Here is a 288,358-nt window from a genome sequence, read left to right on the forward strand (position 1 = left end):
TCTTTGGCTCTAACCACTATGCAAGATTGTGTCTTGCTGAGTTAGGTGCCTTATGGAAAGCTCATGAGAGCTTAGACAATGAATCAGCATGCACACATTCCTTAACTCTTTCCATGGAGTTTATGATGCAAGAATGAAACAGGCTCTGGTAGCTACACCCGCCATTGGCTCTCAAACCCAATACTCTTAACTTTACCCAGAATCATGAGTGAGGAATATTTCCCAAAAATCCAGGGAAATCCTAATTGATCACCTGGCACTGCAAATGAAAATAGTTTACATTCATAAACACAAATGCAAACAAAGTTTGGCAAACAGTGTTTACAGTTTTTACCTTTTGTTAGTGATTGGCTTCCCCTACACCCTTCTTTTCAAAAAAAGAAGTATTATTGAAATTGAAAAATTACATGTAAGAAAGACTAACATGTATGTTAAGAGATGACTAAAAGAAAAGTTTGCCATTGCTCCATCAAAGATTTAATCATGCAGTTTTTCACAGGAAAATTGACTCACATTATTGGTGTCATTAACAAAATTTCCTTTCTGCCAACTGTTGTACTTCTTGTTTTGTGCCAATTGGCTGCTGTCTTCCATAGCTGAGGCAGCTGCATTTCAGCAGTGAAAGAGGCACAAAGAGATTGAAAAGCCTACTGGGATTTCTTAACATTAAAGGAATTTAGTGCTTGTGTGTATACACAGAAGAGCGTATAAGTAAACCTTCTCTTGCCAAGATATAGGGATTATGTCATAAAAGAGTACAGACAAGCTAATGGAAATCCCTGAAGAAAAAACCCAGAGAACAATTCACCTATTTCCAGTACTTAGGCTCGTCCTCTTCAGGTGGAAATGGCACTATTGTTGCTCATGGCATTATCCCACCTCAAATCTGTTTCAAACACCATTACACAAGATAGTCCTGTACTACTGTGAGTGTTGTACACTATGACCCGAAGGGGAACTAGTCACATGACAGAAATCATATATTTGTATATATATTTAAATAATAAAGCAGTATCCTTTTAAATAAATCAGGGTATTGTGATCATTTTCCATCAAATGATAGTAAAGTTTTTGAGGAAAGGGTGCCTTTTAAGATTTTTTATTTATTTATTTGAGAGAGAGAAAGAGAGAATAAGAGAGGAGGAGCAAGAGGGACAAGAAGACTCTGCTGAGCACAGAGCCTGACGCGGGGCTTAATCCCAGGATCCTGAGATCATGACCTGAGCCGAAAACAAGAGCCAGACACTCAACTGACTGAGCCACCCAGGAGCCCCGGAAAGGGTGCCTTTTAAAATATATTCAAAATTGCCATTGGTGCAGGTTGGTGGTTGTTTCTTAATAATTCTACATAAAGATCTTTTTTTTTTTTTAAGACAAAAATACACCTGTTGGGGTGCCTGGGTGGCTCAGTTAGTTAAGTGGCCAACTCTTGATTTTGGCTCAGTTCATGATCTGAGGGTCCTGGGATCAAGCCCCTGTTGGGCTCTGTACTCAGCAAGGACTCTGCTTCAGGATTTTTTCTCTCTCTCTCTCTGCCCCTCCCTCCACTTGCTCACTCTCTCTAAAATAAGTAAATAAATCTTTAAAAAATACCTTTGTTAATATTGTGATTGTTTGTATATATACACCATAACTTCTTTATCCATTCATCTACTGATGGACAACTTAGGCTGCTTCCATAGCTTGACTATTGTAAATAATGTCGCAATATACAATGTAGGGGTGCATATATCTTTTTGAATTAGTGTTGTCATTTTCTTTGGGTAAACACCCAGCAGTGGAATTACTGGATCATATGGTAATCTAGCCATAAAAAAAAAAGTAAAATCTTGCCACTTGCAAAAATGTGGATGGATCTAGAGGCATAATGCTAAGAGAAAGACAAATACCATATGATTTCATTCATATGTGGAATTTAAGAAACAAATGAACAAATAAAAAAGGAAAAAAAACCAGACTCTTAAATATAGAAACTGGTGGTTGTCAGAGGAGAGATGGGTACGAGGAAGGGTGAAATAGGTAAAGGGAATAAAGAGTACATTTATCATGATGAGCACTGAGTAAGATATAGAACTGCTGAATCACTATATTGTATACCTGAAACCCATATAACACTGTATGTTAGTTATACTGGAATTAAAGAATAAATGAATAAAATATTTTTAAAAATATTGTAGTTATTTCTTTTATCCCAAGAGCGTGCTTTTTACCTTTTAATTAAAATAAAACATATTCAAGGACATGCCTGCTTGAGTCAAGTTATAAAACTTGTAAACCATAAAAGTATTCACTTATTTATTCACCTGTTCATCCAACATATATTTGTTAAATGTCTGTTATAAGCCTGGCAACATGCTAAGTACTAAGTACTTAAACAATAATTAAAATTCAAGGTGGCCTTAATTCACAAACGTAAAGCAAAACTAATAAAACTAACAAAATTTTTTGTGGAAAAAGATTAGATGATACAAAAGCTCGTATTTAAAAAAACATGAAAAATAAGTACAAAAACAATAGGAAAAAGGAGCTATTGGAGGAGGAGACTTAGAAGATATTAAACATACTGTTAAAATAAAAAACAGAAACCAACATTAAAAATTCCTTGAGCAGACAAAACCGGTTTAGTCACACAAGCATAATTTAGCTTGTTTTGCAAGACTAAGTTGACCTGGGACATTTCTTGCTTAAGCCTCTGAAAATCAAAAGCAAAACATAAACTGTTTTCCAAAATTGATATGAGATGACCATTAAACTATTCTCTATTATCTAAGAAAATTCTAATATTATAACTAATCACTGTGAAGAAAAAAAAGTCATTGCCTTCCCACTATGTAAGTTGCTTTACAGCAATATGCCCCCAAGCTTCATTCCATAATTTAGTTTAAGTGTTCCCAGTTTGCAAACTGTTTTTTTGGTGTGTACACAATAAACTTCTTCTAATTACTACTTTGGTGTTTCATTGGTTTTATTTCTGTTATTTATGGACTTTTAACATATTATAAATAAAAAAGGAAGACTCTAGTGAATGAATAGTTAAATGAGAAGAATAGAATAGAGAGTCCAGAAATAGACTCAAATACATCTGGATATTTACAATATAATATAGGTAACATCTCAAATCATTAATGTACATATATTTTTTAATAAATTGTTTTGGTACTACAGAATATATATTTTAAAAATAGGTAGAGGGGCGCCTGGGTGGCTCAGATGGTTAAGCGTCTGCCTTCGGCTCAGGTCATGATCCCATCGTCCTGGGATCAAGCCCCGCATCGGGCTTCCTGCTCAGCGGGGAGCCTGCTTCTCCCTCTCCCTCTGCCTCTCTCCCTGCTCATGCTCTCTCCCTCTCTCTCTCTCTCTCTGTATCTCTGTGTCTCAAATGAATAAAAAAAAAAAAATAGGTAGAATATCTCACATCATATACAAAAATAAACCCCAATGGATCAGGGATCTAATGTAAAAAACGAAATTATAAATATATGAGAAGAGACCAGGTGCTAAAAAGCATTCTAACTATGGCCTAAAATTCAGATTCCATAAAAGAAATACTGATGGATTTTATTATATATACATTTAAGAAAATACCATAAGCAAAACCAAAACACAAATGAAAATAAGGAAAAAAATATTTATAAAACATGAAATGGGAAAAGATTTAATGTCCCAAACAAATAGAATTTTTTCCTAATAAATATTATTCTTTTTTTTAAGATTTTATTTATTTATTTATTTGACAGAGAGAGAGACAGAGAGAGAGAGAGCATACATGCACAAACAGGGGGAGTGGCAGAGGGAGAAGGAGAAGCAGGCTCCCCACTGAGCAGGGAGTCCAATGCAGTGCTTGATCCCAGGATCCTGGGATCAAGACCTGAGCCTAAGACAGAAGCTTAGCCAACTGAGCCACCCAGGTGCCTCACTAATAAATAGAATTCCTAAAGTCAAGGGAAAGAAAGATTCAGAAACCTTGTAGAAGAATGAGCAAAATACACAGGTAGACAATTGACCAAAAAAAATATTAAAAAGTGGATCATAAAAAATATGCAATGGAAAAAAGACAGTCTCTTCAATAAATGGTGCTGGGAAAATTGGACAGCTATATACAGAAGAATGAAACTCAACCCTTCTCTAACACCATACACAATGATAAACTCAGAATGGATGAAAGACCTCAATGTGAGAAAGGAATCCATCAAAATCCTAGAGGAGAACACAGGCAGTAACCTCTTTGACATCGGCCACAGCAACTTCTTTCAAGATTCATCTCCAAAGGCTAGTGAAACAAAAGCAAAAATGAACTTTTGGGACTTCATCAAGATAAAAAGCTTCTGCACAGCAAAGGAAACAGTCAACAAAACAAAGAGGCAACCCACAGAATGGGAGAAGATATTTGCAAATGACAACAGATAAAGGGCTGGTATCCAAGATCGATAAAGAACTTCTCAAACTCAACACCCAAAAAACAAATAATCAAGTCAAAAAATGGGCAGAAGACATGAACAGACACTTCTCCAGTGAAGACATACAAATGACTAACAGACACATGAAAAAATGTTCATCATTATTAGCCATCAGGGAATTCAAATCAAAACCACATTGAGATTCCACCTTACACCAGTTAGAATGGCAAAAATTGACAAGGCAAGAAACAACAAATGTTGGAGAGGTTGTGGAGAAAGGGGAACCCTCTTACACTGTTGGTGGGAATGCAAGTTGGTACAGCCACTTTGGAAAACAGTGTGGAGGGTCCTCAAAAATTTAAAAATAGAGCTACCCTATGACACAGCAATTGCACTCCTGGGTATTTACCCCAAAGACACAGATGTAGTGAAAAGAAGGGCCATATGCACCCCAATGTTCATAGCAGCAACGTCCGCAGTAGCCAAACTGTGGAAAGAGCCGAGATGCCCTTCAACAGATGAATGGATAAAGAAGATGTGGTCCATATATACAATGGAATATTACTCAGCCATCAGAAAGGATGAATACCCAACTTTTACATTAACATGGATGGGACTGGAAGAGATTATGCTAAGTGAAATAAGTCAAGCAGAGAAAGTCAATTATCATATGCTTTCACTTATTTGTGGAACATAAGGAATAGCATGGAGGACATTAGGAGAAGGAAGGGAAAAATGAAGAGGGGGAAATTGGAGGGAGACTATGGACTCTGAGAAACAATCTGAGGGTGTTAGAGGGGAGGAGGTGGGGGAATGGGTTAGCCCGGTGATGGGTATTAAGAAGGGCAGGTACTGCATGGAGCACTGGGTGTTGTTATATGAAAACAATGAATTGTGGATCACTACATCAAAAACTAATGATGTATTATATGGTGACTAACATAACATAATAAAATAAAATAAAGAAACCATAAAACACTTAGAAGAAAATATGACTAAAAAAACCCTTGGTATTGGTCTTGACAATGATGTCTTGGATATGACACCAAAAGCACAGGCAAAAAATAAAAGAAAAAGAAAAATATTAAAAAGTGGGATTAAGGGGTCCCTGGCAGGCTGTCAGTAGAGCATGCAACTCTTGATCTCAGGGTTGTGATTTCAAGCCCCACATTGGGCATGAAGCCTTCTTAAAAATAAATAAATTAACTAATTAATTTAAAAAGTGGGATTACATCAAACTAAAAACCTTCACAACAAATCAAACAATAAAATTAAAAAGCACCCTACAGAATGGGAGATAATACTTGCAAACCCATCTATTTGAAAGGGGCTAATATTCAAAATATATAAGGAACTCACAACTCAAAAGCAAATACATTAAAAGTAAATTAAAAAAAACAAGGGGCACCTGGGTGGCTCATTCAGTTGAGTGTCTGACTCTTGGTTTAGGCTCAGGTCATGATCTCAGGGTCGTGAGATCAAGTCATGTCAGGCTCCATAGTCAGCACGGAGTCTGCTTGGGATTCTTTCCCTCTTCCTCTCCCTCCTCCTTTGTTCCTCCCACAACTTGCTCTCGCGCTCTCTCTCAAATAAATAAATAAATAAATAAATAAAATCTTTTTAAAAAACAATTAAAAATGAACAAAGAACCTGGATAGACATATCTCCAAAGAGGACACAGAAATGGCCAACAGTTGGGGTACCTGGGTGGCTCAGTTGGTTAAGTGTCTGCCTTTAGTTCAGGTCATGATATTGGGATCCTGGGATCAAGCCCTGCATTGGGCTCTCTGCTCAGTGGCAAGTCTATTTCTCCCTCTCCCTCTGTGATCTCTCTTGCTCTCTCTCAAATAAATAAATAAATAAAATAAAATGGCCATCAGGTAAAATGGGCTCAACATCACTAATCTTCAGGGAAATGCAAATCAAAACCACAATAATATATCACCTCCCTCCTGTTAATATGGCTTTTATCGATGGGGAGCTTGGGTGGCTCAGTTGGTTAGGTATCTGACTCTTGATCTCAGCTCAGGTCTTGATCTCAGGGTTGTGAATTCAAACCCCACACTGGGCTTCACACTGGGCGTGGAGCCTACTTCAAAAATAAAAAAAAGAGAGAGAGACGGCTTTTATCAAAAAACGAAAGATAACAAGTATGGTGAGGATGTGGAGAAAAGGAACTCCAGTAAACAGTTCATGGGAATATAAATTGATATAGCCATTATTTGAGATGCCTCAAAAAATTAAAGCTAGAAATACCATATGATCCAGTAATCTCACTTCTGGATATTTGTCCAAAGGCAACAAAAACATAAACCCAAAAAGATATATGCACTCCATGTTCATTGCAGCATTATTTACAACAGTCAAGATATGGAAACAACTTAAGTGTCCATTGATGGATGAATAACAAAAATGTGATTATATATATAATTTAGCCATAAAAAAGAAGGAAAACAGAAGACTACTTGACCACAATCTTAAAGACTAAAGATAAAAAGAACCACAAAGAGATCATGAACTCTATTTAGTAGGTTGGTTGTCAATGTTGGTAACGAAAGAGTATCTGAAACTACTTTAAGTGTATAATATGATTAGGCAAATAAGTAAATCAAATAAATAAATTTCTACTTTGGGGAGTCAAAGTTCTCACTGTGAAAGAAAAATGATACAAATAAGGCATGGGAGAAAGTAATGAATAACCTTGTAGTGTTGGATTGGAATTAGAAGTATCAATGTAAAAGAGACAGAAAGAAAGTTAGAAAGAGATTTCCTAGCTCTTTCTGAAAAAAAAAAAAAAAAAAAAAAAAAAAGAGGGAATGTCTCAAAACAATGAGACTGCAATAGCCATGAGCATACCTGGTACCAAGATCTTGGTTTCTAAATATCAGTCCCTACTAAAAAGAACCAAGGCTCCTTGCAATATGACATTCCAGGAATGTCTTTTTGTTCCAGAAAATAAGGAAGTCCTCAAAAATTATGTAAATATAAAAAAAAAACTTAGGAGCCAGCTTAAAGGGGTTCCCATTAGCCAAATTTGAGACAATTTGAGCATAAAAGTGCAAAGTGATAATAATTAATTATAACCAATTTATTTTTTTAAATCTGTAAGATCACACTGCTAATTACTTAAGATGATAGAAGGGAAACTCTTCTTTATATTAAAATGCCAACTAATAACTACTGAAAGATTGATACAGTCATAAAATTTATTATTTTACAAACACACAGTAATAACTGATACACACGAAAACCACAAGGAGATGCTAAAGCCACTAAGTTAAAACTTGATGAGGAATAAGATATCTACGGAGTCTTATATTATCTCCCCACAGATAAATTATTAATTAAAAAAGGGAAAATCATAACTACACAGTAGAGAATCTATGAATGTCACATTAACCCAGCAATCAAACCAGTATCACCAATAATGGAACCAATGGACACTGTGTGTCCCTGATGCGATTCACTTAGAGGCACACAACATCACTTGTGCGGTGTCATAATTCTGACAAAAATGCATAACATAATCATGAAAAAACAATTAGACAAACCCCATTTGAGGAACATTCTACAATATAATTGATTCCCTTTAAAAAAAAAAAATGACAGTATTGTGACAAAGAAAGGCTGAACCCTGAACATATACTAGATTAAATGAGGCTGAAGAGAGCTGATTACCAAACATAATGAGAGATCCTGCACTGGATCTTGAATTTGGAAAATCAAGGACATTATTTGAACAACTGGTGAAATGTGAATATGTTAGATAATAGCATTGTTTCAACATTAAATTTCTTGAATTTGATAAATGTATGTGTTTATATAAGAGAATTTCCTCATTCCTTAGAACAGAATGAAGGTTTTAGAAATAAAGAGGAATGATGTCTATAATGTATTTTCAAATTGTTCAGCAAAGACAATAACAATAGTAATACAATATGTATATCTGTGTGTCTGTGTGAGTGGAGAGAGAGAGTAGTAAAGCAAAAAGGGCAAAATGATAGTAATTGGCAAATCCAGGCAAAACTTATACAGTAGTTTGTTGTATTATACTTTCTTTTTTAGCTTTACCACAATTACACTAATTAACCTATCTATTACCTCACAGTCACTTTATTTACTTATTTACTTACGTATTTATTTATTTTGATGTATATATGTTCAAGTGTATTCTTTTTCAAAATAAGCATTTACTTTCTAAAAGTGGGCATTTTTTTCTGCCCAAAAAGTTCTCAAAATCATTTTAATGAGGGAAAGATGTCAATTAAATAATTATAGATGAGGGATCAGAAAGATTCTGGGAAGAAAGAAGCTGGAGCAAGATAGTTGTTGTTGTTTTTAATATCCCTTAATCTCCCCATGAAAATAGACACAGAAAATAGCATGGCGAAACCAAAAACCCCCAGACAACATCTACAGGAAAACTAAGTAATGTGGAAGCCTCAGAAACTTGAAAATATGAGTAAGTATTGACAAACTACTGATTACTGTAGCATCAGCTGCAAGATCCCTGTAGTATCAGAAACAGTCTAAGGCGAAGCAGAGGAAAGGCATGAAGGATTGTGATACCTTTAGATGAAGAGACTCTCAAATTTCCCAACATTGTAAATGCAGTGGTGCGATATAAGAACGACAATAAAAGACTAAACCAAAAGGGTGTTCTATAGAATCCAATGCATGAGTGAAAGCAAGGGGACAGCAGTAAGATCTGGTAGTGCTGGAACAGTCTCAGCTCAGTAAACTATCAAAATTAGCATACTGAATCTCATTTACAAGACAAAAATCCCACACCAAGAAAAAAACGCTTGGAGTAGAATCTAATTGAGCAGGATAGAGATAATAGAGGCAAAAGATAAAGAAGGCCCAGTGTGGAAGGAGAACAGAAGCAGAATTAAGTAAGGACAAGTGACCCTGGACAACATGGGTTTGAACTGCACAGGTCTACTTAAACGTGGATTTTTTTCAGTAAATACAGTACAGTACTGTAAATGTATTTTCTCTTCCTTAGGATTTTCTTAATAACATGTTTTTTTCTCTAGCTTACTTTATTATAAGAATATAGTATATAATATAACATACAAAACATGTGTTAACTGTTTATGTTATCAGTAAGGCTCCTGGTCAACAGCAAGCTATTAGTAGTTAAGTTTTGGGGGACCCAAAAATTATATGTGGATTTTTCACCATGCAGGGGGTTAGTACCCTTAAACTCCACAATGTTCAACAGCTATATACAGGCATCACAGTATGAGAACAACATAAAAGAGAGCACTAAAGCAGTGAAGCTACAAAAGACATCATGTCCTATCATAATCTCTCAAAATTATGAGAAAACTCATAAAAATTAGCAATACTAGTAAAGAGTCATGTTCAAATTTTATGAAATTATTTTATGGAAAAAGGAACAATAATCAATAAAATAACATCCTTACAAAAATGAAAGCATTCCAGAAAAGATATATCAACAAAATAGGTGAAAACTGTGACCAAAGAGAGCAAAAATTAGAAGAAATGACAGAAGTATGAATGAAAAACATAAATAAGAATTAAAAAACATACAAATGTAGTGATTAAAAAAAGGTAACATTTGGTACCTTTAAAAAGAGGTAACAGAGCTTGGGAAACAATTAGAAATAAAGGGGAAAATAGAATTTTTAGATTTTAGAATGCTAGAAGACTAAATTTTAAAGAATGCAGGAGTGAATGAAAACATTTGACAATGACTTAGTAGAAAACGAAAAGAAGGAAAATGTTTAAAATTTTTAAAAAGATGTAAAAAGGGTCAAGAAAAAAGACTAGATATAAAGTATAGGAAAAGAAGATCTAACATGTATTGTATTAGTCTGTTCCAGCTGCTGTGACAAAATACTACAGCTGAATGGTTTAAAGAATAGGAATATATTTTCCACAGTTCTGGAGTCTGGGAAGTGCAAGTACAAAATGCTGGCCAATTCCATTCCCAGGTGAGCTCTCTTCCTAACTTGCAGACAGCCACCTTCTCAATGTATCCTCACATGGTAGAGAGAAAGAGCAAAAAAGCTCTCTGGTTTCTTTCCTAAAAAATGGGACAATAATCTCATCATGACAACCACATTCTCATGACCTTATGTAAAACTACCTCCCAAAGGTCCCATCTCCAAATAACATCACATTGGAGGTTAGGGCTTCAACATATGAATATTGGGCAAAACATATATTAGAAACTATTATTCAAGAAAACTTCCTTGAAGTTGAAGTAACCTGAAACTATATATTGAAAGGACATAACGCATTGCTGCTAAAAAGTCTGATAACAATCTAATTTTTCCCTTATAAATAACTTGTTTTCCCTTACAAATAATTCATGAATTCCCTAAAGATAATTAAGTATATCCAAACAGCAGTCCTGAAATACGAAAAAATGAAAATAAGACAAAGGAATCTAATTCTGTATCTAATTAGTGACATAACCCCTACAACAAAGTGTGACTCTATATTTTTGATGTAATGTAATCCAATACATTAACAGAATAAATGGGAAAAATCATATAATCAACAAAAAGAAGACAAAAGTGAATGATATGGATTTAGTATCCAATCATGATTTTGTTAAATACTAGCAAAAAGAATAGAAAGAAACTGCCTTAATCTGATAATTATATTAGGGTAACAACAGGAAGCAGCACACTCAATAAGGTTAATAAAGAAATTACTTATAAGGTATGTTTATAAGGAAACCCACAAAGAATGGTGAGACACCTCGTAGCTAACAACAATAAGAAAAGCTGTTACATCCCTGAAAGAACAATGGGAGGAAACAGTTATTAGACTCTGCAAGAGCATGTAGCTACAAGAGAGTTCTGCTGAAAGAAACTCAGAATGTGACAGATGAGTGCTGTTACTTCCTCAAGTCCAACAGGGAAGTGTCTGGAAGGATGAAAACCACACCGATTTCTGCTTTCACCCTCCTGATTTTCTGCCACTGCCTCTTGTTGACCAAACCCAAACAGGGATCAGTAGACAGGGGTCCAGATGATGCAATACAAAAGATTGGGGTAAAAATCAGAGTGGAGAATGATGGTAGATCTGGGGGAGCAGGGAGGAAATGGGGAAATTAGCTACAATATATCTACAGCAAATATATTTAAAACATTGAAAGTTGGGGTGCCTGGGTGGTTCAGTCGAGCATCCAACTCTTGGTTTCAGCTCAGGTTATAATCACAGGGTCATGAGATCAAGCCCCACAGCAGCTCCACACTCAGTGCAGAGTCTGCTTGTCCCTCTCCCTACCCTCTCCCCACTGCCCCTCCCCCCACTCATGCATGCTCTCTCTCTCAAATAAATAAATAAATAACTTTCCTTTATTAGATCAGGAAAACTACAAAATATCTGTTATTAATCCCTTCTATTTAACATTATCCTGAAGATCCCAACCAGTGCAATAAGAGAAGAAGAAATAATAATATATAAGGATAGAAAGTAACAAATAAAATTGTCATTACTTACAGCAAGTATGCCTGCATATGTAGAATATCCAAAGAATCTACAGGTAAATTATCAAAATAAGTCACTGAATTTAGCAAGGTTACTTATTCAAAAGTAATATTCAACAACCAACTCTATATTATATGCCAGTAACAAGCTAAAGATTACTTTTTTTGACAATCCAAAGAAAGATATTTAAAATAGCACCAACATTATTAAAATCTAGGGAAAATATTTGAAAAGGCAACACATTCATAGAGAGAACCTGCTCTACAAGATACCAAGACTTTTTATAAAACTAAAGTAATTACGAAAGTATAGTATTTGCATAAGGATTGACAAATAGATCATTAGAATACATTAGAGAGCCCTGAAAGGATTCATGTATAAACGTACACTTGACTTATGACAAATGTGTAATGAACTGAGGGAAAACATCAGTAAGTGGAGCTGAGACAATTATATACCCACATGGAAAAAATAAACCTTACCTTAACCTCATACCATACACTAAAAATTAGTAAATAGAATATAGATGTAGATATGAATGGTAAACAATAAAGTTCCCAGAAGATACTATGAGAGGGTCTCTTGATGTCTGATGAGGAAAGAAATTAAATAGGATGAAAAAACATTAATTTTTTGATAAACACGATAATGTTAAAATAGGAACTTCTGCTCATCAAAAAAACACCATGGAGAGCAAAAAAGGAAACCATGGATGTAAGAATGTATTTTCAACTCCTATAACTGACAAAAAGCTCACACTGCATATGTACACAGAACTCCTATAAATAAAAAGGTCATATAGCCCAAAAGAAAAATGGACAGGAAACATAGTACAGGCATTTCATTAAAAAAGATATCTAAATGGTCAGTAAACTTCTGAAAAAATGTTCAATTTCACTAATGATCAGCAAAATACAAACTAAAACCATATACAGACACCAGATTGGCTAAAATTAAGAAGACTGAAAATATCAAGTGTTAGCAAAGAAAAGTGAATACTGGAACTCTAGTATATGGTTGATGAGAATGAAAATTAGTACAATCACACAAGAAGACCATTCATCAAGAAATTCTATACCTAGGTTCTACTCAACAAAAATTAATGAATTTGTACATCAAAAGACAGGTCAAAGAATATTCAAAGCATTATTCACAATAGCCATATACAGAGAACAGATCAAAGGTCTATCAACTGTAGGGGTGCCTGGCTGGCTCAGTTGTTAAACATCTGCCTTCGGGGGCACCTGAGTGGCTCAATTGTGAAGCATCTGCCTTTGGCTCAGGTCATGATCCCAGGGTCCTGGGATCAAGCCCCACATCGGGCTCCCTGCTCAGTGGGAAACCTGCTTCTCCCTCTCCCTCTTCCCCTGCTTGTATTCCCTCTCTTGCTCTCTCTCTCTCTGTCAAGTAAATAAAATCTTTTTTTAAAAAAGCCTATCAACTGTAGAATGAATCAATACACTAATAAATGGTACCAAAACAGATATACACAGGCAATTCACAGAAGAAACTAGACTGGCCAAGAAACATATGAAAAGATACCCTGCCTTAAAATTAAAACCACAGTAAGGTAACATTTTGCACCCATCAGATAGACAAAGTCAATGTCTATATACATGTTGGCATAGATATAGAACAACAGGGACTCTTACTCACTGAGGGTGTAAATATTTATAGGTACAACTATGTCAGAGGTTAACTGGACTATTTTAAGTGAGGGTGGTATGAATAAACATTATAAACCAAAAATTTACTTCTAGACAATCACCCTAAACAAACAGCTTTTTTACACTTGTGTACAAGGAGCTATGTACTAGAATGCAGATGGTACCATTGTTTTTAATAGTGAAAACTGAAAACGTGTAAATGTTCATCAATAGGAGAATGGAATTAGGTTTGTGATACATTCTTACAGTGGAATACTATTCAGTGAAAGTGAATGAACTAGAGCTATTCATATTTACAGGGATAAATTTCACAGAAATAATGACAAATGAAACTTTACAGAATACATACAATAATGGTACTATTTATATCAGGTTTGAAATCATGCAAATAATACTGTATGGAAACACACATTTGTATTAAAAGTATGATGAGCTGCATGATACATTAAACTCAAACTCAGGACAGGAGCTACCTTTGGGATTAAGAGGAGAATACAATGGAGAATGGGTTGGGTATTTGTAATATTTTATTTCTTAAAGTGGGTGATGAGTACAAATATATTCCTTAAATCATTATTTTGATATAAATTACACATTTTGCCATTCATTTTATCTAAGAGGGGGGCCGGACTATGAGTGATTTGAAATCCAGAAATGTTATACTTGATGAGTAGGCAATAGGTAGTCACTTTACACCATGATGTAGGAAGATTCGGGGACAGCAATTAGCTGAGTACCTGAGACAAAGAAAAAGCTATAATTGGAATAAACTAGACCTCAGATGATGAGGGTTTTCCCTAAAATTTGAGAAGTGAAAAAGAAGAAAAAAAAACAACAGACACTTCATGGTCTCTGACCCTTTACTTGGTGCCCCTGAATTCTGCTTCACACATAAAAAGACATTCTAAGGAAAACTTGGCCAAGGGGACATTGGATAAACTCGGTGTGCCAAAATCCAGCAGGGTTATGTCTCATACCACTTAGGAAAGTTGCCTTGAGGGAACCTTGACAAATATATAACCTCTGCTCCCTTCAACCTGGCAAACCTCAAGTTTCAGAGTATACCCTTTTATTTTAGATGACAAATATACTGAGTTTTACTTCTGCAATGCATGACTTTTCTACTCTGCCAAACATGTAATATTTATTTATTTTAGATCTAACCAGTTGGCAACAACTTCTGCTCTCAGCATGGCTGACTAAAATTAAGAGTTCATGCAGAGTGTGTCTCTCCCACCCAGACTAGCCTCTAGCATTCCTGCTGTTCCTTTTGAATTCTGATTTTTTGAGAAAATTGTCTGGGTCTTTGATTTATCTATGTCTAGAAAGTACAGATACATACATGGCTATAATTATATTTGCCAACAGTCTCTATTGACAATGAAAAAGTAGGTTCAAATTTTGTGAGATTTTTACACATTACTTTTGAGAAAAAAAACTCTCTTAGGAAGTAGAAAGTTCATTACGTATGTTTGATTTTAAATTTTAAATAAGTAATGGTAGAGCTAGAAGTTAATCTCTGTATTTTATATTACACCAAACTGTTGCTATACAATAGCCTGCCTGGATGTTGGCAAAGCATCTAACCAAATATTAGATTATGCCAATCTAACAAGCATGTCAAAATAGGATGATTTTTACCACAGATGAGAAAACCAGAATCCAAACCGCCTGAAATGATAGCCTTCTTCCAACAAAATGAAGTTTTATTAGGCATAAATACAAACCCATTTACCTATCAAACATGCACCTCTCACCTACTATGGGCCATGCCCCCTTTGCTGGTGTTGAGGGACATCCTGATCTTCACAGCTGACATTTTCTTCCCAGTGGAGGCACATCCATTAGTACCTGGTCTCACTCTGTTGCTCTCTCACTTCTCCAGTAAGACAAAGTTACTTACCAGCCTGACGAGTTTGGAAGGAGAAACTAAATATGACTGGCTTAGCCTCTTCAGCCTTCCTTCCTTCTGAAAACAAGACTGGCCAAAAAGAGCAAACACCCTTGCCTTCTCAATACCCTCAGTCAATAGAGGCAGGCACCTAGTGCTATCTCTGACAGAGTGTGATGTAGTTCTGGGATTCTGTATCAAGAAGTTCCTTATTGCTGTATATGTAAGCCATTCCTCTAAGCCAACTTTTATCAGTAATAAATCTGATTATATATATATTATACATATATATAATATATATATGTATAATATATATATACATATATGTATATATATACACTTTAAAGTATAGTATTCATGTGTATATATATATATACATAAAGTATATGAAGTACATATATACGTACTTCACAACAGATGTTTGATAGATACATACATACATACTTATAATTGTATCATTATAATATATATATTACATCCACTGTGCTATTGGCTCTGAATTGGTCCTAAGGCAAGGAAAGGTGGTATTATTTATTGGACTCCTTCAGATCCCAATGTCAGATCATGAGATTGCAGGTAGGGAGAAGGGAACTCAAGTATCATGCATCAAGACTCTTTACCAAGGTCTTCTTGGTGAGTGCTCACAACTCTGATAGGTAAAAGTGTTCCCATGCATATTTTGCTGCTATGGAAAATGAAGCTTAGAAATGTGTCCAAAGCCAATTAGCTATTAAGAATCAAAACCAGGGGGCGCCTGGGTGGCTCAGTCATTAAGCGTCTGCCTTCAGCCCAGGTCATGATCCCGGGGTCCTGGGATCGAGTCCCACATTGGGCTCCCTGCTCCGCGGGAAGCCTGCTTCTCCCTCTCCCACTCCCCCTGCTTGTATTCCCTCTCTCGCTGTGTCTCTCTGTCAAATAAATAAAATCTTTAAAAAAAAAAAAAAGAATCAAAACCAGGTTAGCCTACTGCAGAACTCTTTTCCCCTCCTGCATGAGGCCACCTCATACCTCATAAAGATAAACAATGCAGAATCCTAATCCTTAAGAGTTCCAGCTTAGCTGAAAAGGTCTGTTCACTCGTAGGTCCCCGAAACACCTACTTTCTACCACAAACCTAACATTTTAATCTGCCTCCTAAAGGCCTGATGTTTCTGGAATGTTCCTAGGAAGCATCCTGACTCCATATGTCTTCATAGTAATTAATGTAAATGTCTACTACTAGCTTCATACAAGAGATGTATATGGGAATAATTTTTACTGCACTGAGGGAGATGGCTTGCTATTTAAAGAAAAATTTTGTAAAGAATTCTTTCTTGATTCAAATAACTGTCCCTTATGTTTTTATAAATTTAAAGATTTAAGTGAAAGATTTCTTTTTATTAGAGCATATGAATTTTGTAACTATTTTATCATAGAGCTACTTTTTAATATTGATATGAAAAACTAAAGAGGTTACACATTTTTCATCTTTAAAATTAGAAAGTTGGACTTGAACTAGATGTTTTAAAAGGTCACATCCAGCATGAAAATTAAAGTTTGTTTAAATTACAGTTTGTTTTCTATCTATGTCCTTAAAAGCTGCCAAGCAGATGCTGGAATCAATGATGGGGGCTCAGGGCATCTTCCAGGTAAAAGGAAATATTTAGAGTCTCAAATTGGATAATGTCACTGGTTCTACATATGATTGTATTTTGGGATCTTTTTTCTTAACCAATGCTCTAACTAGAGTATAGTTTATTATACGAAAGAGTTTATTATATATATATATATATATATATATATATATATATATATATACACACACACATATTATAGGTATATATGTGTCTATATACATACATATATATATATATATATATGTACAAAATAAACTTACTGGACCTTCATATGGTCCAGGTACTGAACTGCAGAAGGTACTGAAACACACGGAATAAATAAATCAGAAGTCAGGTGAGAGGTATGTGGAAAGTTATACATGTGATCTGTATCAAAAAAGCTGCAAATTTTTGAAGAGGCTTATACCTAAAATTGGGATGCACATTACCATATTTTACACGTTTTTAAATGCAGTTTCCCCCAGTGAGCTTATGAAATAGCAGGAATTTGAGGGAACTTTTTAATTAAACTATACATACAACCAGAACCGTGGCCAGACCATGAACACCACTGTGTAAATCATGCCCGGCTCAGACGAGGACCACCAGCAGCCTCCTAGAAGCCCGCAGCTATGGCTTCACACCCCCACCTCCGCCCCATCACCTCCCCCCACCAAGGCAACCACTATTCTGACTCCTCACAGCACAGTGGCTTTCCAGCACAGGTTTTCAACGTGCACCTTAAACATGAGGAAACTAGGGCTTAGAAACTGCAGGGACTCCTCCACGGTCACACAATTCTCCAGCTGCTGGACCCAGTTCTAACTCCCAGCCCCACGCCCTGTCTTCTATCCCACACGGCTACATTTTCCTTCCACTTCCTGTAAAACAGAGGTAATTGTGTACCCTACTTACTGTTCACATCCTTTTAATACTGAAAGACAGCTGCAATGATTAACCTAAATAGGGATGTCAAAAATACGGGTTTTTTTAATAAGAATAATCCAGGCAGCAAAACTACTCCTGGTTGCTGCCTTTCCACACTTTGTTATGAATGGATTCATATTGAAAAATAAAATAAATAAAATACCTATTTTTAGTCCATATGCCACACAGCTAAATAATTACATTCATGTCATATTTGGACTGCAACATTTTTCCCCAAACCCTGGTGAGATAACTCAAATATTATCTAAAGGAGAAAAGCTTCCAAGCAAGTAGCTATAAGAGAAACATAAAAACAGTGTAATTCTGATAACTGCCAGGTAATAATAAAGTTAGTAGTCTCTACAAAGAAATAATGCATTCCTTCAAAAAAGTTAATATAATTACATTTCTAACTCCCTTCATTTTTCTCTGATTAGCTGACATTTAAATGACTTCATCTTACTCTCCAATTTTCCTTTGACTTGAAGAAAAAGAATCTGTCATAACAGAGACGACTTTTCAAAGTTATCACCTTACGACTTCCAAATACTGTAGATTAAGCTTGGCCCAAAGATTACTGTGAAGAACCAAAATATTTTGTTGAATATAGAGCAATTCTGTTAGTAACCTCAGTATTTTGGTCAACAGATCAGAATCAATATAAACCATTGTTTTTTAAAAAGAGAAATGATGGCTATTCTGCTAACACATTTCATATAACTGCAGGTAACGGGCCTACAATAGCTGAAGACTATTAAGATTATGCAGAAAAAAAATCTCATCCCTAAAAATGTGGGTAAGCAAAAGGCTTCTTTTCCTTGTTAATGTCAGCATTAGAAAGGAACTGGAAAATAGAAAAAGTAAAAACAACTTCTGAATGAGATAATATAGAAACACCATTCTTACTATTGCGCTGAATTATTCAAAAATATAATAAAATTCCAGGAAACATCAGATGCTGCAGGTACATGAAGATAATTTTGTTTTTATAACCAATTTCAGGCAGATAAATACTAGAATCCTTTCCAATTTCTCCCCTCTGAAACTGAAGTGTCACCAAGATTTACAGCCCCTCAAGTTCCCTTTTCAGAGGAACATTCATTTACATAAACAGATAATCCTAGATAAAAATTTCCATTAGACAAAGGTGAAATGGATCAATTTTCTCTGCCAAGACAAATCTTAAATCTTGAACAGATAGGGTCATTATTACACCAGCCCCATTTCAGAAATAATGTATTTTTTAAAAATCAGCCGATAGCAGCCATTTCCAGCTTTCCAATTATCTTTAAGAAAAGCTTATTCTGTGGACAATAAAGCACATTACTGCACAATATGATACAGTCCATAAAGATCACAATGTTTTATGAAAGGTTAAAGAAAGCTCAGCACATTTAGGGGAATGTCATAACCCGCAAAGTCTTTCAAGACTCAGCTGAAGCCGCGGGCATGCTGTGCAAATATTGTCCTAGGCAATGCAGTACTCCTTTTTCAGTATCAAAACAGTGAAGGAGAAAGCATATGCCAGGATGATTCTATTGTGAATCCTGGGATTCCTACAGATAATATGGGAGAGGAAATCAAATCACAAGAAATACCTCTCCTGCGTTTTGAAGCAACAAGATTCACTCATAGTGGAATTATATGCTGACAAGAAGGCAACTCTATTTTCTTGGTACCCACTGGCCTGCTTTGTTTTCTCTTCAAGGAACTTTTTCATGCTGTTTCATTAATATTAATAAAACTATAGAGAATTAAGAAAAGGGACTCTGATTTTTTCCCATTCTTTATAAAATGCCCTAGTAGTTTCAAATGACTAAGGAGTAAGGGATGTGTGCAGGGATACTCAGTGTTACAATTTAGTTAGGAAAGTAAAAAATTTTTGGATACCTGATACAAGATGGTTTCAGTGTAAGAGCATGGAGAATTTCAGATCAATCCATATTTCCTTCTATACTAACGAACTACTGCATGAAACAGCTTCAGGGACTAATGCTCCCTTATCAAATTAAGAGAGGAAGAATTCACTCCAGAGCCAATTGATCACCTATTATGGGCAAGGCTACAAAGGAGAAAGGGGATAAAGGAAAGTCAGTCTCTCAAAGAATTTATATATACCAATCCAGTGGGGACTTGGGGTGGGGAGGGATTGGACAACTTAAAGGAATTTTATATTTAGATTACAATTAGAATGTAGAATAGAATGGAAGACGATCTAGTCAGATTCACTCACTTTACAAGGACCCTAAAAACAACATGACCCTGTAAACAACCAAAATTATAGTTTAAAATAAATAAAAGCTTTGAAGAAGCTTGACACTATCACTGATACCTAGTCCACATTCTCCAGGAACAAGGAAAATAGCTGCATCTTTTACATACTATGAACAAGGAAAAAAATGACCATAGAATCCACTGAAGTCTGTTATTTCAAAAACTTAGTTTTTGAATAAAATTCATAATTTCATATCAAATACAATCTTCTAGATTACACAACTAAAACTAGATTATTTAGGAAATAAATTACCCTTCACATTATCATAATCCAATCAGATACTTATGCTGTATTTGAATATTTTATTGAGAGGAAACAACAGAGGCTGAGCCAAAAATGCTCAGTGTATTCTTCTAACAGGATAAATCACTTAGGAGATGTGCCTTAATCCATTTGGGCTACTATAACAAAATATCACAGATCAGATAGCCTATAAACAACAGAAGATTATTTCTCACGGTTCTGGAGGCTGGAAGTCTGAGATCAGGGTGCCAACACGTTTGGGTGAGAGCCCTCTCCTAGAGCACAGACTTCTTACTGTGTCCTCACATAGGAAAGGGGCAAGGACCTCTCTCAGGCCTCTTTTACAAGGACACTGATCTTATTCATGAGGGCTCTGTCCTCATGACCTAATTTACCTCTCAAAGACTCCACCTCCTAATACCATCACATTGGACATTAGGATTTGAATTTGGCAGGGACACAAACATTCAGACCATGGCAAGATGTGAGAAGAACATGAATGGAGAGAAGAGGAAGGATTACTCTGTTCTGTGTTTCCAAAAGGATCAGCATTTCTGTGTGATAAGCCAAAATAGCAAGGGAAATAGAATGAAGTTGTCATTTGGAAGATAAAGACTTAGAGGTCAAAAAATAGATGAGATTGAACTACCTGTTTCTAAGACTGAGCCAGTTAGATTGAGTAGAAGCAAATCTCTTCTTTTGACTGAACATTTTCATGTAGCACTAGAGAGAGGAAACCAAAACACCTGCATTTCCCCGCTAAAAGTTGTCCATCCTGAACTTCTTGCTAGTACTATTTTTCCTTCTTTTCTTCACCTGCCAGATGAGAAAACATCAATAGAAAATCAAGAGAAATTTCCCTTCCATGGTCATATAACCAGTGCATGCCTATGAGTAAAATACTTAGTAGGAATAGAAAATAAAAGTCTTCAAACATGTAATGAAATTGGGAAAATAATTTCATCCTTATAATTGGCATCAGACTCGTTGTTTGGGGGGAAAAAAACAACACCTTGATAAGTGCTTGGAATAGGAGATGAGATCTGAGAGGGCCAAGGTGTGCTCTGAGTAAGCCAAGAGAGAAATATGTTTGTTTTTGCAATGATGGTGGGGGGAAGCTAGGCTAGGAAGGAAGCAGGTAGAGCCATAGAAATGGCAAAAGGCTATAGGGTATACCAACTGACATCTTCCAAATTTTTAGTAAAACTCACAAAAAGCTCAGCAAATGTTGATGTGACGTGAGCAGGTTTCATATAAAACCAGTAGAAGAGCAAAATAGTAACTTGAAGCAAAAACATCAAAGGCACCTTGCAAAGGTGGGAACAGACTACTAAGCCATGAGCCAACAAAATGAACAGAAATCTTCAGGAAGCCTAACCTCTTAAAGGGCAGTGGGACTGGAGGTGAGAGGCAATCCTACCCTGCTCTCAAGGTTGGAGAGATCCCTGGTGTCAGTCTGGGATAAGTTTTCTAAGCCACCCTTTGACTTGCAAAGAATCCTTAAGTCAATATAGAGAAAATGAATGACAAATTTGTGGCATCACTTTTGCAAGAACACTTTTCTGAGTGTAAGTGCACCTTAAATATCATTTTAACTTTTTATGCTCATGTAAATAGCTATTATTTCAGTTACTGGAATATTAGTCATAACATCTAATGATGTGGAGATTGTTGCCTTATAAAACTCACAGCTGGGTAGCTACATGGCTCAAGGCAAAAGCCTATTTTAAAATCCATTGCTTTAGGAGAACACTGTTTATTAAAACATTATATCTATTAAAAAAATATGATGCATCATTGGTCATTCCCTGTGTTGCAGTGCCAACCACAGTTTTTCCAGCAAGGCATTTTAAGTTGATACCTACAAACCTGGCAAGGTCTACGGCCTCATAATTTATCAGTCCATCAAAAAAGAAATAAATCCCAATAACAAGAAAGTAAATCACCAAAGATGCCTGCACAGCAGCCCATAAACTCATGTTTACACAGGCTTCATGGGGGTAGCTGTTGCTGTCAGTCAAATATTTCTAAGCTTGTAGGGAAGTGATTATTCAAAAAGGAATGAATGCTTGATCTCTTTGCAACAGAAGCTAAATGAATTAATAATAAAGATACAGTGGGTGGGGTTTAAATTTGTAAAATATAAAAGTGAGATGGAAAAAAAAAGGAAAGGCAACAACTGGGGTGGAAGGACTTAATAAGCATGTGAAAAGACTGGTAACTTGATGTAATTGAGCTAGAATTTACCTTCAGTTGTCCTGACAATGTTACTTAAAGTTACAGAGGAAAATGGATTTTTCAACAACTTAACAACAACAAACTAAGAATAACCTGTAGGGATAAAGATCTTCCAGAGAGAGACTCCCGACCTTAATGTGCTATCAGTCCATTCCTGCTGCCCACTTTCATTTAAAAAGATTACTTAATCTACAGGTTGTCTATCACCTAAAATAAATATTCAGTGAAGATAAATATTTGATCTGGACAGAAACATATGTCACACTGAATTTAAGTCTGTTACTTGTGTTTATTTTCCTTCCTTTATTTTTTTTAAAGATTTTATTTATTTATTTGAGAGAGAGTGAGAGAGAGAGTAGGATGGGGGGAAGGGGCAGAGGGAGAGGGAGAAAAGGACTTCCTGGTGAGCAGGGAGCCCTGTGCGGGGCTCAATCCTGGGACTTGATCCTGGACTCTGGGATCATGACCTGAGCTGAAGGAAGACGCTTAACCGAATGAGGACTGAGCCATCCAGGTGCCCCTATTTTCCTTCCTTATACTCAACTTTACACAATTATTTTGCTTAATTCTATTTCAATCACAGTAGACAAAGAAAGGCAAAGATGAAAATGTTCAAGGAATGGTAAATATGAGAAGGCACATGGAAATGTTTTTCATCAAGGTTGAAATTTGAGATTTAAAATAAGGCTTATCTTTGACTTTCAACGATCTTAACTCTTTCTTCACCCTCATGGGGATATACAAGCAATGAAAAGGGTGATAACTAGAAGTGGAACTATGTAATTAAGCAAGTGCTTTTGCTAAACCAGTGTCATAGAACCTATAAATCTGAATCCAGCTGAGTGCTCTATTTGATACTGATCTCACTTTTGTGTTTCCCTTCTCCACACTCATTCACTAATCTGTACAACAGCTCTGGCATACCACCCAGCTCCCTGCCTCAGGACTGAGGTGCTCATTTCCCCACTGCATGCTGTGCTAGCTGCCTGTGGGTCACAGCTGACTCCCTCCTGGGGTACTGTCCTCAGCAGAAGGGACCTGCCTCACCTCAAATTAATCCCAGGGCAGCCAGACATCCAGTGACTAGTCATTGTGGGGATATAAAGGCCCAATCCCCTTGATGTGGTTTTGGAATATAGGTGAAGTTCGGGGTGGGGGGTGTCCAGAGCCAAAGCCAAGAAAGAATTTTTGAGACGTCTTTGGTGCAAAAAGGTGGTTTTATTAAAGCATGGGGACAGGACCCGTGGGCAGAAAGAGCTGCTGCACCGGGGTTGTGAGAGGTCACTGATTACATACTTGGGAGTTGGGGGAGTTAAGGAAAAGGGAGGTTTCAAAAGGATTTTCATATGTTAAAGAAGACACAGGATACTGGAGGCCTTGTGATTGCCAAACCAAAGTTGTTTTTCTCTCTAGCAAGGCATTAACGTTAAGACAGTTGGGAGCTTCCTGGAAGAATGTCATACGTATCACACCCATGAGTGGGGGGGAAAGGGTTTGCAGGGTGTCAGCTTGTGCTTTGTCCTCAGCTAGCCTTCTGTTCCCTCATCACCCTCATCTCAATTTAGGACATTTCTGTAGGGCCTTTCAAGCTTCAGAGCTTCATGTGAGATCAGCTGAGGGCTCTGTTGCAAATTTATCACAGTTCAATTCTCCTTCTGTCCAATCCTGCTTCCCAAACAAGTGTTGTTCCTAAAAGATTCTCCAATAAATTTCATGCCCACAAATCTTTGGCTCACAGTTGACTACCCAGAACCTGACCTACAAAAGGATCTCTCTTACCTTACAGCAAATTTAGACTGAAACATAGAAAGGAAAAGCCTCACTGAGAACCACCCAATGTCTGTCCATGGCTACTTTTTTGTCCATGACCCCTCCCTATTGCTCCACCAAAGAGAAACCCTGTTACTAATAGTCTCCTACCTCTACCAAGGGAAAGAAATCTTACTAAACTTCATAGAAAAGTGGGATTGGGGAAAGGAGATATGGTCTCAATATCATCTCAGTTCAAGACTCATTGGCCTTTCTGGGGCAATCTTAGTCATATTCCTGGAGCAGGAAGAGAAAATAGAGCTGAAACTGAATAGCTTATAAGGATTCCCAAGAGGAAACAGATCCATTCTAATTCATTTCCACCTCAGTGAATCAGTAACTCCTCTGAATGAAGCTTTCTGCTGTAGCCTACCTCAGACCCCACAGTGACTAGACACTTCAAAGCTTTTTTACCTCAAAGTGTTGAAGAGTCTAGGTCACCTCTACTCACCAAGTCCTTTCTCCAACTACCAAGTTGTAATAGGTAAAATTATTCTCCCATCCTTAAAGCTGTTGATCCATACTTATTTGAAGAAGAATAAATGTCTTAGAGTTTTTACTTTGGGAGCCATGGTGTATTAGTTTCTTATTGCTACTTACTAAATTACTACAAATGCAGTGGTGTAAAACAATAGTAACTTTTAGAGGCCAAAATCAAGGTTTAGCAAGGTTGTGTTCCTTCTGGAGGCTCTATGAGAGGGTTCATTTTCTTACCATTTGCAGCTTCTAGAGGCTTCCTACATTCCTTGGCTTGTGGACCCATCCTCCAACTTCAATGTTAGCAGCACAGCATTTTCAAGCCATCTCCCCAACCCCTCAACCCTCTCTTTCCTTCTATCATTACATCACCATTTACTTACTCTGACTTTCCTGGCTCCTTCTTATAAGTACCCTTGTGCTTATATTGGGCCCACCTGGAAAATCCATCTCAAAATCTTCAATGTAATCACAACTACAAAGTCCCTTTTGTCATGTAAATTAACATATTCACGGGTTTTAAGCATTAGAAAATGGACATCCTGGGGGAGGGAGGGCTTTATTCAGCTTACCATACATGGGTATTCATTTTTCCAAGGATGAAAAACAATGATCTAAATCCTCCAGGAGAACTGGTTTTAAAGTTCACATCACAGTCCCACCTCATAAATACTGGTTCAATCTCTTCTCCCCAGTGCTGCAGCTGCATAATCAAACATCACTGTGCTAATAGAAGCCCATCCATTCAGCTGCCTGGATTTTGCTAAGTAAGCGGGGAGGCAACAAATTCAGTCAAGCTATATTTGTGAAAATCTTTCCCAGGTGTACAGGGGTGGAGAGCTAGGATCACAACCTTTAGATGGGCAAAAACTGAAACAACTTTGTGACTGAAAGTACAGTCAAATATTTTCACACGTAATTCAAAAATCAAAGAAAATAGAGTTGTAGAATTTGATAACCTGCAGGGCTCCTAGGGGATCTATTTAATGAATCCTTTCCTTTTAACAGTGAAAAAACTAAGGAGCAGAAAGATTATGTCAAGCTCACCAGCCTCTGAGTAGCAAAGCTCAGACTTGATCTCCTTACCTTCCGTCCTCCTGCCAGAAGGGGAGGAACGAAGGCAGGCAAGAAGAAAGGCAGGCAGGCAGGCAGACAAGAAAGAAGGGAATTAAAATGATTTGAGTAGCCATCCTGTACCAGACCTCACACAAGTCATTTTGCTGCATATTATTATTATCTTTACAAATATCTTGACTGATTGGGGTACTGGCTTCATTTTTTTAGTCAGCAGCTAAGGTTCAAAGAGATCAAGTTCAGACACCAAATACAGTCAGCTCTCGATTAATGAGGATAAAGGGGGAGAGGAAAGAAAGTCATGTATAATCCAAAATCCTGATTAAAATAAAGCTAGTCAAAACCTGGTACCAAATGAATTTATATAAACATATTTCCTTGTAATTATATCTAATATTTAGGAACACATTTACCACTCCACAGATGTCCAAAAGTGTAAAAATAATTTTAGGGCAACTCATTAGGAACACTAAACACTGCATGTGTCGCTTGATGAGAAACTGCTAAAAACTTGCTAAAAATCTAATTTCTATTTGCTTCCTAGTTAATCCTTTAAAAAAAAAAAAACATTAGAACAGAACTGAGTTGGGCACAAAGTAGTCTCAATGCTTCAGTCTTCTTCATCTTCCTTTTTCTCACTCTCTCCACCCTGTCTTTGTAGTGCTTGAATCCATAGCACTCCAAATTCCCCTTTGTCTTTACTTATAGTAAATGACAGCTTCCTCTTTAAGGGCCCATTGGCTGAGATGGAGCCCAGAACCAACCTGATTATCTAGCTGGAGGGGTCTGATGGTTACCAGACAGCTATAAGCAATGAAAGCCTTCAGCTGTAAGGATGTTTGCACTAATTTGAGGTAATTTTATATTTCATGCATGTTAATGCACTTTCTATTAATCTAGAAAACAGGGGACACCTGGGTGGCTCAGATGGTTAAGCATCTGTCTTCAGCTCAGGTCATGATCCCACGGTCCTGAGATCAAGTCCCGCATCGTGCTCTCTGCTCAGTGGGGAGCCTACTTCTCCCTCTCCTTCTCCTGTTCCCCCTGCTTGTGCTCTCTCGCTCTGTCAAATAAATAAATAAAATTAAAAAAAAAAAGAAAAGAAAACAGAGAAGACAACCCCAAATAATTGAGAAATGACCATGACTAAGAAGCTGGGATATGAACTTAGCTTTCCAGGATTCCCCAGCTCAGCTGCTGACAATTCACAGCTGATAAAGCAAGAAATACCAAAGATACATACTTAACAGTTGGCTTAAAATCATATACAAATCCAGCAGCATTCTGAATTATGCTATAAAATAGGGCCTGAAAGTTGTACATGAAGGGAACCTCATCTTTTCACCAGGCAAGTCTTCCCAGACCCTCCAGACTAGGTTCAATTCCCCTCATCCTCTCACTGTCTCTGTGCTTACCATAGTTGTCAAGTGAGTAATCACTGTTTATCAGCTAGGGTAGTGTTTGGTGCCAGATTCTGGAGCTAGTCTTCCTGGGTTCAAATATCAGCTCTGTCACTTACTAGCTGTGGGATCTTGGGCAAGTTTCTTAACCTTCTATGCTTCAGTTTCCTCATACGTAAACTGGAGATCAGAGTACCCACCTCCTAGGATTATTAAATGGAATAGGTAAGATAAGTCACGTAAAGCATTTGGGGAAACATCTGGCACATAGTACGTCCTATACAAGTGTTTGCTATTATTATCCATGAACTGTTGATCTTCTCTCCCTACACTGTAAGGTGCATGAAGGCTAGAGCTATTTCTGTATTATTCCCCACTATTCTTCCAGTACCCAGTATCTGCGTTCAGTAAATAGTTTTTGAAGGAATAAAAATGTGAAATCCCAGAGTTTCTTCTGCCATCACTAAATATGTCTACCTCATGGATTCAGCCACATTCACTGTTGCCACGACTGTTGGATCTACTACCACACTGCTGCCCTAGCACCTTTACTGATATTTTTTAATATTTTTAGTTCAAATGGCAAAGCACTAGATTCAGAAAAAAGAATGGTAGTTCCAAAATAGAGTCATTCTAATAGCAGCACTCTAACAGATGTTTTGTGAATTCAATTTCATTTCAAAGGTAACAACCAGGCCTTGGTAGTTCAGTGGCAGAATTCTTGCCTGCCATTTCAAAGGTAACAAAAAGCTCCAGCTAAGCCCAGGTGACAATCAAGAAGGCAGAAGCTAAAATAGCCAAATTCGGAAACAGACAGTAGAATGGTGGTTGCCAGGAAGGTGGGGGAAGTGGGGAGAAAAAGTTTCAGTTATGCTGGATGAATAAGTTCTGAGAAATCTAACGGACAGCAGGGTGATTATAATTAATAATAGTGTATTATACACTTGAAATTTGCTTTAAAAGTAGAACTTAAGTGTTTTCACCACACACAAAAAACAACTATGTGAGGTGATGGATATCTTAATTAGTTTGATTATGCTAACCATTTCACAATGTATATGTATATCAAAACATCAGATTATTCATCTTAAATATATATAATTTTCATTTGCCAAAAAAAATTCTCTAAAATTAAAAAAAAAGGAATGGGAAAAAAAGGCAGAAGATAAAGCTTGGTAAGGACGAAAGACTGTAGAAATCCAACAAATACAAGTTCACAGCCACTAACCACCAATGAGATTTAAAAAAAAAATGAGAAGAACAATAAAAACAGACACAACAATGGAAGTACTAACATGCTTTCCAAGGAGGCACCATAGCAGAGATGTCATGAGCCCAAGATCCAGATCCTGACTATCTGGGTCCCAAGCCTAGCTCTATCACTTACTAGCTATAAAATGCTAATAAGTTTCTTCACTTTTATGTGTTTCAGCTTCCTCATCTGAAAAATGAGGATAAAAATAGCACCAGTCTCCTAGTGTTACTGTAAGAATTAAACAAATTACTTCTTATGAAAAAGTTGGAACAGTGAGTGCACAGAGAAAACATTCAATAAATGTTGGTTATTTTTGTTGACTCAAAGAGTATTAGAACTTTGTTAAATTGATATTTGTTAAGTAGAACACAGGGTGTCAGATGGTGAGCCATGGTTCAACAGAAGATCACAACAGAAACTCAGAGAAGTTTATTACTTACAGGTCCTAGAGGAAGTACACAACATACCTCAAGAGGCCACACTGAGAGGTCAGAGTAGGGTGCAGGCAGAGAGAGAACAATAGGACCTGGGGCACATGTCTTGACTAGGGTCCCTGATGGAGTACTTTGGCATTCTGAGCTGAGGCCGGATTGGTCAATTCCAATTCCAACCAAAAAAAGTAGAGTTTTGGTAAGCTCTATGGGAGTATTTTCTAAGTGGGCACAAGTGAAGACCTTGGAGGCACGGGAAACTGTTGATCACAAGGACTACTGAGGAAGTCATGTCAGGAACTTAGATTTGCTTGTGTCTCTGCAGGCTGTTTTCTAGGGCATGCATTTACATGAGGGGGCTAGTGTCAGTTTAAGATCCTCACAGGTTGCTTGGCCAAACAAAATGGATGCCAAGGCAGCAATGCAGTAGAGTAGCTTAGCTAAACTCTGGACAAAGAGTTTCCACAAATATTATATCAAAGGACTAGTAAAGAGAGTTCTCCATACATCTGTTGTATACACACCTACACACGTGTACCATGATCTTCCCCCCTGCCTGCCCACCTCACATTATCACGATACTTTAAGAAAGTAGGAACACACTCTCTCAGTTCTTTTCCTGCAGCTCTGATACACATCCAGAGGTTCTGCCTGTTTCTCTATCCCTCAATGTGACTATTAACTCTATTAGGGTAGGTATTTGTATCAAGCCAGGATATCTTTGTAATGCGGAACATGGACCTGTAGCCTCAGCTTTCTCAATTAAGGCTTTCATGTGAGAATCACACTTCCTATTCAGATTTTCTATTAAGCACACAAACACCAATCTCTCACCCATCTTCCAATCCAATATCTATCAAACTTGAATACATCTAGACTCCTGGGTAAGAGACATACTCCATTCATTAAACGTATGAAAAAATTTAGTTTGAAAAATCAGAATTTAAAAATTTATAAAATCAGACCACCTTCCTCTTTCAAATTGCTTTCATTGTTTTAATAACTATCCACTTAGTGTCTAGTGCATGCTAGATACTTTGCTAGGCACCGAGGATGCAATGACAATTAAATTCAGACCTGGTCTTTGCCCACATGGAATTAAAAGTCTACCTTGTGAAGTGGCCAAAGCAGGTTCAGAGAACTAATTTACCCAAAGCTACACAGACAGTAGAGAGTACTACTCTACTTAAAAAACCCTTTGTCTGACTTTAGCACAATGCTTGCTTTTAAGAATTTTTTAAATTATATAAGGAGGTTGAAATTTAGAAATTATAGAGATGATTGCTCAAACCTAAGACTAAGGGAAAAGCAGATAATACACAAAATCATAGCTTTTTTTCTTAACCCATCAGGAGAGTGGAGGACACAAATTAAGGTAAATTAACTAAAATCTATATTCATGATCCCATTCTAGGAGAAAGACCAATGAATGCTTTCATCCCTGGTAAAGTATCAGGAAGTAGAATGCATCATAGAAGGCAAAAAAGGGAGAAACTATATGAATCTTAAAAAACTATTATAAGCACCTGTGTAGACTAGCTTGACATCTTGGAATTATAAGGAACTTCATCCACAGAGTAAGGCTGCACCCACCTGTCAACACTTTACAGTAGGCATTCATCAAGTACATAGGAGTACTACACTGAAGATTGGGGAAAGTTAGGAAATCTAAGAGAGATATCCCTGAGGCATGTGAGGACTTCCCTAAATATAAGCAGCATCCTGATGAAGACTGGAGTCAGGGCAGAAGAGCTGAAAGAAATTTGTCTGAGAAAATCTGAGTTTTCACCTAGTTCAAGACAGCTGCAACTGAAACCAGAAATTAGATAGAACTGAGGGGAATTCCTCCAGGCATTGTGGACTTTCATTAAGCACAATGCACTGGATGCCAAAGACTGGAAGCAGAGCATCAGGAAGAAGAAAGACCTATCGAGATGAATAAAACCAGGATCAGGAAAACAAAGAGAACTCCCAAGCAAACAAAACAGGCTGGAAGCATAAAGGGATTTCTAAAATCTTGCCAGTACAGAAATTACAAGCCCTAATGTTGGAAAAGTGCTGATTCTGTCCTCAAAACATTTAAAATCGGTGGCAAACCAATCTAAAGCTAAAACAATATTCACACATCTCAAACATACATCAGATTCACTCAGCCTTCCCAAACCAAGACTTGACAAAAAAAAAGGGTGTGTCCTTTTCTGGAGTAAATACTCATTACCTCAATCTCTACTTATTTTTTCTTTTACTCACAAAGGCCAACATGCAGTTTAAAAAATTATGACACACACAAAGAGGCAAGAAAATATGAGCAATCAAATAAGAAAACAATCAATAGAATCAGACACTAAAGAGCCCAGATGTTAAATTTTTCAGTAAATAATTTTATCATAAATATGATAACTATGTCAAAGAATTTAGTGGAAAAAGTTCGCAACATTCATGAATTGATGGAGAATTTCAGCAGAGACATGGAAACTATAAAAAGGAACAAAACTGAAATGCAAGAAATGAGAATATAGTATTAGCAATAAAGAATACACTTATGAACTTAACAACAGACTATTAGGAGCAAAGAAAAGCAGCAGACTTAAGACAAGTCTTAAGTCTATCCAAAAAAAAATGAAAGTAAAAGGGAAAGAAAAGAGTGGAAAACTTGGAAAGAGTCCATGATCTGTTAGACAATATTAAATAGCCTAATAAACTTCCAAGTGTATCAGGAGGAATAGGAAATGGGTCAAAAGAAATATCTGAGGACATGATGACCAAGAATTTTTTTTTAATTGGTGAAAAAATCAAACCTCAGAATCAAGAATCATAGTAACTCCAAAAGAATATAAACACACAAAAAAGCCACACCTATGTACACCAGAGTCACAATGCTGAGCCAAAGATGGTTAAAAAAAAATGTTAAAAGCAGCCACGGGGGGCAGGGGGGGAGAAAAACATTATATACAAAAGAACCATGATTAGAACTACATCTAATTTATCATCAAAAACAATGAAATCCAGAAGAAAATGGAATGAGGAAATTTCAGAATAATAAAGGATCAATTTGTAAGGAACACATAAGAATCCTAAATGTATATTCATCTCAACAGATTTTTAAAGTGGCTGAAACAAAAACTGACAGAACTAAAGGGAGAAATGGATAAATTTACATTCATAGTTGGAGATTTTAAAATCTCTTTCCCAGAAATTAATAGTATGTATAAACCCAAAAATAAAAAGATCAGAAAGTATACAGAATATTGAACAATGCTATCAACCAGCTTGACTTAACTGACATTCATAAAACACAACACTCAACAATAGCAGAATACACATTATTTTCAGCACACACAGAACATGCACCAAAATAAACAATACACTATTCCTTAAAATAAGTCCCAATAATTTTTAAAGAGCCAAATAAATCAGAGTATTTTATCTGACCACAATGAAATAAGTTAGAATCAATAACAATAAGGTATAATATTTGGAAAATAAACATCACACTTCTAAACAACCCACAGATTAAAGAAACAATACATGGAAAATTAAAAATATTTTGAGCTAAAAGATAATTAAACACAGCATATAAAAATGTGTAGGTGCGGGCGCCTGGGTGGCTCAGTCGGTTAGGCGACTGCCTTCGGCTCGGGTCATGATCCCGGGGTCCTGGGATCGAGTCCCGCATCGGGCTCCCCCTGCTCTGTGGGGAGCCTGCTTCTCCCTCTGCCTCTGCCTGCCACTCACCCTGCTTGTGCTCTCTCTCTGTCAAATAGATAAATAAAATCTTTGAAAAAAAAAAAAAAAAAAATGTGTAGGTGCAGCTACAATGCTTAAAAAATCTGTAATTTAAACAATTAGGTTTTTAAAAGATCAGTGTAAAATCAATTTTTTAAGCTTTAAGAAACTAGAAAAGAATAGCAAATTATTCCTAAAGTTGGTAAAAGAAAATAAACATTATAGCATAAGTCAATGAATTAAAAGAGAAGATTTAAAAAAAAAAGCCAAAGTTGGTTCTTTGAAAAGATTAATTCAATAAATATACTCTTAGCAAGTCTGATCAAGTAAAAAGGAGAAAATGAAATTATCACTACCAAGAATTAAGGAAGGAATATTGGGACAGATCCTCTAGATTTGAAAAAAAAAAGATACTGAAATATTATGAAAAAAATTTATGTCAATAAACACAGTATCTTTCTTTCCACAAAGAAAATGCTAAGCAAAGTTTGCTTGACAGGTGAATTTTATTAAATATTTAAGGAAGAAAAAAATACAAAAAATACATAAAACTCCTTCATGAAACAGAGTCAACATTTCTCAACTCATTTTTATGAGGCCAGCATAATTCTGGAACAAAAACCTGACAAAGAATCTGACAAACCTGACCAAAAAAAAAAAAAATCAAAGGCCAATATTCTCTGTATATGCTGAAAATCCTCTAAAAAACTAAAACCAGCATTATTAAAAAAAATCATGGTCAAATGGGGTGTACCAAGTAGGGTGAATTTGAAGAAATTCAAGGTTGGCTTGACATTCAAAAATAATGTAAATCTGCTTCTGGCCCTGATGGAGTAACAGGGACTAGATATATCCTCCTGCCTAAAACAAATAAAATACAAAATATATGAAACAATGGTTTGAAAGTCACTGTCAATAAAGAATAGGGATTCCTAGAGATTGGGGGTGGGAAGAATGAGGCAAGCTCTAGGATTGGGACATATCTCAACACAGAAATTCCTATAAGAGAAACCTGAGGCAGAGACCAAGAGACACACTGAATTAGGGAGATAGTCTTGAAGGCCCAAGACCCTTAAGGCAGCAAGAGCTTATTGCAGAATATCAGAGAAGAGAGAGCTGCACAAAGAGAAAACCCAAGAGATCTACTATGGGTCACCCTGTGTATTCAGCAAAGGACCAATCAGCACAGACATGTGAGGAAATTACCCAGGTCCAGGAAAAGAATCATCCTCAGGAGAGAGTACCTGGACCCACACAGGAGTATAAGTAATAATGCCTATTCCACCAGACAGACTGGAAAACTTCAAGATTCACAGGGCTTGGATAGAGTATACAGAGGTCTTACCTAAGGATTGGAAAGCAACCCTAAAATGAGCACTGTTCAAGCCCCCACCTAACAAATTTTAAGAGCAAGACCCAAAGGATCAAACTATTTCCAAGTAACTTAATGGAATCCTAAAACAATATTCAGATATATTTAGAGGAAAAATATCCAGGAAGCAAAATCTGGATATCTGACATGAAATCGTATCTGACATGAAATCAAAATTGTCCAGGCATATAAAATAGTAGGAGGGGCGCCTGGGTGGCTCAGCTGGTTGGGCGACTGCCTTCCGCTCAGGTCATGATCCTGGAGTCCCGGGATCGAGTCCCGCATCGGGCTCCCTGCTCGGCGGGGAGCCTGCTTCTCCTTCTGACCCTCCCACCTCTCATGTGCTCTCTCTCTCTCATTCTCTCTCATAAATAAATAAATAAAATAAATAAAATCTTTTAAATAAATAAATAAATAAATAAATAAATAAATAAATAAATAAATAAATAAAATAGTAGGAAAATATAACCCATAATGAGGAAAACAGTTAATTGAATGCTAATTAAAAATAACCCAGATTATAGAATTGACAAGGACATTACAAGAGTTATTGTAAATGCATTCCATATGTTGAAAAAATTGAGTGTAGATGAGAACATATAGAAAAGATCCAAATCAAACTTTTAGAGATGAATTATACAATGGGTGCAGTGAAAAATACACTGGAGAGGATTAATTGCAGATTAAACACTAACATGGAAAAAATAACATTAGTGAACTTGAAGCTATAGTACTATCTAACATGAAGACAGAAAAGAGAATTTTTAAAATATGAGTAGAGCATCAACGAACTGTGGGACACCTTCAAGCAGCCTAGCATATGTGAAATTGGAGTTCACAAAGGAGAGGAGAGAAGCATGAGACAGAAAAAAAGAGTTTCAAGAAATTATCCAAAAATTTTCTAAATTTGATAAAAACAACAATCTTACAGATCTAAGTAGCTCAAGAAACATGAACAAACCTAAACATAAGGAACACAAAAAACTACACCAAGGCATATCATAATCTCATTGCTCAAAATCAGTTATATGGAGAAAATATTAAAAACAACCAAAATAAATGTACACACACACACTACAGAGAAAGGTACAAAAATAAGGTTCATGGCAGATTTTCCATGGGAATCAATAAAGCAAAAAGGGAGCGCCTGGGTGGCTCAGTCGTTAAGCGTCTGCCTTCGGCTCAGGTCATGATCCCAAGGTCCTGGGATCGAGCCCCGCTTCGGGCTCCCTGCTCCGCGGGAAGCCTGCTTCTCCCTCTCCCACTCCCCCACTTGTGTCCCCTCTCTCGCTGTCTCTTTGTCAAGTAAATAAATAAAATCTTTAAAAATAAATAAATAAATAAAAAATAAAGCAAAAAGATAGTGAAGCAACATCTTTATGAAAGAAAAGTGTTGATCTAAAATTCTATATCTGAGGTGCCTGGGTGTCTCAGTCAGTTAAACGTCCCACTCTTCATTTCGGCTCAGGTCATGATCACAGGGGCATGAGATCTAGCCCTATATTGGGCTCTGAGCTGGGCGCTCAGAGTTTCTCTCTCTCCCTCTCCCTCTGCCCCTTCCCCACTCTCTCTCAAACAAATAAAATAAAATATTTTTAAAAAATAAATAAAATAAAATTCTATATCCAATGAAAATACCTTTCAAAAACAATGTGAAATAGACTTTTTCAACACAGAAAAGCTAAAAGAATTCAACACCAAGAAACCCACACCACAGAAATGTTAAAGAAAGTCCTTCAGGAAGAAGGAAATTGATACCATATGGAAATATGGATCTACATAAAGGAATGGAGAGCACCAGAAAGGGTAACTACTTGACCGAATATATTATTTTTCTTATTTAAATCTCCTAAAAATAATTGACTATTACACAAAAATAATAGCAATGTAGCATGCAGTTTATAGCATATATGAAAGTAAAATACATGTTAAAATAGCATAAAGATTAGTATTAAACTATACACAATAGAATATTACTTAGCCATAAAAAAGAATGAAACCTTGCCATTTGCAATGATGTAAAAGGAGCTTGAGAGTATTATGCTAAGTGAAATAAGTCAGAGAAAGACAAACACCATATGATATCACTCATATGTAGAATTTAAGAAATAAAACAAACAAGCAAAGGGGAAAAAAAGAGAGAGGAGCAATCCAAGAAAGAGTCTTTTAAAAAAAGATTTTATTTATTTATAAGAGAGAGAGCAAAAGCGGGGCGAGGAGCAGAGGGAGAGGGGGAACCGGCCTCCCCACCACGCAGGAAGCCCCATTTGGGGCTTGATCTCCGGGGACTCGGGGATCATGACCTAGCTGAAGACAGACACTTAACCAACTGAGCTACCCAGGTGCCCCCAAGAAACATTCTTAACTATAGAGATAAAACTGATGGTTACAGAGGAGAGGTGGGGGGATGGGTTAAATAGGTGAGGGAATTAAGGAGTACACTGTGATGAACACCAGGTGTTGCATGAAAGTGCTGAATCACTATATTCTGTAACAGAAACTAATATTACAGTGTATGTTAACTAACTGTAATTTAAATAAAACTTAAAAAAGAAGAAACAATGAATTGGCAGGAGAAATAGAAAACAAATATCAAGATGATGAACTTAAACCTAACCATAGTAACAATCATACTGAAATAAATGGTCTAAACATTCCAGAGTTTGGCAAACTGAATTTTAAAGAAAAATCGAGTCCCAACTAAAATGCTGCTGACAAGAAACATTTGTTGAACATGAAGATATGAATAAGCTGAAAGTCAAAGGTTGTAAAAAGATAAAACTTACTAATAAAAATAAGAGTGGAGGAATATATTTATCAGACAAAATAGGTTTCAGAAGGAGGAATATTACCAAAATTAAGAGGGTCATTTTGCAATGAGGGTCAAATAATTAAAAGGACACAATAATCCTAATGTTTTATAGACCTAATGACAGAATTTCAAAATGCATGAGGCAAAACTGATAGAACTTCAAGGAAATTTAGACAGATGCACATTTACAGACAGAGATTTAAACAATCCATTCTCAATAACAGGGAAATTACACAGAAAATCAGGATAAGAATAGAGGAGTTTTGATCATGGATGAATCTCAAAATAATTATACTTAATACAAGAAGCCAGACCAAAAAAAAAAAAAATGATAATAGAAAGAAAAGTATAAACTACATGATTTTATTAAAGCAGAACTTGGGGGAAATTTAAAGTATTAAATATGTTATTTTAGAAATAAAGAAAAATCTCAAATCAATAATTTCAATTTCCACCTTAAGAATCTAAAAGAATTATGAGTTAAAATTGAGTAATTTAAGTAGAAAAAAAGAAACACTAAATATAAAGAGGTGATATTAGCAATGATGCTATACATATTAAAATAATAGGGAAAATTCTGAGCAACTTTATGCCAATGAATTTATCAAATAAGATGAATAAAAATTTTGAAAAATATAAACTATCAAAACTTGCTCAAGAAGAAGTATATAATATGGATGGCTCTGTATTAATTAAAGAAATTAAATTTGTAGTTAAAAACCTCTGTCCAAGGAAACTTCAGGCCTAGATGGTTTCACTGGGGAATTCTATCAAGCATTTGAAAAGGAAATAATGCCAATGCTACATAATCTCTTCTTTCTAGAAAGCTGAAAAGGAGAGAGTACTTCCCAAGTTATACTGAGACCTGTATTATCCTGATACCGAAAGAAAAGACACTGCAAGAAAATTGCAGATCAATATTCTTCATAAAAATAGACATAAAAATTCTAACAAAGTTTTAGCAAATTGAATCTAATAATATATTAGAAAAGGAAAAGACCAAATGAGGTTTACTCAGGAATCCAATGTTGCTTTAACATCTGAAATCTATCCGTGTAATTCACTATATTAACAAACTTAAAAAAAAAGGAAAGAAACTATATCATCTTTGCAAAATAGGCAAATAAAACATTTGACAAAAAGCCAATATCCATTCATGATAAAATTACTCAACAAAGTAGGAAATGAAGGGAATTTCCTCAATCTGATAAAAGACATCTATGAGGGCGCCTGGGTGGCTCAGTTGGTTAAGCGACTGCCTTCGGCTCAGGTCATGATCCTGGAGTCCCGGGATCGAGTCCCGCATCGGGCTCCCTGCTCGGCGGGCAGTCTGCTTCTCCCTCTGACCCTCCCCCCTCTCATGCTCTCTCTATCTCATTCTCTCTCTCAAATAAATAAATAAAATCTTTAAAAAAAAAAGACATCTATGAAAAACTTACAGCTAACATCATACTTAAAGATGAAAGACTAGAATACAAGAATATCCACCCTCCTTCTATTCAACTTTTTACTGTAGATTCTAGCTGGTACAATAAGGAAAGAAAAAGAAACAAAAGGTATACAAATCAGAAAAAAGGGCATATAAAATTTCTATTCACAGACAATATGATCATCTGTATAAATATTTAATAGGACCTAGAGTAAAAGCTACTAAGAAGTGAATTTAGCAAAGTTTTGGGATACAAAATCAGCATACAAAAATCAACTGAATTTCTGTATACTAGCAACAAGTAACTGGAAATGGAATGTTTCAAATGCCACTTACAATAGCATCAAAAGAATATAAAATACTTAGGAATATATCAACCAAAAAATGTGGAAAACCTGTACACTAAAAAACTTCAAAACACTACTGAGAGGAATTAATTAAAAACCAAAATAAATGCATATGACCAGAAAACTGTATATTGTTAAGTTGTCACTTCTCCCAGATAGATCTACAAATTCAAAGCAACTCCAATCCAAATTCCAGCAGGCTTTTTTTTTTAGAAATTGACAAATTGGAATTCATAAAACACAAATGGAAATGCAAAGAACCTAAAATAGTTAACAAACTTGGAAAAGAACGGAGTCGAAGATTTAACACTACGTGATTGTAACACTTCTTATAAGTAATTAAAAGAATGTGGTATTTGTATAAATATATACCAGTAGATCAGTGAAGAAATAGATCAACACATATATGTTTTCTACATTGGTACAAAGGAAATCAAATGGAGAAAAAAAGAGTTTTTTCAACAACGATGATGGAACAATTGGATATCCACAGGCAAAAAATAAACTATCTATACCTTGTACCATATGCAAAAATTAACTCAAAATGGATCACTGACCAAACCGTACATTCCTAAAATTATAAAACTTCTAGCAGAAAACACGGGAGAATAAATTTATGACCTTGTGATAGGCAAAGATTGTTTAGATACAACAAAAGCACAATCTATGAAAGAAAAAACTGATGAATCAGACTTTACCAAATTTAAATTTTCTGCTCTTAAAAAGATGCTAAGAAAATGAGAAGATAAGCCACAGGCTGGGAGAATATATTTCCAAATGATATAGATGATTTTAAAAAACCCTATATCCAGAATATATAAAGATCATCAAAATTTATAAGAAAACAATTAACTCAATTTTTTAAAGGACTAAAGATTTGAACAGACACTTCAACAAAACATACATATATATATGAATAGCAAACAAGCACATAAAATGATACTTACCATTGTTGGTAATAAGAAAAAATGCAAATTAAAACCACAATGAGATACTCCTATCCACCTATCTGAATGGATAAACTTATATATTAAAAGTAAGTAATGTAAGTAAAGAGAGATTGGTTATAGAAAGTACTGATGAAGAACTGGAACTCTCATACACTGATGCCAAAATTACAAAATAATACCACCCTGAAACACAGTTGACAGGTTTTTTTAAAGGTTATCACAAAATCCAGCCATTTCATTCTTAGGTATTTATCCAAGATAAATAAAAGAATATATCCATATATAGATTTGTATACAGATGTTCACAATATCTGTATTCTTAATGGCCCAAACTAGAAAGAATCCAAATGTCCATCAATGGGTTCATAGACAAACTATGGCATATTCACAAAATAGAATACTACACAGCAACAAAACTGAATAAAATGATACAAGCTACATCATTACTGAATCTCAAAATAATTATGCTGAATGACAAAATGAGTATAATCTATATGATTCTATGTATATGAAAATCTAGAAGTGCAAACTAATGTACAGTGACCAAAAGCAGATCAATGATTGCACAGACATAAAAAAGGTACGGAGGGTTCAAAGGAAGGAGCAATGGAAAACTCTGGAGCACAATGTATTTCTATATAGACATTGGAAAAGTAAAAATTAGAAAGCAGTATCATATAAAACAGCATAAAATAATATAAAATACCTAAGAAATTTACTGAAAGCTATGCAAGACCTCTACCCTGAAAACTATAAAACATTTCTGATAAGAATTAAAGATTTGAATAAATGGATATACCATGTGCATAGATTTGAAATTTCAACATTGCTATTTTCCATTCTACCCAAATAAACCTATATACTCAATGCAAAATCCTAGCATACATTTTGGAGGAATTGAAAAATTGATTCTAAAATTTACATGGAAATACAAATGACCCAGATTACACAAAATAGTATTTTAAAGGGACAGACTTGCAGGATTTACACTAGCTGATAAAGCTATCAAGACAGTTGTGGTATTGGCTTAGGGATAACATGGACAAATAGAATAGAATACACAGTTCAGAAATACACCCACGTGGATATGGTCAACTGATTATTGACCAATGTGTCCTGTAAATTTACTGGGAAAAGAAAATTATTTTGCCAAAGGTATTAGAACAACTAGATACCTATGTGGAAAAAAAGTAAACCTCAACTCCTACCTTGCTCCGTGCACAAAAATCTATGAGATCTAACATAGACCTCCACATAAATGCTAGAACCATAGTGTTTCTCAAAGAAAACATAGGACAATATTTTCATGATCTTAGGCTTGGTAAAGATTTCATAGAAAGAACAAATAAAATCACTAACCATAAAAAAGAATGTCTTGTCCTTTTAAAATATATAATATTATTAAAAAGTTCCTCTACCACCATCCAAAATACTGTCTCCCCACTCCCTTCTCCAATATAGTAAGTTCTTTGTAAGTAACTGTTGTTGATAGCGGTGTCAGTGTTGTGTTCTCTGTGGTGGTGGTGGCCGTGGTGGCAGTTGGGGTTGTAGCACTAGTGTAGAAGAGAAAGCAGGACTAGTAGAGTACTAGTAGAGGAGGAGAGGAGGAAGAAAAATAAAGAAGGAAGGGGAGAATTCAGCTATTCCTTTACTAAAGGACAAATACAGATAATTCCAGTTTCTCGCTACTACAAACAAGACAACGATGGACAGCCTTGTGCACGTCTCCATATTTACATAACTAGAACATCTTTAGAGGAGAAAAGTGAAATCTGATGATCACAAAAACTGCCCTCAAAAGGTGCTTGTACTTAGAGTCTATTTATGAGTATATAAAGCTTTAAGGAAAAAAGAAGATACAGCTTCTGCAAAACCACCGCAGTTGATTCCCTTCTTAAAGTACACTGCTTAGCTGTGCTTTTGACAATGCCCATAGTTTAGTGAGAGACAGACACATATACAAATAATCGCATAATGATGAGTAAGAATTACAACACAGGCACCCAGAACTAAAGAAAAATAGGGAACTGTATAAGAAAGTCAGGTGAAGTTTACACACACACACACACACACACACATACACACACACAGAAGCATTTGAACTGAATCTTAAAGAACAATCTGCCAAACTGAGAAACAGGGAAAATCTTGGAAGAGGGAAAGAACATCACATATCGTCAAAAGGGTGCCTGCAAATGTTCCTTCAGAAGACATCTGGCTCTAGGTTCCCCAGGAACTTCAAGAAAATCACAAATGCTAGTCAGAGCTGGAAACTCTTCAACTAACTTTACATTTTATAGATACATGATGCACCTGAAGCCCAAGCCCAGACAAACTTTCCCCAGATTATAAGTTTGTTAAATGGAAAAACTCAAGGAAAGAATTCAGGTCCACTTATTTTTAGTCCACTATTTTTCTACTACAATGAGCTGCTTCCCTGAAGCAACAAGGATTTATTAAAATAAAAAAGTACTCCTATTATTATAAATTTCCTTTTATCAAGCAACAAGGATTTATTAAAATAAAAAAGTACTCCTATTATAATAAATTTCCTTTTATCCCAAATGCATCAGGTTCAAATAAATACTACTATTTTCAAGCAATATACAAAGATAATTTTTTTGGTGCCTCTCTGGCCCTATAAGTTTCTAAAGTCTTTTGATTGAGTGGTTTATTGTTAAATATGGCTCTTTAGTCTAATTTTTAAAAATTGACAATCCATGAGTGCTATGTAGAGTAACTCTGGATTTATCAGAATATTACTAGTAAGTGGAAGCTTAATAAACTATTTATGAAATCAACAAATTACATATTGAATGTACGCTATATGCAATATACTATATTAAGCACTCTGGAGCACATAAGACATTGTAATTTGGCACCTGTTACCTACTCTGCAGTTTATTTTTTGTCACTTAGTGCTTTAACTCATAAGATGTGACATCCGAAATATATAGGTTTATATTCTGGCTCCACTTACTTGCTATGTGATCTTGACCAAATAATCAAACTTTAAAAAGCTTTGATTTCCTCCTCTATAAAATGAAGTAATACTGTTACCCAGTTTATGAGCTGTCGTGAATATTAAAAAAAAATACCAAAGCAGTCAGAATATTGCTTGATATATAGTAAGCAGTCATCACTAGGTATTGGTTGACATCATCATAATCAACATTTTTTTCATCTTCATCTTCCCATGATGATCTAGGTCTATCTAGGTATTAGCTTGGGTTCCTTAAAAAACCGAGCCTGAATCAAGATTAAGTGCTGGTGCTTACTCTGCGGCACAAAAACCAGGCCAGTGAAAGTGAGGAAAAGGAGGGAAAAAGTCAAGGAAGGATGGAAAGCCATGAAAAGGACTTGTTATCCTGCTGGCCACTGCTTCATAATGAACTGTAAAAAGACGCAGCAGATCTTTCAGCAGCTGCTGCTTGGCTCTGCAGGGCTTCTTCAGATGAGCTATGTAACTGTGTAGCTGGAATCATCCATGTAAAAGGGAAAGAAGAGGACAGGAATATATACTTTCCCCCTGCCCTCTCCATTTTCCCATTGGTCAAAATTTGTTCCATGGGCATTAGCACACCGCACTTCTGCGCTGTGTCATCTAGCTCTTTAGGTGGCCACTTGAGATGCCAGATACTGCACCCACGACTGTAGGATTTCTTTCAAGTCTAAAAGTGATGAGAGGTGCCAGAAATTCTTGAGCTGCAGCCAGTAAACCTGACTGCACTGCTGCAATCACAGATAGTGACAGTATGCATCACTCTCTAACCCCTGACAGCATGGCCCAGCACTCCTGGGAGAAGCTGAGGCAGGACATCAGATCTGTGTCATGTAACACTCTCGTTCTCACATACCAACAGCCTGAAATTAGAGATCTCTAATAAAGGTGTGTTAGTTAGGTTTTGCTGCAATAATGCTACGTAACAACCGCCAAATTTCAATGGTTTAAAACAAAAACCATGTATTTCTCCTTCACAGGTCTGCATGTCAACAGTGGATTGACTAGACTCAACCAGGCTCAGCTCGATGCATGGTTAGGTTGGTTCCTTGTATCTGACCCTGGGACCCCAGGCAAAAGGAACTGTGGTGATCTGTGACATGTTCTTCTCGTGACCAATCGCAGGAGCATAAGAGAGGTCAATGGAAACTGGCCACACCTCTTAAAGCCTCAGCTCAATGTTGCCCGACTCATTTCAGTGAAAAACAGCAACAACAACTTACAAAACTCAAGCTTATAATCCACATTCATCTTCTAAAATCCTTAGCAACGCCTCTAGTAAAACTATCCCCATTGTTGATATTTTCCATTTCTTCAGGATAATCCGTATTTATTAACAACTAAAGTAGCACAGTATTTTATCTAAATTGGATTCCATAATCACATTTTGGATCCTTTGAGGTACCTCTTCCTCTAAGTCATCTTTCTTGTACTAAAATTTGATTATTGAACACAACTTGAATTTTACTTCATTAGCAATACCATTTGTTCCTATTAACACCCTGAGAGGCAAAGAACATCTAGAGAATTGTAGGACTCCAAGTACTATGCATTCATGAACTGGAATTAAAAGTTCCTAAGCAATAGGGTTCTTGATACCAAGAATAGCCTAGCTGTTCCCTAGCCTTCTTCCAAGCCCCATGTGTTTGCTTAGTTAACACACTAAACTTTTTTTTTTTTTTTACTACTGCCAGCATTGCAAAGTCAAAATAGCTGTGGAGGAACAAGCTGTTCTGCCTCATGTCTCATCAACATTCCTTGCTCAGTGTATCAAAACACAGAGAGCATACAGAGCAAATGCAACAACTCCAAAAAGTTCCCTATTGGGGTTTTTCTGACCATGAAACCATCCAAAGCTGCCTACTCTGAACATAGAAGAAAGGTAGGTCTACGACTCAAATCCAAATGAAGTCACAGCAAGCATTCATTTCAACTCTCATTTTGTCACTTGAAAAATAAAAACCTATCATGTAAGCCTGCATGAATTAATATCAAGATGAAACTTGCAAACAGGTTTACTTTCCAAAAGACTGGTTTAATATTATAAAGGGAAGTTATACTCCAGGTTCATTTAAAAAAAGGGCATTGAACTAACAATAACCAGAATCTCCTTAGTCACCAAGGAAGCATTTTAATTTCAAAGAGCAACCATATCACAAGCTGTCCTATGTCAAGTATATAAGATAGGTCTATTTAAAGAATGCTAAAAGGAAATGTTGATAAGATGATCAAAACCATTTCTATTCACATCACAGTTCAGCTAATCACCTTTTCCTTTTAAGACAGAAAAAAATCAATAGGAGAAAGACTAAACTAGTTGTCCACATTTGAACATATGTAAAATTGAATATGTAACTTATAGTCTTTCTCTTATTCATGATCTTGTAATTAAATTAATATCTATTCCAATGAAACAGTCCCTATTTGCATAGTTAAAACAAACGAAATTTTCATTAAACACGAAAACAGTTCAGAGTTAGAATTAGGTTAGTATCGGGCGCCTGGGTGGCTCAGTTGGTTAAGCGACTGCCTTCAGCTCAGGTCATGATCCTGGAGTCCCTGGATTGAGTCCCGCATCGGGCTCCCTGCTCGGCGGGGAGTCTGCTTCTCCCTCTGACCCTCCCCCCTCTCATGTGCTCTCTCTCATTCTCTCTCTCTCAAATAAATAAATAAAATCTTTAAAAAAAAAAGAAAAAGAATTAGGTTAGTATCTAAACTAATATTCAATAATTAATAACCACTACTATTTTAAGTTACAAATGAATGGCAATGAAAAACAGCCAAAGAGAACATTTGCTAGAAAGTAGTGATTTTTTGAGAGCTCAAAAAGTTGTTGCCTTTCCAACAAAGGCCAAGATGATCTAAAACACCATTCCCTTCTACCAGTGTGTCCACCTTCCTACAGCATAAAGGGACAAAGTCTTTCCCACGTGTTGTCAATGGCTGCAGTAGACAATCTGCATAGACACAGGGGAAGAGAGCCACAAACCCAATGTTCCAGCAATGCACTAAGACCAAGAAGGGAAACAGCTATAAGAGGAATAATGTAGTAGGAAATACAACAGATCTAAAATTTGAGCAGTTATACATAGAAAAGCTGATAATTCTCTGAAGGCAGAGGTCATGCCTTTTTTAAAAAGGCCTATTTGGAGTGGATTATGAGGATTGTTTTTTAATACAGAACTTAAAAGAGAAAATGGTACAGAACCAGGTGAGAAAAGAAGAGATTATCAACAAGATAGACCTAATCTTGTCAATATCCTCTTCTTGTTTTAAAATATTTCACTTATCTTTTAGTATTGAGCTGTTAAGAGTCAACACTAGGAATTCTTATATACTGAGTATATAAGAAGGCAGTTTTTTTGAAATTTGCTGTTTTAGTCATTATGTGGAGAATTCCTCTACATATTATAGTAAAAGGCTACGCAGCTATAATAAAAACACCTAACAATATAATGACCGTTAAAAAAAAAAAAAAAAAGTTTAGGTCTCTTATCAAACATTCTGAGCTGAGCAATCCCTATTTGGTGGGGCAGTTCTGCTCCATTCCATCATTTGAGGTTTCAGATTCCTTCTATCCTATTGTCTACCCTCCCCAAGGGCATCTTTGTTACCTGCAGGGTTAATGCTGAATGACCAGGAATTCTAGCTATAGGAAAAGGCAAAGCATGAAAGAGGAACACCCGCTACCTTCAGGACTAGAATGAGTTTAGACACCGCACTTCTCTTCACATTCTATTAGTGAGAACCTAATCACACCCAAATGCAAGGGAATATGGGAAATGTGGTCTAGCCTCATTTCTTTAAAAACACTCTATTGGTGGGTCTTTCTAATATAGCAGCTTATCCTTTTAACTCAATTAATGGGCACACAGAAGAAGAAAAGAAGAAATTTTGTTGGATAACTAACAATCTCCTCCATATTTACAAAAAAATGGCATAAAAAAAGATAATTTTATTTTAGTACCTTTAAGAATCTATGTATGAAAGATTACTTCTGTTCCAGTCTGGTATAAATTGTAGGAAAAAACTCAATAGACTTTTTGAAATAATGTAGTTTAAACATCTAACACATAAGGAAACTGAGGCCCAAAGAAGTGAAGTTGCCCGCTCAAGCAGCTGATAAGAGAATCAAGACTGGAATCTATGTATACATATTGCCAGCCCAGTGTTCTTCACAGCCTGGCATGAATTAGCTAAAACATACACTTGCCTAAGTCATTTGGCACTCTAGACAGTCAATCAAGAAAGTCTGGGCTCCAAAGTGGATTTTTTCCCCTCCTAAATTAAGTGGTTTGGATTTGTAGTCAACCCAGAAGTCCCAGATAATTGCTAATGCTCTATTTTCTATTTTAATATAAATCATTTATTTATGTGTAAGAGGAATTGGGAAGGATTTTTAAATACCCCTCCCTAGGAGAGATAGAATAATTTTGATGTAATGGTCAATTTTCCCCACCCAATATTTCCTTTTCACTGTTTAATCTTTCTCCGTTCAAAAGCAAGATATTCTGTTCATTGCCTCCAAAGAGGAATTTAATCGCAGAAAGCAAAGGAAAAAAGACATATCTTTCTGACTCTTTTTGTTTCAAGGGTCTAGGCCTGGGTTTCTCAACAGTGGTACTACTGACATTTGGGGCACTCACTCTTTGTTATAGAGGGCGATCCTGTGTATGACAGGATATTTAGCAGCATCCTTAGCCTTTACCCACTAGATACCATTAGCACCCTTCCTGCTCCCCAGATGTGACAACTAAAAATGTTTCCAGACACTGCTAATGACCTTGATGAGCAAAATTGCCTCCAGTTGAGAATCACTGATTTAGGTTGTTAGGGAAACAGAAAAGAATCAAGACATAGACAAAACATCTCAGATTAAACAGGATGAATAAGCAAGAATTTGTCCCTCCTTCTACCCCCACCCATTCCCACCTTCAAAACAAGGCTAGAAAAATATTCCCAAGTCTTAGTGACAGGGACAGAGTCTGAGAGGAAATGCTAAGAATATGGATCAGTAAAGAACTCTGAGCCATTCCTTTGGCCAAGTCCTGGAGATGTGGCAATACCCCCAGATAGGTTTCTGAGCAGAGGTTCAAGAGCAGAGGAGACCTGCAACCCACTGTCCTAGTAAAGTCACATGAGGTGTCACTATCCCAGAGAAGAAATAATTACAACATCTATCTATATAAACCACAGCATGGCATGGGAGCAGCAGAATCATTTCTGGTCATTCAAGAGTGGCCTGGAAATAGTGAAGTAAATCGCAGACCAGAAGGGCCCACATAGATGGGAGCAAAGATCACCTCTGCAACCAGATCAGAACACTGATGGTGAACGAGGCTGGCCAGGCAACAGCTCTGGAACACCAGAGTCGCTTGGTAGTGTTAAGGATATGATGGTCCCCACCTCAACACCACATCTTGCTGATACTTAAGGCAACTCCAAAGAAAGAAGGATTCCCCAAATTTTATGAGGTTCATTTTCTGCTACTCCAATTAAAAAGGGGCTGAATATTAGTTTCTTTTTTTTTTTAATTTTATGATGTTATGTTAGTCACCATACAATACATCATTGGTTTTTGATATGGTGATCCATGATCCATTGTTTTCATATAACACCCAGTGCTCCATGCAGTACGTGCCCTCCTTAATACCCATCACCAGGCTAACCAATCCCCCCTCCCCCCTCCCCTCTAAAACCCTGTTTGTTTCTCAGAGTCCATAGTCTGTCATGGTTCATTTCTCCCTCCAATCCCCACCCCCGCTTTTTTCCCTTCCTTCTCCTAATGTCCTCCATGCTATTCCTTATGTTCCACAAATAAGTGAAAGCATATGATAATTGACTTTCTCTGCTTGACTTATTTCACTTAGCATAATCTCTTCCAGTCCCATCCATGTTGATGTAAAAGTTGGGTATTCATCCTTTCTGATGGCTGAGTAATATTCCATTGTATATATGGACCACATCTTCTTTATCCATTCATCTGTTGAAGGGCATCTCGGCTCTTTCCACAGTTTGGCTACTGCGGACGTTGCTGCTATGAACATTGGGGTGCATATGGCCCTTCTTTTCACTACATCTGTGTCTTTGGGGTAAATACCCAGGAGTGCAATTGCTGTGTCATAGGGTAGCTCTATTTTTAAATTTTTGAGGACCCTCCACACTGTTTTCCAAAGTGGCTGTACCAACTTGCATTCCCACCAACAGTGTAAGAGGGTTCCCCTTTCTCCACAACCTCTCCAACATTTGTTGTTTCTTTCCCTGTCCATTTTTGCTATTCTCACTGGTGTAAGGTGGTATCTCAGTGTGGTTTTGATTTGGATTTCCCTGATGGCTAATGATGATGAACATTTTTTCATGTGTCTGTTAGCCATTTGTAGGTCTTCTTCAGAGAAATGTCTTTTCATATCTTCTGCCCACTTTTTGACTTGATTATTTGTTTTTTGGGTGTTGAGTTTGAGAAGTTCTTTATAGATCTTGGATACCAGCCCTTTATCTGTAGTGTCATTTGCAAATATCTTCTCCCATTCTGTGGGTTGCCTCTTTGTTTTGTTGACTGTTTCCTTTGCTGTGCAGAAGCTTTTTATCTTGATGAAGTCCCAAAAGTTCATTTTTGCTTTTGTTTCACTAGCTTTTGGAGATGTATCTTGAAAGAAGTTGCTGTGGGCGATGTCAAAGAGGTTACTGCCTGTGTTCTCCTCTAGGATTTTGATGGATTCCTGTCTCACATTGAGGTCTTTCATCCACTTTGAGTTTATCTTTGTGAACGGTGTTAGAGAATGGTCGAGTTTCATTCTTCTGCATGTGGCTGTCCAATTTTCCCAGCACCATTTATTGAAGAGACTGTCTTTTTTCCATTGCATGTTTTTTCCTGCTTTGTCAAAGATTATTTGACCATAGAGTTGAGAGTTCATCTGGGTTCTCTATTCTGTTCCATTGTCTATATGTCTGTTTTTGTGCCAGTACCATGCTGTCTTGGTGATCACAGCTTTGTAATATAGCTTGAAATTGGGCAACGTGATGCCCCCAGCTTTGTTTTTCTTTTTCAACATTTCCTTGGCAATTCGGGGTCTTTTCTGATTCCATACAAATTTTAGGATTGTTTGTTCCAGTACTTTGAAAAATGTCATTGGAATTTTGATCGGGATGGCATTGAAGGTATAGATTGCTCTGGGTAGCATAGACATTTTAACAATGTTTATTCTTCCGATCCATGAGCATGGAATATTTTTCCATCTTTTTGTGTCTTCAATTTCTTTCATGAGTGTTTTGTAGTTCCTAGAGTATAGATCCTTTACCTCTTTGGTTAGGTTTATTCCGAGGTATCTTATGGTTTTTGGTGCTATTGTAAATGGAATCATTTCTCTAATTTCTCTTTCCACAGTTGCGTTGTTAGTGTATAAGAAAGCAACTGATTTCTGTGCATTGATTTTGTATCCTGCCACATTACTGAATTGCTGGATGAGTTCTAGTAATTTGGGGGTGGAGTCTTTTGGGTTTTCCACATAAAGTATCATGTCGTCTGCGAAAAGAGAGAGTTTGACTTCTTCTTTGCCAATTTGAATACCTTTTATTTCTTTTTGTTGTCTGATTGCTGTTGCTAGGACTTCTAGTATTATGTTGAACAATAGTGGCGAGAGTGGGCATCCTTGACACGTTCCTGATCTTAAGGGAAAGGCTCTCAGCTTTTCCCCAGTGAGGATGATATTTGCTGTGGGTTTTTCATGGATGGATTTTATGAACTTGAGGAATGTTCCCTCTATCCCTATACTCTGAAGAGTTTTAATCAGGAAAGGATGCTGTATTTTGTCAAATGCTTTTTCTGCATCAATTGAGAGGACCATATGGTTCTTCTCCCTCCTCTTATTAATGTGTTCTATCACATTGATTGATTTGCGAATGTTGAACCACCCTTGCATCCCGGAGATAAATCCCACTTGGTCGTGGTGGATGATCCTTTTAATGTATTGTTGGATCCTATTAGCAAGGATTTTGTTGAGAATTTTGGAATCCATAATCATCAGGGATATCAGTCTGAAATTCTTGTTTTTGATGGGGTCTTTGCCTGGTTTGGGGATTAAGGTAATGCTGGCCTCATAGAATGAGTTTTGAAGTTTTCCTTCTGTTTCTATTTTTTGAAACAGCTTCGGTAGAATAGGTATTATTTCTTCTTTGAATGTTTGGTAGAATTCCCCAGGGAATCCATCAGGCCCTGGACTCTTGTTTTTTGGGAGCTTTTTGATCACCGCTTCAATCTCATTACTGGTTACTGGCCTATTCAGGTTGTCAATTTCTTCCTGTTTCAGTCTTGGCAGCTTCTGGTTTCCAGGAAGGCCTCCATTTCATCCAGATTGCTCAGTTTATTGGCATATAGTTGTTCATAATAATTTCTAATAATTGTTTCTATTTCCTTGGTGTTAGTTGTGATCTCTCCCCTTTCATTCATAATTTTATTAATTTGGGTCCTTTCTCTTTTCTTTTGGATAAGTCTGGCCAGTGGTTTATTGATCTTATTAATTCTTTCAAAGAACCAGCTTCTAGTTTCATTGATCTGATCTACTGTGTTTCTGGTTTCTAATTTATTGATTTCTGCTCTAATTTTAATTATTTCTCTTCTAATGCGTGGCTTAGGCATCGTTTGTTGCTTTTTCTCTAGTTCTTTAAGGTGTAGAGTTAGTTGGTGAATTCGGGATTTTTTTATTTTTTTGAGTGAGGCTTGGATGGCTATGTATTTCCCCCTTAGGACCGCCTTTGCGTATCCCATAGGTTTTGGACCGATGTGTTTTCGTTCTCATTGATTTCCATGAATTGTTTAAGTTCTTCTTTGATTTCCTGGTTGACCCAAACATTCCTGAGCAGAGTGGTCTTTAGCTTCCAAGTGTTTGAATTTCTGCCAAATTTTTTCTTGTAATTGAGTTCCAATTTTAGAGCATTGTGGTCTGGGAATATGCAGGGAATAATCTCAGTCTTTTGGTATTGGCTGAGACCTGATTTGTGACCCAGTATGTGGTCTATTCTGGAGAAAGTTCCATGTGTGCTCAAGAAGAATGAGTATCCTGTTGTTTTAGGGTGGAATGTTCTGTAAATATCTATGAGGTCCATCTGGTCCAATGTTATCATTCAAAGCTCTTGTTTCCTTGTTGATTTTTCTGCTTAGATGATCTGTCCACTGCTGAGAGTGGAGTATTGAGGTCTCCTACAATTAACGTATTATTATTAATATGACTCTTTATTTTGGTTAACAGTTGGCTTATGTAGATGGCTGCTCCCACGTTGGGGGCATAGATATTTACAATTGTTAGATCTTCTTGTTGAATAGACCCTTTAAGAATGATATAGTGTCCTTCTGTGTCTCTAATTACAGACTTTAGTTTAAAATCTAATTTGTCTGATATAAGAATTGCTACCCCAGCTTTCTTTTGAGGTCTGCTGGCATGGAAGATGGATCTCCATCCCTTCACTTTCAGTCTGGATGTATCTTTAGGTTCTAAATGAGTCTCTTGTAGGCAGCATATGGATGGGTCCTGTCTTTTTATCCAATCTGCAACCTTGTGCCGTTTTATGGGAGCATTTAGGCCATTCACGTTGAGAGTGATTATTGAAATATATGAAATAATTGTCATCATGTTGCCTGTGAAGACGTTGTTTTTATAGATTGTCCCTGTAAATTTCTGTTGTATATCACTCTTGGGGTCTTTCTCCTTTTATAGAACCCCCCTTAATATTTCTTGCAGGGCTGGCTTAGTGATCACATACTCTTTCAGTTTCTGCCGGTTGTGGAAGCTCTGCATCTCTCCATCCATTCTAAATGAAAGCCGTGCCAGATAAAGTATTCTTGGCTACATGTTCTTCTCACGTAGCCAGGTCTCTGTGGATAGGTCTGACATTATTCTGATGTTCCTCCCTCTGTAGGTAAGGAATCTCTTCCCCCAACTGCCCTTAAGATGGTTTCCTTGGTTCTAAGATTTGCAAGTTTTACTATTACATGCCAGGGTGTTGGCCTGTTTTCCTTGATCTTGGGAGGGGTCCTCTCTGCCTCTAGGATGTGAATGTTTGTTTCATTCCCCAGATTAGGGAAGTTCTCAGCTATGATTTGCTCAAATACATCTTCTAGTCCTCTCTCTCCACTCCCTCCAGGATTCCAATTATTCTGACATTGGAATCCTTCATGGTGTCACTTATTTCTGATTCTATTTTCATGGATTCTGAGTTGTTTTTCCCTGGCTTCCTCTTTTCCCTTTTTATCTATTATATTGTCTTCCAGGTCGCTTATTCGCTCTTCTGCCTCGGTTACCCTAGCTGTTAGATTATCTAGATTGGATTGGATCTCACTGATAGCATTTTTAAGTTCTGCCAATTCACCTTTCATTTCTGCCCTTAGAGACTCTATATTGCCATTAACTGATTTCTCCATTCTAGCCATTGTCTTCACAATTGCTAGCCTGAATTCCATCTCCGACATCTTGGTTATATCTGCATCCATTTGTAAATCTGCAGCATAAGTCATAATCTCTGAGTCTTTTCTATTTTGGGGGCTCCTCCTCCTAGTCATTCTGTTGATGGCTGTTTGAGGGAATGTATAGAGTCCAAATTATTGACCAGAACCCAAGCAAGATGCACCTGTTTTCTTGGGACCTTAGGGTTGCTGAACTCTTGTTTTCCCAGCCTGTCTTCTGTGGGAGGGGCCTGCCATGCTGTTACTCAGGCAACCCTGTTTGGGCGGTGTTGCCCTGCCCCCCTGTGGCGGGGGATGGGCTCAGTGGGAATCAGTCTTTGGGGCTTTTGTTCTCTGGCAGCTTTCCCCGGCGGCTTTCCGCGTCTCTTCCGTGAGTCAGAGCAGAAGAGACCATTTCCAACCCTCTGCCTCAGAGCAGAGAGACCACAGTCTGTTCTTCAGTGAGCTCTCCAGGCCACACCATCTCCGTTTCTGTCCGTGCTGCTATAAACTGCAGCAGCCTGAGCTGTGCACCCCTCCGCAGCGCCCCCAGTCCTGCCTCCAGGTCAGAGCACGTCTCTGCCCTTTGTGCTTCTAAAACCGCCAGCCGCTCCCAGTTCACCTGCGCGACCCCGCTGCTCTGGGTTCCCGCCCCGGGGGCTGCCCTAAAGTCCTTTCCCCGCCGCTACCGGTCTGCAAGTCTGTGCTCCGTCCCCAGCACGCGAGGCTGTCGCTCACCAGGGGTGTAGGATCCCCACAGTCAGGTACCCTCTCGCTGCCGTTTATCCTCCGATATCTGCCCGTGGAATCACAGCTCCCCACTTTGTACCTCAAAACCAACCACCTATGATATTCTGTTTGTAGAGATCCAGATCTTCTTACATCTCAGGCTGGTTTCGTGGGTGCTCAGAGTAGTCTGGTAGATATCCAGCTCAATTCCGGGGACCAGTTGAAATAGGGTCTCCTACTCCTCTGCCATCTTTCTCCCCCACCTGAATATTAGTTTCCTAGTATGCCATTATAAATTACCATTCTGGATAGCTTAAAACACCAGAAATTTGTTTTCTCACAGTTCTGGAGGCTAGCAATCTGATATTAAGTGTCAGCAGGACCATAGTCTCTAGGAAAGAATTTTTCCTTGTGTCTTCCATCTTCTGATGGTTGCCAGCAATCCATGTCCTCCCTTTACTTGTAGATGCATTTCTTCAATCTCCGCCTTCATCTTCACATTTCTCCTGTTTGTGTCCACATTACCTTCTTCCTATTAGGGCCCACCTTAACCAGTATGACCGCATCTTAAGTTGATTATATCTGCAAAGACCCTATTTTCAAATAAGGTCACACTCAGATACAAGGTGGGCAGGAATTTGGGGGGGACACTATTCAACACAGTTACAGGTTATAATAGAAGTTAGGCAAAATTTAGAAAAATAAAATTATATCTTTTGCCTACCTGAGTTTGTGGCTTATAGTTTGTACCCATCATAGGCAATTAAAAAAAAAAAAATTCTCTGCTATGGTTTTTTTTTTTTTTTTTTAGATTTTACTTATTTATTTTTGCAAGAGTTAGAGAGAGAGCACACAAGTGGGAGGGGGGCACAGATGGTGAAGCAGACGCCCCGCTGAGCAGAAAACCTGATGTGGGATGTGATCCCAGGACCCTGGGATCATGACCTGAGTCGAAGGCAGATGCTTAACTGACTGAGCCACCCAGGTGCCCTCTACTATGGTTGTTAAGATTTAGATTCTTCTTTCAGCATAAGACAGTTGTACCATAACATGTGCTAAAACATCCACTATAAAGGAAATCACTGTCACATATAGTTGGTACTTAAAACCTTTTTTTGGAAAATTAGCTAACGAGTTAAAATAAAAAGAAGAGGGTATGAATAACTTTCACCTCTTGCTAGTAGAAACTGTTCTGCTTCAATGTACTTTTCTTCCCTTGCAAAATTGATCAGGTATATCATAGTACTAACACTAAGAAAGAGCATTCATGTTTAATATGTGATTTTGAGCAAGGCAAAAAAAGAGCAAGAGCAAGAGGCAGAAAATGGTTTTAACAAAAACTACACACTCATGTAACTCATTGGTAAACTCCAAAATATGCTCACATTTACAGCAACTCATATTTCCTTGTATTTTTATCCAAACCATTAAAATAACCATGCAAAATAAGAGAACATCAGCAATGCACCAGCTGAACTCTGTGGGAAATTCTGATGGAAAGAGCATAGTGTTTTTTATAGTGTTCAACCTGTTTTGTTCTGTTTTTGTTTACTTCTCTGTTTGCATGGGGAGGAGGATAAAAGATAAAACTGAAAAAAACAAAATCGTCATTCCCCAACCAACAAGGCAGTCTGGGTGGTGCTGACAAGAATCGCTTGACTGAGCCACCTGGGTGAGGAGTGTGGGGAAACTGCTCTCTCCAAGCTACCCTGGCCAGCACATGACTACTACATCCACCATCCAAGACATACACATGCCATTTGCATGTACCTGAACATAAATTATATGGACAGGATATGGCTGGTCAACAAACATTTTTTGAGTATGTACCATGTACTAGGCACTGTTCTGTACAAGTAAGATGGTAAAAATGGACATCAAGAATAGCAGTTACATTGGAAAGATTCAGCCAAAGGAGAGGACTTACGAAAACTGAGTTGGGGGCACTGTTGCTTGGCAGGGACCCTCAGTCCCATCATTGTTACCGTAATAAGGTGGGGGTGAGAAGACTTAATGTTAGTAGGGTTAACATTTCAATTGAAAATGAGCTCCACAAACCTTGCCCAGGCACTTGAGTGGCTCAGTTAAGCGGCTGGCGCTTGATTTCGGCTCAGGTCATGATCTCAGGGTCATGAAATCGAGCCCCATGTTCGGGCTCTGCGCTGGGTGTGGAGCCTACTTAAAAAAAAAAAAAAAAAAAAAAATGAGCTCCACAAACCTTTTTAGGACTTTTCCTCCCTTACCTCATCCCTGATCATGTCATTGTAGTGTTCTAATCACATGACCTTTTCACTAAAGGGAAAAGAAATATAAAGAAATCTAACTGAGGTTTGTGAACATGTCATTTGCTAAACCCTAGGTAGGATACTGATAATATTTAAGACAAATGAATCCGAGGAAGCAGAGTTACATAAAATTTCTCAATCACATTCACCACTTATTTTGTGGCAATCCATCAATCTGGTGGACTGTTGAAAAATGTGGCAAGCTGAATCAGTTTTTAATACATCCAAACATAGCATCTAGATCAATTACCACAGTCTAGTTGTTTGATCACCCAGATGTGTCCTTAGTACCAAAGTATTTACTAAGTGGTAACCTAAAATAACCTCCTACTCATAAGGAAAAACATAATCACATAATTTATCCATCTATCCAGCAAGCCAGCCAGCCAGCCAGTAGTACTTATTAACTACTTGTTATAGGCCAGATATTACACTAAGCAATTAGGAACATCAAGAAGAAAAGAAATTATCTCTGTCCTCAAGTAATTCATAATATTGTACAGTAGTCTCAATTTTTTTTATTGCACACCACAACAGGAAAAATTTTTGAGCACAGACACCCAATACCAAAAATATGCATTTCCTTATTTAAAATTATAATACTGTATTAATAAAGTGTGTATATATTATGTATAACAATACTACTAGGGGCGCCTGAGTGGCTCAGTTGTTAAGCGTCTGCCTTCGGCTCAGGTCATGATCCCAGGGTCCTGGGATCGAGCCCCGCATCGGGCTCCCTGCTCTACGGGAAGCCTGCTTCTCCCTCTCCCACTCCCCCTGCTTGTGTTCCCTCTCTCGCTGTGTCTCTCCCTGTCAAATAAATAAGAATAAATAAAATCTTTAAAAAAAAATACTACTATATTCATATAATACGTCTACACAGAGATAGATAAATTACATCAGAAAAAATATGCACAAAAATTGAGGTTAAAAGTACTAAAATGGGAAATAAATAGTTCTAAATAGAGTAAGAGAAAGAGTTCAAAGGGAAGAACCAGACTCTTAAATCAGTAACATCAGGGACAGTCTCCAAGGAGATAGGTCCCAGCTCTTTTGCAAGGATACTCCTAATGTGGGCTCTAGGAAGCACATCAGTGGCCTCATTGTGGTCCCATCTACTGCTTACACCAGACTTCCCTGTTCCCGCATTAGGACTGCAGCATACAACATTTCCACGTATAAGAAAGTAATGTCCGAGAGCCCTACATAAAAGATTTAGAACACAAACTTTAGGGATAGAGAAAAATAGTTTTGCTTTGGAAAATTCAAGATCACCTTAGTTTTAATTTTCTGTAGAAATTTAAAAGAGATTTCAGAATGCTGACTGAAGCTTAAGTAGAAAATAATATATTACCCACAAGTTCTTCTTTGTAGTCATTAATAACATAACAATGAAAAGCCAAATTCTGCCACATTATTGGCAACCATCCTTGTATCACTAAAAAGAATGATCTTATCATTGACAGATGCTAAGACTCAGTGGTTTGAATCACACCATGTGTTACAAATTAAAAGGGCTAAAATCACAGTAATGTTAATATGGAAAAGAGTAGGAAAAAAACAATTGTTAGGAACTGCAGGACCAACATTTAAAAGTAACCCACATATAACAACCCAAAAAAGCTGTGCATGAAATTTGATAACATATTAGTCCAGACAGTGCACTGAGCAAGTCTAGGTCCACTCCACATAAAACTTGCCATGAAGAAAAAAGTAGCCATACCATGTTACTATTTCCATTAGAAAGACAGAGGTAGGTTTACACATAGGAAAAACTGTAAGAATATATATACTGAGCTATTAACATTACTTGTAATGTGAAGGGGTTGGAATAAGGAAAACTTTTACCTTTTTAAACATCCATGTCTCTAAATTTGAATTTTATAAGGATAATTTAACTATTCTTATAATCAGGAAAAATATGTAACTATTTTAACAAACAAACAAAAAACCTTATTGAAAGCAATCATATTACAGTATAATGGAAAACATACTGAATTAAAAATCAGCAGACTTGGGTTCAAAAAATCAATGCTGCCACTCACCAGCCATGAAATAGATGGTCATTAATATTGGTGCTGGTGCTGGTAGTGGTTGCCATTACAGCAAAATGTTTCAACCAATTGCTCCAGAGGAGACCTTAAATTTGCCCATGTCCCCTCTCAATGGAATTCTGCCTCCTTCATATATATTGTATTCCAGCATTGCCCCCTACCCACTATATGTTGCATTACAGCCTGCTTAAAAAGATGGGGTTTTTTTCCACCTGCGATGGAATAACGCACACACTAAAAATATCATTTAATGGGCTTTAATCTTTACAAAGGCCTCTTAGACCCCTCCCCTAGACTACAGCTGAGGATGGGCAAGCAAAACTGCTTGGTGGACAATGACATATGTGTATTGAATGGTCATCTCTGGAGAGTGAGAACTACCTGATGATCCTCACTGGGAGGTTCCCCAGCCAGTGACCCAGGAGAGTATCTCTCTGTTCTGTGTCTGAATGATTCCTCTAAGCCTAAACAGCCCTGGGTTCTAGTTTTCATCCCCTCTAAATAGTGCAGCACTCAGGACAAGTCCCTTAAACTCCCCGTTTGGGAGTACATTCCAAGCACATATATGAAAGTGAGACTATCTTTCGTTGCTGTACTACATGATGTCACATAAATTAATTTGTGGGTGGCTTCTTGAGTTGTATTTCAACAAACATTTAGCAAGTGCTATTATGTGCTAGATATTGTACCAAGAGCTGGACATGAATAAGATATGGCCCCTACCCTTAGAGTTCCACATAATAGTATCTCAAGTTGGTATATGGAAACAAAAGTAAAAGATAAACATTTTCATTCATAGGTTCATTTCTTCATGCTAATGGACAAAGAACCCATGGGCCTACTCTTCAAGGAGCTTACTTATTATTTGGTCTATACTGATTTACAGGAACAGAAGTTGGAGGTGAGATTTTAAAAAATCCTTTAGCGAGTCAACACACATTTACTAAGCATTTCCTATGTCCATGCCTGGGATACAAAGAAGATAAAAACTACTTGACAAGAAACTGATGGGAAGCAAATTAGAGAAGGAGGCAGTAAGTGCGTGGCTCTGTAACTGGTCAACCACATCTTCCTGGAGGATTTGAGGAATTTGCCCCTGAGGACACTGGGACAATCTTCAAAAACCATTTCTTGCTAGGTAAAGAACAGAAAAGAAAGGGGATGGCTGGGAATACCACCAGACAGATAGGGAAAAGAAAGAACAAAGGTAAGCAGGAGATCCTGACTATACTAGGCTTAGCCCAGGAGAAACATGCTGGGATTTAGGGTCCTCTGAAGCTAGCATTGGCGACTTTATTAAAATGCACTGAACTCTGGGGGATCTAAAGATCATCTTTAGTAAATAAAGACCCTCGGGATAAACTTTGAGGATAAAGAATGTGGGAGAGCCCTGAGGATAACCCCAGTGAGAAGGGACAGTGGCTGGAGGCCAGGACCAAATCAGATTTCTGATCTGTGTTTGGGGAACTGCTAGCTCCTTGAGAGCACTGTCTTTCAGCCGTTTTCAAACTTTAGTGAGAGAAAGAATTGATGTAGTTTCTTATAAATTGTCCAGAGAATCTAGTTCTACAGTTGTGAAGAGAGATAGGTCTAAGATTTTGCCCTCTTTTTTTTTTTTTTTTTTTTTTTTAACAAACACCCCTGTAATTCAGATGCAGACGGTCAACAGACCACATTCTAAGAAGCACTGGCTTGGAGCTGCATCAAGGGATCTGATGAAAGAGGGAACGATTCCACAGAATTTTCCTCTGAGATATGAAACCCTGTACCAGAAAATTAGAGGCTGTCACTCAACGTGAATACTGACAACTGACTCGCCAGAGCCACGTGCAGAGCTGCAGAGCTAGAACTGTCTTGTGTATTTGCCCAGAAGCATCAAGAGAGTCATGTGAGCCTCGAAGCGTGTTTTCGTAAATACCAAGGGACAGTAAAAAAGAAATTGCTATTTTTCCAGGCATGTTGCTCATTTCTGCTTTACTCTTCAATCCCGTAGCTAGTGCATGTTTCTGAAAAGCTGTAGTATCGGTGCCAGCTATCGCCACAAGCTAGAAGGAAAAGCTAAGGTCCAGGGGGAGATGAGGCTGACAAACTAGCCCTCCACGCAGGAACCAGTCAGCTTTGACCACTTCCCCAGGCTCAGGCACATACCCCACACCAAAAGAAGGAAAACAAGTCAGAAATGAGAGAGGGTGGTACAAAATGAAACACAGGGGAGGGGAGGAGCTTTTCATCCACTGTCTGAGTCGAAGATTGCCTTTCAAAAAAATTCTTTGTTTAAAAAAAAAAAAATTCTTTGTTTACTGTTCCTGAGGAAAATAGGACAAAAACTTATCTTATTTTATCTTAAAGATCAAGGTACAATGGTAAAGCCATTTAAAAAGTGTATGAACTTGATCACCAAGTTTTCTATTTTAAAAAAACTTTTTTTATGTAACTTTCTAATGGGAAGGCTGATTCTTATTTAGGAACTTCAATTCAAATATAGATAACATATTGATTTTTTTTTTTTTTAACATTAGTTCACTGACTCTAAAATCACTTGTTTCTCAGCCCTATCTCAGTGTAAGGCTCAAGATCGCAAGGGGTAGCATTCTACAGGAAAAGAGTGACATCTGCAGGAATATTGTGTTGCTACACAGTAAAATCCACAGGAATTCTCAAAAAACCCAACAATTCATCAGCACACAGATTACACACTCAGCACATTGCCTGGCATATACTAAACTCTCAACAATGGTTATTGTTGCTTGTGTGATCGTGATGGTACATACTTTTGCATTGCATTTCTTGAAATTAAAAAGTAAAAACAAGCCCAAGGAAGAAAAGGGCCAGAGGCTATGCTAATTCTCAGATCAATCTTCTGTTTTTCATACGAACCCTTCCAAGACAGATAAGAGTCTATTTTCTTTTTAAAGACCTTATAGAAGGAAATTCCACAGGCTCCCACATCAATGCCATGGCTCTGTACTCTTCAGCAGGGCCAGGTTTAGGGAAACTTAGTTAAGCATGTAAATTTAGTTTAGAAAGCTCCCCATCTCTCTTTTCGGAATAGACACCACCCATCCGTTTTAGAACATACATTCCTTTATCTGTTCAATAAACATCTGTTGTGTACCTACTATGTACTTGAGTACAATGGTGAACCAGATATATTTCCTGTCCTTGACAGGTTTACTGTCTGCTGATCCTGCAAGATTTCAGGTGTTCTTGCCTCCTTTTCCCTGTCTCCCACCGCTTTTTTTTTTTTTTTTAATTTTAGAGAGAAAGAGAGAGCAAGCATGTGAGCAGGGGGAGGGGCAGAGGGAGAGAAGCAGACTCCCCACTGAGGGGGGAGACCAACATAGGGCTTGATCTCATGAACTCGAGATCACGACCTGAGCCAAAAGCAAGAGTCAGCCACTTAACCTACTGAGCCACCCAGGTGCCCCTCCCACCTCTTTTTTCAGCTCCTCATTTGTTCTTCCTTATAAACACTGCATGCTAGGAACTTCCCATAATCTTCCTCACTCCCAGCAAAACTATCCTACCAAGGCAAACATACCAGTGAAACACTAAAATAAGAATTATTTTCTCTATTTTCTACAGAAATAAAAAAAAATTGAAAGGACTTATAATTACATCTTGAATGTACATTAGTGGTTACCAAGCTATGTTTATCATTTGTGGGGGCTTTTAAATATAATTTTCAATGTGCAGCCATTTGGAGATTAAAAATTTTAGTGTAGTGTCTATATATCATTTGTGAGAAATTAAACCTCACTATTGTTATAAACAGTTTAGGCTAAAAAAACCCTGACTCCTAAAGTAATGAAGAAGCTTACCACATTCAAGCCTTACTGATTTCTCCTCTGTAGTATCTTTCAGTGTATTTAGAATACCATGCTTGGGGCTAATATGATTGGCTATGCAATTAGTAAAAATAGATTTGATCCTAATATTCACTGTAAAGATTTTGAGGCAACATTATTTGATCATTCCTTTATTCATTGAAATTTGTAAAGCAATTTGGTGTTCCATATAAAACTAAGCATGCAATTACCATATAACCATGACCCAACAACTGCATTTGGGGGCATTTATCCCAAATAAATGGAAAATTATGTTTGTACAAAAACCTGCACACTACTGTTCAGAGCAGTTACATTTGTAATAGCTCAAACCTGGAACTAACCCAGATGTCCTTCAACAGGTGGCTGGCTAAACAAATGGTGGCACACAAATATCATGGAACACTATTCAGCAATAAAAAAAAGAATGAACAAGTCATACACACAACATCTTGGATGAATTTCTAGATAATTATCCTGAATGAAAAAGGCCATTTCCAAAAGGTTATATACACTGCATGATTCCATTTATGTAACATTCTTGAAATGACAAAATCATAGAACTGTTGGACAGGTGAGTAGTTGCCAGGGGATAAGGAGCGAGTGAGAATTAGAGTGAAGTCGGTGGCTATAAAAGGACAACAGGAAGGATCCTGGGTGATGGAAAGACGTCAATGTCATGGTTGTGATACTGAACTACAGCGTCACCACCGGACGAAACTGGGCAAAGAGTACAAGGGCGCTCGCTCTCTCTCTATTATTTCTTATAATTGCATGTGAGTCTACAATGACCTCAAAATAAAAAGCTTATTTAAAAAAAAGATACTGAACACCTAAGGCAATGGAACTACAAATAGAATAAAGACCCCTAAAGGACACTAAATACCTGCAGGAAAGAAAGCAATTACACTGGAGTGTGGTGAATTCAATTCTACAGTTTGCATGGATGCCAGGGGGACACGGACAAAAAGCACTGAACCTATAACTGGAATAAGGGATATGAAAAGTTTCCCAGGGGCATCTGGGTGGCTCAGTCCGTTGAGCATCTGACTCTTGATTTTGGCTCAGGTCATGATCTCAGGGTTGTGAGATGGAGGGCCACATTGGACTCCACACTAGGCATGGAGACTGCTTAAGATTCTCTCTCTCCCTCTCCTTCTGCCCCTCATCTCTCTCTCCCTCTCTCTTCCCCCTTTCTTAAAAAAAAAGAAAAAAAAGAAAAGTTTCCCAGAAAAGGTGATGCTGCAGTAGAGACTTCAAGGATTAGTGGGAGTTATCCTGTCACAGAAAGGAGAGAAAGGTGAAGGGCATTCTAGCCGAGGGAACAGCATGTGCGAAGGAGAATGGAAATAATGTGGTGCATTCAGGAAATTCTGAGTAGTTCAGTATCTCGTTTGTGTGGTGGGTAAGGGGGCTGAGTGAGACAGGGCTCACTGCAATACAAAAACAAGGTCTAGGTCAAGCCCTTATTTTAAAGGGCTTGAAGTATATCTGATAGGATATAGCCAGAGACTACAGGTTTGTCTCTCTGTTTGTTCATAGCAATAAAGAAGATTTAGGTTGTAAAGGGCATAAGGGAAGAGACTGGATTGAGTTGAAGGTGGGGACCAGAAGTAGTTTATGAGATATGATTGAGATTTAAACTACAGCAGTGACAACAGGAATGAAGAAAAGGGGTGGATTTGACAGACTTAACAGAGACAGAATCCAACAGTATATAGTGATTGCTTGAATGTGAGAAGGGAAGATGAGGGAAGAATCTAGCACACGACTGCAAATGAGTGGAAATAGGATGCCACCTCCCAACCCAGAGCAGACATTCCTATTAATAATTATACTCTTCACATCTCAAATCAGCTCTCCCAAGAGCCACTACTTATCTATCAGTGTTAGCAAATAAGTTGTATTTATTTTCCACCTCTTACCTTAGATGACTCCTGAATTTCTAGATAGATGGTGGTACTATCCATAAAAATAGGTAAAACAAGAATTGAAGAGAAAAATTTTGAACTTGGTTTGATATATTCCTGAGTCTGACAGTCATGAGAGACAAGTGGAAATATCTAATAGGAAACTGGATATTTAGGTGTATAGCCAGGGTAGAAATTTGGGTATCAGTAGCCATGTATGTGGAAATTAAACCATAGAATCAAGAAGATTAAAGTCTAATTACAGTGTGTAAAGAGAGAATGAAAAAAGGATCAAGAGCAGAACACTCAGGAACACGGATATTTGTGAGACAAAGGAAGCGACCACAAAAGAGACTAAGATAATATGTTAAGAAAAATAAAAAGAAAACCAGGAGAGCATGGTTACTGAAACCAAGGAAGGAAAGAAAGGCGAAGTGGTCAGTAAACAAGTGTTGCAGATAAGTCAGTACAATATGGACTAAAAAGTACCTGTTGACAGAGACATAAAGAAGATGGCGATGGTGGTCACATCACAGATTTTGGGTTTTCTGCAATCCTTACACAAAAAGAGAAGAGCTAAATAGCAAAACAAAAAATACATGAAAAATATTATAAAAATAAATAGGTAATATAATATCCCTACATATCTCAAAATATGAGCAAATCATAAGACTTGTGTCCTTTTACAGGTATATGTGAAGAAGAAAGCAGAAGGAAGCCATAAGGCATCTGAGACCAACAAATATTCATTGGAAAGGATACAGAACAAATTGAAAGCCACAGTTGAAACTAGGAGGGACTTTGTCCAACCCAGGGAATATAAGAGGTATGCGGTATGGCATAGAAGGGCTGGGGCATTCTAGCCCTTATGAACACTTAAGATTGACCCTCCAAGACTCTCAGCCAGGACAGAGCCCCCACCCTATTTTGAGAGAGCCTGCCACGAGTGCAATAGAAATTAAGGAAGACAGACACAATAAGACAAAGGAGAGAAACGGTGCAGAGAAAAGTGCAAAAGATGAACTGAGTCAGGAAAGGTCAGGAAAAAAGTTCTCAATTTTTGTATACAGAAACAACAGCAGAGGGAATTCCAAAAAGTTAGGAAAACTATCTAAAACAAGCAGCCTTCTAAAGTTCAGGAAAATATAAATTTGCATAAAGAGAACAATAAAAAAAATATAGAGGTCAAATCCCAAACAAAGTTACTATAATAAAAAAAAAGAGAAGAGGGGCACCTGGGTGGCTCAGTTGGTTAAGCGTCTGCCTTTGGCTCAGGTCATGATCCCAGGGTCTTGGGATGGAGCCCCAGCATTGGGCTCCCTGCTCAGCGGAGAGTCTGTTTCTCCCTCTCCCTCAGCCTCTCCACCTGCTTGTGCATTCTAATAAATAAATAAAAATCTTTAAAAGAGAGAAGAAGGGGCAGAGTACCTTCCTTGCATATCATGAGAGCATATAAAAAAAATACATTCTCAAAAAACAGATCAAAACTGTAATGTGTAACTTCAAAATGAGCTTAAGGACATTAAGAAAATGATAGAAGGAGGCACCTGGGATCATGACCTGAGTTGAAGGCAGACACTTAACCGTCTGAGCCACCCAGGTGCCCCTCCCTCAAGTCCTTTTCAATGAATTTCATAGAGAACCAGCAGCAGAGAACTAAAACAACTAGAACATTAACATAAGGACTAGTAGTATCAACTAAATGTAGAAAGAAAGGAAGATTAAAGAGAGATTGTATGTATATAATGTACACATAATATGATACATATAACATGTATATGTACATATACACAATATATAACATAATGTATATTATATATGATATATATTATATAATGGTATATAAAATATATATTATATATAATGTATATAACAGCTGTATAAACTGATAGTGTAGATACAGCTACAACCATAAAAACAAAAAGAAAGGGAAGCAAGAATGGGCATAGGATATGCAAAAAATAACTGTTTTCAGTAATCATAATTGTGGTGATAATCAGTATTGTAATCTGATATTGTGTGTATAATGCAGCATAAAACAAGTAATTAAGTGATGTCTTAATTCAATCAGACTAAGCATCCTTGATAACCAGGATTCTCGGTGAAAACCCTGTAGTGCTGAATTTTAATTGGAAATGTCAGGATGAACTTATATGGTATCTAATCTTTAAATATAAATATTTCAATGAGTATACCTAGCACCCATATTGTAGTCTTGAAATACTATTTTCCGTTAAAGAAAACCAGGGCTGTATTAGATTCCTAGGGCAGCTGTAACAAATTACCACAAACTTTGTGGCTTAAAAGGGTAGAAATTTAGGGGCACATGGGTGGCTCAGTCGTTAGACGTCTGCCTTCAGCTCAGGTCATGGTCCCAGGGTCCTGGGATCGAGCCCCACATCGGGCTCCCTGCTAGGTGGGAAGCCGGCTTCTCTCTCTCCCACTCCCCCTGCTTGTGTTCCCTCTCTCACTGTATCTCAAATAAATAAATAAAATCTTTAAAGAAAGAAAAACAAAACAAAAAAAGGGTAGACATTTATTCTTTCATAGTTCTAGAAGCTAGAAGTCTGAATCAAAGTGTCAGCAGGACCATGCTTCCTGTGAAAGCTCTAGGGGAGAATTACTCCTTGTCTCTTCCAAACTTCTGGTATCTTCAGATCTTCCTTGGTTCCTGACAGCATAACTACAATCTCTACCTCTGTCTTCACATGGACATCTCTATGTGTCTGTCTTATCCTCATATCTCTTACAGGGAAACATATGACCAGACTGAAGGTCCAGCTCAATCCAGAATGATCTCATCTTGTGTCCTTTAACTGTATCTGCAAAGATCATTTTTCCAAGTAAGGTCACATTCATAGATTCTAGAAGGACATATCTTTTGAGGAGCCACTACTCACCCCACTACAGTTTGCCCACTAAAATTTATGTCCATCCAGTATACAAAATACATTCACTCCATGCCAACATTCCCAAAAGTCTCAACCAATTATAGCATCAACTCTAAAATCTCATCTAAATATCATCAGACCAAAAGTCCCAAATCTCATCAAAATTAGGTATGAATGAGACGCTAGGTATGATCCATCCTGGGACAAAATTCCTCTCCATCTGTAGTCCTGTGAAACTAGAAAACAAATCATCTGCTTCCAAAACACAATGGTAGGACAGGCACAAGATAGACATTCCCACTGCAAAAGAGAGATATTGGAAGGAATAAAGCGGTCACCAGTCCCAACCAAATTCCAAATCCAGGAGGAGAAATTCCTTTAGGTTTCAAGACCTGAAAATAATCCTCTACGGCCCAATGCTAAGCCTCTGAGCCTGTGATGAGACCTTGCCAGTCTCTGTGCCACTGGGGCTCTCCCTTGGAGACATTCTTCCTTTTTCTCGAAAGGTAACACACGTTTACAGCCAAGTAGCTCTATCAGCCAGTTTCCTGCCTATAAGATCTCGAAGTCCCAACAGCCTTCCCTCATTTTGTCTCTCTCTGTCCCCTTCGATCCAAGCTGTCAGTGTTTCTGCTAATGCTACATTTTCAAAACCCTTGTGGGCTACCTATGTATGTCATGGAGGTCTATTAGACAAGAGAGGGTTCTCCACAGATCTTCCCTGGATCACCCCATCTCTGTTCCTGGCTTCTGCTGAGTTGGTTGAGTAAATCCACAAGTCACAAGCCTAATTTTTCTAAGCAAAAGGTTGCCCAGCTACATCCTTGATCCTCTCTCTAGAGCATATTTTTCCAACAATGAACTTCCTAATTTTGATCCTTTGTGATCTGGATAGTGTGAGAAACTCCCGAATTATCAAGAGCTTGAATCTTTTTCACTTAACAGCTCCTTCCTTCCATTTACTTCCTTCCTTTACATTTTAAGTAGTAAGGAGAAACCAATTTGCTCCTTTAACATTTTACATGCCTTCTTCTGGATCTCTGTCTTTACATGATCTTCTTCTGGGCCTACACATCTAAAATCTCTCCTTTCTCTTATAAAGATTGGATTTAAGGTCCACCCTAAATCCAAGCTGATCTGGAGATCTTAAACTTAATTGCATGTGCAAAGGCCCTATTTCCAAATAAAGTCACATTCAGAGGTACCAACAATTAGAACTTGAATATATCTTTTGAAGGCTACAATTGATCCCTGTGCAAGGGCTTTTTGGGGAAATGACTTTATAAATCTAGAGCAGTAAATTCACATGATGAGCCAGTACCATCTTGTCACACCAAAGAGAAAGAAGCTGTTAAAGCCTACTAAGGTCATGCCATAAGAACTTAGGAGCCAATTTGAAGAGGCTCCCAGTGACCAAAGATGAAGCAATTTGAGTATCAGTGAAGATATGAACTACAATGAATTGAAAACGATCAAATATCTTTAAATTTGTGAGTTCAAAGTAATGTTTTTAATTGAATTGGTCCTTGTGAAGATAATAGGGAACCAGCTTGTTCTCTTGAAACCTAGGTAAATAAAATGAAAGAATCAATTATCTTGCTTTCCCTATTTGAACTATATCACTGGGTAACCAAACAGTAGAGGAGTATCTCCTTACGAAAATATTCCAGTTAACATAAGGAAACAAAATGACAAAATTTTACTATCACTATTTGGAAACACCATGAATTAATGGATCTAGGCACTGAACATCAATGGTTGGTAACATCAAGAAAGAACAAAACCCAGATATTAGGTGTCTCCAGATGAAAGAACACCTTACCACCTATAGTCTCGCCAAAAGGATCAAAAGGAATCTGATCAAGTTTCTGGATCCCACTGTCAATGTGCAGAAAATACAGATGACAGAGTAACATATGGAACTATATCACGGTTCTACAAAGAGCAGAAAACAGACTATGAGAAAATATATTAGTTCTTTCACAGATAAATTGTAAGCAATGAAAGGAATGGAGGAAAATCTGTACATTTAAAAAAGGACTTAAAAGATCAAGTTTTTTAAAAATGGGCAGACTAAAGCTACCTTGTCAAGGGATGCATATTTGGATAATAAAACCATCAAAAAACCCAAGGTAACAAGCAAAAGGCAAGCAAAAGTCAGGGTATTGATTACTTTGAGAGGAAGGTTAAAGATTGTGATTGGTATGAGGAGCATGAAGTGGATCCTGGCGTAACTGGCAAAGTCCACTGTGTTGTGGTTTGTTTGTTCCCGTATTTTTATTTTACAATTAAGAGGTTTTTGGTTTTTTTTTTAAGTGTCCAATGAGTTTAACATTCCTGGCAAAAGAAGTTTCAATAGAGCTGTAGAACAAAAGTTAGACTGCAGTGAGATAAGGAATGAAAGGAAAGTTAGAAATGGGAATAATAAATGTAGGCTTCTATCACTAGAATTGTGGCTGAGAATGGAAGGAGAGAGAGCTGTAGGCTTAAGATGACATAGGGCAAAGACAGAGAGGTTTCCTTTTTTTCTTTTTGCTCATTTGGTTTAAAATGAATGAGACTTGAACAGGTTTATGTGCCAAAGGGAGAGAAAAAGTAGAAAGCGGAACATTAGAGATGCATTTGAGAGAAGGGTAATTGACAGAGCAAAATCCATGAGAAGACTAAAGGGAATATGATACAAAAAATAGGTAGCAGATTGACCCTAAGTAGGAGGCTGAAAGTGGTCATTTCTACCGAGACAGTGGAAAGGAAATGAAAAATTTGTGGTGAACTTAGAGATGGAGGGCTAACAGCAGAAAGTTGAGGAAGTCCCACTCTCTGTTCTCTATTTTCTCTGTGAAACAGGAAAGGGATTATCTGCTGATATAGGTGGGAGGTGGGGAGCATAAGGTATTCAGTGAATGTTTAAAATATCCAAAGTGGTGTTGGAAGTTCCATAGGGACTGAAAGCTAAATTCATAGCGATACTAATCCATGCCATTTTGTCATTTTCTTCAGAAACTTGAGTGTAGGATTAAAGATGGTATAGTTAAATTGATGAACTCTTTGTTGTTCCTTTGTATTTTCAGATCAGCCTAATGAGGCAGGGGAACTGACATCATTGGCAAGGAGCTGGTTAAGGTGATAGGGAAAGACAGAAAGGAGAGTACTGAAAAAATGGGGCCAGGGGAGGAAATAACTCAGGCTTAAAACACTAAGTGAATAGGGATATGGGATGAAAAACAGATTTAGGAGAAAAGATAATGAGTTCATTTTTAATATTTCAAGTTTCTATGTCCAGTTCTAAATGTGAACCCAGATGCCCAGAAGGAGATCTGGCCTGAAACTGCAGATTTGAGAAGCATCACCTTAAAGAAAATATATAGAGTAAAAATAGAATATTAAAAAAAAAAAAAAAAAAAAACAACTGAAGAAAGAATCCTGAAAAACACTCTGGCTTAAAGATCAGGTAGAGAAATAGCAGGTATCAAAAGTCTCTGGGATGGACAGGCCAGAGAGGTAAGGAAAAAATCCAGGTGAAAGATGTCCCCAAAGTCCAGAAAAAAGAGTTTGGGGGTGGGGGGTGGTCAAAATGTCAATGCTGCTGAGATGTGCAAAAGATGCCTTATTCATCTTTGTTTTCTTAGTGTCTAGGAAAACATGTGGCACATAGTTGAAACTCAGTAAGTGTAAATGTCCATGTTGTGTCCATCTCAATACCTGCAAGTCTCACTCCAACACTGTTAGAGCTGTAAAAAATGCAAAAAGGGTATACAGGAAGGAAGGAAGGGAAGGGAAAGAAAAGGAAAAAGAAAAGAAAAAAGAAAAAAATATCTCACTCACCCAAATGCTCCATGCCGGTCCCATGTCTCTCCATCCCAGCTCACTGAAAATCATCCTATAAAACAAGGCATAATCCAAGTTCTCCCAAGCTGCATATGCCTGTAAAATACAGACTGACTCATTGAAACAGTACAAATTCAAAGTTTCCTTGCTCTTGGGCCCATGTGAGATGCAGGGCTTACAGCTCCTTGAGAACACCCACCCCCCCTCCCCCCGCAAGTGTCTCTAAAACCTTAGATGTGTCTCACAGGTGCTTAGGATGGGGCGCTGCCATTTTCCCACTATCTCTTGCTGGGTGGTTCAGTTCTCTATCCTGTCACTTCAAGGCCACTGAGGTCTCCTGCTACATGCAACTGTTGACCCCCCACCCATCCCCAGGTGCCAGAGACCTCACCAGGTGTTATTCCTCTATCAGGCCACTTAGGTCTTCTGTCAAGCACCATGGCTGAACATCCAGAGCCCCCAAAGTTCCAAAATTCCATGGCTCTCTGTGGGGAATTGTGCTTCTCCCTTCTGTGTTCTCATCTGTTAAATGTGCCCCAAAGCAATGTTGCTCCTGCTTACATTGTCTTACAGACCTGAGTGGAAGAGATCTCTCAATTTTTTACTCATAGACCTTAATTTTTTTTTCCTCTAGGATTCAGACATGGATTGTTGTGACATTTAGCTTTTCATATCTGTCCATTCATTTTATATCTGCGTTTTTTTAAGTGCTTGATGTCAAAGAGTGCTTAATTTAAAAATCAAACCACATGAATGAATCAGAGAGAACTGAAATGGGTTATAAATTATTGAAATCATACAGAAGTCGTTTTGCAAAAGGTTTCATGGGCATTGCTGACGGTCAAAGCAGCTGCCATTCTTAGTTCTTCATTCTAGTGTCCCATCATTACCATAACTCAGCTACTTTCTCAATCTCTGATCATCTCTGAGCACCTTTCTAATTCTGTTTCAAATAACAGACTGCAGACTTTCTTCCCACATGTCCAGGTCAAATTCCCAAGAAAGAAACTGATTGGACAAGCTAATTACCATTGCTATTGTACGGACATTTGTGTCAGGACACCTTTGCATCAGCAGTGACCACAAGTTAGTGTCATGTGGTACCAGCAAGAATACATGCGCAAGGAGCTTCCCAGAAGGGGTCAGTGGGAGTGACAGGCATTTTCAGACATGAACTTCCTCCATTAGGAAATAAGAATTCCTGCACGTAGTAACCTTCAGTAAAGATAAGGTACTAGGCACACAGTTAGCTCTCAAATATTAGTTTTAGTTCCACGGCTTAAAGAATTCCTTCGCATGACATTAAGTCCATTTAGGATATTTTTATCTTTCCAGTTTTATCTAATACATCTTCACTAGAATTCTAATAATGGCTAACATTTTTGGGGTGATAACAATATGCCTGGCACTTTTCTATTATTAAATGGATTCACTCATTTCATCTTCACAACATAAAGTACTGCCATTACCCCTATTTTATCAATAAGAAAACTGAGACACAAAGATGTTAAGTTCTTGCACAAGGGCACATAGCTAATAAATGGCTGAACAAGAATTCAAACCCAGGTATCATGGCTTCAAACCTCAGAACTTATCACTAAGCCATACTGTTCCTCAAACATCAGCTAATATTACTACCATAATAATATATAAATAACAGGAATAATGAGTGATTACTATATGCCAAAGAATGGGCTAAGGATACTACATATAGGGGTGCAAAACTGTTTCGTCCTGTCGCCGTTATTAAAAAACATTTGCATCATAGTGCACAGCCAGAAACAAAGAAATCTGTAACTTTTCCTCTAAGCATTGTATTAGCTGCACCCCAAGTCTGGCTATGTTCCATCTTTATCATTCAGTTCAGTAGATTTTCTCATTTCCATTGTGATTTCTTCATCAACCCATGAAATACTTAGAAGTGTTTTGTTCAGTTCCAGACATTTGGGAGTTTTTAGTTTTCTTGTTTATTTCTACTTTAATTCTATTGTGGTCAGAGAACATGCCCTGAATGGTTTCAGTGTTTTGAATGTCGCTGGGGGTTTCTTTATGGCTTAGTGCATACTCAATTTTGGTAAATGTTCCAAGTGCATCAGCTTTCCTCCATTTTCAGCTACTTCAAAGGGCTGACTTTAGCTTTAAAAACCTCGAGAGTCCCTTCTAACACTACGTGTGAGATTCTAAGCATCAGTAACTGGTGAAGAGTTAGCGCTCGTTCTTAATTTTCTTCCAGTGAACTCTCTTCTTTTCCCCTTGAAGAAAACACCACCTGTATTCGCCTGCAGAGTTCTGTGCTCTTCCCACCGACGAGGAGAGACTGGCACCTCGGTTCCGCCGCCCGGAGCGGCCGGAACGCCGGCCCCGAGCAGCCCGCCCGAGCGCGCGCCCGCTCCCGCGCCGCGCCAGAGCAAGCCCAGCCCCAGCCCTTCCTGCCCCAGAGAAGGCCGAGGGGCGGGGCCCGCCGCGGCGTGCTGACGTCAGAGAAGGCTGCGACGCCGCCGGGTCCGCCGCGGCGCTGACGGCGGTGGCCGGCCGGTGTGAGCGCGGAGCGGGGCCTGGGCAGCGGCGGGACCGTAGGACCTCGCGCTGTGTTCGCGGGCTCCGGGGCGGGGGCGGCGGCGGCAAGGCCCCCTCCCCGGGGAGGCGGGGCCTGGGCGAGCTCCCCAGAGGGGGAGCGGCGGCGGCAGGGAAGGATGCATCAGAAACTACTGAAGAGCGCGCATTACATAGAGCTGGGCAGCTACCAGTACTGGCCGGTCCTGGTGCCCCGCGGCATCCGCCTCTACACCTACGAGCAGATCCCTGTGTCCCTCAAGGACAACCCGTACATCACCGACGGCTACCGGGCCTACCTCCCCTCCAGGCTGTGTATCAAAAGGTACGGTCTTGCCGCCTCCGCGGGGCGCGCGTCAGGGGGCGCGCCGGCAGCCTCTCCTCCCCACCTACACCCTTTTTGTCTGGGGTCTGTCGTGCTGCTTTCCCCGAGCCCATCATTTCCTAAATGCCCCGTCCTTCTTATTCCTTTTTGCCATTTCTCCCTTCTCGTTATCTTTCTTCCTCCCCCGGCCTGGGTGCTTGATCCACGGAATAATAATGACAGTTAACAATGATTTTAATTACCACCATAGCAATTTCTCCTGTGGTGCTCTGCAGTTTACAGAGAGCCTCTACATCCTTTATCGCATTTGGTGCTTACTGGAATCGACTCCACTAACAATGGCCAAGTGATACTTGCCCCAGTGTATACCTAACCTTTGTTTATTTTTAGATCAGCCCTATGGAAGTGCAGATGGTTTGGGCCTGATAAATGCCCAACATGATATAATAGGAAATTGCATTAATATAATAGAAAACAGGTTCACATTGCCATATGCATGCATAGGTATATCAGAGAAATCCCTGATTCATTCATTCAGCAGATACTATGGAGCCCCTCCTAGGTGCCAGGCACTATACCAGGTCATGTAGAGAACAGCAGATATGGCCCTTGTTCTCATGAAACTACTAAGGTTTGGTCTGAAAGACTAAAGAGGTAATTACTCTACTGCATAATAACCATTGTGAAAAATGCTGTGTAGGAAAAGAACTATAGCGAAGAGAGACTCTTAACGGGCACCACCCTCTACTAGAGCACCCTAGAAGCATTTCTAAGAACGGCATTTCTTTATCATCTAAACCTTTAAAACCATGAGTCTCTTGAAAGCCTGGGTTTTAAAAAATAAAACCAAAAAATCAGTGTTCTGGTTCTTAGGCTAGCTTTGTGTTAAAACTCACTGTATGTACTTAAATAAAGAACCCCACTTCAAGAGAATTAAGGTACAGATATTGGTTAGTTCTAGGATGCTATAGTGACAAACTCTAGTGCTGGAATGTTGAGTTGCTCAGGAAGCAATCACACATCTGATTCTTGGTCTTCTTTTCAGCATGGTCTTTCCCCAGTTCTTTCTGCCCTGCCTGGAAAGTGTTTTGGACTCACAGTCACAAGGTGACATTCTGCCCATCCCTACTCAGTGGATGGCCCACAGGCCTTCACAATTTGACTCCTAAGTACTATTTGCCTCCCCAGTGTCTCCTTTGCATAGGTTATTATACAAGAAATCAGAGCTGGGCCTTGCTATGGAAGTGAAGTTCCACAAGGACAGAGCAGGTAGTGAATTACCTTAATACCTTAAGTATTTTATTACCCATGTAGTAGTAGTCCTCTGGATTCTGATGTTAGTGTCCAAATCTCATGGATTGAGAAGTGAAATACATGTAGTGCTTTGATCTTGGGCTGTTGAGTCAAAAAGACTCGGGTATCCAGATCTGCCACTTAACCATTTAATGAATCTTATTTTACCCTTTTGTAAAAACAAGGATAATCACAATTCCTACTTGAAAAAATATTAAGGATTAAATCAGATTATGTGTATAAAATGCTACACAGGGCATGACGCCTAACAGGCACTCAATTAATGGTGACTTGTTATCATCCTGATTATTGATTTTGAAGCTGAACCGAGAAGTGTTAACTTCTCACAAAGTAAGAGTAGATTCTCTGCAGGGAATATTCTTCCAAATGCTCTTCCCACCAGCTTGGTCTTTTCCAAGTTCACCTTTTGCCCTCTCTTCTTTTAGCTGTCAAGAGTGACCAGGACAGATTTTGGATATAAGGAGAGGTTTTGTATGTTACAGGTGTTCTGCCAACACTCCTGTTAGTTGGAAGGAGCATGCCAAGGTTGTGCCTCTCAGTTCAGTTAATCAGGTTATGCTGGGTTTCACAAAGTGAAAAGTTCTGAGGCAATAGGCAAAGCAGAGTATTGATCATCAAACTAGTCCTATATGTTCCTTCACATTCCTGCATCCTCACTCCCCGCCCCCCAATATGAGTAGTCTTTATACTTGATGCTTATACAGGGTAAAGCCTGAAATTCATGATAAGAAGATTCACTTTATTCTTGATGATTGTTTGATAATGTGAAACCCTGTTATGTTTATGATGTGTAAAAATGGGAAAATGAGAACCATGGTGATTCCTACAAATTCAGTAAGTTAGCGTTATACATTAATGCTTATTAATAAGGAATCTGAACCAGTGAATGTCAAAGACCTTAATTCAAACAAAAAGATTAGATTTTGCAAGAGAGATGCAGGAGAATTTTAAACAATAAATAATCAGATGAGTTCTATCCACAGCTAGGGAAACATTTCACAAAATGGAGCTAGAAGGGACTTGCAGCAGCATCTAATCCACCTCCCTTGTTTTATAGTTGAAGAAACTGAAGCCAGAGAGGTTAAGTGACTTGCTTATGATCACAGAGCTAATTTGTTGCTGAGGGTGAGAGTGGAGGGACAGTGAGCCTCTTGACTCCTGGTTGGTGTGGTACACTCTACACCAACCCGTGCTGTTAAGGCTACTTAAACTCAAACCAGTTAGACATTTAGTGGGCAAATAGTACTGATATTTAAAGTAACCTATTGTTCCTAAAAAGGAGAAACTCATGCGACCTAGGAACTAGTTTGGTTTCACACAATCACAGCAAAGCTGTTCCAGCATGCCTATCTTAAAGGGCATTTCCAGTGGAACAGTTTGTATTTATTCTGCTTCTCTCGAGTCTGTTTAGCTTTGCATTTGTATTTAATGTGTACTAAAAAGGTATTTTAAGTTTGTGCCTAACCTTATACTTAGGTTTTTGGATACCTGTTTTTGAACATGAAAGTATGGTAGCTAACATCCAGTTTTAATCTGCACATTGATTTCTGTAGACATTTAGCATTTAATCTGAACAAGGCACTCTGCTTGGGACAGTGATGTCATAAAGATGGATGGTGCCAGCCATCAGGGAGTTGATAGGCTGGAGGATGAGATGGAATTTATACATAAATAACTCAGATGAGGAAGGAAATGGTAAATATGATAATAGAGGTGAGCACCAAAAAGCTCTAAGATCTCAGGATTGGTGGAGATGTGGAAGAACCTAAAGATCAATTGAACTAAGTGAGATATCGTATTTACAAAGGCAAAGATGGGGTTAAGGGCATAAAGCAGCAAATGTTAGATAATTGCCCCCCACAAACTGTCCCTAACCTTCTAAATGCTGATGGTGAGCAAGCCAATATGAATCTGAGATGCATGTCTGTTTGTTTTCCAGTTTGTTTATTTTATCTAATGAGACAGTAAACATCTGGAGTCATTTGCTGGGTTTTTTTCTCTTCTTTACCCTGGGAATATATGATATGACATCAGTATTACCTTCGGCAAGTGCGTCCAGAGAAGATTTTGTAATTTGTTCTATTTGTCTTTTCTGCTTCCAGGTAAGTCATTTCACAAACATTATTATTGGTAGAGAGAACTTTGGTCAGACAAGCTTGGGCAGGTGATCTTACGTCACAGCCACCACTTGTTTTTATTAAAGAGTCCCAAAATAGCATATGGGTTAGCCTATTCATTTTCATAATATAAGCAGCAAAAATGTTTTTATTATAGTATATTTGGACTTCACTGTTAGAGTATACTTGAAATCCAATAGATTTTAAAGATTAAAAAAAATGCCTTTCCTTTTCTCCTTCCCTTTTTAGAGATTTCTGTTTTAAGATTAATATAAGGATAGGAACCCTATTTTCTGGCTGAGATAGAACACTAGTTACTGGGGCGCCTGGGTGGCTCAGACGGTTAAGCATCTGCCTTCGGCTCAGGTAATGATCTCAGGGTCCTGGGATCGAGCCCCACATCGGGGAGCCTGCTTCTCCCACTCCCTCTGCCTGCTACTTCCCCTGCTTGTACTCACTCTCTCTGTCAAAAATAAATAAAATCTTAAAAAAAAAAAAAAAAAAAACACTAGTTACTGCTTAAAACTTTTTTCAGAAGATTTCCCATCTTTTTCCTATTTATATGTCTGTGATTTCGGTATTTGTTTCCATACTGTCTTAATTTTAATGTCTTGTTTTGCTGGTAGTGATCTTTTCTGTTGCTTTAATGTTCGTTTCCTTTGGTCTTTTTACGCTTGCCTGGTTTCAAATACTTTCAGTTTCTCCTTTCTACCTCTTATATTTGTTAGTTCTCTAGCACTTTCAGTTTTCTTCAAGGATCTGTAAAATTCCTTTAAAAGTTATATATAATATTTTAAAAAGAAATAATTCTGAAGAAAAAAACAAATGTGGACTGAAATCCTGCTGACATTTGTAAAATTAAAAAAAAAAATGCTGAGTGTACAGAAAAACATAAAAATTAAAAGCTGTCACCCCCCTCCCCCAAATACAGGCCAGCACTCCCTGCAGTTAGCCTGTGGCTACCATGTGAAAGGTGCATCTGTACTATACGTCAGCTGCACAGATGTTGTTTTCATGATACATCATTTAATTTTAGACCTTTAGGGCACCTGGGTGGCTTAGTCGTTAAGCATCTGCCTTCGGCTCAGGTCATGATCCCAGGGTCCTGGGATCGAGCTCCACATCGGGCTCCCTGCTCAGCAGGAGGCCTGCTTCTCCCTCTCCCACTCCCCCTGCTTGTGTTCCTTCTCTCGCTTTGTCTGTCTCTGTCAAATAAATAAATAAAATCTTAAAAAAATAATAATAATAATTTTAGACCTTCATCATTCAACTCAAGACTTCGGAGTTAAATGACTAAAAACACATTAGGAACATCTCCCTTCCCCTTTTTTCCTAATTCTAGTTTCTGGAATAATATTTTAAGTTTCGTTGAGGGAAAGAATACTCTTGCATTTTTGTTATTATTATTTGAAAATTATTTTTTCTTTAAATATTTTTAAAGTATACTCATTTTGTCCTGATTGCAGCCTAAACATCTCTTAGAATCCATCTCTGGTTTTAAAACAGAAATGAATCAATTTCTTTATAGTTAAATCTTTAGATGTATCTTATAGACTAAACTGGTTTATACTCTACTGTTAATTATATGGATAGTATATCTACTTTGAAAATCCCACATGTTTTCCTCTACCCCCAGGCCTGCCCTTTATTCCTTCACCATCCAGCCACAACTGACGTTAGTTCAAGGAAAGCATATTAATCTTCATATTGGCTTAAGAAAACAGTGCATTGCAGAACTGAAAAACTGAAATAATTACAACTGCCAATGAAGAAAAACCCAAAATGTTAGGGTGACTTGCTCAGGATTATTCAGCAGGACGGTAAAATCTTGTTCTCCTGGCCTGCTAGTGCAGTGATCTTTGTTACACACTGTAAAAGTTGCTAAAGGCAGCAAGATGCTAACAACAGCTAAAGACAGCAGATTTTTCCTACTGAAAACTGCCATCTCTATTATTTTTATTTTTATGAAATTAAATTTATAACTTGTTGACTCAATTTTGTCAAATTCTTAGAGCCAGCAGGCAGCATGATAAACCACAAATTAAGATTGATTTACATTTAGGGGCTCCTGGGTGGCTCAGTCGGTTAAGCATCTGACTCTTGATCCCTTCTCAGGTCATGATCTCATGGTCTTGGGACCAAGCCCCACCTTGGGCATCTGTGCTGGGTGTGGAGCCTGCTTAGGATTCTCTCTTTCCTTTTCCCTCTCTCTCTCTCTCTCCCCTTCTCCTTCTTGCCCCCCCCCCAAAAAAGAAAAAAAATGATTGATTCACATTTAATTTTTAAAAGACATAACATTTTTTTTCTTTTTCCCTTCTACCTTTTTTTTTTAAATATTTTTATTTATTTATTTGAGAGAGAGAGAGAGAGCACAAGCAGAGGGAGAGGGAGAGAGAGATGCAGGCCTCCCCGGGAGCCGGATGCGGGGCTTGATCCCAGGACCCTGGGATCATGACCTGAGCCAAAGGCAGACACTTAATCCACTAAGCCACCCAGGTGCCCCTCCCTTCTACCATTTTATACGCTCAGTACTTTCCCACCAACCAGATTAATAGAGTACATTCTGAAAAGTAGAATGTAATTTTAGGGGCTTTGAACTTTCCCAGAGGTCTTTCTGTCTTAGGGAAGAGTAGAATCCAGGAATGCCTTCCCCTAGATTCAGTTCATTTGCGTTAAGTTCACAGTCTACATCCAGGCACTAAGCTAGGCATCATGAATTCAGTGCTGAACAAAATCAGCCTGTCATAAAGATCTAGTCACCTAGGTAGGAGGGCAGAAGGGAGAGTGAGGCAGGGGTTTAAGCAGATAAAAGTAGTTTGTGTAAAGGCCCAGAAGCAAGAGACAGTTCAACACTTTCTGGACTTGTAGGGGTTGGCCTTTGTGGTTGGCTCGTGGGAGAATGGAGAAAGATGAGGCTGGCGGGAGGCAGGAGCTAGATCCTGAAGTATTTGGTTATCATGCCAAGGAGATTAGATATAGGATGTCACACTCTAATTATCTGTCTGCCTTGATGGAGTGAGAGAATCCAACAAAAGGAAACTTTCCAGAAAACTGAAACCAAACTCAATTTGCCAGATAATTTTTCAGTCCGTTTTTTTTTTAAGGAATTCTAATAATAACACATTTCTTTTAAAACTTAGAACAGATACCAAGTATAGGTTTACTTTTTAAAAACTCAGTGTTCTCTGTTAACACTATATATTTTAATTGCTTTTGAAAAGTATAATTTTTCTCTTTATTTTCCTTTTCACAATGAAATTAGCCTTATTGTTGTTTCTTGCTATAAAATATACTCACGTAGGAATTCAAACAAACAAAAAAGTGTATGGAAGAAAGTAAAAGCCATTTGAAATTCCACTTTCCAGAGGTAAGCACATTTGACATTTGTGTATGCACAGGTGCCTCCCACCTACTTGCCTACCTACTTGATCATCTCTGCTTGCTGTTTTGGTCACTCAACATTGTGACAATGAGATCTTTCCTTGTCAGTGAGAATACACACCTCGGTGTCCTCAGGATTTACTGTGTTTAATCTCAATGATAATTTGAGAAAACAACCAAGCTTCTGAGAGTTATATTTAATTGGGTCAGTGAACTCTGACTTGTGGCTTACTAGCCAAAGCCACAGACGATGAAGATTTTAGACTGTGGATGAAGAAATGACATTGTGGCTAGGTACATTGTTTTGAATATCGATACTGAAGCTGTGGAGCCTGATTAGGTTTAATGACCAGACTATAGACTGGCTAGCTGACCCATTTTTCTGCCTGAGCAGTTGCTTACAAAATATTTATCAGTTTGACCTACTTCATATCATTTATCTGTGCCAGTTACTGCAACCCCCGCCGTCAGTGGCTTACTAGAGGCTCTTGTCATTGCTTTCCAGGGCTACTCCTGTAACCTCCCATCTTAGCCTTTCCTTAAGGCTGCGCTTAAAATCTTCAGTAGTATCACACCTCGCCCATAATATTGACGTTAAAACTCTCTGAGGTGTAGGACTTGTCATAATTGTATTGTGAAGAGGGCCACATGACATTCCTTAATGGTTCTCTGTTTCTCAATACACTGCTTTTCCTGTGGACCCTCCAGTAAACATGTGGCCACCTTTATTTATATTCTTGATGAATGCCAGCTCAGGTGGCAGCCCTTCTGTGAAGCTCTTCTCCCCACCACTTCACCCACCAAACAAATGCACACATACACCCACAAACCAAGGCCCCTTCCTCCTCTGTTTTCTCACTGTGACTTCTTACATCACCACTTGTTTGTCCACTTGTTTCAGGAAAATCTTTCAGACAGTAGAGGTCTCATCCTTGTATCCCCAGGGCATGACACACAGCAGGTATTTAATGGCTGGAGGGAGTTCAGCCATGGAAACCTTATCAGTCTTCAGAGGAGCTGCTTGAATCAGATTAGCTTTGCTCTCAATTTGGCAACATATAAAAGTCAGCATACATCACAATTATTTTTTCTCGGACACAAAACTGTGTTTAACTCACAACCCAAAAGTAAACTCTACAGTGAAATCTCATATAGACATAGAAAGTCTTAAGTGTAAAAAGCAAAATTGTAGAACAGAATGTATTATGTGATTCCATTTGATTAAAAAGAATATATCGTGTATTTGTGTACGTGTGGACTTGTATGTCATAGGTGTTTGATACATTCATTGAAGATACCGAGGACACATAACAAATGTTATCAGGAGCTACTACTGGGGAATAGCTTAAGTGGAGGAGCTTATGTTTTTACATCATACAATTCTATGTTCTTTGATTAATTTTTTAAGGACTACTTCTAGTGGGTACTTTTTTAAAAGGAAACTCATTCGTGAATCCAAATAAGCCTCAATTAATATTTTAAAAACATTTACATTGTATAATTTTCCCACTGCTGTGCTACTCATTTAAAATTTTATATTATAAAGTACCTACCATTTTAAATTTCTTTATTACTGTTATCCCTATTTTACCCATAAGGAACCTGAGAAGTAGAGAAATGACATGGCTTGCCTTATGGCACAAAGCCAGAATCCAGGTTCAGGTCTGTTTGGCCAAAAAGCCTGGGCTTGACCTAACCACTTTCCTGAACATCACACAAGTTGCTTTAATTTCTTTTTGTTTCACTTTGCTGAGATTTGTTTTATTTTCCATAGGTCTGTATGCTTTGCTCTGTGGGCTATCATCTTTTTTCCTGCCATCGATCAGAAAAAACCTGTCGAAGATGGATGGCATTAGATTATGCAGGAATTTCTATTGGAATACTGGGATGCTATGTCTCCGGGGTATTTTATGCATTTTATTGTAATAACGTAAGTAAGTTAAAACATTTTACATTCTATGTTTCACGTAGGTCTTGGGTTTTCTTGCCATGGTTCCTTTGAACTTCTGAATAAACACATAATTAACTTGTAGAAGAAAGAAGAGTCTTGTGTAAACTCATTTTTCAAAAGGGCCCTTTGATCTCTAATATCTATTACCAGATCCATACTCATTTTACTAATTTTCCATTGAAATACATGAAGGTATTTTCTTAAAACGGATGTAAACACTACGTTATTAATGTTTCCACCAAATCCATATAGCTACATGACTCCTCAGATGCACATTATATGTCTTTTATGTTTATAGAGCTGAAGTTAAAGTTAGCGCTTGATGAAATTATGAAGCTTGCTGCTGCTTTCCATTTCTCCTGGTCCTTTACTCGCCTTTCAGTGAAAAAAACAAAGGGTTTGTCTGTGAGCATGTTGACCCAATTCTTCATAAGAAATACGTTTCCCTTCTTTAGCCTTATATTTGGAGGTAAGCACAGAGACAGACCAGCTGGGTGGTGAGTGACTTTAACAAGTATGTATCTGTTCTGAGTTCGAGATCAGCTCTACTTTTGACGCTGATGTGACAGAAGTCAGTTGTTGCCTTGTGCAAAGCAGTGTTTACAACGCTGCTGTCGGATTATATTGGCCTGCCAGACTATGGAATACAGTCCTTGGCTCATCACCTCATGTCCCAGCCAAGGAGGCAAACTGAATCTTCCACTGGGCCCAACACATCTCAAGCCCTCCCGTTCAGGAAGTCCTCTTCAGCTCTACTCTCTCTTCCGCCTGCTCTCCTACCTTGCTCTTCTCTTTCGTCCTTTAGTTCCCTCCCTTTCAGAGCCAGGACGGCTGCGCAGGGGCAGTATACGTACTAGGTACTTGTAGTCCTGCTCACAGAGGAATAGAGCCTGTCCTCTCCGCAAGCCCTCCGCATGTAGCAGGTGCTCTAAGCCATATTGCCCAGCCTTCGCGTACTGGGAAGGTTGGCTGTAGCGCAGGACTCCTCCGACTTCGGGAATTCTTAAGTAGGACCTTTGTCTCTGCACAATAACAGAGATAACTGCCAGTAAAGCTAAAGGGTAAAACTAGCAAAGAGAAAAATCATAAATTTGGCTTGAAGTAGGAGAATTATTGATAGTAGCCACTTACATATGAGCCATTTGCTTTTTAGGCCTAATTACTTTGGAACATAAGCATTTAATTAAATATATGTGCAGTTAACCTTGTAAGTTGATTTGATTTTAGTAATAAAATGTTCATATCTGCTCAGCTTTCATTTACTCATTTTGCATGAAACCATTTATATCTTTTAGAAGATTTGGAATAAGCTGATAACTAGGAGCTTGTGAGGGCAGTCATGTCATATTTGAATTGTTTTACTATCTTATTCTTTCTCTGAAAGCTAACCTGTTTTCTATTTACCTTTGCCCAAACATACCTGATAATTCAAGAGAGCAGTGGGACACTTCTTGTAAATCTCTTTTCAGAAAAGCTAGGTTTCCAAGAAAAAAGAAAGCCACTGGAGCTAATGATCACTTAAAGGAAAAATGGTTTTCTTTCCTCTGGTACCTAATCATTTCCAAATATTCAATTGCTGTAGTGGCTCTTTATCTTTTAAGAACACAGGCTGCTTTGAGAATGAGAATGAGAACTCTGGACCTTCCATCCAGGGGAATATACATTTGGGCACAGATTAACCAAACAATTTGACATGTGATTTCAGGAAGCTAATAGCCCCACAGAAGTCCTTGGAGCCCAGCTTAAGAACTCTGCTCTATGTCATGCTAACTTTTGAGCTTCAGCTGCTCATTTAGATACCTAAATATTCTGTAAGCCCTTCAAACTTAATCTGTTTTAAAATGCACATTTCATGCTTTCCCATTCTCTCTCCCCCACCCACACAAACACCACACCTGGATTATCTTTGCTCATTTGCCCCATTAGTAGAAACCATTTGCGTGGCTTTTCATAATGGAAACATTCTGGCCATCCTCTGCTGCCTTCTCACACATCCAGTCAACCATTAAGATTTGAGTTAATTTTTAAAAAGTCTCCTGAATCTGCTGCTCACATCTCTGTCTTCCTTGTTCAACCAGAGTCCAAGCCTCCATTCTCTCTTTGAATCAGTTATTCTAATACCTTCTAGCTGGCTTCCTGTCACCGCTTTCTTTTTCATACTGATGTCAGAGTTATCTAATAAATCATTTGAAACACAGGCCTGTCATCTCTTTCTTTCTTAAAGAACCTGCTATTCCCCCAGTGCCAACATGTTAAAATTCCAAGTCCTTAGCCTGACAGTACGCCTGCCTTTCAGCCTCCCTTCTCAAAACCTTCCCACTGTATGTGCTGTTCCTTTTCCTTGAGAATTCCCTCTTCCCACACAATCATATGTATTCCTCAAGAATCATCTGCTTAGATACCATCTCCTCTGTGAAGTATTTATTAGCTATTCCAGGTAGCAGACGCCCCCTCCTCTGTGACTCTACAACGTTCTGTTCACAGCTCAGTTACAGTACTTACCAGTGGATTATAATCATTTGTTCATGTCTGCCCCCCCATAGTCTATGAGCTCACCCACTGGCAGAGTCCGTGTCATAGTCCGCTTTGTGTCTACAGGACTTAAATTGTCCCTGGCATATAACAGGTACTCAGAAAATGCTTTTGTATGAATAAATGTGGTTTCTACCAGCTCACTGTCATCCTAAGAACCTAACAGGTGTATGGAACATGCAGTGTTTTAAGGAAGGAAGTTAACCATGTTCAGAAGTGAAAAAATGTAAATAAGCTTGGAATGTATAATGGAAAAGCCAGAATTGCTCTTTTCCTTCCCTTATTGTTAGTAACAATGAAAATTTGACTTCCTTCCCGTCTAGTATTGGCGTCAAGTGTACTTGATCACAGTGCTCGCTATGATCCTGGCAGTGTTCTTCGCACAGATCCATCCCAATTACCTCACGCAGCAGTGGCAGAGGCTCCGCTCCATCATCTTCTGTTCCGTTTCGGGATACGGAGTGATCCCTACCCTTCACTGGGTTTGGCTCAATGGAGGAATCGGTGCTCCTATTGTACAGGTAGGTTGAGTGTAGTCGGTATTTTTCTCATTTTTTTTTTTGTCCTTTCAGTTGTATTCATTTGGGGTAAAGTACTAAATTCAGACCAGGTGGCTGGGTCTCTGTCATTTGAGAAAATATTTATAATTGCATATTAATGCCATAATGTTCACATCTATATAAATAAGCATGCCTTGCAGGAAAAAGAAGTGTAACTACTGTTTTTTTTTTCCGAGATGTCTTTCTGCAAAATACGTTAATTCGCCTTCTGCTACCCTGAGTGTGTAAATACCCAAGTCCTTATCAGTGGAGAACTTCCAGGTTTCCAGCTCTTTTAGCTATGGCAAGGATAATGCCAGTGATAACACAAATATGGAACTAGGAGGAATTGATTGATTGATTTTTGTGGAGGAAAAGGAGCCGGGAAGGATTTTTCCTTGGACCTGTTGAATTTGAGGCACCTGTGGGATGTAAAGGTGGAGATGGAGTTGGAATTTAGGTCACAGTTTGAGACTAGTGATAAGATTTGAAAATCATTACTAGCTGGAGCCATGAGAGCATGTCCCACCCACCAAGGACAATATACTGGGAAGTAAAAGAAGAGCTTATAGAGTTAGGTATTATGGGGCAAGTCGGAGTGCATTTAGGAGATAGCTCAGTGAGAATGTCTCAGTATTCTTGAGAAGGGGATTAGAAATAAGACTTAAGAGCTCAGAGATCCATACAAAAATGCTTTAAGAATATGCTTGAGAGTAAACTTAAGAATTTTTAACATCAGGAAATCTAGCAGAAATAATGTACAGTTGTTGCAATGGGACCTTTGTCTGGAATATGGGGATTTAAATGCAGGTTTTATTCAAAAGGATCGTATTTTTTTAGAAGACGGGAGAACGAACAGTAGGCTTACACATACTTGCATGAAGTCGGCAACAGCATGATGGAAAGCATTTGGGTATAAAACTTTCTGTGATACAGTTAATTGAGTGGTATTGATTTGGCCACTTTGTCAACTTGAGAACAAGGTGATGCTTTCTTCATAAGATTAAGAAATTGGGAGAAAGTGAGACAGTAGTGATGAGGAACTTCAGTGATCCTGATACCTGAAAACATCATTTCTCTGCCAATTTTAATTCCCTGAATATAAGTTAAAATACAGTGGTGAAATGCAACTCTAGATTTAATTCTTACCAGAAATGAATAACTGGTTATTGACATAGAAGGGACCGAAATTTGAGATGAAGTAAACACATCACTTTTAAGCTTATAATGATAAAAAGAACCAGACCTATTAAGCCAGTAGATTTTTGAGAAATTCAGAAAAATATGGGAGCTTTCCTGTGTCCAGAAATCTTACAATAGAAATATGGTTTAGGAAAACAGTGGTTCTGAAAGATGGAAATCTGATGTGATCACAGATCATTCCAGTGAAGAAGCAGAGGGAGACATCCTGAGAAATTCTCCAATAAGCTATAATTTTTAAAAGATGGGGAAAGAGGGAGAGACTTAACCGAAGATGAAAAGTTCCAGAAGGGCTAATTCTGGGAAGCAAGGTGTGATTGTGTTCTGTGTGGACAGATTTCATTGTTGGGCCAAATTTTTTTTTTTTAAGATTTTATTTATTTATTTATTTGAGAGAGAGAGCACAAGCAGGGGGAGCAGCAGAGGCAGAGCGAGAAGCAGGCTCCCCGCTGAGCAGGGAACCTGACATGGGGCTCAGTCCCAGGACCCTGGGATCATGACTTGAGCCGAAGGCAGACACTTAACTGACTGAACCACCCAGGTGCCCCACAAACCTCTTGTGTCTTTTCTAGCCACAAGACCATGATCTTCAGTTTTTTTGCTTGTTCAGCTGGTAACTCCATTCCCCATATGCATTCCACCCATGCATCTATGTTGGAGTTGGAGTTGGGTGTCCTTAGTACCTTCAACCATGTTAAAGTTCTAGCTTCTTTAGTACCCTCACCTTTAGAGTACTCTGTTCCACTCCTATGGGCCATTTCCTACAGAGAAGAAGAAGGAAAGGGAGAGAATCCCAAGTAGACTCTGCACTGAGCATGGAGCCCGACAGGGGCTCAATCTCACATGACCTGAGCCAAAACCAAGAGTCAGATGCTTAACTGACTGAGCCAGCCAGGCGCCCCTGTTTCCTACAGTATTGAGAGCAAGGTTTCTATAATTGGAGACTATCAACAAAAGCAATTGAGATTTAACAAGGTTAAATTCCACCTATGAATTCTACCTAATTTGTGAATTCAATTCATAATAAATTAGGAATTCAGTCACAGTAGAAAGATCTGTGAAAAAATGTTTTGCTTTTCAGGACTTTGCACCCCGTGTAATTGTGATGTATGTGATTGCTCTTCTTGCTTTCCTATTCTACATTTCCAAAGTTCCAGAACGGTACTTTCCAGGTAAGTATCACTTTTATAGTGATCTCGTGACTTTATTCTAAATATATGGTGGAAGTCTATATGCTTCAGAGTATCAAAAGTTAGATTTTTTTCAATATAATTGGTTATAGAATGGCCCTCCTATTGTCAAATGTTACCTAAAAGCTTAACTTTCAAAGGGCTTTCACAAACTTCCTTTCCTCCTCACCATGAGTTGAGTGCAGTAGATGAGGTCACCACCATTTCCCGATTATGAGCTAGTGACAGAGCTGGGAGTCTTCTGACTCCCAACCATTGCTTTTTTTGTGGATACTAATTATCAATTATCATTGACTTCTTTATATACCACTCATCTTAAAAAATTATATATGTAGAGATCCACAAAACAGGAATAAGAAAGACAGAGGGAAGTAAGATAACGAAAAGAAGCCAGGGTTAGGATCACTTCACATATATCCATCATGAGGTTCTAAAATTAAAGGCCACCAATCTGCCTTTCAGCTTCCTGGTACCCAGTGCTAAGGGGAAAATAGCAGAAGTTAAAAATCTTCACGTCCACAAGATATACGCAGGCTAGTAACCGAATAGAAGGACAGATTTCCCTGATTCTTCAGTCCAGAAAAAAACAACCTTTGATAGAAAAGAACTAAGAGGACACTGGGTAGAATGAATAATGTCCAAAACATGTATTTGCTTGCTTAGAAACTTAGGTCTAGAGTCAGACTGCTTGGGTTCAAATCCACATCACCCACTTACTAGTTGCATGAGCTAAATAATTTACTTGTACTTTTTCAGCTCATTTCCTCATCTGAGGATGGAGATACTTTCTCTCATGGTGTTATTGTGAGGACTGCATGAGAAAATGTACATGAACCATTTTGCAAGGTTCCTCACAAGTAGTAAGCACTCAGTACATGCCAGCAACTATTATTATGATGATGTCCCTTGACCTCAGTCCCATTAAGTGGAAAATGTGGTTTAGTAAGGGACAGAATGATGTAAGTCCAGGTGAGCTTTGGCTTGAGTCAAGAATAACAGAGTACATAGAGCAGTGATTTTTTTGGTTTGAGGAGCTAGAAGTAGGGCAGTGGTTCATATTCAAACTGCAAACTTGCCTTTCCTTCCTGGGCTAAGAATCTCTTCCACAGTGAATTGAAGACAGGATTATGCCACTCATGATGTACGTTGGGAAGAAAAAGGATGAGAAACCCTGATCTAGTGAATGAATAGATCACAGAACCTCAGGCATTCTTCTGTGCACGTGTTTTTCACCAGTGAGTTTTAAATATGAGGGGAGTAGAAAGAAGAACCTGAGTGTAAACATTAGGATTCAAGAGCACAACTAGGACATGTCCCTTCATTGAAGACCACCCATCCTTCAGGGAGGGCCAGAATTTTCCTCAGAAAACGGTTCTGGCAAAATATATTTTTATATCACTTTATTAATTATTACTAATTTCTTCATGACAAGTACATGTGGAAAATTCAACCATGAAATTTTTCTACACTACATAATTGTGGCCATCATGTTTTTATGCCTTAAAATATTCATATCAGAAGTTCCCAGTTGTCTAACATAAGATCCCTATAAAAGGTCAAATGTTATGTAACTTTTTCCCCAGATGAGCTTGACATAAACTGTGCCCCATGTAGCAGAGCGTGTGGCAGAGTGCACGGGCAGTGGAGACGTGGAGACCGTACAAGATAAGAAGTCTCAGATGCTCTTGAATGAGTGGCTTAGAAACCTTGTCTTGCCAGTCCCCATTTATGACCTGGCTGTAGAGATAAACGTGCAGTGGTGAGATGGTGGGTGACTACTGTGAGATCAACAAATTGACACCTAAGAACTTACTTTCAGCTCAGTTACATTTTTAAAAATACAGAAACAGCACAATGGTATTTGATGGGATCCAAAGATCCCCAAAGGTACCCATGGACAGAACTAAGTGGATCTGTGATACTTGTATGACAATATGATCAGTTTTCTTTATAATCCTCTGTATTTTGTGCTTTTGAAAATGGGTCTGTGGGTTTCACTAGACTGTCAAAGTGTGCTGTGGGACCAAAAAAAGGCTCGGAACCCCTACAGAAAGGATTGTGCAGATTTTAAAACCTACATACTGTACTATTTCTCTTTGTAAGAATAGACAGGGACAGTGGTTAGAGAATATTTACATTACGTGACCATAGAAGCACCATGAGTAGGGAAAAGAGATTTACATTTAAATTTCTATAGCTCTGTATTTTATTTATTTTGTTCTTTTTCAAGAAGCTTCCCACATGTTAATTATTTAATCTCCTTGGAATTTAAACTTTAAGCACAAAGAGAAATAGTTCTGAGTTGTGTATGAACTTATCCACCTTAGTTAATGAAGCCATACTAATTACATCTTGTGGATTTGTCCATGACACATAGATCCAGATAGATAAGACATGAGACAGGGGAGAGAAAAGATCAAATTCCTGAAATTAACCCAATTAGGTTTGTAAGACACACTTGGAATAGTATTTCAAAACTCACCAGTGTCCTTAAATTAGACCCAAATATGAATTCATCCTTTTTAAAAAAACAGTTGGGTTTGAATGAATCTCCTGTCAGTCTCCAGGTGCTCTGACGCTGCCAGAATCTTTTTGCGCTAAGCCGTATTTCTAAGGCCGGAGATAAAAATACATTCTTACTTTAATATCAAAATATTACCGTCAGTATTCTTTTCTCTCTGCCTCCGCTTCTAGGACAACTGAACTACCTCGGATCAAGCCACCAGATATGGCACGTCCTTGCAGTAGTGATGTTATATTGGTGGCATCAGTCAACAGTGTATGTCATGCAGTACCGACATAGCAAGCCTTGCCCTGACTATGTTTCACATTTGTGAACTCAGGTATGGCCACCTGGTGTATTCAGTCGTTAAGCAATATGTAATGGGGAGTTGTATACCCCACTATTTCTAAGATTCACATTTGTTTTTCGTTTTTCCTCCTATTTAATATATCATGAGTAATACTTTATAAAAATGGAAAAATGTACTTGGGGATCTGTAGTAATAACTGCTTTACGGCCCTTAAAGCTACTAATTTGCTGCTTGTACAGAAAGTGAAAATTAGTTGACATTTATAAGAAACATCTGAATAACAATGAATGTGAAACCAGTGTAGAAACAGTATTTGTTTTACTTAACACCAGCTTAATTTCCTTAGGAAGGGCTTACCTCCATTATAAAATGGAGTCATCCTGTGTGATTCCTTTAATAGAAGATATTTACAGTAGTTGATCCAGTTGAAGTGCCTCGTCAAGGCTAGGGTTGCAATAGCCTATGCTTAACACAGCCAGGAGAGTGGTTTTGAATCATCACTAGCCTCTAAATACATGGTTTGTGAGAAACTGGCACTTAAGATATGATTTCCTTTAGCTAGAGGCTCTCTTCTCCTTAGGAACATTGGATTTTTTAGTTTGCTAGAACAAAAACTTTAAACCTTTCCTCCTTTGAGAGAGGCATTAAGAGGAAAAGAACTTGCATTGTCATTTCCCATCAGATAAGAATCGCATCAAAAACTGATTATACGATCAGGCAACAAATTCTGTGGTCTAATAACCAAGGCATTCACATTTAAGCTTTTTAATTTCAAAGAATACTACTTAGTTCCGTTTAATAATTGCACTCTTGCCAGTGGATTACAGATTTTTGGTCCAAAATTCCTGTAGCAAAATAGAGAGTTTCACCTCTCTGAATTTGCAGTCCTAAATTTCTTGATGGATGGGGGTTCCCAGTTAAATGGGTGCTACTTACTTTCAAGGCCACAGAGTCCAGATGGCCCAGGGTTGACCCTGAAATGAACCTTAAGCCTTAGAACAAAGTCCTGCAGATGCCCCAATAATGACAGGATTATTCCCCTGTACTCTAGTCTTTCCCCGTTTTATGCATGTGTTAGCATTTTATTGACAACTCAGAGTATTGATACACACTGTCTAGTGTTTGGGCCTGAAACATTACTCTTTACTGTATATACCTAAGAAATAGGTCTCACTGCCCTAGCATACAACGCTCTTCTTGTTCTTTGGTCTTTTCATATGTATAAATTAAATCCCTTTTGAAGCAGTCATTCACAAAAACATGTTCATTGGAATATATAAAATATTATCCAAATTTCTTAATGGGTTGATAGGAGCTGCTTTAAATACTGGTGTATGTTCAGAACATTGGAATTCCTAAATATCAGGAGAAGTGTTGATTGATGGTGAAGCTTATTTCCACATTGCCATTTATACATCTCATATTAGATTTATTTTAATGTGCCTCAGGTCATGCATCTGTAAAATTTTGTTTCTTTTCAGTATAATGTTTTTGGAATATAAATTCCCCATGCTAGCATCTCAGCATGGAGAATCTTCGCAATAGGCTAAGGGCGCTGTGTTGTACGCATTCTGATGATGGAACACACTACTTTGAAAATGGCTGCTCTGCCTCATAAGGCCGCAAATTTGATCCCTATTGCTGAGTGATAAAAAGACTTTGCTGTAATGATAATAGGATGTGTTTTCCACAAAACAACCCTTATGGGTTTAACATGGTATTATTGATTTTAAATAGATATTTTGTCATTTTAGCCAAATAAAATACACTGAGAGTAGTTATAATTAATTTAAACATAAAAAAAGTCTAGTCATTTTAGGCCTGGTACCATTTTTACTATAAAATCTTCTCAAAATAAAAACATCGAATTTTAAGTTCTGTTTTCTCTTAATTTTTAAAAAACATTCCTGGTTTTTTGAGTGTATGAATTATCTAATACTTGCCATCTGAATTAATGGATAAAAAGGGCATACTGTGTTTGTTTTTTTAATTTAAAAGGCATACAGCTCTGACTGTAGGGAGAATTATACCACGTGAACATTTCGTCTTTTTATGAAAATGTTCAATATTGTTAAGAAAGCTATCCTCTCTCATTTTCATCTTTACTATGATATATTTTATTATAAAGTAGGGAATGGATGAATGTGGCTTGCTGGCACCTATAAACGCGTCTGTATGTTGGTGTTTACTGACCACCTACTGTGCACATACCGCTACTGGCAAAGTGTTTAAGACATTGTTAACATGAAAGAATATTTAAAAATTGCCTACAAATCTGAGCCTTGTAATAATGTATATTTAAGTTATTTTTGTTTTTATAGATTTATTAAAAAATAAGATTAAAAGTACACTATTGAGCTACCATACTAAAAAAACTGGTTTTAATTTTACAGTGTGTAAACTATAAAAGCTCTTTACCTACAGACTTTACACATATATTTTAAAACTACCCATGGCTGTTTTAAATTGTCTATTGTGATTTATAAGGTTGTAGTTAACTCATTTGAGGCAATTATCTTTCTATATAAAGCCATTTTCAAAAGATAGTGCTTGTCTTTTTTGTTAATTACACTTGAGTGCAATTCAGTCAGCTGCATGGCAAAATACGTATGATGTAAATAAACCAGGTTTACTAAATATATTAAGCACTGTTTGTCGTTCTTTATAATACATAACAGCTTCAAAATCGTATTTTAGAATCAGGAATGAAGATTCAGGGAATCTCTGTCACATCCTTTGGCATCCTACCTGGACAAAGTATCCGATTTGAAGATTGTGATTGACTGGCATAAAGCTGTGCAACTCCATTTGGCAGGTACCTACCGAGAGCTATCCTTTGCCCTGTATTAAAATGTCAAGGGGCAAAGCCTACACTTCTGGATTCCTGCCAACTGCTGAGCTGAGTAGATCTGTATCCACCTGAAGTCATCATTCCGGGTAATTCCAGCCCTGCCAAAATGTGTGAAGAATCAGCTTAGCTATTCAGGCAGGGACAGAAGTGTCTTTTCCATGCATTATCACAATTACTGCGTTTGTATTCAAAAGAGGTGCAGATGCTACTGGGTACCAATGTCCCCTGAAATTCTGTACCATACTTCCTGAGTAGGTAGTGAGATAATGACCCAAAACTGAAACTACCTTTAAGGAAACATTTTCACAAGGGAGAGGTAACAGCAATAGGGTTCTCTTGTGAAAAGTGCAAAGTCTATCCTTAGAGGGTAGGAATGATAGCCACCAAAGCTCTAGTCCTGCTTTGTAAGTCTGGGATCAAAAACACTATGCAGAACATACCTGTAATTTCAGTAGTGCCAACCATCTGAAGCAAAAGCGAACTATTTTTAAGTGTGCAACATAAAGCTTCAAAAGCTCATGCTTTCACTCTGAGAAGAATTAACTACATCTTACAGATGATGCTAGAGCTGGACTTCCTTAAAAATGGATTTGCTATTCAAAATAAATAGCTCTAACTGCAGGATATATTTTTCTCTAAAGAAGTTAACCATAACTGAATTTGAACAGTGGTACATTCCACACTTCGTACCATTTACTAAAAAGACACAAAGCCCTTATTCTTCCATGTAACTTCAGGTGTTACTAAGTCAAAAAAAAAAAAAAAGTTCATAACAAGATGAATCTTTCCACCAGCCACCAATCTAAAGACTTCAGTTTGTGAAATAACACATAAGATAATGCAATCTTGACACCAAACTTAGTCCACCAGTCCAATAAACAGGTTTTCTCTTTAACGTTTAACGTGCCAAAGCCTCTTTTCTGACATAATCAAGGATTACAATATTTTATTTAACCAAATATTTTTTAAGTTATATACGTTACCAGTTTTTAAGAAGCTTAAATAAATTATACACAATGCAAAAACAATGCCAGACATTCAAAAGGTACTTCAAAGTCATGTTTTTGCCGTACCTTCATTGTTATAATTATCACTAATTATAGTGCCTGAACAAATTGTGCTACAAAGTATTTTTGCTGCAAAAATGCTAGGTCACAATAGGTTTTTACTTAAATCCTACACTGTGAGTTTTACCCTAAGAACAGAGATCTAATCCTATCCATTTTTCTGTTCCACTAGCTGGAGCATAATAGGTGCTTCATGTCTGTAGTGTGAATAAAAGAACTGAATAGAAGTCTACATCCAAAACATTTAAGACAAATAATGAAAAACTCCAAAGTCACTAATTATAAAGAATATGCAATCCATTTGGGATTTATTGCATTTAAAGAAAGCAGATTATTAAAACAGTAGGTATGATAAATACAGTAAGAAAATAATTTTAAATTTCAAACAAAACAAAGTGAATGAGGGACAGAATTCAGTCAATAAGAAGAGTAAGCAACATAAAGGCAATAAAGTCGTAAAATCAGTTAGTGCTTAATTAGATGTAGAAAGAGAAAAAAAAAAAGCAACCGATTCTATCTCATAAACAGTTTCCCAGCTATATTTGAGGATTGAAGTTACTTTAGAAAGTATGTTTTGTAACAATTCTCAGAAATATAATAAGCATGTAAATCAGGTTTATTAAAAGTTAAAGTTATTTGCTTAGTGGTACATAAAAGGCTTCAGAAAATTCAAGTTTAACAAAAAATGGAAGTGTAATCAAAGAAAGTGCACTTAAAGCTGTTTGCCAGCAATTTAAAAAGTAGCTTACTATTACTATACTACTTACTATTAGATGACCTTTCAATCACAAAAAGAGAGTAGGAATAAAAACAATTCTTTCAAAAGTAGCACAATCGATTTTTAAATAAAAATAACCCCAAATGATGACCCACTGCATTTTCATCTGTCTACCTCATTCTTTTAGTGGCTTTTGTAAAACCTCCCTAGGAGTGAATGTTCTTTTAGTAATGATTGTGGTTGCAATTCCATTTAAAAGTAAAAATTCACATTAGCTCCACAGTAGAGAGATGTGACATGTGCATGCATGTGTGTGTTTATATATTTTTCTCAATATATAAACACCCTGGTGTATAAAAGTTTTCAAACATAATTTTTATTCTCACAGTAGATATGTCATCTCATTCTCACAGTAGATCTGTCAGCTCAGTATCAGACCTAACAATGATGAGTGATTTTGCTAAAAGGGAAGAAAAAGTTGACTGCACATTCTACACATATTAAAACAAATGTACCAAACTCCTCAGACCTAGTGATATTAATACATGTGTACCTTCTAGCAATGCTTATATGAAGTACCAAAACCTAAACTAAGCAGAGTAGCCAAATAGTAAGAAAACTGCTCTGCCTAATGAACATCAGAGCCAAAGGTGGGCTCCGCCTTACTCTTTCCACCAGCAGTATGAGAACAACAATCTATTACCGTTAGACAATAAACGGGGTGGGATCAAAAGGTGTGTCTATCTACAATTCCAAATAATGTCGTAACTGTGCCCAAGTACACATTCAGGGATGGGCTGGGTCAGTGGAAGAATCACATAATTTCCCACTGATACTTCTGAATAAATATTCTAGTCAGTTAAATTTTCAGCTGGCCTAAAACCTTTCTTCCTCCACCTAATACATATACCAAGCAACTTTTGTGTCTCAGCAGATACATTCTTCAATGCCATAAAAGCTGACCTTTTTAACACTAACAATTGTGCTGAAGTGATATTTAAAAAGTTAACTGAATGGTCCACTTTTAAAACGATTATTCAAAATCAACAAGCATTATTAAAGCTGTTAGGACAGAAATAACTTTGGCCTCAGATTTTTGCTAGCTTCATAATTTACTTCCCTTAGTGTGATGTTCAAGTATTACAGGTTTAGTTATGACTACTTTACGTACAAAAGAAGCACAGAGGACACCTGATTAATAATAGGAAAATAATTTCAACTCTCCTTCCTTAAACAAGAATTGGACCATCCCGTAATAGAACCAAACTTTTACTGAATGTTGTGTCCCAAGTTTGTGTTAGGCTCTTTCACGTGCCTTGGGAGCTCCAGCCTCATAATTCTCATAAGGGAATTACCTGGGCATCAAGAGAGTGACCTACATCCTAACGATAGTGGGAAGAGATAATGAAAAATGGAAAGCAACCCTAATCCTGTACTCCTTGGAAAATGTCTTTACTTCAACACACAGGAATCTCCCCATTTCTATCCTATTGGGTCCCCTGTCGAATCCTAATGTTTCCTCTGAGCTATAATCTCAAAAGAGGAAAGTCACTGGGCTGTAATATAATAAACATAAGGATGGAAATATTTTAAACAATGTCAAAATTGTTTCTTTAGAGTTCATCCAACTTTATAAGCCCCAAGTGTCTACATCAGTGTCTAAATCACTTAAAATTATTCAGTGTATTGAAAAGCAACTGTAAGCAAGGCCTTGGTATCAGACACAATCTTAAGTATTTCATGTTTACATCCCAAGGAGACCACATTAATTCATCTGCTACCCCTTTTAAATTATAAAACTCATGAGGTCTAGCAGAGACCAAGGCCAAGGACTAAAATAGTCAAAAGCATACCGTGTACACATCAACCAACAAATTTTCATTAAAAAAAAAATTGTTTGATACAAACCTACCATGAATTTACTAAATGTAATCATCAACTCTTCACTTTTAAAAGAAAGTATCACTTGAGTCTACTTTGTAAAGTTTTGAAGAACACCTAACTTGAGCATTTGCATTAGCAGTATTAATCAACCTGAGAATCAGGAAAAAAAAAAAAAGGTGCAAACATAATATTTGCCTTTGGCACAAGGACAAGTAATTGGTGCAGTCGGGGCTCTAAAAATACAACTCTTAAGCAGTAATATAATGCTTGGTCTGCCTCTGCTACGCTGTGATTCACATATTTGCTTCCCTGTTTGTCCACAAATTTGTATCTGATTTAAAATATAAAAGAGAAAAGAAACAATAAAAATGAATATATAGTTCAGTAACATTTACTTTGCTTCTTTCCAAGTTTAGAACTGTGAAAACAGGCAAATAGCTCATCCCATTTGGGGTACTATAATTAAGATATTCTAATAAGATTACTCATAAAATACACTAATTGGATTCAAAGAAAGTTCGTTTAAAGTATAGCAATCAAGAAGAGTGCCAGTTAATAAGAGTTTCCACCCCTTTTTGTAAATAGCTTCATCAGTTCTAGAAACTTCTAAATGTTGACAGGGAAGGACAGTTAATTATAACTTAAAATAGCTGAGACACAGGAAGCACAGACACTGTATTCACATTAATTCATATAGTAATTTCTATCTTATTAAACAATCTCTATAAAATCTCAAGTTTCTAATTAGGATTTGGGGTGTAAAAAAAAGGCAATTTGGTAGCTGGGTTCTTTTCACTAGAGACGCATCAACTAGCAGAACTGAGATGCTAGTTCCTATCTCATACCTTATAGCCATGTTAAGATCTTGCGTATTAGTGCAGAGGTACTTGCAGCAGGATGCGTGAGTCCTGCCTATAAGGCTTTATGGGTTTCACTGTTCTGTGCACTCTATTAAAACTACTCCACCCTCCAAACCTAACTAGAAAGTTGTTGCTCGTGACTTGGGGAATATTTGGGGAAGGTGGTAATTTAATAAAGTACATTATTAAATGCAACATGATTTTATGTTGTAAACGTCTTAAAAACTCAGGGTTTCAGCTACATATTTTTTTTTCCTGAAGTACAATTTCTATACAACCCTTGTCCTCACTCCCCATTTTTCCAACAATCTGCTTTATTAGGGACATGACAGTAAAAGTTTTGAGCAAGGAGCCATTCAAAAACAATATATAAAGTGTTCCTGAAGTCGTTTTTTTTTTTTTCTCTCTTCAGTATCATTTTTTTTCTTTTACATTTTCCACACGTCAGGTATTTCTCTTTAGTTTTTGTCCTAGGCTTCTGGGTAGATATTCCATATTAATGGCACTTGTTTCTAAAAATGCAACAGTTTCAGGCACAATAGTCAGTTACTTCTGGCTCTGCTTTGTCGAGAACGGTGTAAGGACTAAAATCTCTGCTCTCTCCAGATAATTACTTTTTAATTCTTTAGGAGAACCCGATTTTGTTTTTACTGTGTGGAAATTAGAAGAGACCTTTAAAAAATCCACAAATGCAACCTGTGTATGTACAAATAACCTTAGTTTTACATGCTGGATCCTGCCATGAGCCCAGAATATGCACACACAAGTGACATCCTGTTCTAAAAAGAATGACACAGCTTTCCAGTCCCTTTTCAGTGGCTACACAACTGGAAAGGTGGCACGTGCTTTCCCGGGATTTCCGTGGAGTCACGTCTGGTGGCTGAAACCCAGGGTTGGAGCGAGCAGTCAAGCTCCCTTTTCTCCTGCATGGAAGAGACAGCGAGTCACTACCCTGTGGAGATACTTCCTTTTTCTATTTGGTTTATTTAAAAATCACCTATGCTGATTGACCTGTAAGAATGAATGATATAAAGAGCTATACAAATGAATTTTCTTTCAAATTCATAAAACTATTCATACTTTTTTGAAACAGGAATTAATGCCAAGAGTCCGCCAGAAGTATCTACTGTTTAGAAGGAAATGGAGCAGCACCAAATGGGTCTAATTCGACTGACTGGGACTGTTGGGGCTGATGTGAAGTGATGCTTTGCACTACAAGTTCTGTAAAGGGCACGGCACCAAAATCATCCATTTTCAAGGCATCTGTACTATGGAACGAGCCATGCAGTGAATTGGGTCTGGGCCGCCCAGGCAGGCTGGGGTTGTGATCGGCACGGACGTCACTCAGGCCCTGATGTGGAGGGTGCCACGGCAGGTCTGGAGGATGGAAGGGCTTGGCACCGAACGGGTCCAACAGACTCTCCTCGGGCTGCAGGCCGTTCCCTCTGTCTTTCCCATCCGTTAGTGCAATGCTAATGTTCTCCTTGGAGTCTGAGATGGTTAAAAATTCATTGCTACTTTGAGAGTCTCGGCGGCCCACCTTCTTGTGCCTGCGAGCCCTCTCTGGAGTGCGGTAGGTAGGCTTCACAGTCTTCTTCGTGCTGGTTGGCGTGCCATGATGCCGCTTGCCATTACTTTTGGGCAGATCCTGCTTTGTGCGCCTCTGGCGAGAAGACAGTTTCTGTAAGCTTCGCTGTTTGACTTTTTGTTGTTGACTCCCAGTTATTTCCTCAAAGGGCACAAGCCCAAAAACGTCCTCGTTGCTGTCACTTTTGCTTATTGATGTGGGAAAGGGCTGAAAGGGAGTGGAGCCAAAGATATCTACACTCTTCGGACAACCGGTTTGTGCTTCTGGCCCCACGGCACGGCATTCTGGTACATTCACCTTCTTGCTGAAGGGTGCCTTTGTGAATACATCAAATTCCTCCTGCTCTAGACCCACAGTAGGACAGAGGGGCTGTTGACAGAAGTCCTTTTCATTCTTCCCTTGGTGAGGCTGTTGAGCACGCACTGCAAAGAAGGGGACAGCGCCAAATACATCAAACTCCTGTTTAGGAGCCTCCACTCCAACATCAGAGGGCAGTCGGGTCGAGGTGAGGAGTGTGTTAGGAGGATCTTGCGTTGGTCCACTGCCAGATTTGTCTCTGTAGACAGGGCTCGCATCACTGTACTTTACTTTGGCCTGCTCATAATCAGAATCAGAGCTATGTTTCTCTTCTTCCTCATCTTCAGAATCCATGAGGAGAGGCCTATGACCCAGATTTTCCGGTTCAGTATCATCATCATTAAAATCTCCTTGTTCTCCCTGAAGAACTTCTTCATCCTCTTGTTCCTCCTCTTCGCTGCTCTTAGGAGAAGGGGGATCTGATTCGAAATCACTTTCAGACTCATCGTTCTGCTTTTGCACTTGACCCTGTACTGATGATGAATTCTCTGAGGTTTTCTTTCCAGTCCGGTGGTCTTTAGATACTGGACTTGCTTTTCTATTCTTGATAGGGTTTGCAGAACTATTTTCTTGATTCATGGATGAATGTTCAATTTTCTTTTCTGGAGAACCTGCAGGTTCAAAGAAAAATCATTATAGCATTCCAATACATTTCAAGAACCATTTGCACTAAACAATATGCAAGAACACAAGGCATTACAAATCCCTCATACCAGTTCACTTAGAGAAAATAATGTCAATTCTTTGGTCATTAGGCTTAGGGAACGCACGTATCCTCAACTAGACAGTTAGGTCCTCTAGTGCAGAGAGATTTACTTGCCTCTGTACCCTACACACCACCACCTACTCATCATAGGCCCTCATTGACAGCTTTTTATTTATGGTACCCAGTAGAGGCTCTGAATATAATACACAGGCAAATTTTCTTCTCCGACTTTCCAAGTAAGATTATTCAGCTAATTGCCCCTACTCAGAATCCCACATTTACCAAACCACATTCTGCTTATATTTCAACTCCATTATAAAGTTTTCCCAAAGAGATCAACAAGCAGGAAGAGCTTGTCTGCTCAGTTATATGTTTCACTGTAATTTTTTAAAATTAGCATTCTGGTCGTCTTACAACCTAGGTTAGCATGAGTGCCTCCCCATAATCTGATCAAAGCCAAGGACCAGGTACTGAACCAAGACCGTACCAAGGACATCTGCCTTCTCTAGATGACACATCTTCCTTTAACTGTCTTATCTTCACTACTAAACACTCCATTAAAAGCATGCTACCTTTAAAAAAAAACTTAACTACCAATATGTTCACTGTACGATGCATAGTAAAACTGCATCAAATATAGTCCTTTACAATTTCACCATATGGTATATAATAAAGACTGTATTAGTTACACAGAAGTATACTACCCTCCCAATATACTGATGTATTGAATTGATTTTCCAGATGTAGGGATCAGTTTGAATTGATCCAACCACATATCCAATCATCCCTTCCCTTCCTTTGACTAAGATCAGATATTTTCAAAATAATTGGCTAGGTCATGAAAACTAATCAACTTACGATGCAAGGACCATTTCTTTCCTGTTATTAACATGGTCCTTATTGCATATGATACTCTTCAGTTCTTTCCTTCTCTTTAGAAGTCAATACTGTTGTCTTCCCACCTCCCTGACTATTCCTTCTTGGTCATACATATAGAGACTTCTCTTTCACGAACACTTCCATATGCATGTATGTTCCCTAGGGTTCTATCCTTGGCTTTCTCCCTCTGTATGTCCTCCCATGGTCTTAAATACTTACATGTTATTTACCACATACACCATCATGACTGGATCTCTCTAATACTGACCATGAATACTTATCTTACTCATCTAATACTTATGAATATGTATCCTACTATTACTTCAAACTCAGTAATTTCAAAAGAGATCATCTTTCCTCTTAAAATGTGCTCCTCACCAGTTCCCACTAAATTGTAAACAACACTTCTAACTAGTTCTGCAAATCAACAGAAGTCTGGAAATCATTCCTTCCTCACGAGTTTGTGTTTTTAAACTCTTGAATCTGTTCCCTCCAGTACCACGTCCCTCAAACTACTACTCTATCCTGCCACCAGAATGATTTTTCTGAAACACTAATTATGTGGCTACAGCTTAAACCCATTCAGTGGCTCTCTAAAGTCCCAACCCTTAGCCCAGCACAGGGGCCCCGTCTCTGGATTCTGTCCTCCCACACCTTTAGCCTCAGACCTTGATGTCTTCCATGGGTATATAGCTCCACCCGACACATTTAGATTTAAAAAAATTATTTTGAGTTATTCTGCTATCCAACCTCTTAATGTTTGCTATCAGAAACTGAGGAACCTAATAGATTTGGGTTTCAAGGGGCATTCTGCTGTTTTAACATCTCTCTACCATTGTCACACCACCCTCTGGTAGGAGCATCCTTCTAGCACTCCCACTCCTGCCTGACTTGCTTGGTGGACCTGGCTGTGTTTCAAGATCCAGCCCATGCCAGAGCCCTGCAAAGACACCCCTTGAAAAATACCCATATTTGGGACTCCTGATGAACTTAGAACTAGCCTTAATTGTACTATATTACAATTGTTTGTTTGTCTGTTTTCCCTACTTGATTATTACCTCCTAGACACAGTCCTATTTATCATTTACCTCACATCATTCTTTGCTATCCTAGCATGTGGTGAATCAGTATTTGTTGAATGAAACAATAAGTTACTACTCTGAGCTCGTAGCCATGGACGCATATCCAGTACATTCAGAATACAATAAAGTAAGTTACATTAAAAAATGAACTCTTTACATCTGGAGATTTTTTTTAGCTCAATTCAGTCACTGCATTTTTTAACAAAAAATGTTTGTTACATTGGTGAGTAAACAGTCTCTACCTTCAGGAGTTTACAATCAAGCGTGGGAGACAAAGAGTACAAGGACTGGTGCTCTGAAATAACAGAGCAGTGGCGCAAGTCATGGGCCAGGGGAACGGGTACAGAAACCTACTCTGGAGTGAGAAGGAGCCAGCCACGCAAAGGACAGGCAGAAAGCTGCTCCAAGGAGCAGCTAGGGCATGTGTGAAGGCAAGAGAGAAGTTGGCACGTTCGAGGAACTGAAACTAGGCCAGTGCGAATGGAGTACAGTGGCAAGGGGAATACCATACAAGATGAGGCGGGAAAGAGAGGGGAAAGGACCAGCCTGTGAAGGTGCCTTCAGGCCATGAGAAGGAGTCCGGATTTTGCTCTAAATTCGGTATGCAGTGGGAAGCCGTTACAAGGCTTTATTTAAAATGGGTGTCATGATCAGATTGATATTTGAAACATAACTGACTGTGTAGAAAAAAAGAGTGAAAAGAGAGATACGAAAGTGAGGAGATCAGGGAGGAGGAAATGGTAGAATTAAAGCCAGAGATTCTGGTGGCCTGGATGACGGTGGTGGCAGGCTAAGTAGAAATGAATAAGTAGAGACTGAGGAGGGAAACTCTCTGGAAGGATGGTAGTGCCATTAATACAGACAGAAAAGAGTGAGTAAAGAATAAGAGGAAAAGTAGAGATTACCAAGAATCAGGTTTTGGACACAAGGCTTGAGTTATTTGTGATGCATTTAAGTGCAAATAGTAGATACCTGTGGCTGAGGGCAATGGTTAGTTTTTGACTGGAGACGAGATTTGGGAGTCCTCCCCATGTAGAGGGTATGTAGAGAGAGTTACAAATCTGAAGGAAGTCACTTAGGAAGTGAGTACAAAACAGAAAAAGGGGACCCAATACTGAGCCCTCAGGTATGACACATTTGGAAGTCGGCAGAACCACCTACAAAGCTAACTGCAAAGTACAGAGAGAAGGACCAAAACCAGGCGAGTGCAGTGTCAGGGAAGCCAAGAGAGGAGTGCTTCTGGAGACAGAGGAGACAACTGAGCTGGGTGAGGCAAAGATGTGCAATAAACTGAGGACAGACAATGGCCACTGACTCTGGTCGGTCCAGGCAGATTGTTGGCAACCTTGAAGTGACGAGTAGGGCTGAGGAGGAGAGGGAAAGAAGACACGGAGAATTCCATCAGGTTCTACTTAAATATAATCTTCATCCATTATTCATCTACCAGTTCCATGAAACCAGCCAAGAGCTAAATGCTGTATCTTTACAAATTTACAATAGGCTTATCTTAAATCCTAACAGATTAAAACCAAATCAAATACAGATTCTCAAGTTTGACTTCTCCCCCATACAGCTTACTTCTGATATTAAAAACAAAGATGACGTTTAGATTAGCTGTAGAATTTATTTTTGTGAATTTTTATTCAAAAGAAAAAAAAGTATAATGGCAAAGACAATCATCCCTCACGTTGGCAGTTCCTCTATGATAGTTTAATGTCTTACTTCAAGCCCCTTACCCCCCAGAGAGCCACAATGTGTACCCATCATACCTGCTCATGGACACCTCCAAGAACATTCCATAATGTTTTCCAAAGTGTATCCCGCAGAACGTTATTCCTGTTACAAGAACCAAACAGCTCTGCGGTCTCATGTACCTGAGTTTATAAAATGCTGCTATGTAATGTGCCTCTACCTGGAAAATGCTCACTAAAAGTGCTGTCAAGTCCTACACAAAAGAATCTGCTTAATCTTATGAAACCCAGGACTTCCCAAATTTGCTTCACTACACTTTTATGTACAAGTAGCACCCAGTAGCTTTATAAACGATTTTGCAAAATACACTCTGGAAAAATACTGCTTCTACAACTTTTTCTTTTCTTTTTTAAAGATTTTATTTATTTATTTGAGAGAGGGAGAGCACAAAGGGAGAGTTAAAGAGAGAAGCAGACTCCCCGCTGAGCGGAGAGCCCGATAGGGGCCTTGATACCAGGACCCTGAGATCATGACCTGAGCTGAAGGCAGATGCTTAACCAACTGAGCCACACAGGCGTCCCTGCTTCCACAACTTCTCTTGAGAAATTCCATTTCTAGGACACAGAGATGATCTGGAAAATTTAACAAAGGACAGAGTCCTTCAGTTGACTTTCTCTGTTATTCTTCTATTTTAATCCCAGTCTTCTAAATTAACTATTTCCTGCACGGAACTGCACCACAGGGATCTGCTGGGTTTGGAGACTCCACACGGGGTCGTGTGCCAGAGATAGAAATGCTTGGTCACAGGCCAGGTGAGCACAGGGTGCGGCCGGAGACCGGGGAGACGGGAGTGATCGACTGCTTTGCTCTGGGGGCGCACTGAGGAGTGGGGTCCCGAGTTCTCAGCTCCTCCCGGGCAGAGATTGGGAGGCCGCCATTTTCACTCTCGTCCTCCAAAGGTGTACGGAAAGCTTGCAGGGAACAAAAGCTCCCAAGAGCAAACCCGAGCGGATTACTTAGCCCGATGGGGCAAGGGCGGGGCAATTCCACCTCTGGCAAAGATATCTGGGAACCACGGCAACAGGTCCCTCCCCAAGAAGATCAGCAACAACAGCCTGCCAAGACCAAGTTTACCGATCAATGAGAACGGCAGAACTCCAGAGCTAGGGGAATACTGCACACAGAATTCATGGCTTTTTTCCTGATTCTTTAGTCTTTCAAAGTTAATTTATTAAATATTTTTTTCTATTTCTTTCTTTTTTAATTTTTCCTTTTTCAACAAACAATTCCTTTTTTACTTCATTTTTACAGTCATATTCTATCCCTACATTGTATTTAATATTATTTTTTGTATATATGTAAGTTTTCCTTTCTTTAAAATTTTGGGATACAGTTTCTTCCAACAGACCAAAATATACCCTAAATCTAGTGTATGGCTTTGTTCTAGTCTCCCGTCTGATCACATTCTCTCCTTTTTTTTTTAATTTTATTTCTTTTTTCAACCAACTTCTTACCCTATCAATTCCTTTTTTAAAATCTTTTTTAATTTTCATCTTTACAGTCATATTCCATCCCTTCATCATATTTACCCTTATTTTTGTGTGTGTATATATATATATGTAGTTTTTCTTTCTTTAAAATTTTGGGAGGCAGTTTCTTCTTTTTCTTTGATCTGTTCTTCTAACAGACCACAATAAACCCAAAATCTAGTGTGTGGCTCTGTTCCACTCACCAGCCTAATCATATTCTTTTTTTTTTTTTTTCTTTCTTTCTCTCCCCCAACCCCCATTTGGGTCTCTTCTGATTTGTTTTGTGTATATTTTTCTGGGGTCATTGTTACCCTTTTAGCATTTTGTTGTCTTGTTCACCTATTCTTCTCTGGACAAAATGACAAGACGGAAAAACTCACCTCAACAAAAAGAACAAGAAGCAGGACCAACTGCCAGAATGACGATTATAAAGATACTAGCTGGGCTTAAAAAAAGCATAGAAGATACTGGAGAATCCCTTTCTGGAGAAATAAAAGAACTAAAATCTAACCAAGTCAAAATCAAAAAGGCTATTAATGAGGTGCAATAAGAAATGGAGGTTCTAGGGCGCCTGGGTGGCTCAGTAGGTTGGGCGACTGCCTTCGGCTCAGGTCATGATCCTGGAGTCCCGGGATAAAGTCCTGCGTCAGGCTCCCTGCTCAGTGGGGAGTCTGCTTCTTCCTCTCCCGCTCTCCCCCTCTTGTGCTCTCTCTCTCTTTCTCTCAAATAAATAAATAAAATCTTAAAAAAAAAAAAAATGGAGGCTCTAACTACTAGGATAAATGAGGCAGAAGATAGAAGACCAAATGATGGAGAATAAAGAAGCTGAGAAAAAGAGAGATAAACAACTACTGGATCACGAGGGCAGAATTTGAGAGATAAGTGATACCATAAAGTGAAACAACAGAATAATTGGGATCTCAGAAGAAGAAGAGAGAGAGGGGCAGAAGGTGTACTGGAGCAAATTATAGCAGAGAACCTCCCTAATTTGGGGAAGGAAACAGGCATCAAAATCCAGGAGGCACAGAGAACCCTCCTCAAAATCAATAAAAATAGATCAACACCCCAACATCTAATAGTAAAACTCACAAGTCTCAGAGACAAAGAGAAAATCCTGAAAATAGCTCGGACAAGAGGTCTGTAACCTACAATGGTAGAAACATTAGATTGGCAACAGACCTATCCACAGAGACCTGGCAGGCCAGAAAGGACTGGCAGGATATATTCAGAGCACTAAATGAGAAAAGCATGCAGCCAAGAATACTATATCCAGCTAGGCTGTCACTGAAAATAGAAGGAGAGATAAAAAGCTTCCAGGACAAACAAAAACAAAGAATTTGCGAAAACCAAACCAGCCCTACAAGCAATATCGAAAGGGGTCCTCTAAGCAAAGAAAGAGTTTAAAAGTAACATAGGCCAGAAAGGAACACAGACAATATACAGTAACAGTCACCTTACAGGCAATACAATGACACTAAATTCATATCTTTCAATAGTTACCCTGAATGTTAATGGGCTAAATGCCCCCAATCAAAAGACAGAGAGTATCAGGGCGGATAAAAAAACAAGACCCAGCGATATGCTGTCTGCAAGAGACTCATTTTAGACCCAAAGACACCTCCAGATTGAAAGTGAGGGGGGGGAACCATTTACCATGCTAATGGACATCAAAAGAAAGCTGGGGTGGCAATCCTTATATCAGATTTTAAACCAAAGACTATAATAAGAGATGAGGAAAGATACTACATCATACTTAAAGGGTCTATCCAACAAGACCTAACAATTTTAAATATCTATGCCCCTAACATGGGAGCACCCAATTATATAAGCCAATTAAAAACAAAATCAAACAAACACATCAAAAATAATACAGTAATAGTAGGAGACTTTAACAGCCCCTTCACTGAAATGGACAGATCATAAGCAAAAGATCAACAAGGAAATAAAGGCTTGAAATGACACACTGGAACAGATGTACTTCACAGATATATTCAGAACATTCCATCCAAAACAACAGAATACACATTCTTCTCTAGTGCACATGGAACATTCTCCAGAATAGATCACATCCTGGGACACAAATCAGGTTTCAACCAGTACCAAAAGATTGGGATCATTCCCTGCATATTTTTGGACCACAGTGCTTTGAAACTAGAACTCAATCACAAGAGGGAAGTTGGAAAGAACTCAAATACATGGAGGCTAAAGAGCATCCTACTAAGGAATGAATGGGTCAACCAGGAAATTAAAGCAGAATTTAAAAAATTCATGGAAACAAATGAAGGTGAAAACCCAACTGTTCAAAATCTTTGGGATGCAGCAAAGGCGGTCCTAAGAGGAAAGTATATAGCAATACAAGCCTTTCTCAAGAAACAAGAAAAGTCTCAAATACACAGCCTAACCCTACACCTAAAGGAGCTGGAGAAAGAACAGCAAATAAAGCCTAAACCCAGCAGGAGATGAGAAATAATAAAGATCAGAGCAGAAATCAATGAAATAGAAGCCAAAAAACAGAAAAGATCAACGAAACTAGGAGCTGGTTCTTTGAAAGAATTAGTTAAGATTGATAAACCCCTGGCCAGACTTATCAAAAAGAAAAGAGAAAGGACCCAAATAAAATCATGAGTGAAAGAGGAGATCACAACCAACACCAAAGAAATACAATTATAAGAAGATATTATGAGCAACTATATGCCAGCAAATTAGACAATCTGGAAGAAATGGATGTTTTCTTGGAGATGTATAAACTACCAAAACTGAACCAGGAAGAAATAGAAAACCTGAACAGACCCATAATCAGTAAGGAAATTGAAGCAATAATCAAAAATCTCCTAACAAGCAAGAGCCCAAAGGCCAGATGGCTTCACAGGGGAATTCTACCAAACATTTAAAGAAGAATTAATACCTATTCTTCCGAAACTGTTCTAAAAAATAGAAATGGAAGGAAAACTTCCAAACTCATTTTATGAGGCCAGCATTACCTTGATCCCAAAACCAGACAAAGACCCCATCAAAAAGGAGAACTTAGACCAATATCCCTGATGAACATGGATGCAAAATTCTCACCAAAATACTAGCCAATAGGATCCAACGGTAATTAAAAGGATTATTCACCATGACCAAGTGGGATTTATTCCTGGGCTGCAAGCTTGGTTCAACATCCACAAATCAGTGTGATACGATACATTAATAAAAGAAAGAACAAGAACCATATGGTACTCTCAATAGATGCAGAAAAAGCATTTGACAAAGTACAGCATCCTTTCTTGATTAAAACTCTTCACAGTGTAGGAACAGAGGGTACAGTACCTTAATATCATAAAAGCCATCTATGAAAAACCCACAGCAAATATCATTCTCAATGGGGAAAAACTGAGAGCTTTTCCCCTAAGGTCAGGAACACAGCAGGGATGTCCACTATCATCACTGCTATTCAACATAGTACTAGAAGTCCTAGCCTCAGCAATCAGACAACAGAAAGAAATAAAAGGCATCCGAATCGGCAGAGACAAAGTCAAACTCTCACTCTTTGCAGATGATATGATACTTTATGTGGAAAACCCCAAAGACTCCACCCCAAAACTGCTGGAATTCATACAGGAATTCAGTAAAGTGGCAGGATATAAAATCAATGTACAGAAATCAGCTGCATTTCTATATACCAACAACAAGACAGAAGAAAGAGAAATTAAGGAGTCGATCCCATTTACAATTGCACCCAAAACCATAAGATACCTAGGTATAAATCTAACCAAAGAGGCAAAGGATACTCAGAAAACTATAAAATACTCATGAAAGAAATTGAGGAAGACACAAAGAAATGGAAAAACGTCCCATGGCATGGATTGGAAGAACAAATATTATGAATATGTCAATGCTACCTAGAGCAATCTACACATTCAATGCAATCCCTATCAAAATACCATCCACTTTTTTCAAAGAAATGGAACAAATAATCCTAAAATTTGTATGGAACCAGAAAAGACCTCGAATAGCCAAAGCAATGTTGAAAAAGAAAAGCAAAGCTGGTGGCATCACAATTCTGGACTTCAAGCTCTATTACAAAGCTGTCATCATCAAGATAGTATGGTACTGGCACAAAAACAGACACATAGATCAATGGAACAGAGAGCCCAGAAATGGACCCTCAACTCTATGGTCAACTAATCTTCGAAAAAGCAGGAAAGAATGTCCAATGGAAAAAAGACAGTCTCTTCAACAAATGGTGTTGGGAAAATTGGACAGCATGTGCAGAAGAATGAAACTGGACCATTTCCTTACACCACACACAAAAATAGACTCAAAATGGATGAAAGACCTAAATGTGAGACTCTAGGAGTCCATCAAAATCCTTGAGGAGAACACAGGGAGCAACCTCTTCGACCTCAGCCACAGCAACTTCTTCCTAGAAACATCGTCAAAGGCAAGGGAAGCAAGGGCAAAAATGAACTATTGGGACTTCATCAAGATAAAAAGCAAAGGAAACAGTCAGTAAAACCAAAAGACAACTGACAGAATGGGAGAAGATATTTGCAAATGACATATCAGATAAAGGGCTAGTATCCAAAATCTAAAAAGAACTTATCAAACTCAACACCTAGAGAACAAATAATCCAATCAAGAAATGGGCAGAAGACATGAACAGACATTTCTGCAAAGAAGACATCTAAATGGCCAACAGACACATGAAAAAGTGCTCAACATCGCTTGGCATCAGGGAAATCCAAATCAAAACCTCAATGAGATACCACCTCACACCAGTCAGAATGGCTAAAATTAACAAGTCAGAAAATGACATATGTTGGCGGGGATGCGGAGAAAGGGGAACCCTCCTACACTGTTGGTGGGAATGCAAGCTGGTGCAACCACTCTGGAAAACAGTATGGAGGTTCCTCAAAAAGTTGAAAATAGAGCTACCCTATTTTGAAAATAGTTGCTACCCAGCAACTGCACTACTGAGTATTTACCCCAGAGATACAAATGTAGTAATCTGAAGGGGCACCTGCACCCCAATGTTTATAGCAGCAATGTCCACAGTATCCAAACTATGGAAAGAGCCTAGATGTCCATCAACAGATGAATGGATAAAGAAGATGTGGTATAAATATACAATGGAATATTATGCAGCCATCAAAAAATGAAATCTTGCCATTTGCAATGACGTGGATGGAACTAGACGGTATTATGCTCAGAGAAATAAGTCAGTCAGAGAAAGACAAGTATCAGATGATCTCACTGATAAGAGGAATTTGAGAAATAAGACAGAGGATCATAGGGGAAGGGAGGGAAAAATGAAACAAGATGAAACCAGAGAGGGAGACAAACAATAAGAGACTCTTAGTCTCAGAAACAAACTGAGGGTTGCTGGAGTGGAGAGGGGTGGGAGGGATGGGGTGGCTAGGTGATTGGGGAGGGTATGTGCTATGGTGAGCACTGTGAATTGTGTAAGACTGATGAATCACAAACCTGTACCCCCAAAACAAATAATACATTATATGTTAATAAAAAATAAATAAATAAATAAAATGACATATAAAACAAAAAATAAATTAACAAAATAAATTAACTGTTTCCTTTACCCAACTGGCCACTAGTGTTTTCCAAAACACATTCCTCACTTCCTACTCGTTCTGTCTGCACTGTCAGCTTCTCAAAGTTGTATTAATAGAGGTATAGATTTCTTTGTGTTAAATGCTATACAGATCTTTTTTTTTTTTTTTTTTTTTTGGAGAGAGAGAAAGAGCATTGGCAGGGTGGGAGGGGTGGGGCATAGGGAGAAGGAGAAAGAGAATCTTAAGCAGTCTCCATGCCCAGCACTGTGCCCAAAGCGGGGCTCAGTCTCACAACACAGATCATTACCTAAGCTGAAATCAAGAGTCAAATGGTTTACCAACTGAGCCACGCAGGCACCCCCAGATCTATTTTTTTAATTGTCAATATGAATATAAATTTGTGGGGTTTTTCATTTACCATTTTTAATGCATGTTTGCAGGTATCAATATAGTGATTATTAATTCTGATAGAAACATGATAAAACATTGCATTATAATATTTTAAGATTTAACATTTACCTATAGAACCTCTAGGTTGTTTCTAGTTTTTCAGCATTTTAAATAGAACCATGATCATGTACTCTTTCTTTGAGGGGAAAAAAAGAAAAAGAAAACTCTCCTTTTTTAATATCAATTTCACCTTATGGATTTACTATTATCCTCTCATTATACATATTCATTATACATAATTAATACACAGCTAATGAACTTAACCCAGTAACAATCTCTGATAAGATCATAGCCAATACTTTGTACCCTTAAGCATAATATGAGGAAATATATAAATTATATTGAGGGAATAATATGACAATAACAGTTCTATTTCATAGGATTGTTATAAAGAAAGACTTAGAAGAGTGCCCAACACACAATAAACACTCAATAGTAAACTATCATCATCACCTCCAGAACAAGGCCAAACTCAATTACCTCATCCACCAAATTCCACTCTTCTGGCTGCTTTTCTGGACCCAGTGGTCAACAGTGAATGTAAGTGCGGGGGGCGGGGGGTGTAATTCTTTTTTTTAAGATTTTATTTATTTATTTATTTGAGAGAGAGAGAATGCACACACAAGTGGGTGGAGAGTCAGAGGGAGAGGGGAAAACAGACTTGCCGCTGAGCAGGGAGCCGGATGAAGGGCTTGATCCCAGGACCCCAGGATCATGACCTAAGCCGAAGGCAGGCGCTTACCGACTGAGCCCCGCAGGCGCCGCAGAGATGAGTGCAATTCTATGGCTAATTCAAGCGGCGTTCAGGTCCACTTTAGAAATGGCCAGAAAAGGAGTGCCTGGCTGATTCAATCAGAAGAACATGTGACTTGGTATCAGGGTCGTGAGTTCAAGCCCCACACTGGGTGTAGAGATTATTTAATATATATTTTTTTTTAAAAATGGCCAGAAAAAAGTAGGCACACAAATGTATATCCACATACAAGGGTGCTTACTGGATCCTGGAAACTATATCTCTGATTTTTAAATAGCTGTAGTTGGGTGCATAGTACAAGAAATTGAAGAAGACTGCTTTCAAAAAGACCAAGAACGGGCACACACAATGATCTATGCCATCTTTGTGGTTTCAGATTACATCCCTGAAAAGTATGGACAACTGGGGAAGTTTTCTGTTGGTTACAGAAAGACTGGTTTTATTTCTTTTACTGTCTCCCCTTTATAAAACTAGGAGGATATTTATCCAAATTCCTTTCTTTTCCCACATTCTCACAAGAGAATCAAGAGCAGCAATGAACCTTTGATGGCATACTAAGAGCAACTTAAATGTTAATAAGCACCATTACAACACAATTTAAATACATGTGGTCATTTCTCTCCAGTAACTCCTGCTGAGGAAAAGTTAAATTCCAGGCTGCAAGTTACAGCAATTCTAGATAAGACTTTACTTTCTGCAGTAAAAGTGATCTACTTAAGCATCCCCTCTTCACCGTGGAACTATAGAAGAACTGAGAAAGAAATGAGAATTATACAAAATTTAAAATTATTTCAATATATTCTAAGGCTTTTAGTCCTGTTCCATAGGCATGAAAGACTGTCAAAATAAGTATTAGTTATAGAGCTGGTTATCAACTGTACAATGTATAGTACTTTAAAATGTGACTTCATAGCTAAGTGCCATCAACTTTTATAATCTATTTCTTTGCCTAAACATATTCCTGTAATTAAAAAAAAAAAGAACTCAGATATTCCTACTGTTTGCTCCTGGGGCCAGATTGCTTCTTCCAGTTGTTAGAGTAAATATTACACATGTGATTTACTATGAAATTTAAATCAGGATTATTTCACTATTTAATTTCCCAAAAGTACAGTCTAAATATGTTTCCTTATAATTCAATATATCCTAAATCCTAATAATCCCTATATTTACTAAGATTTGTATTAATATAAAAATGGCTGTTTTTCAAGTGGGTGGAAGGGAAGCTACCATAATATTTAAAATAAGCACTAGAAACATGTATTTAAAGCATAAACAATTATCTAGAATGTGCCCAGGATACCTCAGTTACCTTTCTCTATTAATTGATTTTGGTAAAATGCTGTAAATTTTCATACATTGACTAACTTTTATTTTCGGCCCTGAGGGGCATTCTTCTTTCCTTAAACTAAATACAGAATATTTTGATGCCTTCTAGTCAGGATGTTATTTCTGCTTTGTGCCTTGGAACTACAAAGTATGAAAATTTCAGCTTTCTGAGTAATCCTTATCTTTTGAGGTTGGTCTGATTTCTGCAAACAGCCAAAATCCATTCAGAACAAAGTCCTGAAAATAAAGGGAGTGGCTAAGATAGACAATGTAGATTTAGATAAATTACTAAGAACAGCAATAAAGGGTTATAAAGTCTTAAAGTCTCTTCTGCAGCATATAAGTGGTCTCTCAGGGAAATTCCAAGTAAAGTGTTGGGGAAAAAAGTTACCAGGGGCACCTGGGTGGCTCACTGGGTTAAGCGTCTGCCTTTGGCTCAAGTCATGATCCCAGGGTCCTGGGATCGAGCCCCATGTCAGGCTCCCTGCTTAGCTGGGAGTCTGCTTCTCCCTCTCTCTCTGCCCCTCCCCCTGGCTTGTGCTCTCTCTCTTTCTCTCACATAAATAAAATCTCTAAAAAAAAAAAAGGTTAGAACAATGTGAAATCACTAAAGTAAGTGTCAAGAGAACTAGTACTAACTTACTGAAATTCTGATTAAAGTTATTCTCACTGGCTTAATATATATCATATATAGAATTTCAAGATAATAGTGCAGAGCTAACTAAAGTAATGCTTCAGTTATTCAGTACTGTCAGTAAAAAGCATTTACTAAATATCTAAATACCACATTAACCATTTGGTAACTGTTTATATAAAAATATATAGTATACTTCCCTTCCTTTATAAGCAGAAGATACTAAATGAAAGTGTCCTTGATGACTTGGAATCATGCACTACTTAGTGTCTCACTTCCCTCACCTGTGAAGTAGGGAGAGCAATAGTATTTGCCTCCGAAAGTTGTAACAAGGGTTAAAGTAAGAACATACGGGAAGTGCTTACAACACCGCTGGCGTGTGGTACGTACTCAGTAAAGGGCTATGTTGGTATTGCTGGCGTAGTACCCCATCCTTTCATGATTGTTTATGGAGTACCTGCCATATGCTTCCAATGATACTGAGAAATGAATCAGAGAGGACAGTAACTAATACTTGTCAAGCGCACAAATGCAGTGCCAACGGCTCTTCCTACGTGATCTCTTAACTCCCCACCATTAGGCTCCCATGTTAGGGTGAAAATGCTTTGAAAGGTCTGTTACGATCTTCCCTTTTCAACTTTATTAACTACATCTTCAAAAGTGGTCCCGGGCGCCTGGGTGGCTCAGTTGGTTAAGCGACTGCCTTCGGCTCAGGTCATGATCCTGGAGTCCCGGGATCGAGTCCCGCATCGGGCTCCCTGCTCAGCAGGGAGTCTGCTTCTCCCTCTCCCTCTCCCCCCTCTTGTGCTCTTTCTCTCTCTCACTCTTTCTCTCAAATAAATAAATAAAATCTTTAAAAAAAAAAAAAGTGGTCCCCTTGCTCTATGTCAGATCATTGTCATGACCTCCTCCCACTTCAAAGATATGCATTGTTATTATTCAGTTCTCATTACTTGGCTTTCCCTTTTCTCTTTCCATTTCTTTCTTTTGGTGACCTTAATCCTATTTCATATCTTCAACTATATCTGAAAGCAAAAAGCAAGAAGGGATTTTTAGAGATGTAGTCTTTTTATACACGAGGAATATGAAACTAGGAAAAAGTTGAATAACGCCCAAGTTTAAGACCATACACATCAAAGCCAGAATGACTTCTTTGCTGACACTAGTTTAAAACTCTCATCTGTAAATGCTACAATTAAACTACCAGTAGAACATCATCACCAGCAAATATTCAACATAGCTCGTCAACCCGCAGCAAAAGACCACCACAGACCTGTCCTGAATTTCTTTTGATTTCCTTTACAAAGTTATGTCTGAAAAGTTAAAAAAAAAAAATGCCCAATACTGTTTCTACTTCAGCAAACAGTGTTTTGTTGAACTGTCAATACGTATCTTGTGCTGAGTATTTTATAGTCTGTAGGTTAGAATTCTAGAAATACTATAAGGCTTCATCATCAAGTGAACTAATACTCAACTTTACAAAACCCACAGAAGATAAACATCCAAAAAAGCCTCCGTTTCCTCATCTATAAAGGCAATAATGGAACTTACCTGATAGAGCTGAACATTAAATAATATTCATTTTATTTAGTAAAAGCTCATTAAATATTAGGGGGTGTGTGTGTATAAAGAGAGAGAGATTATACTAGATTACTAAAGTAATGAACTCATTCATCAAGGTATTGTATGGCACACAAAGATGAATAAAGCATTTCCTGACTTCAAGAAGCTTATCATTCACTTGAACAATTGTGAAACTCATCTACTACTCCTGATTCTAGTGATCTGGAAAATGACTAACCAGGTAAAAACAACTGGGAGTTTCTGAAGAATAAGCTTAACTCACCAAATGAATTTAAGAACATGAATCTGCCAAATAAATATAAGAGCATAAATTCATCCATTTCATGCTAGAGTTTTCACAAAAAGAAATTTCTAGATGTTAAAATTTCAAAGACATCATAGTCTTGCCCAGTCCAAGAGAGGATTCCAAACTCAAAAGCTAAATTTGTAAGGTCAGTTTTCATATTTTCATATATTTATTATAGTATTCTTTTACACATTTTGGGAAGAAGAGTGAAATCCTAGTTAATGTCACATTATTTTAAATAAATATTGCAAATAATGTATTCTTGAATCACATAAATGAACTTTCATAAACTATATCAAAAAATTCAAAATATTTAGAAAATGTCAAAAAAAATGTGGGGAGAGGGGCATGTTTGCATCATAGTCTTCCAATCAGGTTTCCATCTTTTAGAGGACAGCTCTTTTAGTTATAAAACAGGTGGTACATTTTTAATCATATAAGAAGCTTCCAGTTTCAAGGAAATTTTATTTTGATGTTCTTTTCTTTGCTATCAGATTATAGAGGATGAATGGCCTGAAACTGCTATTGTAATGACATGCCTTCTGTTGTCTCATCATTTAGGGTACAAGGGAGGGGCTGTAAAGACTTTAAAGCTCACTTTGAATTGACAGCATACTGCCTGCCATCAAGCCTCAGCAATGCACCATGCCAGGCCCAAGGATTAGTGGATTAGAAGGCTTTATCAAAATCTGCACTGTTTCTCCGAAGACAGGCCAAGTGACAAGGCCTAAGTATAAAAAGAGAATCATGTTAGTTGTGAACAGTATTTCCCAGCCAGATTAAAAATGCTACAAAACTGACATTTCTATTATGTAGATTTTTATTTAAAACAGGCCACTTAACATCTTTATTTGTTTTGCTACTATTTACAGAAAAGAGTTTAGAAGCAGACAGAGCTGGATTCCTACTTAGAAACTATCTGACCTTAAGCCAGTCATTGATGCTCTCTGGGCCTCAGTTTCCACTGTATGTATAAAATTGAATTCAATAAATTGTAACCATTATTACTGACATCTTGAAATAGCAAAATTCTTGATCTTCAAGAATTACATACTAGAATCTAAAAACATAAGCAATACATTCATCATCACTTACAAAAGGACAGTGTTCAAACTCACCATCTGTAATAGTTTATGTTCCATCAAATATTTGCTCTATATCATGTGGCCTTTCCCAACTCTAAACTCATTTTAACCTCCTGTTAGATAATGAGGTGGATCTGGGATTTGGAAGAGTAAGTTCACCAAACCTAACTAAAAATGAAATGCAATATATGAAATCTAAAAACTTCAGTGACCTAATTAATATAGCCTATATGTCAACAAAATTCTTCAAATAGTCTGTTTCCGAGTTGTGTTTATTAAAATTAAGCAGTTCACACTTTAATTCACAGAGCCACACATCCTGTGTTGGTATACAAACTAACTGTAAAATGATGCCTTGGGCAAGCTAGTGCAGCCACTCTGGAAAACAGTATGGAGGTTCCTCAAAAAGTTGAAAATAGAGCTACCATACGACCCAGCAATTGCACTACTGGGTATTTACCCCCAAGATACAAATGTAGTGATCCGAAGGGATACGTGCACCCCAATGTTTATACCAGCAATGTCTGAGAACTGAGAGTTCTAGAGGGGAGGAGGGTGGGGGGATGAGTTAGCCTGGTGATGGGTATTAAAGAGGGCATGTTCTGCATGGAGCACTGGGTGTTATACGCAAACAATGAATCATGGAACACTACATCAAAAACTAATGATGTAATGTATGGTGATTAACATAACATAATAAAATAAAATTTAAAAAAAATGATGCCTTGGGGAGAAGGAAGAGTATGTGGGTTTGATGGGGAATGAATACCATGCTTTTAATATGATTTTTATGTGTGTATTGTAGTGAATACTGACAGTTAACGCTCTAATAAAAATAGAAATAGCACTATTAAAACAGTTCGTGGTAGTGAAAAGCTTCATAAACAGATTCTACATGTTATTTAAAGGTACCAGTAGTTAAGAGAATACTACCTTACCAGGAATTTTGTAGTACTACTAGCTGGACAGCAGCTACAACTTACTTAACACAGAGATTTTGAAATTTAGTAAATAGTGAAAATATTATGTAATAGCACTACCAGCAACAGCCACAAAAGCAACAACACCGAGAATGCCATGCTTTGTGTAACATTCTCTTCTTTAATTCTTTCAATAATCTCATCGAGTAGCTAATATTATCCGCAGTTTCAGATAAAGAAACCCTCTAAGAAATTAGGCAACACCCAATATCACATGGCTAATCTGTGATAGAACTAAGATTTATACCCAGGACTTTATAATTCCGAAGTTGCTTTGGAACTATAGTATTATAATTATGATATACCACTCTACTAACAGTTCAGTAACCTGACATAAAAGGTAAATACAATTGCATGATAATTAAAGTATCAACTTATGGAATAAGATATTACCCTCACATACAGCAACAAACATATTCTTGATACAATTATTTGATTTCTGCATAAATGGATATTTACAAAATTTAATTTGGCCATAAAGAAATGTTTAAAAACAAGAAGGGGAAAAGTTAGATTTGAATCATTTAAGACATGGTCTATCGAAACGTTATCTTCCTTAAGCTTCCAAAAAGTCTGAAAAAGTGATAGCATAAGCTAAGGCACCAAACAAATCAGAAAGATGCATCTATGTGAACAAACTAAGGTAGGTAAGCTGACTGTACCAACTCTGGAGTACATGCAGCTATTAAAGAAAAAGGTATTTGGGACTCTAAATAATAGAGGGAATGGGGACCTAGAGTTAGGGGCATAGGGAATATTCCTCTAATTGAAGCCTTTTCTTTTTTTTTAAGCTGGAATACAATGAAGTAATGCCTCAAAAATTCACAGGGAAAATTACATCCAATGTAGAATTATTTACCCAGCCAAATTATCAATCAAATGTCAGTTAGGAAAAAAGATATTTTTAGGCAGCAAAGGTTAAGACTTTTCCTCCCGCGCACACTTTCTCAAGAAACTAGTAGAGGGGTTGCTCTATTAACAAACCAAGAAAGAAAAGAGAGGAGATCTAGGAATTCCCAAAAGACTGGTGGGCAAAAGAAAACAGCAGGATGATAAGCGTGTGGCAGTTACAGAAAGCAACCAATGAAGACTGCAGAACTCCATGAGAGATGTAACCAGGTAAAAATTAAAACGGTAGCCACCGTAAAATGGGAGGAAATTAATACTTCTAAATGGAGTTGAATCAATGACAGATACATAAAAAAAAAATAAAGGAACAAAACATAGTCACTTTTATAAATGTAATTATAATTAACTCTAGGAAAAACAAAACCTTATAGAAGAACGGAAATGTAATCATGGTCTACTAGAACACAGCAGTGACAAATATTTACATATTCAAAAAATGTACACATTGAACACTTGAGGCTTACTCTAGTCCCTGATTCCAGTCTTCATTTTCCCAGGGTTCTTTCAGAATCTTAAAGAACCAAGAAGTTACATAGATACGTGCAAACCCGAAAAGCATTATACAACCCCTTCCAGAGGACGAAAAAGAGCCAGCAGTACTGAAACCATTTTCTGCCACAAACAGATCAATACCTATGTTCTTAAGAGCTTATAATGACCATTCTGAAATACTACACTTTGTTTGAAAAAAGTAATAGCACTATTATTGGGGGTGTGAGGGTGTGCATGTGTGTAGACTAAGTAGAAACAGTAAACTGTCTTCCCCCACTCAATTAACATTATCATCCCATTCACTAAAAAGATAATTTGAAAGAAGCAAGCAGAAAATGACAACAATATGCACTGTTTGCAATAAATGGCAAAGAGTAAAATACAGAACATGAAAATATGTAGAAACTCCTAATTATTGTGCTGCAAACCTAAATACTGGAAAACTATTAACACTGCCTCAATGTATTCATCAGAAATCCTGAACACCTATTTCTTATTAAACTTACATTTGTAAGTTTTTTTGTTTATAAGGTGTGTCTTTTGTTTTTCTCACTGGTGTGTATTTTTTTAAATGATAGCAATGATGTTATTACATATACGTGATTTGCTTGAGTGAGAAATACAAGGAAAAGAATGCAAGAACATGGCTGATAGTTACTTTGAATACGGTAAACAAAACCTTTACCTTCTATCAAGGCATTATTTCTTCTAACATATTTCCCTCTTCTATGATCAAACTCATTTTTTTCCATTAGGAACACACAAACACACACAAAACCATTTATGCCAAAGTGGGATCCCATTCCATCCTAGCATCTTTGACAGTGTTTACTGAGTGATTACTTAGAAAATGTTACTACAGGTATTTCTTAATGGTAATAACAATATTTAAATTCTAAATTGAAATTAAAGCAAAATGAAGAAATTAAAGCGAGGATATTCACAAAATTATTGTGACATACAAAATCAATACTTTTTAAACACAACTACAAAAGAACATGTATAAACTAGGAAAATACAGGATTTTTAAGCAAAAGCTGAGTATAAAAATATCCTTAAATGTATTTTAAATGTATAAAAAGGAAAGCTATGTTCATGCATGAATTTGTTTCACTGGTATCCAACAATAAAGATAAAAAGCAAGTTATGTTCTACTGTATAAATCAGCATTTTTCTATGTTGGTAAAAGGCACACCTGAATAACCCAATGGAAAGAATGACATTAGGAAGACCAGGATAGCAAAGGTAAAAATAATTTTCTATTTTCTGTAACTAACACCTAATTCTTACTTTGGCTTTATATTAAGAAGGCTTTTGTTGTTGTTGTTGTTATTTTTATTGTTGCTGTTCTTGAGTGTATTTTTTAATGATGATGATGTTACATATGTAACTTGCCTGAGTGAGAAATGAAAGGAACAGAACCAAAAGGATCTTCTGGAGGATGGTTATGTGGAGCAGAAAGTGGGTCTACATTCTTATCTGAGGATGCTCTCTCCTCGAGCCTGTCTGCAAAAATAAGATGAAACAAAAAAATAAAATAAAATAAAAACGGTCTTTAAATTTAAAAAAAAAAAATCAAGAGGTAACAGTATAAATAAAATTAAACAAAGCAACAGTCTTTTTGAAAAATATTAGAGTCAGGGTTCATTTTCCTAAGTATTAGGGGTAGTCCTGAGTTTAATAGATACTTGTTGCTACAAAGGCAACCTTAACAACATCATCTCTGTGCCAGACTTCACAAATACAATTAACCTAATAAATAACTTAGTTTGGTTTATTTAAATACCCAGCTGTCTTCAACTTGTAACATACTGGACCCGAACTTAAACGCAGCTTACTAAACAGAGACATATTTGGCAGGCTTTCTCCAAAAAACACATATGGAAAAAATATTGCAAATGGTCATTTGTTCATAAAATAGCCAATCTTATTTCTCAACAGCAATAAAAAGTAATTGACTATTACATTGATGTTCATTTCTCATATTAAATCATTCACATACCATTAAAAGCCTAATGACAGAGTTTATTATTTTATCCAATGGATATCTGAGATCTAGCATGTGCCAGACACTGTTCTAAGCAATGGGCAGGCAACATCAAACAAAACAAAGAGTCTTGCCTTCTTGGAGTTCATATGCTGGCATGGAAAAACAAACAAAAAGCAAGGAGTATAATGAGAAATATATACAGAATGTTAAAAAATAAAGCTATAGAGAAAACTGTAATGCAGGGGAAAAGGAATTAAGGCAGTGGGCACAAGTCACAGTAATAAACAGAGAGATTCTGACTGGTACCAGGTGAGAAAAGACTTCAAGGAGACAGCGAAGGGATACCTGGGGGAGAGCACACCAGACAAGGGAAGAGCTAGAGCAAAGGCTCTGACTCATGCAGAAGCAGGCTTGCTGTGTGTGAAGAAGAGAATTGCTGTCCCCTAATTCCCTAAGTAGGGATTATCTTTCCTTGCTCTGAAACAGCATATCGCAGGCACCTGATCAGTTGGGAACATCTCGATTTTTGTAACCTGTCTTCCTAGCCTCTGATTCTTAGCAATCAAACATACACTATTACGAACCCATTCTGCTTTTTTCAGGAATTATAAGCATTCCCAAGACTATACCCTTCATATTTAAGAAATTCTATGGTTTCAGAAATTATGCTGGTTTCATTTGAGTTCTAAGACATTGCAGTGTAGGCAGAGAAAATCCAAATATAACTAGAATTCCCTAAAGATGACTTGTAACTTCAGAATGAAGCAAAAAGCGCCAAGTTAAAGCAGGAATCTCCTAGGACAGTGCTTCTCAAATTGAAGGTGCATTCCAGTGAACTGGGAATTTGTTAAAGTGCAGATTCTGACTGGACAGTTCTGGGATGGATTCTAAGATTCTGCACTTCAACAAGTTCCCAGGTGATATGATACTGCTGGGTCAGGGAGCACAATCTTGAGAAGGCGAGGCCCTAGAGTCTGCAATATCCTAAATACACTTAATTACTGCAATGGACAATTCTTCAAACATCCTTATGACAATGGACACAACTATCAGCTTTTACGGCTAAAACTAACTACAATATCCACATGAAACTTTGGGTCATCTAAAATTTTACTTAAAATTCCATTGGTAAGGGGCGCCTGGGTGGCTCAGTCATTGAGTGTCTGCCTTCGGCTCAGGTCATGATCCCAGGGTCCTGGGATCAAGCCCCACATCGGAGGCCTGCTTCCCCCTCTCCCACTCCCCCCTGCTTGTGTTCCCTCTCTCACTGTCTCTCCGTCAAATAAATAAATAAAATCTTAAAAAAAAATTCCATTGGTAATATAATAAATGATAAATATTTTGTTAAAGCAACATATCTGACAACTGATTTATGCACAAACAAAAGTTCCAAGACTTAAGAGTTCCAATAGTGTAATGGATTAACAGTGGAAATTAAATGGATTAACAGTGAAAACTCACAACAGAGTGAGGACAAAGGAAAGAAGAAGTGGGAAAGGACAAATGAAACAGACTATCTCAGAGTGATAGCCACAGCATATCAATATCCAAGATCCCTGATTCTTGAAAATCAAGACAGTATATATGGGTGGGTACTTAGGTCTAAATTAGGACCAAACTTCCTTTCTAAACCATCTGCATCATAATTGCTAGAATTCCTGTATAAAATGTAGCTACCTGGGCCCTACCACAAACCTAATGCATCAGATTTATCTGAGCAGGAGTTTGGAATTCTACACTTTAACATACTCTCCAGGTTTATAAACCAGCACTGTACCAATGGTTCCCAGCATATAAAAATGCACAGTTACCACTAAGGTTCTTTGAATCCTCATGCACTGGTATATTATCTCCATCAATTTATGGTAAATTCATGTAAATGTATAAACAGTACCACGTAGTTAAGACAAGAGTACAAACGCTGTCATGTAGGGATAAACTAACATTTTTTATATAGTGAGTCCCATAATTTAAAATATGGAGACACTGTTCTATGGCAAAGTTCATTTCTCCAATTATTTCAAAACGGAATTCAAACTCACTATAAAATGAATCATGTTCTCACTGTTCCACAAAACACAGAATCAATTTTTCCATGGAGGATTTTTGTTAAATCACTTAGATTTCTAGAGTTCACAGGATAATCTGGGTCCCAAGGCACAAAATACAAAATACACGTATTAATTGTTTAAATTATTAATTACCTATTATTAAAAACTAATGAAATGGTATATAGAGCTACTTTTCAAATACAGCCACCCCTAAAATGAATTTAATTTCCATTTTCAAATAATTGGTTCACATTAGAACAAAACTTGGGCTTGATTTGTCCAATATTAAGAAACTTACCGCCTCCTGCCTTCCCAAAAGAACTGTGTTGGTGAATAAAGACAATATCTTTTCAGGATTTTTAATTGATACACATGGCAAAAAATACAGGATTTAAAAATCCTAGAATCAAAGTATAGTCCACAATATCATCAGAAAATTAAAATACTCTAATAAGTTAATTCTGCAGCTTATATGGATGGATAATGGCTTGAATAGCCAAAAGGCTAATGAATAAATTTTGTTAGTACAGTCTTCATCTGATACTTTTGAAACTATTCTATTTGAAAAATTTTGTTATTCTGTACTGAAGAAACAGCAATATACCTGAATTAGCTTAAAATGGTGGGAGTTAATGCTTTACAACAAACTAATACAGATGTTTACATCTATTTCATTCTGTGGCTTCATAGGAAAAAAACAACACATTCAGTAGAATTTGCAAAGCAGCCACAGTCTTTAGGTTCTTCTATTCTTCCTTTTAGTTGTTGTGATGCAGTTTGAAACAGAAACAATCATCATCAACAAAAAATAATATTCCGTTAAGCACTACTTTTAACATGCAAAGCTACACCACTATTTGAACAAACAAAAGTTAAAAAGTTTCCCAAAGCAAACACCTGTAATCTAGTGTTTAATGTATTAAATTTTATCACAGTTAGATTTCTAAAGTTTACATACTAATCTGGATGCTTTGATACGAAAGACAAAGAAAAATACAAGTTTAAACTTTAAAAATGTCATTGAGATGAGCTTTATTAATAATGCTTAATTTTGATTTAATGTTTTGATTTTAAGTAGAACAGGTGAAAAATTCCGAACCATAAATAATATTCAGTTACGCTGAAAGCAAAAGCAAGAACCTGGTTTATTTTATATGTTAAATCCCTTTGCCAACTGGTATATGGATGGAATCAACAACTGTTTTCTTAAAGATCACGAAAAAACAGTTTTTGTTACCAACTACTAATATTGTGGAATTCTAGTATGTCAAAATATATTATGATTTTTAAATCACCTTTTGGATATTCAAACACGTAAAATATTTCCTAGACAGAATATCCTTTTTTGTTTTAATAAATAACCATGTACCATCTTAAAAATAAAAACTCAAATGGCAATGTACTATTCTGAACAATCACTACATGGGCAATGCCTATATTTTTAAGGACCATACATAAAGGTATTCAGTTTCTCACTAGAGAGCATTTCACAAACCAAATATAAGTTATTTTAGAAAAGACTTTGGAAAACTGTTGATAAAATCTGTGCTAAGAAAAAAGGCAAATTTGTTATTCCACATGCATCAATAATTTACTTACTTTAGAAAAAGTTTTTAAGGACAAAGGAAGCAGCCAGTAATAACCAAAATTAATTTTCATTACACTGTTAGTCTTCCACTGAAACTCTTAAGGTTCTGAAAGACGTCTTTTATGCCACAGGGTAATTTAGCCCCTATCAAGTGGATCAAATATTAGATGCCTTATTGCTTGTGAATGAAAGAGGTGTTAAAGATGATTGAATAGATTACAGTTAAGTAACACTTTGGAAAGAAATCTTTCTAAACTATACTCTTTACATTAATAATTTCTTTATAAACTTTATTAAAGATTTCACCTTTTATGAACACCATTATTACAACTATCAATTATTAAGAAGACAGACACTTTCTATCTTCTCTCTTATTGTCATATGTCATTTCTGCTGTTGATGTTGTTTGCCCATAAAGCCCCTTCTAATCTGGTTTTTTAATGGCCAGCAGAGAAACCTGATAGTTTAGATATAATTTTTAAATGCTGGTCAAAGGGCAATAACCTTGAGTTGGAGCCTAAAGACACACAGAAGATGAAGAACAAAGAAGTGGCATTTGTGGAGTACCCAGACTCTTTCAAGACATTATTTCATTTAATTTTCCTGACCACCTTATGAGATAAGCAAGCATCACTATACCCAGTTTGTGAGGTAGTGAGACAGTAGTTAAGTTACTTTACTGAGATTACAACGTAGTTAAGTGGCATTGCCAAGGATGAGAATTCACGTATGTTTTCTGGTACTAGATGCCAATTTAAGTACATCAGCCTTGTGACAGTGAAATTATTTCAATAGCTCAGGGACCATCTAGGCATTTTCCCAAATGGCTGAGTTGCTCTGAGTTTGACCTTCAGATAAGCTCCTCCTGTACTTTCATTTGGAACTTAGTATCTTTCCATAATTAATATGCAATGAAGTCTAAATTCTTTGGCATACACGTGTGCACAGATACATACAAAAATTACAAATGTTATCTGACCTTGAAGTTTGAAAGCAAATAGCTGGCTAAGAGTTTTACATGCTAAACCCAATTTTTATGAAGTTATATATACATGAATATTTTATATGCCATTCTTCCCTATGCTAAGTAAATAAAACTTGGTTGTCATTACAAATTCTAGGGAGTTTGAATGACACATTTTTATTTATAAGGTACAAAATAATGTGAATATTTTACCCATTCCATAAACTGATGGAAAAAAAAAAAAAAAGGACGAGTTTTACCCAAAGAGTGGAAAATACTGATTTAGCAAACCCCCAGTTACTATCCTGGTCAGAACACATTAAAATGAATATTTTAATTTTACCTTTTGCTTTCAAAAGAACCCTATAAATTATATTGATTTGGTTAACCCCTATGTCACCCTGTCATCCCCCCAAAAGAAAGAGATACGTTATTTCCTTTTTTTAGAACTTGGCTTTTGGGGCTACTCAACGTAAGGTATACTAAAAATGCCAAACAAAAAAGTCATGGTTTAAAAAAACTTTCTTTAATAAAAAGATGTAAGTTTGGTTTCACCAAAGTTGACAAACCTTTATTAAAGGTTCAAAACTCATGTTTATATCTGCATTAATCATCAACTTAAGTTTTCATAGTCATATAACCAATATGTAAAATACAAATTTAAATCCCAAACAACTATTCTTACATGAATTCAGGGCATTTATAAATTTTACATAAAATATATATCATTTGGGAACAAAGCAATTCATCTAATAAATGTTCTCATAAAGTCAGTTACCTAAAATAAAATAGAAGCTAGGAACTATAATGAGGAACCATTAGGACCTTCTTTTCACATGCAAAACAGGAAAACACACTTGGATATGCATGCACATGCACGCTTTCGTGCACACACACATGTACAAGCCTCTGAAACCTAAAAATTATCTACATACTCCAGAAGTGAGCTTTTTGCTATTTTGCAACCTCCTCAAAACATTCCACACTTCCCTTTTCCGAAAAGAACTTTTCTAAAATACGTGTAGTGAGGCTTGACATATTTATTAGGTAGTTTAAGAAAAGGCAATGATTCCAAGTAAAAACATTGAGATATTTGATTCAAAGTGGAAAATAATTTATTTAACTTTTGCCATATCAGGACAACAAAGCAGCCCTTTTATGTCAGCACTCATTAAAAGGGCATTACAAAACATTAACATAATGTAGTAGCCCATGTTTTCTCTCAGGCACTTTCAAAGGGCATCTCAGAACCACAGTATCTTCTACTGTGTGTGCAAGAAAACAGAGCAGCAAAATGATTAGTAAGCAAGATACGGATGTCTCCCTTTTCATTTGAACATTAATTTTCCATGTTTTAGAGATACTCTGAATTTAACATTCAAAGATATGCAGTATTTAAGTGTTAGGAATCAGCATGTTATTAGCAATCTTGGGTTTAATAGCTACTACCAAGCAATCGATTTCTAATGCACACAACATAGTTTGATAGTATATGTAAAAGAAGATGGCCTGATTTTTGCCCTCCAATGCGCAAAAAGAATTCTCTATTTACCATCTCAAAACAGTCTTTGGCCTTGCTGAATAATTATAGAGCTGTTATTTTACTGTGAAGCAAAATAAGCCTTCAAGTGTCCCTTACTTGATCTTAGAAGGTCAAATTCTCTGTCCAACAGTTCCTCTTCTGTTAACTTGGAGAAATTATCCTCTCCAAAAGGATTCCACCCTGACATATCAGGTGGGTTACTGATGTTCTTCTGACTTGTAATATTTGCAACTGCCTCTTTATCAGCAACTGACCTATAGTAATAATTAAGAGAGGAAAAGAAGGAAAAAAACATTAGAATTGAAAATTCTAAAGAGGCCTAGTTCATACTTTCTAAATAACTTAGAAAATCAGATCCTTTTATTATGATGGAGATGGCAGATCAGGGCATAGATTGACAACACCACCTGGGATTTGAATTGCCTTGATGTGTACCCTTGGGCAAGTTCCTTAACCTCTCTCAGCTTCCTCATCTGTAAAATAGGAGGAACTGTATCTACCTCATAAGGTTACTGAGAAGATTATTTAATACATATAAAGAGAACAGTGTCTAGGGGCGCCTGGGTGGCTCAGTCGTTAAGCATCTGCCTTTGGCTCAGGTCATGATCCCAGCATCCGGGGATCAAGCCCCGCATCGGGCTCCCTGCTCCGCGAGCAGCCTGCTTCTCCCTCTTCCAGTCCCCCTGCTTGTGTTCCCTCTCTCGCTGTGTCTCTCTCTGTCAAATAAATAAATAAAATCTTTTTAAAAAGAAAAAAAGAGAACAGTGCCTAGAAAAAGAAATCAGCACTCAATAAATATTACGATTATCATAGTGAATAGCCCTAAAGTGATAATCAGTTGCCATGTCAAACAGTATCACCCTAAAATCCCTATTGAATAAGATGATCTTATGTCCTGGTTATGCTGAGACACCACAACAATTCTCCTTTTGACAAAGGCATTCTCTATACAGCTACCAAGAAAAGATGAACTGTTGGGAGTGCTTTATGAATTAGCTAAAAAGATGATGGCTATTTTCTACATAATAAATAATTCATGGCATTTTTTTTTTTTTTTGAGAGAAAGAGAATGACAGAGAGAGAGAGGAGAAGGGTGAGGGTCAGAGGGAGAAGCAGACTCCCTGCCGAGCAGGGAGCCCGATGCGGGACTCGATCCCGGGACTCCAGGATCATGACCTGAGCCGAAGGCAGTCGCTTAACCAACTGAGCCACCCAGGCGCCCTAATTCATGGTATTTTAAGTATCTATATAGTTTGGAGCCTGGAACCACTCGTTTTATGAAAGTTATCTAATAGGTCTCTTGGCTTTTAAGAGAAGGTGAGAGTCTAAAGATTTCTTAACTTAAGAACCCCTGGATACCTCTCCTTCAAACCAGCCTGGAAATACTAGAGTAGGCAAACAACAAATAATTTGGCAAATACCAATCTGGATCTTTAAACCAGCCTCTGATCTTATGCCCTGCTCTGCACTTAAGACATACTTGTCCTAATTCATGCCTCTAAACTTTTGATTTAGGAAAACATTTCAATAAATCCATTTGTTTCCTCCCTCCCTTCCTCCCTCTCTCCCTTTCTTTCTCTCTCTCTCTCACACACACACACACACACACACATAATCAAAGTTCTAATAGCTACTTCCTCCTACGTAGCTAAAAATAGTAGGAAATATTCATAATGGTCAACAGATTTTTCATTACAAAATCCTTAAGCACTCCTCAATTCAAATCTGAGTTTGAGAAAATTTATACTACAGTTCTTTATTGTAATGTTTTCAATATGAATTATCCATGAAAAATAACTCTACTAACAAAATACATCTAAATATCCAAAATATATTAGACTATGGTTGCAATAAGCTTGCACTATCTTAAAAATGAACCAAATGACACATTACTATTTTTTGTACCTCTTTGAATTAGACCAAATTAGACAAACTTAATGAGTAAATATTATCAAATTAATTGAAAGTAATAATATATAAGTAGACAAAATTAACTTGTCTACTAGGATTATTTTTTTTTTTAAAGATTTATTTATTTATTTGAGAGAGCGAGAATGAGAGAGAGTACATGAGAGGGGGGAGGGTCAGAGGGAGAAGCAGGCTCCTCGCTGAGCAGGGGGCCCGATGCGGGACTCGATCCCGGGACTCCAGGATCATGACCTGAGCCGAAGGCAGTTGCTTAACCAGCTGAGCCACCCAGGCACCCCAAGGATTATTTTTTTAAACTACTAAAGTAGCCCATCAGGGTTTTGTTTCTATTTAAATTACAAAGAATGTCTTAACATATAAGCCACTCATTTCCTTAGCCTTAAATGCTGCTAGATATATTGCTAGGCCTCACCTACAAATAGCAATTAGCAGACCTAACCGACAGAAATGCAAGGAAGGACAGGGATGCTCAGGGCCAGGAAGAGAGGACTAGTGAGAGAAAAGGGAGGATTCTGCAAAAAGATGGGCTCTCAATTCAGGAGCCACTTAGTGACTCCACTCCACATTTACACCCATTTCCACAATCATTTCTTTCGCATTCACTGGAAAAATACTTGCCTACTGGCACTGTAAGAGGAGTCCACTATGGTTCCAACCTGAGCTGGAAGTGATGAAGTATAGGAAACTAAGGCGGGCGGGAACTCTTGAGGGGAGGTAAGATAGGCAGGTGAAGCCTGTTGCTGGGATTGCTGATGCTGAGCTAGCATTTGTTGCTGCAAGAAAGCCTGCTGGGACTGCTGCACCTGAAACAAGAAATGCCATTACACAAAACAGGGCCCAATGTCACTAAAGCACAGTCAGCATCACACCTATTTACTACAGTCTTTCCTTTTTACGCTGGCAGAAAAATCAGAAGCCTGAAGAACAATTTACATAGGAAGGAACAGCTTGCAACTAGAATATCATAGCAAGATAAAAATAAGTCTATTTAAGAAGTTAACTGCATGTATTATGGTGCTCATTTGCAAAATATACAATTATCAAATCATTACAGTTGTATCCCTGAAACCAATAGAATGTTATGTCAATTATACCTCAAAAAAAAAAAAGTTGTGAAGCTAGGCTCACTTGACAGGATTCAAAAATCCTCCTTTGAATAGTTTAAGAAAAAGACAAGAGAGTAGCTTACAGTCACTAGTAACAGCAGCTGCTATAAAAAAAAAAAAAGGTCACACTATTCTCTGAAGCAAATGCCAATTTCTCTTTGGGTTTCTTTTTTTATTCAACAGACATGTGCCAAATGAAAGAGACATATGACGAAAGACCATGGGAAAGAGATCATTTCCCTTATATTATGAGGTAAGAGAAAAATACCATCAATCAGTTACAAGGTACCAAATTCAGGTGTTACGGTTCAGACCAATGTCAAACTGCTTTAGAACACGCCAGTGGCTTTGTTAAAAATGTGTTAATTAACTGACTGGAGTTGAATCTGAATAATTAAATTCTGAATAATACCGTTCATATGGAAATTCCAACACTGGAATGTATTCTCAGAGAGAAGTATCTAGAAATCATGTAACACTTACCATTGTAGGATACTGTGATGCAGAAGGTTGCGGCTGATACACGGAATGCATTAAAAACTGTTGTTGAAGTATCTGTTGCTGCTGCATTGCCTGTTGATACTACAATGAAAAAACAAAGAAATTCATCAATATTATGCAGTCTTTTTTGTGCCACAGTTTTTTTGGTTTTGGGAGTAGTTTTTTAGTACTGAGCCGACCATGATAACAATGATTTCAGTACTAGTAATCCAAACACCAATGTAAAAGAACTATAGTCTGTAACTGACTATAACTTACATGTGCTTATTGGCGGTTTGAAAATTATCAGTGAAACGTAACAGAGTCAACTGAAACCATTCCCAGCACAGTTTAAGGATGTTTGGAAGAAAACTAAACCTAAACATATTTACCAGTTGATGAGAACCCCTGAAGTAACTTGTGTGCAGGACTCATAGTAAATTCCCAATCTCTTCTATCTCCCCTTCAATGACACCTTCCGGCAATCCAATGGCACCGTCTACTTAACTATGTTCTGCTCTGGGTCTATTGGTCAAGACCAGAAGAGGGAGCCACCCATGAGTAGTGCCATGCATTTACTAGGCTCCAAAACATTTCAGGAAATGATGGAAAGGCAATTGTGACAAGTCATTAAATTTAAAATAGTTTAATGAAACTAGAAATTTGCAGGTTCTGATAAGGCAAAGGACAGAAGAGAACTTAAGGTCATGTTTTTCTATGTCCGTTCCAACTATAAATGCCACCCCTCCATACACACACACACACACACACACATACATACACCCCAACCCAGGCAGAAAAAAAAAAAACTAGAACAAAGACCCAAAATAGTGTTACTTCTAAAGCCTAAATATCACCTTTCCAACAATAACATTATTAATCTGTTTCTTAACTCAAAACATAACCTGAAAAAGATAACATTCATCATAAATTGCCATGTTTATTCATAATGCCCAATGACCGAACATTTCTTTGCTTCATAAAGCCACGATGCAACCTATTTCAACAGAATATTCTTAAGAATCTCACAGAATGCAATTAAAATACATATTCCTTCTTAATTGCAGGAAACAAACTGAGGGTTGCTGGAGTGGGGGGTGGGGTGGGAGGGATGGGGTGACTGGGTGATAGACACTGGGGAGGGTATGTGCTCTGGTAAGCGCTTGAATTGTGCAAGACTGTTGAATCTCAGATCTGTACCTCTGAAACAAATAATGCAATATATGTTAAGAAAAAAAGAAGAAGAACGTAGCGGGAGGGGAAGAATGAAGCGGGGGAAATCAGAGGGGTAGACGAACCATGAGAGACAATGGACTCTGAAAAACAAACAGGGTTCTGGAGGGGAGGGGGGTGGGAGGATGGGTTAGCCTGGTGGTGGGTATTGAGGAGGGCACATTCTGCATGGAGCACTGGGTGTTGTGCACAAACAATGAATCATGGAACACTTCATCTAAAACTAATGATGTAATGTATGGGGATTAACATAAGAATAAAAAAATAAATAAAATAAAATAAAATAAAATACATATTCCTCCACAATCCGGAAACTGGGCAAATGTGTACTTGGATCTAGAGTTCACGGTGCCTGTGATCTGACAGGGAGTTCCCTGACAGTCAACAGTCGCATGACCTTCACAACACTCCTTCCGTATCTAAAGTAACTGGAGAATGACCTGCTGCATACAGGCGTCCTGAAGTAGCTGCTGCTGCGGCGGGTGGCGATGCTGCAAGTGAAGTTGCTGCAATCTCCAGTCTCCCTGCTGTAGCTGCTGAAGTACTCGATGCTGCTGTGGAGGCTGCTGAGGGGGCCCCTGACCCAGTACAATCTCAGGGCCATTTCCAGGTCTCAGTGCTCCTAGAAGTGGTTCCCAGAAACGTATGTTAACATACTCAAGATTTCAACAAAATGGCTGGATTTCAAAACACTCGTTTCAATGATCATTAATTAACCAAGGCAATTTTATCCTTACTTTATAACACAGAAACTTCCATATGCACATAGTCTAAAGGGACTGTTTACTGTAATTTTAAGAACCTGTGAAAGTTAATTTTGTCAGCCACAGCTCTGAACAAGTCAACATCTTAGAAACGCTGCTTCTTTCCTACTTCATCTCTCCATGAACACACCAGGCAGGTCCTTTGTTTCTTGTTTCTCAGCTACTGCATGCACTGGCATGTGTCTCTGCCAATATGGTTCTCTCTGTCTACACTGCCGCCTGCCACCTACTGCAATTCTTCTTACCCTTCAGCTCAAGTCTCTCTTCCTCGTTCCTTCACCTAACACCTCCACTCGGTTTATAACATTTCATTCTGCCTTGCACATATTGTCTTCATGGCCATTTCCTAACTAGGGCCCTTTGACAGATGGGACTTACTGACCTATTAAGGCCCCAAGGAATCTCTATTATAACAGATGTTCAATAAATGCTATTGTAGTGAATCTATTAACACTGCCTCCTAGATGGATATTTATAAGTTTCATAAATTTTACCCAAGGCAAACCCTATGAATAAACTTTTGAAATTAATGAAAGAGAGACACACAATATCAGAAAGGAAATGCGATATACCGTAATTTCTATATTCTCCTCCAATGAGTTACCATAAATTCAAGTGCAGCTATTTAATCCTACGGGGGTAAAAGGAGGAGAGTGCAAGGAGGGAGAGAAGGATTCTTTTTCACCAATATCTTCAAACCTCCCCAGGCCTTAAATACAACACCTCTATGAAAATAGTTTTATAACTTCCCAATTCTAAGGAAATGCATGTTCATTATAATTAGTCTTGAAACATTTATAAAAATATACAGAAGAAAATTAAAACCGTAATTCTACCACACAGACATTACCACCATTAGCCTTTTAAGTGCATTTCTTTCCACTTAGTAGAGTATTAAAAGTTAAGCTATGTTCATCTTTTAGGACCCTGATGTTTAACTGTAGAATGCTCGTCGCTGGGGGTGAAGCCCAGTCACACCAGTGATCATCATGCAATAACTCATGTGGCTCACCTCTCACCTCACAAACTGTGACTTTGCTTTAGTGACATCTAGCTAAAAGGAGTGCCCTGGTTCTTAAGCCAGGGCCACAGAGCACCAGAGAAATCCCAAACAACATCATAATAATCCTACGTGAAAACAATGCTTTCAAGTATATAATTAAATCATCATACTATCATTCCCTGTTTTGCACGTGATAAAACTAAGGCTCAGAGAAGTTAAGTGAATTCACCAGGAAAGTTAAAGACATACTGTAAGAAAATATTTACAATATATATGGCAAAGAACTAATATTCAGAATACATAAATACAAAATCTTAAGGGCAATAAAAAATAAAAACAAAACAATCTCACAGAAAATTGCAAAAGATAATTCACAGAAGAAAATAAATGGCCAGTAAACATGAAACAGTAGTATTAATCAAGAACATTAAAATAAAAACAAAGATACTTCACCTATCAATAGGGAAACATTTTAAAAAACCAATACTATCAGGTATTGGCAAGGATAAGAATCAAAGGACACTCACACTGCTGTTAATGGTGTAAATTTTTGAAGTCTTTTTGGATGGCAATATGGCAGTATCTGACAAATGCTCTAACATGGAAATCAAGAGTCTGTTATAAGGATGTTCACCACAACAGTATTAATAATTGCAAATATTGGCAATAACCTAAATGGTTATATATAAACTATGGTACATCTACACTGTGGAATATCATCTACCTATTAAAAACTACATGGTAGACTTATATGCACTAATGTGCAAAGCTCTCCTAGACATAAGAGTTAAAAAAATCAAGCGCAGAGAACTATGTATGGTATGAATCCATTTACGTTAACACAACATAAGTGATTTGTATCTATATATATGCATGCAAGAACATAAAAAGTGCTCCTGGGAAATGCATATTAACCTGCTGCTAGTTTACTCTGCAGAAAAAAATAATGGAGACTTTGACATTTTTCCCCCGAATACTACCATACTGTCTGAATATTTTAAAAGAATATATTCAAGTGTCATTCCTTGTATAATATTTAATGGGGAAAGAAATGTCAAAAGATGCACATACAGGGGAAAAAGGAATGTTATTTTTCCAACTTAAGTTGGAAGCACAATGAAAAGAAATGCAATCCCTGCCATGGTAGCAGGCCTGACCCTCACAGCTCCTAATAAACAATAATTTCACAGAACGCCCACATCAGAGAAGGCTTCCTGTGACCGTGGTGGATCAGGACAATAAGACCACTCCATAATCACATCTGAACACTGCCAAAATCAGGAACATTGTCCAAACCAAAAAATGACCAAACCTCTCCCTGACATATCCTGGCTACTATGGCTGACTGCTACTTCTATACCAATTGAGGCTTTTGCTTCCCTCCTTCTAGAGAAGTAAGATTTATTAAGATACGTAATGATATCATATCCACTTCCTGGCAGCATTCAATCCAAAGCCCCACTTCCTTCAAGCTTCCCCCAAAACACCTAAAACAAGCCCAAATCCTTCAATAAGTCTTTCAAACACCATCTTACTGAGACACTCCCACAGATTCCCATGAAATGTGAGGAATAAACCCAATTTGTTCAAACACAAGTATGTTCCTAGTGGTCTTTGGCTGGAGGGCATTGATACATGACAGAGACTAATAGGATCTCCAACCCAAAATGGTAGAAAGAAAAAAGAAATAACACTGAATGCTTACTACAAAACAGAATCTTCCCATATTTCACACACCTTGTCATGTGTTTCTTGTAAAAGGAAAAACAGGTGTTATTCTCATTTTACAGGAGAGAACAGTGAGGCTAAGAAATGGACACAAAAGGCTTCAACCCCCCTATTTTCCCTTTTCCATGGAATAATCCTCCATCTGGTGTGCCTGATTATGACAGAAGTATGCAGCAATGCATCAGGTAAAATAAACATTACCCTCCCTGAGTATATACTTAATCGTAGTAATAGTAGCTAATATTTAACATTTCTTAAGGACATACTATGTGGCAAGGGATTATATTAAGCAGTTATTTAATCCTCACAGCAATCCTATCAAATAGGTACCAGAATTTTTGTAACATACATTACTAAGAAATGGGAAAAACAGAACTCACATTCAGGTTCATGAGGCACCAAGTGTAGGCTCTTAACCATTAGAGTATACTAATTGAAAACATCTTAATTGAAAACATTTTAACATTAAAGCAAAACAGCTATATCATGAAATAAAGTGCAAAACAGGTTTTCTTGAGATGGGCCTATAAGTTATACCCCCAGACCCTTGAGAGGACAAATTTATTATCTAATATTAGACAGATTTTCTTGGGGAATTTTTAAGTACTACACTGTACCATAATGCTCTGAAGATATTTTAGATTAGAAAAGCAAATCTCAAAATCAGATGAGAAGACAGGTTTCTGTGTTGTAATATCCACATGACCCAAGATAGACTCCTCCGCCAAGGCTCTAGATGCAGTGAAAAGACATACAACTTTTTAAGGCTAGAGTTTCAACTTCCTCCTTTCCAACACAATACAGAATTTTCTATACTCTTGAACCTTATTACCAACCTCAAACCCTACTAGTTGATGACTCTATGAATAAGCAAATTGGAAGTTTTTTGTACCATACTTTTATATTACCAGTAACTACTTTTGCTTACAACTTTAGGAAAACAGTAAGTTGGGTTTATCAGACATCAGCAGAAAATTTCTTCCAGCATTAAGTTATCTGCTTCACAATAGTAAGTGCCAATAATGTATACTCCTAGAAAATCAAGCCATAAAAGGTTTAAGTTAACTATAAAGGTGACAAGGTTGGCAGGGGTGTTATTACCTTTTGGTCTGTGGTTACCAAATTCACCAGGAGCAGGGACTTTAACAGGTGTTGCTGAACTTTGAATGGTCAGCACACTGGGAGTGGCAGTAGTAGAGTTGGCCTTTGGTCTTTGTCTTGGTGCAATTGAGGTTTCTGTTGGTCCAATGGTATCTGTTATTCTGCAACAGAAGAATATATTTTATTCCAAATACCGGGATTATTTCTAATTCACTATTTGTCTATAAAGGTTCTATTTCAACAAATGCATTTTAATTATTATTGATGATCATATTAGTCCTCTTAGCTTCTTCCTGTCTCATTCTCAAGTATTAAATGTTTAATAAATATAGGAAAGTAAATAAAATAAACCTAACCATTTTCCTTAAACCAGCATGCTACCATTCATAGTCTGTCGCTGAAGCTGACAGAAAAAGAATATAGGATTGCTCTTAAGGAGATGAAATAAAAGAAACAAACAGAAACCTTCTCATAAAGTCCTGGACAAAATCAGGAGACAATTCTCCAAACCAGCCAGAAAAATAAAAACAAGACACAAAAAATAACAGTCTCCTTTAGCTTAGACTCTAGGCTTAAGAAAGAAAAGACTGCCCTCCAGAGCTCACAAAACAAAAGGAGCCAAAACTTTCAGAGTGAGCTACCCGCTCACATTCAACTTCTTGAATCTTTAACTATGCTTTACTTAGAACAATGAGTGGAAATTATATAACATTTTTCCCACTAGGACTTAGTTTAGGCCACAGACAAGGGTGGTCAAAGTGGTAAGCATAGTTTTGAAAGCAAAAACACTAAAAGACACATTTTCTTTTCTTTTATTCAAAAAAAAAAAAAAAGGCCAGGGAGAATCTTTAACTTACATATTTGTCAACTTATTTTTTCTATAAATTCAGAACAAAAATTCAAATACTTTTTAATAGGGTCATATGTTCACTTTTCCACAGGACTGCCTAAAATCTCTTTACCAAGTTCCCTTAGCACCTTTTCAAATGATTTGGTATTTAAAAAGTTTGCGTACATGATTTACCAAGTCCATATCTGCTGCATTTGGAGAATGCCCTATATACAATAACTGTACAGATCTACAGTTCTCTCTGATATCTGTACATACCACAAGAGGGAGTCCTCTTAACTACCTTTCTAAGAAAGAAAAGAACTGAAACTGAATCAAAAGATTTTAGATAATAATAGAAATACACTGTATGTGTGCTGTTTTCTAAAAATAACATTTATGTTTTAGATGGGATGGGTTATAGTACAAGTCTATGAAAACTGAAAAGGCAATAAAATTATCATGTGTACATTTAATCAATTATATCTCATTTTAATGATAATCAAGTACTTACTGAGTTCAAATTATGGATATGACACTAAAACCAATGCTGTACTCCCTAAGTTCGAGTAATTTGGGGACTGTATATCCTATACAATCTTTTTATCTGTCTATCCATTCTTTATTAAGTGGATCATGTAGGCCAGACCTCGCCCTGCCTTGTTACGGTTACAAATCGCTCTATAGAGACTCACAACACACATGAGCGTAGCAAACCTCTAAGAAGCATATTAAAAGTTCTACAGACTTTAGTGTAGTGTTTCCTAATGTATTTTCCAATGCCAGTGTCTATTATATGATTACTAGTATCCAGCAAACAAGGCACAATACCGTCTTCAGAGAATTTACAGTATACCCAGGAAGATATGATGTGCGTTCATGAAAATACAATAAAATATAAGACAGTAAAAACAGTCAGTGTCGAGCTAGAACTGTCAAGAGTTTCACAGAGGAGTAATTCTAATTCGGCTACAAAGGCTTCAGGTAGGCACTGGAGGGTAAAAAGTAAACACACTTTCATTAGACAGTAAAAAAGACATTAAGCATTCTGTGTGAAGAAATGGGAAGAAAATGCCTGGGCAGGCAGATGAGGCAACACGAAGACACAAACTCAGCTGAAACAAAGGACTGAGCAATCACTGGTATCAACACTACTGTGCAGCCTCATCTGCCCTATCACAGTAGACAAAGCTGTTTCCTCTGCTTCCTTCCTTGTCTTTCCTACTGCCTATCACCTGAACAATCTTCCTAAAACACACTCTCCTCTTAAAGTACTTCAGTGTTTCCATCTGCCAGGACAGTAATTCTCAACCCTTCCATTTGCAGATACAAGTCACAAAAGTCTCCCAGGTTTAAGAGTCCCAAAAGCAGATGCAGGTTTCAGGGAGGTAGAAAGGAGCTTTTAAGAAAGGAGTAAAACCAAAAATGTCACACAGTAAAGGCAGGGTCAATGGATAATATTCACAAAGCTCTACAACATGTAAATAATGATACTATTTAAAGATATCTTCAATCACCCATCCCCTGTTAAGAAGCGTTTTACATGAAAAAAAATAACTTGATTTTTTAAATTAGGTTTTATTCACATTTAAATTTTTTCAAGTACTTTACTGGTTCTATCAATAAAGAGTAAATTTACATTATTGACCAATAAGCACCAATGAACCTAATTTTTTTAATGTAATGTACAGATTTAACAATATTAATAGCACTGAATTTTAGTTGCATTAACTATTTCATTTGCTTATAATTGTATAGCTAGGACTTCTGTCATGGTTGAAGAGATATTCAAAGCATCATTCTTGTTCAGTTGACTCATGCTTTTTTTTTTTTTTTAAAGATTTTATTTATTTATTTGAGACAGAGAGAATGAGATACAGAGAGCATGAGAGGGAGGAGGGTCAGAGGGAGAAGCAGACTCCCTGCCAAGCAGGGAGCCCGATGCAGGACTCGATCCTGGGACTCCAGGATCATGACCTGAGCCGAAGGCAGTTGCTTAACCAACTGAGCCACCCAGGCGCCCCAACTCATGCTTTTTAAAAAATCTGTATCTACTTTCTTACAGATTTACTCATTGACAAAATAATTATTTAAAAAACTGCAGTAGGGGCGCCTGGGTGGCTCAGTCAGTTAAGTGACTGACTCTTGGTTTCGACTCAGGTCATGATGATGTCACGGGTCTTGGGATGGGGCTGGAGACAGCAGCATCTTTGAGCTTAGCAGGGCGTCTGCTTGAAAGAATCTCTCCCTCTGCCCAACCCCCCCCCACGTTCGCTCTCTCTTTCTCTCTTAATAAATCTTTAAAAAATAAATAAAATTTTAAAAGACCACAATAAAATTGAACTGACATGACCTATAAAAACTCATAACTGCCACTCAACTCTAACAGTATTTGCTAACTACAGCTGTGTCATAGATAAGACAGTCAGTCATAACAGATTCCTGCAGGTTAGATGTAACTTTATTCCTTCAGTCTCTTACTCGAGAGAGTATTTTAAAATTAAAGTGAATGAAGATAATATTTTTAGAGTGATGGCATTTTTTTTTAAAAAGTCATTCACAAATGATATTTTAACAATTTATAAATAGCAAATTATTTATTATTATTATAACAACACATCTCACACAAAGTCCCAAATAGTAGAGCTCACTGCAAGGTTGAAAATTCACTGGCTTAAAGGCCAAAGTCCAAATTTCTCAGCATGACATATAAACCAAGTTGCTCATGACAGCACCTAGCTACCATTTCCCACCACTCCCATTTATGTCCCCTTATGCTTCAGCCTTGCACTTTCACAAAGTCCATTCTTCTTGCCTGAAGTGCCTGCCTGCTAAAGTTTCACTCCGCATCACTCCAGGAGGCTATCTATTCATCCTTCAAGGAGGAGTTTAGCAAGCTGCAGCCCCAGGGAAAGGATGCTTTCTCTGCTCCCAGCTTTCCCTTCCTCCACTCTCAGAGTTGCCTGGTATCTATATCATGTTGCAACTGTTTTCTCGTCTGTCTTCATTAGAATGTGAGCTCCTTGAGAATAAACACTGCTCCTAAAATTTTCTTTGTTTCTATATCTTGCATATAACAGGTATATAAACATATTTTATCTAGTTCATGTCAAATAAAATCTTTGCTTAAGTAAAATACAATACAAAAAAAGCTCTGAATGGGGCACCTGGGTGGCTCAGTTGCTTAAGCATCCGACTCTTGATTTTACCTCAGGTCATGATCTCAGAGGTTGTGGGATCCAGCCCTGAGATGGGCTCTGTGCTCAGCGGGGAGTCTGTCTGAAATTTTGATTCTCTCTCCCTCTGCCACCCTCCGACCCCTGCAACTGGCGTGCTCATGCTCTCTCTCTCTCTCTCTCTCAAATAAATATATCTTAAAAAAAAAAAAAAAGCCGTGACCAAGAAATCGCCCCACATGTAATATTATACCTGTCTGATAATCTAAAATATAATCCTATTTATTAACTTTTAAACCCAAAAATAGTATAAAAAAAATCAATCATTAATTCATTGATCAGATACACAACTTAACCTACATAATACATATCAAACTTATCAGTAGAGTAAATAGCTATGAATGATAATTTAAAACATTTCTTTACCAGTCTTAAAAGAATTATAGTTATAACGATTCATTATAAATTATACATAGCAATACATATTCTAAATATGTATTAGAATACATAAAAGAGCTTATGAATTTAGAATACTCCAAAATAGCTGGCTGTAAGAGTTCTTTCTTTAAATTAAAAAAAAAATCATACTAGTTATAAACACAACACAAAAATTTCACAAATTAGTTACCATGTGATGAAATAATGACACCCCCCAAAATGACCCAATGTAACATCACCAGTTGCATAATCACTTCTTAATTGCTGAGGGTGAGCATTCAAGTAAGACTGATGTCAAACTCCATACCTAATGCAAAAAAAGCTTATTTTATACTTGCTATCCAAGCTCCTCATCACATGCAATAAAGAACATACACTTTTTGTGTGTGAAAATGATATTTAATCAATGACACTTGCTAGGATTAAAAACAAGAACTATACACGTTTTTAAAAATGTCTTTTCAAATCTCAGCATAGCTTTGCCTACCTGGCTTTTATTTGGCTTTTCCTAGAAGCTGCTTCACTAGCAGTCATCGGTTCAGGAAGAGCTGAAGGAACAGAAGAATTCTTGGAAGAAAAAAATAACTTTTCATTTTGGTTTTCATTTTAATTGCAAAAAGTTTTATTTAAACAATATGGATATACTCTTAAGAAGTACTATCTATGAAATACTACTTTCACCTCAGATACCTACATGTTCACATATGTTTGCCAGATCTAATCTGCAAATATCACTGCATGCTACACAAATGTCACTTTCATATCATGTTCCACAAAAACCCTTGGAAAAGAAACGGAACATCATCATATCCACTATACAAACAGGTAAATATCAGATAAAAAGAAGGATTATATTACACTTGTAAATCAATGACTAATTTCCAAATGACTTTGGAAAAAGAAGCAAACACCAAGCATTTGAGGAAAGTGTTGTTTCTACATATTGCAGATAATTTTCATGACACTGCTTGTAAAGGCTAGCAAGCAAGAGCAGAAGATCATCTGTTTATGCTCTCTATAATGTTTGTCTTATAGTAGGCACCCAAATACATATTTGCTGAATGAAAAGCTAAAAATCCATAGTCAAATGTCAAATAAACCCATTTCATTACTAGAATGTTAGAACTGCCTGACTTTCATCTTCGACAGAGCATATAATTACATTGAGGCTTCAAAAAAAAACAAAAAGAAATAGTACAACTTCCTTATTTTTTTAGTGGGATGGACTAAGTTTTACACACCAAAAAGAACAAGAGTCAGAATGATCTTTAAAAGTTGATACTGGCTTAAAATCAGTGATGAACCCAGACCTTTATTAAAATTAACAAAGATTGCCATACACAGTTAATCTGATATCGTTAGGTATACTATGCAGACAAAATATTTCAAAGCCTCTGAATAATATTAGCTACTATCAACTTAACACCTTCCACGGATGAGGCACAGGATTTTACATTTATTATTTGTGATCCTCATAATTATTATTTTCACAGAAAAAGAAAGAGACATTAGGTAATTTCCCAAAATATACAAAATCAGTCACTGATAGAATTGAACCCAGGTCTCTCCATTTACAGTACCTATGCTCTTTACACCAAAGGTAACCAGACTTTTTCAGTTTACCCAGTGCTTAGCGTCTCAGGAATTTTTCATGAGGTACCCTCCCAACTTAACAGATAGACCCAAACAACTTAATAATAGGAGTTTGTGTTGTGAAAAACAGATATCACTGTGTTTCCCTCAAAAAGGAAAAATATCCTGCAGTGCCCCAGGTCTGCTGTAGCTCCCCAGGGCACCTCAGCAGAGTTTGGCAATGTCGCTTTTTATCAAAAATACTAACCCGAAACAAACTATCAGACCACTTGTCATGAAACAAGTAATTCTGAAAGTATACGTATCTATACATATGAAATAGGATTTTAAATTCATATCCTACTTGAAAAACTACTTACATTGATGTTGGAAACTGGACAATCCTTTTTGGCAAATTTAAATGCAAAATAGGACACTTGAAATATGTCAGGTCTACGCTCTGGATCTGGTTCAAGCATGAACCCTGCAAGAAAGATTAAAATGTTAAGTTTCACTGAACACACAGAAGCTATTAAGGGGCACATTAAAAGAATAAAATGTATATATACTTTTTAACATTCTAGGATCAGTGATTCTAGTAAAGTTTGCTAATGGAACTTAAAGCATTAACCAAAGCTAAAAGCGGTCATGGAACAGCTCTGCACCAGAAGTATAAATAAACAAATATAAATATTCTTCTCAGAAAGTGACACAGAACAGTGAGTTTAGTGAACACTGGGGAATTATTCAAGAAAGTTCCAAAGCCACAGTAGAGGTCCTTATTTTCATTATTATCTAAAATACCTCTATTAATTTTCAAATGATCCTGAATCACTGAGAAAAGACTAAGTTGTGAGCATTATATTTAACAAAGTAATTCAGGGTTGACGCTATAGTTTTCCAAAAAAATTCTTCCCATACTGATGCTAACAATATTCACCATAGTTCTTATTTCATGTTCAGAAGTATGAGTAGAGTTTTATGGTTCTATTATAAACAGATTTCACACCACTCTTAAAACATTGCTTGAAATACCTGACCTTTTTTTCTAACCAAAATGATCTTTTTTTCCCTAACCAAATGACTATTTCTTGGGTCACTTACTAAATCACAAGTTCACAAGAAGGCTGACACTTATACTCAATTCTACAGCTAAAAAGTTCATATTTTGTTAAGACATCTCCATGTTCTAACTCTGCTTCACTGATTAAGTTCTTATAATGTTCAAATCATTTTTTAAAGATTTATTTATTTTAGAGAGAGAGAGAGAGAGCAGGGGGAGGGGCAGAGGGAGAAAGAGAATCCTGACACAGACTCTCAGCTGAGTGCAGAGCCCAACGTGGGGCTCAAACCCAGGACCCTGAGATCATGACCTGGGCCAAAACCAAGAGTTAGCCACTTAACCGACTGAGCCACCCAGGCATCCCTCAAATCATTTTTAAACCTATTTGGAATATAAAAATATAGCATCAATTAGATAATATTCTGAAATTTGCTAATAAAATTATATACAGAAAGATCTAAGTATATAAGTATATAAGCATCAGACTCTTGATTTTGGCTCACATCATGATCTCAGGGTCCTGGGGTCAAGCGCTCCACATCAGCTCTGTACTCAGCAGGGAGTCAGCTTGGGATTCTCTCTCTCTCCCTCTGCCCCTCCACCCATGCATGTGTGCAACTCTCTCTCTCTCTCTAAAAATAAATAAATAAAATCTTTTTTTAAAAAAATACTCTGCATGTAACTTGACTTTATATACTTAAAATAGGTCAGTTATAAAATTGATTTTTTATTTTGTGACCATTGTTAGATGTAAATAACCAAAAACATTTATTCGTTTGTATTCAACCTCATTCCAGAGAAGATTCAGGAATCTACAAGGTTTATTTTATCCTCCAAAATCATATTTGATCTTGACACCAACAAATACTAAATGTTTTAAAAGTATAACAGTACATGATATAGAAATAAATTTAAACAGACTTTTAACAATAAATGAGAGTGAGAGAGAGAGCACGAGCAGGGAGGCAGAGGGAGAGAAGCAGGCTCCACACCAAGCAGGAAGCCCAATGTGGGGTTTGATCCTGGGACCCTGGGATCATGACCTGAGCCAAAGGCAGATACTTAACCCAATGAGCCACCCAGGTGCCCCAAAATGATAACATTTTAAGTATATGAGAAAATTAGAAAAGTAATGGCTAAAAGCCCCTGCCCCCTCCCCACTAATAGAAAAGTAATGGCTAAAAGCCCCTGCCCCCTCCCCACAAAAAACAGGATAATAACATCAGTGAAGAAACTGTATATGATTTGGTCCTATAAATGTAAGCCCAAAAATTTAGCTCTCTACTTTCCAGTCAACGACACAAATATAGCAACATGATCCATTACAAGAATCACAGTATCCTTAGCACAAAAACAAACCAGGTGTTAAGAAAAAGCACTGTTCCTAATATTGACAGCAAAGAGTAAATTCTCCTTTGAGTCTTTCTAAAAAAGTTCATACAGAATGAATAATATCCTTAAGAAATTGCAATGAGTGACAATGGGTCATTCCTTCTGTGATGACCAGTGACATAACACCTAAATGCAGTTCAGCAGAAGAAATTCTGTAAGAGAACAGTATGACACAAGAATATACTTTTCTGGCCTGACTTAATCTAGGAAAAGCTTTTTAAGTATCTAGAGTGGAAAAGAATGATCCTTCAAGCAATCCTATATTTTTTTTTCTTTCATAGTAATGAAAAGCATTAAGGGGCAATAAATTTGAGATTTTATGTTCTTTAACCAGTATCTTTATAGGTAATTCTTTCTCTCAAATAAAGCACAGCACAACATCCCCTAATGATTAGGTAACCAAGCTGTGGGTAGAACTGATATCATCTTATAACCAAAGAAAAGGACCTCTAACTCCCAGGCTTATGTTTCCATGTGGGACTACATCTGCTAACGCCAGTCTAGTTTGCCTAACTGTACTGATCCCATTTATGGAACATAAAATCAGTTTAAAAGGTCACAACTATCATTTATTTTAATAGGATATAAAATATTAGAGTGCATTATTATGGTAAGTATAAGCAATGTGTCATGAAACTTGTTTTGTGTGTGTGTGTGTGTGTGCGTGCATGCACACGCACGTCCACCAGGTCATAACTAAAATATTTTTTACTATGGACCACAGTCAAACAGTTTGAAAACCACTGTACTAGTGATCTCTCTCTACTACTATAACTCGTTCCTCTCCAAGAAGAAAACAGTGATTTGTCTGTTAGACTAGAAAAAAGAAATAACGGCCCACATGCATCAATCTCTGATACTCTTTCTTTCAGAACAATTCTCCAGACATAAACGTTCTCTCTGAAACCATGTTTGGTAAATGGCCTGCTTCTGTGGAGGAAGTCTATGGCTTTCCAGCATTGCCTATGACTAGGTGTAAGGAAATTTGGGAACTGAATAGGCCCATTTGCCTTCAGATGTAAATTTCATTCTGCAATCTGCTTTATTAGTATTAATATTGACACTTTTAGCTGATGAGCTCCTGTGTCCCTCTGATTTGGTTCTAATTCAAAGTATCAGGAGGCTGAAATCCATAGGTAGAACATGTCTACATTTTTATCTCTGAATATTTTTATACTGGATACTATCAGCCATTAAAAAAGAAAAAGGAAAAGAACTCAATAAGGCATCTTTAAGCATTTAATTTAATAATATTATTTCCCAAACTGTCCAGGAGGACTGTACATTGCAAAATGTAGTCCCCAATAACTAAATGATATAATCTGGAGTACAGAGGTATCAGCTCTAATCCAGCTAAACATTGAGGCATATCCACCAAAAGTGACAACTTCAGTTTTTAAGTAGTTTGCCCATTTTTTCTCATAATAATTAAACCTCAAGTCTAGTGTTTTATTAACTCCTACTTCAAAGACAATAAAACCATATCATCTACAAAAATATGTTCCTGAAGGAATGGATTAAAAAATACATGTGTCTAGTTCATCCAAAAGTGTTTAAATTCATAAAAAAAAAAAAAAGGCAGAGAAGCTAGAATACACCCTTGTTTACTCAATTTAAAGTGAACATGTGAATCATCATGAGACATTCCCACTGACCTTGATTCTACTGAAAATGTAAATCAACTTTTAAAACACTAGCCACATAGAAATGAAAGGCTGTTTCTCTGCTCCTAATTGTGTGAATCTTTCTATTGACACAAACACCACTTATATAACCTAAGAACACAAAAGAGTCTTAGCACTGAAGGTAGTGTATGATTAAACTACCACAGTATTTCCAACTAAGGTATCAGACATATCTGATTAAAAAACACTTGCGGGGCACCTGGGTGGCTCAGTCTGCCTTTGGCTCAGGTCATGACCTCAGGGTGCTGGGATCAAGCCCAGCATTGGGCTCCCTGCTCAGCAGAGAATCTGCTTCTCCCTCTCCCTCCCACCCACCCACCCCTGCTCATGCACACACGCTCTTTGTCTCCAACAAAATCTTTAAAAAAAATAAAAATTAAAACACTTGCCCAAGGCAGCTGAAATAGTTACGTTTATAACTAATTGTATAGGAAAGTACAACATCCATGCATATTCCAACAAAAAGAGCTGCTAAAGGAGCTGCTGCTGCTGTAGCAGTGACCAAGCTAAATTATGGTTTCACTAAGGACTTAAGCCAAAAATTAAATAAAGTGGTTCCCATTCAAGTTATACAAAATGATAGATCCATGCCTGGGCCTAAGTAAAACTTAAACCAGCCTCTCTGATAGCTCAACAAATTTAATAGGAAAATACTTTAGACAGAAGTCTCAAAAGAATTTTTCTGCTTAAAATTTTGTTAAATGGTTTTCCTTTCATAAAGACACTTTTCCTCTCCCAAAGACTTCTATTTATTACACTTAGAGTAAATATACCTAAAAAGAGAACACCCACTCCAATTTTACAACCATAAATACTTAATAACAAGCATTAACTTGTTATTTTTATCTGTTAACCTGTGGGGATTGTTACAGACCTTCCTCAACTTATGAGGGGGATACATCCCAACAGACCCATTATAAATTAAAAATACTGTAGGTCAAAAATACATTTAATACGCCTAACCCACTGAACATAGCTTAGCCTAGCCTACCTTAGACATGCTCAGAATGCTTACAATTAGCCTGCAGTTGAGCAAAATCATCTAACAGAAAGCCTATATGACAATAAAGTATTGACTATCTTATGTAGTTTACTGAATACTGTACTTAAAATGAAAAACAAAATGATTGTATGGGCACAGAATGCTCAAAAGCATCATCGTTCACCCTTGAGATCATGTGGTGGCTGGGAGCTGCAGCTCGATGCTGATGCCCAGCATCACGAGAGAGTTAACACACCACATACTGCTACTCGGGAAAAGATGAAAACTTAAAATTCAAAGTATGGTTTCTACTGAATGTGTATTGCTTTCACACCACCGTAAAGGTGAAAAAGCATAAGCTGAGCCATCATAGAGGCAAGAACCATCTGTATTAGAAACTTACATGTTAGGTGTATAGATCCTACATAACTTATTCCATGGACTGCTGAAATGAAACCAAATTTAACTGCTAATAATAAGTATGATCAATCATGACTAAAACACTAAAATGGCACTATCAATATGCCAGGTTAGTATATTTGGGGTAGTCCTGGTGGCTGCCCCTCGACATCATGCATCAGAGCCCTCCCTCTACACCTGCCCAAGAGGTAACCCAGGAGCAATGACTGGAAATCTCCAAGGAACTCCTATCTTAATCTTTCACTTTTTTCCCAAAGGTACAGTAAAATGTCTGAGATTATTTTCAAAAATAATATAAAAAAGAGTGGGTGAGGCCATAGATGAAAAAAGACTACCATGAGTAATAATCACTGAAGCTGGGGAACAGGTACATAATTCACTGAACTGTTCTGCCTATATTTGTGGGGTTTTTTTATTTCCATAATAAATTTTAAGTGTATTAAAACAAGCAAGCAAGTTCCTGGTTTCCCATAGAAAATCAGTATTAAAATAATTTTATTTACTATTAAAATGATAAGAAATAACGAGTGTTGGTAGGGATGTGGAGAAAAGGAATCCTTTGGGCAGTGTGAGTGAGCATGTAAACTGGAGTAGCCACTCTGGAAAAGAGTATGAAGGTCCCTCAAAAAATTAAAAATGGAATTACCATATCACCTAGCGAGTCCACTTCTGGGTATTTATCCAAAGAAACCAAAAACAGCTCAAAAAGGTATCTGCACGAGGTGCCTGGGTGGCTCAGTCAGTTAAGCATCTGCCTTTGGCTCAGGTCATGATCCCAGGTCATGATCCCAGGGTCCTGGGATCGAGCCCCACGTTGGGCTCCCTACTCAGTGGGGAGTCTGTTTCTCTCTCTCCCTTTGCCACTTCCCACTCTTGTGCTCTTGCTCTCTGTCTAATAAATAAATAAAATCTTTAAAAAAAAAAGGTATCAGCACCCCTATGTTTAGTACAGCATTATTTACAATAGCCAAGACATAGAAGCAACCTAAGTGTCCACTGATGAGTAAATTAAAAAAAATGTAACACACACACACACACATTCACTCTCTCTCTCTCTCTCTCTCTCTCATATTATTTGGCTATTATAAAGGAAGGAAATCTTGCCATTTGAGACAACATGGACGGACCTGAGGGCAGTATGCTAAGTGAAATAAGACATAGAAAGATGAATGCCGTATGATCTCACTTATATGTAGACTCTTAAAAAAGAAAAAAAGAAAAAGAAAAATGAACTCATAAATACAGAGAACAGATTGGTGGTTGCCAGAGGTGGGGGAAGGGGAGGGGTGGGCAAAATGGGTGAAGGGGGTCAAAAGGTACAATCTTCCAATCACAAAAGAAGTAAGTTCTGGGGATGTACTGTACCCAGCACGGTGACCATAGTTAATAATACTGTATTGTAAATTTGTAAGTTGCTAAGAGTCTTAAAGGTTCTCATCACCAGGGGGTAAAAAGTGTGTAACTCTGTGAGGTGATGTTACCTAGACTTATTCTGGTGATTATTTCATAATATATACACGTATCAAATCATTACATTATACATCTGGAACTAATATAATATTGTAGGTCAACTATATTTCAAAAAAAATTAAACCCAATAGATGAGCTGCAAAAAGCTAAGATACAGAACCATAAAGCGACTCAGTAGACCCAAAAGTAAGAAAAACAAAGCTTTTCCTGATGTTCATATAAATCACTACACAAAGTAAGCAGTGAGAAAAGAAAACTTAGTAGTTACATTTAACAGTATATTCTTGAGCATATAACTTATAGTAAGCCTTTGGTACAGCCACCATTAATCTGCAAAACCAAGTTCTGCTTCATAGCATCCAAAGAAATCTCTACAGGAAATGAACATCCTAATGAGTTTCTGGAAGTGAATGCCCTGCCCCTTACCCAGAAAATCAAACCTGGGTTAGCTCACGAAGAATTATAGTAAAGATATCAATAGTAGGGGCACCTGGGTGGATCCGTTGGTTAAGTGACTGCCTTCGGCTCAGGTCATGATCCTGCAGTCTGTGGATCGAGTCCCGCATCGGGCTCCCTGCTCGGCAGGGAGCCTGTTTCTCCCTCTGACCCTCCCCCCTCTCTCTCTCAAATAAATAAATAAAATCTTTAAAAAAAAAAAAAGGTATCAGTAGTAATAGTTATTATAGTAGTCAAGATGGTAGTATTAAAGACCATCTCTTACTGAATACTTACACATGCTAAGAAGTACTTTTCATAATTCATTTCATTTTCACAATAACCATTAAGAGGTAGGTACTTTTAATATGCTCATTTTAGAAACGTGATTAAGATAATGGAGGTGCCCAATGTTCTGTACCAAGTAAGTGACAGAGCAGATGTGAGCCCAGGCCCTTTGGCTCAAGGCTTTGTTCTTAACCTCTACAATGTACTACCTTAACCACCTTACAACACAGACGCTAAAAGAAAGGTAAGGCAGCCAGCCCTCTGTTCATTCATCATAACTATTCAGTAACCCCATTAGTTAAGCTTCTCATTCTCCTCTTTAAGTTCTTTTCAACTCTTAGATCCATAATGAAAATGCTTCTCTCCTCACCCCTCAATTCACCTCCACTATTTGTCTAATGGAAAAAGTAATAGAAGCTAAGAAGAAAAATTCTGAATAACTGATTCTGCTACTTTTAAGAAGAAAAGTCAGCAGGAAAAATATAATGAAATTAATAGTTAAACTGAGCTTTATGGACAGTAGGTAATAATAATTACCCTTGACAAAATTGGTGATAATCAAAAGTATATGCAAATTCTTATTATAACCACAAGCCACATAATTTTAACAAAGATCAGGTATAGCCATTTCATTTTCAAAAATCCTTAGTCATATAAAATAGATATATAAGCAGCATTAGTAAAAGTGTTAATACTAAAAAGATACATTTTTTAATGCTTTATTTTTTTTTCATTTTTTTATTATTATGTTCTTTTTATTATTTATTTATTTATTATTATTATGTTCAATTAGCCAGCCTATAGTATATCATTAGTTTTTGATGTAGTGTGTGGAGGCAACTACATTGCATGAATAACTAACTGGCAATAAAATGTTTCACTTTCAAAAACTATGAGCACAACTAGGCAATTCCCAGATTTCTGAATGTAGAATTTATTTGAAAGCAATGTAGATCACTCATTATATATTATAAAAGCAGACAGAGAAACCTAAGTGGGATGGCAGGAAACAGGCAAGGTCACATGTGAAAAAATAAAAAGAATAAAACCGCAAAGAATCTAAGTGTTTTCTAAAAAACACTGCATTGTAGGTATGTTCTTGTTTAAAAATCTCTACTTTGTTATGCTTTTATTACTGAAGGCAATATATAAAAGTAAAATCCACAAAAACCCTTTCACAGGAGATAAAATATCAACCATTTACTTGAATGCTTTTATTTCATTCAACTTTTTTGTTCTGCCTAGCTCTCAGATATAAGTTCAAAGATATTAATACGTGGTCAAATTATATTAACATTGATAAAAACTAAAATCTACACATTTACTGAAAAATAAAGGAAGCATATGAAAAACAGCAAAGCACCAGTGAACTAGATAGAGCCCAATTAGATCCTAAAATTATCAAAAGTGTTTAGTTTTTCCTTCCCATTATATACAAACACATACCCATACACACATACACAGAGAAGAAAAAAAAAACAAACAAACAACCTAACTCAAGAAAATAAGATCTTACAACTACAAGCAAAGTAAATCACGAATCAGGGTGTGTGTATATATATATATATATATATATATATATATAGTCCAGTCTCTCATACAGCATTGTCCACTGAGAATATTCAGAGTTTCTGTGACACTGAAAGATCCCCAATAAAACCCTCATTCAACTGTGATGAAAACATTATACTCAGCAACAAAACAGTCACAGTTACAATGATTTACAAGGACCTCAATAAAAGGTTAAACTTCAATTAGCCAGAACAGCCAAAGTAAATTCCTCAATCTATTCTTTGAGCATTGCAATCAGAGTCCTTTCATGCTTTTAATGCCCTAATTTTTGGACAATGAAGGAGGAAAGCAACTGAACAGAGGGGGTTATGGATCTATGTTTATTCAAATATACTCTAATAGGTATTATTTGCTTTTTTAAAAAATCACATTCTGTAAAATGGCAGGGTAAAATTACAGGGATAATGGGAAAAATAGAGCTGGGTCAGACCCCTGAAAAACTATACAACTTTGTCAACCAGAGCACTGACAAAAACATTAACTGGTACCTGGGAAGGTAACCTGCACCTGGGAAGGCAATTTGGCTGGAAGCTGCCACAAGGATATAAAAATACATCAAAATAAGGCTGGCAAGTGCTCAACCAATAAAGATAAAAATGGAACTCTAAGCCAGCAGGGGTGCTATTCAGGGAACGACCCATTAGTAGGGAGCCACAGGAAATTCAGGTAGATCTCTCTATGAAGAAGATCCCACCCAGGTACAAACACTCATATTTAATACTCCCCAATTAGAGCTAAAAGTCCTCACGCCGGCAGGACAGCAGCAAAGCTTAGGGCTATTTCCTTTCCCCTGTAAGTTATAACACCACCTCTCCTACCCTGTTATTCTGGTTCCCTTTGCCTAGGAAAAACAATCCACATGAAGCAATGTAAGCTTGTGTTCAACTGACATACTTCTCCAATTTCCAACATGTTTGAGCAAATCCACATAAATAAAAAGATTATTCTTTAAACAAGTTTGCATAGCAAGGCCAGATATCCTTTTATGATCCATTTTCTTTTGACCATTTTTCTACTGGAGTGTTTGCCCTTTTCTTTTTGATTTACCTGAGCCTTTATAGATTATAAAAGTTAGCCATTTGTCAAATGTGTACCAAATATTTTTTTTCCCAATTTATTATTTGACTTTATGCTGGGGTTCATAGGTTTGGGGGGGTACTTTTAATGGTTTAAACTTTTATGTAACAGATTCATCTTTTCTTTCCTAGTTTCTGAGATCTAATGCCTGTAGACTACCCATTCCAGTGTTATCAATAAATTCAAGCCTATTTTCTTCAAGTACATTTATGTTTTATTTTTTACATTCAGGTCTTTGATTGATTTGAATTTTTAGCATAAAGTTTGAGGTAGATTTTCAGCTTGGAATTGAATTTTGTCCACAAATCCCTAATAATTTTTTGTATTTCCATCTATTTTTCCCCTTGAGTTGAATGGCCATCTTTATAATACAAAACATCAAATATATTTAGATTAGCCCTCTTTTCCGTTGCATTGATCGGTGTGGCTGGAGGCTATGACGGGATGTTTAAAATGCAAAAAACAGAGCAGACATGCTAGAAACATTTTAATTAAAACAGTGCTGAGAGGTGCTGTTTAAATACTGCAGCTTCCTAATATTATTTTAATTTTAATATCTGATAGCCATCCTCCTCACCCTCAATCATCTTTTCCAGAAATTTTACCATGTACAAATATAAAAAATTAAATTTATAGTACCATCCAAAAGGAAGAAAAAACTCTTAACCTCCGGAGGCTAGAAGGAACTGAGGTATTCTTTTGAAGTCAGGGGCCCACAGGTCTACCCCTTCCTGATACTACACTCAGGTTGTTTTCCAATAAACGCTTTATAATCAATAAAGAATAAATATTTAAAAGGGTGGCCAAATAAGCTACACTCTAAGACCGGTAATACTTTGATACAAAAGAGCAACAGATCTGGATATTTAGATTTCAAAGTACAAAGACAGAGTCATTAAATGTTTTGCTCTAAGGTTTTCCAGAAATTCCAGTTTCCTTAATTACATAATCTCTATGTTCTACAAAAGCTTATCTAGGGGGCTTAAAAATATCCATGCACTAATCGGTAATTAGGCTGCTTTCATTCCTATAAAAGTCTTATAAACATTTTTTTAATGTTTTTTCTTTATAATAGTTTCACAAAACTATAATACATGAAATCAAAAGATAAGGCTTAGGTAAAGAGATGTAACAGCCCACCTTTAAGAACAGTATCTTACAATTTTTTCATAAAATTTTCCAAGTACTTACTTATTAAGCAATGTATATTCTGGGAGTAACGAGAATTGTCTGGGATGGTGAAGCTGCCATCACAGATAGCAACCTGACTCTCACCAAAAGGAAGAGTAAAGAAACAAAGTTTATACAGTAAACATCCCAGAGCCTGTAAAAAAAAACAAGTATGAATATCATCAGAGCTCAAGTAATCAATCACAAGACAAAAACATAGTCCCAGACCAAAAACTAAGTATGTTACTAAAAAAAACTAAAGTCTGTTTCTAATACTGGATCACTCTTTTCACAAATTACTGCTTAAACCAATTAATGTGCTTAATTCTGAAAAGACATTTATCACTTCCATATTTTTCTATCACATCTGTGGTTAGTTGGCTGCATTAAAGCTATAATGGAACTCTAAATCATGAATGATGTAACTAAAATTGGAAGTAGCTGGTTCCCTTTGGGGAAAAAATTATATTTTTATTTCTTTCACAAGGAAAAAATATATTTAGCACAAAACTAGCATATAACCAACAAAATAATCACAAGGCTCCCTCTAAAAACATTTTTTAAAAAATCAAAATAAAACATGTTATAAAATCCTGGGGTTCCAAATATGAGTTAGCCAGCACAGTTAAATTTATCAGACAGCCATCAATAGTTTTATTGATTATTCATTAGACATATTTCATTATTTCATATCATAAAAATTAGTTTTCTACTTCTAAATATAACCCTATAACTTTTATTCTAAATATACTACTCATATTTGTACTTGGCTAATCTATAATAAAATTCACAAAGAAAGGGCTCTGTCTGTTTCACCTGCATGGCTTCCTAGACCGCACAGCACCAATAAATCTACTTGCTCACAATGAGGACAAAACACCCTAGAACAACACAAATTGCATTCTGAAAAGTAGCACAGGAAATTCCTAGCTACCAAGCTGCTAACAGCTCAAACTTGAGCAAGTAATAAAATGTGATTTTTGATTGTGATTTTGTTTGTGATTAAAGCAGTAATAAAATGTGATTTTTGGCTCAAGAAATCATGTTGTTGTTATAAAAAAAATGTCACCTCAAGCCTTAAGAATGTAAAGGATATTTCTAATTCTAAAAAGACTGTAATAAAATTCTCCAATAGTCAGTATGCAATTATATTAGCAATACTGAAATTTGGCCTTACTATCACCTCTCCTTTGTTGGATTTTCTCCACACATCAACTTAGCACACTCAACTAACAAATACACTAAGTTCTCTAACTACCATGAAAATCATAATATGCAGAAACACCTTTGTAAGTTCAACAATATTTACAAAGCATTATTTTCAATATAGCCTTCCAACAATAAAAGTTTAAAAACTCTAGAAATTTCAATTCTAGAAGAGTAATTCTAGTAAGTTCAAAAGCATTACTGTGACTAATGAAATGGAAGATTCTGAATGGAAATAACCAGTTCCATGTCACTTAAAAATATTTACAATGCTTTTTTCTGTAAGGAAGATAATTTCAGTATTTATACAGCAAATTGAGCTTCAGGCTTCCTTAACAGCACTAAAAAAAATACTATTAATGGTGTAATATCTACATTAAATTACACCTTTCTCCTGCCCAGATGACAGTCTAATAAGAGTTCTGCATTTTAGCCAGTTTTATCTTATCAATCAAACAGTTAGGAATGTGTCTTCTGTTAGAGTAAATGTTGCAGGAATTCCCAGACAACAATTTTAGATAGCAATGCCAGTGTACTTAAAAAACATAAATCTAAAACATAAAATACTCTGCTTCACACAGTGTGAACACAACCAGGTGTCCTAATTTTTTCACACCAAAGGCATTTGCCTCCTTATCCATTTGGTATGATGAGAATTGTTCAAGAAACGGGAGGAAAGAAGTGACCTGATTTTGAAGGCTAAGTATCATCATCTTTAATTTTCCTCATTAAAAGATAACATGAAGCATCTCTCACTGAATTTCCTAATGCTTATAAAATCAGCATCCTACTTCTCAGGATAAAAATAACCTACAATGAAAACTTCCAAGCAAAAAAAAATTTTTTCCCAAAAAATAAAGTGCTAAATGAATACTTTAACCTCAATATAGTAAGTCCCTGAGAATCAGGACTACCCTAAAATAGAATCAGAAATATAATTCTTGACCAGTATGAACTGAGTATTTTTTCTGGATATTCTCTCATTCACACCTAAAATGTTATAACATACTTCTGTTTCACCTGAGCTAAGACAAGAAAAAAATGGCACCATGAAAATTAAAATTCTATTTCTGTCAAGCATATAAACATAGATTCTATTTTCTGATTATTTTTCTTCTTTTTTATTTTTGGGTATAATCTATCTGTAACCCCACAGCTATACCCAGTTATCCATTATAGAAATACTACCCCATATACTAATCTATAAATGGTATAAAGTTTAAATTTATAGCAATTTAGTATGCTAACTGGCATGCATACAAAGTCTGAAAAGATCCCTCCTTTTTTATTAAGATACTGGGTAACGATTATGTGCTTAGAGACTATTTTTTTCAATCAAACCTTGATGATTTCCAAACTGTAGTTAAGCTATGATGTCTCTTGTTTTCTCTGCTGTTGAAATACTCTTTTAGGTGACATAGATTTCAACAGCCATCACAAAATTAGGCTAGAAAAGACTTCCACAACCACCTCTTCTAACACCTTCACTTTATAAATTAAGATCTGATTGGATTTGCTGTCTAAATTATACTGTAAGCCACTTACTATAAGCCATTTAATAAGTCAAATGTTAATGCTGAGAAAAGCAAACTGAGTTTGAATTATTCAAGCTGGTGATCTATAAGCAGTTATCAAGTTAACTAAATCAAACTTACCCAAGGTTTGATTCAACTGTGCATATGGTTAAAAATTCAACTAAGATTTAAGATCATTCATGCAAAAGTATATATTACAACAGATGAAAAGATATCAAAGATACTCTTTTTTTATTACCTTGCATTAGTATCCCAACCCCTGTAAGGAGGAGGTCAGAAGAGGACCAAGGAGATATTCATTTGGTTTCACACATTATGCTCTACTACTTTCTAAATACATTTAAAAAATAAAACAAATATCACTTTTCTTGTAAACTCTAGAACTATTTCCAAAGGAATTTTTTTCCTCCATCCCTAATACAGTCACTAGAGGTAGATACGACTAAATACTTGTTGAATTTAAATGAATTCACATTTAAAATAGAGTTTCTTGCTAGTTTATCAAATACAGCCAAAATATATTTCCTTATGAAACAAGTTCTAAAGAAGTATTAGCATTCTAACATAAAGTTCAACTATATAGAAACATGATCATCTTAATAATTCAATCTAGATACAAAGTTAACCCTTGAACAACATAGGCGGTTAGGGGCACCAAACCCCCCATGCAGTTAAAAATCCATGTATAACTTGACTCCCCCAAAACTTAACTACTAATAATCCACTGCTGACCAGTTACCAATAACAGAGTTAGTTAACACATATTTTGTAATGTATTACACACTGTATTCTTACAATACTATATAACTATTTCTTAATTTTTTCAGTATCTCTAGGCTATGTGGTTCATCTGCAAGTTTTTTCACATTTGTTGCCAATCTCCAAAAAGTTTTCCAATATACTTATTTTTAAAACCCTGCATATTAAGTGGACCCATGCAGTTCAAACACATGTTGTTCAAGGGTCAACTGTATATGTTAAATGATAAGATCCTCAATATATAGAAGTTAGTCAGTGGTATGATTTTAATTAGAAAAAAGCTTTACTCCTGTTAGTTTCCATTAAAAAATCCTAAAATACTTCTAAAAACTACTTAAGAGTTATGACCAGCTTTTCCATACTGCGATCAATCAAAATTACGATCAAAAAAATATTAACATTCTCTATAAATTCTAAAAAATACTGTGGTAAAACGTTACATTATATGGAAGTCCTTTATTTACTTTTTTATACCTAAGCTTTCCAATTCAGGATTAAGAAGATAAAATGTTCTATTTGTTTTCTTCTTCTGAATAAGAAGCTCCACTATATACCACTCTCTTCTACTTATTACAAAATACCTTTTGGGGGACACGGGGAAAATAATCAACTGAACTCAGGTTTTTTTTTAATTTGGTTAGAGAAAATGTTAACCTTTCTTGGCCTTACCCAGATATCAGCCTTGGTGGTGATGGGTTTCCCTCCATAAAGGTTGATCATTTCAGGGGCTCTGTATGACAGAGTTGTATACCTGGCAGTAAATAAGTGAAATGGAGTGGAGATATCAAAAAAAAAAAAAAAAAAAAAAAAAAGATAGATAGATAGATAGATACTACATTGTTTCTATATAAAATACTACAAAAACTTTGTTTCAATAACATTATATAGAAATAATACTATTTTTAAAAAGCTCAATAAAAGTCCATAAAGATTTAACAATACAAAGCATCTACATACACATTTTTATTCAACAAGTGCAATAGCATCTCTAATGATATAAAAACTTAATTTTCTTTAATAAAAAATCTTAAAGACAACGGATTGAAAATATAGTTTTCCTTGAATTTATTTTAAATAATATAATTTGACTCTAAAATTATTCTTATCAAAATATTTTAGTCTATTAATTTAAAAGCAAAATCGCTACCCTCTCAAAAAATTAATTTATATGTTTATTAAGGAGTTTGTTTTTATGGACTGTAACATAATTCCTGGCACATAGTAGTAAATCTCCTTTAGGTTTGTTTATATCATTGTTGTTTTAAAAATAACCTAGTTGCCATAATTCTAACTACACTAATTAAGAACACTTCTAGAACTGACTGTCATCATAAGCTATTTGGAATTAAAAGATACTGTGAGAAAATATTTACCAATATAAAAATTCTAAATCCACTATGAACAGAATACTTTAGTGAAGTAGTACTCAATTTCATGGCAGAAATTATTAGACAATGGAAGGAATTCCTGTATCATGGCATAATTTAAGATCAATTTTGAGTGTTGATATGTTTCATTTTATATGAAATATCTTAAGGCTCAACATTCTATCATCTTATTTTTCAAAATTATCCTGACTGGTGAGACACTACAGAGGAGCAACCTGAGAAACCAGGAAAGAAACTGCATGAGGGCAGAACTTCTGTTCACTGCTATACTGCAGACTGCAGCACCAACAACAGTGTCCACTGCATTGTAGGCCCTGAATAAACACCTATCAACTGAATAAATGGTTAGACCATTAACTCCTCAATTGAGCCACAAAGCAAAAGAACTCCTCATGAGCCTGCATTTATCACTACTGCAAAATTCTACTAAACCTTAACTATACTTCAAATTCAACAGCAAGAAATGAAACTTTCAGCAAGTCAGAGATCCTAAAGCTGGCATTATATATCATGACCCAATAATTTTTTAATTATATATATATATATCCGCAAGAAGCCAATTCAATAATTTGTTCTTGTGTTCTTCAGGACATTTATATGTTTACTAAGGAGTTAAGTTTTATGGAATCTAATATAATCATCATAGGCTAAGTTTCCTTAGTAGCAATACATAGTCTAGAAACCCACAGTGTTATACAAATGGGCCACAGTAAGATCAGCTCTCCTTGAGTCATTTCAAAATGTATACTGAAGTTCAAATGATAGCACTTAGTCTTAAACAAGTGAGAATTTGTGAGGGAGTGAAGAAAGGCAACTTAGAAAAGACAACTACGCAGAAATTGCTATTCTCAAAGATCTTTGGGCATTCTGTATCATTTTACTAAGGTAATCTAAGATTTACAAACAGTTCTATTTTCTAAAACTAGAAAACAGAAAAGTCAGGGAAAAGTACTTACAGGTACTCTAGCAACCACAGAAACTACAAAATTGAGAAAATATAAGCAGATATGACGTATTTCTACCAGAGAGCTTTCTAACACACTATCACAGAGTAACATGTTTTCCACACAGTTTTCAATACATTAAGAAGTCAATCTTCCTCATTTTAAATATGAAGTAAAAACTTAGCTTTCACATAATTTAATGTTTTTCCTAACAAGCACAATCCTCAGTATTAGTAAAAACAAAGATGTTTAACCGAACAACAATCACTTAAAACTCCCTTTAATGATTCCACAAATTACTATAGCTTAACAAATTTCCTGATAAATATCTTTACAACGTACATGAAAAACCTGTATGCATGATAAAATATATTTTCTACTGAGCTAGAGCAGACATAAATTAGTCAAAGTCACAGAAATATTTTGAAGAAATCTATAAATCAAACACCTAAAATTTGTATTAGGAGAAGTGGTCCACAGACTGAACTAAAATTCCCATGAAACAAAGCACAATAAAGACAGAAACTTACTTTTTAATTTCTTCTTCTACAAGATTAACTCCATCTTTTTGAGGATTAAGAAATTTATTCGTGGCACTGCCAAAGTCACAAAGTACATAGTTTCCACTATCATTCAACAAAATATTTTCTACCTTCAGAAAAAATAAATAATTAGTATTTTCAAAGTGAATTTTATTTTTATAACCATGTTTTTATAAAATAAACATTGAAAGGTTTGTGTCATATATATACAGAGACAGGAGTAAGATAAATTATGAGGAAGGACAAAAGAATCAGACCAAAAATATACTTGACTATGTCTACTGTTTCTCTTATTAAGAACAGAGAAATGCTCTTCCCATCCCAGGATGATTTTTGCAGGGGCCAAGAAGCCCTAAATCCTCTTTAAACCTCTTCTATGAAAAAAAAGAAGAACTAGCAGCAGTCCAAGTCTATCAATACTGTGCCTCCATTTTTATCATTTTCTGACACTTCAGCTTATCTATAGACAAGTAACAAAAACTATTAAAATTCTACCTGATTGACTTCTAGTTCCATTTTAATCTACAATGCAGTTTTGACTTTACGTGTTAAAGTTATACCAAATTATTCGGGAAAATGTAAACACTGCATATTCAAAACAACTAAAATGAACTACACTGTTTATCCAAATTAAAGGACAGAAGTCTGCAGGCATGCATTTCAATTTTGGCTTAATTTATATCATATTACTGTAGGTTTCCCTAGATGATATTTTCATGGTTAACAACCTACATTTTAAATGACACCTTCTATTCTCTTGTATCTTAAGAGAATTTTATTATCACCTTTCATAAATTTTGTATAATCAGTCAGAATTGGGATTCATTCCTTCATTAAATATTTATTGAGGGCGCCTGCGTGGCTCAGTTGGTTAAGTGACTGCTTTCGGCTCAGGTCATGATCCTGGAGTCCCTGGATCGAGTCCCGCATCGGGCTCCCTGCTCGGCAGGGAGCCTGCTTCTCCCTCTGACCCTCCCCCCTCTCATGTGCTCTCTCTCTCTCATTCTCTCTGTCTCAAATAAATAAATAAAATCTTTAAAAAAAAAAATAATATTTATTGAGACCCTGGCTATGTGCCAGGCACCATAGCAAATACTTGGATATATCACTACAAAAGAGAAAAATCCCTGCCCACATGGAGTTTACACTCCAGTGGAAGAGAACAGAAAGTAAACAATAAGCACAATACATAAGCAAATTATATAGTACCTTACAAGGTATCAAGTGATAATATAAGATACAGCAGGGTAAAGAGCAGAAATGTTAGGCTGTAACTATAAATAAGGTGTGTAAGACAGAACTCACTGAGAGAGTTAATCTGAGCAGACTTGAAGCGGGGTGAAAGTTTAGCCATGGGATATCTGGGCATATAGCATTTTGGGAAGAGAAATTTTTATAATCTTAGTGTTTGTGGGCATCAAAGAAGACACCTATGGTTTTAAATAATGTATGTAATGATATCTTGAGAAATATGATACCAGGAACTTTTAAATCCTCTTTGGGGACTTTTTCCAATGTAACAAGTGGGTACCCTACACAAGAGATCAGAGCCCACAAAAAGCTAAGATAAAATGACCTTAAAGACAATCACCACCAAATTATAGTAAATTATAGAAAACTACAGTAAATCATAAATAAGTGAGTAAAAAGACCCATTCAAGTTTGCCTCCAAAATCTCTGGAAAACATCCTGATGCTTAATATGGATTACAGGAAATAGGAGGAGAGCTGAACTAGACGAGAACAGTGTGGAAGGACACCCAACCTACATCAGTGAAGTTCACATTTTTGCTCATGTGAAACCTTTTTAAAAAGCCTACTAGGTACAACAGAAGCAGAGTAGAGGGCACAACATTCACTTCTACAGCCTAGCTAGAAGCCCTCAGGGTCATGGAAAGCACAATTTCTATTCTACAGTCTTTACATGGCCTCAGGAAATGAAGCCTGGGACAGAGAGACCCTTCTCAGTGCTGGTAATAAAACCTAGTATAGATGAAGATAGTCAAAGAACATTTTAATGCTAAAGTTTAAAATGTATTCATCCATAAGTAGTCTAAAATTCCTACCTTCATTTTTTTTTTTTTTTAAGACTTTATTTATTTATTCGACAGAGAGAGAGACAGGGAGAGCAGGAACACAAGCAGGGGCAGAGAGAGAGGGACAAGCAGGCTCCCCTCTGAACAGAGAGCCCGATGCGGGGCTCGATCCCAGGACCCTGGGATCATGACCTGAGCTGAAGGCAGCCACTTAACCGACTGAGCCACCCAGGCACCCTAAAATTCCTACCTTCAGATCCCGGTGAATTATTGGAGTCTTACACTGATGCAATCTGGCAACAGCTTCACAGGTATCACAGAATATCCGTAACACTTCTGCTTCCGTGAAACCTGTCTGCAGCTTCTTATTCATCTGATTCACTACCTGTCCAGCTAACCAAAAAAGAAATTTTGAAAAGAGATATTTTTAGTAAAAGAAGACTACCACAAAGAATTAAAGAAATTCCTGTATGGTCTCAGGTAACAGGGAATTGGCTTTTTCATAATGCTCATGTAAGGAGCCTTACTGTACCATATCATATTGACTCAAAGACATGCATTTTCATATTTTACATCTCTGAAATGAAACATCTTTAGATGCTACTAGCCATTTTTTAAGATTTTAACATCTCTGAAATCAAGATATTTTATAATTGATGGCATCATGGATTTGAAGAAACAGTTATTCAACGCTGCGTTAGCTATTGGATAAAGAGAGGTGAGCAAAAATAAAGTTTATATTATCACGGAATTTATAATCTAAAGGCATAGATAAACATTAAGCCATTACAAAAATAAACACATATAATTATATACAATAAAGATAATATGAGAGGAACCTAAATTTAAAAACCTCCTTAGTGAAGGAGGATGAGGAGGAGAGGGTGTCTGTCTGGGGAAGTGATATTTATGTTGAGACTGTAGGATGATTAGGAACCAGCCAGGCAGAGATCTGTGAGAAAAGCATGCTAGCAACAGCAAGCAACATGCACAAAGGCCTCCAGTTTAGAAAAGAGCTTTAAAACTTTGAATAACTTAAAACCAATGTAGTAGGTATGGTCTAAGAAGCAGAGAAGAGGTAAAGTGACATGAAAACTGACAAGACAGCTACCCATTAGCCGTATTTTAGATTTATCTTGACAACCAGGGAAACTTCCTGATCTAGCTTTTTAAAGGATCTCCTTGATTATGAGGGAATCACAAGAGTGGAAATGGAGATGGGTTAAGATGCTTATGCTCTAAATTTCAGGCCCCCTGAAAAAGACAATGGGCAGAATAACTTACTAAACTCAAATAGTCATACCAATGAGCCCTGAGAGGATGATTATATATTACATATATCAAAATAATCAATAGTCTAATGACAATTCTAAATTATTAAGAAAAAGTTTACCATCATCTAAGAACACAAGTAAATATGTGATTCATTCAGAAAGCATTCTAATAAAAATCAAGTTTGGGAATTGCTAATTTGAAACTTTCCTTTAACAAAGTTGGACAAATGAACCTTTACTACTTTGTAATCTGCAAGAAGGGGCATACACACCTGTTCCTTTTATTATTACTGCCTAAACAGCATGCTCATGTATTTTCTCAGGCTGGGTTTCTTCTTAAAATTTTAAAGCAGAAAAGATATCAAATTTTACCTATCAATCCCCAATTTTCAGAACACTCAAGTATATTTGGTTACAATTTATTCAGAGTATCTCAAGATTGAGGCACCTGATCAGGCAGCAATTTCCTCCATCCTTTTGTGTGTTAGACACGGAACTTGTTTTAACCAAAAATTAAACAGGATGAAAAGTGTTTTATTGGTTCTCATTCACATTCTTGAAATATCACTTCATAGCTGAAGAAATCATAACCTTGAACTCAATGTTTAATTCCTCTCCCAAACTTTCAATGTTGTAATGAGTAGAATAAATTTTAAACCAATGTTAATCCTCTTTCTGCCATTCAGAGGTCTTGAATCACAAAATATAAGTCTACAGAAAAAGCTAACAGCTGTATTTGAGCTGCATTTCAAATGTTGAAACAAATAAAATTTCATTATGCAAAATCAAAGTCCCCTGAAAATTAAAGTTAAGATTATTCCAATGAGAAACAAAAGAACAAGATTCAGAAATCAAAAAAGGTATACTTGTATTTCTACTATCTCTATGAGAAAAATATCCCGAGGACAGCTTGATAGTGCCAGGGAAAAGGATGCGAAACATATAAAACAGAGCCACTCTAAACCCGGCAAACCCACCCTCATGTGAATGAGCCCAGTCAAAATGAACAGTGTCATTCCACCAAGCTCAGTCTAGAACAGATGACCCACTGATACACAATAATCAATGATTGTTGTTTTAGGCTATTGACTTTTAGGATGTTTTGTTACTAAGCAAAAGCTAATAGGTATATTATCCACGGGAATTTCTGTCAAACACCTCCTGGAAATAAAAGCTCTCTCTTTTCCCTCTCTCACTCTGTTTTTTTGTTTTTGTTTTTTTTAAGTAGGCTCCACACCCACCCCCCAGTGAGGAGTCCAACAAGGGGCTTGAACTCAAGACCCTGAGACCAAGACCTGAGCTGAAATCAAGAGTCAGACGCTTAACCGACTGAGCTACCCACACACTCAGAAGTTCTTTTCATACAGTAATGGAAATATATTCAAATTCAATTCTGATTTCTGGAAGTCTGATTTCTGGAAATCCTACCTAAAGCATGTAATCTCTCTTTAACCTATATACATCAGAGTATTAGCAAATTACGCAGTGTCAAATCTTGAACCTACAAAGATCTAATATTTATTACAAAAGATGACTGTAAACATTTGACACCTGAAACCATGATGGGGCATATCAGCTATATAATACATTCTTCTACATCCTGTACAGTTTCATCCCTACGTAATCAAAACCAATGTACCTGATCTATATTCGTAACATTGACTGCCTTACAAAAGTACCTTCATTCTTAAACAATTTTATGTAATATAATTAGCTTCTATAGAAGAAGTAAAGGGAAAGTAATTATTCTCCCATTCTCTACCCCTCCAACTCACTCCTCCCCCATGAAAAGAAAAGGAACTTATCTAATTGATTCATCTGAGGAAAAGGAACTGAGCATGCTCTATTCAGATCCTCCAGATTCCTTCTCTAGGATATAATTGCCCACTCAGAGGGTACATTCTGATCTACAGTACATGCAGTAAGCTTAACTGGTGAATTTGAAGAAAACTTCTAACATAAAAAAGAAGGCATAATAACAAACAGAAAAAAAAAAATCAGAAAAACAAAAACCCAAGGAACAGAAGAAAACTTTTTAAAAACTATAATTAATAACTGCAGACAACAAAAGATTTGCACCTAAAACAAGAGCAAGGTGCATTTTAACAAAGAACAATGTTGAGAGAACAGAAAGAGTTCCTGGAAATTAAAAATAACATAGCAGAAATACCAAATTCTACAGAGGAGCTAAAAAAGATATACTTAAGGAATGTTCCCACCACAAGTAGAATTTTTAAAAAGAGAAGAACAGGGAAAATGAAGGAGAGAAAAAAACTGAGTGCCCAGAAATAAAGATAGCAAAATTGACCCATAACCAAGGCAATATACTTGATATTTTAGAATGCTAGAGATAAAGATTCTAAGTGTCCATGGAAAAAAAGAGGTCACCTAAAAAAAACCTGAAGAATCATAATGCATCAGATTTCTCAATAGCAGCAAACACTAGGGGGAAAAAAATGGAATAATGCCTTCAAAATTCTAGATCAAAATTATTTCTAACCTACAACACTTTAGGCAGCCAAATTAACAATTAAATATGGATGTAGAATAAAAATATCTCTATATATGCAAGGTTTCAAAAATGTTTCCTTCCATAATTCATTATCATAAAGCTAATGAAAAATGTACTCTATTCCAAGGAGGTAGTTAAAAACAAGGAGGGAGGCATGAGCAGTAGGGACTCCAAGATAGGAAGGCAAAGAGAATTCCCAGAATGACAGCTAAATGCTGTTCAAAATTAAGCAGAACTGAAGTCTCCTGAAAGGATGTTTCTATGGAAGAAAAACTAAAATTGACACAAGTATTTAAATGTTTAAGCATACTGCATAAAGATTGACACTTCCATTGGGGAATGTGGGGCTAAATTCTAATATATATGGAGAAGGAAACTAGGCAAATAAAAAATGGAGTAATTATTAACTCCAGGAAAAAAATTTAAAAGTACAAAAAAGAAAATGTAATTACAGACTATTACATATCACAGTTAAATGACAAACAAAATAATTTAAACACCAATTATTAATTTAATCTAAAAACTAAGAATATACTACTCTCACAGTAAAATCCTCATCTTTACTTGGAGATACTATCTAAAACATAAAATCAGAACTAGCACTAGCAAACTTGCATTCAAGAGCCTCCTCAAAACAGATGACTGTAAACATTTACATGCCCAGAATCACATACTTCCCCTGATTTTCTAAGTTCCCTCTTTTTCATACCCCAAGGATCTCATTAAAACTACAGACTCTCCTCTACATAATGAAGTGTAGAAATATGGAATAAATATGAGGAGACATATCTTAAGGATTTTTAAAAATGCCTCTGAGGAGAGGGATGGGGCAAGATAATGATTTAGACACAGCTTAACAAAACTCTTTGACTTTTTAAAACTTATATATGAATACTTTGATAATAAAAATTTCATGTGAATCAGCTTGCTAATTCAAACCAGATAAAAACACTTTTTTTAATTTCTTAAAACGCAAAAGCATGCCTTCCTCAAAATATAGCTCAGGTCACTTTAAAATTTGTCCCCTGGAGCATCTGGGTGCCTCCTTAGGCGAACAGCTCCTGATTTTGACTTAGGTCATGATCTCATGGTCATGATCTCCTCATGACTCTCTCTCTCAAATAAATAAATAAATCTTTAAAAAATGAAAATTGAAAAATAAAATTTGTCCCCTAAAAACTGAAATTCATTTGGTTTCCCTTTTAAAATGTCTTCTGGATGACTAAATTAAACTCATCCAAGGTTATGATTATGCCAGATTCAATTATCTTTAAAAAAATAGCCAAGGTCTATCTTTACAAGTAACAAGGGCTACTCTACCCAGCTAAGAGCACCACAAATGCTGGAACTCAGGAAAGTGGAGTAAAGAACATCAATATCTTCTCCTTAAAGAGATCACAATGTTTTACAGTATGAAATATAAATAAGAGAAAACAACAAGGAAAACATCTAATTTTTTTATGTTATATATGGAAATAACTTACAAGTGTATCATAATAGATATTATAATACTGATTCACTTCATTTTCTCCTATCCTTCCCTCCTTACAAAACTAGAGTAAATGAAACTATATTTTCTCCACCACCACCACCATCTTCCTCCTCCTCCATCATTCAGGAAATGACAAGTGTTTCTAATATCATAATTAAAAATCATAACTGTCTAAAGAGAATCTAAATATAAACCAAGGCTCCTCACAGCCCAAAATGCCAGATACAGTCTGATTTAAAAAAAAAAAAAAAAGCAAGTTTGCAGGAAATGACTTAATTGCCCCCTTCAAACACATTAAATTAAAAAGTTTTAAAAGGGCGCCTGGGTGGCTCAGTTGGTTAAGCGACTGCCTTCGGCTCAGGTCATGATCCTGGAGTCCTGGGATCGAATCCCACATCAGGCTCCCTGCTCAGCGGGGAGTCTGCTTCTCCCTCTGACTCTCCTCCCTCTCATGCTCTCTGTCTCTCATTCTCTCTCTCTCAAATAAATAAATAAAATCTTTAAAAAAAATAAAAAGTTTTAAAATTATTACTATTAAGGCATACTATACCAGTAAATTTCTTTGAAATACCGTAAGAGATCCAAATAAAATATAGTTTTTAACCTTCTGATATTTATAATAGAACCCCAAAAGACTATGTAAGTTTATAAATATTACAGATCAAAATGCATCTAAATTTATTATATTTAATAATATTGAATATTAACATGACAGAGTGCCGGAAAAAATCTTATAACACTAATATTGATAAATTATGCTCTTCTTTGTTGGACTATAAAAGAAACATATAGGGAGGATGATGTGTAACTGCTCTTCACCTGCTTGGATTTCTTGTTTTAAACCAACAGCACTTTTCTAAATTGTCCTTTATATGCTCCTATCATCACTACAGCAAGGATGACTAGATTTTAAGTATTCTTCACAGCGTTCCTTAATTAGATAATTAAAGCTAAGATTACAATAAGTGTCTAGAATCAGGTGACAGCTGCCCTAGGAGAAACCAAAACACCTAGGAAACCATTTTAAGGGCAATTTTTTTTTTTCAGTATAAAACAAATACAGAAAAATACTTACCTCGACAATATTCCATTAAGATAAGCACTTCCCATACATTATCACTAATTGAATTAACAGCACAGTCCAAATAACTCACAATATTTTTGTGACCAGACAGCTCTTTCTGAAAATAATTGAAAAACATACATTTTAAAGCTCTATTAGCAATGTTTTGAAGTCTAAATTAATATAAAGAATTTCAAAGAGTAAATTAAGCATAAGTATGGAAGCTGACATATTTCAAAAAGGTTTCTACAGTTTCAATGAAAAGTTTACTTACATGTGGATGAACACTAATTTTTAAATTCAATCAGGAAGAAAGAGATAGTTCACTCAAAACCAACAGTATCCAAAAATGTGCAAGATAGTCCTTTGGGACTCAAGAATATAATATCAGAACAAGAATATAATATCAGAACTTTTATTTTTAGCTAAAAAATTTTTTTAAATTAAGCTCTAATATTTATGAACTAACAATTATACTCTCATTTGTTTGTTTTGCCTGCAACATACTGCAATTTATGTGTACCTAGTTAAGTGGATTTATGAATGTATATACTTTAAATAACCTACAAAATGAACAAGTGGCTAAAAAAATTTCTATTAAGAAACCATAGGTTAAAGATAATACTAATAATACAAGTAGAAAGAAATAAGAAAAAAATGGCAAATCTGACACTTTTTTTCCTGGTACAAGATAATGATCAGCATGTGATGAGGTTAAAAATAATCATCTAATTAGGTCGGTCTGGAAATTAAAAAACAATTATCAACAATGTTTTTTAAAATAAATTTACACCCACTATCATTAATAATAAACCCAATTTTAACTGTACTTTGGCAGCTGACCATGTGAATAATTCATAAACACATAAATATAATAGTAGATGGGCAACAAAAAAATTTGAAAGACCACTGTTCTAAAGAGCTAATCTCCCTAAATTCTGTGTTCAAAAGCACAGAATTTAAGTGTTGCTGCTACTGATAATGACCATATTTTACATATCAAAATTACACAATTTCTATTGAAAGAAAGAATTATGGTACAACAGTACCATACCTAGACTCAAGTTTGAGAACTTAGTCTAAGAACCCCTATTATCTTGGGGTAAATCTCTTTCACCCTTTTGACTAAAAGCTTTCTAAAAAGCTTTTAAAAGCCAAGTCTCAAAGCCTAATCAACTCTAGTCTAATTAGGGAATGGGGAGAATAAAAGCAAAATGAGTTAAGTCATGTTGTATAAATGTACCTATCTCTGAACAAAAGGGATCAAAACGTGTTGATAAAGATGTTGATATAAAATAGGAAATCTCTAAGCAACTGAATAAGAAGGAATGATATTAACAAGTGTTTACATGGATGTGGAAAAACTGGAATTCCCATACATTGCTGGTGTGAACATAAAATGGTTCAGCTGCTATAGAAAACAGTTTAGTGGTTCCTAAAAAAGTTAAACACAGAATTACCATAACCCAGCAATTCCACTCCTAAATATAAACCCAAAAAACTGAAAACAAATACTCAAACAAATACATATACACACATATTCATAGCAGCACTATTCACAACGGCCAAAAAGTAGGAACAGCCCAAACGTCCATCAATGGTTTTTTTAAAAAGTCCATCAACAGATGAATGAACAAATTGTGATAGATAGATGCACACATACCATGTGGATGAACCTCAAAAACATGCTAAGTGAAAGAAGCCAGACACAAAAGGTGACATATTGCATGACTCCATTTACATGAAATATCCAGAATAGCTAAATCCACAGAGACATGACACAATGGGTGGTTGCCAGGGGCTAGAACAAGGTAGGAATGGGAGCAACTGCTAACTGGGCAGGGGATTTCCTTTTGCAGTGATGAAAAGGTTCAGAACTAGACAGAGGTGGTGACTGCACAACATCATGAATGCACTAAATGCCCAAACTGTTCGCTTTAAAAGAGCTGATTTTAATAAATAAATAAATAACGAAATACATAAAATAGCTGATTTTACATTATGCAATTTCACTTCAATAAAACAGAAATTTTAAATATATATTAGCACTTGATAAACAGTAGATGAGAGCAGGAAGAAAACCGAAGAAAAAGAGAAGGGGAGGAGGAAGAGAAAGAAGAGGTGGAGGAAGAGGAGGAGGAAGGAGAGAAGAAGAAAGAAGAGGTGGAGGGAGGAGGGAAGAAGAGAGAAAGGAAGAAGACTGGGGGAAGAAGTCCAGAAGAATGGGAGGAAGGAAAAGAGGAGGAGAAAGAAGATGTGGAAGAAAAGGTTGAGGAAGAAGGGGAGGAGGGAGAGAGGAGGAGAAAGAAGTAGAGGAAGTGGGGGAAGGATGGGGGGAGAAAGGAGAAGAAGAAGAGGAAGAAGAAGAGGTGGAGGAAGAGGGAAAGGAGGAAGAGGAGGAGGAAGAAAAAGAAGAGGTGGAGGAAAAGGGAGAGGAAGAGGAAGAGGAAAAGGAAGAAAAGGAAGAATAAGGGACAAGGAAGAGGAGAAAAACAACAAGAAGCCATCCAGAGCACTGAGAAAAAGATACCCTAGAAAAAAAGAAAATTTTTATTTTGTACTTTTTTTAACTGTTTAACCAAGTTACTGAAATTTCTTTAATAACCTATTAAAGTATTTTTTACTTTTCCTAATATTTAAAAAGAATTTTTCCCTTATTGAAGGTTATCCTTCCATATATTGCAGAGTACATCCCCAAAAAAAGTAATAACAATAAACTTTACAGCATGATTTTAAAAATGAAAAGCAAAACAAATTGTTGTTGAAGACAAATACATTACACTGAATGTATTAATAAACACCATGGGAAAGGTAAACACCAAATTCAGGACAATGGTTTCTTTTTGAATGAGAACAGTACAGGGATACAGCTAGGAAGGAATCTACAGAAGGCTTCAACTATATCTGTAAGATTTTAATTCTTAAGTTGGGTAGTGCATAAAGTGGTATTTATTATGTAATTCTCTAATTTTTCTATTCTCAAAATATTCCATAATTAAAATGTATTTTAAAAAAGGGGAAAAAGAAAAAGCAGAGTAGTCTGCCGCTTCAACTACAATAAGGAAGAGAAGGTAAAGGAGGACGAGTTGACTATATTTAGCCCTAAGTAGGACTATAAAGAATGCACTTCAAAGGTTTTCTAGACGTGAATAAGCCAATAAGCAGCTTGCCTCAAAGCTGGTTAATGTTATAGTGCAAAACCAAAAGAAAATACACCAAATTTTTCAAATGGAATTACTCTTTCACTTACCATAATTGTAATTTCCCTTTTACAAATGTTGAGGTCTGGCATGTTATTGACATACATTCGTTTCAATGCATGGCGGATTCCACCATGTGTCCGCACCAGGAAAACCGTGGAGAATCCACCTAGAAGAACAAGCATCTATTAATTACAAAGAATCAGAAACTACTATCAAAATAATGTAGTATCACTGAGGAGCTTAATCTCAAGACAAAAATAATAGCAAGACAAAAATAATAGCAAGCAACTATTTTATTAGATTAAAAGCCAAAACACTGGCTTCCTATGACAATCACAAAGTAGCACATAGAAAATAACATGCTTCTCAAATAAATATGCTTCTCTTTTAAAGGTTAAAATACTAAAATTTCATTTTGCCTTGTACGTAACATGTGGAAAATGTCACTACATAACTGCATTACTATAGTTTGGCACATATAGTGATTGTCTCCCCACGAGCCTCCCCCTCTCTGTGATAACAAAACACTGATGTTATTTGAGATATCAACAGGATCAGATGGGTGTGTTCCCCTCCAGTTCCAGGGGATTAACCAACGCTGTTATACGACGATAATGAATCTCATTTCCTCTTGTCAGTATCTGATTTAGGACTGCATATGTAACCAATTTTGCTATGGGACATAAGGGAAAATTGGCTGGGTATTGTAGGGAAAGACTGTCTACCCAGAAAAAAAGAGAGACTTGTGAAGAACACCATGCTCTTCTGTTGGCTTTTGGATTTTGTTATATATGAATATGATGTTTAGACCTACTGCAGCTATCTGTGGCGATGATGGACCAGATAGGGCCATGATGGACCAACAGGGTCAGAGCAAAAATGACCCAGAACACTGACATAGTTAGGCTACTTAATTAGACAACTCTGGAACCACCTCCTTCCAAAAGTCTTGTCTTTTTTTTTTTTTTAAGATCTTATTTATTTGACGAGAGAGAGCGCGGCAGAGGGGAGAGGCAGAGGGAGGGGGAGAGGCAGAGGGAGAGGGAGAGGCAGAGGGAGAGGGAGAAGCAGACTCCCCGCTGAGCAGGGAGCCTGATGCAGGGCTCGATCCCAGGACCCTGAGATCATGACCTGAGCTGAAGGCAAACGCTTAACCCACTGAGTCACCCAGGCGCCCCCTCCTTCCAGAAGTCTTACATGATATAAATGTCCTCATTATTTATGCCACAGTTATTTGGACAGTCTGTTAACTGCATTTGAGAAAGCAAATCCAAAACACATTGCTAGGTATTCTCAAGAACAATTACTTCTGTCACATCTAAACAAAGACTTCCACCTGAAGTCTTTAAAGCTCATCCTGGCAAAGGATATTACATTGCTTAATGTAGTTTAAAACAAAAAATGGTGTGTCATTTTTATCAGTTTGATAGCCCTTATAAAGCAGCATCCTGAGCAATGATAAGGCATCTGCACTCTGATTCAATGCAAAACAGTCAAAGGAAAAATAAACTATTGGGGATAAATGACAGGGGGGAAAAGAGTTCCTAAGACACTCCAGAATCAGTATGGATTCAATCCAGGGTCTTCATATCCCACAACTGCAATTCCAAGAAACTGTAAAACTCCTACCTTGTAGATTTGGATTTCCACATATACAATGTAGGGGAAATCAAATCACCCAACTCACAAGGGGGTTACCAGGAAAGAAAAAGATGATATTCGGGAAAGTCACTTGAAGTAAAAGCTCTAACAATGCAGGGAATTTTTTTAAAAGAAGTTCACTTAGCATTAGTTTCATATGTAAACATTAAGAAATTAGTAGCACTAATAAAGTACTACTTCAACCATTCAAATTTCATTTTAAAAAATTTAAAGAAAATGCTAAAAGTTAGGTCTAGATATAGAGGTAGTATGAGTATAGGTCAAGATAAATTATTTAACAGCATTCATTTTGAGATATTTTTCTAGAGATTCCCCTAGAACAATGCTTCCCAAATACAGCTATGTATCAGAATTGCCTGTTGAGCTGGTAACAGAGAGAGAGAGAATGAATTTATCTTGAATGGTTTTCCAAGTTCTGACCCAAGTCTGAATCAGAAAGCCTCAGTCAGGCCATGTGTGTGTGTGTGTGTGCACGCGCACGTGTGTGTGTGTATCCCCCTACACTTTATATAATTCTACTTGTGTATATGTTCTTATAAATACATAATAATGTAAACTGGTTATTAACTGGGGGAACGGGGAGCAGTCTCCCAGTTGGTTCTGATGTACACCCTAGCTAAGTATCCACTGAATCAAAGATAAGTTCCCAGAGGAGTCATGGATCCTATATATCCATTCTCAACCACCCACAAAACAAAGTAACTTTATGCCCATGAATTAGGGAACTAGGGAAAAAATTTTAAGTTTCCTTCATAAAACCCCTAGTCCTAAAAGTTTAAGTTTGCTAATTTCACTAATCCGAAATTAGACCTAAATCCGGCCAGATGTTAAATTTTCTAAATAGAGAGATAATGTGTTCATCAACTGTGATTTATACCTAAACAAGGTAAATAATGGTCATTAATAGTGCCTGCCTTGAGAATGAAAGGGAATAATTCATTTGTATTTCTCCAAATACTATATTTTCCAGCAATTTCTGATAATTAATTAGCTAATATTATTTGTTTGAAGAATGCATTTAGTGGTAATTAGTGAAGACATTATAGTAATCCAAGAAAGGAGTATCATCTGCTTGCCACCAACCCATATCTACCAAATTCTTCAACACATATTTTTCCTCAGAGAAGTCTTTCATGACCAATCCAATTCATGCTCATCATTCATCACTCCCTCAGAATTTTTGTCTAGAGTTTTGACTACATTATCATGTAGTCACTTATCATCAGCACAGAGTTGGCTTGACCTTCTCAACTCACCGCATACACTTATCATAAGATTACTGGCAGTTAACCACAAATTCCCCTTATTATATATTTCTATGTCCAATTCAATATATTGTTCAAGTCCAAGCAAAGGCACAGTTGTTAATTAAAGCTATATTTATAATTCCAAATATGGGCCTATGAGGGTATTATAAAGCATTCCAAATGTGCCCAAAATCCCAAGAAAATAAAAGAACTAATGACATATTGGTCTGACAGAGTAAAATGGGAAATAAATGTGTATTTATGCAAGTTAACATGAGAAGGAAAATTACTAGTATCTTTTATAATCTATAAATCATATAATATAGGCATTCCTTCCCATTTGTGGGTATATATTCTGAAAAGCAATGATTATCAGCCTCGCCCCATTTGTTTCCAGGGTAAGACATGCGGTTCACATGTGCAACCACTCACAGGTGGCCAAATTTAAGTATCACCTCTTTTCTCCCCAACCCAACACAAAAAGTAATCATATTTAAGTGAAGGAGTGGCTTGAAACCAACCTAAATCTGTTTCAGCTAACAGTATTAAAATAATGACAATGTAGCTGGCACCTGACTGAATACCACCTTGGAAAGCACTGCTCTAGAGGTGCCAGGTGTCCTTGGTAATTGTGTATTTCTATACACTGACTTTTCTTCCTGATTAACCATTCCTCCTATTAAAAGCCATTATTTCTTCATGCTTTCATTTGTCTAACTTTTAATTTACTGATGGTGCATATATTTGTAACTCTCCTCAAATGTGTTCAGAAAGATAACATGAAAAAAGGAAAACATGAATGACAGAACCAGTTTCTTTCTTTATTCTCCCTGCACTTCCTCTGGTACAGATGTTAATTTACCAACTAGAAGTACCCCAAGGAGTAGAAATTCATCAGGAACAAAATAATCCTGAGAACACCACTAAGTAGTCCACTGGGTTAAGTGAACAAGAAACCAAGGACCTCGGGACACCTAGGTGGCTCAGTCGGTTAAGCATCTGCCTTCAGCTCAGGTCATGATCTCAGGGTCCTGGAATCGAGCCCCACATGGGGCTGCCTGCTCAGCGGGAAGCCTGCTTCTCCTTCTCTTCCCCACTTGTGCTTTCTCTCGCTCTCTCTCTCTTAAATAAATAAATAAATCTTTAAAAAAAGAAAGGACCTGGATTAAGATATTAGTTTTATATTGTAATCAACCTGAGATAAATCATAATGAACAATCCTCCATTTAATCTCAAGTGTCAGCTGCCCAGGAAATCCTCCAATTACCTTATACTGATAAAGTTTGTTTTTAAGGTAATTTTTACATAGGTTTTATCAGATAATACTTATACAAGTGTCTGGTTTAAAACATAGATACCAGGGCGCCTGGGTGGCACAGTCGGTTAAGCGTCCAACTCTTTGTTTCAGCTCAGGTCCTGATCTCAGGGTTGTGAGACCGAGCCCCACAGGGTTCCGCACTCAGCACAGAGTTGGCTTGACCCTCTCTCCCTCTCCCTCCAAAACCACACGTATGCATGCTCCCTTTCTCTCTCAAATAAATAAATCTTTAAATAAAATAAAATAAAAAATAAAACATAGATACCCATATACAAGGTTTAGCCTTCCTCCTTCCACACCTTTTTTTTTGATGAAAATAGAATCATCTCCAGGGACTACAATAACACATGGCTTAACACATCATTTTTAATAGTTGCATAGTATACTATACCATGTAAATACCATAATTTGATCATCTCCAAGGTGATGGTCATTCAGGTTAGTCTGGTGTTTTATTTATCTGTCTCTTGCCATTACGGACAATGAAGGTTGCATTAAACACCCTTGTACAATCATTCTTAAAGACTGGTGCTTTTGTTCCTGTGGCATAGATTTCCTAGGTAAGTCCACCAAAGGAAAAATACGTTTCAGATTCAATACTGCCAGGCTAGACCCACAAAGGCTGTGGCAAATTCAACCAGCAACCTAAGGGCCAGTTTTCTCACATGTTCACCAGGACACTTAAAACTTTGCCAATTTGATAAGACTCAAGGCGCTGTTATTTCTATCTTGCATTCCTCTCATTACCAGTGAAATTGAGCATCTTTACCTCTTTTTGCTGGCCATTTATATCCCCTCTTCTGTGACTTGCCTTCCTATCACTGGTCCCTTTTTCTAAAGAGTTACCTTTTTCTTTCAACCACAGGAGAGCATTATAGAACTCTCTTAACATACAGAAGTTGTATCTATTTGGTCTATCACTTATTCCATTTGGTATATGATGGCCTATTTTGCAAATTCAAAAACACATGTTTAATAATTTTATGAACGTAAAAAACAGCATGCCAGGACACACACCAAAGCTTGACTCAGAATCATAGAATCGGGGAAAGAGGAACTTAATTTTTTCTTTTTTCTTTTTTTTAAAGATTTTATTTATTTGACAGAGAGAGAGTAAGAGAGCACAAGCAGGGAGAGCAGCAGAGGGAGAGGAAGAAGCAGGATCCCCGCTGAGTAGGGAGCCCAAAGTGGGGCTCAGTCCCAGGACCCTGGGATCATGACCTGAGCCCAAGGCAGACGCTCAGCCGACTGAGCCACCCAGGCGCCCCAATTTTTTCTTTATATGCCATTGTAGTGTTGGCTGTTATATAGGGTGTGTGTTTTATTGGAAATTTTTAGAGAAATAATGTAGAATACTTTTTTTAAAAAAAGATTTTATTTATTTATTTGACAGAGAGAGACACAGCGAGAGAGGGAACACAAGCAGGGGGAGGGGGAGAGGGAGAAGCAGGCTTCCCACGGAGCAGGGAGCCCGATGCAGGGCTTGATCTCAGGACCCTGGGATCCTGACCTGAGCAGAAGGCAGATGCTTAACGACTGAGCCACCCAGGCGCCCCAAGAATACTTCTTTTAAATGAATGCGAAAAGAACTCATCAACTTAAAAACAGATATAGGAAAAGTACTTTCCACTGCTATACAGTAAAGGCAGCATACAAAAGCAAGTCACACAAAGTCAAGATATTTCCAATTAATATATCATGGTCTCAACAGAAGCATCTCCGACTGTACTCCTCCATAACAAAAATAAAAGGATTTTTTTTAAAGATTTTATTTATTTATTTATTTGACAGAGAGAGATAACAAGAACAGGAACACAAGCAGGGGGAGTGGGAGAGGGAGAAACAGGCCTCCCACCGAGCAAGGAGCCCGATGCGGGGTTTGATCCCAGGACCCCGGGATCATGACTTGAGCCGAAGGCAGACACTTAACGACTGAGCCACCCAGGCGCCCCTAAAAGGATTTTTAAAGGCATAAATCCATAAGGTCCAAGAGAATGAAAGAGACAAGACATGCCAACAAAATTTTGTAAGATGAAAAACTTAGGGACACACGATACAGGATTAAACAGAACAGGGAAAGACCACACCAAGCATCTGATTAGGAGAGGGAAGGAGCAAGGATGAACAAGAAGCAAGCCTAGTCTAATGGCATAAACCTGAAAAACTAAAGAATTACGGGGGCCCTTTGAATGCAGGGAGAGCAATGAGAAAATAGGAAGACTGGCTTAAAGTCTTCATAAAAGCATCAGACCTCTAGATTCCCTACCCCATTCCTCATAGTCAAGCCAACACCAACCCCCAGGCAGGGTGAGTTAAACCAGCAGTAATCTGGGACACCAGACACCATTTGTAGGCATGGGGACAGGAGGGGAAGGAAAGGTGTAGTCCTAAAAACAGGAGAATTAAATAAAAGTCTACACACTGAAAAGAGAATCTCCACCTCAATCCAAGACCACTGTTCAGCTACAAGAACCAGACAGAGTGCATCCTAATCACAACAAAGAAGTTCTCTTCTTGGAAACTGGATAAAAAAAAAATACAGATACTGAAATTTGGGAGTCACAGAATGAAAACAAAGTGGCTTTCTGACTCATCACATTGAAGTGAAGCCTGAATCAAGAAACCCTTATAATTTACACAAAGCCCTTCCAATCATCACTTTAAAGAGTCTCACTCTTTAAAAAAAAAAAAAAAAAAAAGGCAAAAAACAAAAACCAGACATCAAAGTTTCATCAGACACTCACAGAAAGCCTCCAACACGAAGAGATGAAAACAAACAGGAAAAAAGCAACTCTGAAGAGATGCTAGGAGCTAAAGAAATCATCCAATCAACCTATAAATATTTTCAGAGTGGAAAGAAAATACTGTAGTCATGAAATAAGAGCAGGGTCCTATAAAAGGGATATTCAGAGAATGAGGAATGACTTTTGCAAATTAAAACTAAGAGATCAAAAGGGGAAAACTTCAACAGAGAAGCTAGAAGATAAAATTAAGGAAAATTTCTAGAAATTTTCCAGACAAAAGAAATAAGAAAGAAAAGACAGGAACATAAAAGGACCAGTCCAACAGATCTAATATCACAATAATAGAAGTCCCAGAAAAAGAAAATAAAAAAGAAAAGTATTATCAAAGATATAATACACACATTAAATCCCAAACTCGAAGTGCATGGTTTCCATAAGTAAAAAGCTAACCTTCCATGTGTGTGTGTGTATATATATATATATACACAATGGAATATTAGTCACAAAAAAGAATGAAACCCTGCCATTTGCAACCACATGGATGGATCTAGACGGTATAATGCTAAGTGAATAAGTCAGTCAAAGAAAGACAAATACCATCATTTCACTCATATGTAGAATTTAATAAACACAAACAAAGAAAAAAAGAGACAAACAGACTCTTAATATAGGCAACAAACTGGTAGTTACCAGAGGGGAAGTGGGTGGGGATGGGTGAAAAAGGTGATGGGGATAAAGAGTACACTTATCATGATAAGCACAGAGTAAGGTATAGAACTGCTGAATCACTATATTGTACACTTGAAACTAATATAACAATATATTTTAATTATACTGGAATTTTTAAAAAATTAGAATTTAATTAAAATTTAAATATTAAAAAAAAAGCACTAACCCAGTAAATAGCAAGCATGATGAACAAAAAAAAGATCCATTATCAAGGCTCATCAACAAGAAACTTCAGAAGGTTCAGGATAAAGAAAAGATCCTAAATGCCACACACACAAAAAAAATTTTAAGATTTTATTTGAGAGAGAGAGCACAGAGGGAGCAGCAGAGGGGGAGAGGGAGAAGCAGACTCCCCACTCAGCAGGGAGCCCAATATGGGGCTCGATCCCAGGACCCCGGTATCATGACCCGAGCCAAAGGCAGACACCCAACTGACTGAGCCATCCAGGTACCCCCCAAAAGGTTTTTAAATGGTTGCAAATTTGCCTTATTTCGGGGTGGCTTTAGCCCTATCTCCTTATCTGGCCATCTCACAAGCACTGAGTGAATGTGTAAGCACAATTAAGCTCATACAACTTTTAAATAAGCATATTATATACTGATGGCATCATTTTACCAAATACTTCATTGTCTAGTTGAAATTAATCTGACAACTTTTATACTTGCTTCAATAGTTTTCTATTTCCAAAGTCATCACAGTAAGACAATCACTGTAAGATAACTGTATAAATAATATTAAGAATAATGTCAATAAATAAAAATGTCCAGAAGCTATAATCCACATCTTATTAGATGACCCCAAAAAAACCCCTAGATATTACATAGTGAGCAAGACAAAGTATTCCAAATTCATCATTTTAAAGAAAAGACTAACCAGAGAGATGAAACAACAGGACTTGATCCTTTATATTAATAACAGACACCACAGGGGATTAGAGGTTTTGAAGTAATAAACACTGCTAGGTATAAAGGGAAGACAAGAAATGCCTGGTCTAAGTTAATGGGCACAAAATTATTATTTATTGGATGAATGAATCAATGAATGATGACAAAATGCTCCACTAAACTTTTCCTTGGAATCCATCATAGCAAGGGAGGAGGAGGAGCAAGGCTTTTGGAGTCAGACCTGGAATTAAATATTAACTCCACCATTACTAACTATATGAACATAAGGCATATCAACTTCTGAGCCCTAGTTTCCTCATGCATTTGGCAAACTATTATAGTAAGATCTCACAGGACTACTATAAAAAGTGAAAGAGATTATGTATGTAAAGTGCCTAATATCACCTATTCCATAGGTGGTAGCTGTTATAGTTACTACTACTATGATTTCTATTGTGCTATTAATACTACTCCATCTAATGAAGTTTGGTTACACTACACATTTTCAAGAATACAAAGAATGGAAATAAACACATGCCTTAATAAACTAATATAAACACAGTTAAGATTCAAAGAGACATTTACCTGCATAAACATGACCCAAATCCTTTGTACATCCAGGTATTAATAAAATGTCATACATAATTCAAAACCAAAATTAGCTTTGTAAAATACTCATTTTAAAGACTTGGAAATTTAAGATAAGTTAAATGAAGGCTAAAAATAACTCTTTTTTCCAAACACAATAAACCACCTTTATGTTTTGGTTTCTTGAAATCTGTGTCTAATGGAAAGCAACCCTTTAGAGTCACTCAAAATAATGTCTAAATGAACCGTTCCCCCATGCATTTTAGGGTAGAAACGTCCTACAAGTTGATTATTTTATTAAAAGCATTACTCTGACTCTACATACATGAAAAATATGATATATATGTGGACTTTGTCCCCAGTTCCTGGCACAGAGCTTCAAAAACCCATGGTATTCCCTAACAGAAGTGTGTTTTGCTAATGAGGTGCATAATGGTGGGACCCCTAGCTAGCTTTAGGTTGGAGACTGGCCCCAGAAAAACCTACTACATGATTAAGAGGGTTGGAACTTTTCAACCTCCTGCCTCTACTTCCATTCTACCTCCCAACCTCTGGGGAGAAAAGAGGGTTTAAGAGACTGAGTTGAATCACATGGTCAGTGATTTAATCAAATGTGCCTATGTAAAGCAGCCTCAATAAAAATTCCGAATAAAAAGGCTCAGAGAACTTCCTGGTTGGTGAACATACTCAAGTATACAGAGAGTGGCATACCCTGCCTTCTTGTGGACAGAGCTCCTGCACTAGAGACCCTTCCATACCTTATACCTTGCCTTATATACCTGTTCAGCTTGGTTGTTCATTTGTAGCCTTTATAATAAAATGGTAATCATGAGTATATAGGAATTCCTTAAATTCTGAGTCATTCTAGCAAATTATCAAACCTGAAGAGGAGTCATGAGAAACCCCGAATTTGCTGTCAAGCCCGTCATCAGAAGTGCTGAGGGCCCCCAGGCATCTGAAATAGGGGCAATCATCTGGGACTGAGCCCTTTAATTTGTGGGTCTGCAAATTAAATTGAATTGTTGGACACCCAGTTAGTGTCAAAGAACTGTTGTTGTAATACAACTACTTATCCTAAAAGTAAGTAGTTATGGATGTATTTTATCTTCTACTTAGCAAGATGAGAAGTATGCCATATCAAGCAACAATCAAGAAACTTTTAAATCTAACCATAATTCAAAGTGGATTTTCAATAATCCAAAAAGGTCTGGAAGTCAACATCAGATATTTTGGAGACATGCAATACTAAATTAAGTACTTAGAAAATATTTGTTTATACAATTAGACATCCTTACAAGTTACACTGCACTTCTTTAAAACTCTCACAGCTTCCGGTCCATACCATACAGCATACTTGATCTTTTGTTCATCAATCTGCCTCTTCCATTAGGTATTAAGCAAATTGATGAAGATTTCACACAATAATAAATGCAAAGTAAATAATCAAAGTGTGTTCATACATAATGGTTCAATCACTTTTGAAGTAACCAAACTCCTCTGAAATGAAAAAAAAATGAGGTATTTTTTAAATGCCTCATTAAAACTAAGATACACTCTGACAAAACCTGACAAGTAAAAGAAGTTTCCTAGTCACTATAAGAAATTAATCTCATCAGGCATAACTTACATTCAGTGAATGTTTCTTAGCTCCTAATCAGCACTTTCTTTCCAGAGAACTGAAAATCCAACTTGGTAGAAGTTATATAAATACAGAATTACCATTAAATGTTTCTTATAACCATGGTTCTCAACCTACTTTCTTGCCCAACACACTGAAAGACACTACTCATTTCCAAAAAAATGGTTAAGAGACTGTCAATGGAGTTGGGAGGGAAAGGTAACAAAATTAAGAAGCATAATATTAAGAAATTGATTCAGTTAAGGATCAGCAATGTATGCCAAAATTCAAGATGAACGTTGATGAGAAATAGGATATTCCCATGATGCCAAAGTATCACAAGGAAAAAATTCCCTTATAAGGGAGAAATCTGGGAGTCATTAATACTGCCTTAATATAGACATTATGTGCTTCCTGATTACCTACAAAGTACTTTTGTTAAAAACCTTTCACCTAATAAATCTTAAGGCTGAATTCCAGCCTACATGAAAGACGCTAGAAGAGTAAGGAAAATAGTAACACAGAGAAACAATCAGACAAAGTCCAAGATATTGACTCTGGCTAGTTGTCTTATACAGTGTTCCACACGTAAACAAATGAGGGGGATAGGGTTATTCTAGATTTTATATTATTTTAAAGTTTTATTTATTTATTTGAGAGAAGAGAGAGAGAGAGAGAGCACACAAGTAGGGGGAGCGGCAGAAGGGGAAGGAGAAGCAGACTCCCTGCTTAGCAGGGAGCCCGACCATGACGCAAGCTGAAGGCAGACACTTAACCAACTGAGCCACCCAGGCACCCCTATTCTAGATTTTAAAAGACATTACAATCAAATGCATTATGTAATCCTTGATTAAATTCTAGTTTTGAAAGAAACCATAAAACATTTTTGTTGGTGAAAGAAACCATAAAACATTTTTGTTGGTGAAAGAAACCATAAAACATTTTTGTTGGTGGTGAACTGTTTGAAGTAAGTAATAGATAGAGTATCATTTTACTTATTAGTACTTAATGGGTATTTAAACACATATATGTTCTTAAAATGTGTACATTATCCTCCATAACCATAGTACCTCTGTCCCACCTAAGAAAATGAATAATTCTTCTAATACATAGTCATTATCCAAAATTATCCATGTGTTTTCAGAAATGTATAAAGAAAATATTGTAAAATGTTATTAGTGGTTGAATCTAGATGATGAGCATATGGTTATTCATTACACTATTCCTTCAAGTTTTTTTTTTAATTTTTTTTTTTTAAAGATTTTATTTATTTATTTGAGAGAGAGAGAATGAGAGACAGAGAGCACGAGAGGGAAGAGGGTCAGAGGGAGAAGCAGACCCCCTGCTGAGCAGGGAGCCCGATGTGGGACTCGATCCCGGGACTCCAGGATCATGACCTGAGCCGAAGGCAGTCGCGTAACCAACTGAGCCACCCAGGCGCCCCTTCCTTCAAGTTTTTATTATTTTAAATTTTTCATGACAAAGCTGGAAGAAAAGGAACAAGAAACACAGGATGCTTTTCCCGCAGGTAATTCCTCTCTCCCTTGGCATCCAACAACCGCACCACCACCACTGAGAATTATTATTTTACAAGACTGGCATTTCTGCGCTGGGGGTCACAAATTGGAATGCCTCCTGTATCATATATGATGAAGGTCTTGTATATCTGTGACAACAGGAAGTTTCCTTATTCATTCTTTTTTTTTTTTTTTTATAAATTCTTTTTTTTTTTTTTTAGATTTTATTTATTTGCGAGAGAGAGAATGAGAGACAGAGAGCATGAGAGGGAGGAGGGTCAGAGGGAGAAGCAGACTCCCTGCTCAGCAGGGAGCCCGATGCGGGACTCCATCCCGGGACTCCAGGATCACAACCTGAGCCGAAGGCAGTGGCTTAACCGACTGAGCCACCCAGGCGCCCTCCTTATTCATTCTTCATTTGCTGCTGTTTAAGTTGACAACTTCCCTTCCCAATAAAAATTCACTTACACCTCCAAAAAAAAAAAATAAGTGGGTCTCGGAGAGGCAGCGCTTGTGCGTGGGAGAGATTTAGGCCGACCGAGTTGTGGTGGTGGTGGTGGTGGTGGTGGTGGTGGAAGGGCGGGTGGGAGCTCCAGGCCGGGTCTCTTATTATACAGACTCACAACTTCCCCAAAGGCACTATAAGTCTCTTGCCACAGAAAATGTTTATGGTATCCTAGATACCTACAGCTCCAACATCTTGACACACACAAGCACTTCATATTTATGAAAGACTGGGCTTTAGCAGTGTTTACTCCTATCAAGTTTGTTTTCCTAGGGAATGGAAGAAGAAAGATGGAAGGATAAAATTACATGTGGTCTTTCTGTATTGTGTATACCATCATACATCATGCAAATCAACAAGACAGAGGAAATACCAAGCTGTCAGCAACTTCTGGTTTCAACCTTTGCCAAAGAAAACAATGTCATTTGAAAATTGTCTTCAAGATAAGTGGAACAGGCACTTATTTTGCTGTGGGATTTGAGCCAGAAGAATGATCCTCCTACCCAATGCCCACTGGCCTGTGATACATCAGAGTTTCACTATTTTAAGTTAGGCAATGACTTCAGAAGTTTCTTTTAAAAGTGAAAATACTCCTAAAGAGGATTACTAACTTAAATTCTTGCCAAAGTTATCGTATCAGTAAGTGCTATCTAGTACAAGGCAATGAAAGAATGAGTCAGGTATGTTTGATTGGCAGGGAACAGGAGGAGTTTTAGAGAAGAAAAGGCAAGAGCACAGCATTCATATAGCCCTAACAATATACAGAGAACTTCCAAGTACATTATCTTATTTACCACTCATAACATCATGAGGCAGTTTAACTGATATTCCCACTGTGAGATAAGGAAGAAACTAAACACTTAGAAAGAAGGTAAGCAGCTAGGTCCAATAACACAAAGCTGAAAAGATGGAGTGATAAGTCTTTTCCCCCCATAAATCTCACCTTCTAATGATTTTTACATCCACATCTGTCCTTATTAGTTATGTCAGAAGAAAAGTCTAGCTATATAATCACAAATGGGAGGACCTAGGAAAAACATTAAAACTGAGGAGAAACAAAAGAAAAATGGATAATCAAGAGAAAACAGCCTTCCCCACTCCCAGAGTTTTCTTCTTGATAGAACCTTACTTAATAGGCAGTATTCCTTATAAAAAAAAGAGGCCTTAGGTCAAACCATGTTTGATTGGACTGCTCAGTGCCTTAGAATACTCTGATATTTCAGATGACAACCTTCATTTTCAGTTTCTCTTAAAAAACTTGGAAATAAGGAAACAGTGGGTCCTCATTCCTATATGACATCAATGAGATGAAGCGGTCAGTTGGTGCACTCTTTACACAGGGCATGTGCTCTGTAGTGTGTCTGAACTCTCTCTACTCTCCACCATTTCAATGCATTCACTGGCCCACTTCACTCTTACATTACCTGCCTGGCCTGTGCAGACATCTGAGTTTGCAACCCCTACAACAGGAACTTCTAAAAACTTACCAGCCACAGTATTTACACTTGTTATACTCATCCAATGCCTCTCTCCTCAACTGGGTGTAAATTCCATAAAAACAGAGACTGTACACCTTTTTTATCACAGTGTCATCAATGTTTGAGGGCCACCTTGCCTGGCACTCACATACTGAAGCAAATAACTTAACATTAATAAAATGGTTCTACTGAAAGTAATTCTGATAAATACAATTACTACATTGATCTTCTGTGAATAAAAAGCAATTAATCTGACTCATCGTTTTCCTTTGTTGTTCACTATACTTCTAATACACAACATAAATTCTGAAAACATAAATTCTGGGATTTCACTTCTACACCATGTAAATCTTTCATTCATTCTTTCAACAATATATATTAACTGCTCACAAGGTGCCAAGCGCTATACTAGGTGCTAGAAACAAAACTATAAAAAATTCAGAGACACCCTCTTGCCCTTTGTGAGCGTTCATTCTAGAGTGACTGAAACAAAATAAGCAAATAAAATATACACTATATAGGAGATAGTGATACATCCTGAGAAGAAGAAAATTAAGTGGAGATGAATAGCAGACTGAAAATTGGGTTGGCGGGAGGGGTGAAGTTGAACTGTTTAATCTAGATGCATGGGGACGGCCTGGGGTGATTTTTGAGTAAAGATGGAAAGTGAGGGAATGAGCCATATGGAAATGAGGACAAGTGCATTCCAGGTAGAGAAAATAGGATGTGCAAAGGCCCAAAGACAGGGAGCCTTAGCTGATATGTTTGGAGAACAGCAAAGGGACCAGAAAGCCTAAGCTAAACCAAAAAGGAGAGATAACAAAGAATTCAAAGAGATAAAAGGGAGCCAGACCATGCAGGGTCTTATGAATGAATGAGAGTAAAGATGTTGGCTTTCACTCCAAGTAAAATGAGAAACCACTGGAGAGTTCTAAGTAGATGAGTGACATGACTAAACTCATGTTTTAATATGACCACTCTGGCTACTGTTTGCGGATTAGAGTTGAAGGCAGGATTAGAAGTAGGAAAGCCAGGTAATAGGCTACCACAATAATTCTGTTGAAAAATGATAGTGGTATTGAAAAAAGCAGTGGGAATAGTGAGAAATGAAAAAATTCTCGATATATTTTCAAGGTAGAGTGGACAAGATTTGTTGACAAACTAGATGTGAGATATAAGAGAAAAAGAGGAATTAAAAAGGTCTTCAAGATTTCTGGACTGAGAAAACTAGAAGGATGAAATCACCATTAATTGAGATGGAGAAGACTGTACTGGAAAACAACATGGGTGTCTCATTTCTACTAATCTTGTAAGCAGAGGCACTACCTACCTCTGTTTTGGACTATCTGTTCAAGATTGCATGGTAACAGCTTTAGAAGATACAGCCTGTATATCCCTCTGGAGCAAAGGACAGTTTAGTTTACTGCCTAGCATAATAAAGATAATAATGCCCCCCCCCATCTTCTCTGGGGCAGACTTAATACACATTATAAAAGATTCTGGTTCCCTACACTCAGGGTTCCTCTCCTATAATGCAATCCACCGTATGCACAGGCCTCACCTGGACCCTTATACATAGCCCTATGGGAACTGAGGCTCTGGGAACTGGAGCAGATGCTGATACTCTGGCTACAGCTACTACTGTAACAAAATCCTTTGTCTCGTGTCTTCTGACAGCATGCATGTAACTATGGCAGGCTAACCTGTCAGATTACAAGTCAGGTAAAATCTCAAACTCTGAATAGTTCTTGACAAACAGGGAAAGTTTGGGGCAGAATATCAAGAGCATAGTTTGGACACATTAAGTCAGAGATGCCTACTGGACATTCAATTGTAGATATGGAAGTGACAATTCGATTTCCAAGTGTAAAGTCCAGAGAAAAGATCAAAGCAAGAGATATCTTATATATCCTTATTTATACCTGAGTTTTTATCTTTTATCATTATTTATAGCCAGCGAGAACAGTTGTGTTCCTGTATCAAAAAAAAAAAAAATCCCCACAAAAAAAAATCATTATTTAATAGTAAAGCATCATTATATTTGTTAGCAAGAATCTAAAATCAATAATCTCTTATGATCTTTTTATATGCTCTTGGTGGATGTGGAGATTAGTAAAATGTTACCACCATAATCATATATCAGGAGCCTTAAAATATACATATTCTTTGCCTCATGATTTTATTGATAAAATTCTACCATAAGGAAATTAGTGAAGATATGGAAACCTGTATTTCTATCAAAATGTAAATGACTAGGCAAATAACATTACATGGGATGGCATTTTGTGTAGGCATTACAAAAATGCTAATATAACACATAATACACTATAAACAAAATAATCTAATTGCCTTCAGGTAGAGCTGAATTCAATACACCAAGTTTGTCTTTCAACCAATAAAATTCCCTTTTGGTAAACTAATTTGTGATGGGTTCCTTCTGTTTGCAGTTCAGAATCCTAAATCATCACTTACATTAGCCCTTGCATCAGCCCTTGGAAGCTAGCCATCATTTATAAGATTATTTCCACAGGAATGCAAATATCATGAATTTCTTATTAACTGAGAATTATTTATATAAAATGTTTCCAAGGTAGAAACTCAGAAACCAGAATCAATGATATTCCTGTGTTTGGGGTATTAGATAACAGTAAGATAAAGGGGGCCAATACCATAGATAGTTTCTTATAATGCTTAATACCACTTTGGGATCCATTTTAGAATATTAAACAAAAGAAGTTATATATTTGCATATGTAGATATTATATGCCCAGACACTCAAATATGAATGCTGTCACCAAAATTATTGACATGGATTTTTCACATCACTGTCATAATTTAACACAGTTCTCTAACACTTCTGTTTCAAACAGACTGCAGAGACCATCATAAATTCTTTTCAGTAACTACAACATGGGAAATTTCCCACTTCTTGAGACTGAAGAGAATTTCAAAAACAGTTGTAAGTTATCCCTAAAAAAATCAACTAAATGAAGAGAGAAAACAAAGTTTTTGATGGGTTTCAAAGGTTTGGGGGAGGAAAAAAAAAAAAAGTATATGGAAACCAGTACATGACAGATCAATAAATCTGTGTATTTTATAAAATGGTCCTGAAATTTCTTAAATGACTTCTAAAATGTATTGTAAGAAATGTCTTTATCAATGGACAAAAATTGAGCTTCTTGATAGAGATCACCTGGTAAAACAACAATCATTTTTTGTATATCTATCAAAAAGATCAAACTCAGGGCACCAGGGTGAGTCAGTTGGCTAAGCGACTGACTCTTGCTTTCAGCTCAGGTCATAGTCTCAGGGTCCTAGGATGGAGCCCTGTATTGAGCCCCATGTCTGGCTCCACACTTGGCAGGCTGTCTGCTTCTCTCTCTCCCTCCCTCTCTCTCTGCCCCTCCCCCCCCACTTATGTGCACTCTCTTTCTAAAAAAATAAAATTTTTTTTAAAAAATCAATTTTTTCACAACTCTGAAAACTACCCAAAAGTGCAACAATTTGAGAAGCTTTCATTCAAAACAAAATAAGTGAATCTCAGTAAAATAAACAGTGAGCTTTGTGACATTTTAACTTGTCCTATTCCTATCATTCTCTCCCAGCTCCATGTTAGTCTTGAAAAGATACAGCTCACAACAACAGTAACTGTAAAAACTAGCAGACACTGGCAGAAACAAAACAGGCTTGGACTCACCAAAAAACACAAGACTTGTCACTATTAGACATGTCAGGCAGCTCCCTGGAAAAGTTCCATTCTCTGGGTCTGTCTTTATTTGACCTGACTCAGATTCAATGTGCAAAAAGCACTATCACCAGAGCATTTGTTGAAAACAATCAGCGGCAACTACATAACACTGCAGCTGTCTTAGGCAGCTATCCAAGTTATGGATAATGAGAGGTTGACTAAAGAACTTACAAGGAAAAACTGGAAATGAAGTGTCTACAGGGGGCGCTGAAAAGCTCCAACACATTCCTGGGGATCTAGAAGGCCATACACATGCAAAGGGACTAATGTATGCCCAGGAAAGATGAGAAGGCCCTAGCCGCTCAACTCTGGATGACACTGAGAGACTCTGTACAAGAAAAAGCAAAGGCTAAAGCAAAGCTGTAAACTCATCAGAGCACTGAATTCATGCCAACACACATAAAGAGCCTCTCAGCAAAAGTTGGAACACCTCCTGGTTCCAGGTGTTTAAGGAAATATCTACCCAAGCATTAGCTGACCACTAACCTAACTGAGCAAAGACTTGGGTGGCACCCCGTAAAAAATTCAGACTTTACAAAATCAGTACAGGAAAGTCACTAAACAAATAGCAAAAACAAAATTCTGGGGAGTGGAGGAATCTCATTTCCAGAATCACTACAATAAACTATTTAAAATGTCCAGTTTTCAATGGAAAATTATGACCCATGAAAATAGTAAGTATGGCCCATATAGAGGGGGGGGAAAAAGCAGTCAAGAGAAACTGTCTCTGAGGAAACCCAGATGTTGGACATATCAGACAAAAACTATGAGTCAGCTACTACAAATATGTTCAAAGAATAAAAACCATGTCTAAAGAACTAATGTATGAAAATGATGCCTCACCAAGTAGAGAATAAAGAATAGGAAATTATTTTTAAAAAAAGAGAGAGAGAGAGAGATTCAAAACACAAATAGGTTGAAAGTAAAAGGATGGTAAAATATACAATATATAAAAAGCAACCAAAGAAAGAGCCAGGATGACTAAATATCAGATAAATGAGGCTTTATGACAAATATAATTACTAAAGACAAGGAAGAGCATTCTTATAATAACGAAAAGGTCAATCTACCAATAAAATATAACAATTACAAACACATATACACTTAAAAACAAAGCCCTAAAATATATGAAACAAAAACTGACTAAACTGAAGAGAGAAATAAACAATTAAACAATGATAGTTGGAGAATTAAATACCCCAGTTTCAATAATGGACAGAACAAGCAGGCAGAAGGTCAATAAGAAAATAAGACTTGAGCACTAACAAACTAGACCTGGAAGGCATTTGTAGAACACGCCCCTCAACAGCAGCAGCATACACACTTATCAAATACATATGAAACATTCTCCAGGATAGATCATATGTTAGAGCATAAAACAAGTCCCAATACATTTTTTAAAAACTGAAATCACACAAAGAATGTTCTCCAACAACAATGGAATGAAATTAGAAATCAAAAAAGAAAATTTAAGGAATTTGCAAATATGTAGAAGTTAAAGACCATAAAAAAAACAATGAATCAAAGAATCACAAAGGAAATGAGAAAATACTTCCAAGATGAATGAAAATGAAAAAACATCATACCAAAACTTATAGGATGCAGTTAAAGCAGTTATTGGAGCAAAATTTATATTTGCAGATAACCACAATGAAAAGGAAAGAAAGATCTCAAATCAAAAATTAACTTCCCATATTAAAAACTAGAAAAAGTAGATATTTTATACTCAAAGCAGAAGGAAATAATAAAACTTAGAGTACAAATAAACTAAGTAGGGAATAGAAAAAGTAATAAAATCAATAAAACTAAAAAATTTTTCTACCAACATTACAGAAATAAAAAGGATTGCAAGGTAAACAAATTTTGCCAACAAATTAAATTAACCTGGATGAAATCAGTAAGTCCCTACAAAAATATAAAATACCAAACTAACTCAAGAAGAAATTAAAAATTTAGACCAATAAAGACATTGAGTAACAAAAAACTTCCAGCAAAGAAAAGCCCAAGAACAGATGGCTTCACTAGGGAATTGTATCAATTGTTTAAAGATGAATTAACTCCAATCCTTCATAACTCTTCCAAAAAATAGAAGGAACACTTTCTAATCCATTCTATGAAAAGCAAACATATCACAAGAAAAGAAATTACAGATCGATATCCCTTATGAATACAGACGTGGACATACTCAACAAAATACTAGCAAACCAAATCCAGAAACATTAATTAAAACAAAACAAAACAACTATACTTTGTGACCAAGTGGGATTTATTCCAGGAATGCAAGGTTGGTGCAACATTCTAAAATCCATCATGTAATGAAACATATTAATAAAGAAACCACATGATCATTTCAATAAATACAGGGGAAAAAAAATATGCCATTTCATGATAACAACACTCAACAAACTAGGACAGAAAAACTTTCTCAATGTGATAAAGGGCATCTACAAAAAACCCACAGTTAACATCATACTTAACTGATGAAAAACTGAAAGTTTTCGCCCTGCAATCAGAAGCAACACAAGAATGTTTGCTTTTACCACTTCTATTCAATATTGTGTGGGAGATTTTAGCTAGAGCAATTTAGTTAAGAAAAATAAATAAAATACCATTCAAATTGAAAAAGACGAAGTAAAATTATCTCTATTTGTAGATAACATGATCTTGTATATAGAAAAGCCTAAAAAATCCACACAAAAAAACTATCAGAGCTAATAAACATGTTTAAGCATGTTATGGGATACACATTCACTACTGCAAAAACAACTGTATTTCTCTACACTAGCAATGAACCATCTGAGAAAGAAGCTAAGAAAACAGTTCTATTGACAAGAGCATCAAAAATAGTTAAGACAGTAATAAATTTAACAAAAGAGATGAAAGATTTGCATACTGAAAACTATAAAACACCACGGAAAGAAATTAAAAACCTAATATATGGAAAGGCTTCCCTCATTCATGGAATGAAATAATAAATTAAGGTGGTTAATACTCCTCAAATACTCCCTAAATCCCCATCTAAAAAAAATAAACAAACATAAGCCCCCACTATCACCATCAGATCCCTTTTTTTGCAGAACTGGACAAGCTGACCTTAAAATTTATACAGAAATGCAAGAGACCCAAAACTAAACAAAACAACTAACAAAACAAACAAAACAGCTAAAACAAATCTTGAATATAACAAACTTGGAGGACTCATATTTCCCGATTTCAAAACTACCTACAAAGCTTCAAGACAGTGTGATACTGGCATAAAGCTAGACATATGGATCAATGGAACAGAACTGAGGGCCTAGAAATAAGCCCATACATTTATGTGGGCTAATTCAATTGGGAAAGAGGAAAATCAATGAAGAAAGAATAGTCTTTCCAACAAATGGTGCTAGGACAACTTGATATTCCCAGAAATGAATGAGGTTGGGCCTCTACCTCACATCATTGGAAAAAATTAAATCAAAATGGATGAAAGTTCTAAACATAAGAACTAAAATTATAAAACTCTTAGAAGAAAACATAGGTATAAATCTTTGTGACCTTGCATTCGGCAACATTTTTAAGACATGACACCAAAAGCACAAGCAATTAAATAAGAAACTGGAATTCATTAAAATGTAAAACTTTTGTGCTTCAAAGAACACTGTTAAGAAAGCTAAAAGATAATCCAAAGAATGGGAGAAGATATTTACAAATACTGTATCTGATAAAGATCTAGTATCCAGAAACTATGAAGAACTCTTACTATTAAACAATATGAAAGACAGCCCATTTTTTTAAAGGAAAGAGATTTTAATAGAAATTTCTCCAAAGAAGATATACAAATGACCAATAAGCACATGAAAAGATGCTTACCATCATTAGTCATTAAAGAAATGTAAATCAAAACCATAACAGGATACCTCTTCACACCCACTAGGATAGCTGTAATCGAAAACACAGACAACATATTAGCAGGATGTGGAGAAGTTGGAAACATTCATAAATTACTGGTGAGAATATAAAATGCACAGCCACTACAGAAAACTTTGGCGGTTCTTCAAAAAGTTAAACATGGAGTTACCACTGGTAATAGAATTACCAGTAATTCTATTCCCAAAAATACATCCAGAAGAACTGAAAATGTATATTCACACAAAAACTTGTACACAAATGTTCATAATAGCATTATTCACAATAGCCAAAAATCAGAAACAAACCATATGTCCATCTACTGATGAATGATTGAACAAAATGTGATATTACCCATATAATGTAATACTAGTCAGCCATAAAAAATGATATATGAATGCATGCTAAAATACAGATGAAACCTGAAGACATGCTAAGTGAAAGAAGCCAGATACAAAGGCTATACATCATTTCATGTATATGAAATGCCCAGAATAGGCAAATCCATAAAGAAAAGAAAGAGATTATTGACTGCAAAGGTTTGGAGCAAGTAAGGAGGAATGGGAAGTGACTACTCATGAGTAGTAGGCTTCTTTCTGGGTTAATGAGAATGTTCTAGAATTAGATAGTGGTGGTGGGTTCAAATACACTAAACGTACTAACAATTACTAAATTGCACACTTTAAATTGAATTGAAATAACAAGTGTTGGCAAGGATGTGGAGAAAAGGGAATCCTCAAGTACTGCTGGTGGTAAGTTAAATTGGTGCAACTATTATGGAAAGCAGTATAGAGCTTCCTCAAAAAATTACAAATAGAAATACCATACGACCCAGTAATTCCACTACTGGGTATTTACCCAAAGGAAATGAAAACAATAGTTTGAAAAGATATATGCACCACTATGTTTAATGCAGCATTACTTACAACACCCAAGATATGGAACCAACCCAAGCGTTCACAATAGATGAATGAATAAATATGTCACACACACACACACACACACACACACACACACACACACAATGAAATATTACTCAGCCATAAAAAAGAGTAAGATCTTGCTATTTGTGACAACATGGATGGACCCAGCAGTATTATCCTAAGTGAAGTAAGTCAGAGAAAGACACATACCATATAATTTCACTTATATGTGAAATCTAAAAAACAAAACAAACAGACCCTTAAATACAGAGAACAAACTGGTAGTTACAAGAGGGGAAGTGGGTGGGAGATGAACAAAACAGAGAAAGGGGATTAAGAGGTACAAACCTCCAGTTATAAAATAAGTAAGTCACAGCGATGAAAAGTACAGCATAGGGAATAGGAAAAAAATAAATAAATTGAATTCTAGGATATGTAAATTATACCTCAATAAAGCTCTTATTTTTTAAAAATATCAGGACATGGCCAAAGAATTACAACTAGCTCCATTTAGCTGAAGCACAGCTTGCAAAATATTAATTATGGAAAATGAGGCATGTTAAAGAGTCAGACATGGTTTCAATCATGACAGATCATTGCTAAGATCATTATGCTAAGATGTTTGAACTTTATCCTCCAAAAGATGAGGAAACCATAGAAGAATTTTAAGCAAAGGTTTATATTCATCAGATTTGCATAAAAAATAATTCTCTAGTAATTGCATTCCTAGACAAGAGCAACCAAGAGAAAAACAGAAAAAAATAGAGATACCATTTATGACTGCAACAACAACAGAAAAGCATCTAGGAATGAATCATGGTACATGACGACTTTATGAGGGAAATTATAAAACTTTAATAAAAGCTAAAGATACATATACATCCATAAATTTCTTTATGAAAATGAGGGTTCTATGTTATAAAGTTCTTAATTTTTCACAGATTATTTGATAAATCCAATGTAATTCATATAAAAATCCTAACAGTTTTTCGTGGAACTGGATACACTGATTCTAAGATTCACATGGTAGTGCAAAAAAATTAAGAATAGCTAACAATTTTTAAAGGAATAAGGAGTGGGGTTAGTCTCTTTACCAATTATCAAAATTATAAACTCTTGATATGTCATCACGGCATAGAGATAAAGGACCACAGAATAACAAAGAAAACTCAGAAACAGAGCTATTTATATATGAAAACTATTTTAAAAATTGATAAATGACATCAGAGACACTGTATATCATTGGGAAAAGGATAAATTAGTCAATCATGTTTTGCTAAGCAAATGGGGTGAGTAAGGAAATTTGATCTTTACCCCATAACATGTCAAACATAAATTTGATGGCTTAAAGATACAAGCATGAAAAATTAAACTTTAAAAGTTTTAAAAGAAAATATAGGAAAATGTATGTATGTATGACTGAGGTAGAAAAGAATTTCTTAAATTAGATATTAAAAAAACTCAACACAAAAAGGTAAAAACTAATAATTTGACCACGTTAAAATTTAAATTATGATTTGTTTCTAGCAACATGGTAGACTATAGATTCAGGAAAAAAAACCTTTCCTGATAAAATGCTGGATAAAGCAATCATGGAGATAAAGCAGGAAAATTCCCTGGAGACAGAAACAGGAAGAAAACACAAATCCGTAAGCTGCACTGGAGCCAACGGCCAACACTGGAGAAAGGTAGAATGTCACAATGGGACCACCATACCAAGCCTGGACCCACAAGCACTTCATTCTCAATGTGATATAGAAACCAATCCACACCCTGCCTTAGACATTACAGATATATGCCTTGGCCTTAGTGCTGGATGAAGTGGGAGAGTTTCCTAAAACTTTCTCAGCATGATCCTAATTCTCAAAGATTGGGAATTCAACTACCTGTATGACAAAACACATACACACACACACACTCTCTCTCTGTCTCTCTCTCTCTCTCTCTAAGCCAACAATTTAAAGTAGCCCCACGTGGGTATACCCAAAAGTCTGACAGAGGTAACCTCAAATTTTCTCAAGAGGCGGCACTCTGACCTCAAAAAACTCCAACCAGTCAGATTCTATGATATGTAAGCACACAATAAACAAGGATTTTTTTTTTTTTAAAGGGAAGGAAATCACTGACCATTCAAGAAACCAGTCACCATACACAAGTCAGAAGGAACAACCAACTACACAATGAGACTTGAAAAGACTAAAGAATACTGGAATTACCAAACACCGAATATAAAATAACAATGTTTCACATATTTAAAGAAACAAAATAAGAAACTGAAAGTACAGAAAGGAATTAAAAGGTTATCAAAATTGACAAGTTCAAAAGAGAAAACTGGCCAGGCAATTTTACAATAGAAATTGAATTTCTCATATGAAAAGTATAGTAACTGAAAAGGGTAAACAGCAGATGAACTGCACCCAAAGGAAGAGTGAACTGGAAGATATATCTGAATGCAGTCAAGTGCTGATATATACCAAAATGCAGCACCAAGAGTCAAAGATGGAAAACAGGAATGAGAGGTTATAAGACTTGGAGGATACAGTGAGAAGATTTAATACACATCTATCCATTACAAGAATTGGGAAGAGGCATTATTAGGATAGATATGGTTGAGAATTCTCCAGAACTGATGAAAGACACCAATCACCAGGTTCAGAAAAAACAAGAACTATAAAATAACAGTAAGCCACACTTATACCACCACAGTGAAAGAGTACAGCACCAAAGAGAAGATATCAAAGCTACCAGTGAGAAAAGGCAAATTACCCACAAAGGCAACTAGAGTAACTAGCAACTTCTCAACAGTTAAAGAAAGAAAGAAGGCAGTGAAATAATACATTCAAAATACTGAAAGAAAAAAAACTATCTGCCTTCCAGAATGAAGTTGAAATAAAAACTGTTCAGGTTAACAAAATGACCTTTACTAAAAGGGACTGTAAAGGGGTGTAAGAGTGAAAACAAGTGGGCATAGATGAAAGGTCTGACATTTAAGAAACAATGATGAACTAAGCTATTAAACGCTGATTCATAAAACAATAAGCATGGCTTATTTGTGGATTAAAGTGAAAATGGATGCAAACTCCTGGGCAATAATATCATAAGTGATGAGGAGATTAACAGTGGTGATAGAAATTAGAGCATTCTAGGGTCCTCATAGTATTTATAATGCATACAGAAATTAACTTTAGTCTTGTGTTGAACCACTGAAAGAACAGGGAAAAAAGTATATAACTTCCAATTAATATAGGGGGAAAATGAAATGAAGGAAAGAGAACCTTAATCAGTCCAAAACAAACCAAACAAAGAATTAAAAAAAAAAAAAAAAGACAATAATTAGCAAGCATTGTTTAGGAAGGGAGTGAAGAAGACACAAGGACAAAAGCGGGAACCAGAGGCGCCTGAGTGGCTCAGTTGGTTAAGTGCCCAACTCTTAATTTCGGCTCAGGTCATGATCTCAGTTCAGGGTCATGGGATCGAGCCTCGCACCTGGCTCCATGCTCAGCGTGGAGTCTGCTTGGGATTCTCTCTCTCCCTCTGTCCCTCCCCTGCTCACACTCTCCCTCTCTCTCTTTCAAAATAAATAAATAAAATCAAAAAACAAAAAAAAAAGTGGGAAACAAATCAGAAGGTATTTCACCATGAAGGAAAAAGGTCTCAAAAGGATACAAGTAGACAACAGGGGAATGGAAGTAGGTAAGGGTGAACAATTTTTGCCTTATCTATCCTGTTGGATTATTTTATTATTAAAAGTTATTTGTCTATTACTTGTGACATTAATACAAACACACACACACGAAAAGTTATTTGTCTATTACTTGTGACATTAATACACACACACACACACACCAATAGTCCAGGCCATAGATAATAAAGGTATTCACAGAAAGAAGACAAATGAATCTCTAGTTTCTTTTTTTTTTTTTTTTTTAATTTATTCATGAGAGAGAGAGAGGCAGAGGCAGAGGGAGAAGCAGGCTCCCGTGGAGCAGGGAGCCCGATGCGGGACTCAATCCCAGGACCCTGGGATCATGACCTGAGCCGAAGGCAGACGCTTAACTGCCTGAGCCACCCAGGCGTCCCAAATGAATCTCTAGTTTCTTACTTATGTGACTATGTGTGGACTCCCCTTTCAACCAAAATAGATTAAGTTGTTGATTTGGTGAGAAGTCCAGGTTTTTAAAAGTTTGAAAATATATTTTAATCATTTAACAGGTCTACAACAGATGCAAGGAAGCCTAGACTACAAAGATAGAGATTTGGGGAATCTGTGAATAGATCCATCACACAGAAAGACTGTGAGGAAATAAAGGACAGGTAGAATATCAATACTAGGCAAAGGAAAATGAGCTAATTAAGCATTATGGAATGTTTTAACTCTACCTTAAAATATTTCGGACAACTACTATTAGAAAAAAAAAAACACTAAAAGAAAATTCTTTTTAAAAAACTGTTTTGAAATACACTGAAAGGGTCACTAAGTTTTTAAAATATATTCATCCTCTCAAAACATGTTTACAATATTAGTATGTGTTACATTTAGATAATTCTTGTATATAAGCAAGGCGATTCAATCTACAGTCCATTAACAAATAAGTTGTCATTTTTTATTTTATTTACTTTATAATACAAATTATATTTTTATTAAATAAAAACAGTTCTATTTCAAAGTTTTGAAGACAGCTGTAGTTCAAGCCACACTAATTTAAAATATTAACATGAAATGATCAGAGAAGGCAAACCCCATTTTTTAGAACACTTAGAAATTAAGCTAAGAAATTGACACTAAACAACTTGCACACATAACTACATTCTAGTATTTAGTTCATTAAAGCAGAATTAAAATCATACAAAACAGCCTGTGGTTAGCAAACAAAAACCACTAAAAACTTTATAAATGAATGTGCATAAGGAAGTTACATAGCATGGTAATTCTACATCCAATCCAAGTAAGATAAACGGTTTTTTTTTTTGTCACTGAAGATACAGAGTGCACTGTACAGGATATGTTAACTCCTCTTGGCACTATCCTTTATCACTATACTGGCCCCAACATGTTGATGCTTATGCATGCACTTTGTGTAACAATCTCAAGTGTGCCAAGTAAACACAGAGCCTTCTGTAATCACTTCAGAAGGGGGAGGAGGGACTACTGAGAAAAATCCCAACACAGAGCCAAAGTAACAGCAAAGAGCCAGTATCTAGTACTTCAAGGCCTGATACCAAAACCTTGGCTCAGGAAACAAACACATATTTAAACATTCTGTGTATGACTAAGAAAAGCACACCATACAATGTTTCAAATCAGTTTTTTTTTTTAAGATTTTATTTATTTATTTGACAGAGAGAGACAGCGAGAGCAGGAACACAAGCAGGGGGAGTGGGAGAGGGTGAAGCAGACCTCCTGCTGAGCAGGGAGCCAGATATGGGGCTTGATCCCAAGACCCTAGGATCATGACCTGAGCCAAAGGCAGACGCTTAACAACTGAGCCACCCAGGCACCCCTCAAATCAGTTTATCTTGATGTCACCAAACACAAACAAGAAAGAATAGCTTGTGCAATTCCTCCTTTTCAAAGACAGCTCAAGTCTATTTCCTGATTAATAAAGTTTGTCAGGCAGAGTAGAGCTTATCTCTCTCACCAACTTCCACGATTCCCTAGGCTTAATACTCCATTGACTAAATCTGTACTTATACTAATGGAAAACCATCCAGTATTACTACCCAATCAGTGCTTTCCAACTACTTGGCTAGCCCCATGGGAAAATGATGGGAGTCCACTTTCAGCCTGAGATAACCAGCAGGGAACCCCCAAACACAATGGGGCCACTTTGAGGGCTGAGGAGGAATCATCTTGTAATACCTATAACCCATCTGTGGCATACAATATGACCACAGCACCTCAGTAAGGAAGAATTTGGTCAAACTCTTCTGATACTCAGAGAAACACTAGATACAGCCCTACAAACATCTTACGTACTTTTGATAGAAAAGCCAATCATACCGAGTAAAAGAAAAAAATGTACATAGAACTCTTAAACACTCGTACAAATACTTGAATCAGCACAAGAATCTCCACCAAAAAAAGAAGTACAGTATACAACTTTCATTAGATTCTCAACAAAATATGCCAATTCAAAAAAAACTTAAGTTTTACTACTTTTTTTCTTTTTTTTTTAAGATTTTATTTATTTATTTGACAGAGAGAGACGGCGAGAGAGGGAACACAAGCAGGGGGAGTGGAAGAGGGAGAAGCAGGCTTCCCGCTGAGCAGAGAGCCTGATGTGGGGCTTGATCCCAAGACCCTGGGATCACAACCTGAGCCGAAAGCAGACGCTTAACGACTAAGCCACCCAGGTGCCCCTAAGTTTTACTACTTTTACTGAAATATGCAACAGAATGTTTTCTGAATTCTGGTCCTTAAAATGTCTATGTAACTGGCTTCCACATTAAATTTGGCAATGCAAGAGAAACTTCTCTAGACAATTAGAAGTCTCTATCAAAATATGTCAATATAAAATAATTTAATAATGTTCACCATGGATATTTTTCCTTTTAGAATAGTCTATAAAGACATTTATAATTTCAGACAGAACAAGTACCATTTAAAACAACAAAACAAGCTTTGTCTTAAAAGCACCGAAACCCAGACTGTAGTTATCTCATTCAGCTTGTGGATCTTTAAGACATGTAGGTTTATATCACAATATATTTTACTTCAAAGAACATGATAGCTGTCATGTGCACTTTTTGGTTAATAAGAATTACAGTGAAACTCTTCGGTAAGAGAATTCCAGGCACCCACTGGAACTTCCTCAAAAATACTGCCTACCTGGAATACAAACTGGTGTAGCCACTCTGGAAAACAGTATGGAGGTTCCTCAAAAAGTTGAAAATAGAGCTACCCTACGATCCAGCAATTGCACTACTGGGTATTTACCCCAAAGATACAAATGTAGGGATCCGAAGGGGCACCTGCACCCCAATGTTTATAGCAGCAACACCCACAATAGCCAAAATACCAAAAGAGCCTAGATGTCCATCAACAGATAAAAAAGATAGGGTGTATGTATGTGTTTGTGTGTGTGTATATATATATGTGTATGTGTGTATATATATATATGTATATATATATATACCGCATCTTCTTTATCTATATAAATACACACACACAGGCACATGTGTGTGTATGTATGTGTGTGTATATACATACATATACACATATATATAACAGAATATTACTCAGCCATCAAAAAGAAGGAAATCTTGCCATTTACATTGTCGTGGATGGAACTAGAGGCCATTATGCTAAGCAAAATAAGTCCGTCAGAGAAAGACAAATACCATATGATTTCACTCATATATGGAATTTAGGAAACAAAACAGATAAACATAGGGGAAGGGAGGGAAAAATGAAACGAGATGAAACCAGAGAGAGAGGCAAACCATAAGAGACTCTTAATCTCAGGAAACAAACAGCGTTGCTAGAGGGGAGGTAGGTGGGGGAATGGGGATAATTGGCTGAAGGGCATTAAGGAGGGCACCTGATGTAATGAGCACTGGGTGTTATATGCAACTAATGAATCACTGAATTCTACCTCTGAAACTAACATAAACAAATAAAAATATTGCCCACCTGAAGTGATCTATTCAGAGACTACTGTAAGAAACAGTCATAACTTTGAAAGAACATAATCATAGCTTTTCTAAGATCAGTTATTTGTTCCCTTGGTAAGGTTCTCTATAGGCTAACAATACTTGTAAAATTATTGCCATAACCTAAAAAATATTTAATGGACTGTCCCCTTTGACTTTAAAAGACCCATGTAATAAAGATAAGAAAGCATCTGAAACAGTACAATCTAGTTTCTCACAGGCACCCAGTTAAGTACGATGTCCCTATTTCCTTTGTTTCTTTCAATCAAAATCTTAAAGGATTTATAATTCTCACACATTTATGACTTTAATTTGTTTTTCTCTACTGACCTGACTTACCTGAATTTGGGGAAACCAGTTCTTTAAACCAGTTCTTTAAAACCAGTTCTTAAACCAGTTCTTTAAAAAACATAGCAGGGGCGCCTGGGTGGCTCAGATGGTTAAGCATCTGCCTTCGGCTCAGGTCATGATCCCAGGATTCTGGGATCGGGCCCCACATCAGGGGTCCTGGCTCAGCAGGGAGCCTGCTTCTCCCTCTCCCTCTCCCTCTGCCTCTCTCCCTGCTCATGCTCTCTCTCTCTCTCTCTGTGTCTCAAGTGATAAATAAAAACAAAATCTAAAAAAATAAATAATAAAAACATACCAGATTGCAAAATCTTCCTAGTCCATGTCTTTTTATAGCTTTGATTCCTCAGGCTTAAGGACTAAGACTATATTCCTAATTAAAGGCAAATTATCTTCTCCATATGATCTCACTAATATGAGGAATTCTTAATCTCAGGAAATAAACTGCGGGTTGCTGGAGTGGTGGGGGGTGGGAGGGATGGAGTGGCTAGGTGATAGACATGGGGGAGGGTATGTGCTATGGTGAGCGCTGTGAATTGTGTAAGGCTGCTGAATCACAGACCTGTACCTCTGAAACAAATAATGCAATATATGTTAAGAAAAAAAGAAGATAGCAGGAAGGGAAGAATGAAGGTGGGGAAACCGGAGGGGGAGACGAACCGTGAGAGACTATGGACTCTGAGAAACAAACTGAGGGTTCTAGAGGGGAGGAGAGAGGGAGATGGATTAGCCTGGTGATGGGTATTAAAGAAGGCACATACTGAATGGAGCACTGGGTGTTATAGGCAAACAATGAATCATGGAACACTACATCAAAAACTAATGATGTAATGTATGGTGATTAACATAATAAAATAAAAAAAAGAAAATATAAAAAAATTTAAAAAAAAAAACTTTCTGTACTAGTGAGAAGGTCAATCCATTTACAATATAATACAAAGCACACAGGACTAGGCTTATAAAGTTGCAGGACCCAAATGAAGAAAAACTTCACTGAGAAACATAAAAGTTTTAATAAAATGGAGAAACGCGCTATGTTCCTGGAAAGAAATACTCAATACTGTCAATATGTCAATCCTCCCCCCCCACCTACAATCCCAAATTAATATAGAGTTTTCATGGAATGCCAATTAAAATTCCAAACTGCAGAATTATATGGCGTGCTTATTAAACCTGAAGTTTTCTGGACCTTTCTCTAAACCTAGGATTAACTCTCTGTGATTTAAGTCCAGGATTCTATTCAATAAGCACCCTACAAAGTTTAAGAACCTTTGCATTAGTCCTGTTATCTACTGATGTCTGACCTGAAGGCCATTAATAAAGCAGATACAGACAATCCCTGACTTAATTGTTCAACTCAACAATTTTTTAACCTTACAATGGTGCAAAAGCAATATGCATTCAGCAGAAACTATACATCAAATTTTAAATTTTGAACTTTTCCTAGGCTAGTGCTATGTGGTACAATACCCTCCCGGGACGTTGGCAGTTGCAACAAGCCACAGCTCCCAGTCAGCCACTGCAATCATGAAGGTAAACAAGTGACACACTTGCAACCTTCCTGTACCTATACACCATTCTTCTTTTTTTCACTTTCAGTACAGTATTCAGTAAATTACCTAATATTCAATACTCTCTTATAAAACAGGCTTTGTGTTAGATGATTTTGCCCAACTGTAGGCTATTGTTAAAGTGTTCGGAGCACGTTTAAGGTAGGCATGGTAAGCTATGATGTTCGGAGGGTAGGTGTATTAGATACATTTTTTGACATGATACCTATAACTTACAATGGGTTTCGTGGGATGTAACCCCCATCGTAAGTCAAGGAAGACCTGAATTCATGAACTGATCTGACCACTTTGGGGGGTAACTTTTCTCCCCATCTTAGGAGACTGGCTAAAGGAGAATGTGGCCTGTGGCAACAGCGGCACTGGCATTACTGAAAAGCTTCCTACACGAAGAACCTCAAGCCCCACCCACATGTACTGAACAGGAATGTGTATTTTAATAAACACCCAGGTGATTTATATACATATTAGTTTGATAACCAGTGTGTTAAAGAATAAGACTCTCCAGAATTACGTTTTAAAAAATTAATATATCTTAAAAACAAAAAAAAGGGGCGCCTGGGTGGCTCAGTGGGTTAAGCGACTGCCTTCGGCTCAGGTCATGATCCTGGAGTCCTGGGATCAAGTCCCGCATTGGGCTCCCTGCTCGGCAGGGAGTCTGCTTCTCCCTCTGACCCTCCCCCCTCTCATGTGCTCTCTCTCATTCTGTCTCTCTCAAATAAATAAACAAAATCTTTAAAAAAAAAAAAAAAAAAAACAGCCATTCAAGTGGAGGGACATCCTATTCCTCTCGATGTTCCCTGCTCAATCATCAGTCCCAAGGGTCCCTCATCACAACTCCCATTCATAAGACTGGGATGAAGTCACTATCTTTTGTTTTTCCTTTATTTCCAGTCATGACATCTTTCCCCCTCCCTTATCCCATTTTCTTTCCTATAGTGGAAAAGTCAGATTTTAGAATTAATCTGTTTTTTCCCCATAACTGCACTAATTACTTTTTTCTCCCTTTATTACATTTCAAAACTCCTCCATTCATAAATCCAAAGTCTGGGTCTTAGGGTCTCAATCATCTCTCACCCATTTCACAACTTCATTCTCACCAGAAATAGCAGAATTCAAAAGCACCAAATTTTAGCCAATTCTTATATATTGCTATTAAATTTGTCTTTTCTTCCCAAATTCAGCATTATGCTAACCTCTTCTTGGGACTCCTTGGCTTCATGCTGTTAAATACAGAAACCTACATCTTCAACTTTTCCAAGTCACCTCAATAATGTCTGGTATTCTCCAACACCACAACCCATCATCTGCTTTCTCAGACTACCTCCAATGCTCTCTTCACCCAACTACCATACTCTTGCATCTCACCCAAACTGTAATTACCTAACCATGGGATAGAGGCTCTTCCTATTTTTTTTCCAACAATTTTTTTTTTTTTTTTAAGAGAGTACATGGTGGGAAGGGGCAGAAGGAAAAGGAGAGAATCTTAAGCAGGCTCCATCTCACCACCCTGAGACCATGACCCGAGCCAAAATCAAGAGTCAGGTGCTTAACCAACTGAACCACCCAGGCACCCCTCCAACAAATTTAATAAGTGGCTATGCTAGCTTCTAGAACACATTTTAAGTAGGACACTGTATGTGTGAGTTTACAGTCCTGGGGGGGGGCGGAGAAAGACAAAAATAAGTTATTGTGGCACACTGTGATGAACAGTAAGGGCAGTATCACTGAGGTACAAAAGGTTGAAATGAAATAATTATATTTAGAATACCCTCAACCCAGCATTATTTTTTTCACTTAAGTGGGCCCTGAAATTTCATTGTTTTAGGAAGACCTTCTAGATGAGAACTGACAACATTAGCCAGGAATCTATCACATAAACAGCATCACATATCTAACTCAAGCAAAACATGCAACCACTTAATTCACATATCCAATTCAGTGGCTTATTTGTATCATCCTACTTATGATTGGGGATAAATAGTAAGCAAGCATCCTATAACTTCATCTTTGGAATGTATTACCACCTTATTTTAATACATGCTTTTGTATTGGTTATACTGTACAACCAAATAATACATATTTTATTTTCAACCTCTATGAATGCTCAACTTAAAAAATTTCCTCATTTGATCAGATTCCCAACATGAAATGTAGGAAATCCCCCGATTTAGTAGTGGATTGTTCCGACAGCTCGTATCTACACTTTGGCATTCAGAGTTATTTCCCCACACAAACAATCCTACATCTGATAATCAGGTGCTCAGGTCAACCTACAATCTAGTATTAACAGTACTAATATCTTAATGTTTCTCTATAAAAACATCTCTGTGTGAACATTCAGAGTTCCAACTTGAGAAGCCAAGAATGCATCTCACTACACCTCTAGTACTGCAGGCTTTGCCCAGCCCACAAACAGTGAGAAAGAGATTCCCCCAGATCCAAGCCACTAGTAGTACCCAAGTAACTACAGCAGCAACTCAGACAAGTTGTCTCCAATTTCTAAAGCAGTTCCCACCTTTACTTTGGTCATGTGTCCCTCTGAAAATACAATGAAAGCCATAATCCCTTGCCTAAAAAAACACCCATGGATGTCAATGAACCCAGGTGAACTACCCAAACTGCAAAGTGTAGAGTCCACACAAACTGTACACTACAAACCAATACTGCCCGATACATGTCCAATATAATGTAAGCCACATATGCAATTTGAAATTTTCTAAGGACAAACACAGTGAATTTTAATAATACATTTTTAATGCAATATAACCAAAATGCTATCATTTCAATATGTAAGCAATATTAAATATTAATCTTTTACATTCTTTTTTTTCACATTAAGGCTTTGAAATCCCATGTTTATTTTACATATATGATTCATTTCAATTCAGCCTTGCCACATTTCAAGTAGTAGCCACACGCAGCTAGTGGATTCTGTATTAGACAGTTTTGCTAGACTATATACCATCTAGCAATTCTCGAGCCCTTTGGGGGGTGTTACAGTCTGAAAAATTACTGAAGACCTGAGAGAGCTTTTGCTCAATGTAGGTTATATCAATCCATATTTACCATATTAGAAATTAAAACTGAGATGGGGCACCTGGGTGGTGCAGTTGGTTAAGCATCCAACTCCTGATTTCGGCACAGGTCATGGTCTCAGGGTCATGAGTTCAAGCCCCACATTGGGCTCTGCACTCAGTGTGGGGTCTGCCTGTCCCTCTCCCTCCCCTGCTGCCCCGCCCAAGCTTACACTCAAGTACACTTACACTCTCCCTCTCTAAAATAAATATTTAAAAAAGAAATTAAGACTGAGAATTTTTTAAATCTTTATTAATTGAAAATAATAAACAGTTGTCAACATAAATAACATTTTTATGAAAATAGCTGTTATTTTTCAAAAGAAAAATTTAGAGAGAAAAATGGCAATGCTTAACATTTTTGCAAAGCTCTTTAATATCTGCCTTAGTAGAAGACTGCTGGATTCTCGTAACTGTTTCTGCAATAAATCTCCTGAGATACACTGTTTGGGCCTAATGAAGCATATGAACAAAATCTAGCCTTACAAATACAGAAGGAAAGATGAAGACTATCTTAATAGTCTTTTTAAATAATTACAGATATTCTTCTTTGCTATTACAGCAAAACATGACAATTAGTAGTTTCTTAGTTGCGAGTATCGCTGAATTTCTTGCACTGTTTAAAATCCAATGGTCAATCTTGTACTATATATTTGTAACATCATACATTTGGAAAATATCAGTTCACTAAGTTAAAGAGATCTTCCATTACACAATTTTTTAAAAAGAAAATAACATTTGTTAACATTATCATCTATCTCCTCAGAAAAGCCTACGTAATGGGAAGCTGTCAAGTTCACAATGGCAAATACAATTTTCCAAAATTCTAATTTTCTTTTGAAAGCTCAAATTCCAACATTAATAACATCTGTCAGGTGTTTTCCTTGAAGTGACAGCCTCACTTAATAGAGAAAATGTCTGCCAAATACCCAAATCTAAATGAATCATAGTCTGTCAGTCATTCTTTCAAATAAAAATGGTGTTCCATGTAAAAAGCAGCTGGTCTAGGACACAACTCAACCACCCACATGCTTTTCCTCAATTATACCACCATACTTCATTATGCAGCAAGTGTCTTATGTACACTTCCCATTTCTTCACACATTAAAAAGATGTGTTTTTACAAATGGCCAATAATAAGAACATGAAAAAATGTTCAATATCATTTATATTTAGGAAAATACAAATCAAAACTGCAATGATATACCACTTCACACCCATTAGAATGGGCTTTCATAAATTTTTTTTTAAAAACCTTAAAATATCAAGTTTTAGTGAGGATGGGAGAAATTGGAATCTTTGTGCATTGCTGGTGGGAATTTTTTAAAATGCAGCTACTATGGAAAATAGAATGCAGTTCCTCAAAAAATTAAACACAGAAGTATCACATAAGCCAGCAATTCCACTTCTGGATATATACCAAAAAGAACTGAAAGCAGGGACTTGAAAAGACACTTGTGCGCTCATGTTTATAGCAACATTATTCACAATAGCCAAAAGGTAGAAACAACCTAAATGTGTCCACTGATGGATGAATAAACAATATGTGATATATACATACAATGGAATATTATTCAGACTTAATGGGAAATCCTGATACATGCTACAACATGGATGAATCTTATTTCTAAGGGAAATAAGCCAGACACAAAAGGCCAAATATTGTGTGATTCCACTTATGAGACGTACTTAGAGTACTCAAATTCATAGAGACAGAAGGTAAAATCGTGTTTACGACAGGACGGGGAAAAAGGGATATGGGGAGCTAGTGGCTACCAGGTACTGAGTTTCAATTAGAGAAAACAAGAAAGTTCTGGAGATCAATAGTGGTGATGGTCACATGACAATGTGATGTACTTACTGCCACCACTTAACTATAAACTTAAAAATGATTAAAATGGTAAATTTTGTTATATATACTTTACCACAATCCAAAAAAAAAAGATGTACTCAAGGGGCCAAGATTGATAGAATTTTTACAGTTTTATCAAGAATGTTCTTAAGGGAAACCAGCTTTAAAAAAAAAAAAAAAAAAAAACAGGGGCACCTGGGTGGCTCAAGTCATTAAGCATCTGCCTCCGGCTCAGGTCATGATCCCAGAGTCCTGGGATCGAGCCCCACATCAGGGTCCCTGCTCCGTGGGAAGCCTGCTTCTCCCTCTCCCACTCCCCCTGCTTGTGTTCCCTCTCTCGCTGTGTCTCTCTCTGTCAAATAAATAAATGAAATCTTTAAAAAAATATAAAAAACAAAAAACTGAGTGGAAATGATGCAAAGAATACAGTGACTACTAACACAGTTTGGTGAAAAACTGTCTTGATTTGTGGTTTTGAACCATCAACACAAATGCCAATACAGTGTAAAAGGCAATTATGTCTTAGTAGTATCATGAAAATAATTTCGACCTGAAAGGTCTCCTCAAAGGGCCCTGGGGATCCTTTCTCCTGGGGCCCACAAACCATATTTTGAGAACCATTACTGAAGCCCATTCTTTTAGAAAAGCCAATTAATGGCAGAAAAAAAAAGAGACACAAAAGATCACTTAGTTCTATTTTTGTTTTTATTTTACCTTTTAAGATGAGAGAAACAGGCTTCCATGCTGAGCAGAAATGAGATATAGTAAGAATTAAAGAAAACAGAAGAAAAATCAGATAATTGATACAGAAAGAAACAGAGCAGATTACATAAATCAGGGACACAGCCTCTAAAGTTGGAAATAAAGGAGAAACAGCTATCAGAGGTAGAATGGGGTCGGGGGTATACTTTGACATAAAAAAGCTCTAAGTCCTGAGGACGTACTGCGTAGCATGGCAACTATAATTAATACTGTATTCTATATTTCAAAGTTGCTAAAAGAGTAGATCTTAGAAGTTCTCATCACAAGAAAAAAAAATTGTAACTACGTTAAAAATGAATGATGGGGCGCCTGGGTGGCTCAGATGGTTGAGCGTCTGCCTTTGGCTCAGGTCATGATCCCAGGGTCCTGGGATCGAGTCCCGCATCAGGCTCTCTGCTCCTTGGGAGCCTGCTTCTCCCTCTGCCTCTCTCTCTCTCTGTCTCTCATGAATAAATAAATAAAAATCTTTAAAAATAAAAAAAAATTAAAAAATGAATGATGGATGGGGCGCCTAGGTGGCTCAGTCGTTAGGCGTCTGCCTTCGGCTCTGGTCATGATCCTGGGGTCCTGGGATCGAGCCCCGCATCGGGCTCCCTGCTCGGTAGGAAGCCTGCTTCTCCCTCTCCCCCTCCCTCTGCTTGTGTTCCCTTTCTCGCTGTGTCTCTCTCTGTCAAATAAATAAATAAAATCTTAAAAAAAAAAAAATGATGGATGTTAACCAGATTTACTGTGATCATTTCACAATTTATACAAATATGCAATCGTTACATTGTACACCTGAAACTAATGTTTATGTCAATTATAACTCAATTTTTTTCATAAAAGCTCTCCTAGGGGCACCTGGGTGGCTCAGCTGGGTAAGCGTCTGCCTTCAGCTCAGGTCATGATCTCAGGGTCCTGAGACCAGGCCCCACATCAGGCTCCGTGCTCAGTCTGCTTCTCCCTCTCCCTCCTGCCACTCCCCCTGGCTTGTGCTTGTTCTCTTTCTCTGTGTCAAATAAATAAATAAAATCTTTTTAAAAAATAAAAAAAGGGGCGCCTGGGTGGCTCAGTCGTTAAGCATCTGCCTTCGGCTCAGGTCATAATCCCAGGGTTCTGGGATGGAGCCCCACATCTGGCTCCTTGCTCAGCAGGAAGCCTGCTTCTCCTCCCACTCCCCCTGCTTGTGTTCCTGCTTTCGCCGTGTCTCTGTCAAATAAATAAATAAAATCTTTCCAAAAAATAAGTACATAAATACATAAAAAAGCTCTCCTACTAAGAAAAAATACAGACATTAGATATATGCTTCTTGATGATGATGGGAATAATTCCAGCGTTTTATGAAAAAGATTAAGAAATTTTCTTTCAATATTTTTAAATCATATACCAAATACTATTCTAACTTTTCACCTGTATGTGTATAAAAATATGCCACATGTATCATGTATGTATTGTGTGATTCATGTCATGTCATTTTTAGGAAAATTGTTTTATGATGCCATAGGCACTTATTTATAAACACTCAGAAGTTTAGTATTCCAGGTTAAGTCAAATGCATTTGTGCCATGATCTAATAAAATAAAAATGTGATGAAATCTTGTTCCTTTTTATTTTAAATACATGTAGCATGAATCTGTTAAATGAAATGCAAAAACGGATTCGACATTACAGCACTAAGCCTTAAAGTTCCATAACCTTGAACTAAGAACTGAAGGAAGGAGGGGATAAGAATTCAGCTATTCTCTTCTTTTCACCTTCCTTGTTTTTTATAGGAGGTCCTAAATATTGCTATGGTACATTCAACTGAAGAAGCTAGAGTAATGTGATTTTATGCTACTTACTTTACAGTTCGCAAATACATTATTCATTTACAATCGAACCTTTCATTTACGATTGAACATTTCTACACTGAGACAACAGTCTAATTTGGGGGAAGCTGCAATTTTATTTGGGGGAAAGCTGCAATTCTAAACTTTGTAAAATTAATCCTGACATCATAAACAACTGCAGCACATGGTTCAATGGCCTGAGGAAAAAGCAAAGGGGGAAAGCTTTAACTCAAAAGTGGTTGGAAATACCTCCTTCCACCTCAGACTCTGCAGGCACCCATGAATACTCCAGCTGCCTCCAGAATATTAGAAGTCCCCTAGTCCCGTGAGCCTGCTTGAAGTCCCCACTCCAATCAAAAGCCAATGCCTCTATCTGCACAGGACCCAATTAAGGAGGCCACAGGTAGTGGAAAGAGTGCTAGATTAAAGTCACGAGACCTAAATTCCTTCCTCCCCAACCAACACTAACAGTGTGACTTTGGGATGCACTAGCATTTTAAAAAGAAAGCCTGCCAGTCCAACAATACCAGTTAGAATAATATTTAAGAACATTTTCTGAAGGAAGCTAAAAAGGCCTTACCCTCAATTTAGATTCTTGTACACCACCCACCACCCCCTTCCTATATTTAGTTTTCCAAAAAGCAAAAATCAATGAACTGACCCCACAATATCCATAATGGCCCATCATAACTTTTTAAAATGCATGTAGCCTTTACTAAGAAAGACAGCTACTACTCTAAGGTGAGAACAAATGTGAACCTTCGATCAGTAAATAGGAGTTTCTCATACTAGAAATTTATGGCAATTAGTTACATCCAACTTTGAACACCATGGATTCATACAGCAACTTGCAAACTCACTTCCAATATTCCTTAGAGACAAAGTACAATCAGCAAAGTGACATACACAAACACATACTTTTTTTTAAAAATCCACGGATTTGCAACATTTCTTAAGTTGCCACTTCAGGGAGCTGAAAAACATAAAATCCCTAACAGCTAGCTTCGGTATGTTTTAAAAATATATATCAATTTGGATTGAGATCCTTTGAATTTCTCCTTTGGATTATACAAACAATATTTTGCTAAAAGATAAAAAATTAACAGATTTAACAACCCAGTTAACTATTCACTAGGATTTGAACTAGACTAGTTGGTAAGCAAGTAAAACAAAAAAACTCTTCAGATCTACATTATTGCTTACAACACCAGTTAACTATCTTATAAACTTCTGTTATTGATCACAGAAGAGACCATTAAAGGCCTATGCACAGAGAGCATATATACATATTAATTCTGGAAAAATAACTCAAAGCACATGTCCTACTGATCATGAGTCAGTGCCATCATTTTTTTATATACAAAGAATAGACCATTAACATTCAGTAGGAGAGATTCTGTTATGCAGGCCAGAGAATGAAAAAGTGGGTCATGGCCAGTGATGCATAATCTCACTCCCTAGTAAGAGTCCTGACAACATTCATTAAGTAAAATATTTTACTATATTATGTGTAAGTCATTTTAATACTAATATCTTAATGATTCCAGAATGCATAGTAAAATTTGGACTAACCACAATCTCATTCAAAAGAGAATACTTAAATATGTAAAAAGCTCCAGCCATCCCTAACAATGACCCAGCCACAAAAAATTAAGGAAAACAAGTAAACACAGCAATTAGGCAGGGGGAGTGTTGTGTTGGAAACCTCTCTTTCAGAAAACCAAAGAAGGAAGAGAAGAATGTTGAGGGTGATAATGATTAGTTATTAACAAAACTGCATAAAGACCTGGTTTGCTACCTCTGATCTGTTATGCCAGGCTTACAAATTCCCTAATCTAAAAGAAAACTGAAGGTCTCTCTACTGAGAAAATCACCTACAATATTAGACACACTAGTTAGAGGGTCCCCCAAGGTAATAATCAAGTATTTTCTTCCCCAGAGCATTACGGATATAAGATGCCCTTCTTCCTAATCTCTCATTCTCTTAGATACCAGTTGTCCCATTAAGCCTTGGTAACTATCAACCACTCGAGACAAAGCCATAGCCAGTTGAGCATTTCCAATATTGTTACTTTAAGACTAGGTATTCAGAGCACATACTTTAGGCCTGTCTGCCCTCTCTGTCCCACAGTAGTGGCTTTCTTTAAAGATGACATGGGTCAAGGGAACTCAGGCTAGAACATTGTTGAGTCACACCTAGTAAGAAGAGCAATGCAGTACCCACAAAACAAAGATGTACTATTTGTGTAATCACTACAGAAATGAAACATGCCAGGAATCCAGAAATAAATCTGGTAGTACTTTTTTCATTCATCTAGATAATGCTGTACCTACATTATCATCAAATATCTCTATCTACTTATTTCAGTTTCTGTAAAAGGACATAACATGAAAAATGGGGCCAACCTACTCAACCAAACAGTTGGATATGTCAAATATGGTTGTTATCCAATTGTTTTATAGTAAATGTTTACAGGCCTTCTGGCTGCTTTTCAATTCAAAAATTTAATCTCTTACAAATGTACTGAATACCTATCATGAGTACAGCACTGTAAAAGATAAGAGATAAGATGAATACAAGCCAAATCTTAAGGGAAATTTTAATCTTGCAGTAGAGGAAACTTTTTATTACACATATTCTTAGAATAGAACAAAGCTGGTAAAATAAGGGCAATATGAGCAACAGTTACTACAGAGGCTCAGAGGAAGGCATAATTACACTCATTGGTTGCAAATAGGGTTTCATAGAAAAATAAAGATTGCAAGAAAGTAACTATTTTAAATGTATCCCACAAGATACATTTAAACAGAGTGGGGAGGCAGGTGTCTGCGTTCTAGGCAATGTAACAACATAAACTGAAAAACAGGAATGAAAAAGCAAGAGCAAAGTACAGGAAATGTGAAGTACATGTGCAGTAAAACACACTTAGGGTTAGAGTGAGAGAGGGATTAAGACCTGTGGGGAGTTGGGGTCACACTGCAGAAGGCCTTGAATCCCAGAGTAGTGAGTGTGCACTTCACTTAGTTAGGCAAATGATCAGAAGTCCATTTCAGGAAGAAAAACTGGAAGGAATACAAGAGTGGATTTGGTGAGTAAAGACCCTAAAAGGGGAAGAAGAGTCTACATGAGAATGTAATTCTGTAAGAGGTATTAAGGACCCAAACTAGAGCTGACAGCACTGGAAACAAAAAGTAGCTGACTCTTCACACATTATCATGGGTAAACTTTCTATCCACAAACTAAGAGAAAGTACTGTCATAACCCTTCCTTAAACATTCTTTCCAAATAAAAACTTGAAAAACACGAAAATTTCTTTACTTCCAGATACCCTCCAAAATATGAGTCACTTGGAGAACACAAACCATTAAAATGACAAAAAAATCCATTAAAGTGGCATATCCTTTGAAACTAAATAGTACTCTGAAATGCCACAGGATTTTATTTGAGCACCCATCCCCTTATCTTAAAGGGTACTAAATTAGGCAACTTCCTAGAAAAGACTTTTTCACAATGATTAAGAAATAATTTTATACACGAGATAAAAAAAATAAATTGTTAATCTATACTGAAGTTTGTGAAAGAACTCTAATGCATGATTATCAAACACAATCCTTTCATTATGGTCTCAATCCTAAAACTGTTCATCTTTAGCCCTCCTTTCCCATGCTCCTCTCTTATCAGAGAAGCAGTAAGAATCCATTACATAAACAGAATCAGAGCATGCTAAAATGGAAAAAGATGTTACACATTCATCTTTATCCACTTCATTTTTTTCTTGAGGAAAGTGAAATCAAAATGTCACAATGCAAGTTAGTAGCATAACAGAATATCACCTGGCCCAGCTCCAAGTTTTGCCTTTTTTTTTTTAATAGTTGCCACCAAGAAGGCACCATTTCGAAGATTTAATGAAATGTTAAAATAGGCAAATTAGTAGCAACAACTGTTTCATATTTCAAAATAATATTCACTGCAAAATGCCTCTCTAAAGGCTACATCCCAAACTATGCCCTTAAACTTCACTGGAATTCTACAAGACGAGGACAAACCAACAATTCCAAAAATAAAGTGTCTGTGTAAAAGCCCAACAACCACTCTCCTGCAGAGAGACGTGAAACGGTTAGCAGAAATGTGCTGACTGATCTCATTTGTAAAGATGATACACTCAGACAAGAGAATCTCCAAATTAACTAAGTGCTCAACTATTTAAAACAGTACAGTCATTAACCACTCAACTTCCCAACTCAGGTCCCTAAAAATAGCAGGCTTGTGGGTAGACGAATGGTTCACCAGATGGATGCAGGATAAAATCAAGGAATAAACAGTCTCAACTCCTTATGATGAAACCTTTCTGTAGCTTTGAAATCACCACTCAGGACTCCTAATTTCAGAATTCCAAGTCAAGCCTTTAATCATTTCGATAGCCACCAAATAGGTTTCTAATAAATGTTTATTATGTTCTACTTCAAGTTTTGACCAAAAAAATGGGGGGGGGGAGGGGGTTGAGAGAAGGAGTGAAAGAGAACCAAGATAATGTAGAAGATTAGTAAAGAACATTAAAGGTCCAGAATCAATGTAAGGACAAACAAAAATCCCACCTTCTAGTATGCTCTGTAATATAAACAACGTCAGGGACCTTTTCTATTTTTCCCTCCTACAGACCCCATAATGGAAAGATGCTAACAAGTATTAATTTATTTCTATTAATTTTAAAATAATCAAAGACAATCTTTCCAAACTGCTCAGCATGAGAATGTCAGTATTAACCAAACAAAGCTGACTATAGCTAAAAGCAAAGAAATTTGATGTTAGTGTAATTTAGCACTTTTTTTGGAGATAAATGCATAATTTCCACTATACTTTTTTTCAAAATATTGAAAATTGGGAATTGCTGTAGTGCCCTTGAATAAAACTGCCACCTCTATAGAAAACATAACAGCAGACAATCAAAATTACAACCAAAGAACTATCCCTACAATGATAACATATCACAAAAGCGAAGCATATGTTAGTAAGAGTCTATGTAATGTTCTTTGCTACAAATTACTTCCATTTCATTGTCAAAGTATATGCTGCTTATCAAGGTAAAAATTCTATATAGCTGATTGAAACTTAAAAATTATATATGGCTAAATGCCATATAATAATTATCTAATTAAAATGATTCAAATTTTTTACAAACATAAATGTGATAATTAACTCAGGATAAATGTAATACCTACTCTACAAGCAAATTACTATAATTCCTGAAGCAGATTTCACTGAAAGCTGATAACCAAATCTGAACCTAAAATTGGCCCATATTTATTGAAAGACTTGGCATGCACTATCAGGTACTGTCATACATTATCTTCTTAATATCACACATTACCTATTAATCTTCATAATAAATATTAACTCCATCTTATAAAAAAGGAAACAATGTTTCCTGAGAGTTTAATTCACCACAACTAAAACTGCTGGACAGAAACTAAAGATACAGAGATAAATAAGACCCTGCCCTCAAAAAGCTCACTGTCAAAATCAATAGTACAGTATAAAGCAATTTCATAATTGCATGTAACAATACTTTTCTTCTTTAAATTCAGCCACCTTTGCAAAATAAAGAAAAATAGGTCAACAGAGAAAGATAACTGTAAAAGGACATCTAGGTTATTCTTTCTTTGCTATTTCAAGGAGGCTAACTGAAATGACACTTAGGCTTAAACAAACTGTCTTCAAAAGTTTGTATTCACCTGTATGAATTGTAGAATCACTATACCATACACCTGAAATTAATATAACACTATATGTTAACTATGTTGGAATTAAAATTTTAAAAAAATCCCACGTTAAAAAAAAAAAGAGGTACATCTTATGCTACCATGATGCTGATTCCTCCTGTTTCTAGTTTTTTGTTTTGTTTTGTTTTTAAGATTTTATTTATTTATTTGAGAGACAGAGAGAGAGAGAGCCCACCCAGGGGGAGGGGCAGAGGGAGAGGGAGACTTAGGCTCCCCGCTAAGCAGAGAGCCTGATGAGGGGCTCGATCCCAGGACCTCAGGATTATGACCTGAGCCTAAGGCAGACAGACACTTAACTGACTGAGTCACCCAAGTGCCCATGTTTCTAGTTTTTGACTGATGAATAAAGGTGATATAAACATGCATGTGTAGGTCTAAAAAATTTTTTAAAAAGTCTGTCTTCACCGAAGTTCAAAATTCAGGGTCCCCTGACCTAAGTAGAAGACCTCTGATGGGACAAGAACTAAAGAGCCCTCCCTTGGTACTTTTCAATTTGCAAATTGAAAAGCTCCATCTGTGTTCATTAAAAAAAGAAAAAAAAAGTCAAAAATCGTTTCCTTTGAAAAGAATTTGAATGTCCATGATATGACAAGGCAATTTGTGTGATTCAAAAAGCAATTAATAGAGAGTACATCTAGCCTCAAGAATTTTACTATCTGCTAAGGGAAATGAGACAGGAACAATAACCACCTTAGTATTTCCACGTGCTTACATAATTGTATCTCAAGACAAAAGATTAAATGTGATAAGGGGGAAAAAGCAAATAAATAGCTACAAATGTCCACAGGAAGATGGGAGTGATCATAACTAGCAGTTAGGCGACGAGGATTACACAGGCAAAGGTAGTGATAAGTAAATACAACATTCAGTCACAAAACAACGGGGAATGGTGCACACTGTGGCTGGAGCAGAGTATTATCAGGAAATAACCAGAACTAAGATTTAAAAGGTAGGTTAAGAACTAAGCATGGGGGGGGAGAGGGGAGCAGGGGGAGGGCGCCTGGCTGGCTCAGTCCATGGAGCATGTGACTCGATCTCCAGGTTGTGAGTTCGAGCTCCAAGTTGCGTGTAAAGATTGCTTAAAAAAAAAATCTGGAAAGGAAAAAAAAAAAAAGAACTAAGCATGAATAATTGTGAGTGTGTGGCCAAAAAATGTGATCAAGATAACTTCTCAGGCAACACAATTCACTCCCTCCTCTTCAAAGCATCATATTCTCCTGGTATTCTTCATACCTCTCTGGTAGCTCCTTTTTACTCTAAATCAGTGGTTCTCAAGGTATGGTTTCTGGACCAGCAGCATCAGCATCAGTGAGCAAGTTGTTAGAAATGAAAATTATGGACATTGCCCAGACATACGGAATCAAACTTTGGGCGTCAGGCTCAGCAATCTGTGGCTTACCAAGCCCTCCAAATGATTCTGATGAACACTAATGTTTAGGACCAATGTTCTACCACAGTCCTTCAGTGAGAGCCTTCTCATTCTATACTCTCTCCCTACATTATCCTCTCCCAGGGTTTTCAGTAACAGCCAAATGTTCACTTATCAAAAATACCTATCTCTAAGCCCAGACACCTTTGCTGAGTACCAGACCACATACTCAGCTTCCCACTTGACGCTTATTTCCTCCCAGATACCTCAACTAAACATGTCTCGAACTCCTGGATATCCTCCTAACTCTTCCCCCCACCCCCCAAAAATCTGTTCCTTCTCTACTCTCTCCCATCTCAGCAAATGGTACCTCCAACCCAAGAGCTGCATAAGCAAGTCATTCTTCATAGTTCCTACAATACCCTCCCCCCTCAATCCAATCCATCACCAGGTCTTCCCATTTAAGCATTATAACATTCGCTTCCATTCCCACTGCTACCATTTTAACTAATCATCTAATCTGTATACCTCTCAACCAGTATCTATATAGCAATCACTATGATCTTGTAAAAATACAAATCAGAGCATATAACTGCCCTAATCCTTCAGTAGCTTCCCATTGCATTTTCAGATAAAATCTAAAATCCTAAAGTCCTGGATCCTGGTCACCTTTCCAACATCATCTTGGGTCCTTCCTCCAAATGATTCAATCATTATAGTCCCCAGCTCTGGGCATATTTCAGTTCCTGAAACTCTTCCTCACATAGACTTCTCTCTTCATGACATACTCCACACCACCCCACCTTCACACCTCTGCCTTTACCTAATTTTTCTCATACTTCAGATTTCTGGTAAAATATCAAAAAGGTCTTCCTTGCTCCTTCAATATAAACTGAATTGGTTATTCTCTCATTAAACCCTGTGCTGTCTTCTCAAGACAGTTATCAAAATTACCTACATTAACTTGATTTTTGTTTAACATTTATCTTCTATTTAAGACTGTAACTTCCATAAGGACAAAGAAATATTTGTTTTGTTCTCCACTGTATAAATAGTACCTACTACAGAGCCTGGCACACAAAAGACATTTAATAGTTATGGAGTAGTAACAGTTGTCAATATTTTTGTTAAATCCTCCCCTTCTGCTTTCTCTGTCCTCTCTCAGAAACTTTAACTTACAAGTTACTGGGTAGCCACAGGTAATTTCTGCAAATGAAATATCATGCTTAAATCCATCATTTTCAGATTGATTTATGTGGCAAAATCAAATGTATTTTACTACCTTCCTGTAAAATTAACAGTGAGAAGTGGTTAACACTTAGCCTAAATTAACTTACCCTAATCTAAGTAGTTAACTCTGAGAGAGCTACTGAGCTCCTTCTACAGAGCTCTGTAGTAAATTCCTGGCCTCTCAATTACCTGTACTGACAGTACCAACAACCCCCATGTCCATGACAGAAAGTCTTATCCTTACCCATCAATTATATTCAAAATACCATTCCTATCCAGCCCCCAGAACCTCATAACTAGATTACCTCAACAAATTATGGATAGTGTCCCAATCTCCTGGTTCCGCATTTATTTAAGCACTTTGTACCAAACACATTTAGAACAACATTGAGAACCAAACACATTGAGAACCAACTTCTTCCCATTATCAATCAATATTAAATCCTCTAACCAGCACTGAAGGCTTATGGAGGCATGTGACCAAAAAGCCAGTCCTATGTTTTATTGGAAACTTCAAAGAGTACACTGAATTATATATGCTTGACAATTTGACACCTTTCAAGCTAAAATTTACATATGGCTTTATCTGATTTTTATAGGCCCAAATTGGATTTGGTTAGCGTGCACTCCTGAAACTAAACTGTTTTTGAAAAAAAAAACACGAAAATGCTCCACGATGATATTAGTCCTCTAAACTTTGAGCAGGAATTAAAAAGGTGCAAGGTGTAACAAGCATTTTCAAACATACAAATATTTAACTAGAGACTATGATACAAAGTGTATATTTCAGCAAAGAAACTACTCCAACAGTTTAAACATACAACATTTAAGTATATCTCTGAGAATCTGTTTCTTTCTTTAATTATGTAATATATAAATATTATGTATTTATATATATACATGTGACCTCGTAATATTTATACTCAAATATTATGCATGTATATGTATACGTACATATATACATACATACATAGTTAATTGTCATTATTTGGGGATTCCATATTTGTAAATCATGTAGTCACTAAAATTAATCCGTATTCCCAAAATCAATACAATGGCATTTTCATGATCATTACACACATGAGCATAGTGCTGAAAATTTTGAGAAGGCCGGCTGGAGTCAACAAGATACCATTCTGCCTTGTTTATAAACAAGGGCCCTTTTTGAAGTCTGTTTAGCGCCATGTTTTTCTCATTTTTGTGCTTTTTACTGATTTCATTGTTTAAAATGGCCCCAAGCATAGTGCCAAAGTGTCATCTAGTATTCCTAAGCTCAAGAAGGCTGTGATGTCCCTTACAGGGAAATTAATGTGTTTTAGATAAGCTTTATTTAGATATGAGTTACAGCGCTGTTAGCCCTAAGTTCAGTTTTAATGAATCAACAATATATATTAAATAAGATCTTTAAACAGAAACTCACATAAAACAAGATTATATATCGACTGGTTGACAAAAATGTTGTGACCAGGGGCTTGCAGGACCTTACGCCTGTATTTCTCAAGGGCAATGGTTCAGTACTTACTAACTCACTGTTCAGTGACTTTACAAAACATAACTACTCTGAACAATAAGAATGAAATATGTAAATATAAATATACTTAGAAGGAGAAAGAATATGAGACAGAATATGAGAAAGAGGGAAGAATAGCAGATTTATTGAAGACTCAAAGACACTGCAGAAGTCATTCTGAACAAGATGCCTATGTTGCAGGAGTATGGCAAGAACACCTCAGAGCACAGCACCTACAATCTTGGCCCTGTTAAAACAACAAGGACCCAAAGCAAAAAAAAAAAAAAAAAAAGTAAAACCTACCTAAGTTTGTTTTTTGGTCTTTGTTTCTACCCCTTGTCCCACCCCTTGTCTACCTCTGCCCAATTCAGATACTCTAAACTCTAATGCCTTTCCACACCACTTGCCCTAATCTTATAATTCAGCGAATGTATCTGTCAATTACTGAATGATCATTCTTGAGTGTGAACCAGACTTTGTGCTTAAACATCTTGTCTAAATTGTCTAAATTATTTGGAAAAGAGAGAGGATATTAAGCATTTGAAGTAAGAAGAAACTGTCAGGATCAAAAAGAAAACTGCGGGGCGCCTGGGTGGCTCAGTTGGTTAAGCGACTGCCTTCGGCTCAGGTCATGATCCTGGAGTCCCTGGATCGAGTCCCGCATCGGGCTCCCTGCTCGTCAGGGAGTCTGCTTCTCCCTCTTCCACTCCCCGTTTGTGTTCCCTCTCTCGCTGTGTCTTTCTCTGTCAAATAAATAAATAAAATCTTTAAAAAAAAAAAAAAAGTAAACTGCGTATAGGTAATTTCGGTTGTGTGTGTGAAGAGAAAAGAAATACAGAAGGGAAGAAAGTCTCCCCTACCCTCCAGAGAGGATGAAATAAAAGTCCAGTCCAAGAGCTGGAGTGTTGGGTGGGGAAGTCCCACCTTCCAAAACAGTTTCTTCAGCTCCTGCTTCATCCTAGCACTTAGTTACGGATTTTCCCAAGAAAAATGACAAAATTTATAGCAAAAGCTAGTAAAACACTCTTAACAGTGACATTAGTCCTTAAATTCTTTTTAATTTTTGGTGGTTGAATGAGCACTCCACCTTTGAAATTCTTCATTTTTATTTTCATTTTCCCAAATTACTTAATTTTTCTTGAAAATGACTTGCTTATGGTAATGATAGGATATGCTTAGAGCAGTGATAGAAGTCACAAATCCAAAGTGTAGTTTGATGAAACGTCAATGTTTTCTTTCTACTAAATAAAAAACCCATCTGGGATTTTGTGAAATGAAGTGAGTGTAATACTACTCAAGCCACACTTCAATTAGTTACTACAATCCAAAGAAATAAGTACAGCATGTGAGTTAACAGCCATGTCTTCTTAAAACCCACAATTCAACCTAAACCAACATTTGAAAATCATGTATAACAAAGAGCTAGGAAATTTTACATCTATCAAAACCAATCACCATATATTCATTCTTTTGAGAAGCTAAGAATCCTTCTCCCACCTCTCCAAGGTTTGGCTAGGCTCATTACTAGGGGCAATGGCTTGTGTAACAATGACACCCATCCCTGAATAATTCAAGATTTCTTTCTCTTTAAATATTTTATAGACAAAAACGTTCAGATTTTTCTTTTGCACTAATATGCTATTGTTTATGGCATTTCAAAAAACATTAAGTGGAATCTCTCAGTCGACTGTGTCCAAACCACATCGATGTCTGACTTTCAGAGAACCAAAACTACTCTCTTCAGTTTCTTTTCTCTTAACCTTGGAACTTAAAAGGGCCATTTATCAACAAATTATTTCTTATGAATTTTTAAAAGTATTTTTTGTAATATTCTGCAATTAAAAGCTCAAAGATCAAATGAAGCATGCAATAAATGAGAGAAAGTATTTTCTACAAGCCAGTTACACAAAAAATACAAAACTAAAGTGCAGGATCTTGTTTTTTAAATGGAGTAAGCTTTCTTGTAAGCAGACTTGCATCTGCTGACATAGCCTGGTAAAGATAATGAAGGACTGAACGCAAAACTTCGCAAGTGAAAGTTAACCTGTTTTCTTAGCCCCTTTTAAAGTACCAAAGAGACATACTGAAAGGGTATGAATAGCACCTTGTCTGATGAAGATTCTAAAAAACAAAGATAAACGGACTTCAAGTTTACCTGCTCCTCCTCCAAAGCAACCTACTAACTGAATTTGGGGCAAAGTATCACCTCCAACACATGCACAAGCGCACGCATAGAAATCAACTGTTTTTCAACTGATGACTGAGTAGGGGCAAACCCAGCTCGCCTTGGGGGACTGCAGGGTCCCGTACCCTGCAGCGCGGGTGGAGACGCAGATGCAGAGGCCAAAGCACTACAGCCGCCTGAGCCACAGCTGGCAGAGCAGAGCCTCGATCCTGCACGATCTGCCCCTCTAATGAGTCACACTGGTCCAATCATGACACCACATCACTCGCTAGGACGTTTTCTACTTACTTCCCCGCGTCAAGGAGGGCTGAAAAGGACTTAAAGTCAGTAATGAGAGAACTGTGCACCGGTCAGAGCTGCCAGCCGCGAGAAAAACCGGCTTAAGAGCGAAAAGCCCGAGCTACTCTTTAAGAGCCCCCGCCGGCACAGCAAAGGAGGCAGAAGCGGGAAGAAGAGTAAGCCGAGAGGGCGAGGAAAGAAGCGGGCGAGGACCCGGAGAGCCACCGCCACTCCCCAGCCCTCCCTCACCTGCCTGCCCGAGTCTCCCCAGGCGCCCGTACCTTCGGCCAGCGACTCCTCCAGGGTGACCTGGTAGCGGCCGACCGCAAACACCCGGACCCCCACGGACGAGCTGCCGGAGCTGGAACCGCCCCCGGCCCCGCCAGCCGCGCCACCCGCCGCTCCGCCGCCGCCGCCCTCGGACTTGGGCATTCGAGAGAACTTCTTCATGGTCCCGCCGGCGCGCTGGGGGGCGCGGGGCTCGCTCAAGGGCGAGCGAGAGAGCGAGTCCTCGGCCCGGGGCGCGGCCGGTCGTCCGCGAGGGGTCGCCGCCCCTCGCCCGTCCGAGCGTCCGTGCGCGCTGCGGCCCGCCGAGCCTCACATCCCGCGCGCCCCGAGCGCACTGCCCCGGCCCCGCCGCCCGCTCCGCGGCTCCGCTGCAGCTGCCCGGCTCCCGCAGAGGGCGGTGGAGAGGGCGGGGACGGGGCGGGGCGCGAGGGGGCGGGGCCGAGTGCGGGGGCGACGCCGCCGCCTCCGCGAGTGCCCCGGACGCCCTAGCCGCCTCACTAAGCGTCGGGAGCGCGAGCCGGGGAAGGGGGAGCGCCAGGGAGAGAGATGGGGAAGGGGGCGGGGCGGCCGGCCCCTCCGGGGAGTGGGCTGGACCTCTCCGGCCACACACCCCCAAGACCGCAGCCCGCGGCGCCGCCGCCGCCGCCGCCGGAGCTGGACCTACGCGGCTTGCCACTCGCGGCCGTTGGCGGTGCGGCGCCGCTGCCAACCGCTCTCTGAGGCCCGGCGCCCCGCGCAGGCGCGTTATCCGCGCCGCCGGAAGTGACGGTTCCGGCTCTTGTCACGTGGAGAGGGAAGGGGGGCGGGGAGGTGATTGTGGGGGGTTAGGGACTAGGGCGAGGTCCGGGGTCCCGGGTGTGGGATCCCGGCTGGGAGCGTTCAGGTCAGGCCTCTGGGGCCCCGGCCTCGAGGTGGGAGGTGGCCGGGGGACCGGTTCCCGCGCTGGCCATGCGGCAGGGTCTGTCATCTCGGCTAGGAGTTGGTGTGTCACTCTGGATGCTTAAAAATGCCGCCAACAACTTTACCCCCGCTAAGGAACTTCTCGCTGCATTTCTAAGCCCGTTTTCCAGACCTCCCCTGAGAATCTTCTTCCGCTCGCCCACCCTGAGCGTGGGAGGTGGGAGCAGCGCGGAACTAGAGCGGATTCCAGTAACCCAACTTCTAAAGCCACCGTGTCGCACTCTGTAACAGGCGCTTGTGCTGGGAAGCGTTTTTGCGGTTTATAAATTGCTTAGGAGTACTTTTTAAAATCTCGTGTGCTGTGCAACAGCCGTGTGAGAGAGTCGAGACAGGTATTATGTGCATTTGCAGACCATCATCGCCTTTGGCCAAGAGAACTCAATGGACTCGCCCGAGGTCGCACAGCGGGCCAGTGGTAGAGCTGGGACTACAAGGTCCATCTTTTGATACTTAGTTTCGTACTTTAGGCCCTTCTGAAAAAGGGGGTTGAAAAACGGCAGATTTCAGAGTGTTTAGAAGCAAAAGCAGCCGTTGAATTTTCCCCATCGCTCCTTTAACAAAGAGATTAGCCCACCTTAAAAAAAAAAAAAAAAAAGGCTCGTTGCATCCATTTCATAAACTGCAGGAATCTCAATGCGTGCCAGGATGAGGCAGGCATAATGAGCATGGGTGTAAGACGTTGAAGGGTGTAAGAGAATGAGAACTTAGCATGTGTAAGGAGAGCACCCGATTCTCAGCTTCAGCCTGCTTTCCGCCACCACAACCCCAGCTTTCTGAATACAGGCCCACTGTGGGCAGGGGTTCCAGTTTCTTAAGAGAAACCAGATATTTGGAATTTTTTTTCTAATATGGCATTTCCTAATTTTTTTCAATGTAGACCAAATAAGTTGTGCCTGTAAGACTCCAGTATACACCTTCTATGAAAGGAGATGAACGTGGTTCTATCCCTACCCCTATTGCTTTGTCCAACTTGTTAATGGGACACAGGCAGATGTGCTTAGGCAAAAGACTTTGAGCTTAATAGTCTTACATTTTTCCTCTCCTCTGCTATTTGAAGAGAAGCTATTTCTACCAATGCCAAAACAGTGCTCTGGATTTAGGCATTTCTCCTGCATAACCCACTAAGCTAAAATTCTTCATCCAGAGACCTGACCTTTAAAGTACATTCCAGCTCAATGGAAGTCAGATTATATGTCAGATGATTGATGTGGTGTGACAATTGGGGATTTCCATTTAGAAATAAGCTAACCATTTTCCTTACTGTGGAGATTCACTGCGGAGTCTCATTCCTACATTTGAATTATATTTCTCAAGCAGACTAATGGAGAAATTTAGTCATTTCATACAATTCAAAACTGGTATCAGCCTAACATACAGTTTGGGACTAATGCAACTACACCTAATCTAAATACAAGAATAAATAAAGTCTCCCATGATCAGTTGGGGAGTAAATTTACCACAATTGCTGTGGCAAAGAAACTCATAACCTGACTAATAATATGGAAGTTTACAATTAGTTTAAAGCATAAGTCCCCTTGTAACACCGGGCAATGTGTTCTTTAATTTTTCACCAAAAATGTAATAAAATTTAAATTTTCTCTCATCTTGACAGAATGTTAACTCCACAATATTCTATGACAGCTACTAACATATTAATAAGAAAGTAAAAACATTGTATTACTAATAACAAGAATGCCAAACATTTACAAACACTTTTACCACCAAAAGATGTTGAAACTGTCATATTGTATCTTCCTATAGCTTTGTGAATTGAGGATGAGTATCCTTTAACCAATTTGTAGGCAGAAATTGAGATACTAATATATGAAAAAACTCTATTGAGAATTCTAGTCTCTTAGTTTTGTACTTATTCTTAAACCATGGTTACAGATGAACATCCACTTTGGCTTCCTACTGGAAAATAAAATCTCTAGGAAAAAAATGTATGAATAATGTAGATTCTGACCCTTTAAAATACTGTCACTGAGGTAACTTACAGTAAGTACACAGATATAGAATAGTTCAATAAAGGTAAAAGATTAAAATTACATTTTAGTTTTTTATACATATCTCAATATTTCAAATGTTTATAGCTGTACTGCTATAAAAATAGTTGGAAATTAGCCACATAATGAAGACTTTAAATTTTTTTAATTTAAATTCAATTAATTAACATATAGTGTATTATTAGTTTCAGAGGTAGAGTTCAGTGATTCATGAGTCTTATATAACACCAGTGCTCATTACATCATGTGCCCTCCGTAATGCCCATCACCCAGTTACCCCATCCCTCCACCCCACTCCCCTCCAGCAACCCTCAGTTTGTTTCTTACGATTAAGAGTCTCTTATGGTTTGTCTCCCTCTGAAGACTTTTTTTTAAAAAATAGATTGCTTCAGTCTGCATGGTTTCATGTTACAATATTCTGATAAAGTCAACAGATCACTGTAGCCAACTAAAGGATTTTGAGATCCTTAAACAGGAAGGATTTTGACAATGGGGGGGAGGAGGGATTATTGTTGTATTTTTGTCTTCTAGTGGAAAACTATAACCCTTTTTGTTACTTTGACCTTCATCTACTTTACAGTAAGGTGGCTCTCAAAGATGTGTGGAGTGAGAAAAACTGGCATGGATCAAACAAATATGCTTATCCCAAAAGGCTTATTCCAGTGCCATTATTAGCTTCATAAGTCATCTCTTCCAGTGCCTGATTATTCATTTTTTTTCTCACAAGTCAGTGTTTTCCTTTGATGATGTACCTTCTATCATTATTAGCCTCATTATGCTTTACTGTTAGGAATAATTATTCTCCCTCCCTAACAGTATTACTTTATACCTAGTTAAATGCCCATAATCTTTGCTTTCCAAAAAAAATAAAAGTCCCAAAGTCCATTAGAAGAATATATACATCTCCCCATTACTTAAAAACTGTTTTTTAATGTCACCAATATTTTATCTTCTGTTAAAACTACTTGACATCATCACTATACCTTGTCAAAATTTATATACATCTAAGAAAAATCAACCTGGCAGTGTAGTTTAAAACACTGTTCACAAATATTCTAAATAGGGAAAAAATGACTTATTTGACATGAAGTTCATTTATGATAGAATTTTGCCTACAGCTTGACCATGCTTTTTAAAAAGACTACAAGAGGTAGGCAACTTCACCATCAGGAGAGGCACTTTGATGGCCATCCCAGCTGAATTGGTAGGGGAGAGGGGTGGGGGTGAGGGGGAGGTTCCACCAGATATACAGCACCTCAGACTCACAAGTCACAGCAGGGATATCTTCCTGCCTAAACAAGTATTTGTCCTAGTGGGATTACAGTCACACTCTTGGATATGTTCCTGCCCTCCATCTTCTTGCTACCTTTTGTATTTCCCTCCCATGGCCAAGCTCTACTACCCTGTTCTTACCCTGCTCCCAGGTACATTTATATAAAATTTAGCAGAATGTAAAATAAGAACCAGTTCTTTTTTTTTTTTTTAAGATTTTATTTATTTATTTGAGAGAGAGAGAATGAGAGACAGACAGCATGAGAGGGAGGAGGGTCAGAGGGAGAAGCAGACTCCCTGCCAAGCAGGGAGCCCAATGCGGGACTCGATCCCAGGACTCCAGGATCATGACCTGAGCCGAAGGCAGTCGCTTAACCAACTGAGCCACCCAGGTGCCCAAATAAGAACCAGTTCTTTTTGGATACTTGTGATGTGATGTATCAGTGCTATTTAAATGTGCATTACATGTATTAACTCAGTACATGTAGAAATGGTGAGCTCTAAAATTGTGTTTGTATGATATGTTGCCTTCGAATCTCCACCCAGCAATGTGGCTGATGTTAGGTTCTTAGAAATTTCCAGGGGCAGAAAAGCAGCTCTTCTGGTTTGGGGAGCAGATGAGCAGTTCCCATGGTAAAATACTGAATTATGTTCCAGTATGTTGAACTGAAGCTGAATCTCTACACTTCCAAACATTCACATATCCACAAGCAAAACTGTATTCAAGTTACTACAGAGGGACAGAGAAAGAAAGGCTTGAAGCTAATTCAGCTTTTGCTTCAATACTTTATCAAAATTCACATCTTGTTTTACCCAGTCTTCTGCCAACTATAGTAGAGACTATTTATTGAACATGTACAATGTGTAAAACAGTATATGAACCAATATATAATAAGAACTCATACAGTATGGTAAGAATCATGGGATTTCAGGGCTGGAAGGGGATGTAATCAAATGGAGCATCTGAAAGAGGAACAGGAACATTTATTGAGCACCTAGTATGTCTCAGGCATTATGCTTAACATGGTATAAATGTTACCTATGTATCCTCTAACAAGGGAAGTGAATGTTATTATTCCCAACTCTCACTCCAGCCACCCTGAACCACCTTCATTTCTTGCCATCCTGTTTCAGGCCCCAATGCTCACTCCAGTTAGAATGTCTTGTTCTATCTCACAATTACCTGATTTAATGGGTGACTCTGTGGAACTCCAGGGCCACCTCCCCTGTGAATTCCTGACCTCTGCCATTTGCCAGTCCTGGGTAGAATGAACCCCTTGGTACCTCACACTACTCTTTGTAGACTTCCAGAACTACACCTATCACTTAATTACAAGGGCTTCCTTACATGCTTGTCTCCCTCTACTGCATTGTAAGAGGTTTAAGGGAAGGGACCATGTCACATTGTTTTCTTAAAATCCAGTGCCAAGCAATGTGCTTGACATATAGTGAGTATTCAATAAATGAATGAATAACTTAGCCTAAAATCTAGTAAGTGGTAGGGTTGGAGGCTTGAGACCAGGCTCAAATCTCAGATGTGTCTGAAAACCCAAGCTTCTTAGCTTTATCTGCACCTGAGTTTTGGTCATCTTTAATATAGGAAGAATATGTTTTTTTATTTTGTTTTTGGTGGTGCTGTCGGTTTTGTTTTTGTTTTTTGAAGCAGGGGCTGGAGGTGATATGCACTATGAGTATTAAGTAATATACAATCAATACCAATCATCATGCTGGGCCCATAGACATGTCAGTTCCTCTTTCTTTATCATCCTATCCAAAGTTGTATTACATGTGACAGAGCTAGGATCCAAACTACCATGTCACCTTTTCACCACAGGTGCTTCACAGATACAATCTAGATTCTTATTTGGGGTGAGTTTCAGGCTTCTTAGCATTTTTAAGCCATTTTACTTTTTTCTGTTTGGCTGACTTTAGCCTGCAGTTGTAGTAGAGGATAATATAAACAGAGTTGAGGCACAAAAGAGCCTTTACCTGGCTGAAAGCTTCAGGAGGGTAGGAACCATGACTTCTTCATCTCTACATGCCTGTCCCCTCATAAGTGCTTAATAAACATTGGTGGAACTCAAGTGCCTTGGTCAGCTGAAACCTAGATGGTTTCCCGGATCTTTGTGAACCATCTTAAGGGGAGAAATGCAGGTAGCTAAAAAAGAAAACAAACAAAAGAGGAAATAGAAAACTGCTCAGCGTATGGAACTGTAAGGTAAGAGTGGAAAACTTAAACAGGTAAAATCAGGACAGCACAGCAAAAGAATGCTGTAAGTAATAACATCAAGACAAAGACAGAGGAGAGCTCTAAAACCGGAAGTGAATCTAAAAGCAAAGCCTGAAGCTATAATGGAAGCCTGGTCCCCACCACTCAAAACACACAAATCTGCTCTCAGAGGCTTATTTATTTTCTACTGGCTAATTTATCTCACCCTTTTCCTTTTGTGCTTGCTGTTTCCCTAGCCCCAAACACAGTCCTTCTCTCCTCCTCATCTGCATTAGATATATGCAGCTTTCCCAACTTAACTTATCTCCTCTAGGAAGTTCTTCCCCAACCTCCCCACCTCATAATAACCCATCATTTCTCTAAACCGCTGTAGCATTTTTGTCAGCATGAAAAGTCTAGCACACTGTGCACTTTCATTGGTCAGTGTGTATAAGTCTTAACTGTCAAACAAAATACAAAGTGCATGTATTTTTATTTTTAAGTAATTCCATTGCATACAGAGCCCAATTAGCCACATTATGGGTGCTAAACATGTATCAAATTAGACGGTCAAAGTACCTGAATAACAAAGGCCACTTTGAATTGGCATTTGGAAATACGTCTTTTTTTAATTGCACTTTGGATTCATAGAAAGGAATTAAAGGCAGATGCTCTGAGGGGAAAGTTACAATTGACCAGAGGCTAGGTAAACAAAGATAAATATGACTGTACTGTTGTTTAAAGGCAAAAGAGAAGTTCCTCTTACATATCTTTCCTCAAAAAACTCTTTATGAAGTGTGACTGGATATTATATGAAAGTGATTTCATTATTTGTTTTCATCTGGGTGAAGATCAAACAACACCTTCATGCATATTTCAAGACAAAATGAAAATTATATTTGTGTACCCACTTTTTAAATTATAATATTTCCTATTTGATTTGCGTTGACCTTCTTCAATTATGTTATTTACATGTTGCTCTAAAAATAGTATTCAACGAAATCATTCTTAAAGGACAAGTATGCTTTTCTTTTTTTAACCTTTTAGTTTTTTATACTTCAGCACTATACCTTATCCCTGTTCTCTTATCTGAGGACAGCAGCGGGCCTACTTACATGGACAGATTAGAAACATTTTTTCCATTTACCATGACAACACCCAGCTAATGTTTACTGATAAACTAAGAGCAAGTCAGAGCATCTACAAAATGCAGGAGGAATTCATACTCCTGAGTAAGAACTTTAATTCAGGAGTGAAGGAGATCGTATAGCTGAAGTAAATTCATATGTTATTAACATTTTATTAAAATTCTTGTCATTTTTATGCAAATAAAATACCCTCTGTTGAGTCCCCATGTTGTATCCTTTTTATAGACAAGCACATTTACATAAGCTCTAAAATTACAGTGTGTGTGTGTGTATGTGAGTGTGCGTAGGCAGCTATGCACTAAAATGTTCATTCTGTATTGACAGATACCAAATTCAAATTTTGCACACATACATAAGCACTTCTGATCTTTGAAAATGTGTCTAATAATACATTTTAATCAAAATAATTGTGAGAGCTATTAATGCTGATATTTTGTACCAAAGAGGGTTAACCAACTATAGATTTGGCCCACTTAAAATTTAAACTTTCTTATAGTAATACAGCAAAAAAATAGATGATCAAAACCTTGAAAAATCAAGTCAAACAGTTAAAATTGTCTCAAATTGCTTCATATAACAATTTTTATTTTTTTGTTGAATTTATCACTTGTTTTGATAGCATTTACACACATCCTCAAAGGCAAAGAGTAACTTTAGCATCTTCACCGGTCCTGCGTAAGTAATTAAATTAACTAAATAGTCACTTATTGCAGGTCTGTATATACATACACATGCACACAACATTGTACCAGTCACATAGGAAAATAGGAATAAGACAAGATTCAAACTCTAAGCCAAACAAACATTGAATCTAGTCACTGTAGATTGTTTTCTCATGTTCATGATCATCCTATGCATTCTTTACATTTGTTCTTCTTCTGACCAACACATTGTCTCTTCCACCATTGTTAACTTTCTCACTTATGACCCATTAACTTTTCTATAACAATCATAATGAATAATTTCAGTGTCTCTAATGATTACTCTATAGTAATTCCCTGCACATCAAGGATAAAATTTAATTGAAATGTATACTACATGAGCATTTGGGATAAAAATAAGTACCTTTAAGAGAAACATCTGGACACTTGGCTGGCTCAGGCAGTGGAGCATGTAACTCTTGATCTCGGGGTCATGAGTTCAAGCCCCATGTTGGGTGTAGAACTCACTTAAAAAAATTTTTTTTAAAGAAGAGAGAAACATCAATGTTTCAGTTCAATAAAAATATCAAGAAGACAAACAGATTCCCTTCTTTAAAAGAGGTTTCTTTTAAATTCTTCATCAGAAGAATCTGTCATTAGCAATTCCAGTAAAGCATTCATTAATATTTCATGTTGTCACATCTCCATTCAAAAAGCAACTCTAATCACTAATTCATTCTATCTGAATTACTAAGAATTTTTAAACATTTTCTAATTATGCACTAACTATATCTTTAAATTCTAAACCTGATTTTTAAAAGAAGTAAAATATAAAAACTACTTGCACTTTTAGTTATATGATTGTTTAGGGGGAGTCTTTTATTCATACCTACTGAATAGGATACTTACAGAATGTGTAATCAAAATCAGCTTCATAGTTACGCTTTATTACATAGTGAATGGTGTTTATAATAGCATTTTCAAGATAGTATGTTATTATGTTTAAGAAATACTACTTCTTAACCAACAAGTTCTACTGGTTCTTGTCATATAAAGCAGTATGTTTTATGAAAGAAATAGAGAAGAATATAGCTAGATGATTTCTGTGTTTTTTATTTATTAACAAAAAGAGAAATAAAGATTGACAGTTTCACATAAATCATATTTTCTCATATGAAACCCTGGTGTTATATAAAGACAATAGTGTTAGTTAATATGCCTAAATTCTAATGTAAAACACTTAATTTAGTGGGCTCTATGGTCAACGCATAATGCTCTGAAGACAAATTTAAGTTCTTGGTGATGACACTATTTTGCTTGATTTGTTGGGCATGTTAATATGTGGTATTTCTACTGGAAATTCAGCAAAAGCAGAAAATAAAGACTTTCTCCAACAACACATTACCATCTCTCTAGCCCAATGGATGTTAGCAGAAGGGAAGAAAGTAAATGTGAACAGAGAATTAGCACCCGATATCTACATGTGTAACTTATATTTTTGAATCCTAATATTAAGAGTACCTTTTATAAACAATCTGGATCTTTGTCAATTTGTGTTCAGTTTAGTCTTCACTGTTCAACAAACATTTATTAAGCCAACCATTATGTGTGACTCTGCAAGGGATAAAATGATTAATAAGGCATGTTCTCTTTATTAAGAAAGCAGAGTCTAATGAAAAGACAGATGTATTCATATCTAACACAAGGCAGAAGGCTAAGTGCTGTAATAGAGACAGGAAGTGCTAAAGGAGCATAGTAGGAGAGATGGATTTTAACTCAGGTATCAAGGAGGGCATTGTAAAGGAGGTAACATTTGAGATGAGCTGAGATTGCAACAGATGGTGATGATGGATCCTTAAGAGAAACTTAGTCTGCCCCATACCTCCCATCTCATTCCCCTTTAACCTGTTCTACTTTTTCTTTTTTCCACAGTACTCATCTTCTAATTTATTTATTGTATTTATTTTTATTTACCTAGAATGTGAGTATTCAGACAGGGATCTTTGTTTTGTTCACTGAATGCACTTTGGTGCTAGAATTTTCTGGCTCATTGAAGGTGCCTGATAAATATATGGACAACGTATTAATGAGGAAAAGATATAAGTTAACAACAAAGGCAGAAAGTGCAAGGTATTTTTTCAAATAATTAGGGGTCTGATATTACTGGTATGACTATGACAGACATGTGATGGCCATATGATATAAAGAGGAAGCAATAAAATGGCCTAAGTATGTTTCCAATAAGTAATAAAGCCAATTTCTCTGTAGCCTAATTTCATATCTGAGAAATTAATGGTTGAACTGTAATAATATGCATTTTACAGGGCACCAGGGTGGCTCTTGGTTTTGGCTCAGGTCATGATCCCACATTGTGAGACTCCCCTGCTCAGCAGGGAGTCTGCTTCCCCCATCCCTCTCCCTCTGCCCCTCCCTGTGTTTGCACTCTTTGTCTCTGCCTGTCTCTCTCTCTCTGTAAAATAAATAAGTAAATCTTTAAAAAATATATGCATTTTACAAATAATTGTTGAGTAAATTAAATAACAAGAAGCTCTAGTTCTGAACTCTTTATGATTTTTAGCCATTTTAATTTTATGTGCCTGTATTTTATGTTTACTTGTGCTTTGCTGCCCTGAAGTTAAACTCTTTTGCTAAAGTTGCCTCTATATCATTTCAGCTTATTGTTTTAAAAAACTGAATTCTATAAACTACACCTACCCCCTCTATCAAATAAAATGATGTTAAATGAATGTGTCCAACATTTGCCAAAATCAGATGATATCTGAATGTAATATAACATGCAATGTCAGGGTAAATACATGCTAATCTCAACTGCTGTATCAATTAGCTTTTACTGTTCCAAATTGCATCAACTCATAGAAAAAGGAACTGTCTTAGGAATAGACCCATGCAGCTAGAATCATTTAAAATTCAATCCATACTATGGTAGTAGGTTGGTGTCCATCTTGCAAATTTGCCTTGTGAATAAACCCACATCCTTTCTATCCCTATAATTCATAGGATCACTTATTTACCCATCTGCTCATATTTTTCTTCCTGCCTGTTTTTTTTTATATATATATATCAACATTTAGTAGTATCATGAACCATTTTGTTCAGTGTCTGGTTCACCCTTGTCCAATAGACTTTCTGAGATGTTCACAATGTTCTGAATCTGCACAGTCTTATATGAGAGCCACTAAGCACATATGGCTATTACTAAGCACTCCAAATGTTGCTAATGCAACTGAAGAACTGGATTTTTATTTTGTCTAATTTTAACTACTTAAATTTAAATATTCCCATATGGCTAGTGGCTACTGCACTGGACAACAGAGATCTAGGTATCATTGTTTCAGAAGATTCAATAATGACTATCTACTTATTTATTTGACGTATTTATGGAACAAAATATATTGGATGCGTTTCCATTTCCAGAAAGATAAAGTAGAGATTTTTTTTTTCTATTACTATTTCCCTATTTCTCCCTGGATTTGAAATATAAAATAAACATGAAAAGACAGAAAGATGGAGAGAAAGCTGATCAGCTTGGGACTTAGGCACCCGAGGGACAACATGGTGGTGAATTCCCTGAGTTTTCTTTTTGCCTCATCTATTCTAGATTTGGAGCTGAAGAAGCAAACAACCCATGATGCCAATGGGCACAGACAAAAAAGCCTCAGCAAAAGCCTACTCTCTCAAGCCAAAAGAAAGTGTCACCCTAGCAAGAAAAAAATTTTTCAGACATTAATTTCTCTATTCCAAACTTCTCTACTTTTCTGTGGTACCAACCATAACAGAAAATACTGTAATCTCTCCCCAACCCAGACTAGCAAAGGCTGACTGGGGACCAAGATTTCCATCCTTATCAGGCTATAAGGAGGTGCCAATCCCCAAGGTGGTGTCAGAAAAGGCCAACTAGGGAGCCAGGACTTTCATCCCCACTGGCCTATAATGAGCCCTCCCTATAGTGTCAGTGGAGATGACATGGGGAGTTTGGATTTCCATTCCCACCCACCCATAAGACCCTCCTTCCTCTCACCACTGAGGTTGTGTCAGAGGAAGTCTAGCGGGGAGTCAGGACTTTTATAAGTGCTCAGCTGGAATAAGGCTGTCAGTGAGATGCCAGTGGAGATCATATGGGATGATAAAATCCTACTCCTGCCAGCATTAATGAGGAGCCTGCCCCCATCAGATGACAACAGAGGCTAATAGGGAATATTGACTGCTACCTCCCCCTACCTGTATGGACATGGTGTCCACTGTTCTCCTGCCTCAGTGATTTCAGAGAAAGCCAATTAAAACAAAGGGTTTAAGTAAGATCCAGAATCTTATAATACAAAAATATTTAGATTTCATTTTAAAAATCACTTTCCTTTTAAAAATCACCAACAAAGAAGAAGAGCTCAAACCAATATTGTTTTTTCAGAGGTTCAGCAATGAATGAACCTCCATTAAATGACTGAATCCCAAACTCAGATGAAAAAAAAAGACAACCAATAGATGTCAACATTAAGGTGACAGAGATGTTAGAATTATCTAAAAAAGATTCTAAGGCAGCCATGATAAAAAGCTTCATTGAGCAATTATAAACACACATGAAACAAAAAATTAGAAGACCTTGAAAATTAAATAGAAGATATAAAAAAGAACCAATTGGTAATTTTACAATTTTAGAATATTGTAAAAAATGTAATAACTAGAATAAAAAGCTCAGTGGATAAACTCAACAGCAGAAGGGAAAGGACAGAGGAAAGAATCCATAAATTGGAAATTAGAACCTGAATAACATAGAAAAAACTTATTAAAAAAAAAGTCAACAAAATCTCAGGGACCAGTGGGATCAAAACAAAAGATCAAACATTTGTGTCATCAGGAGAGGAGGGAGAAGGGGTACTGGAAAAGAACCTAGAGAAATAACTAGTGAAAACTTGGAAGAGGCAAAACCCACAGATTCAAGAAGGTGAGCAAACCCAAACAAAATAAGCCCAAACAAATCCACACCACAGCACATTAGAATTAAACTTCTGAAAACTAGAAGCAAAATTTGAAGGCAGCCAGAGAAAAATGATACTTTACCTCTAGGGGAAAAATAATTCAAATGACAACAAATTTCTCATCAGAAACCATAGAGAAAGGAGGGAAGTCTTTTAAGAGCTGAAAGAAAAGAATTGTTGATCCAGAATCCTATACCCAGCAAAAATATCCTTCAGGAATTAAGAGGAAATCAAGAAATTCTCAGATAAAGGAAAACTAAAAGAATCTGTCATCATTCTGAGAGAAGAGCTAAAGGAAGTTCTCAAAACAGAAAGGGAATAATAAAAGAAGAAAACTTAGAACATCAGAAGAACATGATAAGCAAAAATATAGGTAAATACAATAGGTTTCCCTTCTCCTCTTGAGTTTTCTAAATTAACATTGATGATTAAAGCCAAAAATGATAACACTGGGGAGTTCTACATAGGAAATATTTAAGATACTTATATTGTAAACAAAGGAGGATAAAGGGACATACAAGAAGTTAAGTCTTACACCATGTATAAAAATTAACTCAAAATGGATTTTGGGTTCAAGCATAATTTTTTTAAGCTTTTGTTTATTTATGTGAGAGAGAGAGAGTGAGAGAGAAAGCATGAGATGGGGGAGGGTCAGAGGGAGAAGCAGACCCACTGAGCAGGGCACCTGATGCGGCACTCGATCCTGGGACTCCAGGATCATAACCGAACCAAAGACAGACGCTTTACTGACTGAGTCACTCAGGCGCCCCAAATGTAAAACTTAAAACTACAAAACTTTTAGAAAAAAGTAGGATAAAATATTAGGGCTAAGCAAAGAGTTCATGGATTTCACAACAAAAACATGATCAATCAAAGAAAAATTGATGAGTTGGATTCTTGCTTGTCAAAAACCCTGTTAAGACTGTGAGAAGATAAGAAGCTCCAGGCTGGAAAAAAATATTTATAAACCACACATGCAACAAAGAACTGTATCTAGAATATATAAAGAACTTTCCAAATTCAATAGTGAAAATATAAACAGTCCAATTGGAAAATGGCAAAAGATATAAACAGACATTTCACCAAAAGGATATAAAAATGCATGTGAAAAGATACACAATATCATCAGCCATCAGGGAAAGGCACAGTTAAACTACTATGAAGTATCAATGCATACCTATCAGAATGGCTAAAATTAAAAAAATAGTAACACCACCAAATGCTGGCAAGAATACAAAATGGATTACTCATACATTGCTGGTGGGAGTATAAAATGGTATAGCCAGTCTGGAAAATGGTTTGGCAGTTTTCTTTAAAAAGTAAGCATGCAACTACTATACAACCTAGCAATTGCACTCCTGAGCATTTATCCCAGAGAACTGAAGATTTATGTTCATATAAAAACCTATGCATGAATATTTATTCATAATAGCTCCAAACTGAAAACAACCTGATGTTCTTTACATGTGAATGCTTAAACTAATTGTGATGGTAACACATCCTTTTAATGAAAAGGAAGGCACTATTTTTATACTCAACAACTTCTATGAACATCCAGAGACTTATGCTGAGTGAAAAAAAAGCCAGTCCCAGAAGGTTACATACTATAACCCTAGAACAAACCATTCCATATATATATAACATTCTGGAAATAACAAAATCATAGACATGTAGAACATAGTGGTTTCTAGGAGTTGGAGGAGTGGGGATAAAGGGAAGTAGGTATGGCTATAAAAGAACAACATGAGGGTTTGTTGTAATGGAAGTGTGTGTGTGTATATACATACATATATATATAGAGAGAGAGAGACTGCATCAGTGTCAAGATCCTGGCAGTTTTACAAGATATTGGGTAAAGGATACATGAGATCTCTCTGTATCATTCTTACAGCTGCATATGAATTGACAATTATATCAAAATGAAAAGTTTAATTAAAAATGAAGAAACAAATACATTGCATGAGCCAATTCATGTTCAGCATTAATATTATTCAACCTTAGGATTTCATTTAGTAAAATAAAAAGAAACTCTATAATCTTTTCACTTCTAGCTAGCAATTAAAAATGGATTCATCTTAGTTTTATCCTTCTTAATACTATAGTTCAGAAGAATGTTTTATTACTCTTATTTAGAAGAATTACTACTCTATTGTTTAGCCTAATCTGATAATTGATGATTAATTTTCCTCTAGACAATGTTTATTTGAGAAGTATTCCTTTCCTCAGAAGCTCTTGGAACATATAGCATGTTCGAGCCTTTGAAAAATGTTGTATTCTTCTCTAATTTGTCAAACAGAGAAAAGAACCACTTTATTAGATGATTTCTCTTCCATCACTACTGTTTTTATTCTTGGACTAACTATTGTGTTTTAGATTGTTGAGTGATTTTATTTCATTCATCATCCAAATTTTATTTTAATAAAAGCAACTGACAGTCTAAAACAGAAAAAAAAAAAGTATTACAGTTTCTTCATAAGAGTTGCTCAGTAGGACAAAATTTCCATCCTATTTATTTATGCATTCAATGAATATTTACTGAGTGCCTATTATGTGCCAGGCAGTATTCTAGAGGTTGGGGAAACAGTAGGCAACAAGATAAATATCCCCAACCTCATGGAGGATTTATATTCTAGAAGGAAGATATAAACAGATAATTAAAATATATAACATGTATGTATTTGGGGATAAGTGCTTCTCCCTCTCCCTCTCCCTCTGTCTGCCTCTCTGCCTGCTTGTGCTCTCTCTCTATCTCTGTTAAATAAATAAATAAAAATCTTTAAAAAAAAGAAAAAGAAAAAGAAAGGCAGAAAGAGGGACTAAGGAATGTAGGTGGCTAGTTGCATTATTAAGTAGTGTCTCAGGGAAACTCTTGCCTTATTTCTAATGGTGGGCAGTCATACTGTAGCATGTTTAAATGTAAATTTTCTAAAAGTGATTGTAATTCACAGTGAGAGACTATGACCACAGAACAGGAATTTGCAACTTTTTCTCCACCGTGATGCATGTGACTAATGATGCTCACATGTGTCACACACTCCCATAAGTCGACCAGTGGCCAGTGAGACTTCTTGTGCGCTTACGTGTGTATCCGCCTTTAACTCCGCCTTGCTCTTTCTCAGTCAGGAAAATTAACTCAAATGTCAATGAGAATGAGTGAGAATGTACGTGACTGTGATGGTCTTAAACCTGAATACGAGCTTAGAATACATCATTTTAAAAATTCAGTACTTTATTGCCTACAGTATACTACTGATTCCAACACATTTGCATATTGAATCATTGGCATTGAAATTAATAGTAACTGCATGTGTATAATTATATCTAATTGGTAGCTCACAAGCCTTCTATCTATTCCTAGGAAATAGGCAATGATAACATTGATCTTACAACCAGGGAAGTTGAGACAAAGGGCAAAAATTATGGAGTTAATAGTTTTAGAATAGTTCAGGTGAACACTCTTGTTGAATACTTCAACAGAAGCTGAAATTTTGGCATTAAAGTGAGCAAATATTCAGTAGACTGAATGACTGAATTTTACTGCCTGAGTGGGCAGATCTTCCTGGTTTAACAGTTAAATAAATCAGTCGTTACTCTATTGTTACTCAGTATTACTATTCACTGGTTCAAAACCATTTCAAATGAGAATATATCAAGCAAATAGTTGCATCCAGCTAAACAAAGCCCAAGGTAAAAATTCCTCACTATATGAATTTTTTTCAATGCAGTAAGTGTTTGTGAGGTGTATACTACAGGACAAGCATTGTGCTATGCACTGGAGGCCAAAGAGAAAATTAAGATAAGGTCTTTGGTTTTTATTGATTTAAAATAGATCTAGTTTTTATTGATTAATACATAGCCCAACGGTGTCAGCTTTGATATCTCCTATACAGTAGGTCTTTCAGGAATCCATGTAATTAGATCTTAGCTTAGAAATTTTCAGGAGGAAAAAATCTGGTAAAATTAATAATGATGCTAAATTGGTCATTTCCATTTGAGAGGATGAGGAAAGCATGGGGCAGTGGTGCAGGTGAGGAATCCCTTGGCCCCATACTCAGTGGGGCCTGTGCTATGCTGCTCATCAAATTCCAGTTTCACTTTGTGTCTTCTCAAATGGTCAATGATCCCATCCTTCCTGGTTTCACAAAATAGGTGCTTAATACATTGTCGCTGAACAAATGAGGCAGTAAGTCCAGCATCCCAGCTGAAAGGTGATTCTCTAAGACCCTGTAACCCAAGTTCAAAATTGACCTGATGCGTTCACCTCTGGGGTCTCACTGGCCCTGCACAGACAACCATGGGAGCCACAGGTTCAGGCTCGTGGCCCTCCATGGTATACTACTTCTGCACAGAGCTCCAGGAAACTCGCATTTTATTTTTTTTAATAATCTCTACACCCAACACGGGGTCAAACCCACAACCCAGAGATCAAGAGTTGTATGAGCTCCTGACTGAGCCAGCAGGAGCACCAGGAAGCCCCCATTTTAGAATAAGGCCAGAAGCAGAAATTAGAGCTTGATAGTCACTAGAACTTCTGCAGATAATTTAGCTGCTTGACAAAAGTCTAGCCACCATTTTAAATGGGTAGGTTTATAAAGAATGAAAATAAAGGGAAAGTTTGAACCTCAATTCTATTTTCTTTCAGCCTTGGGGGCCTCACCTTTGTAGGTGAAATGGGTTCTGAAAGTCAGCAATAGATTCCAGCATTGCCATCAGGAAGTTCAACTTACCTCCATGGGTGAGGGAAGCTGAGTATGATCTTGGATCCCTAATTAATGAAAAAGCCACTTGAAAATTACTAGGTCCCTTCATCCATATTCAGGAGTCAAATTTAGTTTGGTCATGTTTGTTATGCAAACCTAAGCCATGATGGGAAACTACTCAATGTGGTCCCTGATTTCCCTCTATAACAGTTTGCATCTTGGTCTACAAGGTAGATAAGGGCTTCTCTGAGGTCCCTACCCCAATGCTTGCCTCTGAAAAGCATTAGATGGTCTTCCTTAGCTCTTTGGCTTAGAGATATAAAGTTATAAGGGATTTCCTGAAGCTTAGAGCTGAAGCCACAGAACACTGTTCTGTTTCTGTCCCCGTCAACACTAAAAAAGGTAATTTAATTGACTGTTTACCCACTTTCCTTCTAACCAACAGAAGATGCCACTTAGGAATACATAAGGACTTGGAAATGCTGAGCATATGCTTTAGTCTTTATTCTAATCCTTGAGGGTGTGTTCCAGAGGGAGCACAAGAGAGCTATCTGCTGAGGTTGATGAGAACTCCCTGAAGAAAGCATTATTCCAGACTTAGTTGGGCTTTGTGGTGGCAAGGGGGTTCAGTAATGTAAAATGTTTCCTAACGTTGGGAGATTCAAAAAATGTCACATGAATGATACTAATTCTGAAGACTTACTACATGTATTATATCCAAGTTAGCATAATTGCATATTTTCATTTCACATCTCTGTTTAATGGCAAGCACACTTTCTCACTCAAAGTGTAGTCTTCTAGGTTATTTCATGGTTAAGCATCTTCATAGGTCTTCAGTGTTTATTTCCAGCAGAAGAAAAGATGCATGTTGTGATGAGCAATATAAAATTAGGGATTCGGGGCACCTGGGTGGCTCAGTCATTAAGTGTCTGCCTTCAGCTCAGGTCATGATCTCAGGGTCCTGGGATCGAGCCCTGCATCAGGCTCCCTGCTTGGCGGGAAGCCTGCTTCTCCTTCTCCCACTTCCCCCACTTGTGTTCCTTCTCTCGCTTTGTCTCTCTCTGTCAAATAAATAAACAAAATCTTTAAAAAATAAAATAAAATAAGGGATTCATTGATTCTTTTAGTAATGATTATTTGTTGAGTGTTTACTATGTACAAAACACTGAGCTGAAATTAACTGTATTCTAGAGTCTTTTTTCCTATTTACTGTTCTTCATTTGTCATGCATGATAGATTTGGCTGGAATGGAGTTTATACTTTGCTGGTTTGATCAGGCTTTATTCTCCTTTGTCTATTTTCTTTTCCTACATTAGCAATAATGGCTATGTTATGTCTTTTCCTTTAAGTAAACATTTCTGAGTGCTAGTGATTTGCAAGTATTTAGAATTTTAAGTCATACACTACCCCTAAGTTTTCTTATTTGTTGAAAAGAAGAAGATAAACGTTAAGACTTGTTTTGCCCTAAGCCTTCTAGGATTTTATGATGTTTAGTTTATAAATGCTGACTATAAGGGAAAATACTTTTGCAAGCAAAGTTCTAGGGAGCCTTGAGCAAAGCTAAGTAGGTGAAATTTATGTTCTGTACTTCATTTCTGTTTTTAGCTCCCATCACTCCCACAAAGGCCCCAGTATCTCTGCCCTAAATGGGAGGAATAAGGAGGATAAATCAGTTCTGCCACTCATTAACCATGTAACCTTGGGTAAGTTATTAATCTTCTAGGCCTAAAAGCCTTCATCTATAATATAGGGATTATCACAGAACATTCTTCATGTAGTCATTGTGAAGATTAAATAAAACACTGAATGTGAATCACTTAGCACATGCACATGTACACATTAAAGATTAATAAAAATTGCTAAGTTTTTATTTTACCAAATCAAGACATGAAAGAAAAAAACAATCTCCATCTACTATCACAATCCTTTCGTAAAAGAAACGACAGAGTACCATCTGAAAAAGAAGACATAATTATCAGAATTTGTAATTTTAATTTAAAAATGTACTACATTATCCTTGTTGCTTAGATTTCCACCATACATTAATGAAAACTTCAACTTGGATCAACTTTAAACTGAAGACTTGTGTTTAGAAACCACCAGTGACCTTTCTAATTCTCTTTTTCCATCAAAATTTACCTACCATCGTTTCATTCCCTTGAAGCCCAGTTCTCTTTTCTTTTTTTTTTACATTTTTTTAAATTTTATTATGTTATGTTAATCACCATACATTACACCATTAGTTTTTGATGTAGTGTTCCATGATTCATTGTTTGCATATAACACCCAGTGCTCCATTCAGTGCTCAGTTCTCTTTTCTAACATTACAACTCATTGGTCTATAGTGAATGCTAAAAGATAAATGTATTCATCTTTTCAAAAATATGTTTATATTCTAATATAGGAGGCTTTATCCAAGTAAGTAACCATAGTGGTGAGAATTTCACACCAGCTGGCAATTCTGGGGATAAAAGATTTAGGTACAGGTGGCCCTTTTCAGCACCTTGAATGTCCACCTGCCTTATACATGTATGTGACTGGCCCTGTACCCAACTTTCCTTAGCTAAGAATATTAGAACGGAAGGGCACCTGGGCACTCAGTTGGTTAAGTGTCCAACTCTTGATTTCTGCTCAGGTCATGATCTTGCAATCGTGGGATCGAGCGCCATGTCGGACTCTGTGCTTATTGTGGAGTCTGCTTCAGATTCTCTCTCCCTCTTCCTCCTCCTGCTCATGTGCTCTCTCTCTCTCTCTCAAAAATAAATAAATCTTTAAGAAAAAAAAAGAAAGTTAGAACTGCAACAGATAGGCTGGGGCTTTGAATGGTTTCCTTAGCAGCACCTGTGAGACAGACTTTAAGCATCACTGTAAATGAAATAATGGTTAGAAGGTTTTCCCGCCTGTGTTTCAATTTACGTCATGTCTCTGAGTTAAAACCTATCATCCTTAGACCTATGACCTGTCATGACCCTGATGGAAAAATAACTTATTTTTTTTTAAGATTTTATTTATTTATTTGACAGTGAGAGAGACAGCGAGAGAGGGAACACAAGCAGGGGGAGTGGGAGAGGGAGAAGCAGGCTTCCGCTGAGCAGGGAGCCCGATGCAGGGCTTGAGCCCAGGACCCTGGGATCCTGACCTGAGCCGAAGGCAGATGCTCAATGGCTGAGCCACCCAGGCACCCCAAAAAATAACTTATTTTTGAGTAAGTTTCTTTCAAGGATTAACATGAAAGAGGCACATCATACCCCAAAGGCTGGCTGCATAGAGCTGGCCCCTCGAGGTGGTAAATAATGGGCTTCTTCGCGGACGATGGCAACAGTGCTAACATAACAAGATTAGACTCCATTTCAGATGTTGCCAGGGTGAATGGACAGCATAGCATACAGCACTCTATAATACAATCGTGAAGAGTATAAGTCTGGGGTTGGAAAACCATGATTCAAACCTGAAGTGAGACACTTATCAGCTGTGGAAAACAGTCAACCTCTCTCAATTTCAGTTTTCTGAAAATGGGCTTAAGAAAAGCACTACATCACAGGCTTGTTAGGAGAATTAAACAAGTTAACTCATGTGTAACGTTTTAGCACAGTGCCTGCCCATGGTAAGCGCTAGGTTAATATTAGCTTTGTTATTATTATGTGCATTGTAACAGGATGTGCCCACTTGACTGATAGCTTCATTAACCATTTATACTAAGTATATTTGCTGTTTTAGTCAGAACATACTCTGAAATCACAAAATATGCAAACTCAGGTCCAGATCTGAACAAATGGAAGGCATATCTTGGAGTTCCCCTTTTAATAGGTTTCACAGAAATATCCCAGCCTTTACTTAACTTTATTTTACTTCCTCAAATCACCTCTCACTTCTCGTTTGTTGCTAATGTCAGTCCTGTCTCACTCAGACTGTGTTGAAGAGAGAACTTTCTTTGTTGTTGTTGTTTTTGGTTTGGCGTATCATGATTGATGGCACATTCTTTAACCATAAGCAAACATAACTTGGGTTGTCTAGTGGGTGGAACATCTCAATTCACATTGTTTCTAAAGAGTAGTGCTCAATGAGTTGTCTTGAGGTTGTCATTTTTCATAATTATAGTCAGTTTTCAATTATCCACATAAATAAAAAGGGCTGTCAGTACAGATAACAGAAAATTGCAGATTCTAAAATTGTGGTTAACCATCGAGCAGAGTTGAGCCACACTTCTAATATATACCCAGTGGAATGCCAACTGGGTTAAAGGAATTTAACCTCCCTATAATCTCCTAGAAACCCTATTCTTTGATATAGATACTTGGCATTTTCTCAATCTTATGTAAAGGGCTAAGAAATTACAGCTTCGAGTCTTTTCTTCCAATGAGACTGGAGCTCCTATATTCCTGTTAAATACAAATTCCAGAGCTGGCTCTGTCATAGGTCTGGGCCTATCTCAGGCAATGTGTTAACTGTGTGTTCAAGCCATGATGCATATGATTAATCTCCAGTGCACTCAACCCAGAGTGTGGTAACTATACAACTAGCCTGCCTCATTTTCCTAAAGCTAGTTTCAATATATAAATAGAGGGGAAATGGAAGCCTGAGATAGCCTATCTCAACAGTGGAACACAGTGTTTGTTAGACATTTCTTCTTTACCTAGTCTCCTCTAGTTTTACCACTGATTTTATCCCTTGGGGTTGCCCAGGACAAATCTATTCTCCTTTTTTTTGAATATTTGGAGAAAGCTATTATAACCTGCCTGACATGGACACAAAGAGCTGTATGTCCTTGGCTAAATTCTTTCATCTCTCTGAGCTGCTTTTTTTTTTTTTTTAATTCTAGAAAAGGAGGGAATTGGACTATTGGACTAAGTAATTGAAAATAGATCCTTTAATTTTAATATTATATAATTCTATGAAAAAAATCTCTTTTGATACAGTATAGAATGGTTTATTAGCTATATTACTATATCCTATACTATAAATGTAACTTCCATACATATTATCAAATTTAATCCTCAATAATATCCCTATGGGGCAATTATTTTTATTTGTAAGTGAGGAAACAAAGGGTCAAAGAGATTAAGTAAACCATGTCCTGAGTTTCTGGTACCAGCTCTCTGCTCTGAGATAGGCTTCGCCTCCAGGTTTTCTTTTCTTTTCTTTTTTCCTTTTCTTCTCTTCTCTTCTCTTCTCTTCTCTTCTCTTCTCTTCTCTTCTCTTTTCTTCTCTTCTCTTCTCTTCTCTTCCCTTCTCCTCTCTTCTCTTCTTTTTAAAGATTTTACTTATTTGGGGGAGAGAGAGAGAGAGCCCACACACGAGCGAGCATGAGCAGGGGGGGGGGCAGAGGGAGAGGGAGAAGCAGGCTCCCCACTGAGCAGAGAGCCTGGCCTGGGGCTTGATCCCAGAGTCCTGGTATCATGACCTGAGCTGAAGGCAGACACCTATCCAACTGAGCCACCCAGATGCCCCTGGGTTTTATTTTCTTGAGAAATCAACTTTAATATCCCTGGGCTTAGTTGTCCAACTGTAAAATGGGTTAAATGCAAAACCAAGTTGACCTTCAACTCAACAGACAATAAATCATGTCCTGTGGTCATTGCCACAAGATGTTGTGAAGCTGCAGGAAAATTGGGTCTAGGCTCATTCAACTAGGGTAAGGATTTGGTGGTTGATGAAAAATCAGCACCAGAATTCATAAGCATGTGAGCTCTTACCAGGGCCTTAAAAAAACTAAAGACATTATTGTGCAAAGGAGGTCATCCTCCAACATTCTGTCACTGGGGCCTTCTGTATGCCAGGCATTGAAATAGTCGCTTTTACTTAAAGTTTCTCATTTATTACTCATAAGAACCCTGTGGAGTACCAGTTAGTGCATGTATAATTCCCCTCATTTTACATAAGATGACTTGACACTAAAAGTGGATAAATTACTTGTTCAGCCAGTAAGTGGAAGATCAGGATATTAACCAAGGCCTATGGTCTCCAAGTTCCAGACTCTTTCCACTCTGCCAGCATTTCACAGAGTGTTTCAGTCCACACTCATTCTCCAAAATGCTTTTCCAAAAAATGAAGCATACTGTGGGATCCCTCAGAGATTACCAGAACTTAGCACATTCAAGGTTCCCAGAAAATTCTGGAAAGGAAACGTGTTTAACAATTTCCTTCTTAACTTTTCCCTAAACTTATTTACAAAGGCACTTTTAAATCCAATTAACACATGTTACTATTCTGAGGAATGAAATCCTATTTCACTCTTTCTGAGAAATACTACACCATGCCACACTATGTTAGTAATTTCTACAGAAAAAAAACTGTCATTATAAACTAACTTTTTTTTCATGTTAAAAAAATATTTTTTTTTTTTCATGAGTTAACCGGTGGATGTCTTGAGATCAGGAGCCAGGTAATTACAGCCACTCAACAAACTTCCTTGCTATTACCTGAGAGTGTAGCATGTTGCCGTGGAATTATATACATGAGAATGCCAGGTGGAAATACCAAGAAAGCATATAAACAAATATATACATATTCTATGTTCTGAAGGATTTTACTTATGCATGGAAAATACCATTTGCTCCTTCTCCAAATTTCTGCTGTTCGACATGTTTTGCATTTTTATTCTAATTTGAATGAAAGAAAAGTGTATTTTTTTGAGATATTATGGAGAACTTTGTGATTGCTTGAATGCATTAATGATGCTGAAGTATTTTAAAACTGGGATTGGAGATCATTGAATAAGGTAATTAACTTGGATTTGGCTATGAAATTAATATTAAATTCAGCACTTTGGTCTATTGCTTAGTTTTAAGATCTGCCTGCCAATTCACACTGGTTCTGTGGCAGGCTTTACAAATATTCAAAAGTAATTATTTTAGTTGGTAATCACAAGTCCACAACAATCTTAGGAATTTCTTGATGAAGTTCATTGTTTAGGAAGTGAAATATAACGTTCAGATGACTATAGCCATAGAGTGGCAAAAACCAGGGATGTGTATTTTACTGAAAGTAACCAGAAAACAAAAGGGAGAAGCACCAAGTAAGCTATTGCTACAGAATCCACACAAATATCTCTTGATGTTTGTCATTCACACATGCTATTCTAGTTACCCATGGCTATGTTACAAACTATACCAAAATTTAGTGGATTAAAATAGCAAACCTTTTCTTATATCTCACAATTTCATGAGTCATGAGATTTGGAGAGGGGTTAGCTGGGTGGTTCTTCTGCTCAATATACTGGTAACTGAGATGGTCTGAAGGGTCCAAGATGCCTTTGCCCACATGTCTAGTGCTTTGATGGGATGGCCGGAGGGCTGGGCCCCTCTCTTTCTTCATGTATTATCAGGCCTCTCTGTTTCAAGATAGTTGGACTTTTTACTCTTCAGCAGAGTAGCTGGACTTCTTACTCAGCAGCTCAGAGCTCCAAGAGCAAGTGTTACAAGAGACAGAAAATGAAAATGGTTGGGCTTTTAAGCCCTGGGCCTGGAAACAGGCATGATGTCGCTTCCACTGTACTCTATTAGTCAGAGAATAGGAGAGGGTACACAGCCCATTTCTCAATAGCAGTACCAAAGGCATTGCAGCCACCGTTAATCTGCAACATAGGCTTAAATGGGCAGAAGGGCTTGTGTCATGGAGGAAAATAAGACAAACTCCCTTCTGAACTTTTAAACAGGTTAGCCCGTTGATACGGAAGTCCTTTTATTCATAAAGCCAGTGACACTATAAAAATGTACACAATGGGACACATCTAAATCAAGTTGTTTTATTAAAGAACTGCCTGTTGGTTCTGACTTGTCACTTGAACATTTCCTGTGTCCTTATGTACCCCCTGCAGGCACTTTCAAGCAGCTCATCACTCCTTTGCTATTTTGCCCTTACTAGCTAGTTATGATAGCTAATATTTGGAAAATATCTCTGAAACAAGTACCAAAGTAAATAATAAGGTAAAACAAACCTGTCAATACTAATAACACAATGATCAAGATGATAATAACTATTCTTCACTGTCTGGTAATGGCAGAGTTCTGCCTGTGTACCAAGCAGGGCTTTCTTTTTGCTTTGAAGTCTTTGTTTTTATCCATGAAGATTTATAAGCTCTAAAGTACTTCAGAAGAGTTTCAGTATTAAGTTTTATTTAAGTGAGGCAAAGGAAGCCCTGTGGAGATTCTTTCAACTTTAGCTTTTTTCTTTGACTCTTCCCTTCTATGTCCCTTCTGCCAAAGCAATGGCCCTTTCTTAGAAGGTCAGTGGCTTCATGTGAGCCTTCTCACTTAACAGATGTTTAACAAAAATTATATCTTAATGTAAAGAATTATTTCATTTCATGTAAACAATGATTTCATTTCAGGAAGATAATTATACAAACATTCCTCAGTGTATTTTTTCTTTATAATCAAACAGTAAGATAGAACAGGGGTTGGCAAACAACAGCCTGAAGGTCAAATCCACCCAGTTGCCTATTTTTGTAAATAAAGTTTTATTGGAACAGAGCCACACTCATTTGCTTACATATTGTCCATTACTGTTTTCATGCTATAAGAGCAGAGTTGAATAATTGTGCCAGATACCACATGGCCTGCAAGGCCAGCCAAAAATATTTACTCTCTGGTTCTTTCAGAAAAGATTTTTTGGTACCTGTGATAGTATAATTCCTTTGGAATTTTTTAAGGAAACTAATTTGTTTTTGTTTTATTTATTTATTTTTTTAAAGATTTTATTTATTTATTTGAGAGAGAGAGAATGAGAGAGAGCACATGAGAGGGGGGAGGGTCAGAGGGAGAAGCAGACTCCCTGCCGAGCAGGGAGCCGGATGCGGGACTCGATCCAGGGACTCCAGGATCATGACCTGAGCCGAAGGCAGTCGCTTAACCAACTGAGCCACCCAGGCGCCCCACGTTTTTGTTTTAAATATACTTATTTTGTTGTGGGCAATAAAAGATTGAACAAATCATAGCTGTTTAGTCTCATGGATAAATAGACAGATATACTTTAATAAAACATTGAATTTTGTAGAGATCAAAAATCCCTCCTCAGTACCATGTTCCAACTCACTTCTGCTGCTGCCGATCTGACTTTTGTAATTTACTGAGTAACTTGAAACAAAGGCAGCCTCAGAGCTAAGACTCATGAGTGTACAAGGAACAAATGAGTCAGACAAGGAAAGTTACAGACATGGTGGCCCAAATTATGTTAATTTAGTCCCTCTGTCCTGTTTTTGAAGACTTGGTTTAGACTGACATCATATTCAAACATAAAGGAAACTCCAGGGAAATCTCTGGGCCATTTAGAAGGAAATATATATACTTATTCACCTCTTGCACTTGTTAGATTATGCTGTGTCTACATATGAAAGAAAACAGGTGGTTGATAATACCCCATGTTAGCTGGGGCATTGGCAAACTAGCCTTCTTATCACTATCTGTGAGAGTATAATTTATTTCGAGGTCTCTAAAAGGCTAGCTGTTGATCTTAGAATCCAGTGCTAATATTTCCCTAATGAAATAATGGAAAGTAGATACACAAATTTATTTACAAAGACATTGATTGCAGCTGTATTTATAATAACAAAACGTTGGGAACAGTTTTTACATCAATCATGAAAAGATTAAATGTAGCAGAATAAAGGAAAACTGTGCATAATATTGAAGGGGCAAAATGAATGACAAAACAGTGCATACAGTTTTGTTTAAACATATATGTAATTTATGCATAGCAAAGTTCAGAAGACATACACTACAAAAGTAATGGTGATGATACTTCACAGATGGATTTATGGATACTTTGATTTGGTTTTTGGATTTTTTTTTCGTATTTTCCAAATTTTCCTACCAAGATAGGCATGCATTTCTTTTGTGATTAAATAAAATAACAACAAATATTTATTTAAAAGATCATATTAATAACTTTTAAATATCCCCAACTTATCAACTGTTTATCTCGCCTATGGGACTGAAAAAGAAAAATAAAGAAGCTTTTATTGTTTTCCACGGAATTTAGTTTGTTGGCTGAATTCATGTAATTGAGTATTTGTAACTATATAGGCATAACCATGGGTTTTAATTTCTCTGTGTCTCCTGAATATTGATACCTATTTTTGAGATGGAGTCTTCTCTAAATCTCTTTCCTAAATGCACCCATTTTTTTTTCATCTAAAATAGAAAGTGTTTTGCCAGAACTAAAAAGTTAGCCAGAGCATTTCATTTCCCAATAAGAATGTATAATTTAGTATTTGTATTATGTAACTTTTCAGGATGTTCAATTATATTTACAGGAAGCATGATTTTCAAAGAAAAGTAGGAAGATGAAAGACCCAAGAACAGCCTTTCAACACCTAAATATGTGTTTTTCTCAAGTGTTATGTTTATAAAAGATGGTGCCCCAACAGTTGCTTGCTTAAATCCAGGACAGGACCAGCTTCCCTTTACCAGATGAATCAAGTCACTTTCAGTAGACTTTTGTCCTACAGGCTCCTTCGCTCTCTGGCCTTATAGCTAAGGCTATAGAACAGAAGAGGTCAAGAAATGCAATTGTTTGAGGCCCAAAACGCCTGCCTGCTCCCTGTGACTATCACCAGGATCAATTTATGTCCTGCAAGCCACTGAACAGCTCTGGTGTGTGGATGGCTTTTGGCCAGTGGTAGCTCAGATACTTCATATCCTATTTCCCTCTTCTGCATCACCTAGCTCTCCCTCCAACAAATACTAATCAGATTATTTAGAACTTAAGCACATATTTTCTATTAATCTAGCTATAGAATTGATTTCCCTCTCAGGAAAGACTCACAGAAGCTGTGTGAACTTGAAACGTAAACAGAGTGATTTTCTAGCAACTGTGACAGAAAATAGAATATTTAAACAACAGGTGGTAAAACAGATTGTATTACAGAAAGTATTAGCATTCATTAGGAGAGAGTTAGTCTTAGCTTTGGCCCAAAAGGTACCTGGAAACATTGTACATAAATGCAAAGTTGTCTGCACTCCCAGGCCTGCTAGAAGTCCAAGCAAAAGTTTTAGACTTTATAAGAGAACTGGCCAAAAATTTTGAGAATCTTAAATTTTGGGCTGCGTGTCTTGTTTTAACTGAAGCCCTTTTTTATATTTGCATCGAGAAAAATAAAGCAGTAACTACATCAGGTATTGGTCTGTGCTGGAAAAGGTTTGAAACAAATGTTGATAGACTAAATTTTTTAAAAAACCTGCATGTTTTTTGATGCCACATTTCAAAGCTTATCACAAATGTTCCAAACGACCTTATAGAGTCTCCTATATTTCAAGACATTTTTATTTTCATTTATATTACATGCAGTAAGAATCTCACAAAGGAAACAAAATACAGTAGTAAATGTACAAGGTGAGAGAACAAATATTGGTCATTTAATTTCAACATATATAGTTGCCAGTTCAGCATTTTGCCACTTGGGACACCTCGAACAAATTCTTAGTAATCATATATTTGGTCTCCAGTGAATGAAAACAGGGAGAAAGAAATTTCCTTGACGAAGATCCATATCAGGATGGTTTCATGCTAACATACTGTCAACACAATTGAGCTTTCCAGTTAATTGTGATTAATTCAAGAAATAAGATCTTTTGAGTATCAAATTTATCACTTCAAATCCTCGGGTTGATTTCTTAGTATAACACCTCATGTGCCACTCAGTAGGTTCTTCAGTAAGAATTGTTTGATGGTGATGAGGATGGAGATGGTGCCTTCCCAGGATGGAGTGTCATGTATGCCATTTGTAGGCATCACCTGATACTGACTTTTGCTTGACAGCACCCAGCCCCTTATTAATGTGACCTTCACTTTTCAATTAAGCACAAAAATTTTAAGACCTACAAAAAGCGGGTGATTTTGTAAATCCCAGGTTCCTTCTTTCCAAAAGATTCTAAACTCTTCCTTCTCTCTGTCTTACTTTTCATGTCTGATATGTTATCAAAACCTGATCTACTGGAAAACATCTTATACTGAAAAAAAAAATACAGGCTTTGCAGTTAGATACCTTAGGTTTCAATTCTTGCCTCTGCCCCTTTTTGTCTGTCTGAACTAGGGTCTGAATGTTTGCCTCCCCGCAAAATTCATATGTTGAAATCCTACCCCAAAAGGATGGTATTGGGACATGGGGTCTTTGGGAGGTGACTAGGTCATGCAGGCAGAGCCCTCACTAATGGGATCAGCGCCCTTATAAAAGAGGTCCCAGAGAGATCTCCAGAACCTTCCACCATGTGAGCTTACAAGTGAAAGGCAGCCACCTAGAAGGGGGCTCTCACCAGACACTGAATTTGCCAGCTTCTTACTCTTGGACTTTCCAGCCCCCAAAACTATGAGAAATAAATGTTTGTTGTTTGTAAGCTAGCCAGTTTATGGTATTTTGTTTCAACAGGCTGAACAAACTGAAGACAGTCTGACTTTAGCAAGGTTTCACAATATTTAGAGATTTTGAGTGGCTACATGTGGAAGAGTAGTTAGGGCAATGAGAAGAATTGCTTTTGGTGATTGAGATCTTGGGTCTCAAGCTGGGACAAAAATCTCTGATCAGAAGCATTCTGGAGATGGCATTTGTCCGTCTTAGTAAGGAAACACCTCAAGTTTAGAAAGGTTTAAAATAATCCAAATCACACTGTAAAAATTCTCAAATTTAAGGAGACTGTATACATTTAGCATTCCTTTTTTATAACGAGCTCCTAAGTACATACATGCCTATCTGTTAACAATGTCACATCATTAATACGTCTCAGTGAAAGAGTTCCTAATTAGTTGAATTAGGATCTACTATATAGAGCCTTGTCTTTTCCTCTGTAAATGAAAATATATTTTAACTGAGATTTATTGAGTTGCTCATCCATGTATGTAGTCAATAGATATTTACTGAGCCCCTAAAGGGGATCAGACGTTCTAGGTGTCTTGCTAGGGATCCGGGAGCAAATCACCCAGCTAAGATAGATGACTGTTCTTGTCCAGTTTACATTCTAGCAGAATTAGACAACAAACAGATCAGAACATTTCAGAGTGATGTATGTTACTCTAAAGGAAATAAAATGTTGATTGGATAGAGAGAAACTAGAGGAAGTTTAACTGACACAGGGAGGTGGGGAAGAGCCTGAGCTTACTGTGTTGTCCTCTTGCTATGAAGACGGAGAAAGAGTGGTTCTGCAAGCCAGTTTCTGAATGCATTTTTATCATTTCAACTGAAAGAAGACTGTAAGATATTTTAATCTTTTAAGGCCAACATGTACAAATAATTCAAAATATGTGTTTCCTTGATTGTGTACTAAATTTGTCCACATGAAATACTTTAAGTTTATATGCCTTACCCAGAAGAATCATTTGAACTTTCTCTTTCCTAAGTTTTAATTCATTTGATCAGTTTGTCATTTTACAGTTGTTCTTTAGTTTTTTGTTGTTGTTGTTTTTTTTCTGATAGCTTTGAAAACCACCATAACAGTGACTGTGTTGGCAAAAATTCAGGAAAGACAATAAATCATCAACAGAGTGTCGATTTGTCCCTTTTATATTATCTTTTTTAAAAAGCCTTCTAATTTCAATATCTGAAAAACCACCTCTGGAAAAGAGATAAAGTGATAATTTTCTTCCAATTGCGAGATCGTTTGGAAATGACTCTTTCCTGTTGCTGTTCTATAACACTTTTAGGAACTAGCAGATACAATGCTGTTGTAGCTACAAAAAAGATTCTCTATTTTCCTTTGAAGAACAAGAAAAGAATATAGGGTAGTGGTAGTATAAGACTTCTTTTTCCCTAACGACAGTAAAACATTCACACACTAGATGACAAATTAACTTTTTTTTCCTTCATCCAATTTGTATAGTCCTACCATTTGGGGATTCCATCCTAAAGCTATCTCAGATATGTATGTTATTTTAATAATAATAACAAGGACAACAACCTGACTCGCTTGCTGTATTGGATACAAGTTAAAATCAGTCTTGATTCCCTTCCAACTCTTCTTTTTTTTTAAAGATTTTATTTATTTATTTGAGAGAGAGAGAACGAGAGAGAGAGCACATGAGAGGGGGGAGGGTCAGAGGGAGAAGCAGACTCCCTGCCGAGCAGAGAGCCCGATGCGGGACTCGATCCAGGGACTCGATCCAGGGACTCGATCCAGGGACTCGATCCAGGGACTCCAGGATCATGACCTGAGCCGAAGGCAGTCGCCCAACCAACTGAGCCACCCAGGCGCCCTCCCTTCCAACTCTTGAGAATGGGAAGAAGTTCTTACATGAATTCTCCCTCTCTCTCCTGGAAGGTTTACGAGCTGAATAGTAGCATTAGTTTGTACATCTCTGTGATATTTGAATATAGAGCTCTAGAACTAGTATTGGAAAGAAGGAGGTAAGGCCAAGATTCAAGAAGGCTGAAGAAATTATGAGGAGTTAATCATCTAATTTAAGTGAGTTTAAGGCATTTAATCTTTTAAAGTTACATCCAGATGAATGTTAAGATGCTTTTGGCTACAATTACAGAAATCCTCACTTGAAATGGCCTCAATGATAACAACATTTATTTTCTCATATAACAAAGTGTCCAGAGGTAGGGCAGGATCCAAATTTGGCTGATTTAATGACTCAGTGACGTCGTCAAAGATTTGGAGTCTTCGCATCCCTCTGCTTTGCTGTCCTCGGGAATGGCTTTAACCCTTTATTTTTCTCTTTGCTCGAAGACGGCTGTCAGTAGTCATCGGGCTACGAATGTTCTTCTATACGCCCAGGAGAAGAGAAACCGTATACCCGAACCAGTCCGATTTGGGGTTAGGTACACCCCAGACCAATAATAATCCCTGGGGAATGCCATACACAGTTTCTAATCAGGATCAGGAGGTGAGGATGGGAATCTGGTTTCTTAAAAGTGCATACCTGTGTGAGAAAGATGTTATTTATGGACTAAATGGAAATAGGTGTTTGGTAGGCAACTATTATAATTCTGTTTCAAGATACTAAAAGAGTTTGCCGTGGTATCGTAAGACAGCAAGACAGCAAGCAAGATCACGTGACAGCTTCTTTGAAACAATCAGAAGAACAAGAAATACTTAAAACTAGAAAGAAGTTGGCGCGCGCGCGTGCGGGAGGGAGCAGGTGGGGAAGGATCGCCGGCGAGAGACCGAGGCGAGGCCGCCGCCCCCGCCCCCGCCCCCGCCCTGGCCCCCAGCGCCCACCCAGTCGGCCCGGCTCAGCCCAGATCCAGGCGGTCCTCATCTTCAGCCACCGCGGGAAGCCGCGGCTCTCCAAGTTCTACCAGTCCTACAATGGAGATACACAACAGCGAATATCAGGGAGACATTCCATTTGGTATCTAAGAGAGATGAAAATGTAATTTCCTAGAAGGAAGATTGTTAATTGGAGGATCTGACAACAAACTGATTCATAGACATTATGCAACATTATATTTTGTCTTCTGTGTGAATTCTTCAGAAAGTGAACTTGGCATTTTAGATCTAATTCAAGTATTTGTGGAAACATTAGACAAGTGTTTTGAAAATGTCTGTGAACTGGATTTAATTTTCCACGTAGACAAGGTACTTTCTATATTGTCAAATCTTATAAACTTTTTATCTGAGAAAAAATGGTAATTTGTGTTTCTCAAAGTAAAAATGGATTTAGTGAATAAAAAAAAAGCTAGAAAGAAGTTGACCACAAACAGACCAAAGACATTAATATCAATCCTAGTTCAAAATCAAGAACTGGTTATGAAAAGCTGCAGACAGGGGTGCTTGGCTGACTCAGTCGGAAGAGCATGTGGCTCTTGATCTGAGGGTTATAAGTTTGAGCCCCACATTAGGTTTAGAGATTACTAAAAAAAATAAACTTAAAATATAAATAAGTAAAATTTAGTAAAAAAACAAACAAAAAAAAGAAGCTGCAGACAGCTGATCAGACCACACACCTTCCCTGTCTGCCCCAAACTCCTCATTTCAGTCATCCCAGATGCCTTGCTAAAAAACAAGTTCTTCCTCTATTATCCCCAATCTACTCCATCCTTCTTTCTCCTGATTCTTTAATTATAAAACAATTCTCCTATATCGTTTATCTCTTCCGCAAATGCTTTTTCCCCCTTCTGTACAATCTGAGGTATTTGAAGAAGAATCAGCTTTTGTTTGCAAGGTGTGTGTGTGTGTGTGTGTGTGTGTGTACATGGATGTGAAGGTTTTGGAAGGGATATGAGTACCACCCCTCTGTACGCCCTGCCTTTCACCCCACCCCACCCTGCTTGGCCCCTTGATCTGGGCATGCCTGCAGTTTTACCAGCCTGAGCCAACCTAAACCCTGTCTCTCTATCAAGTCAAAGGAATTAGACAGTAAGGGGGAAAAAAAAGGATGAGATTGGAGATGTAGACCTAGAGAAGGCTTCATAGAGGAGGTGACACTTAACCCAACAAGTACAATCTAAAAAGAGAGAAAAGCAAGTGTTGAAGAACTCCATTTCATTTAGCTAGATCACCAAGTGAGGGAAAAGAGATTAAGTCAGACAAAAAGGCAAGGGTCATCTCAGGTGGCTTTTAAATCTGGCCAATCCATACTAATCCTGATTCAATTCGTCTGGGATGGGGCCTGGGCTTAGATAGGTTTTAAAAGCTCCCCGGGTGATTCCAATATACAACTGGCTTATGAACCACTGATCTAAAGAGACATTGAATAATTCAAGCAAGATAATGACCGTCAGATTTGGGAGCAATGCCTAAGGAGAAACTGTCTAGAATGGGAGGGAAGTTTGAGGAGTGGTGTGAGAGTTGGAAGGCAATAGTACCTGGAACTCAAGAAAAAGGGAATGGCCATCAATGTCAAAGTCATTACAGAGGTCAGGACTGGGCCAGAAAAGAGACTACTGGATTTTTCTTATTAGCATCATTTATAGGAGTAACTTCAAATTACGCAGAGAAGAAAGACTGAGATTCACCTGGGTTGGGTGGTGAATAGAAGGTAAAAAGGGTAGGTGTTTAGTTGTGAAGGGATGATCGCTGTAGAAAATAGGGGGGCTTTTATAATCTAGCATGGAAGTTACCTGAGATATTTATATGTTGAGAGCAATGAGTCTCTGTCACCAAGAGCATGGATGAAAGTGATTTATATGTTTTCTATCACGGTAAGCCCAATATGAGTGGGTTCCCTGACATGATCACCAATATAACATATCCTATGAGATTGCACCCCCACTCTTGCCGCTAAGTTAAGAGTATACCGTCCTTAGAACAAGTCGGTTTTCTATTCAGCTTTGGTCGGATCACACCCAGAGAACTGTATTCCGCTTTGGTTGTCATTTTTTAACACCTTTTAGGAGGTTTATCAACAAACTGGGGGCCATTCCAAGGAGAGTAACCAAAGTATTAGAGGGAATCAAAACCATGTCATATGACAAATAGTTAAGAAAACTGGGGATACTTTACCTGGAGGAAAAAAAAAAAGATTTGAGTAGAAATAACGTTTTATGTATTTAAAGGCCATGATATGGAAAATGAAGGAGGTGTTCCCTAAATCTTGGGAGACAATATTTTGGCTGTCACCAAAGCAAAATTATCCTGGGGCCTAGAAAAATAGGGATGGCTTTTCCCCAGAGTAGATATGACTTAATGGAATAGAAAGTCAGTGGCCTCTATGAGAGCAGGGAAATTGGATGTGTTAAATTATAAGGGAAATAGCACCTGGGTGGCTCAGTTGGTTAAGCAACTGCCTTTGGCTCAGGTCATGATCCTGGAGTTCTAGGATGGAGTCCCGCATGGGGTGTCCCTGCTCAGCAGGGAGTTTGCTTCTCCCTCTGACCCTCCCCCTTCTCGCGCTCTCTCTCTTTCTCATACTCTCTCTCTCAAATAAATAAATAAACCCTTTAAAAATAAAATAAATCATAAGGGAAAATCACATATAGAACAAGAGAATTAGTGACCAATGACCAAGGGAGTAGAGAGTGGGTCAAGGCAAAGCACCCCTTCCAAGCTTGGAAGGCACTGTGGTTGCTTTAAGCAAAATTGAAGAATATAGAACAATATGAATCAAAGAGGAGGCAGGAATCCTAATACTAGGTAAAAACTGTGAGGATATAGGTTTTATGACCTTACATCTCTACATCTAGAAGTATCTATATCTCTAAATGTAATACATGCTCATTATTACAAAAAATTCAAACAATATGTAAGCATAAAAAATACAAAGAGAATATTATTTTCACACTTGAGGGCTTCCAATGAATGATACTTATTACTCATCCAAGATGAGAACCAAGGAGATAAAAAGTTGAGCAGATAGACATCAAAAGGTCAGCTTTGTTACTGTTAGAACTACTACAGAATGTGGCCTAGGTAGGAGACAGCAGGGGGCCTTGCTAATACCAAGCCCCAGGGTAGCACTCAGCTGTCCCAGTCATCAAGAATACTATACAACCTAAGAAGGTCCACCTCCATAAAATTTACAGCATGGAATGGGAGGGCAGAGGAGTGGGTTCTGTTGAGTTCTGATTCCCAGCAGAGTTTGGAAAGATACGACATGACTGAGTTAAACCTGTTCACTTCTGCAAACTTACCCCTCCACCCATCTACAGGAGTGGTATTTCTCTGATGCCTGCTCCTTACCTAGAAATAAGAGTTGGAGAGAATAAGCTTGCTCCATCATATGACCCAGACACCTCCAAGGAGTGGAATAGGAATAAGGGCCAAGAGGTCAGAAGTGTAAGGGAAACTCTTCCCTCAGTTGGGAGTTGGGGGGAAGTGGGAGTAAGTTGTTTCTACCATCCTCCCCATAGGAAACCACTGTTAACAATGTGAAATTGGTTGGAATTTATCCTTCTAGATTACCTTTTTTTTTTCCAGATGGATATAAACTATAGTTTTTTGTACAAAAATCAGAACATTATGTAAACTATTTTATAACCTCTTATTTTTTGCGTAACGATATATTGTAGACTTTTTTCAAATAGATATATATATAGATCCAACTTACTCTTTTTAATAATACTTAGGATTTCAGCAAATTAAGTTTTCCTACTGATTGTCATTTAAATTCTTCCTAATTTTTTTTTACTATTAAAAATAATAACTCAAAGAATATCAATGTGCATACAAGGACCCGGACTTTAATAGTGCTGTTTCAGGTGTAATGAGCTGCCTGGTGCTGAATATATTTAAGTATTGATGGTTGATGACTTGGCAGGTATCATTTAAAAACAATGGAAGCTGCAAATGAGCAGTGAGAGCAGATGACAGTTGTGAGTTGCCCCAGTAGAACTCTGGCGAGTGAAAGAATTGTATATTATCAGTTGTAAAAGTTCTTCCAGCCTTGACAAGTTAGACCTGCCCCACATACATCTGCTCAAGTTGCTGGAAAGTGTACCTTTTGTTCATTAACACACCTTCTCCCCACCATAACTGTATTGTTTTTGCTCACTAACTCAGCAAGAGATTTCCTGACCAAAGTTTCCCAGAAACTCAGAAAAGAAATTACAGCAGTGCATGACCTTTGAACCCCACATCTCAGCTGTTTCTACCATTTTCTAATGAGTTTTCACAGGGCCTCTGCAAACCAGGTCATCAAGATAAGGGAAGGGGCTGCCAGGATTTTAAAGGCAAGAGCCAACATTACCTTTTGTTTTCAAGTGGGGGAAAGTGTGACTTAATAATTGCTTCCGAGTGAATGTTTCCTCTGCTTTTTTTTTTTTTTAAGTGAGCCCAAATGTGGAAGTTTTAAGAATATTAACTTGTCAGTATCATCAGGAAATTTTTTTGTAGGGAGGTGGTAAAAAGGTAAAAGTTCGCTGACCCTGAAGTTATATGACTGAAATTTGCTGTTTTTGAAAAGAACTTTATAATAGTTTTTTTAAGCTTTTTATTTGGAAATAATTTCATTACAGAAAAGTTCCATGAATAGTACAAGAACATCCATATACTCTTTATCCAGAAACTCTCCCTCTCCTCCCCCCACAAATATATACTGACATATACATACGTACATATACTCTTTCTGAACTTTCAAGAGTAAGTTGTATATGCCTAAAGAGAGAAGAATATTCTCTTACACAGCCACAGTACAGACCAAGATTTTAACATTGTCTCTCTCCTTAATTTAATAAGAAATAAGTTTAAGTCCATGTTCCTAGTTCTCATTTTTCACTCAAGCTCCAGAACAATATTTGAAGGACTTGCAGTTATTTCTAGTTTGTTTTTCTACAAGCACTCCAGCTTTTACACATGCCCCATGCTCCAAACTTTGTAGATCTCTGTCTTTGTTTGAATTTCCTTTGAAAAACGAGCCTGAGAGAAGGACCTGTAAATGCCAGTGGTTCTTGAACAAGGTGATTCCATGGGGCCAGAGTGAAGCCCAGGAGGGAATGAGACAGAGAGGGAGGGAGAGCTGACAATAAAAGTGTGCATTATTGAGGTCACCATTGAGGATAGGTCCCATGGGACCTCCTGAGACGCATACAGGAGGGTCTCTCAGAACTATCCACATGAGTGATAGCACGCAGGCGTATTTATCCAGGTTGTTATTCCCCATCGGTTGAGAGTTACCCCTGGGAGGCTTGCTTTCCTCATTTCAAGGCTGAATTTTCACTCATGAAATCCCCTTTTGGATTTGATGTTAGTAATACTGAGTTGACACAAGAATTTGTGAATTTTCTTAACAGATAGATGCTTTTGCTACAAAGTCGAATCAGTTTGTCTAAAAAAGAAGAACCAATTTTGTCAAGCTGGATGTGAATATTAAAGGGAAATGCTTGTTTTCGTACTTGCTTCAGTGGTAAGAAAACTTTTAAGTATGTTTGGAAGAATTTGGATATGTGAATATACTTTTTCAGCTGTCAAATTTATGAAATCTAAATGCACAAAATGTTTCCGATAAAAATTTAAGATCCAGATTGAAATATGCTGTAAATGTAAAATACACACTCGATTTTCAAGACTTTATATAAAAAAAGAATTTACAATCTCTTATTAATAATTTTACTATTGATTTTATGCTAAAGTGATATTTTGATATACTGAATTAAATAAAATATACTATTCACTTTTTCATCTGTTTAACTCTTTTTACTTTAGCCACTAGGAAATTTAAAATCACTCATCTGACTACATTATATTTCAATTGGACAGTGCTACCCTCGAAAATTACTTATGAAATTTAGATAACCATAAAGTAACTCAGTAAGGGAACAGGATATAAAATTAACTGCAACATTCAAATCTCTTAAATCTCAAATTTCTTAATGCCCATTTACAGGGCATTAAGATAAAAAAAAAGATAAAATATTTAGGAACAGACTTTACAAAAAATGTTGAAGACGTATACAAAGAAAGTTATAAAACATTCCTGAAAGACACACAAAGAGACTAAAACAAATGGAAATATGTTCCTTTTTCTTGTCTCAAAATCATTAAGATATCAGTTCTGTACTCAATTCAGAATTTTAACGTGATCCCTATAAAAACACCAACACGTTTTTTCTGGAGCTAGACAAGTTGATAGGAAATAAAGTTCATCGGGAAAAATAAACATCCTGGAGTATCTAGGAAAGCATAGCACAGTAAGAGCTACTCGGGGAGGGAATAGCTATGTCAGCTATTAAAATACTCTGCAAGACCTCTGTAATTAGAACCATATGATACCAGCTCATGGATCACCAAACAGACCAATGAAATAGAATTAAAAGTCCAGAAAGAGACCCAAATGCATATGGAAATCTCATACATGATAATGATGGAATCACAAATCCCTGGGGCAAAGATTAATAAATGCCACTGAGACAACTGGGCAGCCATTTGGAAAAAGATGAAATTAGACTCACTCTTCATGCCTCACATAAAAATAAACCCCAAATGAATCAGAGATCAAAATGTAAAGCATGAAACTATATAAGCACTGGATGAAAATATGGGCGGATTCAACTTTAATGTCAGTGTAGAAGGAGCTTCTAACTATGACTCAAAATTCAGATGCAAAAATAAGTTTCACATTAAAAAACCTTTTTGCATGGGTGCATGGGCAGAAACATACCATCAGCAAAGTCACGAGTCAAATGACAAATTACAAGAAAACTTTTACAGCATGTATCAGAGGTAAAGCGCTAACACTTCTAATACAGAATTTCTAAAAATTGAAAAAGCATTAAAAATCCTATTGAAAACAGGGAAATGACATGAGAAACAACTCACCAAAAAGATACAAAAATGCAAGATGTGATCCTGGGCCAGATTCTGTATGAGAGGAGGGAAGAAACGCTGTAAAGGACATTATTGGGGCAATTGACAAAACAGGAATGCGGACTATAAATTGGATAAAAGTATTTATTTATTTTAAATTTCCTGAATTTGATTACTGTACCGTGGTTATTAAAAAATATCTTTGTTCTTAGAAAACATACTCTTAAGTATTAAGGGGTAAAAGGGTATGATACAAATGGCTCAGAAAAGACGTGCGTGTGTGTGTGCGTGCGTGTGTGCACATGTGTGTATGTGTGTGTTTGTGTGTGTGCGTGTGTGCACGTGTGCGTGTGTGTGTTTCTAATTCTCACTAACATTTGGGACCTACTGGTTTAGAGCAGGGGTTAGCAAACTGCTTCTGAAAAGGGCCTAACAGTGAATATTTTCTGCTTTGTGGACCAGATGGTCTTGGTGGCAACTACTTAACTGTTGTTGAGGCACAAAAGCAGCCATAAAAAAATACACAAATGAATGGGTGTTCTCTAATAAACTTTATTTTAAAAAGCGGTGGCTGAGAACTACCCTTGTGGTGAACATTTTGTAATGTATATAAATGTTGAATCACCATGTTGTACACCTAAAACTAAGGTAACATTGTATGTCAACTATACTTCAATTTAAAAAAACAGAGAGAGAGAGAAAGAGAGAGACAGGAGGTGGGATTTGCTCCCCTGCCCCCCATCAAGGTTATACTAATTTTGGAAGAAAATAAGAACAGATACTGGGAGAACAGTAGTTTTGCCACAAGTACTTTGCATAGTGCCTGGCATTTATGTTCTAAGTAGTAGATACTGCTTTTTCTTCAGTCATAAGTAAACTTTTATGTACTTTATTTTTTTTTAAGATTTTATTTATTTATTTGACAGAGAAAAAGTGCGCACACACCAGTGGGGGGAGGGGCAGAGGGAGAAGCAGGCTCCCCGCTGAGCAGGGGGCCCTATGTGATCCCAGGACCCTGAGATCATGACCTGAGCGGAAGGCAGGCGCTTAACCGAATGAGCCACCCAGGCGCCCCTAAAACATTTTTACTTCAAAACTATCCTTACAGAGGGAAGAGTCACGCCTTCTGACCCGCCATGTCCACTAACGTTATGTCGGACCCAGGGAGGCTGAACAAAGTGCTGAAGTACAAGCCCCTGCCAGTGTCACCCGGCCTCGGACCACCCGAAACTGGACCACATGAACCTGCTTCAGCTCGATCTTCGGCATGTGCAGCCTCCTGCTCAAGCTCAAGTGGTGTGCCTGGGTCGCTGTCTACTGCTCCTTCCTCAGCTTGGCCAACTCCCAGAGCTCTGAGGACAACTAAGCACATGATGAGTAGCCTCGCACTGTCCATCTCTGCCGTGGTGATGTCATATCTGCAGAACCCTCAGCCCATCATGCCCCCCTGGTGATGTCATCCTAGGACCACTCTATCCACCTTCCCCCAGGCCTGGCCCCTGGCTGCTCAGCCTTCTGCCCTCAGCTGCGGCCCTGGGCTTCCCTGGGTGACGTGGTCTCGGCACCGACAGTGAGATGGAGGGAAGCTGATGCTTTTCATGGGATTCCACTTCTGCCTGGGCAGAGAGGGTTACCCTAGGCCTACCCCTCCCGCCTGCCTTCCCAACCCGCCTGCTGCTGGGGGAGATGCTGTCCATGTTTCTAGGTGTATCCACTCCTTTTTTTTGTTCAAACCAGTTAATAATAAAGTTTTGCATTCCAGCAACAAAAAATGAAACAAAACAAAACAAACCTAAACTTACAGAAAACTTGCAGGAATAGTATAGATAATATCCATATATACTTTACCCAGATTCTCTAGGTTTAGATTTTGCCTCGTTCGCTTTCTTCTCCATTCTCCCTCTCTCTCTTTCTCAGAATAAAAAGTACATTTGCAGTCTCTAAAGAGGCAGTTGGATGGGTGCGTATGACCACACGCTAGCCAATGGAAAGTGAACTAACATGAGATGCTGTTGAAGAGAGAACACGTGGCCACCTGTCCCCTTCCAGCCCTCTTGTAGCCTGGAATGTGTATGTAATGATGAGCCATCCTGGACCAGGTGGATGGAGGCAATTCCGGCTGATCAGATGAAAAAAAATATAGAAGGAGCTTGGATCCCTGACGGGAATGCTCATGCACAGAACGTTGGATGAGAAAGAAAAAAAAATCTGTCTATGCAATCCCCTATTATTCAGGTTCTGTTAGAACATCAAAGCTCTACAATAAGTGATATTTTAACATCTTAAGCATTATCAGTATTCTGTGGTGGTAAAGAGCATGCATTCTGGACCTACACTGCTAAGGTATAAATCTTAGCTCAGCCACTTACCTGCTGTGTGGCTTGGGGGAAGTTATTCAGTGTCCCTCAGCCCTCTTGGGTTTGACTTGAGTACTGAACTCATAAAGTCATTTTGATGATTAACAGACTTACACAGTAAGTGCCCAGAGCAGGGTTGGTGTATAGCAAGCATTCGGTGTTAACTATTTTTACTCCTCGCAGATACTTGTGAGTGGTGGGTATTATTTTGAATATTTTATAGGTGAAGAACTTGAGACTCAGCAAAGCTAACAAATTTGCCCAGGGTTATGTAATTAGTAAATAGTGGAGCTAGGATTTAGACTCATCTTATTCCCATTCTGTGCTTTCCACTTCTATGCATTTTCATTCTATAATTTTTTTAAATTTTACTTATTATTTATTTGCCAGAGAGAGAGAGACAGACAGAGAGAAAGAGCAGGAGAAGCAGCAGAGGGAGAGGGAAAAGCAGGCTCCTAGCTAAGCAAGAAGCCTGATGCAGGACTCAACCCTGGGATCCTGGGACCATGACCTGAGCCGAAGGCAGATGCTTAACCGACTGAGCCACCCAGGCGTCCCTCATCCTATAATTTTAATACCTTAACACATTAGAGTTGTCATCTTAAGGAAAATCAAAATTTTGCCAGCCTTTCTGATATTATTTTCTGTTTTTAGTGTTGCTTTTATTTGGATTAATATGAGGGTGCGGATGGGCCCTAAAGTTAGTAGAAGCTCCATGCCCTGGGGCTTCCTTGACAGGTGTTCACCCAGCCCTGTGTGAGTTAAAGATTTCAGTACTATTACAAAGTGGAAGATATCTTTTTTTTTGGTAAGACTTTTAATGTAACCTCATGTAACAATATTTTGACCTATGCACCATGCAGTTCCAATAAAGATTAAAACTTGATAATCTCCCCAGTATCTTAAAATATAGTTAATTATAGCTCCAATTGTAACTAAAGTACTTGTGGACTCTAAAACATCTATGTAGGTATTATCAGAGATCCCCTGGAAACTGAACTCCTTCTTTTGGAGTTTTAGGAGGGGATAGGATCAAGTGTTAGTACTGTTTGCAATTTTTCTTTCCTTTTTGCTCAAGCACAAATTCCCTAATTCTTTAAACTTGTTTTGATCACAAATTAAAGGCTGTACATAATACTGTTATTGCCCAATAGTGACTGTGTCGTCAGTGTGCTGGGGGCATCGGTCTGGAGCATACAGCTTCCTCGGGCTTCTGTCCTGATGCACCATCCGGTACAGACAGCACAGCACACTTAAATAATTTTATAGTTCACATCTTACTTTAATGTTTATTTTATTTTTGTTACATGTTGTTAATGTTGGAACTTAAGCCTAATGGGCTATAGTGTACCTTAAAAACATTTTTTAGTTTTTTGAAAAATGTTTAATTTTTAGAAATAAATAGTATAGTCGTGAGATTCAAAAAGCAGAAAGCATAATATAGTATATAGTCTAAAAATCTCCCTTCTATGTTTCCTTGTCTCCCAATTGCCCAATTTTGTTCCAATCTTCTCTTGGGTTAAAATATATCCTTTCAAATTCATTTATATGATATACAAGCAAATTCTAATACAGATTCTGATCTCCCTCCCTTTTTTATACATAAAAAAATGTATATTTAGCATATTGTAGACCCTGTTCTGCACATTGCTTTTTTTCAGGTAACTCATCATTCCATATTAGTACATGGAGGTTCAGTATAGAATAGTGGTTAAGCACATACATGTCAGAATGTCAAAAATAAAATAGGGTTGTTTCTTACATCATCCTCCAAATCCTCTGGAGAGTGAACGAGTTATAACCTCAATTATTTTGGCTGAAGCAACACTTCTGATCCAATCTAGGTTCTCTTTTGTGGATCCCTAATGGTAAGAAGTCGTGAGCCAGATGTGATAAGGAAATAAAGGAGGGCAGCTCAGCTATGCAGAAATCCAGACCTGGCAGCAAAAGCTTTTAAGGGCAACTTCAGTGATTATATCACAAGAAATAATTTAATTATTGTACAGGATCAGGGAGCAGGCATACATAAAGTGGTCTAAGTGATGTCAATAAAGTGGATCAGAATTTGCCACCCCAAAATATGCCACTTTGGCATAAGGATTATTTTGAGCTGAAGGCAGTTAATAAATAGCAGACACAAAGTCTCTGCCCGCCCCCTTTCTCACAGAGGCATACATTTCCCTTTGTAAAGGTCACATAAAATTCCCTTTATGAAGCTGTGCCCCCTCCCCTCTCCAGCACCGGGAGGAGCACAACCCTTATCACAGGAGACAAAAAGTCAGCACCGAGATGAATGAACAAACCTTACTAAAATAATCCTTATCTTCTCTTAGTTTCTTCCATATATTTAGCTTCCCACAATTTACCACCCCTACAAGCCCAAATCCCTTTTTTATGTCGATACTTCTCCATAATTTATCACCCTGTGTTAAAATGGTATATAAGCTTGTAGGCCTGAGCACTTCTTTGGGTGTGTGTGTGAGAGAGAGAGAGAGAAATTCATGACTGCATACAAAATAAACCCTTCTCTTGTTAATCTATCTTTTGTCAATTTAACCTCACTCACTTACCATAAGAGGATAGAGGAAAATTCTTCCTCCCCTACAACAAGGATATCACAAAGAGTTCCCATTGAAGAAAAAAAAAGATGTAAAGATGCCAAATTATTTTCTGACTTAGAACTACCCTGCTTGAAGGAACACTGATGATGACATGCTGTATTTAAACTTACTAGCTCCAGGGATGCCTGAGTGGCTCAGTCGGTTAAGCGGCTGCCTTGGGCTCAGGTCATGATCCCAGGGTCCTGGGATCAAGCCCTGCATCAGGCTCCCTGCTCAGCAGGGAGCCTGCTTCTTCCTCTGCCTGCTGCTCTCCCGCTTGTGCTCTCTCTGACAAAAAAAAAAAAAAAACTTAAAATAAATAAATAAATAAATAAACTTACTAGCTCCAGGGGGTAAAATTTTAATACTCATTTTGTACACAAAACACCCTGTTTTGAATTATATTTGCTCTGTTTTCTCCATTGCCAATAAGGTCTGAACATCTGATCTCTTGTTTTCCCCATGTGTAAAGGATAATTCTTAAAAGAAATAAATTCATGGCTTTCATATAAATATAAAGTGGATATGTCCCAAATGTTTTCTTTAACTCATTAATTAATAAGGAAACCAGTAAGATGTGAAAACTAATTCAAAGAACAGATATGTATACGGGCAATCAGGAGTACTGGAGTGAATTTGCTCAGAGACACAATTGGCCTCATCCCTTTGGTGGAAACAACCACACTCACTTTGACAAAGTTCATTTACATTTCTATGAACAGGAATTTTGGCATCACCACCAATTGTCTACAACTTACAGAGCTGTAAAATCCTTCAGACACAATGAAAGACATGGACCCTATAGAGTGCGATTGAAAGGTGTGCTAGACAACACCTCGCATTCCATGAAGAAGACACCTGAAAATCTAATATTTTTAATTTGTTCATTTCAAAGTCTTTCACAAGTTTTCGTTAAAGAATGTTATTGATCACACACACACACACACGCACACGCACACGCACACAGTTACAATAAAGAAAACAACAAGTTTTGTGAATGGGCACTTGATAGGCACTCTGTAGGTGCTAAAGGAATAGAGCAAGGTTTAATCTCTGGAATAGAGTTATATAGATTTGAATAGCTTTTATTTATTTCCCAGTTTTTAGTACCCAGAATATTACTCTGTTCCACTGAATATACTACTAAAGAGAGGTACAACTGATGTGACCTGCAGTCAAGCCCTCTCTCCCTTGAGCAGCGCACAGGCTCTTGCCCTCATTCGGTGCCACAACACTCTGGTGCCCCAGCAGCCAACCACAGCTTGTTGGGTAACTGCATTGTTCCAGAAAGGGCCAGTCCTTTGCTGTCATTGTACCTTCCCTGCACCATCTCCTTTGTCACTCTTCTCCCCTCCTCCCTACCTTATTTTCTTCAATGAGGAAATCGCCAACAGTTCTTTCTAAGGCTATAGGCCTCCGGAGGGAACTTCCCAGCAGATAGAGCTACCAGCATGCAAGGATTACCCAACCCCAGTTTACAAAAAAACTCATCAAAGGCAGAGTAAGGGGTGATTTGCGCTCTGAGGGCTTAGTTGCTGTGCTGGCTATGTCAGATGTGGGGCTAGTGGACGATGGTTCGGAAAAAGGAAAAAATAAAACCGGGGAGAATGGGTTTCATTTTTCAAGAAATTAAAGGTTCGCTCGCATTCACTCACTCATTCATCAGTTCATTTATTCAGCAATATGCACGGATGTATACTGACAGGCTCCGTGGTACTCCCTGGGCACAGACAGACCCTATACTTTAATGGGCTCCATCATTCCAATCGCTGATTGGTCGCAGCTTTTTCTCCTTCCACAGTTAGTTTATTCATGTCGTGTGGCTTTTAACATTTGTTTTGTGTATCTCCTTTAATAATATCGAAACTCCTTGAAAGCAGGGGAGTGTCTCATTAGACTTCATTTTCCACAGTCCTTAACCGAATTCTTGGCTTTTAATGGACTCTCAGTGTTTGTTGCTTTGGTCGATTTTCATTTTAACCTCCAAACTGTTTTCGGAGATCGTAGATCAGAAATCTAGCCAACTCTTTCACATTAACACCTGACATTAAGCATATGCTAAATCAAGCCTTTCAAAATCTCTGGGCCCGCTCTAGCCGGACTCACGAAGGGAGGTGAGAACCTGCTGCGCGAGCATTTACACTCTCCGAGGGAGAGGGGCCAGCGCCGGAGAGAAAAGCCCAAAGGCTCACGTTCAAGGCTTCCCTCTCCGCAGTTTGCTTTCCCCTTTTCTCTTTCACAATGACAGGAGAGCGCAGGTCTCCTGCCCACTGTCGAGGCCTGGGGGTCAGAGCTGCACACAGGGCGCGTGATTGCCGAGCTGCTTCTCTCTGTGCCGACTTTCCACAGCAAAGCTCATTCTTTCCTCCTCGCAGAGCAGCTCCTGGTTTTAATTCTTGAGGTTTCAACTGGCAACTGACAATGTTGTTAGTTCGTTTTGAAAAGGGAGTTTCACTTCATTAAAACACAGTGAAAGGAACATCCCATTTAACAGAAAGAAAACTAATAACGGACATGCTAAGTGAGTCGCTGCCCCAGGATAAGCACGAGGATGGGATGCAAAGAGCCTGGAAGTCCTGTGTGCTCCCAGTCTGAGAGATCCTGGGTTCTTCCCTATGTGCCCTGCGGCCCTCTAATCAAAGTGGGTTCCGGGAGGAGCAGCATCCGCATCCCAAGGACTTGACAGATGTTAAGAACTCCGGCCTCACTCCAGATTTATGGACTAAAAATCTGCATTTTAACAAGAGCCCCAGGTGATCTGTCTTCAAATTAAAGTTTTTAGAAGCATTGGTAATATCTGGATGCATTTGAATGGTAAAAGACTTCAAAGAAGGGCTTTCCATCTTGCCTCGGAGGAACTTTACAGCTGCCCCTTTCCCCCCATTTTGGCTGTGTACTCAATCACTCTTGTGGAAAAGAAAGGATCACTTGAAGCTGAACCAGCAATTATACCTGATCAATGTTCAGATGTTTAGAAGCGTCTCGGCCAAACAGGAAAGATTATATTGTGACATTTCAGCCTAACAAGAAGTAAGTATTACTTGTTTTGTTTTATAGATAAGGAAACGGGGGCTCAGAGAAGTTAAGTAATCTGTCCACAATCATCCTGCCACTAAGTGGCACAGCCGAGATCCGAGCCCACGCCTACCTAACACCAGAGCTCAAGCTTTTTCCTATGCATGATGCTCTTGTGGTTGTTATTATTAGCTGTGTTCTTTTTAAACAGCACTCTACTTGTCTTTCCCTTCATATTATATATATATATTTTTTCAGGATAAATTTATACAACAGCTTAAATTAGTGCTATGTTTCATAAGGCTTAAATTTAGTTATTTGCAACGGCCAACCACCTGGTCCCCCTTCGAGCAATTTTCAACACAAGGTTCTGTAACTGCCAAGGGGAAGGGGAAGGAAACCGAAAGGCGGAGTGACAGAGCAAGGCTTGCACTCCGGAAATGACCCCCCAGAGGAGTCTAAGCTATGCCAGAAAGAGAAGGGAGAGAAAAAAGCTGAGGACTCCAAGCTGGAGACAGAGGAGAACTGTGTGAACACATGATTCTGTCTTTCTTGCCAGTTCTGCCTTTGTCCCCTCATCCTGATCCACTTCCCACACTTCACACAGAAGGGACTCAAAATGTCAGCAGGGATGATGTCAGTGCCACAACATGGGACACCCTCACCAGGAAGGTTGGGGGGAAGTGCTCTGAGCAGGGCCACAGTCCACGGGTTTATGACATATCGTATATGCTTGTGAAATGTGAATTTTTCCATGCCCCTCCCTCCTGCAACTTGGGGAGTAAAAGATTTTTTAAAAAGGTAGATGGGGGTGGGGCCGCCTGGGTGGCTCAGATGGTTAAGCGTCTGCCTTTGGCTCAGGTCATGATCCCAGGGTCCTGGGATGGAGCCCCACATCTGTCTCCTGGCTTGGCAGGGAGCCTGCTTCTCCCTCTCCCTCTGCCTCTCCCCCTGCTCATGTTCTCTCTCTCTGTATCTCTGTGTCTCAAATGAATAAATAAAATCTTTAAAAAAAAAAAAAAAGGTAGATGGGGTTGAGGTGAGAATGTGACAAATTGGAGCTGGAAGTTTTAAATAACAACTCCAGGCCTAACATGAAGATTTCCCTGAGACCTTTCATTGATTTATGATGAAATTCTAATACTGGTTTCACTTTTTTGAAGTAGGCCTGTCCTCTTCTGCATTGCAAAAGGAAAAAAAAAAACCAGCATACTGTATTTTGAACTCTGCAATATTTATTTCCCCTCATTTTAATTTTAAGAAATTTCAAAGCCACAGAAAAGTTGAAATAATAGTACAATGAAACATGTGTAGCCTTTAGCTAGATATAACAATTGGTATGATTTTGTCATATTCTCTTTCATTGAACCATATTTGCAACACTCTAATCCCTAAATAGAACCATATATCTCTAGGAAACAAAGGCATTCTCCGTATAGTTACAGTATTATCATATCCAAGAAATATAACATTGATTTAATAGCATCTACCTTGTAGCACATATTCAAACTTACCCAACTGTCCCACATGTATTCCTTATAGCAGTTTTTTTTTCCTTTTTTGATCCAGAGTCCAATCTTCATGCATTATATTTGGTTGTAAACTTTCTTAAATTCCTTTTAATCTAGACTAAAATAATCTCCTTCTTTCCCCCCTTCTTTTCTCATCACATTTTCAGCATCTAGGGCATTTTCTTATAGAATCTATCACAATCTGGATTTCACTAATTTTTTTCTTCATAATTTGTTTCAGATTTATATTTATTTAAAACTACAGTCATCAAACATGATCTGGGGAGAGAAGACAGCTCCCAAACTTCTTGAAGTTAAAACTTGCATATAAGTCTTTGACTAGACTAAGTGAAATGATCTAGAATCAATGAGGGCAAATTACTACTTCCCATGGGCCAAATCTGACCTGCCTGATCTTGTAAATAATATGTTGTTGGAATTCAGCCATGCCCATTCATTTCTATATTTTCTATGGCTGCTTGGCCCTTTCCTGCTAAGAAGGCAGAGTGAGTAGGGGTAAGAGAGACTACACAGCCCACAAAGCCTGAGATGTTTACTATTTGGTCCTTTCCAGAGTAAGTTTGCCAATCTCAGATCTAGAACAGGAAATGCAAATATTACTTTCGCCTTTGACTTTTAGTCAGGACATGGTTCAAATGCTATCAAATAGATTGTGCAGGTCCTCTTGATGATTTTAATGTATCAGTTGGGAAGTAGAAAGAAACTACATTCATCAAGGCCATTAATTTTGAGTTTTAAACTTCTCCCCTTTGAAAATTCTTTTAACAGCCTTACGTGGCCCAACTTGGATTTAACTCAAAGTCTTCAGCATGAAATTCAAGGAAAGGCTCTTTATAACCTGACTCTAGGCACCATTCTCTGTGTCATATTGGTTTCCCTACATTCCCATTCAATGGTTCTCAAATGTAAGGGCATTAAAAAATACACAACCACTCACGTGGCAAGGTTAAAATTCAGATTATCAAGTCCTCCCTCCAAAGATGTGAATTAAGAAATTCTGGGGGGCGCCTGGGTGGCTCAGTTGGTTAAGCGACTGCCTTCGGCTCAGGTCATGATCCTGGAGTCCCTGGATCGAGTCCCGCATCGGGCTCCCTGCTCGGCAGGGAGTCTGCTTCTCCCTCTCCCACTCCCCGTTTGTGTTCCCTCTCTCGCTGTGTCTTTCTCTGTCAAATAAATAAATAAAATCTTTAAAAAAAAAAAAAAAGAAAGAAATTCTGGGATGAAAGGCAGTAATGTGCAATTTTCATAAGTCCTCCAAGTTGACCTGGTACAGGTGGTCTGGAAAACCACATACAGGAAATCACTGGTTCAGCGACAGCAAAATATTTGCCTTTGACCCCTCCGTGCCTTTCATGCCCCTTCCTGCAAGTTTGTTTGGGGAACTCCTTTCTTTTCATTCAAGGGGCTGGGCAAATGTCCCTTGGCGAAATTGCTTTAATGTTCTTCCTACTGGGCTTCCTCATAGTCCGCTCACTCTAGCCTCATCTCATGGAAACGTCCATACCTATTATCACTTCTCTCAGTTTATCACCTGCCAGCCTCATGGAGTTCCGTGAGGGCGAGAAGAGACTCTGCCATGTTTGTACCCATGGCACAATGCCTTGCACATAATTAACTTGGGGTGAATATTGAAATGAACACTTGAGTGAATAAAATGGCTGTCTAAAATTTGAAGCTATTGACATAAATTTTATTACATGTTGTGCATGTTGATAACTTAATTAGATAAGCTCTGTCCTTTTATGTGTTATGTAAAATATATTTATTACCTAATTCCTGAAAGGGATTTGGTGTTAAAAGACACCATTAAGAGAGCAAAAAGAGAAGCCAGACTGTGAGAATTTATTCCCAATTACAGTATTTGACAAAAGACTCCCAACAAGAATGTGTTAAGAGCTGCTATAATTCAATAAGAAAAAGGCAAATTGCCTAATTAAAAACAGAAGAGAAAGATTTAATAGACACTTCACAAAAAAGGATATCCAAATGGCTAACAGGGATATTAAAAAGCACTTGACATTCTTAGTTATCAGGGAAATGCAGATAAAACCACAATGAGATAACACCACACACACCTACTGGAATAACACGGAGTTGGCAAGGATGTGGAGAGACTGGAACTCTCACGCATTGCTCGTGGGAGTGTAAATTGGCACAATCATTTTAGAAAACTGGCAATCTCTACGGATGCTAAATACACATCCACTTTATAACGCAGCAATCCACTCTTAAGGATACACCCCAGGGCATTTGTTCTTTAAAAGACATGAGAAAGAATATTCATAGAAGCTTTATTCATAATAACCTCAAACTGGAAACAACCCCAAAGTTCATCAACAGGGGAATGGAAAAGTCATTGTGGAATGATCATAGAATAGAATATTACTATATGGCAACAAAAAAGAATGAGTTAGGACTTCACACAAACACACGGATGGCTTTCCATATTGAGTGAAAGGAGCCAGAAATGAGTACAAACTGCATGATTTCATTTATGGGAAGTTCAAGAACAGATAAAACTAATCTATGATGATGAAAATCAGAATAAAGTCTACCTTTTGGGAAGGTATTGACTAGGAAGGATCAAAAGAAGCCCTTTTTTGGGATGCTGGAAATATTTTATATTTTGATCGGGTGATGATTTTTCTGGAAGATATACATGTAAAATTTCATCAAGCTGTACACTTAACATTGGTGTACTTCATGCATTTATACATGCATTAAATTTCAATTAAAAAGTTAAGAAAAGAGGGATGCCTGGGTGGCTCAGTCGGTTAGGCGTCTGCCTTCGGCTCAGGTCATGATCCCAGGGTCCTGGGATGGAGTCCCACATAGGGCTCCTTGCTCAGCAGGGAGCCTGCTTCTCCTTCTGCCTGCTGCTCCCCCCTGCTTGTGCTCGCTGTTTCTGAAAAATAAAAAAGAAATCTTAAAAAAAGGTTAAGAAAAGAACCCAGGACAGTTTACATTACATCTCTATTACAGACTGCAAGAGTTACAGATGACACAGCCACAAGACTTTGTTAACTCACATCTTCCACTCCTCCCCAACCGGGGCCAGTTCCTCATCCATAAATAGTGATTAAACAGTACTTTCCTCACCCAGTTGTTGTAGAAATTAAATAAATAAACACAGAACAAAGAACTCAGGACAGTGCTTGAGACATAGTAAGCGATAAGAATTAGTTATTATCATGGCACATCTGTGCTAAAATTGACACAGTACTCTAAAACATACCTGGCTGGTAGTTATATTTTCAAACCGTTTTTAATCTAATGGCTGCCAACTTTTAAAAAAAAACATGATTGTCTCCTACAACCTGATTTTATATATATATATATATATATATACATGGAAATAAATATATATATCTACAAATATATATATATGGAATGTCAAATGGAAAAAAAGTGAAAAATAACCATAATCTATTACTCTTTTATTTAATAAATATTACAGTTTCAAAAATAGCAAATGGAAACAAAAAAAGCAAGTGAACAAAACAAATTTCACCACTCTGTTAAGATTTCATAAAATAACAGGTAAATGTCCTTCACTTTTCCACTTCACTCTTCAGGGGCAACCAACGTCATCAGGTCAACCGGTGTTTGGATTCTGTGTTCAGGAAGGAAACATTCTGTTCTGTATATATTGGTCTGAGGATGATTAATATAAGCGATCAGGACACACAAGGCAAGAACCGAGTAATGCAGGTCTCTGATGGAGAACGTGTCTTGGAATATATCCTCATGCTCGTGGAGTCATAAGTCACTCCTTTGTCCTTTGCCTAAACCAGCCCCTTCAGCATCACTCCTGCCAGCACCAAGACATTTGGTAAAATAAGTACTAGGCATGCACAACCACAGACTCACAGCTGAGGCTTTGTCTTTTCTCAAATAAACATAATCCCAACAATGAGACATTGTCTGTGGAGACCAAGGGATGGTGGGAGGGGTGGTTAGTCAAATTCTCTATTCTGACTACTTACTAGATTTATAAAGCTTTTCCCCTTACTAATTCTGTTTTCCTCTTTTCTTGAACTGCTCCCAAGTGACAGTTGATGTTCTCTCTAGTGTGACTTTCCGTGGGGGTCCCATGAGCCCCTTAGGGCAATGCAACTTGCTTGAGGCCTTTTTCTGCAGCTGAGGGTGGGAGGGGCTGGAGAGTTTCTGGAGTCTTCAGGCCCTTTTACCCAGAATCAAGGGTCCAGTTTTTCTCTTTGAAAATTATTTGACGTTTCTTTTCTAAAGCTCACAAATATTTTTGAATGTTTCTAGGCTGTTTAGATCGAATTTGGGGTGGGTACAAGACTCACATATCTTTTTATTTTGAATTTTAAGATGTGATAAAAGGTTTTACTTTTATTTGCTCTCTTCCCCCCCCATCTTTATTCATTGCATCTCTTCCCTAAACACTTACACTAGCATTCTGCCTTTTCCACTTATCAAATCCCTTTATTGGTTTCATTTATTAATTTATTCAACTCACACTTTGTCGAGCACTTAGCTATTGTCAGGCACTGCCCTAGGTTTAGGGTTACAGCAGTGAATAAGACCAGGTAATGTATAGAGAATGATATGTTGAGAGCAGGGTACTTATTTTAGCTACATCGGTAAGGTAAGGCCTTTCCAAGAAGGTGATATTCCTTTTGATGCCTTTACTTTTTTCTCAAGTCTTTCAAGGTCTTGGTGATGGTTTCTGTACTTCTCATTCTACTTCAACCTTCTTCCCTAGACCTTATGTCAGCACACCCTTTGCTTCAGCCCTTTCCTTGACTGTCCTACTTTCCTCTGCTTGCCCTCACTTTGGACTTCTCCTTCCTGACTGTCTCATGTTCCCTCGCTAATCATTTCCAGGAGTTTCCTTCAACAGCCATAGTTCTGTCACTAAGAATTTGCATGTGGGTGCTTAACACATACTTTTAAGTGATTTTAATATCATTCAGATGCCTTGGAAATTGCTATTTGAGAAATAATTCTAGTATACAAACCAGAGGTTTTAAAACTTCTGGTTTGATGTACCATTGTATGTAGGGGATAAAAGCTTTAAGAGAGGTTCCTTTTCCAGCTTCTTCTGCTCAGCCCTGCAAATGCTGCCCACCTTATAAAAATGTCAGTTCAATAGTGTTTTGCCTTCCTATACAGCCACGGGGGTAGCTATTAAAAACCCACTCGATATGAGTAGCATACATTGAAATCTGGAGTGGAAATGACCCTTAAAAAAAAAAACCCACACTCATTTTTAGTGTGACTCACATTTTGAACGAAGCCCAGACCACCTGTTATTTATTCCCTACTCTTTGGAACTCTACCTTCAGTTTTTGGGTTTCCTCCAGAGGACAGGGAATAGATAAGGATTTGCACCTAGTCTTCTATTTAATAAATAAATCCAACAATGGAGTGGATCCTGTGAGCTTCATTAAACAATATACAGAGGCTGAATTTCTGAGTTTCTTGGCCAGACCCTTGGTACCACATAACCTCTATAACAAACGCCAGTGCTTAGCATGATACCTGGACCATGATTGCTAGTTAACATGTGAATGAATAGGGAGAGAAAGGCCATGTCTTGTAAATAAATATTCACAAGCTCTTCAGAATAATTTGGTTCTGTCTCATCCATCATTTGAAAGCTGTCTATGTCAGCTTTTTCAACACTTTTATTCTCATAATGAGAAGCAGTTTTTATTAGAACAGTAAACACGAAACTACTATCTACACAGACTCAATGGCCTACAAAAAATAAATAAATAAATACTTTGCACTCTAATTAAGAACAAAGCACCCAATTACATCAGATTGAACTTTGGAATCACGTCTTTGTTTTTGTTTCATCTTGTAACACTGAGCCAGGACTCAGAGGGAAAGGGTCAGGAAAAGTAGCTATTTGAGGATTTAATTAATGGATTAAGTCTCATAGCTCCTTTAGGGGCTGCTCAGGTTCAGCCCGAAGGGTGGTAGCACTGTGGCGGTTAAGAATCTGATTGTCAGGGCGCCTGGGTGGCTCAGTTGGTTAAGCGACTGCCTTCGGCTCAGGTCATGATCCTGGAGTCCCTGGATCAAGTCGCACATCGGGCTCCCTGCTCGGCGGGGAGTCTGCTTCTCCCTCTGACCCTCCTCCCTCTCATGCTCTCTGTCTCTCATTCTCTCTCTCTCAAATAAATAAATAAAATCTTAAAAAAAAAAAAAAAAGAATCTGATTGTCAGTTTTGCAGGCTCTGTGATTTCATTCCGTCAGTTTGCCAAGGAATGAGCTGTCAGGCTCTTTCTATGTCTCAGCTTCCCTCCTGGGTCTGTGCCTTCTCCTCCCAGCCTCAGGCTTAGCCCCACCCAGACTCTGTGACCCATCTAGTGTGGAGGCCAGAGTGTTCCAGGGCTTTGCTACTCAAAATATGATCTGAGCAACAAGTGCATCATCTGCCCACCTGTTAGAAATGCAGTCTCAGGCTCCACCCCAAACCTCCTGAATCAGTAGCTGCCTCTTAGCAAGATCACTCGTCTGCATGTTAAAGTTTGATAAGCACTATTCAAAGGGGCTCTAGCTTAGCAATGAACAGAAGGTTATCAAACTTTAGTGAGCCTCCGAATCACTGTCAGCATCATTCATCCAAAAATGAACATTCGTGGTCCCCACCCCAGATTTAAATCAGGGAGTCTGGGATAGGGCATAGAATCCCTCTTTGCTTTGGCATGTGCTTCTGAGCTCAGGTTCCATCCCAACTCTTGGGCTTCTATACAGTCTGGGATCTTTATTCCATTTCTATTCACTGGTGTCCTGTATCTCAGTCTCTGCTTTAAAGATTATTTTCAATTGTGGCTTCAGAATTTCTATGCAGAAATGTCTTTTTTTTTTTTTAAGATTTTATTTATTTATTTGAGAGAGAGAGAATGAGAGACAGAGAGCATGAGAGGGAGGAGGGTCAGAGGGAGAAGCAGACTCTCTGCCAAGCAGGGAGCCCGATGCGGGACTCGATCCCGGGACTCCAGGATCATGACCTGAGCTGAAGGCAGTCGCTTAACCAACTGAGCCACCCAGGCACCCTATGCAGAAACGTCTTAACACAGCAATCTGATTTGAAGAAGGACCCTTGAAACTCTTTTTGCCGAACATTTTAGATAAGGCCGAGGAAACATCAATTGCCCATATCAAGAAACCAGAGATGAATAATGGAGATTATTGGGGGATATCATTACTATTTGCTTGTTTCCTGCCAGTCCCTCTCCCTGGGCCCAGAGACCTTGTCCTGAACTCCAGACTTGCAGTTGGAGCCTTTTAACCACAAGCAGTAGAACCAGTCTCTGCCCAACTCAGTGTAGGCATTTATTAGGAAGATATCAGATGACTCACAGGATAACAAGAAGACTAGAGAACAAGGCTCAAAAGTGGGTAGGAGGCAGGGCAGATTTTGGGGTCTGAGTAGCAGGAGCTCCTTGATAGTTTTTTTCTGGGAGCCACTCCTGGAGTGAATGAATTCCACCTATTTTCAATCTTTCTGCTACTTTTCTGAGGACTCACATCCCGGGAGAGGAACATTTGGCCCAGCTGGGTGAGGGGTGGGCTGCCCACCTTCAGTAACAGTCTTAATAGATTGTATCAAAAGGAAGGGTAATCCCCCCTGTGGAAATGGGGGTGCTGGAATAGATGCCTGGCAGCCAAAATAGACAATCAGTGTCTTGTGACCTGATAGTACACTTCTATGGTTTCTCAGACTTCACTGGAAGTAAGTTCCATGAGACCAGGATTTTTGTCTGTTTTGGGCTCTGTTGTGTCCCACGCGCATAGAAGAGTTCCTGGCCCATGGTAGATCATAAATATACATTGAATGAATGAATGAATGAATGCCCAGAGAGAGGCTGTATGTCATGATGGTTAAGACCTAGCCTCTGGAGTCAGGCTGCCTGAGTTCAAAACCCAATTCTCTTCCTTCCTCAGTGTGTTAACCTTGGTGGGTACTGAACTCCTTTGTGCTTATGTGCGTAGGCTTCCTCATAGCTAAAGTGACATTGACAAGAACACATTCCATTTCATAGGGTTGTAGTTAGAATGGATTTAGAACAGTGTCTATTATGTTGGCTGTGGTTTCCTCTATCTATTGCAGTGTACAAACTATCCCCGAACTTAGAGACTTAGATGGACATTTTATGTATTTGCTTCTGATTCTGTAATTTGGACAGGGCTCAGAAGGGACAACTCGTCTCTGCTCCCTGTAGTATCTGCTGGTGCTGGAATATCCCTGATAGCACCTCGGCTCACTTATCTGACACGTCGGCAAAGATAGCTCAAATGGTTGGGAGCTGGCAGAAAGAGTTTGCCTGGGATCATGTATCTGGGACCTCGGTTCTTGCTGTGAGCTGGGTTCTCCATTCTCTTCCGTGCAGCCGTAGTACTGCTACTTTTTATGTGGTCTCTCCCTGGAGAGCTGCCCGTGTAAGAAGTTTGGCTGATCTGCTTCCACGGGTGCAAAAGCGGAAGCTTCTAGATTCTTGAGGCATAAGGTCTCAAGGCTTAGGTTGCATTCTATTGGATTTTCAATCTTGGCACTTTTGACATTTAGGGCTGGGTAATTCTTTGACGTGGGGGACTGTACTGTCCATTGTTCCATGTCTGACACCTTTCTGGCCTCTACCCACTAGATGCCAGTTGCACTCCCCTTCCCCTAACTTTTGACAAAATTGCCTCCAAACGTTGTCAGGAGTACCCTGGGAGGGCAAAGTCTCCCCTGGTTGAGAACAATTTGGTTAAAGCAAGTCACAGGTCCAGCCGATATTTAAGGAGGGAGACTGAAGAAGGTACGAGTACCAGGGAACCTGGTTCATTTGGGGCCATCAGTGTGCAGACTCCCATTGCTATTATAATCTCCAAACATTACTTGCTGCAGGAATCCCCATTCCTGAATTCTGCCCATGATGTTCGGCCATGTCTCCCTCTTTCTAATGGGCTGCTCATTCTAACTGCTTGTCTGCTGTCCTCACTTGTCCCTGGCAGGACCCTGCAATCTCTATGTCTCGTCACTGCTCTTGGCTTCCTTTCCTGCACCACCCTCGGGGCCAGCAGTGGATCTTTCCTCTCCTTCCCATCCTCCTGCAGTTAACTGAGCTATCTATAGTGCTCGTCTTACAGCACATGACCAGACTCTGGGGCGGGAAAGGCTGATCTTGTAGCCTCTGAATATGGTATATGCTCTCATACCCACACACGGTCACTACACTCTCTCTCTCTTCCCCCACTAACTAACTCCTATTTTTTCTTCCAGATTCATCCTAGGGGTCATCTCCCCTGGGAAACCTTCTGAAAAGCCCAGTCTCCAGTCCAATTTAGGAGTTTTTGGAGGGCGGAGTCCATGTCATATTCATCTTCAAGTTCCCACAGTGTCTATTGCATGGAAACTATTTCTTATATCAATAAATGAGTGATTTAAAAGCCAAGGGAAAGAATTTAAAATTCGAGGAGAGACTGAAGAAATGTGGAAGCAATCATGTCGTGATCTAGGGCAGAGCTGTCTGGGCAGGAGGATCTGCATGTTCACAGCCAGAGGCTTAAGTGGCTATGTGTGTTTGAGGCAAGCGAGGAGGCCCATGAGGCCCGGGCAGAATAAGGAAGGCAGAGAAAGTAGGAGATGAGGTCAGACAGGTAATGGGACAGGATCATTTGGCTTTGTAGGTCAAGGTAAGTGCTCTGGATTTTATTCTGAATGAGACAGGAAGCCATGGGAGGAAGATTTGAGCAGAAGAGTGACTTACACTGACCTCTGATGTTAGAGGACTATTCTGGCTCCTGTGTTGAGAACAGACTGGGCAGGCCAGCGTGGAAGCCGTGGGGAAGCTTTTGCCGTATCTGGCACGAGATGCTGGTGGCCTTTCTTGGTGGACCGGATGAGAGAAGGAATGGTGTCGGGGATGACTTCATGGCTTGGGACCTGAGCAAGAAGAATGGAGAACGATTTTCTGAAAGGGGAGATAGCTTAGGGATGGAAATTAACTGTTTAGCTTTGGCATGTTAAGTATGAGATGCTTACTATGTATTTAACTGGTTGCAGAGTAGACCGTTGGATACATAAGTACGAAGTGCAGAGGAGGGGTATGCACTGAATATGTAAATGTGGAAGTTCTTTGCTCTATTACTTAAACTAGGATAAACTTCTGTGATTAAAGAAAACGAGAAAATACAATGGTTCAAAACAATAGAATTTTATTTCTCATAATGCAACAGTCTGGGAAAGTTCTAGACCATTGGCAAACTGAGACATCTATAGACCTACATCTATGGGGACTTGGGGACAAAAGCCTGATTAAAGTGGTTCAACAAGAAAGGAAAAAGGGGCCATTGAAACTGGAGACTGTGAATAAACAATTCATTTAAGGAGTTTTGTTATGAAGAGGAGCCAAGAAATGGGGGGCGGCTGGCTTGAGGGAGATGTAGGTTCCAGACTTTTTGTTGTTATTGCTATTGTGTTTTTTGTTTTAATGTTTTAGGGCTTTTTTTAAGTAGGAGAAATGACAACATGTTTGCATGCTGATGGGAATGGTTCAGAGAGGATGACTCAGGAAGGAGAGAAGGGGTTTCAAGAGCCCCCAGTCCTTGAGTAGGCAGAAGAAATGCCAACCGGAATGAGGGCTTGGCTTTGGACAGGAGTAAGAAGCATTGGTCATCCATAAAAACAGCAGGCTAGCCGAGTGGATGGGCACAGATGCAGGTAGGGGGATCAACCATCCTGGTGTGTCTCGGACTGAAGGCTTTTGGGGATCATGAGACTTTCAGGGCCCAAACGCACATAGCCAAGGGCCAACAGGAATGCTTGGTCGGTCACCTTAGAGGTAGGAAACTTTGTGGTGTGAGTTTATGGAAGTTCTCTTTTGATTGTTTGGAGTGTGGCCAAATGAGGACGGGCAAATAGATATGACCCATTACTAAGCATCTACATAGCCTGAATCCCACCATTATACAATGTGAAGGGTCAACGTGAGGTTGTTTTCCCTGTTCTTGAGGAGTTTAGGCTAGTCGGAAAGATAGGAAAAAACATGACTATTATAAAGCAAGCCAACATGGGATGTGTGTAATGGAGCATCTAAGTCATGTTCCATATTCTTTGGGAACCTATTATCTGCTAGAGTAGATGATAATGATAATAATAATAACCATAGCAATAACAGTTAATATTTCCTGAGATCTCACTGATTTCCAGCCGACGTACATCCATTGTTTTATTTTATCTTCACAACAACTTATTGGGGAGGTCCTATTGTTATCATCTCCATTTCACAACTGAGAAAATAAACGCACAGTGACTAAACAATTTCTTCGGGCCATACAGAAGTGGTAGAGGCACGTCTTTAGCCCTGATGACTCCCTGCCCAAGCTTCTAAGTGCTACACCGCACTGTCTCTAGGAATTGCTGTAAAGCATAGTAGTATGTGATGAATAGTACTGACAAGTGCCCTACAAATTTGGAAGGAGAGATAACTTTTGTTTAGGCAATCTGGGAAGCCTTCCTGGAGGAAATGTTACTAAATGGAACTTGAAGGAGTTTAGGATTTCATTAGGCAGAGGTGAGGGAAGGACATGCCAGGCAGGGAAACCTCAAAGAGAACTAAGTTCTCTTTTTTGTCACCTGCTAACCTCATTGACTCCAAGTCTAAGCTTTTCCTTTGCTTCCTAGAAAGTTCTTTGTGATTTTAAGAAAGTAGAACCGCCCAGTAGAATAATTTTAACTTTTTTACACATGCCCAGCTTGTCTCTAGAGTTCCGGAATGGACATCAGAACTCTGTTGGTCTTCAGAAGAAAAATAAGAAAAAATATATTTTAATTAACAAATATATATATATATTTAAAAGCATAACAGACATACAGAAATTGTACCAGTTATAAGTATATTCATTAAACATACCTGTATAACAACTTACAATTAAGAAATAGAATTTTGCCAGCATTGCAGGATTCCCCTTCATGCTACTTTTTAATCACAATCCCCTATACCCATTCCCATTCAAACTTAGTCACTATCATGACTGCTAAAATTATAAATTAGTTTTGCCTATTTTTGAATTTGGTATAAAGGGAATCCTACAGTTTGTTCTTTTTTGTATCTGGCTTCTTTGGCTCCTTTTACACAGTTTGTTTGGAAGATTCGTTCATAATGTTGAATATAGTTGTAGGTTTTTCATTCTCCTTGCTATATGGTATTTTACTGCATGTATATTCCAGAAAACTCCACTATTTATTAAATCATTCTACCACTGGGGCGCCTGGGTGGCTTAGTCAGTTGAGCGTCTGCCTTCAGCGCAGGTCATGATCCTGGGGTCCTAGGATGGAGCCCAGCATCCGGCTCCCTGCTCAGTGGGGAGTCTGCTTCTCCCTTTTCCTCTGCCCCTTCCCCTCCTCGCCCCCTTACTCATTCTCTCTCTCAAATAAATAATAAAATAAAATCTTTAAGAAAATCATTCTACTGTTGATGTGTGTTTGAATAATTCCCAGTTTTGGGCAATTAAGAATAGTGTTGCCATGAACATCTTTGCACATGCCTTTTGAAAATGTGCTCGTTTCTTTTGAGCATAAACTCGCACATATATTTAAAAGTATGCCAGCTTCTTTCTAGTATTGCCATGTCCTAGCACCTGACTGTGCTTCTAGCACCACCAGGCATGTACTGATGGGGTTAGGGGGTCAAAATGGCTACTTACCAGTGCTCTTGGTTTGAGGCAGAGCTTCCCACCAGATTACAAGATGCACTGAAACCAGGTAACCAGGTCTCCAGAGATGAAAATAAAGTATTACACGTAGGCAATAAAATATCGCACGTAGCCGAGATCAAGCACAAGCCAATTCTATCTCCTTCCTGAGTGGCTCTGGTCCAAAACTATTAACATGGCTAATTCTCATTCCTTCTGAGCCACTTCAATTGCAAAGCCCTTATAAGTTAACTGTTTCTAGCCAAGGGTGTTTTGTTTCATCATCATATTTACTATGTGCAACACATGATAGATACTCAATATTTATTTGTTGAAAGACTGACTGGTTCAGTCCCTGATGGTGTACAGAATCACATCCTTGTACTTTCTCATAGGATAATTTTCTGTACTGTTCTATATAGTACCTAGTAGCCACGCAAAACTATCGAGCATTTGAAATGTGGTTGGTGTGACTGAGGGACTGAATACTTTTAATATTTAATTTTAATGGATTTAAATTAAAAAATGATACTCAATTTTATTATGAAAACTTCTAAGCATGTTTGGACCAACTTGGCTATGTAAATCTAACCCTTTTTCAACTATAAAATTTATGAAATCTAAATTCACAAGTATTTCTGATAAATATTTTACA

At 37.5% G+C, this 288,358-nt stretch overlaps 2 protein-coding genes and 1 pseudogene across 6 annotated transcripts; 2 read left to right on the forward strand and 1 right to left on the reverse strand.

The window, feature by feature from the left end:
- The first annotated feature begins 73,259 nt into the window (after positions 1-73,259).
- Positions 73,260-99,299, forward strand: PAQR3 (progestin and adipoQ receptor family member 3). Of its 4 annotated transcripts, XR_004679193.1 has the most exons (8): positions 73,261-73,626; positions 76,880-77,042; positions 82,213-82,368; positions 85,245-85,442; positions 87,742-87,832; positions 90,545-90,693; positions 93,361-93,478; positions 99,137-99,299. XR_004679193.1 is itself a non-coding variant. In XM_035004708.1 (7 exons), exons 1-6 carry the CDS (start codon positions 73,442-73,444, stop codon positions 90,685-90,687), a joined length of 936 nt encoding a protein of 311 aa, XP_034860599.1. In that variant the 5' UTR covers positions 73,260-73,441; the 3' UTR covers positions 90,688-90,693; positions 93,342-93,803. The 4 variants fall into 4 exon arrangements, 3 of the variants coding, with proteins under 3 accessions (XP_034860599.1, XP_034860597.1, XP_034860598.1); XM_035004708.1 differs by lacking the exon at positions 99,137-99,299 and having other exon boundaries at positions 73,260-73,626; positions 93,342-93,803; XM_035004707.1 differs by lacking the exon at positions 99,137-99,299 and having other exon boundaries at positions 93,361-93,803.
- Positions 94,861-226,087, reverse strand: BMP2K (BMP2 inducible kinase). 2 transcript variants are annotated; one of them, XM_035004704.1, is made up of 16 exons: positions 225,484-226,084; positions 172,981-173,099; positions 169,743-169,848; positions 163,640-163,782; positions 161,343-161,464; positions 159,150-159,231; positions 155,002-155,134; positions 143,807-143,910; positions 142,342-142,421; positions 137,412-137,572; positions 133,256-133,437; positions 131,586-131,684; positions 130,615-130,799; positions 128,164-128,321; positions 121,327-121,437; positions 94,861-100,599 (listed from the first exon to the last, which is right to left on the reverse strand). In XM_035004704.1, exons 1-16 carry the CDS (start codon positions 225,650-225,652, stop codon positions 99,167-99,169), a joined length of 3,387 nt encoding a protein of 1,128 aa, XP_034860595.1. In that variant the 5' UTR covers positions 225,653-226,084; the 3' UTR covers positions 94,861-99,166. The 2 variants fall into 2 exon arrangements, with proteins under 2 accessions (XP_034860595.1, XP_034860596.1); XM_035004705.1 differs by lacking the exon at positions 121,327-121,437 and having other exon boundaries at positions 225,484-226,087.
- A 40,584-nt stretch (positions 226,088-266,671) lies between these two features.
- LOC118010201 lies at positions 266,672-266,989 on the forward strand (annotated as a pseudogene).
- Positions 266,990-288,358: the final 21,369 nt, after the last annotated feature.

This window comes from Mirounga leonina, unplaced genomic scaffold (genome assembly GCF_011800145.1).
Source record: "Mirounga leonina isolate KUSES-001 unplaced genomic scaffold, KU_Mleo_1.0 Mir_129, whole genome shotgun sequence".
Lineage (NCBI taxonomy): Eukaryota > Metazoa > Chordata > Mammalia > Carnivora > Phocidae > Mirounga > Mirounga leonina.

Excerpts from the sequence above, each read along its gene's own strand:
- PAQR3 (XM_035004708.1), top strand. The coding sequence starts at position 73,442 with ATGCATCAGAAACTACTGAAGAGCGCGCATTACATAGAGCTGGGCAGC. Across the intron at positions 73,627-76,879 it reads TCCAGGCTGTGTATCAAAAG|TTTGTTTATTTTATCTAATG; the intron begins GTACGGTCTTGC and ends TTTGTTTTCCAG. Across the intron at positions 77,043-82,212 it reads TTTGTCTTTTCTGCTTCCAG|GTCTGTATGCTTTGCTCTGT; the intron begins GTAAGTCATTTC and ends TATTTTCCATAG.
- BMP2K (XM_035004704.1), bottom strand. The coding sequence starts at position 225,652 with ATGAAGAAGTTCTCTCGAATGCCCAAGTCCGAGGGCGGCGGCGGCGGA. Across the intron at positions 159,232-161,342 it reads GTAGAAGAAGAAATTAAAAA|GTATACAACTCTGTCATACA; the intron begins GTAAGTTTCTGT and ends ATTTACTGCCAG. Across the intron at positions 130,800-131,585 it reads CATCACAGTATCCTACAATG|GTGCAGCAGTCCCAGCAGGC; the intron begins GTAAGTGTTACA and ends TTCTTGTTTCAG.